We start from the raw sequence: 288,358 nt of genomic DNA on the forward strand, positions 1-288,358 counted from the left end.
GACTTTGGTGCCATCTAGTTATCAACTCAATTTTTGCAGCCCAGAACTGGTATCTCTGGATGTGATCAAAGCAATTAAAAAAAAAAAATTCAGACCAACCTCACTTGCTAAAAAGGATTCCCAGTCAATAATGTTCCCTGATTTTGCAGGGTGTAGCAATACCATTGAGCTGTGTTCTTAATCGAAAAGAGAGCACAATTCCATCCAGAACAGATTTGTGCAACCTCTGTTCCCACTTAGCTGATTTTATTTGAAGTAAGATTTGAAATGTTTGATGCCATCAGTTGCCTGACTTACAAAACTGATTCTTTGCAGCACAAGGGTTAGAAAATAGCACAAGAGATAGGTATATTGACCAGGGTGCTGAAGTACTTTCACTCCCTCAACTCTGCATGGTTTTGTCCAGCACTTTCATGGAAGTATCAAAAATTAGAGAAGACAAAAAGATCCTTGGGGCACCAGGCAAGCCAGAGGCTCAGGGTAGAAAAATAGGCTCTTTCTATGATTAATCTTCATGAAATGTCTAAATGTCGCTACAATATAGTGTTTCTTGTTCCATTCTGACAATGTACCCTATAGAGGTCCTCTGATGGCTGCACACAACCCTCTGAGGACATCCTTGTGTCCCACTGTGTATGCAACCACCACTTACAGTCCTGTCTGTCAACTGTTTGGTAGTCTGCTGGGATCACATGTGCTAGAAACTTCATCACAGTAACAACTTGCTGATAGGTCACATACTGGGGACCATATGGAGATGATTTCTGGATGCCCACCATTACATAGTAATGAGGATCCAGCAATTTATAGCAGGTTACTGGAATAAAAGCCTCCTTTCTTTCAGTGATCCTGCTCAGGTTGCTGAGATCTGATACATATGGAAGCATGTACATATACACACATCTGCCCCCTGCACCAATACTGGGCAACTGATGTGGACTGTGTGGTCAAGAAAGGTTGTCCAACTCTGCTCTAAATAGTCATGTTTGTCCATCAAGTTTTCAGCACAAGTTGTTTTCCAGATATTGAGTCTCCAGTCCTGTTTAGGAAGGAGGTAAGTAATGCCAGTGACACCTTTTAGATGGCCCATTAGTTAGCCTGACAAAAGGGGATGAATCTCTTTGCTGTTCCATGTTCAGGTTTGCAACCAAGCACATATTTAACAGACTGTCACAGTTAATCAAGGAAATTGGCATATATAGCATCGTATTAGCAAACCTGTTTGTTGTTGTTCTAGGTATGCACAAATACCTTCTTCACAACTGTAGTATGAACTGGCCCCAACTGTATAATGAAAAATCAGTGTGGACCAGGTAATACATGAAAAACTCAGACAAAAAATTCTGTGGTTCATGGTAATATTTTCCTAAGACCATCTCCACAGAAGCAGTTGATGGTGCCTTTGTGCCAGGGAAATATTTGTCTATGGCTTTGGGTTGTTTCTATGTTAAGAAAAAGAAGGTGGGACTCCTACTCCTCATTTCTTCCTTTCTACTTTTTACAGTTATGATTTCTTCTGCTCTAGTTTTTCCTAGTTGCTTTGAGCAACCACACAGCTCAGAGCACACAAGTGACTGTGGTTCAACAGTAAAACACATACTTTGCATTCATCAGCCTCTCCAGCTGGGACTAGGTGAGAATCTTCCATCTGAAACTCTGGTTTTACTGCCAGTCAATAGCTGATTTTATAATCTGTGCTAAACCCATGTTTTTTGGAACAAGTTATTTGGTTATGTTTATAATTCTTTCTTCTTCCATTATAGACTTCAGGGGTTTTCAAGGGAATGTTCTGTCCAGGTACAGATGAGACAAAGGACTGTTTAGGGTCAGAAAGGTGACTCTATCACATATCCTCCCCCCCTTGTGGAAATAAGTTTGTCACTACTGCTAGTGACCAATTGATAGTTTTTCCATTGCAGAAACTCTTGCATATTACAAAATCTTGCTGCTTGTGACAATCATGTCATAGATATCCCTAAAGTGCCACATGACTCCTTGTTTCCCACTGGCCACACAAATGCTGGCTTTGAATCGGGCTGTGTTAGAAATAGCAGCACTATGGTAACAGCCTTGTGTGGCGCAGAGGGGTAGGCGGCAGTATTGCAGCCGAAAACTCTCCCCGTGACTTGAGTTCGATCCCAGCGGAAGCCGGATTCTCGGGTAGCCGGCTCAGGTCGACTCAGCCTTCAATCCTTCCGAGGTCGGTAAAAGGAGTACCCAGCTTGCTGGGGAAGGTGACGACCGGGGAAGGCAATGGCAAACCACCCCGCTATAGTCTGCCTAGAAAACATCACAGAAGTGGCGCCCCCCCAAAGGGTCAGACATGACTCAGTGCTTGCACAGGGGATCTTTTCACCATGTATTAATAGCTCACAGAAATCTTTTGGCTGAGAAATTATTCTAATAAACCACAAGCACAGCTGGCATGAATAGTAGGAAAGAATGTGAACTTTGTGGCTCAGAACATCTGGAGGACACTAGTCACTTCACATATGAAAAAAAACATTTGCTTTTTAAAAACAAAACGAAACACCAAAGTTGCTTCCATATTAGAGCCCTTGAGTATTGCTGAGACGTTGATACCAACCACCATCTCAGACAACCAAGACAGCCCATTTTCTCTTTCAGTTGCAGCAATGGCCATTGGAAGGAAAAAAATCCCTGTGAAGAACTCTCCTCCTCAGACTGGGGCACTTGGTATTAACAGAAACAACACAGGTATAGCTGCATATTATGGCTGGGAAGTAATCTGTCTTGCCCCCACTGGCTCCAAAGAATTTTCTGCCATCTTTGTGTGTGTGTGGGAGCATTCCAGCCTAGTCAATTCTCTGGAAAGTCTACCCATAATCACTTGTGGATTTCTGAACTAAACAAGTTATCTAGAATAATTTCAACCCACCTACAGACCAGCGGATCAGGCTTACTTTATGAGTGATATGCAACAGAAATAAGATGGGGAGAATGGGTCCTGACCGGAGGATTGTTGGACCTTCCAGGTATTATTCAGCAGTGCCCCTCCCTGCCGTTTTCTACAGTTAATCCCATTCAGTATTAAAGGCTGTATGCTTTCTAGTCAGGCCTTCATTACTGCTTCCTCTGAACAGCAGCAAGGGGATTACTAATGAGCAGTTTCCTAATTGCCCTTTGATTAGGCCCTTCTGAAGCATCCTTTGCCAGGTCCAGTTCCAATGAGAGAAAGTGGCTTTATAACACTAATTCCCTTTCACTTTTTTCACTTTTTTTAATAGAGAAATTTTGCCACAGAGTGGCTGGAAAGGAGAATGAGAGGCAATTGAGAATGTACTCCATAAGCAATTGAGGGGCTTCTCAGTAAGCCCCCAGCTGTACAATTGTCTATTCCAGTTGTGCTTGGGCAATTGGTCAATATAATCGTATAACCATATACAGTTCTGTTCTGCTGCAGAGCTCCAAATGGCTAAACCTTTCTAGGTAATTTTTGTGTTCTTACAAATTAGCTTTTTTGCCTTCATTAAGCCCTTGTGTGGCAAATTATTTGGGTGCAACTTCTAGCGTGGGTTAGAGCGGACTATGCCAAAACAGCCCCTTAAATTTGTATTTGTATGTTTTAAATCAGACTGAATTCTTCAGTGAAGCTGCTCATAATGATCAGCTCCCTTCAAAATCTGTAAAATGGAAACTTGTAATTAGAAGGACAGACTCTCTGAATAACCTTGACAGTGCCAGCATTCTAATTAGATTGCCGTAACATGAAAATGGTCTAGAACAGCATTGTAGGACAACACAGAAAATATGGAGTGCAGCTATTTTTACCATAATTATCCATAAAAGTAAGACCATGGTCATCCAACCCCACCCAAGATGGACCAGTTTGAAAGTAATCAAAGTAATAATACTAAGCATATATACAGGCCATTTCAACTTTTCAACAACTCTGCTCTCAACGGAACAAAAAATAATTGGTTATTAAATTACTAAATGCTAAGACTTGATCTAATGTTAAATTTGAAGGCAAACATTTCATTTCAGAGAAGTCATTCACTGTAGTATGGCAGGAGGAGAAGTTTCCAGTCCTACAGGCTGACTAAGGAGTAACTGAACTTAGGGATACACTTGAATTAATATACAGAGAATCATATTAAGCAAACAGGAATTTGTATAGCAAACTATTTGTAGTAAAATGCTCTAAAAAGCCTCAACACTAAGGATGGTTAAATTTAAAAAAGGGGAAGAGTGCAGCAAGAATTTTTTAGCAAGCATTTGGCTACCTCATGCCTTTCAAGGTATTCCTGATAGGCCCTGGTTCTGCCTATAAATATTCCAACACTTTCTCTCCCAATTCAACATGTAATACATTATGTAAGGTAGTATTTCCCATCTGGATGTTGAGAATTCTGGGAGTTGCCACATCTTAAAGGGCCATTGCAGGTTGTGTAAAGCTGACATACAGATAAAGGTCTGCTTCAAGTATGCCAATATATTATTCAGTTCCATGTAGTTTTCCCCCCATAAGAATAAAATCATTATTTCACTGTATCATTCGAATTTCGAGTTCCACTAACTGGTTAAAAAAGAAAAAGATTGCCAAATTTACTGTCCAAATTTAGTTGCGAATTAGGTATTAAGACATCAAAATTATGCCTACTATGCAATACATTCAACAAGACAAAAGTAGCATGAAAAGTAACACTATTCAGGTAAAATTAAACTCATTAAATACAAAACGAAACAGCTGCTTTTGTTTCAGATTATGTTTAAATAACATTTTGGGATTAGCCAATTATTGTTTGATTCATATTTCGGCCACTCTGGTGTCCTTAGTTCAAGAGGTCATCTTGTCGACAGCCATTAAGTCATTACTTTCCAAAATTCAAGCCAGGTTAGTTATGCTTCTATATTTGAGTGATGTCTTTCACTTGACTGTCAGAATGTAGTAAAGCACTTCTCGGAGCATTAATACCACTTGCGGTAATGCAGTTATTTTGATTTCTGTTATGTCCATATCCTGAGGTAATAACCACTTAAGGCTCAATTTAAAAGGAAAAAAGAGTGTTATCAACACAGCACTTAATGATGTAGACATTTCACATAGTTTGTATCTTGTTTAGAGACATATCTATGTTCAAATCCAGTATGTCAGATACCTGTGACTTAGGCAATATTCTGTTTGGCACATTATCAGTGCACATTTAGATCAGAAGATACTGCATGTACATCCACATGCAACTAGGTATTCAGGGAGTGGAAAGCTTACACGGACATATGCCTGATTAAATTTAAGCTTCATTACAGGTAAACTGACATCAGGGCAAAGGTTATAAAAACACAATTTAATTGCTCATTATCTTTGGTTCATTAGTTAGAATGCTCTGTCAGAATCTGAAAAGTATAATGGTGGATCACAGAAGGCGATTTGAAATATGGCAGGCCAAGTTTACAGCCATTCAGTAGTCAACCTAGATACATTGATGAAGTATACTAAATCCCTGGTACCTTAATAGGAGATTCAGACAAGCAGTATGGCATATGCCAGCATTTTATAAATTACCATTCACTGATTTGTCCATGAACTTCACGTCCTTTATTTGTTGGAACAGCAATTAAGACCATCAGGTCTATGCTGGATTAGAATCTTGCAGTTGAGCTACTTTGCTAACAACTGGTCGTTCTGAAAGTCATACATGTTGAAAAATAATTTGCCCTCTTCACTCTAAGTTTCAGTTACATCGAAATAGGAGTGGCTTGCAAAATGCATTTCAAAGTCACAGTAGCCAAATCACAAAATACAATAATGTTTCCAACATAAGCAAGAACAATCAAGGGTTCTAATTCTTCAAGCAAGGCCCAAATAATACAATTATTTTTTCCTCCCCACTTCCTTTAATTATTAAAATATGTAAATTGGGAAAGTCATTTTTCATTTGTAAAAATGTTGCATGCTTTTAGAAAAAAGCTCATGAAGGCATAAAGGCACTGGCAAAAGCAATAAAAAGGCACTGATAGCTGTATTTGGACAATCTTTACCAAATTAGATCCCTCCAGGATTATTAGAGAAATAAAGTATCTAGAAATTTTGACACAAGATCAGAAAATGGGGTTTGGGGTGGGGTGGGGACAGAAATATTGGGAAATCTTGATATATAGGCTCTATTTAATTTTAAACTCCTTTTAAAGATAAAAGTCACTGCACTGCTTTATAAAGTATCATGTTTATGTTAACTTGGTTTGCTTATGTAAAATAAGTTTGGTATATAAATAATAATAAATGTATTGACTTAATTTACTTTTAAATGATTTTAATTTTTATTACAAACAGAACTACATGTTTCTGAACCCTAAGGAATATACCATCACAATTTAAAAAAAGTCAGCATGCAAAAAAATTAAACTTAAAAGAGAAAACACTAAAAATGGTAAAAGAAAGTGAAAATTCCAGATTTTGTTCCGTATGGAATCAAAAATGCAGAAAAAACTAATTTTCAGGGGAGGCGGGAAATAAAGGAGATATACTCTTTGCCACACATATTGACTAATAGTCTCAGTAGTTCTGAACTGTAAACACTATTACCAGAAGCAGTTTCTAGTCCTTCTGATCCTTTATTTTTTTCATCACTGTATTATTATTTTAATGAATTTGTAAAAACTGAAGATCTGTCTGTACTGAGACAAACTTCCCAACCCTTTCATATTCGTTTATTGATTTGGAATGTTTCCAAATACTGATGGATTTCTTTCATGTCTTAATCATTTTCATGTACTGTATAATGTAAAATGAAAATATTAGGAAATCTTTCATAACCCACCTACTCCCCCTGGATTTGTCTTAAAAAACTGAAACCAAAACTAAGCAAGACCTTGGGTAAAAAAACACACCCCAGAAAAATGTAATCTCCCCACTTTCGCACATACTTTTTGTGAACCTTCAAATCTTCAGTGCAGCACAATCTGTAGAGCATGAGTTGAGAAAAACTGAATAGAAATTTCCAAAAGGCCCTAAATACAATATCATACCAGCTAATAAAAACAAATAAATTCTTAATATAATGCTGATTTCTAGTACTAGCTTCCTGTTTGTTTTGTATCTCCACTATCTCTGTGTCTCTTGTTTTTCCCTTGATGTTTAACCTGTTTTTTAAAGTGCTTATTTTCTGCTGCTGCATTACTGGGATTTGAATTGCAACAGCTGTCAAACAGTCTTGAAATGTACCTAAGACTACGAAAAGAATATGGTAAGAGTTCATTCCATTTTGAAAGAACTCTACACACGGCTGAATGACTCTCCAGTCTCCTGGTAAACCATGGTGACAATTGTGATATGCTCATAATATGAAATTTCATCTAATTCTGGAGAAAAGAAATCTCCAAGGAGCATGCAATGTCCTGGGAGTTCAGCATTATATTTAAGTGAGGTCTATAAACTTAGAACTACATGAATCAAAATATTATCAAAGCTAAATATAATGTTAGTGAGTAATGAGGGGAATTAATAGAGCATTCTCTGAAGATCTGAGTTTTGTTGCTTGACCACAAGTATTAAAAAGCTCAATAAGTTATTTTTTTACAGTTCAGAATATTTATATTTATATTTTAGTAAGAAGTACACCAAAATGCACATGACCATGTACCCTACCCCTGTTTAAATCTCTTTTTGTACCACTTAGTTCAAAATTCAACAAGAAATCAAAGGAATTAAGTTTAGCATCTGCTGGATTTTAATTCCCAGTGTAAAACCTTCACTTACGTTTATTTGCTGTAGTTTTTAAAATCTTGGATTTTTTTTTTTTTTGCACTTTTATCATGCAATTTTCACAGAATTGAATAACCATGAAAACTGAACTAATTCATGAATAGAGTGAAAGATCAGACAAGGATGTTAAAGTGAATTAAGGTACATCTGCTATGGAAGACACCCTGATATTTATGCCAGAACAATAGACTAAGCTTTGCTCCTGGGTATACAAATTTTTAGAAATCTTTTGACACTCTTGCAATTCTTTTTTACACAGGTATAAAATGCCAAAGTTAAATATGAATAACTGCTCAAATATTGTTCTTATGGGAAAGAACATAGTTTAGCAATTTTGTGCCCCAGATTTCTCAGCCAGAAATGGCAACCTAAATCTAGTTTTTAGGATACGCCTTGATTTAAAGTCCATAGAACAGTAATTAAGTATTTGTTGTCCTCTTAACTTTCCACAAGTAATCATTAAAAAAAATAAGCCATACAGCAGCAACTGAGTTGATGAACAATACCTACTGCAAAACTCAGAGAAGAATTCAAATTTTAATCTGATCTGTTTAATGGTTTTGTTTCTTTTAAGCAGGAGGAAAAAGAATTACAATCATTTTTAATATTTCACAATGTTAAACTAAAACTGAGCTCTAAGCTACATGTGTAAGTAAATCTAGAACACAAAAAAGGGTTAAATAAGATTTCTTTAAGATTACAAGAACTTAAGCTTTCTTTACGTTTAACAAACCTCACAGAACAGATACTGCAAAGGAACAACCCCCACACTTTTTAAAGTGAACATTGTCCATAATCCACATGAACTAGAGTAGTGTTTGCTCAAGAGATACCTTGAAATCAACCGTGCACGTGTATCAGGGCTAAAGAAAGATTAACAAGAGAAAAACAGCATCTTTGTTATTAATCTGCAAGTCTTGTATATCAATCAGAATGTCCATCAAATGCTATGCTAGGATTTTAGAAGGGAAGAAAGTGCATAGCGTGGCAGCAGCTGAAGTCCATGTTTGTTTAAAACTCTTCATGGCAAACACAAAGAAAATTGTCTAGTATCTCCCACATACCGATGGAAGGAGAATACTTCCTTAGGAAACAGAATATGCAGCTGGAAATTCCATTGCTGATTTCAAAGCCTTGAGTACAACACAGAATGGCTTTTCCATATTGAACTTTAGAATGGTGGATTGACTTCATTACTAATTTGTACTGCTGTAATATAGGCAAAGGCTGAGTCTCCTTCACTGGCCATACTGGCTACCAGATTAAATACAAATAGACCTGTAAACTAGTAATTGACCTTCAGAACATACAGAGCAGCCAGTGACTTATTTAAGCTGCTCTACCCTACAACCTTTTTTTAGAGTGATATGAGGTAATTCACTCTTTTTGGTGGCTTAAATGTATTCTATTTGTGAACGTGAGAGACAATACAGTTCCCCTTCTTCCAGCAGCCCTTCCCTACTTCCTACTAGACCTAATTCCAAATTGCTAGCTGAGCACTAACTGGTTTGTGGGGTAAACATTCCACGTTAGGCCATTATAAATATGAATTTTTTTTTCCTTACAGACACATTTGCCTGTAGCTAGAGGAAACCACTGCACATTAAAAACAAACAAACAACAACAAAAAAAATGTGCAGTTCAGTTCAATGAAATTGACATACCCCGATACAGAACAGTAGCTCTAAAAGACCAGATCTGGAGAGTCCCCATTCTATGCAAGGCATTTTACAGTCACTTGCTTTGCAACTGATGATGAGCGGAGACCTTCACTGAGAGTACCAAGCTGCATAGTCACAAGGCTGGGACAGCCCGTTTGATTATCTCCTTAATACACTGGAAGTGAGGCGTACAAACTCAGTTCAATAAAGGGTGATTTTCCTGGTTGTTCCCCCAATACTGTTACTGAATTCCATTTGCTACAAAATGTCCTTTACCCCTCAATATATGTCTAGCTACAGAAAGTCAGTCTGTAGAATCCAGGCATGGCTACTGTGCTGTGAATTAGCCTTATTTGTTCAATTATCAGATACCTGCACTTAGCAAAAGGCAAACAAGAGCCAATCAGATTTTGGCTGATGGGAAACAGCAACTATGGTTGGCATATGGAATTGGATCACACCACTTAAGAAATGTTGTTGATGCTGTGTAGAAAATGCACGCTGTCTACTGCTTGTTCCAGAATAGTGCTAACTTTAAAGTAAGATATTTCCTCCTTCACCTTGGTAAAGAAATAATTTCCCTGTAATCTGATATTTTAATCTGGTATAAAAGTTGTCATAAGAATCTGTCCCCTTCTTTTCGGCTTCCCAGAAAGCTGTTCCTAGCCTAAGAGATTTCCTGATGTTGGTGGTGCTGTACGACCTCAGAAGACAGGCGTGGAAATGTCAAAAGTAAGGGTTTAGGTCTTCTAGGTTTAGCAACCACACTGCTTGTTTTAGGCAGAGCTTCACCTCTTCAAGGTTAGCTAAAAGTAAGGTCAGGAAAGCCAGGCTAATAAGGGTCGTTTCTTCCAGCGTGGTATGCATATAAGCAGTCTTTTACATCAGTTTCTACTCAGCTGCTGGACACTTCCCAACATAAGGCTTTTTGTTTGTTTGTAAGAACTTGACTCCTGCAATAAGAAGCCTTTATATTTTTGTTAAAATCCACTAGCCATGCTCAAAAAATATGTCTTCATTTTTTTAATACAGTGGCTAGCAGGCACCTTAACAACCAGCCAGTAATCACTGTTGATCACCATTTAACTCCTAAACTACAGTACCAGGATGGTTGCCTAAAGAAAGGAAATTGATTGGCTGTAGTCTGAAACTTGCCCAGTACAAGGTGTCTGGCTGACTTTGTCCTAAATAAGGCTAACATTAGTGAACTAAGAGAACAGCATTTGGTTGAAGAGTCTTGCCACTCAGGAGCAGCCCTCGCCAATGCGCTGGCACGATCGACCAACTTTCCGGTCCAGTTTCACCATTTTCATAATGGCTTCTTCACGCCCGCGTCCCATGTGGTCAAACGTGCAATCGTGCTGTTCAGGCAGGCGATGCAACATACAGAACACATAACCTGTAAGGACAGAAGGTGTAGAGAAAGGAGGGAAGTGAACAGAAAATAATGTTAGGAATGTGCTAACAGCTACTAAGGAGTGATTAATTACTACAAGAATTTGTATATGGCCCAGTGTATGCTTTTGCCATCTAGGCACTAAATAACCAAATGCCACAAGGAATAAATTAACAGATTGAAACCTCCAGGTAACCTACAGCTAGAGATAGCTGCCCATTAAATCCTTCCATGGAGTCATTAGTTTTAATGTTGTTCCTTACAGTTAAAATATAATCCTGGTATAGTGACTCATGCAGAGACAATTTATGCTTGAGCGCAACCAAAATTATTTTTCACTTCATAGATGGAATTCCTTACTATCTAATCTGTTGATGTTTGCTTTGGCAAGAATTCCTGCTTCATAATGTCAATGCTCATGTGGATATGACAATGTAGAAAATTTGACTCAAGTATTTTTCAATGTCTTTCTTAATTTAAAATATTGGTATCATTTGCTAGATGTCCTTAGTAGAAGACAACAGAATGACAGGAGCCACATGTTTAAATAATTATCCATTGTTAGTATGAACTGATATGCCTGAATTCAATAATACTTTTTAGTAGCATCAGAATAGTTTCTGGTTCACTGCCTGAAATGAAATACTGTAAAGGAATTTTCCCAGAGACAAAGGATAGGAAGTTTTAATTTTGAAAATCACAAGTGAAGCAGTTAATTTTGAAACTGATACCTGTTAAGTATGTAAGCATTTGTAATAATAATAAATGAACCCACCAGCAGCATTTGAAGGGGATTTATAGCAATAGTCTTTTCTCAAGTCACAACACCTGATGTAACATCATACAAACATTGACAGCTGTCAGCTTTATTTCTGTGTGAAACAGCACAAGAGTTCTAACCATCTATAATCTGCAGTTCAAGTCATGTGCCAGACTTAATTAAAAAAAACATTTTTCTTACAGATAATTCACTTGGAGCCACTTCAAAACTAACTCCAATAATTACACTATTATTCCTATACAGAATTCTGCTCCAGCTTTTTCACCTTCACCTTTTCCATGAATTTTTGCACTTCACTGGTAATTTGAAATTCTAATTGACAAAGGTGAATGATTTACCTAAAAATATCTAGAAACTTTCAGAGATAAAGGCACTGCAAATTTATGTGCTACTGAACTAAATAGTGCCAGACAGCATGTGTCAACTTAGGTTTTTTTGGAACATACATACATTTGCACATCAATATAACCCTTGAAATACTTGTGCAGACTTCTCTAGTTCTGTTGACTTCTTTGTCCAAATATAAAAATATTTAAAATAAATAATAAAAAAATTCTGGAACAAATGCATATACTATTTGCAGAAACAAACAGTTTCCATTTCTTTCCATTTCTTCTTTTATTTTGGTATTCAGAAGTAATCATTGATACAACACATATGTTGAGCATCTGACTATATTTTACAGAGAATATGTAAGGTTTATAAACTTGTACAACAAATAGGATGAAATTAAAAGATGAGGCAACCTGTATATAATAAAGAACAGTCTACAAAATCCAGAAAGCACAAGGGCTAACACCCTAAAGCATTGAAGACAGCCCAGAATATGAATAATTTGAAACTTCCTATCTAGAGATACATTCAGATCCAGAGAATCTTTAAGCAGGCCTTGTCTAACACAGATATATTAACAGATATATTAAGGCAAATGACAGCGTAATGACAAATCCTGATAAAAAATGTCAATGTTTCATAGAACTTTGCTTCATGGATAATTTGCTGCCTTGTTCCTTTAATTTCTTTAGAATAAAACACTGATATTAACAATCTTTGAAAGTCTAGTTATGATTTCAAAATTTTTCTGTATACTGAAACTTTCAACCTAGATCTTTCTCACCACAGAAGATAGTTGATTATTTATTTGATTTGATTTAGGTGCTGCCCAATTTTGAACCAACTCGGGGGGGGGGGGTCAAAATAAATCACTGTGAGCAAAAGAATTCAAAAAGAATTCAGTCAGATTTAAAACATACAAATACAAATTTATTTAACTCTCAAACATTCTAGAAGTTCCTTATCAAATGAATTCTTAATGAGGGAAAAACAACTAATTCCTGAGAACATGTCTATACCGTAAGCTGTTACAGACAGTAATTTTCTAAAAAGTGATATCTAATAATTTTATTTTTTATTTTATTTTATTTTAATCCCACCTTTATTATTTTTATAAATAACTCAAGGCGGTGAACATATCTAATACTCCTTCCTCCTCCTATTTTCCCCACAACAACATCCCTGTGAGGTGGGTTGGGCTGAGAGAGTGACTGGCCCAAGGTCACCCAGCCGGCTTTCATGTCTAAGGCAGGACTAGAACTCTCAACCTCCTGGTTTCTAGCCTGTTGCCTTCTTTCTCTTCTTTCTCTCACTCTTTCTCAGTCAACTTTTCATAGCCATATAATACCACTTGAAAGACCATTGTCTTAACCATTCTTTTCTTCGTTGCCGTTAAATGCACTTATTCTTCATGATCTCATCTATGTTTGTCACTGCCTTTCTAGCTAGGATTAATCTTTACTTCTGCAGCCCACTATCCTTCCTTGAGCTGAACAAAACTACCCATAACCTTTATTACTTCTCTATGAATTAAAAATTCACTAAGCATACAACCTGACATTACCTTTAACTTCTTAATATTTAAGGTTTTTTTACTCCTCATTTTATTATTTTCAAAGTCTTCTTATTTTTGGCTAACAAAGTGATGTCATCTGCCTATATCAAATTGTTAGCATTTCAACTCTGATCTCTTCCAACCTTGCATTCTTCTAATATATTCACTATCATTTACATACTATAGGGCCAATATGCATCTATGTCTGACTTGCATCTATATTCTGAAACATTCTGTTTCTTCCAATTCAATTCTTAGCAGCAGCTTCCTGTTCACTATAAAGATTCTTCAAAAATTATCAGGTGTCCTGGCACTTGCATTAGTCTTAATACATTCCACATTCTGGCATAATCTACTCAAAGACCTTGTAATCAGTGCAATAAACACGAACTTCTGTCTTGTATTCTCTTGCTCTCTCCATTAATTCTTCTCATGTTACTTATCTGATCTTAAATCTTTTCTGAAACCTGACTGTGCTTTTGACATTTGTCTCTCTTTATGTATAGTTCTATTCTTCTTTGTAAGATCAAGGTGGTAATCCTCAGGGAGGGCAGCTAATTATAAATGGAGTGTAATTCACAACAATTTTCCATTATAACAAGACGTTTTGGGTTATATCCCAAAAGAATAGCAACTGATGCCAATCTTGGTCCACATATACTTTATGTTAGACTACTCCAGAAACAAAAACATCTTATTAGTCAAGTTCAACAAAGCTCCCAAAGGAGTTTATATTTGCTGATCATTTATCTCCTTTAGCCAACTCCCTTTTGAACCAATGGTTATTAATGCTTTCTCCCATTTGAAAAGAACACTATGTTACTAAAAACAATATTCAATTTAATAACACCTCACTTGCCCTCTCCAACTCTACTTTGCTCTGATGCCAACATCTCAAATCTGACTAGTCAACAAATCAATGCCCCTTTTTCTCTTAGTCTTTAATACAAGAGATTTGAGAAAAGCCAAAGAAATGAGAATAAAGCTTAATTTGAAATACATTAATTAAGACTTACTGCTGGTTCTAATGTGAAACTTTCTACAAAGAAATCATTTCTGGGGTGCATCCAGTGGGGAAATACCCTGTGGAAAATACCTTTTGGGAACTAAAAGCAGCATGCTTCCTTCAAGGAAAATCCGAGGATGATTTAAGTTTTATCAGATTCCACAATCAGATGAACGATGAATCTTCTGATCGTGTTCATCTGCCATGATGAGCAACACATGCCAAGAATCAGATGGGAGGGGGAACATCAAGGAGTGTGAAACTATGCTGTTTGGGCTAAGGGAAGAAGTCAAGGTCATACCAGCAGAGACATCTATGCTTGGCATGCCTAACCATTGAAATTAGGTGGGAAGAGATGTGGGGTGGGGGGAGTGGGGTGTCTGCTCCTTTTTAATTAGGTAGTTTAGGCAGGAATCTTCAATCACAGCTTTTCTTCTGATCTGTATACATTATCAATAAATCTGAATTCTGCATATTCCAATGGTTCATGAGTCAGGTCATTATTGGGGCTCAAGGTGCCAGTTCTTATAAGTTTAGTTTTGGGATCTTTCCCAAAATATTCATTGTAGACTTGAAATTCAAAGGAAGTCCTCAGATGTAAACCATTCATATGAATAACATGTTTTGATTCTTTTTTTAAAATAAACCTTGTGGTAAATGATCTGACTTAAGATTTTATTAAACCACATGCATTCTATTCTTGAAATGAAATGCTGTAGAAGCAAAATTATTGTTTTTCATATTAAAAACTATTTTAGATTGAATCAGCAGGTCTTGAGGAATTTCCATTCTTCCTTTGATATTCCTATCTATCTATCTATCTATCTATCTATCTATCTATCTATCTATCTATCTATCTATCTATCTATCTATCATATTTACTTTGCTTCAGAGGTAACACACAGGTATTCAGTTTGGTAACTGTCCCATTTTTTGAAAAACTGAAAAAGCATTCTTTATTTTTGCTGTCTGTCTACTAGGAACTACCACAGAAATGTGTTCATAATGTTTCCTTGAATCTGCCTGCTTTTGCTTTAGGTCTGAAATGCCTTTTGGTTGTAGGTAATAGCTTCCACAGTGGATTCATAAGGCAAACACATCACTCTATGATACTTATGAGGCAAAACAGAGTGAGAAATTCTCCAAATCTCTGGAAAGCTTAAGTACTGCTAGCAATTCATTTTTAGAAGTTTTTTAAAAAAAATAATCTAAGATACCATGCAAGGACAAGAGAATTATAGAATACACAAGGACAGAACCTAGTAAAGAATGTCACTTCTGACTTCTTCAGTATCATTTTCATATATTTTAAATATGAAGTATCTTCATTGGTGCTTGAAGGCCAAAAATTTTTGTCTAGAGGCCAAAACAAACAACAAAACAAAAAGAAAAACAACCCAAACTTATTCCAAGTGAGAGATGAATGCAAATGTGTGTACTGGGAGGTAGGCAGAGAGAATAATCTTTAAATCCTGGGATAGTCTGTCATCATGCTTTGGAACACTAATTTTGGATTTCGAAGTTTAGTGAAGAATTGCATACTGAAAATGCTTTTTGTTTGTGTGTGCATGCATGTATGTGTATACATATGTACACACGTGTGTATGTCCATGTGTGTGTGTATATATGGGTGTGTGTATATATACACTTCAATGCTACAAAGAACTATTCTTAAAAGTAGAATACACCACAAATACTTCCAGATGTGTGCATACTAATAATGCAAAGGACAAGGAAGGTAGTCCACACTCTTATGTATTATCACCAACTTAAGAACATATGTTGCTTCAAACTAGTCACATTCTACGCAAGAACTTCTGTATGTGATGTTTTTGTTCTATCACAAAACTATGGCAATTAACTATGCAATATGTAACTCTGCATAGCTTAGTTAAGAGTTTTTTCCTCCTAAAATATTTTAGAAATAATGATAGCATATATTAAAGCTATGTAGATACTTTGATTTCTTTCATAGTTTTCCCCTTTAAAACTAAACATGCAAACAAAAAGAAACCCAAAACAAAACTATACATTTCTCATATATTTAATGGTAAGTTAGAAGAAAAAACATAGTGTTTCTATGCTACCCACATTTTGAACAATATCAGTAAGTTTTGTTTTAAAAATACATAATTATCAATAAGGTAAAATAGAATGTTATATTCCATTTTAAAGCCATTGTTTTTTGTCCTGTCTTCTGAAGCAACTGAACAATTCTGCCCCATCTTTACATGTTAGTCTTTCAGATACTTGAAGGCAACTATCATATCCTTCCAGGGTTTTCTCTTCCCCAGGTAAATCATACCCAACATCTTCAACAGTTCCTTACAAGTTATTCTCTGCAGACCCTTAAATGCAGTGCCCAGAACTGGACATGTGTCTGGGATTGCATTTGCCCCCCACCCCAGCAGCTGCATCACTCTATTGGCTCATTTCAGTCTCCCTAAGAAAAGGAATTTACTACAGGTAGTCTTCACTTAATGATTACAATTGAGATTGGAAACTCCATCATTAAGCAACACGGTCATTAAGTGAAACATCATGTAACTGTGCAGGACTTACGTCAGTTCTGCTGTGGTTGTTAAGCAAATCACCCACAGTCGTTAAGCATGACTTCATGGGACTGCAACTTGCGACTTGCTGCTGGCTTCTTTGTTGACTTTGTCAGAAGCCAGCTGTGAAGCTTGAAAATGGCAATCACGTGACCATGGGATGCTGTGACCATTGTAAATGCGTGCTGGTTGCAAAGTGCCTGAATCATGGTCACATGACTGTTGGCCCCCTGTGACCATCATAAGTTTGAGGACTGGTCATAAAGCTACTTTCCAGTGCCGTTGTAAGTTTGAATGGTTGCTAAACAGTGCAGTTGTTTAACCGAGGACTACTTGTATTATGTCTTCCTGGAAAACATATTCTAGGGGCCCAGTATATCAAAACAGCCTTTGAATAAACAGCCACTGAAACTGATCCCAATCATAGGGATATCATTGTAGAAATACATAGATCAGTCACTACGTACAACTTAGTAAAAATTCTGTAACATTTATATCTTACAATAGATTGAAACTCCATTTCACCTTAGCTTTAGGTTTGAATATAGCAAAAGACAAGAAGCAGTATTATAATGACATCTGTAAAGACACTGAAGATGAAAACAGCCATGGGAAAAAAAGGAAAGTCCTCCAAAAGATCTCTGAACTCAGAAAAAGGTTCCAACCTCAAATTGGTATCCTACAAATGGACAGAAAATAACTGATTCATCCTATGAATGGACAGATAATAACTGATTCAAAGAAAATCAAAGAATTATACTAAAATTCTGTACAGTAAAGATCTCAACATCCAAGATACCTTGGAAGATATCCCCTATTTACAAAACCCTCTATTACTAAAAGATGAAGTTAGATCAACACTCCAATCATTAACAAGTTGGAAGACTACAGTAATTGATGGAATATCTACAGAAATATGACAAACAGAAGAAGAATCTATAAAGTTTCTAACCAAACTATGCCAGGAAACTGGAGATCCATACGATGGCCAACAGGGTAGAAGAGGTCAATTTCTATACCAATACCAAAGAAAGGAGAGTTAATAAGAGTATGCAAACTATCATACAATAACTTCACACCTTTGCAACATAATGCTTAGGATCATCCAATGCAGATTAGAGCCCTACCCAGAAAGGGAGCTGCCATATGTTGAAGTTGGCTTTAGAAAAGGCCAAGGAACACAAGGCTGATGCATGCTGGATAATTGAGAAAGCCAAAGAATACCAAAAATAACTCAATATGTGCTTCACTGATTACGGGAAGGCCTTTGTGTTGATTATGTCATCTTTTCTTGTTTCTCTGTATTTGTTATATTGTATTTCAGCTATATATATTGAAATTGAATAAAGTTCTTAAAAAAAGGAAAAAAAGAAAAACGGGAATCCCAGAACATCATATTATCCTCACACAAAATCCACACAAAAGTCAGTAAGCCACAGTCTGGATGGAACATGGCAAAACAGATTGGCTGCAGGTTGGCAAAAGGATAAGGTAAGACTGTATATTCTCCCTTTATTTATCTAACCTATGTGCTGACTGTATACTGAGGGAAGCTATACTGGAAGCAGACAAGTATGGTTTTGAAACTGGAGGAAGAAACATCAATTACTTGTGCTATACTGATGACACTATTCTGATAACAGAAAATGCAAATGATCTGCAAGTTCTAGTAATGAAAATCAAGAAGCACAGTGAAAAATGGGACTATATATTTAATCTTAGTTACAATTCTTAATAACTTCTTTATATTTAAAGAAACCCAACTAATGACAACAGGTACAGCAACCAACCTTAGAATTGACAATGAAGAAATTGAAGTTGTGAATAACTTCTGGCATTTAAGATTGACTATCAAAAGAGAAGACTCCTGAGAATGCCATGCATAGCCAAGAAAACAAACCAATGGGTCATTGAACAAATCAACCCAGAATTCTTACTTGATGAAGAAATGACTAGACTCAAATGATCATATTTTGGATGTGAAGATTATAGACTTCTGGAGAAGTCTGTAATGTTGGGGAAAATGGAAAGAAAAAGGACAAGCAGCAGCAAGATGGATGGACTCAATTACAGTGGCAATGGGTGCAACATTAGAAGACCTGAAAGACCAGTTTGAGACAGATCATTGGGAGAAAATCTAAGTGGTCGCTAACAGTCAACACTGACATGAAGGCACACGATCAGTCATAATTAATAGATTTGGCCATGCCAGAGTACTCTTGGATAAATAAAGCTTGTTTAGAATTAGGTCAATGTTTCCTGTACTAGACTGAGAGGTGACAAGACTCAAATATTTTTTCAGTTCCCCTGCAGCAATTTCCCCCAAGTAACCAAAAATATATGTTCAGTTGGTGATGATTTCCATGAAAGTTCCTCTCTTTCATTCACATTTGAATTTTGTCAGATACTGTAATGTCAAAATTGTAATTAAGTTTTTAGCCTTAGTTCTGGACTCCTAACATTTATGGATACAAAGTATTTACCTGAATTAAAATTTATTATTTTATAAGTCACTGTATGGAGCATTTATCTTCACAAAAACACCTCATCCCAAAGTTGGAATTAAATTAAAAACTAAAGTGTAACCAAAAATTTAATTAAAACAAACAAGCAGTACTAACTAGGCATTCTGGTAATATATATGCATCTTCTGTTTTATGCTTCAGTGCAGTAAAAATGCAAGGCAGATAAGACATTAATAAGAAACAAGAATAAATAATAGCAAGTTTCCAGACAGAGCTACTTTGTCTACTATAGAAAATTCAGAGGCATTACATAGGTCCATATATTTTAACCGTATGAGTGGTTATAGGTTCTATATGTTCATGTCCTTAAAGCTCAGTTTATTCTACCTGAAGTAATGCTCTTTACAAAATAACTACTTACATTTGCTGCCACCACCTGAGTTAGAGAGACCAATACATTGGCAAGTAAATATCCTAATTAGCACTGCAACTCCTCCAACCATATCTTAACCTCTTCTATTAGCCTCTTCCTCTTCCAGAAGAAATAATAAGTCATCTAAACACTGTTTCTTTCTTCTAATAAAGACTTCAAACGCACAGAAAGATTAAAAAAAAATAGTTTTGGCATCAATACAATTCAATTCAATAGAACAATATAGAAGAACATAAAGCTAAAGTACTAACATTAAAAGTAGGAGCAAAAAGTTTTAGCCTGCCCCCCCACCTCGAAAAAAAGCCTGAGAAACTGGTAGAATTTCTGGAACCCGGGTACCAGCACCAAGATAGGCTCTGACTGCTATATTAATTTGCCAAATGGCCCTAGCAGATGGCACAAAAACAAAACAAAACAAAACAAAAACAAAAAACAGGACCTTCTGAGGCAGATTGTAAGCTGTGCGTATCTATAAAGGAACTGAGGGGTTACACTTAAACTGAGGGGTTTAAATTCCTTTATATTAAACAAACAAACAAACAAAGATAACTGTGAAGGATAGGTTTATCTGTAATCATCTCTGGCACCCCAAGAGATCGTTTTATCATGAAACTATTATCACTTGAAGAAAAAGTCCCTGTGATAAATATATATATTTTAACCTTATGAGTATTGATATGTAAGGGAAATATTGATAAAAATACTGTATAAATACTGTATTGATAAGGGAGACACATTTCCCTTGAACATACAGGAAAGAATAGTAAGCTATTCTGAGGTAATCCAGAAACACATTAAAAAAACAAACAGGTCCCAGTGAAGCTTTGGAAGAGTTAAGAAATTAACAATATTTAAAATATGAACAAAACTCATGTTCAGACTTTTTCTCATGCAAATTATGCATATTTATACATATATTTAATTAGGAAACAGGCTAAGTTGCCTGACAAACTGGCTTTCAAAGGTTATTTTTGGATATATTTTAATTTCTTAGGATTTATCTGTAATTGGGATGTGCTGCATTTTGCATGCAACAGATACAAATACCCAACCTAGTATATGGTAGCTGAATCACTGGATAGATGGAGTTTAAAATTTCAAATGCTTCTTTTAAGGGCAATGTCTACAACTATTCCTATGCAGAATTATTTTGATGTTGGCCTTTGGAATTCTTAATCTCACCTTTTAAGCAGTGTTAAATTATGCAATTTAACATTCTGAAGGAGAACAAGTATCCAGTTTTGAGTACAGTCACATTCATTTTTTATTTTTAATACCACAAGTGTTTTGTACTGCATAAACAACATATTTCAGATCTATAGATAGTCAAATAAAGTCCTATGTTACAATAACTATGTTGACAGTGATGGAGCCAAATAAACTTGCATTTTCTGTTCAGTCTACTTATATAGAAATCAGACTACTTTAGCAATAATTGTTTTCAGGTATATAAAGTACCAAAAAGATGAGAACAGTTTAATGCATAATAATAAGTTCTCATTCAGAATTTTATAGGAATTGATACAATACAAGGTTAGAAAACAGCTACAGCTGAAATAGCATCTATATATAGCATTCATATAATTTTAGGAAATCATTTTAAGAAAGTTATATTGTAGATTGTAAAGGGACGCGGTGGCGCTGCGGGTTAAACCGCTGAGCTGTCGATCGGAAGGTCGGCGGTTCGAAACCGCGCGGCGGGGTGAGCTCCCGTTGCTCGTCCCAGCTCCTGCACACCAAGCAGTTCGAAAACATGCAAATGTGAGTAGATTAATTGGTACCACTTCGGCGGGAAGGTAACGGCGTTCCGTGAGTCATGCTGGCCACATGACCCGGAAGTGTCCTATGGACAACGCCGGCTCCAAGGCTTTGAAACGGAGATGAGCACCGCCCCCTAGAGTCGGACACGACTGGACTTAACGTCAAGGGAAACCTTTACCTTTACCTATATTGTAGATAAAAATAATTTAATACACTTTTTAGTTTTTCTTTTAAGTATAATCATAAAAAGGTACAGTTATTGAAACAGAGTTTAGATAATGTCACTCCTCCACACAGATCTGAGTGGTTCTCATTTGACAGGAGGCCACAGCTGTAACTGTGCCTCGGGCTTTGCTGGACATCTACTGTGGATTTTAAGAGTTGTATGTACACAGTTGAATATCAAGATTTTATTACTAGAGATGCCTTTGGCAGAGCTGCTGATTATAGGGGAAAAGCTCTCTCAATTTACTTAGCTGGATGTCCCCTAACATTTATTTGCTTTTTGGGAAGGGCAGGACAGCCTTGATCTTCGGGATCAACATGTCTGTTAATTGTTAAGATTAATAAGAACAGAGGGATCCTTGTAATAAGATGCTCCAAATGAAGTCTATCAGAAGAAAAAATAAAATTTATTTATTTATTTAATTTATTTATCCAATTTGTCCCCACCCATCTCCTCCCTTTGGGGGACTCTGGGCGGTTTACAGTAATCAATTAAAACAACAATCATACAATGAATAAAATATGCAATATAAAATTACAGTAATAAGTAATATAAATAAGAGTAAAAAATAAAAAAGTCCAAGTGGCACAAGAATCTAAAGCAGTCCAAGTGTGGGAGGAGTGGTCTATAGCAGCCATCCCCATGTAGATCTATTCCCCTCTCTGCCCCAAGTGAGGCGGCAGAACCAGGTCTTCAGACTCCTCCGAAAGGCCAGGAGCGATGGGGCCAATCTCACCTCCAAGGGCAGCATGTTCCACAGGGCGGGAACTACTGCAGAGAAGGCCTGCTTCTTGGACCCCGCCAAACAAAGTTGTTCTGGAGACGGGGTCCGCAGCATGCCCTCTCTGCACATTCATGCGATTACAGGAATAGTGAAAATGAATAGTGAATTCATATTCACTATTCCTATAATCACATGAATTGTCACTCAGGCTCTTCTGAATGGCCCTATGTGAGCTGGCACTCTCTCTTGAAAACAACCAGCTAATTTTTTCCCCCCAATTCATCTTTCTCCTCCTTATTCTTGCTTTAGTTACTTTATTTATCCCACTTTTCCACTTTTTGCCACAGCACTACTGTATTTCATGTGTTATAGGCTGTGAGGCACATTTGTAAAGTGTTGGGGTGAAAGTACTGTTTAGAATCTTATTCATAGAATAAACTTAGACTTTGGGGCTATTCCAGTTTGAAAACAGTTGGTAAATCTGTTTTGGGGGTAGGTGGGAATCATAGGCAATTAGGAATATTAATTATTAATACTCCTGATAAATGTATTGGCCATCAAGTTTTTAAAGGATTTGAAGTATTGCAAGAAGAGTACGGATGGCCTAAAACTGTGAAATGGCAGTATATTTAATTAAAACATTTCAATTTCATAACTTGCTTCAGATGCATTCGTAGCATTTAAAAGTGTTGAATTATTCTCTCATGTTTTAGCTAGTTCTAAGTCTATAGTATTTTAAAAAATAAAATAGTTAAAGAACGTAACAAAAAAGGTGGATACATGCCCTTTTTCTGTAATCATTGATACACAGCTGCAGGTGTCACTCATTCACCCATACGGCACACTGATGCAATGGACTTCACAAGTAGCACACCAAATTTCTCCTGTGATTTATGTCATTTGCATCAGGTTTCATTATTTATGTCATTTTACAAATGGCATAATCCTTTGTGATAACTACTTTTCAAACCAACCAACTTTTGGATAACGAACACCCTCTTGTGGAAACGGCAACCGCATTCAGAAAGGAAGAAATGGGAAAGATGGAGCAATGCTGAAGGAAAAAGCCAGGTAGGGAAGGAAGGGGACAGAAGTCCTGTTAGACATTACAGAAACCACTGAAACCCAACAAGCCAGCAGTCCCTTTCAAATGACAGCTACTCTTCAAAGCCATCTAAATAATTTTCAGCAGCATGTCTGTATCTCACTCATTTATTTTAAATGGAATCTTCTATTTTTCTCAGCAAATATTCATCAGCTATTATTTAGGAATAATTTATTGTTAATTATTTGGGAAAATTCACAAGTAATAAATTTTTCACAAGTAAATTATTTCTGGAAAAAGCTTTTTCTGTCATCTTATCAGTAAATATAGCAAAGTTTCCTTATACTGTATATATTATGTATTATTTTTATAATATTTATATATTATACTTTATATATTACATATTCCTCCCCCAAAAACAATACCATGTCAAACAGATTTTGCAAATACACATATTTGTTAAGATAATTTTGCTTAATGATATGCTTTATTATTATTTTGTTTACCACCCAGTGAAGCTAATATTATACTAAATTAATTACTTTCTGTGTAATCATTATACCCAATATAATCTAAACTACATAGAACTCTGCCCAATAAAATACTCTAGGTTACTTTATCAACATATGGGTGATGTAATTGGCATCTAGAAAAATCTTATGCAGGAAAGTGGAATTACCCCAGGATTCTTGATTTAAGATTTAGCCAGTTAAAGACATACAGAATGAAAAGCTGCTTTCACATTTTTTCCTTCGGCCTGAACAGTGCAGAGGCAATTAGCAATTCCCCTTGCCTGTTCCAGTTTGCTGTGTGAGAAAATGCAGAACTCATCTTACAAATTGGTCTTTTGAAAATCAAAGGGAAACTGAATTTGTGTGAGCATTAGATGAGATTGTAATTTAATGGAATTTTTAGGAAAGGTTTGGGGGCCTGCTTCTCTGACAGCTGCAGGATAGGAGATTCAGGGTGGCCCTATGACTCTTTCTTTCTGAGGTTCTTCCTTCCCTTTAATTGGCACCTCATTAGAAATTAATGGAAATGGCATACTCTGTTCTTTCTGCTCTAGGCACAGCAGAGTACAAAAAGAACCATCACAATTCATAACACATTCAATTTATACAGCAATGGCTCTTAAGAATTATTTATGAGATGTGAATTTCTTGTCAGCAGATAATAACCCATGCTGAATAGTAGAAAAAAATTCAAGGAATTCTTTCTTGAAGAAAGACACTCTGAATTTGTATTTCAAGGACCTTTGTGCTGACTCCTTAGTAAAATATTTGGGAGTACCCCCTTTCCAAGGTCCTACAATCCTCTTAAATGCTCTTAATGTAATAGAATAACAATGTTGCTAATTTTCAGATACATTAAATACTTCATAATAATGAAAACTGTTTTGAAGGAGAAATAATAATCCTGCACCATTATTGCCACTGCTGAATTCAAAACAGTAGCAGTAATTTAACCAAAATCTCATGCTCCAGATATTCTCAGCGAAGAATAGTATCTGAATAATTCTGAAGCATCTTTGACTAGTGGAGGAACAGGATGATTTAAACTTTGATTCTTTCCTGCCCTGCTGCCTGCCCTACAAATAACTGCCTGGTGACAAAGGGGAATTTGGACTAATTTCAGTGTTGGAAGAATTCAGCAGAAGGAAGTTTGGCTAGGTAACACATGGCCCCAAATGACTCATGCTTGCAGGAGACCCTTTCGGATCATAGGCTTTTTTATATTCAATATAATTATAAGCTATAAAAGACATAAATATTAAAGTTTCCATAGATTAAAGTTGGATATGTGGAAAAAGGCAACCCTAAAATTATACAGAATGTAATATATTGGTTCTAGCATATTACTGAAACCCATTTCTGTAATTTGAGTTGTTTCAGATGCTAATCTCTAAAACATAAAAATGAAATTGCTTACATTCAAATATTTCAAGAGGAATAAAAATGATCTCTTAATCATGTATAGGCTACAGACTTATTTCTAAGCCCTCATTTTTAAATCAGGATTGCAATTATGTTGCAAACCAGCAACATCCTCCAGATTGTAACTCAGATGTGGTTGATATTTGGGACAAGTCTTATACAAATTATAAAAGAGTTCAACTAAATACAAAGCACTGCAGTTCTAGTGATCACTTATAGTACCTATGAAACTCAGTGTCAAGATCCAGTTTGCCTATAATTCACTGAGCATTACAGCACAGAAGCAGAAATCCACTTTTTCCTGTAATAGTATGGGTCTGCCACATAAACTTAGGTCACCTTTGATACTTGAGACACCTAATCTGATGCATGGACCATCCATGAGTTAAATATACAGTGGATTCTAGAATCTGCAATTAATACTAAAATTATTCACAAAAAACTGCACTTCCATAAAAATATTACTGTTTTAAATGTAAACATTTTGTTGACAGTGTTTTGAGCATCCAAGCCAACAGTATGGTAGATGGGATTTTACACACACACACAAACACACACACACACACACACACACAGAAGTGCCTGTATAGAAATTAGTGGCCCATTTCATATTATAATACTTCAGTATTTCGCTGAGATAAGAATGTAACTTTGGCCATGACATGCAATGCCTAAGCAGCACAAGCATATAAATTTTGAATTTATTTTTGTGTTCTGTTTTGTTTAAACTAGGAAGCTATAGTTGGAAAAGCTAGTTTTGGAACAAGTTAGAACATTACATTAACTTAAAATTATAGAAGTCCTATTTTTTTATTGTTCATACTGACAAAGTGTGGGATGACCCAGAGAATGCTTGGCTCCCCTCTACTGGATATGCTCAAATGGAGTCTGCAGCCAGTAGTAAGGGATGCTTTCATTTGTTTTTTTTGCACTGAACAGAGGGCTGGTCCCCTAGGGTTGGAATGGGATTCTAAGGGAAAGGCATGTTCAGAAAGGCCATTAATACTTTAGCTTATTAAGTGGAAATAATTTTTTTTGCAGCAAAACGTATTGTCTTTTTTTTGACAGACTACATTAGAATTATGTAAGTTTTCTGTACAAGAATTCATCAGTTACATAAAATAGTATTCCCCAAATTAGCAAGGAGGGGAAATGATGAAAATGGTATTGTGATAGCACAACAAAAATCTGGCCCCTTCGTACATGCATCGTGGTGTTCCATGCAAGTACACAAAGTGAGGAGTTTGTGTCATGACATCACAATACACATTTAGTCATTTTAACGAAATCTCACCTTGCTGCAAATATTTCTGCAATAAGCATACCCATATGCAATGTGTTCCCTCCAGATAGGCTGGACTCCAGAATTCCCAAGCAGCTGATACTACGAATTTTAAAAATGGAGATTTAGTAGTTATTTATTACTCCAATGGATATGCCCCACCAATTGTAAGTGATTGTCCAGCAAGAAGTTTAAAAAAAATGCAAACGAAGAAAATGCAGACAAACCTCATTTTGAATTTTTTCTTATTACAATACTATGCTATTAGGAAAGTATTAGCTTGCTATTATAGCATGTTATGCTATTGGGAAAGTATTAGCTAGCTATTTGTAACTACTCTTTAATGAAAATTCTTAATGCAGAAACTGAAATAAAAACCTAAAGGGAAATGAGTACATGTGCACAGATGCCACTACCATTTTTACTATAGAAAATTGCAAACCAGTGTAAAAGCAAACAAAACCAAGATACTCTATCAAGAAATAAATGAGGTTTGTTAAAGGTTTTCTAAATCTATTACCCATTTTGAGAGCTAGTTTGGTGAGTGGTTATGGCACCAGGCTAGAAACCAGGAGACTGTGAGTTCTAGTCCCGCCTTAGGCACAAAGCCAGCTGGGTGATCTTGGGCCAATCACTAGACAGCCAGTCTGGTATAGTGGTTAAGGCATCAGGCTAGAAACCAGGAGACTGTGAGTTCTAGTCCCGCCTTAGGCACAAAGCCAGCTGGGTGATCTTGGGCCAATCACTAGACAGCCAGTCTGGTATAGTGGTTAAGGCATCAGGCTAGAAACCAGGAGACTGTGAGTTCTAGTCCCGCCTTAGGCACAAAGCCAGCTGGGTGATCTTGGGCCAATCACTAGACAGCCAGTCTGGTATAGTGGTTAAGGCATCAGGCTAGAAACCGGGAGACTGTGAGTTCTGGTTCTGCCTAGGCACGAAGCCAGCTGGGTGACCTTGGACCAGTCCCTCTCTTTCGGCCCTAGGAAGCAGGCAGTGGCAAACCACTTCTGAAAAACCTTGCCAAGAAGACTGCAGGAACATGTCCAGGTAGTTGCCTGGAGTCAAAACTGACTTGGGCACTAAATAAATAAATAAATAAATACCCATTTTTAGGTGAATATGACAACTATTACTGGAATCAAAATATGTTTTCAGAAATTGGGAAAACAATCATTAATATCCTTAGAAAGGAAAAAACAAGAGTGATGAAACATGCATTTTTGAATAGTATAAATATTTATAGGGTTACTGGGGTTTTTTGACAGTTGGAAAGTCTGCTTTCCAACTGATAGCTCAATAGCTCAAAATTAACCAGAAATAAAATTCCAGTCTCAATTAATACTGTGATCTGCAATGGATGGATAAACTCAGGTTATCTCTCATAGCTACTGTAAAAGAACTTGTGTCCTGCAAGAGATAAAGAAAATGTTTTCTTAAGCAGGTGACTAGCATTTCAAAGAGAAAAAACAGCAACACCTACTGATTTATTTTAATGACACACCTGGACTTATTAGACTGACATCACATTTTATTAACATATTTTAATATATTATTAAACATATTTTCTGAATAATTAATATTAAACATATTTTTAAAGTTATTAACTTTATGTACCCCAATTATTATGAATGCGACTTTTGTCTCCAAATTCTTATGTAGCAGTATGTAGATTTTGAAATATTTATAGTATTAAAATTAGCCATTTTTCAGCAGACACGACATGACTAGCATTTTCTAGTATTATCTCCGAATGCAACAACAGGCTTAGACAGAAATGCCAATCACCCCCTTAAGGAATTCATCTTTTTAAAGAATGAATACATTAAATACAATAAAGTTGTAGGAGGTAGATACATTTCCTCATATGTATTCAAGAGACAGATGCCAGCTTTATTATCAAACATAAATATTAAGCACAACAGAAATATATTCAACCACTATCACTATAGGCCCCTTGAAGCTTGATGCTGTACAGCTGAGGACCTCCCCACTAACAAGAAAAGATCAGATGTAAAAATATTGGGATGCTAAGATCTTTATAATTAAGTTGGAGAAGTGGGCTTTACATTTTTTTAAAAAAATATAGCAAATGGTTCCAAACCGTCTCCTATAACATGATACTGTTTGAGAAAAATCTTTTAACCAATATGGAGGGAGTCCCTGGAGACAGCCCAAGAGAAAAGGACTCAGAGAATATTGCTGGCTCCTCTCCAGCACCAACAGAGCTCTACTGGGCAGTTGGATTCAATCAAGCAAATGAACATAATTTTCTAATATAATTGGGTTGATTCAAAAGCAACATGCACTGTTAATTAAGATATTAGAGTTGGAATATTTTGGACAGGCACAACTACATTCACCTTTCTTTTATTTAAGACAAATTTTGTGTCTAGATTACTTCAGTGTCAGCAAGTGCCCTTAATCAAGCTCTTACAGAAGCAATCATACAACAATACGTACCTCAGATAGGCAAGTTTATTAATAATAATTTTAAAAAGTGGTACAGTACAAAGAAAGCAGTTTTTACTATCTTAGTTTGTATTTTACAGAGGAAATCCAAGAATAATATTTTAAACAGAGTCCTGTGAGTACTAAATGTTAAGCAGGTATGTAGTCAGCAGCCTATTTTTCCCCATTCAGGTATGAAGATATATGTGACACTTTCCCAGCCATAGTATAGTCTGGTCATTTTTAATATGTCAGCCCCTGAAATGCTGAATCTAGAACATAAAAAATAGCACTACTAACAGAAATCACATCTCATGAATATATAATGGTGTAAGGTTTTAGTTCTGTGACAGGGTATAACAACTTATGGATGTGGTATGAATAAATATTATTGAAAAAATTAAGTATGCAATTCGAATTGCTACAAAGGGAGTTAATATACTGTTCCTATGTTGCGAATTACTCCTAGTTTCCTTTCATGATAATTCACTGTGCTTAATCATCCCCATTTCAATAAAGAAGCATACATTTGCATGATGCCACGGAGTACCTCACAGATTCTGTGATTCATACCCTTCACAGAGTAGTAAATACAGGAAACCTTTGGATGGGGGGTTCAAGTTGATGCAGTGGAACTTTCATATATATGATGAGCCCCTGGATTGGACATAAGATTTTTATAACTACAGCATAAAAGGCTTATGAAGGAGACATTAGCTCACAGGAAGAACACATGCTTTGTCTGCAGAAAAGTCCAGATCTAACTTCTAGAATGGCTGAAAAACTTCAGTCTGAAACCACTGGAAGGTGTTGTTAGAGTAATAATGATCTAGAATAGAACGACTAGGTAAAAAGGTAGCTTCGTATGACTGCTGCATCTAGTGACAGAAGAGGATAAATTCAGAACTACCACTCAAAATAAGGCACTTCAACCGTTTGTTAAATCTTACTAGCTAATCCCCTAATTAGGTATAATAAATCTATAATCTACCTCTTTACATACAAAAGTATCATTATACTAATGAAGTCTTGATCTTGTCAGATTTGACCTACTTAAGTTATTGCACAATTTTTGTTATGTTATTTCTTTACCACTACAGCGTAGCTCAGATTGGTCCTCAATGCAAGGGACATCAAAGGAAAACTTAGTTCAGATCTGTCTGCCAGTCCTTACCACAGCGACATGATCCCAGTTCTTGCTGTACCAGCTCCAATTTCGTTTGGCACTGGAAACACCTGCGTCTGCTCTTCTGTTTGGAACGGCTGATTTCCTCAGGTCTGTCATGACCATCCTCCAATAACCGTGGCCGCTTCTCAGGAGAAGCCTCGCTTTCCACCTGTGAATCTGTTAGTTTGGGAGAAACATTTGGAATGCATCATCAGTGAGGTCTCTATTTCGGCCACATAGCTAATTGTGTACAACTAGCAAAATGCAAATAGTATGCTCCTATACTTTGTGTTTCCTAAATTCGAAAACCAAATGTAGAAGAAACTGGCCACTGACTTTGGGCTGACACATGGAGAAAGGCATTAGTCTAAACAATTACCACCTTTGTTTATACATTCTCATACACAATCTCACTTCCACTGTGCCCATGCAAACAAACGTTGCATTTGATGAAAAACAATTTAACACAAATTCAGCCTTTTTCCTGGCTAAGCAGGAGAGATTTTTTAGGGCACAGTGTGTTAGCTGTAGCTCTAATAACCAAACAAAAACATATGAAAGCATCATACTATGCTTCCTCCTTTCTTTGAGGATAACAATCTAAATGTAAATGATTATACAAAGGCATGAAAAACCAAACACAACATGTACATGCTGTTACTTATCTAAAATGCTCAGAGGATCTCTTTAAAACTTGTCGAAGTACTATGTATTTTAAAAACCCTATTTGTAAACTTTCCTTATGGAATAAGAAAATAAACAGGGAAACGCATTTCTTTACAAAGCTGTGACTGAAAGACGATTGAGATAAAATGAATATAAATGGATAATCAGAATATAATAAGAAAGCATTTTTAAACTTGCTATGCATTTCAAAAGATCGTATGGACACATGCAAACCAAGAGGTAGAATGATCAGCTGGAATAATCTCTCTCTCTCTCTCTCTCACACACACACACACACACACACATGGAGTCTTGCCATTTCTACTATAGTGAGATTATGTGAGCAAATAAATAAAATAATTTTAAAGACCTAGAAAGTGTTCCTTTTGCCTACGTTTCAGAAGAGGTGATCTATACAGTCTTACTCCTGGGGAGAATATTCTATAAGCTAAATTAAATGGATCTCTAGTTTTTCCATCTTTGCCACTGGAAATAAATCCACTCTAAAATATCTCAGTGAATCATTGGGTGCTCCTACATTCTGATTCCAAAAGGAAAGAACAGATATTGCTATGACACTATGCCTCAATTCTACCAGCTTCCAGTCTCTCATTCAACAATACTAGGATGTGGCAAAATGTTTCAGAGAAAATTGGCAGAGAGATCAAAGAAAAAATAGGGTGAAATAAAATTAGTTAGAAACACCACAAATCAGAATGTACTAGGTTTACATGAAAATTTGTTAATAAAGAACACAGGAATGGGGTAAGGGAACAAGTGAGTAAAATGATGGTTTCAGTACTTGCCCCAGTTGATGGTGCTATTAATGGATAAAGAGATTCTGGTTAAGTACACTACATCTAAAACAGTGTACTATATTATAGAAGTTAGACAAAGCTCAGATCACACTGAAGGCAGATAGGTATTGCAGGATTATGAAGTTATAAAGGGTTCACAAACTTTCTCTCACCGCTGTAGTTTTTACGGCACCAGCATAATATAATCTTAGGTAACAGATATTAAGTTTTTTTCTCTACCTTTGTAGCAACAAATACTGAGTGAAATATAAATAACATACTGTAATTCTTCTAATTCCAGCTAAGAACCTAAAGATTAAATATTTACAGGAGCTTGTTTGTAATTTTTGGTTAAATAATTTTTTGCAAATATATGCTCTACATTATTTAAAACATTTTTAAAACAACATTACACATTGCCACACTGAACATTGGCACCCTGACTGGATGCAGCTGTGAGCTTGCAGAAATGCTAAAGCAACGCAAGATGGATATCACATGCATAGAAGAGACACGTTATAAAGGCCAAAAGTCTTGTAACATCGGTGAAGGATACGAACTAATTTACCAAAGTATGTCCAGCAACAAAGGTATGGCTATCATAGTAGGCGCTGATCTGCGCAGCCATGATGCTGAGGTCCATCAACACTCTGAACACCTCATCTTAGCTGTCATTGACACTGCTGCCCATCAATTACACATTTCTTGGCCTATGCCCCACAAACTGGATGTGATGAAGAGAAAGACTAGTTTTGGATGGAACTAAAAGATTGTGTATCTACATGCCCGCAAGAAGACTTGCTGCTTCTCTGTAGAAACCTAAGTGGACATGTTGCAGGAAGGCTACAATTGTCATGGAGGCAATGGATAAAATACATGAAATTATGATGGACAGCAAGTCCTGGACTTTTCCAAAGCAAATGACCTTGTCATCACCAACCCGCTTTTCAAAAAGTGTGTCAGTTACTTGGTCACCTATGCCAGCGGTGACCACAACAGCCAGAATGATTTTGACCTCGAGCGATGACATGACTTCCCCACTATCATGGACATAAAGGTCATTCCATCTGATTGCCTTACCCCACAACATAAGATGCCCATTGCCGATATGAAGATGAGCAAGCAGGCAAAGAGTGGCAGCAGCATGACAGATCCAGAGAAAATCAAGTTGTAGAAGCTACGAGACCACAAAGTGGTCATCGTTAACCACATCACTTTTCCTCCAATCACCGCAGGCTTGATTGATGCCATATGAACTGCTCTTCACAAGTCCATTACCACTGCTATGAGAATAACCCTAGGCACTACGATACCAGGTTGTCATCGAATTGACAAGCAAGTGTGGCTCTGGATGGAGCAAGTGCAGCAGAAAGTATGGGAAAAGAAGGTGGCTTACAAGAACTGATATGTGCAGAAGACCAATGAAAACTGGCAAAAGTATGTTGCTATAAGAAGAACGGCAAAGAAAGCTGTAGCAGAGGTTAAAGCCAATCACTACCGGGACTTATATGAACAACTGGACACAAAGGCAGGCGAGAAAAACATCTGTCGACTAGCAAAAATGTGTAACCAAAAGAAATTGGCAAAAGCAGGCAAAAGAAATTGAACACATGTGTGTTAAGGACAAAAATGGATGGCAATTGCAGGATGAGCTCAAAATCCTGAAATGCTGGCAGCAGCACTTTGATGAAATCTCTAATGTAGAATTTCCACACCCACCAATTCCTGATGGTTTGGCTAATGCTGGCCCAGTCCTGTGCATTATACCTAAAGAGATTACCAAAGCTATCAGCACCATGAAGAATTTGAAAGCACCTGGCCCAGACAATCTACCAGCTGGTGTCTGGAAGTTGAGAGAACTTCACGGCACAGCAGTTGACTAGCTGACAAACTTCTTCAATGCTATTGTGGACTGTGGCCATGCACCTGCTGACTGGGCCACGAGTATCACAGTTCCCCTCTTCAAGAACAAAGGCGACTTGGCTGATTGCTCCAACTACTAACCAATCCGCCTCCTGTGGCACATAATGAAAATTTTTGAGCGGATCCTCAACCAGTGCCTCCATGACATTGTTGAAATCAGTATCAACCAGGGCAGTTTTGTCAAAGGCCTGAGTATCACCAATGCCATTTTTGCAGCTTGCATGCTCACCACTGAAAAGAAGAAGTCATTACACCTGGCTTTCCTTGACCTAGAAAAAGCTTTTGACCGTGTTCCGCATCAGCTGATATGGTACAAGCTATGTAACCATGGTGTGCCCAAGCTACTCATAAAATGGGTCCAGATGCTTTACATCAATACCAGTAGCCAAGTATTATGCGTTGCCAGCTTTTCCAGCAGCTTTCCTGTGGGGAAGTTGGTGTGCACCAAAGCTCGGCAATATCGTCATTGCTGTTCATTCTTGTCATGGATACCATCACCCAAGACCTGCATCACAGTGACCCCTGGGCCTTGCCCTATGTCAACAATGTCCTGCTCATAGCTACCTCCAGGGAAGAACTGCAGTGCTGTGTCCAGACATGGAATGACAATCTTAGCCAATTTGGTTCGCGCCTCAGTATCAAGAAGACTGACTATCTAGAGAATAGCCCGAGCACCTCTACCATCCAGGTCAGTGGTGAAGATCTAGTGAAGACAAACTCCTTCTGTTATTTAGTATCCTATCTTCAAAGTGATGGCGGCATTAATGAGGTAGTACATGCAAGGGTGAATGCAACATGGCTGCGGTGGAGGGAGATCACTGGAGTGCTCTGTGATAGGCGTATGCCAATTCATCTAAAATCAAAAGTGTATAAAATGATGGTCTGCCAGTAGTATTGTATGGCGCTAAGTGCTGGCCAACCACCAAAAGTACTGAGCGCCCTTTACATGCCATGGAGATGTGCATGTACCATTGGTCATTAGGCATTTCCCTTCTTGACCTCGTCAGCAGTGATACAGTCCAGCAGCAGATGGGCATTGCACCAATAACAGAAAATGTGGGGAAAACACCTACAGTGGTATGGCCATGTTCTACAAGCAGCACCCCACATTGTCACCTGCACTGCCTGCCACTTTAACCTTGATGGCAAATGCCCACATGGAAGACCGAAGCAAAGGTGGCAGGACACAATTAATTCAGACCTGAAAATCATCCAGTTGGACCTGGTTGCTACGTTTGATCATGTGAAATGGTGTTCGTTGATCCAAAAAGCAGACCCTGCACCTGTGGAAAAATGCTAGGATGAAGAAGATATGCTCTACATTATTTATTATATTAAATTGGATTTGAGCAGAAAAAATAATAAACTCTAACTAGTTCTGTGATTTACATGCTTGTTCATGTTGCAACAGATTCCATTTCAGCAATATCATTTTGCTTTAAAAGAAATCCATGGCTAATTTCTCCAAAATCCATATAGTGACTGGCAATTAGAAGACAGGAAATAGGTTCCATTCATGGTCAACAACTTTCTCTTTATACATAAATACAAATAAAGGAGATGGTGAAAGCAGTTGCCTATAATATGGCCATATTTCATTTTACTTATGATAGCTATTTCAAGTCAGAACCCCAACATTTAGTCATAACATGACCCTAAGAATTATTTCACAACTTTTTTTTAAGTTGAGAATGCCTTTTTTTCTTCTCACTTCAGGTTTTTTTTTGTATTTTCTAGAGAGCTTTTACAATAAGACAAAATATACAAACACACAAATACACATATGTACATTTAAAAATATAGCTGTTTTGAGAGAAAATGCCCCTATTAACAATGCCTTGGCACTTCTCCATCTGAAGAGCACCAGATATATAAAATGTTTCTAGTTTTTGAGTTTTCCAACTCAAATAGGTTGCATGATACTTCCCACTTGTATTAAAATAAAGGTTCTAATGAAAGGAGAAAAAAGGAAAAAAAAATAATTGATACAGAAATATAGTATTAGTAAGTAGACAAAGGAATGAGATTTTTCCTCTTTTCTTTTAAAAATGATTAATACATCTAAAAAAATAAAAATTCTGGATAATTAAATCATCCTACCGTACCTTACGAAGACACAGGAATGACTTATCATGGTTAGAAAGCAACCAAGGAGCTCAGACACTATTCTGTGCATCATGGTTGTTGTACTGAGTCTCCAAATACCAAGGAAGCTAAGTTCAGAGGTCCAGGGGTGCAAAAGAAGGTACAGATGGCACAATGTGGTAAGTTAATGATAACATGAGTTCACGTATCTAGGGAGTAGCAATGTCAGAGCTAAAATAATGCCAAATAATCCCCCCAAGATAATTTGCTACACTGTATTAATATATTTAAAGGCATGACCTGCTGATGCAAGGCAAAAAAAAAAACCCTTAGTCAAGACAGAAACAAAGAAAAAAATATGACAGGTTAACTTACATTTTTTTTGTGTGTGATTAATTTTTGCTTCTCAATTATATTGTTCCTCATTCTAAGTGACTTGTTTATATCAGTGGGATTTTTTGGTATTCAAAGATTGCTTAGCAGTAGCGTGTCTCTACAGATATATATTCTGTGTTGCAGGCACAAGTTGCAGAAGGAAGATATGGCAGAGGAACAAGAAAAGCAAGAATCCAAGAACAAAAAGTGGTAACTGTCACCTGAAAATAAGCATATAATTGTATAAGTACTGTATGTTTTTGTGGCCCCTTTAGCTATGAATCTTGGAAAATCAGAGTTGTCACTTTTTGGGATATGGCTTCTAAGGGGGTTTCCCTTGACATTAAGTCCAGTCGTGTCCGACTCTAGGGGGCGGTGCTCATCTCCGTTTCAAAGCCTTGGAGCCGGCGTTGTCCATAGGACACTTCCGGGTCATGTGGCCAGCATGACTCACGGAACGCCGTTACCTTCCCGCCGAAGCGGTACCAATTAATCTACTCACATTTGCATGTTTTCGAACTGCTTGGTGTGCAGAAGCTGGGACGAGCAACGGGAGCTCACCCCGCCGCGCGGTTTCGAACCGCCGACCTTCCGATCGACAGCTCAGCGGTTTAACCCGCAGCGCCACCGCGTCCCTGCTATGGCTTCTAAACCATTCCATAAAATTCTGAAAAAAAAACAAAAACACTTTGGCACTTGGGGTTTGGCAAGCTTCCTACCTCTATTCCCAACTTTAATTAAAACAAAAACAAAAACAAAAACAAAACAAAACAAAACACATATCATGAAAAATGTAGCCATTTTGCCACTATTTTAGTTCTGATTATGTGTCATCAAGTCATTTTTGACTCCTAGAGACCACATAGATTTTCTCCATGACCAATTAAGTTATCTATGTTTCTACCTAGATCAGTATGTGGCATATGGGGTTTTAGTGGCCTGGCATGGCTGCTCTTCTGCTGGCATGAGCCAGCCATCGAATGAGTAAAAGGGGAGAAGCAGCTCACTTTTGGTCTTGAAGGGCAGCTGTGCTGTCACGAGGGCTGATGAACTGACCTGGCTGCTAGCCAGGGCTGGTGTGGTGAGATTCTCAGACAGCAGTCCCTTTGGTCCAGCCTGGTATATAGGTGTTGGGGACTAGAGCCTCTTCAGTTGCTGGGGGACATGCTGACAGTCTAATCTAAAATTTGGAGAGGAAAGGAGAGGGAGAGAAGAGAGAAAGCTTGTGCATGGAATGAATGGAGTGGCTAGAGAGAAAATTTGGAGAGAGAAGTTAAGTGTGCAGAGCACTTGCTGCCTGGTTAGGAAGGGAGAAGAAAGGTCCAGGGGTGGCTTCCCTGGAAGAAGGGCAGTATAGACCCAGAGGGACAAGAGCTCCACCCAAGAACGGGAAGGAGGGACCTGGCTGGCTGCAGGAGGCAGCTTCACCCATGACCCCAGAGGGGAAGGAGGGGATGGATCGGCTGTTGATAGAGAAGCCTGGTCTCTGGGGAAGGACTGGGCAGAAGACCCTGAGAGAGGTTCTTCCCCCCACGGAGAAGCAGTAGGTGTTCGGCTGAGGAGAAAGTCAAGCCACGCTGAGCTCATCACAGTAAATCCCAGCCCATTCCTTTCTTTTCACTCTTGTCAAGCCCAGAAACGGGGTAGAGACAGAGAGAAAGGGGGAAGCAGCAGCAACCTTTTGGGTTATCTTGGTAAACTTTGATTATTTAGCTTAATTGACTTGTGGACTGTCCTTAAGATCATGCTTTCTTGTTTATCTTCTCAGTGTTATCAACGATACATGTGTTTACTTCATTGCATGATTTTTGGTATCGCATCCCAATGCCCACTTTGATGGTAAAGAGCAGTGCATAACATTTAAAAATAAAGGAATTAAAAATAAGATATCTAGTAAGGTATGGGGATAGAAACACTGCACTGCCTCTTGTAATCTCAATATAAACTGAGGATATGGGAAAAAAATAAGGATTTATATAGATTATGGATGCAGAATTGTTCTCCTCAGTAAAGCTAGCAGAATGCAAACAAGAATATGTAAATAAAGGGGACAGGGAAAAAAAAAACATTATTGAGGAAGAAAAAACTAGTATAGATTTTAATTCCCAGGAAAATCTCGCAGTTAGCTTAATCTCTGACATGATGACAGCATTTGAGGCATATCACAAGATTTTTTTTTTATTATAAAAGACATATAGCCTGAGAGATTGACATTTGTGATCTCAATTGACTGTGCAAACATCAGTAAGGGCAGTAACTAATGAACCTTCAAACATCACTGCCACAGTTCCTTAGCCTATTTTTAAAAAAGGAATTTTAGTCATCAAAAATAAATCTATCATGAATTCTATGTAGCAAGTATAGGCTGCAGAAGAAAGTTATTGGATGGTAATAAAAGAAGCTAGAATTCAGAAGCAAAAAGGAGCTGTAGTTTGATCTGCTGGCAGCCCTAGAACAATAGGTCACAGATAAAGCAGCATAAAGGTATTCCTTGTTTAGCAACCACAACTGGGACCGGCAACTTGGTTGCTAAGTGATGCAGTTGCGAAGTGGAAAATCATGTGACTGCGACTGTGCTTACGATTTTACTTCAGCTATCCTTTTGATGCACTCTCCTGCCCTTTGGAATGTTCACCCTGGAGCTGGGATAATTAGCAAGAAGAGAATTAAACGAAGAGAGTGTAAATTTGTATTTACACTCATTGGAGAAGGAGGGATTACAAGAGAGTAAGGAGGCACACAATGGGCAATGGACATCAGAAGGAATGTGCTAGTGCCAGCTGTTTGCCTAGAGTGCTCATGGCTCTGAGCCCCTAGAAGCAAACAAAAGCAGAAGGTGTGAAAGTGATTAAAGTCTTGTCAGTTAAAGGCAGCATCTGGGAGTTGGCTAATTAAGGTCACAGAACTGAGCTTGTTAACTTGCGGTTAGCATCTTTTGGGGAAGTGCTGCTCTGTGGAGAAACGCAGCTCAGGAAGAGATTGCTTGTTTAAGCAACCTCCCCACTCTGCTAGGGGGAAAGAAAAACAGGTCAGGCACAGGACAACACATATTAACTGATTGTAATGGTGAACACGTGACTGAGAGAGAAACACTGCAAAGGTTGTAAATCTGGGCATTGGTCACAAAGTTACTTTTTCATCACCACTGTAATGTTGAACAGTCACTGCCCAAGGCAGTCGCTAAGTGAGGTCTACCTGTATGCCAGATCTCCGACTGCTTTTGTGCTGGGTGGCAAAATGTGTCTTGCATTAGTTCCATATGAAAATGAATTCTTAATATATTTAGATTATGATAAAGATTTCTATATTAAATGTTAGGAAGAGACAGGAATTCTTCTGCCTCATCTAGTTGAACTAAATTTCTCCACCACAAATGCTATTTAAATTGTCAAGTGCACAATATATTGGCTTTATTTTATTTATTTATTTTATTTTCTATCCTGCCTTTATTATTTTTATTAATAACTCAAGGCAGGGAACATACCTAATACTCCCTCCTCCTCCTCTTTTCCCCACAACAACAACCCTGTGAGGTAAGTTGGGCTAAGAGAGTGTGACTAGCCCAAGGTCACCCAGCCGGCTTTCATGCCTAAGGCGGGACTAGAACTCACAGTCTCCTGGTTTCAGATCCTACAGATTTGGAATGATGGAACTAAATCATTTTTATAAAGTACATACTCTTTATATAATAATATAATTAGAGGTAGAAACAAGTTTGGGAAAGCATGCAGGGCAAGGCCTCTTGAATTCTTTCCAATTTCTTTATTAGCAGTGGCCCTAACTCTGTATTTTTTTCTGTCGAATGAAGTAACTTGTTGCATCTGCTCTTGTGTTGTGTCTGCATCTGTGTGTACATCAAGCAGCACAAGGTGAGCACAAATGCTTTGCTCTGGGCCATGTGAGCGGAGGGAGGAGTTAAGGGGCCTATGGGGCAGCCAGCAGTGTTCCAAGTCACAGTCCATCAGAGTCCCCCATAGGGATATGCTTGAGAAATGTTTTCTGGAACATTTTCTCCACAACCCCAAGAAAGATTTGGCTTATTTTTTTGTTGGCTTATGAGTTTGCCAGCTTTTCCTATATCAAAATTTTGACTCATTCCATTCTGTTTTTGAAGAGCTAGCCAGCTGGTGGACAGAAAGATGGAGAGAGTTTTGATACCCTTTTCTTTCTAGCATTATCTTGGGATGGAAATATATTTTTTAAAAAAATGTGTTTTATAAATGTCAGGAATTACAAATACACCATGACAGTTTTACAGAAGTTATGATCTAGTTATCTACTATAGCTATGTAGCAACAGTAATGTTTACATGAGAGAGTATATTAGTATCCCCAGTATTCTCAGTTTTCATTACTTTTTATTATCTGTTACAATTCATCTTTATTCTGAATATATCTGGTTCTTTTCCTATGAAGAACTAAAACTTTGCTTTTTAAATAAAATAAATTAAGAGATTATGGTTAATGTTATTTTGAACTACTTCTGCAACAAGAAAGGCTAAACCTGAAAAGTAGTTTTGCAAGGAAAAAGTTTGTGTAGATTTTTTAAACTAGTCCTTAACAACAAATTACCCCTAAAGAAAATGATGTCACTGACAATAAATATATAACATACTGCCATTGACTTAAAATACCTCAGAAAAAGAACTTAATAACAGCTGAACCAATGATATACTAACCATGATATTCTTAGAAATTGGGTGTCCAAAACAGAATACGTAAAATAGAAAATAAAAAATAAAAATGGAGTGAAGGCATTTAATCTAGCGCAACTGGAAAGCAAAGGATGTGACCTTTAAAGCTTCTGCGTTTGTTGCAGCATGCGTACTGAGATATTATGATTAAACCAGCAATGTGGCTGAATTTTAATTTCATGCTCGGAGATGCTAATATTAGCCTAATCCTGGCTAGAACTTAACTGTATGCCAGTGCTATATGTCTGTCTATCATCACCAATGCTTTTATGCCACTTTTTCTGACTCTGAGACTTACAGCACAACATGTAATACATAACACTAATTAGCAAATTATCAAAATAAACAAATATATCAAAGTATAATCAACATAAAAATTATGTCAATTAATATAAAAAAACCGCAGACTGTTTGGATTGACAGGCTACATAATTTCCCATCAAATTCCCTTAAGTGCTGGAATTTCTCGTATAATGCCCATTTGTGCCACTTCATCCTCTGATTTTTCCCTGGAACTCACAGATGTCCCGTCGCCCTAACCCTAACCCATTTTTTCATGGTAATGGGTGGTTTGCTAAAAAGGAAACTGCAAACCACCAGCAGCCCTGTATTTTCTTTCCCTAGAAAGGAATAAGGGACTATCCCTTATATCTAAGGGACAATCCTAAAAAGCCAAAGCAGAGGAAAAAGGGGATCCCAGCTCTACCTACAGATCTTCAAAGCAGGGGGGAAAATTCTACTTCCTTGAAGCACTCATACTATTTCACTATACCACCCTAAAATAATTCCTGTTTGCTAGCACAAAGAGAATCTCCTCTTTAGTTTTGCTCTATATCCAAATCTCCTAGCAGAGACATTCAACTAGACTGCCATCTTCACTTTGGGAGTGAGACTAATTGTAGATCACAGGGCTGTGACATCCAGCTTATTTTGATACTTTTATCTGATTTTTTCTCTTTTCTCCTCATTTTTCCACATGCAATTATAATCCTGGAAAGCTTAAAAGTTTGCTCACTATATATTGTGACATTTCGTCTAGTCCTAGCCTAGTATTGCCTAATTCTGGATTCTGGAGCTTTTCCCCCTTCTTTTTTTTTCTATGTTTGTTTTTTATTTACATAACAATTTGATTTCATATTAATTATTCTGAACATTAAAAAATACAAGTATTGTTCATTCTACGTTGCTTATGTAGTTTTGTCTGGGTGGTCATGTTTCGCCTAAATTATATATGCTTTTAAATATTGTAAGCTGCCCAGAGTTTTTTTGGAATTAGGTAAAGGTAAAGGTTTCCCTTGACATTAAGTCCAGTCATGTCTGACTCTAGGGGGCGATGGTCATCTCCGTTTCAAAGCCGAAGAGCCGGCGTTTGTCCGTGGACACTTCCGTGGTCATGTGGCCCGCATGGCTACATGGAACGCCGTTACCTGCCCGCCAAAGCGGTAGCTATTAATCTACTCACATTTGCATGTTTTCGAACTGCTAGGTTGGCAGGAGCTGGGACTAGCAACAGGAGCTCACCCCGTCACGCAGATTCGAACAGCCAACCTTCCGATCGGCAAGCTCAGCAGCTCAGCGGTTTAACCCGCAGCGCCACTGCGTCCCTTGTTTTGGAATTAGGCAGCCATGAAATCCCCTAACTTCCTAAAATGTGCTCCATTTCTAGAGTCAAATGATACACAGAAACCTCTCTTTAAAAAGACCTGTTCAGTCTAGCTATACCTGTATGTATAATGCTTCCATAATGGTTAGCTGGAGTCCTGGGTGATACCTGTGCCCCACAGAGTATTATCCAATGAACTCCACCTGTCAATGGAACTTTTGCAATTAGCAGAAGGCACGGGTGAGAGGTCATTCCACCTCCTCTGCACACATCCTCAACATCTGCTAGAGTGAACTGAAAGAACCTTTTAAGCAGATGTTAGAGCAATGTAGGAGGGGTGAAGGGAAAGGCAAGTGGGAGAAACCCTACCATGTGAGTCAAGATCTCCTCACGTAACACATTCTATCTACAGGGATATCTAGTTTTGTATAGTATATGTTGCAATTTTGTTCCAGAATTGGAAGAACAAAGCATAGAGCCATGTTATACAAGTTAATCTGAAACCCAGAGTTATTCAACTAAACAGGAAACCATTTGTGAGCTTCTTAAAAATGAGTATCAGTTGTAATTACAAAGGCAACATGTTTCTAGATGGTGTACCCTAAAACTAATTAACACTGTAAAGAAATTTAGATATGGGGTAATTTAATGATCTAATAAACTCAGTTTGCATTAAATAACATCTGTATTCTGCACTCATAAGAATTCTTGTCAAGTACAGAAGTGGAAAATTGTAAAAAAATGGTTTTCTAAATAATAGAATCATTACGTTGTAAATATAGAATGCACACATAGGAACAAAGACTACCTATTGGACACTTTTCTCATATCAGAGCCTAAGTAAATGTCCATCTCCAAAAAATAATTTCTTGGTTATAAACACTAGTTTGGTATTTGGTCATTTGATGCTTTTCTAGTTTAATAGTTATGAAAGAAAAAACTTCTTTTAAAACAACAAAATAAAGTTAGTTAAGGTTGTTGGAGAATTTCACTTGGTCTACCTTTTAAGAGAATTGATCTAATTTTCCAGCCTACTACACAGTTATCCACATTTTACTACATTTTGCAACCCAGCTCCACATTTTTTTTTGAGATCTTGCACTATAGTGCTCTGCTTAAGAAAGATGTATATTAGAGTATATTATGAACAAAAGTATGTGCACAGAATGAGGGGAAGAACGGATGCTTGAGTGTATATCAAACAGAAATGGACACAATTTACACTGATCTCTACATCTCTAATTCAAATCAGACTTTTGTTATATACATTAGGGGCTCTTCAGGGCTTCAAATTTGAAGGCAAAAAGGTAGTTCAGAGCACAGGGGCACATGAACACAGCACCTGTCTGCAGCTCCTTAAAGTAGCCATGCTTTTTCCTAAGACTGCATGGTTCTGTATTTCAACAGGATGGAAGTGATTTGTCTTTAGCAGTTGGAATTTATATTTATAGACATTTACTTGCTCCTCCTTCCCAGAAAGATTTGGGTGAATATTTATCATAATCTGACCCTCATATGACCCAATTTGCATATCTAAAACTCCCTATTATATAATCTAGCCATGTAAGCTAGACCAGCTACATTTTATTTCTCCCCTGGTCCAATCAAAGTATTCCTAAACTCAAAAGTTTTCAGTGATTTTATACAATTGGTTTAGTTAATTGTATTGCCTTAATATTGGATTAAATGCTGTTAACTATACATAGGCTCTGATATATTAATACTTTGCAACTAATCAATTTAAGAAGTGAAATGTAGTTTGTTAGCTATGTTAAGTTATTGATGTAAGAAAGGCACTTGTGTAGATACTCTTTATTATTTTCTGTAATAGGAAATTGAATTGGTAAGTCCTTACAAGACTTTAGCAATAATGAGGTCATGAGAAACAAGGAAATGACATTAAAAGTCAGTTTAGAATTATTCAAAATAAACATAATTAAATATATCAGCATATTCTGTGAAAACCAAGATAGAAAAAATCTTTAGCAAAGCCCACTTTGATGTATAGTTAACAAGGCAAACTTTATTACTTAAAATACAACTCCTGAGATCTAATGCAATATATTAAACCATCTTTCCACCTTTTGGATAGAATCTGGTTCTTCTGCCCCCACCCCCCGCCCCAAATATATGAAAATATGGAAGAGATAGCACAACTAATATCAGAAACAGCCAGCAAGATGGGACAGTAAAATTTCATCAACATCCATCATACTATCTTGATCCATTATCATGTCCCAGCATCAAATAGCTTTGCTGTGTCAATGTAAGTCCCAAACACTTTATCCTGTTTATAATTGCTGATGAGCAGTAATAAGGTTTCTATGCCTCAGCTCCTGTACGTTCCACTTCAGTGCCTACCTATTAGGTAATAACTTTTATTTACAGCCTCGCTTCATGTGCCATTCCATTAGTACAACTGAGAACTGAGCAGACAAAGGAAAAAAAAAAGTGTCATTAATGGGTACTGTCACTGACAGGACTGATGATGTACATTACACTTCTGTACTATTACTACATGTCTAATAGTGAAGGCACAGGGATAGCCGGATTTGTAACATAGTGTCCTCCACCAGTCAAATACTAAACAGTTAATTAAAGAGCACCTTAAAAGTCAACTGAACAAGACTTTCTTAGTTGTTTTTCTTTCTTTTCGAAGCTAACTTGTTTTTTTTTTTAATAAACACAAGAGTTTTACTATTGCAGAGCAACAGACTAACTAATGGTATGACCAGAAATTTTTGCCCTTGTTGGTTATGTGTAATAAAATGGAACAGGAAAAGAAAAAGTTTAAACATACAGTTAATTTCAATAAACTAGTCAATGAATTTGGTATTTCCATTATACTTACTTCCCAACATTTCAAAGCAAAATCTCGCCTTCATAAGTGTTAAAGGCTCAATCACTGCTGCCACCCACAATCTACATAAATACTACCTAACAGTTAAAGGATAATTATTATGGAATTATATCTTCTGCACTTTATACAGGCAGTCCTTGCTTAACAACCCTAACTGGGACCAGAATTTCTGCTGCCAAGTGAAGTGTTGTTAGGTGAAACATCACGTGACCATGCTGCTTAGCGACGGCAGCTCTGGTTGTCCTGGTTGGAGTTGTTAGGTGAGGACCATGCCGTCATTAGGTGAGGACCTCATGCTTCTTCTGCCCGGCGCAAACTGCTGGCTTTGTCCTGCTGCCTCCTCCCCAGCCAGGCCCAGTGAGCTCCCTTCAGCAGATGAGGCTCCACCACCCTGCTGCACTTGCCTCTGCTTCAACTCCCTCCACCTGCCTATCTCTGTCACCTCTGCCCTTTTGGCTGCCCTTCACTCTGCCGCTGCCTACCCCTGTTGCTCCCTGCCACCCCCAGCTGACCTTTGCTGTCTTCTTCCTCCCACTGCTGGCCTGGGATCCAGATGCTGGGCAAAGGCACGGCTCCAGGGCCAACAGCGCTGCGCCAGGCCTCGCACAGCCCTGAAAGCCGCCACCTTTGCCCGGGGAGCTGCTGCCCACACCACTGCCCTGCCTCCTCCCTGGCTGGGCCTGGCAATCTTTCTTTGGCAGACAAGGCTCTGCTGCACAGCCATGCGCATCCCAGAGCCGCACCCTTGCCCAGTACCTGAATCCAAACCCAGCAGTAGGAGAAAGAAGACAGCGAAGGTCAGCTGGGGGCAGCAGGGGTAGGCAGTAGCAGCAGAGTGCAGGGCAGCCAAAAGGCCAGACATGGGGGGAAATAGGTAGGTGGGGAGAGTTAAAGCACTTTCTGTGGTTGTAAATGTGGGCCAATTGCCAAGTGCCCAAATTTTGATCACATGCCCACAGGGGTGCTGTAACAGCTGTAACTTTGAGGATCAGATGTTACTACCACTCGTTTAGTGCCACTGTAACTTCAAATGGTCGCTAAATGAATGGTCATTAAGTGAGGACTACCTATAAAAAGCTTGTCTGGATAAAATGAATTTCCTTGCAGGAAGAAGCTACAAATTAATTATAGTTAAAATGGGGTAAACCACACATTACCTGTCAGCACATATAATTAAATCAAGAATTAAAATTTATTAAACTATACTAATCAATCTTCTGTTACAAAAGGCAAGATATAAATCTGATAAACAAACAAACAAAACCAAACAAATAATCTCTAGAAGTCATGGCTACCAAATCACAGACAAATGAACATTGCACACACACACACACACACCAAGCAATAATATATAATATTTGAACATTTTAATGTCTTCAAGATATCATGGACATCTAAATTACTAGTAGTTAGGGGACAGTGAAAGGAAGAAATTGAATTTTCTTCCTGCACTAACCAGACCTCAATAGGCAAGACTAATGTGAGTTTAACATGCCTGTTTTATGTACAAAATCATATTAAAGCTAAATGTTCCACTGCATTTTTATTTACCTTTCCCTTAACATACTTTTATTTGATGCCAACTAATATATCAGAACACTGTCACTATTTTTAAACCACTTAAATGTGTTTTCATCATCCTGCCTGCTAATTTATTCTCCACCTCTACTTAGGATGCACTACATAAATATAACTATAATCCAATGACATGTCAATTTTCAAGTCTGTAAACTCTCAAGATTATTCTACTGTCCAAGCTCTATCAAAATCTATATGCAAAAGTGAATGGGGATTACTGTTATATTAAATGCTTGCATCTCCTACCCATTTGTTTCTGGGGGCAATCTGGCATACAGAAAGGTTTCACAATGCCAAGAAACTTTATCTTATCTATCTTAATATCAAGGGATAACTGCTGCTTGCTGCCACATCTTGATGGTCCATGTCAGTTATTATTCTTTGCACTTGGTTTGGAAGAGTTATTTATTTATCTTATTTATATACTGCCATAATCCTTACAGACTTAAGGCAATTCAATCTTATGCATCCCAAATGAAGTATCAACAAAAATATCATGGATTGGTTTTATTTTTGTACAGAAATTTTACCACCTCTGCCCCCAAATAAACAAAAGCCGTTTACATTCTAGCACTACTTAAAAACTAAAAGTGCCCAGGGAATCTGCACTGAGTTTCAATGTTAACACTGCATTTCCTTGAAATGCCCTAGAATACTAAAGGTCCTTCTATATCTGAAACAGAATATACTGAATTTACTATTTTGCCCTAGAACTGACATTAGTACAAATGTCTCACAAATCTGTTTTTAGGTATTTTCCATTTTCACTACTTACAAGATGATGCAGGTTTCTCAAAGATAGTAGCCTTAATGTTCTTTTATAATAAACTTATACTAGCATTTAGGGGTTCTTCCCTCACTGGGTACTGTCATGGATTATATGGGGTGCCTTAGAGTAGCTGTTGTATCATGTCTTAGCATGATTAATTAATAAATGAAGGTTATTAAGTTATTATTTTGATGGTGGTGGTGATGTTTTTTATCCCACCTCTTTTATATATAACTCAAGGCAGTGAACATACCTAATCCTGCTGCCTCCTATTTTCCCCACAACAACCCTGTGAGGTGGGTTGGGTTGAGAGAGAGTGACTGGCCTGAAGTCACTCCTTCCAACTCCAACCAACTTCAGATTGTGGAGTTGAAGGTTGAGTGTAATTTGAATTCTACAATCTTTTCTGATCATATAAAAAAAGATTGTACATAAACAATTCTCAGGAATGTTGTTCTGTGTGACTGCTGACTGAAACTTACTTGTTGGGTTTCAGCATTTTTTTAAAAAAGACATCTATCACAGCAGCTGCAGTCACCTATTCAACCCTTGGATCTTGATAAAACTATACTGGGATGGGAAATACTTGGATGGGAAAGTACCAGGAAATTACAGGGCTTTAAGAATGAGAAGTTAAAAAACATCCCAGAAGAATGCAAACCACTTTAATACTGTTGTGAAGAAAACAACATGGATATGTCCATGTAGTGATTAGGAGTTAAGTTCAACACAAACTTTATTTTTATCTTCAGTTTACAGACTTGCTGAGGCAGGCCATGTGATATCAAGGTGAATCTTCACTCCCTATTATTTATTTTGCCATGCTGGAGAACATTACAAATCATTGCTTCCCACCTCACCCTGTAATGAATGGTTTGTCTGGTGAGTTCAGAAGCCAATGGTGCATCTCCTAATGAGTAATATGTGAGATAACTTCTGAAGCGTTTTATCCAGCAAGCAGTTTGCATCATTTGAGACTATGGGCATCAGACAAATAAGCAAAAGGCGCTTGTGCCCTTTTGATTATGGAAGCTGCAGTGCAACTCACAGTGTTAGTGCTGGCTTTGCACATATTTTATCCTTTCTCCTCCAGAGGGAAGGATGAGGGCTGGTTGAATCTGATCTTATTGATGCTCCCATAGGAAAACTTGCAGGATTAGTTTCTGCTGACTTTGCCCTCTTTTCACTTTCAATTGTAAATGATAAAGCACAGATGAAATGAGATGTGATGGCTTGCAATGGCAGGAACAAGGTTTTCATGAATGAGATCTTGCTCTAGGCCAGCTGAATAGCCTAGTGAACTGGACATTATCCAGCCCTTTCATAATATATTCTTTTAAAAATAAAATTTACCTGAATCACAAGATCTTTTGGTTGCTGTGGTTAAAGAAACATGAGCTGTATCTGTGCATGGCCCACCTAGAAATAGAAATCAATCAGTTAATTCCAGTGATATTACAGTAGCATTTCAACAGTGATAATCCAGAGCAAGACTGTTTCTTAGGTAGTTAATACTGGCTGCCTGAATCCCAACATAAATATTGTGAGAATGGATAAAGGAAAGGATAAACAGTGATAAGGCTGCTGGAGTTTTCTGTTTCTCCACTAGCCATTCCAAAGACATAAGAAACCCAACTTCATGACTCCAGTATGGCTTCGAACATCTCCCCTCCCTCTTATTTACATTTGGTAAATAAAATTCATGGTTAACCAAAGTCTAGAAATTGTTAAGTAGATCAGGGGTCAACAAACTTTTTAGGTGACAGACATCATTATGCACTTTCATATAACACTGTGGATGCCAATAAAACAAATGAAATGAAAATTAGAACATTTACATTTTAAAACAGTAAAAACTAAGTATGTTCCAAATCTCATTAGGTTTCTTATGAACAGAAATTTCAAACATTTAACTGAAAAAAGATAAATGATTATCACCACCACCACCACCAAAATGCTTTACTAATATTGTTTTGGACCCAGGATACTGTGGGTGCCATAGCGCCCACAGGCAGCACCCCTTTGCTGACCTTGAAGTAGAAACAATAAGACCTGATAAGGTTGACATGCTACAGACCCCACTGCTTTAAGCAATTTCATCTAGTGGGACTCAGGAGACATTCCTTCTCTATTGGTGCTTCTGTCCTTTGGAACAGCATTCCCCTGGGAACTGGCTGGCCCTGACCCTGCCTGCCTTTTAGAAGGCATTATAAACCTGATTCTTTCCTCAGGCATTGAGTTTGGGAGTGGTATGGCCTGTTTGATGTGTTTTTTCCCAGCACTTCATATATTCTGTTTTGTTCTGGGTTTTTTTTTAAGCCTTTCAATTATATGGTTTTTATGGAATTTAGTGTTATTTGGCATTCTACATTGCCCTGAGTTGTGTGCTGAGTAGCCAGCTATATATATTGATTAAATAAATAACTAAATAGGGGAAGAAGAGAATTTAAGAAAAAGAAATAAGGCTTAATCAACGCATACCAAAACATGATTGTTAAACCTCTGATAGCAATTACCCACACTTCCCCCCAAAAAAAGGACTTGAGAAGCATGGCAATAATTCGAAATTATAAGCAATCATATAGTAAACTAATACTCGGGGTGTTTTAAGTTCCATTTGGGTATAAACACAAATACATGGCCTATTTCCATGACTCTCAATGTGTTGAAACTATGGTTCAGAATCAGGCTGAACTAATCTCCAGTTGAGAATACCACATATGAAGCAATCATCTGTATGCTGATACATCTACAGAATTCAGATTGTGAATGTTGCTAGGAGAACAGTGTTTCTGAATGCCTGCAGTAAAACCCAGGTTTACAGTTATAAGTCGGTCATCAAGACATCACTGAAAAGCTGAGACTTTGGTAGGCTGAGAAGCACTAGCCTATCAACCTACTGTTGCCAACACAATTTTTAAAAAAAGATTTATTGTACTCTCATATTCTTTCTTAATTAACATGACATTTGCATAACACAATTAATTTTCAACTATAGGCACTGTGGATTAATTAGGAACACATCATCCTTTATTAACTACCTTGTCAATTTCATCCCATCATAATCTTTTTGAAGATTTTACCTATGCAGGAGTAGCCATGCAAATGTATACCAGACGATAACAGAGATTTTGTTTATGAATACTTCCTAGAGATGCTTAGGAACATAACTCTGAGGCACCAACAGACCTAAAGAAATGGCAGTTGAAATATGTAAAATGCAGCATTTCAAAAACTGCTTTCAAAATATGGCATTAAAAAGACTTAAATGCTTTTGACTCAAAATGTCAAAAGACTGTTCATGAATTTAATAGCCAAATTTTAAAAATACCTTTGTGATAACTGGTAGCAAATAATGGTAGCATTTTAAAAGATGCTCTAGGCAAGATAAGGAAGAATCTCATATTTTGGGAAACCTGTCTAAATCTATTCATGAATGTGCGCAACTGGAAGACACATGCCTAATTTATCTACATAATCAAGTCTGAAAAGGAACGTACATTAGAACCACAAACATGTAAGAAATAACCAGAGGGAAGCTAAATCTGTAATAGAAGTCTTTAGAGACATTGCTCTCCATCTGCATATGCACATACAGAAAACTTCAGTAATTTTTTCAGTAATTTATGTTTTAAGGCTATTCAGGGTCTTCTATTCAAACAATACTAAATACAAAATTCTTTTGAAGTATTGCATCCTACAAGACTTGTGTAGCAAAGCTATTGTTCCGTATTCCTTTATTTTACTTTTTATTTCTCCTGCCATCCATCTGTTCTTTCAAGTTTCTGTCCTTCTCATCTTTTGATCTCTTTTCTCCATCCAACATAGGAAGCAGTAATATGATCAATTTATACTTGATTGTGCAAACTCTCCTAAGTATACTGGATATAATCCAGGGAAGCCCAGACAAGTCCCTTCCCTGCTCCCAGTGTATATTCAACAGGCATTAAGTTTGGAGAGTTAGGTCCAATCCTCTGTACATTTCATCAGAGGAAAAAAAATCAATCTATTGCCATAAATGTGAACCTGCTCTGTTTAATCTGCTCTAAGTACAAGGCAAATTAATACTTTTCCTATGGAGGAGAGAAAAGCTGTTAAAATTGTTGTTTGGATAGAAAAATTATCATATTGTAGTGTACACATCTTATTTTGGGGTGTTCTGGCTACAAGAAATCCTCACTTAATGATTGTAATTGGGACTGGAATTTCCATTGCTAAGCGATGCGGTTGTAAAGCACGATGTCACGTGACTGCATCACTTAGTGATGGCAATCCTGGCAGTCCCTGTTGCCCTTGTTCAGTGAGGATCATGGGCCATTAAGCAAGGACCTCCTCGCAACTTTCTTCTGGCTTCCAACAAGCAAAGTCAATGGGGAAACCCACAGGAAGTCGCAAGTCCCAGGCAGCTAGCAAGCAGGCTGGTGGGTAAGTGGCTGCTGCAGCATAGTGCAAGTATGGTGTGGCTGCTGCCAGATGAGGGGGGGCGTACTATGGAGTGGTGGTCTCTGTAGCCAGGCTCCTCAGGAGGAAAAGCCACAGGAGTATGAGTGACTTACAGGAGTGACTTGCAACCTTCCCTGCTGGCTTTCCCATTGACTTTGCTCGTGAGAACCTGGCAGGGAAGGTTGCAAATTGTGATCACATGATGGTGCAACTGTCATAGTAAGTATGAGCTGGTTGCCAAGAGCCTAGATCACAATCACGTGACTGTGGGGGTTGCTGGGATGGCTGGAACTTTGAGGACCAGTTGTAAGTACCACCCACTCAGCGCCGTTGTAACTTTGAATGGTCACTAAATGAGTGGTTGTTAACTGAGGACTAGCTGTACTCTCTTGGAATATACACAGAACAGGTAACAGCACCATAATAGAAAATTCTGCCTTTTTCCACATACCTATCATTCTATGTATATAGACACTTCTATTCCTGGGAACCCTACATGGAAAAATGCTTACAAGCATATAAAGTGATGGAGGACAATCTGAACATTTGAAAACAGCTTAAATGGAATTAAATATATATGTACATAGTAGCATTATGAAGAATGTACATTTTAGTATTATAAATATGTAACTACACTTAAGTCAAGCTGCTTATTTTATTTATAAAGGAAATGTGAGTACTATAAAAATGCCATATTTATAGAGTACTTCCAATTTCTCTATGGTTAATAATCCTAAATTTGTATAGTTTAGGGAAAATTAAGCACAAATTAAAATGAAATCAGGTCCTTTGCAGTGAAGTACTACTGATACATTAAACTTGATCCAAGTGTCAAAGTTATATTTCTACTCTGACATTTTTCATATCATATAACAATTTAGTTTTCACTTAAACTTGTACTGAGTCAGCTTTGGCCACAATTACATAGAAAAAAAGGAAATAATGTGACAGCCCCGGAGAAGGGGATGAAGGACTCAAACTAATGAAACTGTTCAAGTATATGGCATGACCTTAAAACAAAATTTGCAGGCTTTTCCAATGAGTATATTTTGAAGGAGTACTTGAGAGAGAAAAGACTTCAGCTCCCTCTTTCTCCTTCATACAAACAGCTATCTGCTAAGAAGCTCAACAAATAATCTATGGATATTACAGTCTAAATTTAGTTGTGCTATTGAAGTCATTAACAGCAACACATCACTGAAAATGAAGAAAGAGAATACTATAAAAATATATATTTAAAAATAAGAGAGTACTCAGAGTTATCTGAAGCCTATACTTCACGGGCAGACAAATCATAACACCAGGAAAGTTTTCAGGAGGCAGTGAGTATGTGTCAAAAAATCAAGATAACAGCTGCAATTGCATGATGAAAGCCCTGCCCCTTTTTTATGTCAATCATGTCTGCCCCTGGCAGGTTTATTCAGCTCAGTAGAATGTATGCTAGGAAAAACCCTAATCCTGAGTAAATTAATCCACAAAGGTATGTAATCTTTAATTCAATTGCTATTTATGGGACATTACATTTCTTCACTTGAATCTTAAAACCAAAAGAAATAAGGAAGGGACAGAAGGTTTCCTTATGATGAAACTGTCATGGTCAATGTTGTTCCAGTAAATAGGGGTGAGAGGTGTTTCTCTTTGACAACTGCATTATATTCCTGCTGAAAATCTTCCCATCCAGCTGCTATATATTCTGAGAAGTACAAAGCTAGCACTTCCAATACAAAGATTTGAGCTTGAAATCTGACATAGATAATAGTTAATACACCCTCTCCACTCTTCTAATTGTTATCTGACCAAAAAGCACAGATTAAGCATAACCACATGCTTCATGTAACTGCAAAATTTGGTTCTCAAGGAAGAGAAATGGAATGCTGGTGATAATACCCGGTAAGTTGTATGTTGTGCTCACATCTGGCTTTTTTGACATGTTGAATATTTATACTTAGCCAATTTCTTTTGCTTGCCTGTAATACTGTTCAAAGAGACATTTTCTCTGAGAGAAAAAAATGGCAGCTAATGTGACTCTAAAATACTACAAACACACACACACACACACACACAACTAAGTCTGAAAAAACTAACAGCCCCTTTTTATTATGAGAATAATTGGAATTACGACAATTCATGCAATCATATTCATATCTTGCCAGACCCAACTTCTGCAAAAGTACAGATTTTTCTCCCAGAGTATTCTGATACTTAAGGAGAGGGAAAAAAACCTTAAGTTTCTTCCCATTCAATAGGACTACTAATACAATATATTGCGACATAAGCAAAATGTTACAATTGTTCTCTGTTTATCCTGCAGAGCAATTAACCATAATTATCACTTGTGGAGTCTGTTTGGAAGGGTGAAGATTCACAAAACGATGCCTGAACTTTTTCAACTAAGAACATTTAGCTCTAGTAAAACTTTGATAGAAATTAAGTTAATGATTGCATGTCCTGATTCTTACTGAAATATAAGCAACTCTATTCAGTATATTATGCAGCAATATACTGTGCTGAAAAAAATATCAATAAAACATGCTGAAATGAAAGAACATTTGCATTGTGAAATTTTCTGTAAAACAAAATAAACAGGAAAGAAACTCTTAAATCAACATTTAAAAATACATGCAAAGTTTGGACATTCTTCATTATGGGAAAGAAACTTCCACATTGAGGCTATCAATCAGAGAAGCTCCATCTGCTTTATAATTAGCTCTGATAAACGATACTAATCTGGACTACAGAAGAAAACTTCTGTCTGGGAGGACAGGGAAGGGAAAGAGGGATAGTTGGAACTGTAGATAAATCTAACCATGGTTTCACTTACAGCCATTCCAGCAGAAAGTCATAAAGAATTTTTTATAGATAATATTTTCAAACATGCTATTGGCTTGTGCTGCCTCATATCTATCATTTGCACTATGCAAAAACTTCAAACAGAATCAACATATTTCTCTCATTCGTGAATCTTTATAATATGACAAAATTATAACAGTTTGGTCTAACAAAGCAGTAGAGGACAGAAAGTGCACTATCACTAACTTTCTGCAGAGAAATATGCAGGCAGAACTATTTTAATCAATTGTTTCCATGTACTAATGGTAGACAGAAGAAACACTGAGTTGTGACTACTACAAGATAGAAAAAGAAAATGTCAATAGGTTAAATAATTTTTACCAATATGGTGGCCCAAAGTTGATATTTTAATTAAGCTGAATTACATCAGGTAATATTTGGAGTTCTGTACTGTTTTGTGGAGAAAAGAAAACCAAACAATGTATAAAGTTTACAATACCAGAACTCTTATTGATTTTGGGGGTTTTGACAAAATACAAGTAGCTAGTTGTGAAGGGTGATGGTATAGATGAAGTGGGAAGATGCTAAAGAGAGTCTGTAGTATGTACAATTAAGTTGGTACCTGAAATGTCAAAGGTATGGGCTGATGTATGAGGAACAAAGAGGAAGAGAGAATAAGAAGAGAAATAAATGTGAGGTTGATTGATGGAGGGAGAAAGAGAAGAACTTACACACCAATTCACTAAAAGAATGGAGAGAAAGAGAGTTGACACAGAGAAAATGCTCAAACAACAAATCAAATGACTCCTAGAAATTCAATTTAAGGGGGATCTGCCATAACCAAGTGGATATGAGAGAAGTGGCAGAAGTTAGAGATGGAACAAAATTTAATGGTTTGTGGGTTGTTTAAGCATTTTCTCTGTGACAACCGGAATCATTGCTGCCATTGTGGACCTCTGGCCTTGTTTCCACTGCATTGATGGGCAGGATGACAACAACAATGATGAGGTTGAAAAGCAAGAGAGCAACGCATCATCTCGTATTTGGATTACTGTAACATGCTCTATAAGAGGCTGCTTCTGAAGACTATTCAGAAACCACAGTAGGTGTAAATTGCATTGGCTTACCTGCTGAAGGGTGAAAGCTGTTCAACAAGATAACACCTATATTGCAGACACTACACTGATTATTAACAGATCCCTGGGTAGAATTCAAAGCATAAGTTATTGCCTAAACAGCTCTTCCTGGTTCATGTCCTATGTATTTGAGGCACCAGCTGCTCCAAGTAGATTTGCTTATCCTGTGCATTCGAGCCAGGAGGCTTGCTACAGATTCCTAGATCCTGAGAAATAAAGGGAGTCTGAGGTCTAGAGGACCTGACTGTATTTAATATAAATAGGGCAGATCCAGTGAAAGTAACTGAGGCATGTCCTAGGTTGGTTATCTGGGAAGAATTTGAGTTGGTCAATCCTGAGGAAGTGAATAGGGGCCTTACTGCTGTGAGCTCTGCCACCTGAAATCTGGACCCATGCCCCTCCTGGTTGGTTAAAGCCTCCCAGGTGGTGGCATGTGGTTGGGTCCAAGCAGTGGTAAATGCCTCCTTGCAGGAGGGGGTGGATCCATCAGCCTTGAAAGAAGCGGTGGTTTGCCACCTCCTTAACAGGCCATCTTTGGACCCTATGGCTCTGGATAACTTTTGACCAATCCTCAACCTTGCCTTTTTAGGGAATGTTGTTGAGAGGATGGTGAGCTCCCAGCTACAGAGGGCCTTGGATGAAGCAGATTATCTGGACCCTTTCCAGTCAGGATTCAGGCTGGGTTATACTACTGAGACAGCAGTGGTTGCACTTGTGGATGACCTTTGAAGGGCTTGGGATAGGGGTGGTGTGTCCATCCTGGCTCTTCTGGATCTCTCAGCGGCTTTTGATACCATCAACCATGGTATCTCGCTGGATTGGCTCCAGGGACTGGGAGTAGAGGGTACCGTTTTGCAGTGGTTCTCCTTTCTCCGTGGCCAGTACCAATCAGTGCTAGTGCGGAAGGAGAGGTTCAGCCCTAGAGCCCTACTATGTGGACTGCCTCAGGGCTTGGGTCTCTCTCCCCTCCTATTTAAAACCAATATGAAGCCACTGGGAGAGGTCATCTGCCAGTATGGGGTTCAGTATCATCAGATGATATCCAATTATACATCTCTATCCCATGCTGGGCAAATGATGCTGTTCGCATGATGGCTCAGTGCCTGGAAGCTGTAAGGGCCTGAATGGGGAGAAACTGGCTGCAACTCAACCCTAGCAAGATGGAGTGGCTGTGGGGTTTTGGCCCCCAGGGTCAGGAGAGTCGACAACTTTGACTTTGGATGGGGTAACACTCCCCCACACAGATCTGGTGTACAATTTGGGGTCCCCTTGGACTCCTGGCTGCTGCTGGAAGAGAAGATGGCAGCCATGGCTAAGGGGGCTTTTGCACAAATCCATCTTGTGCACCAATTCACCCATTCCTGGACCAGGAGGCCTTGCTCACAGTCACCTATGCCTTAATCACCTCCTGTTTGGATTACTGCGACACGCTGTACGTGGGGCTGCCCTTGAAGACCAAATGGAAGCTGCAACTGGTGCAGAAAGCAGCAATATGCGCGGCTCACCCAACATCACTGCTGGCTTCCAGTTGCTTTCCAGGTGCAATTCAAGGTGCTGGTTATCACCTTTAAAGTCCTATATGGCACAGGGCAAGGTTACTTGCAGGACTGCCTGTCCCTGAGGGTATCTGCCCATCCTACTAGGTTAGATAGGGTGGGTGCACTCCAGGACCCCTACCTTAAATGTTGCCATCTGATGGGACCTTGGAGGCAGCCTCCTACCTGACATCCAAGGGATCCCTTTTAGCCTTTCAGAGGGCTGTGAAGACCTGGCTATTCCCCCAAGCACTGGGCTAGGATGGGGATTCAGCTGTGAGGATGATTGGTCTGGCACTGGGGTGGGGGGGGAAGGTACTTTTATTTTTAACTATTTTTTTATGGATTGTTTTGTGACCATCCTAGAGTCATCATATGAGAAAGGTAACCATGTAAGTCCTGTAAATTTTTAATATCTCTATCTTATTTAATCTCAGGGTGTCCTATAATTAGATAGAAATTTTAAAAAATATCCAGATTTCAGTGGAAGATGATAGTTTTGATATTTCTTTGTTTACTGTTCATTAGATTTATATCCCACCTTTATTTTGTGTAAGTCAAGGCAGTATATATATTGCTTCCCTTTTTCCTGTGAGATGGTTGGGTTGAGATAAAATGACTGGCCAAAAGTCACTCAGTTAATATATGCTTAATACCCTGGAACACCTTCCTCTCCGAAATGCATCTGACCCCCTTCTTACTGACATTTTGTAAAGCTGTGAAAACAATCTTATTCAGGTCAGTTTTCAAAGCCTATGGAGGCTGAGCTGCTTTTTTCTGTCATGTTTTCATATGATTTGGGGGGGTGGGATTTATTTCACTCTACTTCAGGGTATGTGATGTTTTACTCTATGAGCTATATGGTTTTAAATGCTGCCGAGAGCCTGGCGATATTCTGTTGATTCTTACAATTACCTGTGGCTGTAAAATAATCTAATTCTGTTTCAAATTACCAGCAGAAAACAACTATTCAGAAGGTAATATCCTGGATCCCAAATCAGGGTTCAGGGAGTTCTAGCCTCTACACATCTGACATGGCTGAGGTAGCAGCAACAATTTTCTGAAGCTCTCCCTCTAGAAGTTGAGCAGAATTGCTTCTACACTGTTTTATTTAACACATCTCTGTTCTAAAGGGTTGGCTAGTTTAACACTTCTATTCTTGAGCTTCATCTGAAAAGCAGAGTATATATTTAATAATAATAATAATAATATACAAATGCAAAATATTTATTAAAATTTAAACAAGAACAATGATTTAACCACATTCAGGTTTCCCTAATCTATAACTGATAGGTTCTTTGTACTAATTTTCTTTGGAATCATGAGACAAATGTTATTTGGGCTATATCCAACAACAGAATGGTTTCCATCAGATAGCAAGTAGGAATGAGTCCACTTCAGCACTCTGCTATGCCTTGACAACTGCTCTGGAGCATTGAGACCATCCAGGGAGAGGAGAGAAAGGAGCAGATGTTTGCTCATGTGGAAATGAAGAAAAATATATTTGAAGTGTTTTAAAGAATGAACTATATAAACAGCATACAGTACATAACATGTGAATGGCAATATTTTTAAAAAGAACTAATCAATCTACCAGAAGAAAAGAACAAAAGGACCTTCAAAAAGCTTGTTTTGCAGGAAATATTTATCCTCACTCTATATATGTTGCATGTTGCCAATGTTGTTATTTTTTTTAAAATGTTGTAGAAATGTTAACAACAAAAACTTCTCCCTTTTTCTAAAGCACAATCTTAACAGTTAAATCAGGGGTCCCCAACCCCTGGGCTGGTACCAGTCCGTGGCCTGTTAGGAACCAGGCTGCACAGCAGGAGATGAGCGGTGGGCAAATGAGCAAATTTACAGCCTGGGTACTTACAGCTGCTCCCCATCACTTGCATTACTGCCTGAGCTCCGCCTTCTGTCAGGGAAAGCAAGCCCATTGGCTGCTATTTCCAAATGGTGCGAAGAAAAAAGAATAAAAGGTCAGGAAAAAGAGGAAGCGCTTGAATCATCCCAAAACCATTCCCCCCCCGGTCCATGGAAAAATTGTCTTCCACAAAACCGGTCCCTGGTGCCAAAAAGGTTGGGAACAGCTGAGTTAAATTATAGATTCATAGATGAAGCTGGAAGTATTCTGAAATGGATATACACAAGCAAACAAATGCTTTTCTACAGTTATATTTAAGTAGGATGAAAAATTGATTCCTTCGTTTTTCTTGTAATTAGCACCTGACAATCATTGTCAAGCACTTCTCTACGCCTACTTTAAAGGGCTAAAAATGCAAGAACAGCCTAGTTTAATCTCCTCTGAGACTGTACACTTACATTCCTCTTTGCTCAATGAAGTTACATTCAGTTCTGTCGAAAGTTGCTGGTTGGAGTTAACAGTCTGTGTCAATAGAGAGGTATTACTGTTGTCGCTATTTGTTTCTCCAGAGAACAAATCCGATTGGCTGTTGCTTGTGCTGGGAGTGGACTCATCATCTGGTTGCTTCTTTTGAAAATCTAACAAGTCACAAAGTTGAAGAAGCGTTACAAGGCCACAAAATATATTATTCAATATATAAAATAAGTGTTATAGTTATATATTATATAGAAATTACAGATACCTGTAAATGAGTCAAACCCACTTATAATCTTACCTTCTCTGCAAGATGATATTGTGACTCAACTCAATGGGCACTTATTTCATTAAAAAGTCAGCTTATATATTTAACAAATATTTAACAAGAGTGTAGTAAGTCACTGGTTGTGACTACAGGTGCTATTTTATTGAAAATTCTAAAGTGGCACTGAAAATTGTTCCACTTCAGTTACTGCTTTGAAAGAGGGTGAATTGTTCTATTAGGTAGGAATCATCATTTGCACTCTGAACTGACTTTGTATACCCCCAATTGTGGATTTATGTATTGTGGATTTCCTCCTATTCTTTTATACCTTGCACCTTTAGTACAGGGTTTTAGGAAAGATTTAAAATGTATTTGTGTTGATTAACTTTTCTAAACAAGTAATTAAATGCATGTGTTCTACACTCAACTATGACAATACGATTACTGTATATTTCTATGAGCCTCCGTTCAATTACTTCATTATGAGTATGCTACCTTTAGAGTTGTGTTTCTGATTAATCATGTTATAGTATTACATAATAAAAGGAACACATCCTTTTAGAACTTATCCAACTTTACTCTGTTTTGTTTTGTTTTTTACTTGCCTAGAACATAAAACCTATTCGACTTCAACACTATCTTCTGATTAAAACAGCCTCATTTGGGACTTTGGCTAACAATTCACAACTTACAATAGTTTTGGATGCCTTTATATTCTCAAATATTTCTCTAACTGGAAAAAACGTTATATGCAAAGTTATATGGGCAGAAATTGTTATGTTCAGTGATTATACAATTCAAATATATATCTTCCTCAGCAAAACCTGTATTAGAATTTGACAGGCCCCTAGGAGCCCCAATCTATTTCAGAATTTCAAGTTTAAGGGCATTTTTTCCCTTTAAGTTTGAAGTCTGCCCATTTCCTAATTATTACAAAACCTTCAAATTATTTTTGTTTAAACTTGGAATTAAAAGAAAACCATGGACAATTCTCTGGGTATAACTCTAAGAAAGAAAAGTCAAAAGGTGAAAATTCACACAGCTTTCTTCTTATCATGACCAATTGTCTAATAATTGGCTATGATGCAGAAGGAAGCTGTATGAATTTCAGCAGTAGATTTAGATCATGTCAATAGCCATTTGCATTGATGGGACTCAAAATACTGTGTATATTGGGGGGAAATGGGCGGTGATATAAATTTAATAAATAATAATAATAATAATAATAATAAATAATGTTAGAAATATAATGAAGAAACTACATATATCAGGAAAATAATTTGATTTATACATGTATCATGAGCTAATATCTATCAACAGCACAGTGATTTTTTTATTCTGCTAATATCAACATGATTTCTACACATGAACTTTAAATAAGTACTACCATCAGTTGTTTCAATTTTAAGTCAATTCTAAATCCAAAGAATTGGCAATGAATTGTGTAATGATGTGTTAACTGTTGCTTAATTCAAAGCTGATAATGAAACATCCTCTTCAAAAAGTATAGGATCTTAAATTCAACAAAACATTAAAATAATATATTTACATATCAACAGAAATAACACCGACAGAACAAGGGAAGAATTAAGAATTAAGAACAAGGGAATTAAGAATTAAGCAGTATTCATTACTAGTTTGTCCACTGTAACCTAGAAAACTGAGTAAAGTTATTTTACTTTAAAAAGAAGTTAACCCAACCAAAATTGTTCTAGGGTTAACTTTCCTGCAATAAAATCTGAAGACTTTACTGAAGGAGAAATGACAATTAAATAAAACTCTAAATCGCAAGTCTTAAGTTTTGCTAATACCATCAGAAGTACCCTTTCTGGTTCTATATTTTAAACCTTGTGTACATTTATGTGCCTCATGCGCTTTTTCTTTCATGCAAAAAGTTTTATATTACTTGATTAGAGAACTGCATTGGAAAAATTGAAAAAAGGGGGGGAGGAATTGTATGGCGATTTTGTTTGTAAATCTGGGAAATGCATATTAGATCAGTTTGTATTAAATGCAACCAAAAGACATTAAAATGTCTTCAGATTCATCTCCTGTTTCTAGCACTTGCAGCTGAACTATACTAAGTTTTCCACTGAACAGCTCCCCCCCCATCCACCTGCTTCCCATTTTCAAAAATATGTGTAGAAATTACTACAGATTTGCCTATTTTCATTTTCTTTTACTTCTCCTCAGCAATTTTAATCAGAACAGAAACATCCAATTACATTTATTTATTATTTAAACAAATCCCCATGTCAGAAGAAAACCACAAGTTTCAGGTTAAAAGAATCTTTGGTGCAATACTGGTATCACAAACAGAAATCTCAGAAGTAGGCTTGTGAACTGATTGATACAGAATTTAATTAAACTTCATTCCGAGAGCATGTGAAATTGAGTATTATTTTAATAAAAATCCACAATCAATTAATACCTCTTGTCATGCTAGCAACTTTATAGCCCTTACTTATGTGCCCTTAAGGATGTCTAGAGAGAACTCTAGAATTTAGGAATATAGGTCTATTATTTTTAATTAATTTCTCTAGACCAACCACCTGAGTTTCAATTACAGCTTAAGTGCTGCTAATTTTCATAAGTTGAAATTCAAAACACTTTGAAATGTTTGTCTCAAAGAAGTGGGGAGAGAATTCTAGTTAGAACAAAGTAAAATATACTCTGAAATAAGCCTTCTAGAATATAACAAATGAAAGAAGACAGGTTAGTCACTGCAGACTTCAATAATCAGAGAAGCCGCATATTTTCAAAAGCTGCTTAGTAGAGACATTTTTTAAAAAAACATCAATATTTGATGAACTTTAGGTTATCTAAAACCTAAAAGTTATTTAACTCCATATCAGTGTAGCAAATGATTAAGAGATTTAGTTTCCCAGCATATATTTGCTTACTGTTACATGTCTGGAGGTGTTAGGTTTTGGAAAGAATTAATGTTGTGACAGGAAGAGGAACATCTAACAGCTTAACAACAACAACAAGAGTTTATTATGGGTAATATAAAGAATAGGCCTTGCATGCATTCACAGAAAAATAAATAAAGTAAAATATCAAATTAATGAACTAAAGCTTCTAAGAACTTTCTACAAACCTCAAACAATGTTACTGACTTTCCAATGTTACTTACTTACTTTCCAACCAAAAGAGATTTAGCATGACTATTTAATTCCCCTTTGCTTTTTGACTTTTATGTAAACTTTTGAAAAGGTTTATCAGTGCTACTTTATGCAGGTGACAGTTTGTCTTTCACAGGTACCAGTCACAACCCTTGCTCAGGATATTTTACTTTATTTATTTTTCTGTGAATGCACGCAAGGCCTGTTCTGTTATCAAGGCCTAATAAAGTCTTGTTGTTGTTGCTGTTAAGCTGTTAGATGTTCCCTCTTCCTGTCAACAATATTAATTCTTTCCAAAAAATCACACCTCCAGACATGTGACAGTAAGCAAATATATGCTGGGAAACTAAAACTCCTAGTCAGTTGCTATACTGATAATGGAGTTTCAATAACTTTAAATAACACTTCTACCTATAACTATCCTATTGATTATCAGAAGATTGTAGTAGTGTATAACCAAAAGCCACAAGATAAATAATTGGAACTCCATGCAGAGCACTTTAAATTATTTAAGTATCTAGTGGTAGCAATTTCATGCCTCAGGAAATATTTTAAAGTTCTACCATTTGAAAGGAGGCAATTTTAGGCTTCTAAACCAAGGCATTGGCTTAGTTTTTATACAGAGCTCAATTAGCTTCATACTCCAATTATTCTACTCTTGAAATAATACTATCCTTATTCCTGATGGCAATACTTTCAAAACTAGCTGCAACCACAGTACTGCCTTCTGCCTGGAGGCTGGTTTACTGAGTGTAGGGTCTCATACTTGGCTGGCAATTTTTAATCTGCTGAAGTTGAACTTCTGGCCAATAAGCCTGGCTCCTCAAATAATCTTGATAATTCCATTCAGCATAAAAGAGGACCTATTGGAAACAACACTGATTTTATTGTAAACCGCCCAGAGTCCCTCTCTTGGGGGAGATGGGTGGTAATTAAATTTGAAAAATAAACAAACAAACAAACAAATACTGACCTCTCTCAAGGGTCCATGATCTATGATCAAACTAGGGTACTTCTTAAATAGCAAGTTCCGGAAACTGAATAGCAAAACAAGTGAAAGCTAGTTCTTAATGTTAGGTCCAAATCTGAGTGTGCATCCAATTAAACACCATACCACCTTGGGATTGCCTGATCACTGCAGAGCGTTTCATAAGCTCAGTTTACTGTCATCTGAGCTTGTTGCACTACAGGATATTTTATGGGAATCTACATAGTAAAGTTGTTATGTTTGCTTTAACAAACTTTGCAGGCCATTTAGATGCATTCTTTCTCACCCCTTTACTTGTAAACAGGCAGCCTGCTATTACAATTTGTCAAAATTTTGCACAGGGGAATGCATAGTGTGGCAACAAATAATCAGGGGATGCCAGCAAAGTTAGTACTTGTTCTGATTATTGTGTGATCTCCAATTGCTTCTAAGTTATTATATTTGGAATTACTGTCCAGACACATTAGTTCTTGCAGGTTATTTGTTTCAAGTACTGATCTTTGGTCACAATAAATAACGTATTCATATGATCCCCCTGTAATGCTTATGAAAACTTATGTTCAGGCATATCTGTCAAACATGCCTTATACTTTATTTATAACATCTGTTCCTAACTTCTGAATACTTATGGCATGGTAGGAGAGAAGTTATTAGAGAAGACAACCTGGTCATGGCTACAGAATTAGAATGGTAAATTGACCATTCATACCCAATTTATTAAACTTAAATTCATGCCCAATTTATTAAAGTTAAACGAATTAAACCAAGTTATTTAAACTTAAAACTCTTTCAAGAGGATGAAAATTCTAGATGTGTTAGAATTTAAATATTTTAAATATTTATCTAATTTACTACTTTAACAGCGGCTGCTCTTGCCTCTTTATGGAACTAAAGAAATTGAAGATGTGTCATTTTTGCCATACCACAATCTGATAAGAAAAGTTTATTTGCAAACTTCATTAATAAGATTTGGATGACAAAAGTTAACTTTCATTCTCTGAACATTAATATAACTCATAGAATAATATATTGGAGACTTAACAGGTGAATATTATGTACACAGACAAAAGATCTTTTATGGCTCTTGGCTATATGATTTCTGTCTTCTACATATACCCAATTACGTCGACCCATCCCACCCAGTCAGGCAGAGAGGGCATGTTACAGACCCTATCCATGAGAGATTGTCAATTGGCAGGGTCCAGGAGGAGGGCCTTGTCTGCCATGGCCACCGCCCTGTGGAACATGTTACCCCTAGAGGTGAGGCAGGCCCCGACTTTCCCGGCCTTCTGAAAGGGAGTGAAAACCTGGCTTTGCCACCTTGCTTGGGGAGGGAGGGGGGGATAGTCAATCATGGGGGTGGTTGGTGCCATGATGTAGTCCTGAAGAATTTTACTGATATTGTTTGTTTATCCATCTGGGATTTTATATTTTATATTTATATTTTTATGATTCACTTGTTTTTATGATTTTAATCTCTTGTTATTTTAATTGAATTGTAAACTGCCCAGAGTTGTTTGGCGAGATCGGCGGTGAAGAAATGTGAGAAATAAATGAAAATAAATAAGTATATAAACTTCTCTCTTCCACTATGTAAATACTGCTATGTGTTTCTCATTCCAAAGCTAACTAGCTGTAACAATGAACATGTGACAGAGAGACACTGTGAAAGTCATAAATGCAGTCATTGGTGGCAAAGTTACTTTTTCATCACCGTTGTAACTACGAATGTTTGCTGTCCGAGGCAGTCACTAAACAAGGACTACCTGTAAAATATTCTATAGCAGTAAGTTTTAGATATCGTCCATGACATTTCTTTTACAAGCCTATAAATCTATTGAAGATATCAATAAATGGGTCTTATCATACAGTGAATATTGTATGTGGTACAAATTCTTTAAGAACATCATTTTCAATATTCATATTCCAATAATTACACTGTACTATAAAATTTTTCACGAAGTAATAAAAAAGTGAAAATGAGTAAAAAAACAATGGGAGACCTTTTAAAATGCTCATCAATATTATCAAAACTGAAATAACCTTCCTTTGGGAGGTTTATGTTGTTTATTGGAACATCTGTCGCCATGAATGGGACAATTATATATTCCTAAGCACAGCAGTACTATTTTTTATGAAGTGCTTCACACGATGTATGGCATTCATCTAAAGCATTCAATAAAAGGTAGGTATTCTTCAAATGTTTTAGATTTCAACTCCAGTCTCAACGGGTCTAGCTAATAGTAAAGAAATTGTGGGAGCTATAGTTGTAAACAACTGGAAAACATCAGGTTTAAATCCTTGAAGTCTTTAAAAATGTGTACACTCTCGAAAGAAGTGGGTGTGGTACTATAATGGGGTTTATTATACCACTCAATGAACAATCAAAAAGAAGACTGAAATAGATCTAAATTATCTGTTTCTTCCAAGGTTCTATGCAGCTGCAGTACAACTACTTTCTCAACAACCTTCCTCAAAAAGAGAAAGTTAGAAACAGGGCAATAGTTATCTAAACTGTTGGGTCCAAGGATGGTCTCTTGAGAAGAAGGTTACCATGATTCTTTTAAGGCTGGAGGCACCACCTCTCCATCAGAGGTGAAGGCCCCACAGCATGGACCCAACCTCAGGTTACCTTCCTGGCTCTTTTCGTGACCTAGGAAGGACCCAGATCAAACACATAGGTGACTGAGCTAACAGCACAGAGGAATCTGTCTACTTCCTCAGGAGTCACATTTCAAGCTCATCCCAGATCACACCATAAGACAAAAGCCCAGGCACCTCAGCTGGAGCTGCCTAATCAGAGTTCAAGTCAGGGAGGATCTGGGCGATTTTATCTGCCAGACAGCCAGAATATTCCTCACAGTGGCCCTGAAGATGGTTCTGTGGCCCATCCCTACCCAATAGAGACTGGGTCACCCTAAACAGGACTGCTGGTTTGCTGTGTGTTAGTCAGACTTGCTCCAAGTCTTCTTCCAATGGACCTCCAGACATCTCTTTTGCTGCTTCATTTCCCAGAGCTCCTCAGTAAATCAAGATGTGCTCAGGAAACTCCACACAGGGAAAGGCCACATAGGGTGATGCGGTCCAAGGCCCTAGCCACCCACCTATTCTAGATGGCGACCAAGGCCTCAGCCAATCTGCCCACTGGATCCTTTGGGAAGCACCCAAGCTCCCGCTGGGACCTCATAGGTCCATCAGTTGCCTGGGGCTAGCTGACAGAACAGGCCGCAACTTTATTAGATCTTTCCTTTGCAGCAAGAAATAATTCTTCCTCTTCCTCTTCTGTTGTCTGTCAGAGTTTTTTGGCAGTAGATTATTTTCTGGTATCTTATTCTTTAGTTGAATAGTTTATTTACTTATTTAATACAATTTGAAGGCTGCTCATCTCTAAGTGACTTTGAGTGGCTTACCTTAAAAAAGATTTTAAAAAATCAAACAGATCAAAAGCCACATTCTGTATAATACAGTAGGCCTGCACAACATTTGGCCCTCCAAGCAGCTTGTGAGCCCACTGGCGTTTTTTAAAATCTCAATAAATCCACCGTGAAATGTGACCATTCCAGAAAGGAGCTTCTATTGCTTCCACCACTCCCAAAAACATGCTGCCGGGTGCCTCCAACGCCTCTGGCGCCATCACTGCCACCGCTCTGCTAGCTGTCAAACATCTAATCAGGCCATCTATTCCTCTGCAGCCCATAATTATTTTTAATCAATGTGGCCCTTTCCCCTGTATGAGTTGTGTAGGCCTGCAATAAATTCCTGACAGATAACAGTTTTATTGACCTGAAGCTTAATATAGGTAATATAGTTACATTTATTATATGTAATATAGTTATAACAGAGTTGTTGACTACATTTAGTAATATACAATAAAAAATAATAAAAAACAAGATGATTTATTGAATCAGAATCATATTTACCTTGTTTTATAAAAAACAGTATACATGGTATATTTAAATCTTGAAATAAATAAGCTGACTCTTGCTTGATCATGGTATTTTGTGGAGGAAGTCATGAGCAATTGTAGATCTATATTTGTAGTCTTTACATGCTCTTGTGCTCTGTTGCGGTGCTGAGCTTCCAGGGTTCTTTAAAAATACCCAAACGGAAAATTATGCTCTTTTGGGTCATCAGTGAGCTTTGTATTTGCTGCCCCGTGCTGCTCAGATTCTGTTCTATTTATCTCTTGCTTGAGGTACAGTATCTGTGCCTATGTTGTGATAGTTCTTGCCCCGTTTTCTGGTTGTAGAGCAGTTTTGTTTTGTTTTTTGCTGATTTACTATAATGCAAGAGTTATAGGTTAAATGCTTAGAGGTAGCCCAGGAATATTAATTTAAAATTATTTTTAAAAATTCTAAAAATAAAGTATTTCCACAGTAAGGAGTAAAATTCATACTGTCTTAGGGGCCTGCTGCTGTAATAATGCTAAATGCATTTAATTACTAAAGTAAGTATTAGTGAAAAGAATTATTACTAATTATTAGTTCGCTTTGTTCTAAGCGGGTTAGCTGAGCATGAAGAGGATTTATGTATTTAAATTAACTGGAGACTGCCACTCTAGAAAGGTAAGGGGACTGATTCAATCTGATTAATATAATAAAAAATAAAACTTTGGGGGTGATTTTTCTGTAAGTTGTCTTGCTGATAGCAGTCCCTCAATTTTTGAAGTTTTGAGGTGAAAGACAAAGGAACAGGGACTCACATCCAATTGCCAGTGTTTCTTATGGCAGGAAGACTCTAAACATTTCTAATTTTCTTATGGCAGAATACACGGCACTTAAAATTATTCTGAGTGTTGTTTTATTAAAATACGGCCAACTCAGGTGGTTCGAATGATATAAGTAGGGTTGTTTTAACAAGAGCTTATTTTTCTGGTTTGTGCACATCCCTATTAATCTTTTCCTTCATGCCATTTTTAAAAGTAAAACTGCATGCCAGATGCAGTTTTAACAGGTTTCCGTTTCAAAATCAAATGTAATACCAACAAAGGATTAACATAAAGTTATTGAATGTGCTTATCACAACTCAAGCAATATGTAGTTTTATATGCCTGTAGAGATATTATTTGTTACATGGGAAAAGTAATTCCTTTCTAAATTTTTATTTTCAGTATTTTTTTACCTCAACAAAGTAAAAATTTGGAAAAGAAATTATATCGTTATCTGCTAATCACACTGTGACTATACAAAAAAATCTGATTTAACTGCTCATGGCATTTCTATTTACTTTTTCAGATCTCTGAACAAGATTTTGGTCCCGTTTTATGGAGGCTTTTCATCACATCTAGAAGTCTTCCTGCAATTAGAGCAGAGTAACGAAGCAGTTCTGTAAACCTACTGACAACCATTTAATGAAAAGGGTGGAAAATGGTGGACATGTCCTGGCAGCACATTTAATGGACACACAAACACCCCGCGTCATCAGCCTGAAGCAATACTGGCAGAAAATTAACTCTGTGCTACAAAGCTCATTTAGCAGCAAGAAACACAGTGATATGTGCAATATAAAACTCTGTAATGGTGAGAAGGGAGAGAGTAGAGGAGAAATAGGATGCACCTCTTATATTCTCTTTCGAGGAGACAGTGTTCATTAATTTACAGGTTTTTCTGTTTAGCACATTGCTTCACTGCACAAACAAGCAGGTGCCTATGCTTCGGAAAGCAAGCATTTTTGCAGAGCTATGTGAACTCTGTGGACAAGGCATGTCAAAGATTTCAATTCATAGCAAATTTTCATGTTAGCAATAGATCTATCTTACCCTTTTTTCAAATACAACTGTATGAATCTACAACCCAAATGGCAGTTTTAGTTACGACCAATATCTATATTCTAAACTTTGGCAATGTGGATTTGTACTTAGCAAATTATAACCTAAATATGGTAGCATAAGTAATCACAGTTCAGTGACTGAACTATGAATAATAAGCATGGCATATCCAACTCCATGCCTTCCTACCTCAGAGAGTAGACAAAACTCATCCTTCCCCTTTAGACATAAGCAAAAAGAAAGACAAAGACAAAACGCTATTTTTTTTTTCTGCTTGCATTTCTTTCACTGAGGGATAATAGAAAAATATTTACATTTCTGCAAGCTCAAAAAGATTACGATCTGCTAAGGTGTCTTAAAAATCAGAAATACTGATTTAGTGGAGAAAAACAGATACATTTTTCAGACATTATTTTAAGAACTATGAGCTATTCCAGCAAATCATGGCTCACTGGACACAGTAATAACAAGCTTGAAATATCAAATGAAGTAGCTGTAAAAGAAAGGTAGTCTGACTAACTGAATGTCAAACAAGAAATGCAGCTAAATTCTTCACTTGTTCTGCTCCCCTACGTACAGAATCCTTGATTCATAAAACTAGGTTTTCCTTCCAATTTGTGGAAATACACAACACTTCTTGAAATATATAAAAACTACATTATAAACTTTTCTTCAAATTTGGGGTCAGCTAATGTTGTATAAGTCAAAACCACACCACAAAGAAAGTAATTCTTTAAATCCCTAATTCACACAAAGGAGTTTTTCAATCAACATTTAGAAAACATCTGCATAGTGTCACAAATTAAAAAAAAACACTGATTTATTTATTGATTGATTGATCAAATTTGTCACCGCTCATCTCCTCCCACCGGATTTAGTAGGGAAAAGAGGAAGGCACCCTACTGAACAGAATATGGATAATGGCTGATGCCTCTATTGCTCCTTTTTCTCCTCAGCCATACAGTATAGAGGTTTTCAAGCTGCGGCTCATACCCTTTGGAGATCACAGGTAATTTAAGGAAGGTTGAAAATTTGGAGGGTGGGGTGAGATAAGAGAGGCTTGCACACACAAATCAGGACCGCTGCCAGAACAGACTCCCACTCTGCCTAGACAAGCTAGCTGTCAGCTTGCTCAGCAAAGTGGAGAGGAAAGTCTAGAGCATGGTCTAGATCAGTGTTTCTTAAAGTATGGTCCGAGGACCCTTGGGGGTCCCCCAAGACCCTCTCAGGGGTCTGTAAAATCAAAAATATTTGCTAGATATTGAAGATATTTGCAAAAAATTAAAACAATGTCACTCTTCTCATTATTGTTTATTTGTTAAAAAATAGTTTTCATGAAAATATTTTATGTTAATATCTAATAGGTTTAATAGTGTTATTTTTGCATGATTCAATAAATATCTGTTCTACAAATGCATCAATTTTAATTTTGAATACGGTAAATATCAATAAATATAACCCATATCAACAAGAACTCTCTTGGGGTTCTCCATAATTTTTAAAAGTGGGAATGGGTTCTAAGAGCAAAAAGTGTAAGAAACACTGGTCTAGAGGATACTGACTTGGTATGCAGAAATCATGGATACTACCCAAATGCATTCCTGTACTGCCCAGACAATCTTTTTTAAGCACAGCTCGGAGTGGGCTTTGTGACAAGGCTCCACTTCTGTGTCTACAGACCTCATGGCATTTGTACCCAAAGTTGGATCCCAGTCAGACCTTGCACCTATTCTGCCTGGACAAGCTGACAGCAAAGTCAGGATGTTCTGCTGTTGCTGTTATAGAGAACAAATACTGATCCAAAATAAGCATAGGAAAATAAATAAATGTGGTTATCTCAAAATTAAAACCAGTGTTTCAGGAATCATGAAAAACTAAACAATTAGTAAATACTATGACTTCTATGGTCTTTCAATCTAACTGACTCTTAAGAAATACAGCCAAAATAAATCAATACATAAGAAAACCCATATAATAACTCATCATACCTACAGCACTCTTTTTCAACTTCCAATATTTAAAAAAAGAAAATCATACAGTTCACAAACTTCCTTCAGTTCCCAAAGACTCTACTGAAAAAGGAAAAAAAAAAGGTCTTGACAAGCTTCCAGATTATCATAAGGGATGGGGTCTGCTTCTCAGGGCAAGTTATTCCAGAGAAGGGCAGCCCCAACAGAGAATATTTGATTCTGAGCCTCCTCCTGCACAATTTTCCAACAGGTGGGGGTTGTCAGAATGCATTCTCTGCCTGTACATATCATGTAGGCAGAATCTACTTGGCCTAGGCAGTCTGGAAGGTAAACAGGTTCCTAGCCATGTAGGGCTTTACAGATTATTACCAGCATCCTGAATTGCACCTGGAAGCAACTCAAGAACTAATGTAGCTCTCATAACTATGCTGTAATATGACAATTTTATCTCATTATCAAATAGGCCACCACATTCTATACCAGCTGAAGTTCCTAGATGGTCTTCAAGGAGGACCAACTCCATGTAGAATGAATTATACTAGTCCAGCTATGAAGTAAAAGGGTATGAGAGACGATTGACAGCATCTCATATTCCATGAAAGGCTGCAAGTGTTCATCAGCTGAAGTTGGGGAAATGCCTTCTAGGCCACGGCTTTAACAGTTCATTACAAAATAATATCCTTCAGATAAATTTAATGAACCTTTCAAAAAAGGTGCATGGAACTGGAACTGTAGTCTTAACTAGAATGCTGCTATAATTATTCCTTTTCTTTTCTTCTACCAATGAGAGTAGCTAAATAAACTCTGAGCACAGTGTCTATATTTTTGTTTGGTATTATGGTCAAAATAGGGAGAAGAGATTTGGGTCAAAAACACTACGGAATAGTTTAGAAAATTGCTCCACTTTGTCCTACAGCAAATAGAAATAGTATTATACAAACCTATCTACCTAACTGGAAAGATCCATGTGTTCATGGATCCACAGGGTAATTTTGTTTACTGCATTATATCTAAACAGCTATTATTCAATGACTTCAAATTCAACTTTTGTTATTCATAAATATTTTTATTATTGGTCTTTAAGAATAGTGCCTTTGAAAAAGGACCTGCTACTGCAAAACACAGTAGGTATTCCTGCAGATTTATCCAAGGAGTATGACGCTGTGAATGAGTCCCTCCTTAAATGATTCATTAAAATAGTTTATATACTACAAGTAGCATGGACAATAGTATTAGATTTAGTTTTGATTTAAAGTATTCTCAGCTGTGAGACATGCTTTGCATTCAAACAAAAGAATCAGAATAATCAAATGCAATGAATATGAAATTTCTCACAATTTTGCATTTCATTACAGAAAGAGCAGAAATATAAGAACTGGTCAATTTAACATATTCTCAGTTATTAAATATTTTCTGCAAGGCCATTAAACTGATTTCCTAGTGGAAAAACAATATAAATTACTCGCCACTCGCAATAAAAATAACTTTTCTCTAGAGTATCTTATATCTCAAATTAAAGCTGATGGAATTTGTAGCTGATTTTATTTATTTATTTAAAAGACTTGTATGGACACCCATCTTAAAACACAACTCTGGGCAGCTCACAACAGCAATAAAACTCCGGAACTATAAAAAGTCATAAAAACGTAAAACTTTAAAACAAAAACAAAACCTGGTGCCTTAGTCATCTCCTTGGGATGCCCCAACAACCAACTCAAGACACCCTCACTCTACCCCAATGCCTGGGTAAAAAGCCACGTCTTGATGGCCTTCTGGAAGGCTAAAAGGGTGGAGACCTACCAGATCACTGGGGGAAGGGTATTCCTTATGGTAGGGCAGCCATGGAAAAGGCATGCTTCCAAGGTCCCACTTATAATGGTATGTGGGAATGACTCTGGGAAACAGGGCAAGGAGACACAGCCTCTGTCAGGAACGTGGGTAGGGCAAGAGGCTCAGAAGGGACCCTCCCAGGTTTTCTGGGCTGTAAAGGAGTGGGGGAGAGATGTACTTTCAGACTTGCAAGATTCTGTTAATGTAGCTTTACATTAAAATAGAATTAGTGCATCTGGTTGTGTTTCCTGTCTGGTCTACCTCATAGGTTTGACATAGTAGATAGCAACATTTCAGGGAAGGGACCTGGAGCGTGCCTACCCTATCCAATCAGTTAGGACAGGCGGATACCCTCAGGAAGAGGCAGTCCCATGAATAACCTGATCCCATGCCATGTACAGCTTTAAAGGTGATAACTAGCACCTTGAATTGCACCCGGAAGGAAATACATACACAATTTAGGGGGTAAACGGCTGTCCTCAACAATATTTTCTTAAGTAATACTAAGTGATTCAGAGTTGTTTAATGTCCCAAATGCAGAAATCACCTATGCATATTTTGTTCAACAATTCATGTTCATTATTATCACCTATTATAAACATTTCAGTTTTTGTTGCTGTGTCTGTGTACTTGTGAAAAAGACAGAATTGTAAAGATGGAAAAGGCAATTTTAGCGGCTAAGTCCAATCTCTTTCTGACTGCAGGAATCTAAATTAGAATTTTCCTTTCTAACCTTTAATCAGAATCTGCTTTCATGAACTTTAAATCCATTACTCTAATTCCTTGCTTTCTGGGATGATAATGGTAGCATCTCTTGGATCAATGGACAATAGAAAAGGTTAACTCCTCTTCAAGTAAAAAGGGAGGCCCAAAAATAACTTCCTTCCTGTTTCCGGGAAAGCCTCATCAGCCACAAGAACTAACATAAGCCCTGTAGGTTGCATTTGTTATTAATCAAAAAAAAAAAAAAAAAGAAAAAAGATCACAGTAGAAACCATTAGAAAGGCACATAAAAATAGCACAGATCCACAACCAGAGAGCATCTTCTCTACCTCATAGATTTAGGCCAGTTTATTTCTAATTACCTTTTTTGGGGGGGGTGGGGAGAGATACTTAACTGTCTTGAGAGAGTTTTGTGTTTCTGTGCTGGGTTTAAAAAAAAAGGATGCCTCTTGTCTAGTCATCTGTCTGGTTTCTATGTTGGGTGTAGTGGAGGGATAGCATTCAGCAGAGACAGAAGGTACTAGAAGGTGTCAAGGAGGGCATCAAACATTGGAGAATGGAATTGTGTAGACCATGCAACTTTCTGTGTATCCCTAGGCTAGCCTAGTGTTCTCAGAAGAATGTTAATATAAAAACAAGATTCAGCTGTCAGTACAATCTGTTTCAGTATGTGAAAAGGGGCACCTTGTCCTTTAGCCTCAGACAACATAGTATCTTGGATCAGACGTAAGATTTTAAAGTCTTCTACAAATCATAGAGTAAGACTTGTTTTGTACAAACAAGGCATAAAGGAGGAAATGGCCTATATTTCAAACTAATGAATTGTTTACCAGAAAGATTCTAAATTGAGCAAAAGAGCAAGCTAATAGGAACTGTGCAAGAGGCAATAGCTTTTTCTGTTCTTGACACAGCACAATACATGGATAAAGCTAATATTCTCTTACAAGTATCTCCTGCATTATGATGCTGTCATCTTCTCTTTTCTATTCTCACAAGCCTCCATTCCATTCATTCACTGTCACATTCAATGGAGTTGATCAACTGTTATTCTACTAGCTGCAATAAAGAGATTTTCCTCTATAGCTGTTGAACAAGAAAGTTCATCTCTTAAAAATGACAGAATGCACATGGTACATTCAGGTATTCTTCTCCACAGCTCCTTCAGTCTTTTCCAGGTTTGAAGTTTATCCTAGATAGAACACATTACATTGGATATCTTACTAGAAATACTACTTCCAGCAAGTCTTTGAAGCAACATATACTCATAGAATATTAAGTGTATGTAAATGTGTGTGTGTGCATGTATATATGTGTGTGTGTTCTCCCCCCCCCATATATAAATAATACATGGCCAAATATATGGAACCAGGCAAACGAAAAAGTCTTAAATAGTAATTTTTATATATTGATTATTCTAACAGAAGATTCATTGTCCTCAGTAATTGCTAAAATTTGCTGCATTTGTTCCATTTTCTTTACATACTAGGCTACAATCATACGCAAATTATAAGAGTACTAGAGTATTCCATAACAACTCTTTATGTTGCTTTTACAGAGTAGTAAAGACACATGACAGATGGAATGGAGTGCTGAAATATTTGACCAATACAGTATTTGAAAGTTTAGTTTCACATTTAGCAAATAATCAGATTGTATAAGGTTTCTTGGAGTATGTTTTCCATAGTGTAATAACCCTTTAGCCTCATAAAGCTTCAGATAAAAGTGTCAAGTAAGGAATTAAAGTCAGAGACTTGGGCAGAGAACAAAAAGAACTTATTCTATCTACCTCTGCCAAAAAAGGGCTTGCCATGTCAGAAAAAGTATCAATGTGGCATATATTCCATGTGCTGATTTATTTAAGAACAACAAGCTGTGCTGAATATTTAAACCTTTCCTATAGTCGCAAAATCCATTACAGGGCAAGCAGGCCTTTCATAGTGAAATGAAGGAGAATACATAACAGTAGCAATTCCACTTACTCAGAAACAGGGAATATCAAGAGGGGGATCTATATCGGAAATACATAAATAGATCCAGAACCCTGCAATTACTTACTCCTTAAAGATACTGTTGTCCCCTGAAATTAGAATGTAGGTTTTCTTAGTGTGTTGATCTTGCTATGTAGTGGCTTATAGGATTTAGGTAAAGACAAATTACTACTACTGCTGCAGGATATTCCCATCTTCTCTTCTTCATCTGTTTTCAATGAATTTCAGGTGATTTTTCCCCTTAGGCAAGCAGGATATAAAATCCTGAGGGTCTTGACTCATTTTGGCTATTGATATGGCACAGTCAAGATGCAGACGTAACAGTAAATAGCCGTCATTTAAAAGGGTTGACAGTTCAGGAAAACATATTACCAACTCCTTTTAGGACTGAGCTAGATTTTTGACCACTGGAATAATTACGAACCATGTTAAAGGACAATGGGAGAATTCAAGCATGTGAGAACTAGGGGCATGTAGGCTTATATTTCATTCCAATTCTTTAACCTTAATTAAAGATAGCTAAAGATCTCATCTACAGTAACACTGGTATATTACAAGGGACAGAATCTGGCAACAGGATGAACATTTAAATCTCAAGCAATGACTTTTAGTCACCAAGCGTAGTTTTCATTTTTCATCTTCCCCTCATTTAAAAAAATCGTATCGGTCTAGCCAGCATTGTCAGTTGTGGATTTAAAACTTGTCTTCTTTTTCTGGGAAAAGGTAATAGGCAGAGACACCAAATATTTATTCTGTACATAGTTTAGTGCTCTTCAAGAATAAACAAATTTAAAGGCTTAGACCAGGAAACAAAACAATTCTGAAGCCTAATTACACAAGTTAAAAGGAAAAAAACCAAAAACCAAATGCATTTAAATAACAGATAGAATAAGTAGCAGAACGATGGTATAAAAATACACATCATATTCACTATGTATAAATATGGAAAGGAAGCATAAGAAAAGGAGTTACATGTTATTTTGTAAATATAAAAGTAGACTTTTACTTCTTCCTGTAAAATGTAACACATTTCATATCCATATGATTCGTAGTATAGGTTTGTTATATAGCTTTTGTGTTTTTTCAACCACACAGGACTGGGACATTCAGATTTAAAGGAGATAAGGTAATCACAATCTTTCAAATTTTCAAGCAACTTTTAAGACAGTTGACATGAAGTGGGGATAGATGGCACCCTAATCTGCAGCAATGCAAAAAGGAAAGCTCTAATTGTCCAATACAGGTAGTCCTCGACTTATGACGGCAATTGGGACTGGAATTTCCATCACTAAGCAAAGCGATCGCAAAGTGTGACCCCATCGCTTAGCGACAGCAATCCCTGCAATGCTGGTTGCTGTTGTTAATCAAATCCCACGGTTGTTAGGCAAAGCAACTTCCTGATGGCTTCCCACAACCAAAGCTGGTGGGAAAGCCGGCAGGAAGTTGCAAGTCCCAGGATGGCAGGCAGGTAAGTGGCTGCTGCTGGGTGGGGAGGGACAGAGTGAGGGGGTGCACGGAGGTGCGGAGCAGGCACAGTGAGAATCAAGGAGGGGGCAAGGGGGTTCATGAGGGTCGGGGGTGTGTGCAAGAGGTGTGGGTCAGGGAGAGTGCACGAGGGGGTGAGGGGGTGCACGAAAGGCATGGCATGGGTCAGGGACGGTGCATGAGAGGTACAGTGCAGGTCAGGTGTGCAGGTGGGGGAGATTTATCCCAGCAACTTGCACCCTTCCCTGCTGGCTTCCCCACTGATTTTCTGGGGAAGCCAGCAGGGAAGGTTGCAGACGGTGATCACATGATTTCAGGGCACTTGGCAACCAGTTGTAAGTGTGAACAGGTTGCCAAGCACCCAGATTGTGATCACGTGGCCATGGGGTGCTAGGATGGCTGGAACTCAGAGGACAGGTTGTAGCCACCATACGTTCAGCACCGTTGTAACTTTGGTCACTGATTGAATGGTTGCAAGTCGAGGACTACCTGTACTGGTGACTTGTTTATGACATGAAAAACACAGCAAAAAAATCAAAATAATTCAGAACATCAATGTGTTAATATAATGTAGATTAAAAGCTGCCCCAAACAATGATCGGGATGATTTTTAAAATAGTTAATTGTGCCTAAGTATTATGTTTCTGTGGCCAGCTAAGAGACAATTTCCTTTTTCCAAAGGAATTAATCTTTTAGGTATATACTTCATCTGTATATAAAGATAACCAAATATGAATAATTGTAATCCGGCTGTTATTTGTTGAGTCCTCAAAAATAATTGAGAAACATGGGTTCCAGATGAATTGGAACACTGCTATACTTGAGTTATATGAACAAGATTGGCGCTTCAGCAGCTGCACATTTCCTGACCATTTCTGGATCAATTCAAAATGTTAACACAATTTATGGTTTGGGGCCAAAATTCTTCCAACATCACATGCCCCAAATATATCTATACCCAAGCCCTTTTTAGAGACCCCTTATTTTGTGTCTCTGACAAGTGCTGTACAGCTGTTAGCTATGGAGACTTCTTTTTCAATGGTTGTGTCTCATTTTCAGAATGCCTCCCCCCAAATATGTTCTGGTATCTTTACTGTGATCATTTCATTGCCAGGAAAAACCAGTTTTATTTTCCCAGGGACTTTAAATTTATTTTATTACTCAGATTTAACTTATATCAACCATGAGATTTGAAACTATTTCATAAACGTATGTTTTTATCTTTTATCCAAAGTTATTTGGAATCAGGTTTTTTAAAACTCTAAGTAAATAAATCTTGTATTTAGTGCTTTATTATTTTGTACTATACTTTTATTACTTTGTACTATTTTTTAAATATGCATTTTTTTTACTCGAGAATTTTTTTGAAGGACAAGATATAAACACTTTAAATTTATTTAAGAGATTCTTTTACAAGATTGTTTATTCATTTATATATTTAATCATTTATTATTTATTCAATTTATATGGCCACCCATCTCAAAGATATGACTCTGGAAGGCTGAGAATAAAAAATAGATTAAGACACCATAAAAATAACAAATAAAGATGCTGAGATAAAACCAACTAACAACATCAACATAACCAAGATACAGGCTCAACCATGCAACCCAGACCCCAGGCTTGGGAACAAAGCCAGGTTTTTAGGGCCTTATGGAAAGACAGGAGGGTCATGGCAAGCCTTATCTCCAGGGGAATTATGTTTCAGTGGGCGGGCACCACAACAGAAAAGGCTCTCCTCCTGGGACCTGCCAGATGGCATTCTCTAACAGTCGGGGCTTAGAGCATGTCTCTCTTGCTGGATCTCACAGGATAGGTAGATACAACTGGGAAGAGACAGTCCATATGATTAATTAATTACATTTTTTAAATTAGTTGGCAACTGCATATAAAATATAAATTAAAAAAGTCTGCAAAGACTAAGAACAGTTAGATAAAATGATCAACTTCTATTTAACCCCATATTTCCCAAACTCAAGTCTTCCAGATATGTGAAATAATAACCATCTTCATTCCCAAGTTCTACTAGCCTATTTCAATACTTTTAAGTAATGAAAGGAGATTCATTTATGTTTCAGAATCAAGAGTTATTGCCCTTCCCTCATGCCCTCTCAAAGTAAGTAAGTATGAAGGCTGAGATAATGTATACAAAGCAAAGCTTAGATTTATCTCCACCACCACCACAAAGCTTGACCACCTTGAGTAACATTCATCAGACTTTTCAGAAAGTCAATAAAAAGCCAGTTCATACATAGAAAGTTAATGCAAGTCTTCTATCCAGGGTCTTCTCTGATGGGGGATGGACTTTCAACCCAAGAACTTCTACTATTTGTATAATTAGCTCCACATAATATCAATTATTTTCTGATGGGGAGGCTTCTATTATAGTTGCTCCTATGAGACCAGAGGGAACTGTATTTATTACACCCAAGAGCACTTTGGAGGAGTCTGAGCCATAGTACACTTATTCTGAAGGAGCTGGAACTAGTTTGGAGATCTTAAGTCAGGCAGGCTGGACCACAGAATCAAGTATCAAGACTAAAGTCATAACCACGGTAAGTATAGAATATGGAATAACCACTGTTTGAGTTTTCCAATGGGAAGGAACTAGCAATGCCAGCAAAAAAGTATTCACTGTAGTTTCTGATAGTGCTGGTAGCATGGAAGTAGTAGTCTGACAGTATAATAAATTAACAGTAATTGCGAAGAGGAACAGTGATGAGGATAATAACAATAACAGGAATATTCTGGGCCAGAAATGTAATATTGAAAATGTTGTCAATGGTGTAAATATGGGAAATTTAATTAATAAAATCTAGTTTCAATTTTGACCCACACTGAGTTATAAACAACACAACAAAAAACAACACAACAAGACTTAGCTTGAAGAGTACCTGAAACAATGAAGAATCTGGGCTCAATGAAATGGAAGATAGCAGAAAGTTGTGAACAAATGATAGCAAAGGTTTATGAGATACTGACTTCTTTTTATGAGTTTCTGCCTTATCTACAGTAGATAACCTCTTTTCACTATCAACTATTATAGGACATTCTGCTTATTAAAGTATTGAAGATGTTGTGTTGGTCAATCTCTAATCTTTTGATTATGAATTGGGCCTTTGAGGGGAGGCAAAATAGCAGATCTGCTGCCTGTAAAGGCTGTTTCCCCAGTAAGTTAATGGAAAGGTCAATTTCTCTGTACTGTATTTGGTGAATGCTTAATAATGGGCTTAAGTGTCTTCCTCACGCAATTCCTTTAATATAGAAGGCACAGTGCCTAGTGGAAGGCAGTTTACTTACATCTCTAATATACTGTTTTGGAAAGCCTCTCCTTAAACTCTGTCCTACTTTTTCCCTCTTCAGAATACAGATTTTCCCTCTTCAAAATGCAGAGAAATCAAGACAGAGCCAGATGTGCAATTCCAGATGTGCCTTGTGTTCTGCTTTGGAAGGGTGCAGGGCAACCAAACCAGAACAACTTTTGCAGGTACTCTAACTGTGATAGCTGCAAGTGACACTGTTGTGAAGTTTCCTACACCTATTTAGAGGTCTAGAACTTGGGAGACCCAAGTTCAATTCTTAGCTTAATCAAAGCATATGAGGTAGCAACACCTAGCCTGGCTGTGCCCACAGAAGTATTAATTACCACACTAATTTCTTCTAAATTCTGTGTAACTATCTTGTTTCCCTATTTTTTCCCTTTTGGGTCAGCTCAGGGCATTGGGGGTGGGTGGCATAGGTTTGTGCTGGTTCACCTCCTTCCTCCAGGGCCGGTCCCAATCGGTGTTGATAGGGAGCAAGAGATCTAGCCCGTGGCCTCTTCTTTGTGGGGTGCTGCAGGGCTCAGTACTCTCTCCGCTCCTTTTTAACATCTACATGAAACCGCTGAGCGAGATCATCCATCGCCACGGAATGAGGTATCATCAGTATGTTGATGATACTCAATTATACATCTCCATCCCAGGTGAAATAAGTGATGCCGTGACCACCCTCTCCAGGTGCCTGGGGGCTGTGGGGGCCTGGATGAGGAACAACAGGCTTCAGCTGAACTCTGGTAAGGCGGAGTGGCTGTGGATTAATGGCTCCTCGGTATCTGGGAAATTGTCATCTTTGGCTCTGGATGGGGTCGCACTGCCCCAGACAGGCCTGGTGCATAACCTGGGGGTCCTCCTGGACTCATGACACCTGCTCGAAGAGCAGGTGGCAGTCATAGCCAGGAGGGCCTTTGCTCAACTTTGTGTTGTGCGCCAGTTACGCCCTTTCCTCATGCCCTGGTCATCTCCCATATAGATTACTGAAATGCGCTCTACATGGGACTACCCTTGAAGAATATGCGGAAGCTACAACTGGTCCAGAGCACAGCCGCGCAAGCAATTTTAGGTGCCCCAAGGGTGGCACATGTAGCACCTTTGCTATGTGAGCTGCATTGGCTCCCAGTTTGCTTCTGGGTCCAATTCAAGGTGTTGGTTATCACCTTTAAAGCCCCACATGGCATGGGGCCAGGTTACCTGAGGGACCATCTCATCCCCATCACATCAGCCCATCCCACCTGGTCATGCAGAGAGGGCATGTTACGGACCCCTTCTGTAAAAGAATTCCATCTGGCGGGGTCCAGGATGCAGGCCTTCTCTGCAATAGCTCCCACCCTCTGGAACATCCTTCCTCCAGAGGTGAGACAGGCCCCCTCTCTCCTGGACTTTCGCAAAAAACTAAAAACCTGGCTTTGTCATCACACTTGGAGTGAGAAGGGGAACAGTTGTTCATGGGGATGGCTAGGCCCTAGAGGGCCCTCACTCATGGACTGAGATACAACTTTTAGCCATTGGGATTTTATTATATTTTATATTTTTATCATTTATATATTTATCGTATTTACAAAGATACTGAATTTTAACTTTGGCTCATTGTAAAGCGCCCAGAGTCCTTCCTTTGGGGGGAGATGGGGGGTGATAAATTTGATAAAATAAATAAAATAAATAAATTTTCTTTGACTCACACTAGCTATCATGTTAGAATATCACCAGATCAATGCAGTAATGTACAAACCCACATTCATATAATTTCAGAATGCTCACAGTAAATCTTTCAAACCTTGGTTTGACAAGGAGTCTTAGGGACTGCAGCACATAGTCATGTCAAGGTCTTAGGGACTGCAGTACATAAAGCTGCCAGAGGCAGCAATATTCTTGCTCAGGAAACATTTTATTTCATAAATAAGAAATAAAGCTCTTCTGAGAAGGAAGAAGTGATGAGTCAACTAACCAAATGGGACAGACTGATCCAGTTAGCTCCAGCTCAAAATGATACCATGTTCATGATAAAGGGCCAGGTTATTTGTGGGACCACCTATCTCCAAGATCTCTGCCCACCCCTTCAGATCTGATAGAGTAGGCAAGTTTCAGATCACCCCTATTAAGCAATGTCATTTTGCCAAGAGACATGTCTTCTCTGTCATGGCACCTGCCCTATATAACATCCTCTCATGAGACACAAAGAACTCTGATCCTTCTTGACCTTCTGGAAGACCATGTAGATCTAGCTTTTTCCTCAGGTGTTAGACCAGGATGTGAGATGAGCCCAATATAGGCATGGTTTGTATTGTGAGTTCGTTATACAGTGCCTTGGTTATTGTGTTATGATTATTTTATTTATATTGTTTAGTTTAGTTTATACAGGTTTTATTATATTGTTTTCTTGTCTACTGTTAGCTGCCCAGAGTTATGTATATAAGATGAGCAGCCATATACATTTTTAAAATTAATTAATTAAATAGAACGAATGTTCTGGTGCCTTATTTCCCCTGTGGCAGCAAGATCCAGATCAGAACTCAATATCACGGGAGACTAGGGATGCCCACTATCAAGCTCTATTTCAAAGAACATTCAGGGATTCAGATCCCTGATTTCTCACTCTCATATTTGGCTCATACTTCCAAAGTCAGACATCACTCAACTGAAAAGTGGTGCCTTCCCCCCTCCCACCTGGGATTGGGGGAGAGAATCTTATTTTTCTGGAGATGGTAAAACTGAACCCTGAATGGTGGCCTCTCTTTTGCTCCCTACCTTCTCACCCTCACACCCATCCACACTGATAATTTCCTGCTAATTCCAAAGAATGGAGCAACTCTATAGAAGTTTCAATCTACAAAAAAGGTACTAAGACCAACCTGGCTAATTACTACCCGATCAGCCTACTATGTATATTTTAGTAAATTATATATGAAACATCTCTATTATAAGCTAGGTGGCTGGATGAACCAATTAAAAAAAATCTTAGCCATGGAACAGAATGGCTTTAGAGCAGGCTTTTCTTGTACCATCTGCCTGCAAAGGATGCCAGTCTATCAGGGCTTTCTCTAGGCTGCCTTTATAGATCTGAAGGAGGAATTTGACTCAGTTCCATCTGAGACATTATGGCAAAACTTGACAGCCACCTCTACTAATTGACTTCTCTGATTAATAACAACGCTGCATAAAAATATCACAATGAAAGTCAGATGTACGAGTAGCGGAGAACTGACTGCACTTATTCTAATCTTCAAGGAACCAAATAGGAATGTATCTTGGCCCACATTATTTAACTTCTATATTAACAGCATCATACAGGCTCTTATTAGACATGAATTTCATCCCCCATTTTTAGCTCATAACCCAATCTCCATTTTATTGTACGTTGATAATTCTGACATCCTCTCTGTAACCTAAGTAACGCTGCAACAAAGCTTCCATGCACTAGCATTATATTGTCAAATATAAATATAAATATAAATGCTAGAATTCAATCATGCAAAACCAAAGGCAACTGTATTTACTAAATGGTGTACTAACTTTGTTCATATTTGGACAGTCAACAACATCCAAACTGAGCAGGTAAAGGCCTTTAAATACCTAGGTTTTTATTTTCAGTCCTCTACCTTCTGGAAACTTCAATCCGCAAACCATATCCCCCATGCCCAAAAAATGTTTAATGCAATAATCAGATTGTTGTTGTTGTTTATTCGTTTAGTCGCTTCCGACTCTTCGTGACTTCATGGACCAGCCCACGCCAGAGCTTCCTGTCGGTCGTCAACACCCCCAGCTCCCCCAGGGACGAGTCTGTCACCTCTAGAATATCATCCATCCATCTTGCCCTTGGTCGGCCCCTCTTCCTTTTGCCTTCCACTCTCCCTAGCATCAGCATCTTCTCCAGGGTGTCCTGTCTTCTCATTATGTGGCCAAAGTATTTCAGTTTTGCCTTTAATATCATTCCCTCAAGTGAGCAGTCTGGCTTTATTTCCTGGAGGATGGACTGGTTGGATCTTCTTGCAGTCCAAGGCACTCTCAGAATTTTCCTCCAACACCACAGTTCAAAAGCATCGATCTTCCTTCTCTCAGCCTTCCTTATGGTCCAGCTCTCGCAGCCATATGTTACTACAGGGAACACCATTGCTTTAACTATGTGGACCTTTGTTGTCAGTGTGATGTCTCTGCTCTTAACTATTTTATCGAGATTTGTCATTGCTCTTCTTCCAAGGATTAAGCGTCTTCTGATTTCCTGACTGCAGTCAGCATCTGCAGTAATCTTTGCACCTAGAAATACAGTCTTTCACTGCTTCTACATTTTCTCCCTCTATTTGCCAGTTATCAATCAAGCTGGTTGCCATAATCTTGGTTTTTTTGAGGTTTAGCTGCAAACCAGCTTTTGCACTTTCTTCTTTCACCTTCATCATAAGGCTCCTCAGTTCCTCTTCGCTTTCAGCCATCAAAGTGGTATCATCTGCATATCTGAGATTGTTAATGTTTCTTCCAGAGATTTTAACTCCAGCCTTCGATTCCTCAAGGCCAACTTGTCGCATGATGTGTTCTGCATACAAGTTGAAAAGGTAGGGTGAGAGTATACAGCCCTGCCGTACTCCTTTCCCAATCTTAAACCAGTCTGTTGTTCCGTGGTCTGTTCTTACTGTTGCTACTTGGTCGTTATACAGATTCTTCAGGAGGCATACAAGATGACTTGGTATCCCCATACCACTAAGAACTTGCCACAATTTGTTATGGTCCACACAGTCAAAGGCTTTAGAATAGTCAATAAAACAGAAATAGATGTTTTTCTGAAACTCCCTGGCTTTTTCCATTATCCAGCGGTATTGGCAATTTGGTCTCTAGTTCCTCTGCCTTTTCTAAACCCAGCTTGTACATCTGGCAATTCTCGCTCCATGAACTGCTGAAGTCTACCTTGCAGGATCTTGAGCATTACCTTACTGGCATGTGAAATGAGTGCCACTGTTCGATAGTTTGAACATTCTTTAGTGTTTCCCTTTTTTGGTATGGGGATATAAGTTGATTTTTTCCAGTCTGATGGCCATTCTTGTGTTTTCCAAATTTGCTGGCATATAGCATGCATTACCTTGACAGCATCATCTTGCAAGATTTTGAACAGTTCAGCTGGGATGCCGTCGTCTCCTGTTGCTTTGTTATTAGCAATGCTTCTTAAGGCCCACTCAACCTCACTCTTCAGGATGTCTGGCTCTAGCTCACCGACCACACTGTCAAAGCTATCCCCGATATTGTTATCCTTCCTATACAGGTTTTCTGTATATTCTTGCCACCTTTTCTTGATCTCTTCTTCTTCTGTTAGGTCCTTGCCATCTTTGTTTTTGATCATACCCATTTTTGCCTGGAATTTACCTCCAATGTTTCTAATTTTCTGGAAGAGGTCTCTTGTCCTTCCTATTCTATTGTCTTCTTCCACTTCCGCGCATTGCTTGTTTAAAAATAATTCCTTATCTCTTCTGGCTAACCTCTGGAATTTTGCATTTAATTGGGCATATCTCCCCCTATCACTGTTGCCTTTTGCTTTCCTTCTTTCTTGGGCTACTTCTAGTGTCTCAGCAGACAGCCATTTTGCCTTCTTGGTTTTCTCTTTCTTTGGGATGTATTTTGTTGCCGCCTCCTGAACAATGCTGCCAACTTCTGTCCAGAGTTCTTCCGGGACCCTATCTACTAAGTCCAGTCCCTTAAATCTATTCTTCACCTCCACTGCATATTCCTTAGGAATATTAGTGAGCTCATATCTAGCTGATCTGTGGGTCTTCCCTAATCTCTTTAGTCTGATCCTAAATTGTGCAAGAAGAAGTTCGTGATCTGAACTACAGTCAGCTCCAGGCCTTGTTTTTACCGACTGTACAGATGTCCGCCACCTTTGGCTGCAAAGGATGTAATCAATCTGATTTTGGTGTTGTCCATCTGGTGAAGTCCATGTATAAAGCCGTCTCTTAGGTTGTTGGAAGAGAGTGTTTGTTATGCAGAGTGAATTGTCTTGGCAAAATTCTATCAGCCTGTGTCCTGCTTCGTTTTGTTCTCCCAGGCCATACTTACCTGTAATTCGAGGTGTCATTTGACTGCCCACCTTAGCATTCCAGTCTCCTGTGATGAAAATAACATCTCTTTTAGGCGTGTTGTCCAGTAGGTGCTGCAGATCCTCATAGAACTGCTCTACTTCAGCTTCTTCAGCATTTGTGGTTGGGGCGTATATTTGGATCACTGTGATGTTAGATGGCTTGCCCTGAATTCGAATTGAGATCATTCTATCGTTTTTTGGGTTGTATCCAAGCACTGCTTTAGCCACTTTACTATTAATTATGAAGGCTACTCCATTTCTTCTGTGGTCCTCTTGTCCGCAGTAGTAGATCTGGTGGTCATTTGATGTGAAGTGGCCCATTCCAGTCCATTTCAGTTCACTGACGCCCAGAATGTCTATCTTTAATCTTGACATCTCACCAATAACCACATCCAATTTGCCCTGGCTCATAGATCTTACATTCCAGGTTCCGATGGTGTGTTGATCCTTAGAACATCGGATTCGCCGTTCACCACCAGCACCGTCGGCCGCTAGCCGTCCTTTCGGCTTTGAGCTAGCTGCGTCATCACGTCAAGCTGCTAAGTCTTGTGCGGTATGGCAAACAATCTTTTTTTTGACATAGGAGTAGTCAGGTACAAACCTCTGAGATCAGTTCCTGTCACAAATGTACTTTTCCAGGTAGAGCTTGGATACATCACTATCAAGGCCCACCTGAGGCTCTGACAGTTAAAGTACTGGCTCAGACAAATCTATGGGAGTGAGTCCCTAGTTCAATAGACTGACACAATTCCCCATGGAAGATGTAAACCACATTCAATCTGTCTAGTGTGGGCCCTACCCCAATATCTATTGATGATGGGCTTAGACAAATTCTGAAGTGAGGTCAAGCAGTTAATTTTTGACTCTGACATACAGAGACTTAATACTCACACCACGGCTACAACAACTTAAGTATCCACCTTTTACTATCCCCAAATACTTTTACTATATACTTGTGCCCTCACATAAGACAGCATTCACACTGGCATAATGCTTTGCCTTTAATGGTATTGCCAGGAGATTCAAAAACCTATCCAGAGCATTTATGCATTTATTCAGGCACTGAAATTGAGATGGTTGCATATGTACTTTTAAAATGCCCTATCACCCTTGAGGATTGAGTTAATCTGTCCTCAAATCACAGACCAGTTCCAATATACAATTTTGTGCTTCCTATTTAATGACCATGAACATGAAATCTTTAGGAAGGTAGCCAAATTTTCTTCCTTAGCAATAATGGTTTAATGCTGCTTCCCACTTTTTGGTCTATAGTTGCAAATTCTTAAATAAATAAAAGCACATGGGTACCTTGGGCTAGTCACTTTCTCCTAAACTAACCTATCTCAGTTGAGTGTTGTGATGAGGGACGGGAGGGAGGAGAAAAAACGCATACTACCTTGAGCTCTCAGGGAAAGGCAGTTTATACATATGTACATAAATTCCATCCTCTATCTTTCTTATACATGTTATATGACAAATTGTTCCTACAACAATGCAAGAGTAAAGTAAGGAAAAATATTTACATTACAATCTTTCTACGGGGTATTTTCCTTTAAGCAAGCTCCTGCTTATACTACAATTAATTTTAATATTCAAGCATGGAAGATTTTTTCCCTCTGTTGTTTTAATCTGGGGACAAGAACAATTCCAGTAATAGAACGTCAACATTAATTTGAGAGGAGATGAAAAATGCCTTAATAACGCTGGAGCAGGATTAATATTGTATCATAGATCATGGAGCCATAAAACTCTTGACAAATTCATTTTTGTGTCACTGTATATCCTTGCTAATAGTGCAGGGTACATCTGAGGGCCTGTTAAATACCTTTTCTGTTCAGTTCAGTATCAACTTAAAACAGGAGAGAGAAAAAAGAAAAAAACAGCCACCATAGTTTAAATTTACATCCAGCCACAAAACCAGAAAATAAAGAGTTAATGGCTTCAAACACACTATTTGCTTTCAGATCAGAAGGGGAGTGGAAGTTTATTAGGAAAAACCAGTCCAATTAACTGAGAGATTGAACCTGCTTTATCTCCCCAAAATCCTGCTGCATTGCCTCGTTGTGGCGGGGCGCGGGGTGTCCTGGGAGAGATGAGCAAAGAACATCGGGAGTGGATGCCAAGAGTATTTATTTCCAGCAGGGTCACCCAAGGCATGGTCATCCCAGATGCCCAGCTAAAGCAAGCAGGCACCTATATTAGGCAGCAGTGATATAGGAAGATGCCAGACGCAGATGTGACAATGGCAAAGGCATCAGTTAAAACCATGGGAGAAGGTAATGGTAAACCGCTCCTGTGTTTTTCCAAGAAAACCACATGGTTAGAAAACAAAGTGATTCACGATATAGTGCCAGTTGATGGGCCCCTCAGGTTGGGCAGCACTCAACATGCTACTGAGGAAGAGCTGAGGATCTTTTGGAGTACTAATGGCCTTTATGACATGGCTAGATTAAAGCCTTCGGGACATCTAGTTGCTGATGTTGTCATACAGGAAAACATCCAAAGTTGCGAAGACAGAATTATAGTAGGAACCTGGACCATGAGAAGCATGAACATGGGAAAGTTCAACACAGTGAAAGACGAAATGAAACGACACAGATTGACACCTTAGGCATCAATGAATTGAGACACATTCTGTTGGAAGATCACACTGTTTATTGCTCAGGACATGAACAACAAAGAAGAAACAGTGTTGCTTTTATAGTTAGGAAGGGGATAGTAAGAATGATATTTGGCTACAATACAATCAATGTGAAGCCAATTCAGTGGCCTGCTAGAACCACTGAAAGGGAGCAGAGTTTATAACACAGCTGAGAAGCTGGCACAGAAAAAGAAAATTATCTTAGATAACTTAAATGAGCATGCCAGAGAAACACAGGTTATTGATCTTACACACTCAGCCCTCCCAAGCATAAAGAATCACACGCTTAGACATATTAGGTTAAGAAGTAAAAATAATCTTATTGACTTTATTCTTTGTTGTTCTGTTACATCCATCTTGGTGAAAAAGATGAAGTTCCTTTGTTCTTCTTTTCCTTCTAAATACTTAATTTGCCCTAAACTCTCAGCCCTACAGTTGCCAAGAGCTGTGTGGAAGAAAGGGGCAGAATCCTTCATCAAGGCCCAAGCACATGGCCCTGATGAATGGAGAGCAGAGCAGCACACTTGCTTCTCCCTGGGTGGGAAGAAGAAGAAAGAGAGAAAGAGGAAGTGGGGGTGGCAACAAACAGCTTCCTCAGAGTTGCATTGTGGGACAACTCAATTTACATGCCAATTCACATGCTAATGAGGCATGCTGGATTTGCCAGGATTTCCAGCACAATGATCAAATAATATTGATTAGATTTCATAGACAACTCTTTAATATGACAGTCACTCAAGTTTATGCTCCAACCACTGATGCAGAAGAGGAGGAGGTCGATGAGTTATATGATCAAGTTCAATTTGAAATTGACAGCACATGAAAGCAAGATGTGCTGCTTCTGATCGGAGAGTGGAATGCCAAAGCTGGAAAAATGAAAGACGAAAATGTAGTTGGATTGTATGGCTTAGGAAACTGAAATGAAGCAGAAAACCAACTTAGCAATTTCTGCCACTCTTATTATTTCTTCATAGCTCAATGTATTCAAGCAACCAAAATAATGCTTCTATACATGGACATCATGAGGTAGAGTATCTAGAAAGCAAATTGACTGTATTATTGCTAGGAGGAGGTGAAAGAGGAGCTCAATTATAGCATCAAAGACATGGCCAGGTGCTGACTGTGGAACAGATCATGAACTGGTCATGTGCAAGTTCCAAGTTAAGCTAAAGAACAATAAGAAAGCTAGTCAGTTTTGAGGCATCCGGTGGGAACATGGCGGTCTGAACAGAGCTGACAATGCGGCAATTTTCGGGCTCAGACAGGCTTTTCCTGAAGCCCAGGAGCGTTTTTTCCAGAGAGGAAAACACTCAGAATTACCCCATCTGTCCTCAGGAAGCTGCTTGCAGCCAGAAAATCACGAACAGCATTTGGGGTCGACTGGTAAGAGCACCCAGGAGGCTGGGGCGTCACCATTTCCAAGCCGCACTGTAGTCTTAAAGGGACATTAAGACCGGCCATCCCATTTCTAAATCACCCAATTTATTTTTCTTTTAAGTTTATGTACCCTAGGAGAGGCTTTCTACAGCAAGGAGAAACATGTTCTCTTGGTGGTTATTGTTACTTTTGTGATTTATTTTAAAAAATTCTTTTTAAGTTTTGGATTTTGCTTCCCATCCAAATATTAAGGAAGGTTGAGAGTACATAATCATCTCCCTGCTATTATTTTTGTACTAAATTTGAGGATTTTAGCATTTTCCTACATGTTGAATCTGCTGTTTTGAACTTTCAGCTTTCTGCTGCTACTTTCCCTGGGGAACTGCCTGTTATCATACTGTCACTTCTGTAAACATGTTTCAATTTTTTTCCATTATCACCCACTTTTGCTGGTTAAGTACCTAGAGGGCGCCATAATCTACTGCGTGAGACAGAGAGGATTTCAAGCAGACTTTCTTGGATTTTCACTGAGACTTTGAACAGATCCTTTCTGATCCAAGTTTTTATGCAAGGCATTCAGGATATTGTTGTCCTATCTTGGATCGAAGAACCACGCTGAGATGAGTCTCTAGTGTTTATTGTTCTACTTGACTAGACAGAAAATCCTGCTGAACTGAAAGGCCAAGGGAAAACCCTCACAGATAAAACCCAGAAATCTAAGGCAGGCCTGCTCTAAGTTTCTTCGAAGGAAGATTCAAAGCTTCTAAACTATGCATGCATTTTTCTCCCTGGATAGGGGCCCCTCCTGTTCACCATCAGTACTCATGACAATTGTGGGAAACATGAGGTCTAAAATGTGTCATCTGGTTGGCGATGTCATGGAAGAATTGAAGAGCTTAACAATGATAGAAATGTTTCTTCTAATAGTGAGATTGGGGCTTCTGTTTAAATGCTGGATGAAAATTGGATAGTCAAGTTGAAGAAATTAAAGGGACAGATCGAGTTGCAAGCCATAAGTGAAACTGATTTTCTGATGGAATGTTATGGAAAAGAAGGGGTTATTAGGTATGGGAGGCTTTCTGCTGAGAAGTCGGAGTTTTTAAGTGGAGCAGTTCAGCTGTCTGATTTCTTTATGAAAAAAGCTCTGTGAGTATTGTGGGGATATGTAAATGCTCTGGTTTATTTTGAAGTGGGGTAAGGGCTTGAGAATATTTATCTGGATTGCTTCTAGGGCTGGTTTGACTTCATTCATCTTTAATGATTTGGATTAAGATTAATAAGGTATAATAACAAATGCTTGGTTTTAGGCTTATAATTGTTGTATTAATTATAATGGCAGACAATTTATATGCTTAATTTTTTTTTTGTTTTTATTAAAGTAAACAGTAGATTTTTATTATAGTAGACAGAAATGCATAGAATAGTAGTAGGAAGGAAATAATTAAATAAATGTTATCTTTTGGGGAAGTTGATTAGGGAAGATTCTTTTTCTTTTAATATAAGGGGATGGAGCAACTGTATTTAGTGATTTTTATAATGTGCCAATGGAATGATTTATAGAAATAATGTGATTTTGGTTTAATATAGAGTAAGGGATTGATTATGGAAATTTTGTTGTATATTCTTGCTGTTAAAAGTTGGAAGTCACCTCTTCTTGCAATTTAAAAAAAAATTCTCTTGTGTTTTCACTCTTTTAGTTTTTTCTTTTTGTAGTTATTGCTTTTTTTGGTAGTTTTTATCTTTGTCTTAAAAATCTAATAAAATTCTTATAAAAAGAAAAAAGAAAGCCAGTCAGTTTCCATGATATGATCTTGATCATATACCCACCACTTTCAAGGAGAACATCAGGAATCGCTTTGAAGTCCTGAATGTCATTGATAGAGAATCAGAGGAATTACGGAATGAACTGAAAGAAATTGTTAAGGGTGAATGTGAAACGAGACTGCCAAAAATGAAGAAAGAGAAGACAGCAAACTAGATGTCAGAACAAATCATGGAAATTGCCAAGAAGAGAAGAGAAGCCAAAGCCAAGAAAGACAAAAATCTCAGAAAGGAACTTATCAAAGAGTTTCAGAGAGCTGTTAGAAGAGACAAGAAGCAGTATTACAACAACATCTGATAGAAAGATGGAAATAGACATTGAAAAACAAAGGAAGTCTTTCAAAAGATCTCTGAACTCAGAAGGAGGTTCTAACCTCGAATTGGTATGTAAAGGGTGCCAAAGGACAAATAGTAAGGAGATCAAAGAAAGATGGAAGGAGTATACTGAAATATTGTACAGTAGAGATGTCAACATCCAAGATATCATAGAAGAGATTCCCTACTTACAAGAACCTCTAGTACTGGAAGATGGAGTTAGATCAGCACTCTGGTCATTACTAAGTCGAAAGGCTACAGGAACTGATGGAATACCCACTGAAATATGGCAAGCAACAGAAGAAGAATCAATCAAGGTTCTAACCAAGCTATGCCAGCAAATCTGGAAAAAGTCATAGTGGCCAACAGATTGGAAAAAGTCAATCTATATTCCAATACCAAAAAAAAAAAAGGAGACTTAACAGAGTGTGCAAACTATAGTACAATATCCTTAATTTTGCATGCTAGCAAAATAATGCTTAGGATCATCCAACACAAATTAGAGCCCTATGTGGAAAAAGAGATGCCAGATATTCAAGCTGGTTTTAGAAAATGCTGAGGAACATGAGACATTATTGCTGATGCACATTGGATAACTGAGAAAGAAGTCACTATGTACGTCATGGATTAGAGAAAGGCCTTTGATTGTGTTAATCATGTCAAGCTGTAGAAAGTACTCAGAAAAATAGGAATCCCAGAACATCTCATTGCCCTCATGTGAATCTTATATACAGGTCAGGAAGCCACAGTACAGACAGCATATGTCAAAACAGTCTGTCTTCAGATTGGTAAAAGGAGTGTGACAAGGCTGTACACTCTCCCCTTATTTATTCAACCTGTATGCTGTATACATATTAAGGGAAGCTGGGTTGGAAGAAGATGACCATGGTTTTAAAATTGGAGGAAGAAACATCAATAACCTGTGGTATGGTAGAGCAGCCATGATATTCAGATGCTGTGATGTGTCTATACCTACAAAGATCAGAATCATGCAAGCCATGGTATTCCCCGTGACACTCTATGGAAGCGAAAGTTGGACTATGAAGCAGGACAGGAAGAGTACTGATGCTTTTGAACTTTGATATTGGAGAAGACTCCTGAGAATATGATGGACAGCCAAGAAAACATACTAATGAATCATCAAACAAATTAATCCGGAGTTCTCACTTGAGGTACAAATCACTAGGCTCAAATTATCATACTTTGGACACATTACGCAAAGACCTAGCTTTCTGGAAAAGGCTCTAATGCTGAGAAAAGTGGAAGAAAATAGAAGAAGAGGATGACCAGCAGCAAGGTGGATGGACAGTTACAATGGTGATGAGTACACTGTTAGCAGACCTGAAAGACCAGATTAGGGATTGTCATGGAGAAAATCTGTCTAAGTGTCACTAGAAGTCAAAAATGACTTGATGGCACATAATCAATCAACCTATCAATCAATCAATCACCTGCTTTGTAGCCCACTAATATTTCTAAATTATAGGTGGTTTGGTGGAACTCACAATCCACAGTTAAAAAAATAATAAAAACTGACCATAGTTAAATGTATTGCTTCAATTTTATTAATGTTTAAACATGATTTGCAATGAGGAATGAAACCAATGAAAACAAAACTAGTTAACATAGTAATTAAATGGCAGTTTTGAATTAAGTAGTAACTCATGAACAGCATTACTATTTAATTACTACGCTTGAGGCATTTCATCACACTATGACAAATGCTTTTTACCACACTCCATTTGTTGATTAGGCATTCTTTGTGTTGGTGAGCTATGTCACAACCAACAACAATTTTGTGAATGGCTACTGTTGAGGTAGGTAAGATTGTTTTTTGTATTTCATTTTCTTCTGATTTACAGTATATATTTTCTACTGCCTCATAATAATCAGCATATGTGTGCATGTGTTTGTAGCTCAACACTTCATGTAACTTATGAAGTGGACCATGACAGAAAAATGTTTACACCATTACACATTTCTAGATCTCTAAAAGTGCCATATGCCAGATTGCTTCTAGTAACTGTATTTAAGAAGTTTTTGAACAAGTTATGCCAGAAGCACAAGATCTGTCAAATGTGTAGGAGGATGGGAATAATGCAGTCAGATTACAACAGAGAACAGATTGCAGTCAGATTTCTTTCATATATTGGGAAATGTTAATTTTTTTACTCTCTTGTCTGCTTCCAGAAAGTTAATCAGTCATAAGTATCAAGTAGAAATTGAAATCCCACAATAAGGCTATTTTTAAAGAGTTTTTAAAAGCTTTTCAACGCCAGGCCTACATCTTATATAGTTAGGGCAGTAATAATCTACCTCAGACAATTACAACTGCTTATTGGCACATTGGTAGGTAGCATATCTTGATAGGCAGAACCATATCACTTTTCTTCTATACAGTATCTAGCATGATGGTTGCTCTACATTAGTATTAAACAGCAACATCATTTAAGCAAGCTTGCCTTCACCAGCAAAAAGCATCTTCTATGAGAATGCATTTGTAATACTTTGCCAGTCAAATTGTAACTGAATGTCTATAAATCTATTAAATCATTATACTCTGCTGCATTTTGGCAATGATTATATTCTTGGTTTTTGTTTGTGTGTGTGTGTATACACTCTGTGTGTGTGTGTGTATAAAATTTAACCCGTTCAATCATGTCTGATTCTCAGAGACTGCCTGGACAAGTCCCTGCAGTTGTCTTGGCAAGGTTTTCAGAACTGGTTTGCCATTGCTTCCTTCTTAGGGCTGAGAGAGAGTGACTGGCCCCAAGGTCACCCTGTGTCCTGTTCAGACTATGCAACCAGGCAGAGTAATATCAAAAATATTCTTTATGAAACAACTATTTACAATAATTAAATCCTTGAAGCATGAAGAACTGGATTCAATCAAGCCCAACTGGGCAACGCCAAGACCATGAACAGGACTCCCCAACAGGAACTGGGACCGAACTGGATGGGACTTGATGACCCGCACTGTGCTGGGAGCCGGTAACTGGAGTCTCGAAGCAAGACTAAGGACTAGAAACAAGGCTAGACTCAACTGGAAGCTCTCTGGATTCCCTGAACTGGAGACTTGGAGCAAGACAGGAAACTTGGAGCAAGGCTAGACTCGTCTGGAAGCTCTGGATTAGGCTATGATGTGGTTTCAGTTCACAATAGGTGAGAACAAGGCTGAGCACCCAAAGCATGGTTCAACCAAACCGAAGACACGCTGCAAGGCTGGGGATCAAAGGAGCAATAAGGCTGCATGGAACAACGGGAGTTAAACTGTGATCTCAGAGCATTGTAAGACTGTACCGCAAACTTGGGATGAAACTGTGGAGTAGAGGCATGACAAGGCTGGACTAAGGTTGCTGGACTTGGCTAGGATCTTGGAGCAGGATGAAAAGCATGTCCAGAATGCACACAGGATGACCATGGAGTTCCAAAGCGAGATGCAAGGCTGAGATGGCTGGGCTCGGTGAATACAGGATCCTTGGTGGCAGCAGAAGCAAGATTCAAGTCCTCTTCAGTGTGGAGCAAAGATGCTGATTCCTTTTCGGCAACAGACACTGTCTCCGATGTAGGTAGGGACTCTTCCGCTGAAGCTGCAGGCTTGGAAGATCAGTTGTCTCCAGCGGCTTGCTCTTGTGCGTCTGCCTTTTATGCCAATCCTTCATGCACCTGGACTCTTCTGCAGCCAATCGGGCTGCTTTCTCTTTCGCACACTTTTCAGCTTGTCATTGGCACACACTGACTGGAGGATTCAAATCCTCCCCTGAATCCTGGCCAATCAGCGCCTTGGACTCTTCCCACGCTGCTGGCTCATCCTTGAGTTTTGTTTTCCCAGTTTCAGCCTGTTAAGTTTCTATTTCCTCCTCTGACTCCGAAAGTTTCATTTTCTGAGTCAGAGGCAGGCTTGACTCTGACAACATGCTGGCTTTGTGCCTAAGGCAGGACTAGAACTCACAGTCTCACAGTTTCTAGCCCAGTGCCTTAACCACTATACCAAATTGGCTCTCAATGTATGCTAAAGTATCGTAAATATTGGAATTCTAATACACATTTGTTTTAGTTTTAGCCTGTTTTAGCCTATTGTTGAAGGTTGTTCAAAGTACTAAAATTATGGGATGGCATCAAATAACATAGTAATTAAATTAAATAAATTAAAATGTAAATATTGTACAGCTGAGATGCTACTATAGTGAAGGATTTCTTCCACATAATTGAATAATGTAGTTCTCTTTAGTTTTCTTTACAGAGGTACGCAGAAGTCATGGGTAAATGAATATACAGAGAAATGTTTCTTCAAATAATTGGGTCCCAAGTTGTTTTAAAGTTTTAAAAAACTTTCTTAATTGGGCTCTGAGCAAACAGACAGCCAGTGAAATGCCTTTACTATATTTGTATTTGGCTGTACCGTTATAATATTGTACTACAGATAGTCCTCATTTAACCATGATAATTGGGACTGGAATTTACATCGCTAAGCAACATGGTCGTAAAACATGACATCATGTGACCACACTGCTTAGCGAAAGAAATTCCAGCACTTCTGGTTGCCATTGTTAAGCGAATCATAGCAAGGACCTCATGTGGTCACCATTTGTGACCTCCTACAGGCTTCCCCACTGACTTTGCTTGTAGGAAGTTGGCAAAGAAAGTCACAAATGGCGATCACATGACTGTGGGGACACTGGGACCATTGTAAGCATGAGGACCAATTGTAAGGACCACTTGTTCAGCACTGTTATATTTTGAACAGTCGCTAAATGAGTGGTTGTTAAGTGAGGACCACCTGTAGTTGAAGCTTCTGGATCATCCATAAAGAATTATACATCCTAATGTAGAGATTACTAGACTATTGATCTTCACTATTGATCTAACTCTGTTCTGAAATAAACATGGATGGAGAACCAAGAGCTGATCAAAAGATAATGTACTGAGACCACCTAAATCATATACAACCATATCATGTATATCATATCCAGGGCTTGAATCTAGATTGAAATGGATCTAGATGCCTTTCTCTCAAAGTGCCAAGAATAGCATACAGTACACTGTTACAGTTGTTAAGGAGCGATTGCACATCTGCTTCTTTTCCAAGTATCCAGCATGACTCATTCTTGTTAAGAGATATTATTTTTTAAACATGCTTATTCAATGTTCTTCAGCAGGTTATAAATAGCTAAGTAGACATGGGTTAAGAACACAATTTGTTAGCTGAACTGCTTCAAGAACTTTGTCTATGACACAAAGTAGTTTCAACTGAAACTGATTCCACACCACTAGGCCAGATATAACTAGGCATTATATTGGCAGTTATGGCCCAATGAGAATAAAGTTTATTCTGAAAGTGTTTTGCGACCATGGCACAATAAAGTCTGTGGGACTCTAGTGTGCCTCAATCATATTTACAATAGCTTATTCACAACCTGAAATAACTTTATTTTCTGGCTAGAAGAACACTGCCATTCTAGGCTGATCTTGAAAAGTTAAGGAGGATCAGACCTGGTTAATACTTGAATGAAGACCACCAGAAAATTCCAGAGCTGCAGGCTTCACTGGGGAACTGAAAAAGCATCCTGGAGAAGAAGGCAGTGGCAAGACTGTTGCCCCCCAAAATTTATATGGACATGTCCACCCTCAAGCTTGACTTGAGGGAGACTTTTTTTTTTTTTTGAGAATGCCACTGTGGTAATTAAATAAGACTGCTTGGTGACTTACTGCCACAGAATAGAAATAAGCAGCACTTTCTTATGTTCAAAGTCATTATGATATTTACACCTTTTGCATTCAAGTTTTGTTCCTGCCTGTTTCACACACAGTAGAATTAAGTAAGTGAGCTAATTTCGTTCCAGAGAGCTGAGTGATGAACAACATTCTAAGCATTTAAATACATTTCTGAGTACTAGATCAATTCTTTGATCTCAAATACCTCAGGCAAACCACACTTCAGGTTCACATTCCATTCCTCACCCTTCTTTCTTCTGACAAACAAAACAAATTGCATTTAAGCAAAAAATGGAAGCAAAAGTTCAATAAAATCCTCCCCCTGGTACATGAGAAGAAGGGGAGACATAAACAGCTTGCCAAAACTCATTCCAGCTTGTATTAAACACTGCAATTGTATAATAGATAAAATCTGCTGTACCTAATCCTTTTATACTATTTATTTACAAAATCTATATGGTCACCCATCTTCAGCAATTAACTCTGGGCACACAATACAAAACAATAACTTAAATACAAATACAAGCCTAATAAATGCAAAATATAAAAGCCAAAGCACCTCACACATTATCTTCAATCACAGACTCACCTTTATCAGGCCCCACTAATAACCTGGTCCTAACAGGTGCCGCGAGAGAGAAGGCATGTCTCCTGGGTCTCACAAGATGGCACTGTTTCACTGTGGGTACCAGGTGGGATGGGCAGAAACAACTGAGACAGATGGTCCCACAAGTAACCTGGCCCTGTGCCATGTAGAGCTTTAAATAATAATAATCTTTCATTATTAAATTAAGGTTCTATTATTAAAAATCATAAACAATTTGGAGTGCACTTGGAAGCCTACTGGGAGCCAGTGCAGCTCACAAAGCAGAGGTGTTACACGGGCAAACCCGGTTCATCCAATATTGTGCATGCTGCTGCATTCTGGACTAATTGAGGTTTCTGCATGTTTTTCAAGGGCAGCACAAGGCAGTAATCCAGATGAGAAGTAACTAAAGCATAAGTGAGTAGAGCCTCCAGATCCAGGAACAGGGATGATATCTCACTCCATGCTGACAGATGACCTCATCTAGCAGCTTCATGTAGATGTTGAACAGAAAGAGTTGAACCCTGAGGCACCCCACACAGCAGGGGCTAGGGTTTAGACCTCTCCTCCTATAAACACCTCAGTTAACAATCTTCAAAGAGTTTTAAATGCAATACCTTTTTTTTCCCTCTTACCAAACTTAGGTCTTTTGTAAGCTTGACCATTCTAACTTTTACAAATAACTCCTTATGTATTTAGTGACAAAAGCTAGGCTACTAGAGGTATACTTACTGTATTTAAGTATTACATTCTTGAAAAATATTTGCAGAGTCCTCTTATTACCTAATATTATAGCTTTAGACAGTGTAAGAGGAAAACAGTTTATGGGGGCAAAAAATCAGAAGGCCTTCAAATGAAGTGAACTGCAGCTCATGAAAACCTATGCCTTTAAATAAAATATGTTAGTTGGAAAAGTGCTACCAAACTTCTGATTTAGCTTTAGACAGGAATTCCTCGCCCCCCCCCAGCAATAGAAAGACAGCACAAATAGACTTTTAATCTCATAGAAGTAAATCACAAGACTTTTACCCATAAGACCATACACTGCTCCTTAACAGCAACTTTTTTCTGTTAAGCTTCAAGCCAAACTGCCTTTGAGCTTCTCCCTTAAAGAAAGATTCGTAATTTCTAAAGAGTTTTATGTAACTAAAATGCTGAATCAAGATTGAAAGAAGTTTTATATAGCTCCTAGAAAACATCTAAATTTAAACAAAATTGCTAACAAGTGCCAGCAGTGTGCCAATAAGAGAACAAATTTTAACCTGTGAATTGCTGGCATGTATCAAATATAGTTTCTTCTGCTATCCATACATTTTTCTAAACTATTTCATTTCCTAAGAGAAAAATCACACAATATCCTAGCATTACAAAGCTACTACACTTGCTACTACTAAGAGGATATGATGAGGTTTTGCATCATACAATTTTAGTCACCAGGAAAAATCCAATTCCAGAATCTTTGTATAGTTCATAGAACATGAACCTGAAATAAGGTCATTTAATATCTATTGTAGAATATTATGAGCTATTTATTTTGTTTAATCAATTCTTCAGATTTACTATAGAAGAGCAAAGTACAAGTATATTGTTTTACTATTTTATTAGTTACAGTGATAGCTGGAATGCTAACTGAATTGGATCCACTTATCCTTCTGTTTTATATTACTATAAAACCTCAATTTAATGGATCGTTTGGGGGAAAAGGGTGCTAGTTAAATCTAAATGTCCATTAAATCCAAATGCAAGTAACTGATGTAATTTACATCATTTATACAGCTACCTGATGTTTTCACATCTCTTGAAACAATTTATGTCACTTGCGTAATTATGGAATCATATTGATGACATAAGTTGATGCAAATGGAAATTACATCCATTGTCCAGGCAGACTTTGGAAACAACTAACCTGTTATTTTGCAAGTGAAGCTGAATCACAACTGGTCTGTTGCATTTGAAGTCCAATAAATGCAGTGTGTTAAATCAAGGTTTCACTGAAGCAGGAGCTCCATTTATAAAATGTAATCTTTCTACTTCCAAGCACAGTGCATAGGCACACAGATTTCATTCTTAAAAAAATGTGCTTGAATTTATTTTGAGGAAATAATTTACACCATGGTATTCTTCCAACTTGTATGTTACTCTATAGTTCAAAAAATCAGAAGGAGGCTGTTAGTACCTTTTCTGACTAACAATTAATTCTGATAAAGGAAGTATTAAACTGATACAGTACAATATGAAAAAATAATAATAGGTTATAAATACAAGGAAAGCAAAACATGTATTATTTTTATATTCAATATATGGAATAATGTAATTCTCTCTGTGCATTTTATTTAGTGATAGATTCGGAACTGCACCATGTCAAACATGTAAACAAAGAAGTAAATTTACTATCTACCATAGAACAAAGAAGTACTATTTATTATCATAAATTAGTAAATTTCAAAATAATTTTTGCAAAATTCTTTTTAAAGACATTAGCCAAGTGAAGGTGCTACTTATATAAAATCTTTTTTTTTCAAAAATATTATCTCTTCATGGATCAAATTACAGTATATCACTGTATACTGATATAAATTTAAATAAATAAATAAATACTCCAGTGAAGCTCCAGTTAAAAACAATAGCTATCTAAGATACTTTTTAACATTCTAACAAATCATTTTGAAATTCTATGAATACCTATTGCAAAAAGAATCACTATCAATTTTTTCAAAGAATTTTTCAGCCATCTCTATTTTGTTAAACAAAAGACGGGGGAAGAAAAATGATCAGAATATTATACTAGCAAGAAGCAAAAGAGAAGCAGAAAATTCTGATTTTATTCCTCAAGCATTCTCCTATGATAATGCCCTGATCTTTATGGTGTTACAAGTATATGATCTAAACAGTTTTGTGTAGCCAAGCATCTATGCAGAGTGCTATTTCTATCATTCATCATCTACCAGTGGGGCTTTGGGGGCCCAAAGTAAATCTCTGAATTGCTTATTTCCTGCATTTAACTCTTATCACAATTTTAAATACTAGCTCTTGAAATTCAGTAGCTCATGAAAGAGAAGTAGTTATCCCTTCCATTCCTTAATGATACCTGTGATCAGCTGGAAATAATGTCTGATAATGTCTTTTGTACATCATGTGTCAAATGCACTATAATTATATAACAAGCACATTTATTTGAAAGGCAGTATTTGTGATCCTTTCAAGCATTTGTATTCAACATTTGACAAACTCATACTAGTAGTTATGTGAAGGAACCTATAGGATTACTTTATGACTGGATATAAAAAAATGTAGTTCTTAAAATTTCTTGTTTATTCTTTAGTTGGCTTCAATACCTCATGAAAGACTTTAAAAAAAACAAATTATATCAGAACATTAGGTGCATATAAATCTACTCCCGTGTAGGCACATCGTACTTCTCATTAAAACTGAAACACTTCTCTTTTCAAGTATTAACGTACCATATCCTGAGAAGGAAGTATTCCAGTGAGTTTTCCAAGGCTGTTAGCTAACTGACTGAGCAAACAGGGACAGGGGAAGGGAGAGGAAAAAAAATCAAGAATCATATAAAACTTAATACCAATTAATTCCACAATGTACACATTAATTAGTAAAGGGCTGGTATATATTCCACTATATAGTATATAACAGTGCTTGGAATTGTTTAGTTTAGCAATAAGGCAAATGGCATGAGGGAATGGAGATGGGATAGATGATCAATGCATAAAAATTATACATGATATGGCAAAGTACATACAGAGAAAATGTTCTTCCCTCTCTTGTAGAATGTTTTCCAGAAAAGCTAAACTGTGGACAATTAAGATCAGATAAAAAGAAAAGCAGATTTATTATGGAATTTATCTCCAGTGAAGTTATATTCCAATAGAAGAGACTAGTTACGTTCACCTATTTGGGATTAGAAAGGGATTAGAAAAATTCATGGAGCATGAAGCTCTCAGTGTTTACTACCTAAAATGTTTATACGTTACTTCCACTATAAAGGCGGTAGAGCTCTCAATATCAAGCCCTGTGCAAGGTGTTATTGTGCTCAGGTTCTGCTTCTGACCTTCCCAGAAGCATTTGGTGAGTTACTGAGGAAATACTCTGCCAGACTGCACATCTTTGACTCAATCTGGCACTAATAGAAGTACCTTTCTAAAATCTTAAGAAGCCTTAAGAACCAGTAATAACCTTTTCGGAAATATAAGTGATAGCACTATGAGTTTTCTATCCCTGTGGGGAAAAAACAATTTACTCTGAGAATCAGGTATATCAGACAAAAGGCTTATAATATTCCCTTTCAGTATGAAGTTATATACATGGACAGAGAGTTTTGTTATCTTTAGTATTTCACGCAGAGACACAGAATATAAAATGAAATGAATTGTAAAAATTGGCAGACTAACTACCTATTCAGCATAATTATTGTTCTTCTACAACACAGGATAAGCATCTATTAGAAGGTCAGGAAAATTAAGGAAAAACAGACTATATTCCATGAAAATAATTACAAAGTTTTCATACCACTTAATGGAAATTCAGTAGACTCAAATAATTGAGTCATTGTTTGAGATCAGTAGTGGAAAAATGTGATAAATAAAATAAATAAAAAATAATTTAATTCATCCATTATTTAAATGCAAGAAGAACTTAATCCAAAGCAATATGCATGGTATATTTTCCATTACTGAAAATCCTTTTTCCACTGGATTCTACTTAGAAAGCTCACATAACACCAAATACATGAAAGAAGCTATATGAAGTATGTTATCAAAATAGTTCATTTTAAGTAAAACAAACTAAATCTCCTTCTGAGAAATGCAGAATTTCAGCAATGATTTTTTCTATAAACTATTTTATATACTTCTTTAAAAAACATAACAAATTATATTATTAGAACTATCATGAATACTTCATATCTAGTAAACTGAAAAACAATGAAAATATGAACTATAATTTCAATAAATAACTACAAATCTCAACTACAAACTGTTAGAAAACAACTAAGACTAGTAACCACAAGGAACTTTTCAGTTACATGTATTCTGCTTTCTTTACACTTTATAATTTCAGATATTCTGAAAATATGAATACATCTTTGCACTTTTCATATACCTAATATATGATTGTTTAAACCAGAAGTGTTAATTCCGATTAACTGGCTTTTGCTTCTGGACAGTATATTAAATTATCCTTTAAACAAAACAGAGATGCTGCATATCTTGGCTATTATTTTAAGTTATACATAAACTCTGAAATGTCCATGACAGTTTAATTATTAAGACAGAAAATGCACAATTGTTAGGAACACAATGAGAGATGGGAGAGGAATAGAATTTTCCCTTTTAAAAGCTATCCAAATGTGGCATTAACTCAAGCAAGATAAGACATTTCTAGAAAGAGGGCAAAAGCTGAAGACCTCCAGCTGAAGAGAGGAAAAAATGATTCTTATTGTTGATTTGGTTCACTGGAAACAAGTCTGTCCTGGGGTAAGCAGAGTTCACATGGAAATAAATAGTCTCTACTTTACTTTGTGTTTCCTTGAGTAATTTTTGACACTTTCTACCATTCTCAAGATGTATTTGCTTTTGGTGGTTTATAATGGACATAAGATACCACTGGCTGGTACCTATTAGTGTTGTAAGTACTTAGCACAACTAATATACATCCTGAATCTCTGCAGATATAGCTCTTACTATTTAACTGCTTATCATTCTAAACTGCAATAATAGAAAAGGGTGCTTAGCTGTGTGACTTCTTTTCTAATTGGTATTACTTAAGCAAAGGACCTTTCATATCTCAAGTCCCAACAATCCCACTATAAAGAAACAGAAAGCCCACTATATCCATAAAGGACAATTATATGTTTACAAACATTCAGTTATTATATTTATTATTTATGGTAAGCACTGAAGACTTAAGTTTCAGTGATGTACCTTGTATCTTATTTAGATTATTTATAAGTCTCACATGTGTACATACTACCAGATGAGAACCATGGATGCTATCAGGTAGTTCAAACCAGGAAATCAACTTAATAGGAAGGCTAAAACTACTTTTATTGTTCTTGGCTATAAAACAGAATGTTGCAAGTCTGATTGTGCTGTCCCTCCTCTCCCTTCTTACACTCCAGTGAATAGAAGAGGCATCTGCCTGAGCTGCTTCTGAATGTTATCTCATTTTAAAAAAAAAAGTTTCAGACCTTTTTGCCTAAGTAACAGTGTTTACATATCTCCTTATTCTTTACAGATACAGAGCATTTTACTACATTTTCAGTAACCCCAAACATCTATGAATGCTACATGTTTCCAATTACAAATACTAGAAAATTAGCGTAAGATTAATTTAGTCACTTTTCAAAAGGAATTAATTACACATTTCAAAGGCATCCTCTTATTGGTCGGCCTCTTTTTTGGAAAGAAAGAGTTAAACTGTTCCATTTATTCCCCAAAGATCTTAATTCCACTCAGTACTGCCATGTTTTATTTAAAACATACTCTCTCTGAGTAACCACTTGTTCTAATTGGCAAGGCAAGGCAGGGTCCCAGAAGCACATAGCTCGTTACATTCAGTTTGGATTACAAAAACACTAAACAAACTGCATCGAAATGTACAAATTAACAGCACAGGAGTGCACGACACGGACGTGGAAGCAGATTGTAATATGGAACCAACTCTATAGGGAAGCTGTGGAACAAACCACTAGTGTCTTTATAAACCCTACAAGGTTTCGAAATGAGCAAATAGAGAAAATAGAGGATAGTGGGGGGGGGGGGTTCATAATTCAACAGAATCAGTAAATATAGACAAAAAACAAAATTCCTTTCTATGTACTCATGTATATGTCATGCAGAAGATGGGTGCTACTTAAAAGTTTAAGCAACTTAGAAACACCACCCATCATCCCTTTCTATATTCACACTGATGGTTTGAACAAATCTTCCCACAATTAAGTGATATCCTAAATATTTTTATTTGTCTGAGAACCCACCCACAAGGGACTAAATTAGAGCTGATGTTTCAGCAAACCATGCAGAGAGCAAGGTTAATGAGATAAAAATTAGATGAACACAATATTAATAAGATAGAAAGCCACAGCACAGACAGAAACCATTTGCTGGGAGAGGAGGGGAATCACTCCATCACATACACATCTCTGTGAAAAGTTTCCTTATGCTCTTCCTCCATTTGACCAAACTTCTTCAGTGGGGATAAATGTTGTTTGTCAGCAATCACAAAATCAATATGTATGTATGTATATAGAATGCATTAAAAAACATAAATCAACATTCAGACATTAAACAGATGTTAAATTTCTGCTATTTAACAGAAGAATGTAGATATTTTAGACTTCTGCAAAATAAAGATCTCCTAGACTGCTATATCAAAATGTTAATCTAAGAACGTTTCCTTAACTTTGTAAATGGTAATATATCCATGGAACTGGTAACTTTCCCATTTGGGACCAAGATACCTGAAGGAATATCTTCTCTTATTTCATACAGCTATCACTATGATATTAGGATTAGCTCTTCCCTCTTCCTCTCTTACTAGAGGTGAAGCACATAAAATCAGAAATATCTTTTCCAATTAATGAAATATTCTCTTTAAGAATATTCACCCACTGCTAGATAAATACTGTACCTTTCTCCCTATATTTAAAAAATCTTACACATTACAATGTTTTTAATCTACTGATTGCATTTTATATGGTTTTTATGGTTTTCAATTATTTGTAACTTTGTAAAATGTCCTGGTATCACATGTGATGAAAAGCATACGATTTTAAATAAATAGTCTTCCTCCTCAGCCATGTAAAACAATTATCTGCATCTAGCTTTTCAACGTACCTAAAAATTAATCATGTGGAAATTAAACAGTATCCACGTGAACCCAAATTTCTGGACGTTTTCAGAGAAATTGTATACATTGTGGGGACACTGTAAATATGGATGTCATAACTATGTATACATAGTCATGAGCTACATTTATTACCATTTAAAACAACAACTCCAGCAATATTTTTAAAGCATGCTAACTCAATTCAATATAAAATGGACAAGAACACAAAGTACTGCCAGATCCTCAGTGCTAGGCAGAAAATGACTTCAGCAACAGTCTTGTACCAGACACTCAACAGACTACAGCTATAATAGTAAGTCTGAATGCTGTTAAAATACACCACAAAGCATTGACTTAATGGAGAAGCACAAATTGAGGTGCCACCTTCTATCAAGCTTTAAGGCAGGAGAAATTGCCCTTCTAATCACAAGAGGATGTTCTTGAGCAGACAGCTGAGAACACTACTAATCCTTTTATGGAATGAGAGCAATGCTCTACTTCTGTACCCCTGAAAATTTCTTGCTGCTAATAAGAGACAATTAAAATGCATCATATAATGGAAGAACTGGAATAATCTAATGCACTATAATTATCAGCATTACAACTGGAAGAAACGAATTTTAAGGAAGCATTAAAGGAAAAATGATTTTTAAAAACTGCGTAAGACAACTGGGTAAGAAACTCAACCTTACAAGATAACATACTGTTAATATTCTACTATCAGCAAACCCCCCTGAATATTGCCATGTTACATTACAGAGTCTGCTCAAGCCATATATTAATACAATAGTTCTAGACTGCTATAATAGCAGCATGGAACACTGAATCTAGAAAACTATCAGTAAAAAAGGGGGGGGTTGGTATTACAGCAGAAAACAATATATTTAGCCACCTATAACACAATCTGATAAATTCATAAAATGACATGTTGAGTCATTTGTTCCTTGAGTACTAATCTGAGGTATAACAACTACACACTAACGCAATTTTTATGGTATTCTATAGCTATGAGACCAGTGGTTAAGGCATCAGGCTAGAAACCAGGAGCTTGCCTTAGGCACAACACCAGCTGGGTGACCTTGGGCCAGTCACTTTCTCTCAGCCTTAGGAAGGAGGCAATGGCAAACTACCGAAAAATCTTGCCAAGAAAACTGCAGGGACTTGTCCAGGCAGTCTCTGAGAATTGGACACTATTGAATGGATTAAAAAAAACCCCAATAGCTATACTAAAAATAAAGCAAAGATAATTTTTAAAGTAAAACTATTTTACAGGAAATTTTCCTGTTGTATCAGCCAGTGTCCCAGACAGTCTCAGTCATTCACAGACTGCCTGCAAGGACTGGAATCAATATCTTCATGAGGGAGAGAGTTTATTTCGGTCAAGTAGGCACAGAGATATACCAATAAATATTCCTTTAGCAAGAGATAAAAACTTTGAAAGCTTTTAATAACAAAGGAAAACTCTGAAGAGAACAGAGGTAGAATCTGTGTTACAGGGCTAGGGACAGTGAGCTAGGAGCAATCTCCTTTACCCTTTGAATAACTTTTTAGAGACTTTCCAGGGAGAATTTCAAGTAAATTGAAAACGAAGAAATAGCGTTTTCATGGATCATTTAGTTTTACAGATATAGCTAATGTCTGGCTAGGAACTACAATAGGATTCTTTCTATTGTTTCTTTCTGCTGTTTCTGTCTTCTTAAGTATCCTAATTTTTATGTCCAACTATAGGGAGTTGGATGCTTAAATGTCACCTTTAATGTAACTATACTTCAGACTGAGCATGAAATTATTAATTTTATTTTAGAGTCTTTTGCAGTCTATTATTAAATTAAAGCAGCTCCCATTTTCCAAAGGAGATTGCATTATTTATAGTACACCATCATGGAACCTATATGGAACACTGCATGTACTTCTGTAAATGTCTTACAAAGTTAAAAGTGGCCTTTACAAATTATCATTTCTTTTTTAAGTTTTGTTTTGTTTACCTCTTGTGACATTGACCTATCTTCCAACAAAGGGCTGAAGCCTCTAGTCATGCACCTGTATGCTACATAGCCAGGAGATTACAGAGATTATTTCATTTTTCCATATTTACTTTTTTAATTGACAATAAGGCAGCACACAACGGGGTTGGGAGGAAGATGCCAGATGAAATGCCCCCTGGAACACATGTGGCAGCAGCAGAAACTACTAGGAACTACTGCAAAAGGCAGAAGGAAACTCAAATTATAAAGAATTCTGAACTAGGAAAAGAGGTTTTAGATTTCCAGCTTTGCACTCTATGGACTCAGCTACACTACTACAGTTCTGCTTTGTACATAGCTATATTCTATTCCCTCCTATCACCTTACATGAACTATTTTTTTAAGTTAGTATGCAAATTATTTTTTAAGTTTATGGAACAAACCAATTCATAAATTACACCATCCCAATAATTATTTACATTTCTTGTAGAATCTTTTTTTTTAGATTCTACTGTTATTACTTTGTCAAAACAATTCAAGAAAGGAAGGAAAGAGCTCAAAACACAGAATCATATTTTTCAGACTTTCTAATGTAGATATGGTACGTAGCTGGAACAACATATCCTCAGATTACATAGCAATGTGGATAAAAATGAAAGGAAAGGACTGGGAAGATCAGGAAGTGGGTTGGTGGGATATGCAATGCTAGGTCACCGGTGGCAGCTACGTGGAGGAAGGAAGGGAAAGCACTGAGGGAACATGAGAGGAATATGCCATGCCGGGATACTGACAATGGTTGGGGGAGGAAGGAAAGAAGGAAAGATACATAATTTTAGCAAAGGTCTGTATTTTGGGTACGGTATTTCCATTTCCAGATACTCCTCCCTCCCCAACACACAGAAGTACTTCCTATTGCTTCAAGATACTTTGATGGAAGATGAAGAAAACATCTTAGCAAAGAATATTGAAGGAACCACTTCCATGAGTGCCCTTATTTATAGTTTAAAATAAAAAGGAATTCAGTATGAGCAATCACTTACAATTAAGACCAGAAGGTTTCTTCATCTCTTCTTATAGTAGACTGGCTAATAAATCTGAAACTAGACCATGTTCCTCTCTGTCTGCTGTTATTTAATACATTCACTGCAGTGACCATATTGCTGCCCAGGTTTCAGTTAATGTAAAGAAAGACAACATATTGACTAAATATTCCCAGTAGCTAGTTTGGGGCATCTTAGGTCTTGCATATTACAGTGTGAAGGTTTTAAAGGATAGTGTCCTGACTCCCAGGAAACACTCTGAGACAGGGAACTGTTCTCTAATGTTTATTTGCTAATACATAACAGTAATCCTAACAAACTGAAAAGCGTGGGAAAAGCCCAGCCATATAAACCCCGCAGGTTAAGGCAGTCCCAATCTGTGCCTCTTGGAATGGCTCACCAATTCCTCAGTGCTGCGCATGCGCTTAACAGTCTGGAAGGGAGTCCCCTGCTCGCCATCCTTACTCATGACAGATAGATTTTAAAATCTATCCTCTGTTTGGATTAAGGTCTCTGATCTCTACTATATTCAGTAGATTAATTGTCCTTATTAAGCAGTATTTAGTACAGTTGGCACAATAAATCTTTGGTAAAGTTTTAGCTGAAAGGAATAAAATTATAATCAATAGCTAAAAGGTAAATATTTTGATATATTCAGAAAAGCCACAACTTCTTGTAATTGTTACATTTAGTGTCTTATTTCTGGAGATGTGCAGAATTCAGATTTAAAGAAGCAACCGACAGATACCAGAAGAGACCCACACTAGATCCAAAGCACCCTTGCATGCTTTGGATGCAAATACTGCACACCTCTACTTATTTCTATGACAGCAAAGGCAGTTAGATTACACAAACGATATGGGTGATGAAGTTAATTACTTCTTTCATTCACTAACCTTTTTCGTTGTGTGGATTTCTTTTTTCTAGAGAGAAAAAGAAAATAAAGTCAAGATAAAAAATACTTATGTATTCTTCATACACTAATAAACATGGAAACATATTAAGGTTAAATATAGACTTGTTTATTTCAGACATGAGATATCAAGATCATAGTTTAACAATTTCTACCACAATAAAGTACAGTCTCTCTCTCTCTCTCTCTCTCTCTCAGAGGCCTTCTGCTAATAATCTGATAATAGACGAGAACAATTTGCATCCAGGATGGCAATTTCTATTTATATTTTACACTGAGGGTCAGTTCCCCTAGAATATAAGTAACTTCACCATGTTCAACAAAATGTACATTGCTTTGGTATTTAACACTCAACCTGGCAGGATTAAACACTCCCATTTTAGAACACAAAAGTAATTTTTAAGAGCTATTGTTAGAAGACACATTTTAACAGCAATATGCCCAAATTAGACTGATAACAAATATAAGTATTTACTTAATTAGCAGGGAACTAAGCAACCAATAAATAATACAAAGTTCTTAATAAAAGCCTCAAAGTTTGGGAAGGTAGATTGGCTACATTGTCTGATACTTAGAATCTAAACCTATCAACAGATAATTTCAATTTAACATCACAATCAGAAACTTGATTCCATTAACTAGCTGTTCAATCCTTTAAAAGCACTTAGAAGCAACTTAGTCTAAAAATATACAGATATTTATAATAATATAAGTTTCTAAATGGTGATTGGCTTTATTTTCAGAATTTATACTGTAACAGATTGTTAAAATAAACATCTTCATAATTAGTTTTAACACTGGCAAATACTATTTACATTATCTAAGTTTCCTATGTTATGAATTTATATTTTCTTTTAATAAATATGCATGTGCATCTACACAAAATATTTGCTCCCTATTTTGATTTAAAAAATAATCCTCATAATCTGCAACTGATCTTTTTCTTCTAAAAATGGGTGCATAATCTGCAGCCCCAGACTTGCATATGGGCTGCTTACTGAAGTGCAGTTTAACACGACAGAGGGGGAAAATTATTAAATACATATGATAATCATATTAACAGTACTTTAATTAGAACTTACCTAAATGTAAATGAAGTAAATGTAAATGAAGTAAATTTATATTTGTCTAACTCAACTTATTTCATTCTGGTCCTATCCACAGGTCAAATCTCCACCCACCCAACAACATCGACAAAAAGATTATATAGTCTTGCTTTAAATATGGGGTAAGATTTTAAAAATCAAAATGGACAATCAAATATGTGATATTATATATTATAATTTACAGCATCTTTTAAAACTATTTCCATTAATTGTAGGCTTATATTGCTGCAGGACTGTCATAAATTTGAACTAAAAATCTCTGCTATGAATAAGATCTTGAACAGTACTAGATTTAGACTTACAAGTTTAGAAAAATCTAGAACTACTGCAGAGCTGCACACCTGTTTTTATTCACCATATGTAAGATGGTAAAATAGTGACCACTTACTGAGATCACAAAAACTCAGGATCAAGAGCACCTTATATTCAAGAATTTAAAACAAAATTGTAGTAGGCAGGAGTTGAAATTATTTGTCACCATCACTCTAAATATTATACTCCTGAAGTTATGGCTGGGACAAAAATATTCTATTTACTACAGCAGCTACAGCACAAACTTTAATGTTAATGAGCATAATTAAAGTCTGCCGTACTGAGTTCAAGCTTCTAAAACAATAAACTGAACACCAAAGTAGCTCTGCCAGAAGTTGACAAGTTCAAGGACATTCCAGTGTTCTGTAATCTTCATTGAGTAACAGCTCTTTTTTTAATACACGTTGGGGATTGTTTCAAGAAACTTGAGCAAACAAAGGAAGCAGCAGGGTGAGGAGAATTTGGTTTCATGCACACACACTAAGAAACAGATAATCACGTGTAAACTCCAAAGGAGTTGTTGCCAACTGATTATTTTAAGGGGGAAAAATCCTCAAAACAAATTTTATACTGCACTTACCAGCAAAGCATTTGGAACACAGATTCATTGTCTTGCTGGACCTGGGGCAAGGGGAAAAAAAGAGGAGAGCTTAAAATTTATTCATAATTATTAATACAGAAGTTTAAAGAGTAGAGTAAGCTGAGAAAGTAAAGGACAGCAGAGCAAAAACTTTGATCAGCTATCTGGGTCAATGACTTAAAAATGCCCTAGTAAGCCTAAGAAAACATTGGATCAGCCACTTCCAAAGCACTTCTTTCCTGCACAATTAGTTAGCAGCACAATCTTCTTGAAATGTACCAATGGACTTTTGCTGCTAATGAATATTCAACAAATCTAAGAATGATTGCTGGGTAGGGGACAGTCACTCTACACTTTGCATTTTTCCCCACTAAGAAGCTAAATGAAATGACCGGGAATAAGACTAACTTTTGTCTTTAATTGCCCCTTTTTTAACAAATAAAGGGAAATAGCTGCTAAAGTCAGAATAAATTGCTTGCTCGGAAAAGGATGAAATACCCAATACATTTTTTATAAATTTCCCTTCAGTAGCAAGATTACAGGGTTGATTTAACTTACTTAAATCTTATAGCTCTCTGTATGTCTAGCATGTTTATGCCCAGGAGCAAGCACCTTATAATAAGGTACAATACAAACTCAAGTGGGATAAAAAGAAGTTCTATAGTTCTGTAGAATTCTACTAATCTATTACCAAAGAAACCATTTCAGAGTGCATCTGCTTTTCCAGCTATTACCATTATGTCACAATAGTCTTATTACAATATATCAAATGCATAGAAAAAGGATATATTCATACTGGGTGTTTCATATACACCTTCTCAATTTTTAATAATTAAGTACATGATATTGACTTTCTTCTTTTTAAAGCTTTTCTTTCTAAATGAAAGGCATCTCTCATCATCATAGCTGAAATTAATTTAAAGCTAGAAACTGTATAATAAGATTGCATGATGAAATCTCAGAAATTCAAGTTTTTTATTACTCCTTCTAGTTAGGTAAATAGCTATTGTGTCCTGAACAACCATTTTGTCTTACAACTAGCAAAAGCAAATTATGAAAACAAATAAGTTTCTTAGTATGCCAACTGCAAATTTGACTTTCTCTGTAGCATGACTGTGTATCTTTCTTTGCCAGGATGGTTAAAGTTACACTAAAATAAAATGAATTTATATACCACATTGGATTTACTTTACACAGCAGAATATAAGGGCAAAATTTGTTTTATACATATTGAAATGCTGGAAAAAGAACATAGAAGAACATAGATTTTTTTAAAAGGGAAATTAAGACTAGGCATTTGTAATGGGGGGATGCCATTAAGTAGTGTATGCGCACAAACAAAAAAACATATTATTAATAATTTGCAAATTAAAATAGCTGGCTAAATCAGCATCTACTTCATTAGTGCCTTTTGCACAGATGTTACTGCTAAAATAGCTCATTGTACTGTACTGTATTGGAGTTTCCTAAAATGATTCTTCTAGATATAGAAGTAGGACAATCCAAGTTTTACTAGTATTTCTTCAAATCAAGGAAGGGAAAAAAACTAAGAAACCCACAGTAGAAAAACCAGACTACCACAAACTACTAAGTCTCCCCAACATTTCTCTTAAGATAAAGCAAAGTTTAAACTCTCCTTGGGGGGAAGATGGGCGGTGATAAAAATTTGACAAACAAACAAACAAACAAAGCCAAGCTGCAAATGCAGATCACCATGCAGTTATATGAAAAGGGGAACCATACAGTTGTATGAAAAGAAAAACAACTTAAAACAAACATACAGCATGATGTGAATGAACGAACTATAAATAAAATTTCTAATTTAAAATGTATTTCAGATTTACAATTAAAACCAGAAAATGTTATGTAAATTGATATAATCTAATACTGTATTTCAAACAGTGTACATTGAAATTTTACTGCAGTTGAGCTAAACATTCACATACTGAATATTCAGTAACATTTCCATGTTGAAAAATAGTATTTATACACAGCTTGCCTCCTACTGGACCAAGTAAAGACAAACTTTATGCTTTAAATTGTACAATTCACATATCCCGTGTTACCATTCAAAATTAGTTCATATTAATATTTACTACATTATTAAATCATAGAAAGGTAAGAAAAAACTCTATACTTAATACAGCACACTACTGTTAAACTGTGAATAACTTCTGTTCAGCAACTTCCATTTATGCTAGTTCACAAAAGAACTAGATGATAAACTAATGTTTGGACTGTACCACTTGCCTGCAAATATGAATTCATGACATATTATTCCTCTGAACAATAAAGCTCTAAAATATATACATAAAAGTTCTTATAGGGAAGTGTTCTTAGTATTTTCCATAATAAAAGTCTAAAAGTTTAGACCTAAGTTTACTACTTCATTGCCTATCTGAGATAAATAGATCTGCAGCCCTGAAATCTAGCTAGAGTGTTTGAATGATACTGACCTTTGAAGTAGATTGGTTTCATAAAAAAGAATCTGAAGTGCCATTCAGAATGCTGTTATTTCTCTCTTACTGAGGAAGGGTTCAAGGACAATTTGCACCTTGATTTTTTTTCTATATTGTGTATCAATACAGATTATGTACATTAGACAGGCAATATGTTGCTCTTTACAAATGCTTTAAAAATGACTACAGTTTATCTAAAGATCAAGAGCAAAGCTATTGACTGTTTTGATCCATTTGTCAATTTCTGCTGACTATTGTCATTAATCTCACTCAAGGAACAAATGACCAGGCTCAAATTATCCTACTTGGAAGCATTTTGCAAAGACCTAGCTCTCTGGAGAAGTCTCTAATGCTGGAAAAGGTGGAAGGAAAGAGAAGAGGAGGATGACCAGCAGCAGGTGGATGGACTTGATTATGGCAGCAATGGGTACACCATTGGAAGACGAAAAGGACCAGGTCTGGGACAGACTGTCATAAAGAAAATCTATCTATCTGGTTGCTGACTTGATGGCAATCAATCAATCTTCATTAAAGAAACCGCTGCATTCTATATTTGTTTCCTGATTTGCAAAACTTTTAGATATACTAATAAACAGATGTGCAATATTATTATTCTTACATATTATAATGACTGCCAAATAATTTAATCAATAATTGAGATTGTAGTTGCTCTATCATGATGTAATGAAACATGCATAGCAGTAATTCTAGTTTAATGCTTTAGACATTGTAAAAGGGCCGCAGATTAATTTTAGTCTCACAACCATATTATCAAACTAAAAGATTTGGATTCTGAAGGAAAGTAAGGAAAGTAAGTGAAGGAAAGAAGAAGAAAGCATTATTTAAATATGGTCAAGTGTTGGGTAATGTATATGAATGCTCTACTGTATGTGGGCCATTTACTTATTAAAGCTGTGCGGAGACTCTGACTCAAAGGGGAAAAGGTGATTAAGAGCACACAATCGACACGAATATTTGTAGCTCAGGGTTGAACTGTGGAGTCCTTGGTGCTCTCTGAGCCTTGTTGTTTTCTTGCAGACGTTTCATTGCCAGACTAGGCAACATCTTCAGTGCGAAGAGGGAGTGGACCTCGCTCTCAAGTTGATATACGGTGGCTTGCCCTGCTTGTGTTTGTAGGGATGTTGTTCTTTCCTTGGGAGTTCTTAGATTGGGCTGTTGTTTGCTGCTTGGTTGATTGCCTGAGTTAACAGTTCCTTGATTAGGGTGTATTGTGCTGTTTGATGGTTCATCTGATGTTAATCCTAGTGTTGACTTTTGCATATCTGGGTGTTGATTGCTGGCAAGGGAGTGTACTGGTTTTTTGGCTTTTCTATTGTCTCTTGAATGGTGTGTAAATGTTGTTTACCTCTATGTGTCTGTTGATGGCTGCTTTGTCTGAGTGCCAGGCTTCCAGGAATTCTCTGGTGTTTTTTGGATTTGGCTTGGTTTAGGATGCTCACAGTTTCCCAGTTGAAACTATGGCTGAGTCTGTCCATGTGTCGTGAGATCATTGTGTCTTCTGACTGCTAGTTGGTATTTGTGGATGCATTCTGCTAGTCTTCTGCCTGCCTGTCCTACATAGTGGCTGTTACAGTCTTTGCATTGTATGTTGTAAATAACTCCTGTTTTTTCTTCTTGGGCTATTGGGTCTTTTGGGTTGCTTAATATGTTTTGAAGCGTTTTAGTTGGTTTATGTGCTACAGTGATGCCATGTGGTTGTAACAGTCTGTTGGTGGTTTCTGAGATGTTTCTGATGTATGGCAGTGTTATCCTTTTCATAGTTTCTATTGGTTGAGTTGTAGTGGATTGGGTGGTGAGGCACTTTTTGATAAAGTTGAGCGGGTAACCATTTTGTTGGAAGATGCTGTACAGATGATCTTTTTCTTTTTTTCTGGTGTTCTGGGTTGCTGTAGTGTGTAAGTGCTCATCTGAACAATGTTCTTACACAGCTTCTCTTGTGGGAGGTTGGATTGTTACTTTGGTAATGGAGCACTTGGTTGGTGTGGGTAGCTTTCCTGTAGACTTGTGTTTCTAACTTACCATCATTTCCTCTACTGATGAGGATGTCCAGGAATGGTAGTGTGTTGTTGTTTGCTTCCTCCCTTGTGAATTTTATCCCATTAAAGATGTTATTGATGGTTTTGTGGGTTTCTTCCAGTTTTTTTTTTTTTTTTTGTATTATGACAAAAGTGTCATCTACATACCGGATCCATACTTTGGGTTGTATGTGTGGGAGTGCTATCCTTTCCAGATGTTGCATTACAATCTCTGCTATAAGTCCTGAAATCAGTGATCCCATGAATGTGATCCCATGAATCTGTTGGTATATTTCTCCATCAAACTGAAAGTAGGTTGTAAGGCAGAGGTTGATGAGGTCCATTATCCTGCGTATTTCTATTTTGGTGTGTTTGGCTAGGTCAGGTGTGTTGCGCAGAACTGCAGCCATGGATTCTTTCACTAGTGCCGGGTCTATGGATGTGAAGAGAGCTGTAACGTCAAATGATACCATGATCTCATCTTCTTCTATTTTTATGTTTTTGATTTTCTGGAGGCACTGTAGTGAGGAGTTGATTGAATGTTCACTCTCCTCTGTGAGGTGTCTGAGTTTCTTTGTAAGCTCTTTAGCTATGTTATATGTGGGAGTCCCTGGTAATGATACAATGGGCCAAAGTGGTATGCCTGGCTTGTGTATCTTGGGGCATCTGTAGAAGCGTGGGAGGACAGGTCCACTGCTTTTCATCCACCTCTGTTCTTCTTGTGTAATTTGGCCTTTCTTGGTGAGGTTGTTGAGAATTCTTTTTACCTGGTTGACCAGCTTCTGTATGGGATTGGTGTTCACCGGGGTGTAAGTTTCTTTGTCCTCAAGTAATTTGTCGGCCTTTTGTATATACTGTGATCTGTCCATGATGGTGGTGCGACCTTTGTCTGCTGGGAGGATGATGGTTTGGTTTGGTCCATCTTTAGGTGTTTGAGGGCTGCTCTGTCCTCTGCTTTCAGTTGGTTCTGTTTCTACATCCTTCTGATTTGTGGTACGATTGTCTGTCTTACGTCCTCTTGGGTTTCTGTAGTGAGTCCTGTAGTTTTAAATGCCACTTCTAGAACTGCGAAGAATTCTAATTTACTTGCATCTTCTGTATTGTAGTTCAGGCCTCTGTAGGATATTGTGTTCTGCAGTGGATAGTGGGCGGCTGGACATGTTGACCACCCATTCTGGTTCAGGTGCCTCTTTGTTTCTGGAATTCAATTTAAGTAGTTTAGATTGGTTTTCCTTTGTTCGGCTTGTCTCAGTGATGTGGTCTTGATTGTAGTTGTAAGCATGTTGATGTGTTCAGAAGTCATAGTTTGTTCTAGTTGTTCTTTCAGGTTGTCTATGGTGTGTTGATATTTGTTTAATCTGAGATGGACATCCATGATCATGAGTCATATCATTTTTCACCCACTTTGTTGCGCTATCTTCCATCCAGGTGTGCAGTTGATTGGAGGTGAATGAATGCCCACATTGCACCTATCATCACCTCCTTAAATCATATTTTTTCCTGGAATCAGGCAGTTGCAGCTGTGTGAGCCTAGGAAAAGGCTCAGCTTTTTTAAGTCTGCAGTCTTAATACAGATGAATATTGAGTATGAACAATATACACAAACAGAGTGTCATTTTTATTCTTCTATTCATAACTTAAATATTAAAAATGTATGACAGAGTTTGAAGAGGGCATTAAACACTATAAAATACAAGCAAAGACACATTTCCCCAAGCTTAAGATAAGGAACAAATATGATCAAACACAGGTATAAGCCTACATTTAGGCCTACACTGATCTAGACAACAAAGCAACAGTGTTTCCCCACCATTACTCCATCAGTTGATTGTGCTATAGTTGTTGTGTTTTATTCTGGGTGAAAAACAAAATTTGGAAAATCTCCATTAGGCCTGCTAATGGTAAGGTTAGCTAAGCGAATCACTGATAAAATTGCTTGTATTCAGTTATATTTTAATTCCACTTTAGCAGTACCAAATGCAATAACTGGGGCAAGATCTTGCAAAGTCACCAGAGACTCCTTTCAGCTTGTAGATTCTGAGAATGTCCTCTGTACATAATTATAGTTATCTCCAGACTGAAGTTCTTCTCCACCTAGCTCCTTCAGGCAGTGAGGAGGAGGAGGAATAGTTGGATTCAGGAAGTGGCTGATACCTCTTTAAGAGAAGGAATTGTACCTATCTCCTTGAAGAAAGAGCAGTTCTCTCCAATATGAACAGGCCATCTTTTGATCCAACTGTATTAGATAATTTTCCTCTGGCTTCCAACTTTCCTCCTAGAGTCACATATGCAAGATGGGAGGTTATATGAATTGAAATAATAACAACAACAGCAACAATAACTTCCCCATTTTATGGAAGGTTTATAAAGGTGGTTGGAACATAGTTGTAAATGATCCTGGAGTAAGTAGATTACCTGAATTCCTTGCAGTCAGGGTTTAGATGTGGAGAGGGAATAGATCTGAATTGGCTGCTCTTGTAGATGATCTTCAATGTGAAATTGAGGGAGGGAGTACAGCTCCTCTGGCTAGTGGTATTTGATACTATCACCCCAATATCTTTATGGAGGGTTAGAAATTGGGGAAACTATTTTGGAATTGATTTCTTCTTGAGTTCCAGTCAACACTAATGGGAGCAGACAGTTCAATATCCTGTCTGCTCCAGTGTGTGATGCCACAAGGCTCAGTGATCTCCCCAATCCTATTTAACAACTATATGGAAACTGCTGTGGGAACCCTCCACAAATTCAGGGTACAGTATCATTAATACGAAGATGACATCCAATCACACAATTCCATTATATGCTGGGCAGGAAATGACCAGCATCTGAAGGCTATAAAGATCCAGAAGGGATGAAACAGACTAAAGTTAAATCTCAGATAGATCAAGTTAACTGTTTGCACAGAAGCTTTCAGGTTTAACAGTCATGCCTAGTCTAGCACTGGATAGGGTTGTACTCCCCTGAAGGAGCAGATACTCAATTTAGGGGTTTCACTAGACTCATCACTCTTTCTAGAACAGTAGATGGAGTTTATGGCTAAGGAGAACTTTATCCTGCTTTGCTGGTACATCTGTTGTGGCCCCTTTGGGAGTGGATCTCTTAGTGACAGTTACTCAGGCCCTTCTTATTTCAGATTCTGATTATTTCAACAAGCTCTACTTTACGCTTCCCTTGAAAACAACATAAAATCACCAACTGGTGCAAAATGCAGCTGCCCATACATTGGCAGGTGAGGACCACTTTAATAGCTGAAGACCTCTTGAACAATGTTACCACAATACTATGATTGCTGAATTGGCTACAAGTTTATTTCTGGTACAATTCAAGATGCTAGTTATGACTTATAAAACCCTATATAACAGCTCTTCTCCAGTTCTCCTTCAAGTGGTGAATCTTATTAATCTTTTGCTGCTTTCTATTCTTTATTCATTCTGTTTCAAATAAGCAGTAACATTTGAAGAGCTATGGTGGAGCGAGCTTCCATACTAGTTCCTTTTCAAACCAATTCTCATTTCCTAAAAACCTTTGTTTTCAGTTGTTAATTAACATCACCATGCATCTTCTAGATCAGGAGTAGGCAGTCTGTGTCACTCTAGATGTTGCTGAGCCCTAATAATCCTGATCGCTGTTGAAGTGACACATGCTGGAACCTACAGATTAGCAATAACTAGAGTGCTATAAGATGCTTACTTCTGCTCTAAATATTAAGTTTTAATTCCTGGTACTGTTTATGAATTTGTCTTGCATCTTATTAAAACCTTTCCTCTATGAATCCCCATTTTGTTGTTGGAGTTGCTGCTGTAGATATAAAATGAAGTGAGAGGTAATACCATATGAGCCACCCTGAGGTCCTAGGGGAAAGTTGGGATATATATAATGTAAAATAAACAGAATGACTTTTGTCAGCATCTTTTCTATAGTTTGATAAATTGAAGATCATTTCTGTAATGTCTGTAATTTTCATAGGATTTGCCCACTGAACTAAAAGGGGAGTTATTAAACCTAACTGCTTTCAATGAATCTCCCAAAGAAGTGGCAAATTCAGATATCAGTACTGAAAACACTGTTTAATTTGGTAAAAACATATTTTTAATATTATAGGGAATACCCCATTTAAACATCACTTATTTGTAAGATGTTGGGTCTTGGGGGAGCTTTTAGTGTATGAATGGAAGCAAACATTTTTTTTTTTGAAGGAAGCTATAATGATCTAACCACAGCAACATCTGCTTTTCTACAAAGTTAGAACCACTATGGCTGTAAACTCAAACTGAACAAGATCCAAAAACTTTAAATGTGCTACAGAAGTCATTTCTAATGCACTATGCTTCTAATATTTTCAATATCTTTATCCTTATGTTTCAGATGTTTCTATCACATTTAAAATTATTTTAATTCCTCCAAAGAGTTGTCTAATATTCCAGGAAAAACAATGATTATCAAACAAGTATTTTAAAAATTGTCCTTGAAAAATACAGACTATTGTACAATTTGGTATAAAATAGGACAGATCAAGTTTTTATACTAAAGGATTAATGAGCTGACAAACTGATTTAACAAAACTGCTTTCACTGTTAAAATTAAAAATAATTAAATAAATGAAGTGTGATGAAGAACATAGGGCACCTCATATAGATTTAGAATACCATTTAGCATCCTATTAAGAGTGAATCCAAGGAGAAAAATGGAATAATTGATCTCCTTGGAAATCTACTGTCTAAGTTGAAAACCAGGTAGATACACAAGAGTGTAGCAATTGCTTCTAGAGAAGACTGTGATATGTCCAGAATGTAAATTTAACTTTAAAAACAAATTTGGTTAAAAAGTTCAGAATGGGAAAAAAGATATAATTTACTTATCACAATTTTATCACTAAACCTTTTCTATTAGATTTTACTAAGCTTTAACAAAAGAACATTGGCACCTAAGGTGTCATGAGTTCTGATGGGGAGCAGGAGGGGGCCACTATCCAGGGGCAAAAACGCATGCGTAGTTTAGAGACGTATTTTCTGGGATTTTTAAATGTATTTCTAAAATATGTTTGATATTATTGTGTCCATATGAGCCACCAAGATTCTTTAATCATTTATTCTAATGTTTTAATGCAAGGCTGTCTCCAGAATGCTTCCCCTCTTTCCTCTCATTTCTATGGAAAAAACGTTCATGCTATCCCTGTCAAAGATTTTAAATAGTGATCAACTTCATAACAAAGCAATTTTTTATAATAAGCAATAGTCTCTAAATCAGAATAGAAACACAGTAGCATTAAAGGTAATTTTGATAGTCCAGATAATTTCTCTTAAAACCAATTCCTGTTGATAGAACAGCTTTTGTCAAAAGAACAGGAGATGCAATTCCCCTTTGTCACTGCAAAGACCACTTGCCCTAAAAATAAGCTCTGGAGAATTGTGGACTAGTTACTGTCTCCTGAAAGTCAGGCAATAGCATTAGCAGGGAGCGCTATTTATCACCTTCAGCTTCTTTTAGAGAAGACAGACTGGGATTCAATTATCCATGCTTCCAGACTCCACTACTGCTATCTTAAAAAATAGTTTGAAAGTTTCAGGCATGAGCAGCAGACCTATTTTTTAAGAAACAAAATTTAGCTGTATATTATATTGCTTATATTAAGTTTACTGACTGACTCTTCCAAAGTGCAAGGTGCTAGCTTATGACTGTTTAAAGGCTAAGACATGATTATCTTAAGTTCTGTCTCCATCTATATGTTTGCCCAGATTTTAAGACTGGCTGTAGAGGTATTGCTTTCTGTATGACATGTTGACATGTTGAGATAGGGGATTCCTCTTGGTAACATCATGTTACAGTCTTCCCTGTCTACAGTTTTTCCTGGTATAGTTCGGCAAGACTTTCTTCAGGTGCAAATTGAACTTTGCACAGGCTTTTTAAAATTGTATTGCTGATTTCCTGGGTTTTTTTTGGTATTTATACTTTTAGATTGTTTGGTTTATAAATAACAGTTTCAATATTTTGATATTCTTTGATCAAGCAGAGGCTGGACAACCATCTGTCATGGATGCTTTAATTTGAAATTCCTGCAGGAGGCAAGAGATTGGACTCTGCCTAAATGGCTCTTTCTTACTCTATGATTCTATAACTATTTTGTTTTTACTCTTCTAGAAATATATATATATATATATATATATATATATATATATATATATATATTGACAATGCTGCTGCATTAGTGTTTCTAATCTAGAAGAAACACTGCAAGAATAGGACCGTTTTGCAAATAGTCAACTGCATCTCTCTCTGAGACAGCTATAAATCTCTTGAGAGGAAGGTTAGGACGTTTCTATCAACAGAAAGAATAGAGCTATTGTTATTCCCTTCTTATTGTAAATGTGCCATATTACTAATGTAGTGTGTATTATTTAGTGGGATAGCAACTGTAGAACTTGTAGAAATGAAGTATTCAAACTAAACTCTGAAAGTAAACTTGAGAACAAAAATCTTTTGAAAAAAATCACACCTGTTTCCCAATAAACTTTCCATTTCTAAAACTCTATTGTTCTGTAAAATGAAATAGCATAAATAGAAACACCATCAAAATTAGGAAATGTCAAAAATTAATATATATTTTATGTACACAATTGTTAGTATAATAGAGATCTATATACAGATCTACAACTCTTACAATATTGATAAATCTCCAAAGAAAAACAGTCTCAGTTTGTTTGAACATGTGTTAACTGATCTGTTTTGTTGACAGCTTTAGAAAATAGAGGGATACACAAAGGAATCAATTATTTTTAATCTGATTTTAACCAACAGGGAAGACTTAGAAGACAAAACAGAAGTGGGGAGGACCATACAGTGTTGGAGTTCATGATTTAAAGAAAAATTAAGCTGAGTGCAGTCAAAGCGTATTATGAACTTTAATCATCTCAGAGCAAATAGTAAGTAGGATTCTAAAATAGAAGCAGTAATATGAAAAGGAGGAGTTCCTAAAAAAAGAAGACAATGAAAACAATGAAAGCATAATTGCAAATAACTTCAGTGAGGAAAAGAAATGGAAGACACCAGAAATAGTCAATATACCTGCACAAAAGGTTTGGTGCACACCTGAAAACCAAAAATGACATATATAGGAGGAAGAAAGGAGGACAAGTCATCATGGATAATTACATACAGATAGCCAAGGGATGGGACAAGGAAAACTAAAGTTCAGAAGGAGCTGAGGTTAGCAAAAAATGCTAAAACCAGTTTGGTCTAGTGGTAAAGGCACCGGGCTAGAAACCAGGAGACTGAGAGTTCTAGTCTCACCTTAGGCATGAAAGCCGGCTGGGTGACCTTGGGCCAGTCACTCTCTCTCAGCCCAACTCACCTCACAGGGTTGTTGTTGTGGGGAAAACAGGAGGAGGAAAGAGTATTAGGTATATTCGCTGCCTTGAATTACTTATAAAAATAATAAAGGCAGGACAGAAAATAAATAAATAAATAAAAGTGGGGGGCTTAAAATATGTTCAAAATAAAAGAAAGCAAAAATAAGCAGTGAAAATAGCAAAAGGTAACAAAAAGTCTTCTGGAAAGAGGATATGCATTCCATCTGGCAACTTTAAAGATCAGGCTAAGAAAGCAAGATTCCACCTTAAGTTTGACAGAAGCATAGTCAAGACAAAAAGAACAAGATTAAGAAGGCTACAAGAAATAGATGTGCTCCATATATGTACTTGGGGTGTAAGATATACGTATATGTAGGTTAATTTAGATCAGTATTTCTTAAACTCAGGAACTTTTAAGATGTGTGGCTGGTGGTTAAGGTGCTGGGCTAGAAACCAGGAGTCTGTGAGTTCTAGTCCTGCCTTAGGCATGAAAGCCGGCTGGGTGACCTTGGGCCAGTCACTCTCAGCCCAACTCACCTCACAGGGTTGCTGTTGTGGGGAAAATAGGAAGGAGTATTAGGTGTGTTCGCTGCCTTGAGTTATTTATAAAAATAATAAAGGTGGGATAAAAATTAAAAATAAATAAAAATAAATTTTAAAATCTTAACATTGTTGAAATTGAGAAACAGTGGTTTAGATGGTGAGCCTGAAAGACAGATGTGACTTTGGTAAGTGGATCTTGTATGCTAATACAATGGGTCTGGCATGAGCACAATCCCAAATGAAATAACCATAGTTTTAAAGACATAGATTTGTGATTTGAAAATCAGATCCATTCTACCAAGTAATACCTTGGTTCAAGTGCAATTTAATTAACTTATCTAGTATTAAACATGTCGAAAATTACCTGAAGGGGTTAATAGGTACTAAGCAAGAAGGAAAAAGGGAAGAGAGTTAAGAAAATATTTTCTAATGTTGTAGCAATGCGATTTTTAAAAACTTCAGCACTGACTCTAACTTCTACTTCTCAGATTTATATCCTGCTTTTCTCACAGGAGTTCAAGGAAGCCCTAATCAAGGAATTATATGATAGCCGTTACACATAGTCCCAACATGAAAAAAGCCATTTCTCTGGATGTATATATTCTCTAAAGCATAATAAATCAGAAAATATAAATCTCATGGAGTAGGTGGAATGCATGCAAATTTATGCTATAGAGCTTCTTATTCTTCAAGGTGACACAAAAATATTTGTTGTAGTGCTTGAACATTCTAATATGGTTCCCTCATAGGAAAATATGTACACGTATATTCCATAGTGGCTCTTGCCTTGTTTTCCTATGCTGTTTTATCAACGCAACTATAGTGTTTCAGCACTAGAGCAGATGTTGCAATTTACTGAACCATGATTCTACTGAAGCTTTATATGCTTTATAAGTCAATGGGCTTCTAAAAGGATACGTGCCAAACAAAATGCAGATATAAAAAATAATCTGTAACTTTAACAGAAGTGATTTCTGATTGCACTTGATAAGAAAAAAAAAATCAAACTCTAAGGAAACAATATTCTTTGCATCAAGGTCAAGCTATTCAATTTTATTCTCAACTTGGAAGTCAGAAACTAAGGAAATAGCTTTGTAACTTTTGAGGTAGCTTCTTCATTTGTTTCTATTTAAAACTGCATCTCTTACAATTAATACTGAAACATTCAACTCCAACTTTTATATAAAATATATTTTTAAAAGTTGATTTTAAGTCTAAGGATTAAAAAGTGCACATGATTATGTACTACTACATGTGGGTTTTCATAAAATTTTGAATTAAAAGATTTTCTGGAAAATTTTAACTAAGTAAATGATTATAATTCTAATTAGCATATTTATCCCAATATCCACAGTGTGCACAAGTATTTGACCCACATTATTTGATATGAACAAACATAATACTTAGTTTACTTTCTGCAGTTCGAATGACATATTCAAAGAAATTAAAAGCTTTTATATGTGGAGAAAAAATAATATTGCAATGTTACAATGTTGGACGATAAGCAATAAAACATCAAAAAACTTTGCAACTAACAAAATTGCCTAAGTGGAAATTTTTCAACAGAAAGTTTTGACTCCAGAATATTTTCTAGCCCTCATCCCTGTTACTAGTATATAACAGCAATATTTAATCTTATAAAAACATGCTGGTAATATTCCTTTTGTAATTCTTCGTACTTAATATGTATTAATTTTGTCCAGTTTGTAAATAAACTTTATTTATAGAACTAAGGTATAGCTCTGAATCTAGCCAATAGTTTTTGTTTCTTGCACACAGCCCTTGAATGCAATGACATATAAGAAAAGGACTTGGTCATGTGAATGGGACCTTTTCCGTCTAAGCTTAACTGCATGGCAAAGGACAGGAATGGAGGCACAAGGACAAAGACAGATCGAGGTGGCAATCTTAGCTAAGAAAGCTTTACTCTACTCTTGTTTTGCTTGCTGGGAAAAAAGGAATGGGGAGTGAAACCAGTGAACAGAGGAGCTGCTTGCATTGCCAACATGTTGAAGCATCTGTTCTCAACTAAACAAAATTTCATGGAAATTCACAATTCTCTCATAGCTGCAATATAACCACCCATACACATGCACAGTGTACAGACATCCCTGTATTTTCTAATTAAAATCCTCAGTGATGTAATTTGGAAATACCCTACTTTCATTTGGAGCATTAATTGAGCCTTCACATTTTTTTTCATAACTGTCCGCTTACTCTCTTTCTGTATTAAATTAAACAATGTTTGGAACTAAAAATAGAATTAGAATAACTAAAACACTCTTAGCCACTAGCATCCATTTCATAAAATGAATTTGTCTCTAAGAATCTATAGGTAGAATCTGCATTACACCAACATACAGTAGGCTCCTACAGGAAAGGCACAATATACAATTACAAACAAATAAATATAATGCACAAAATTATATTTTAAAACTTCAGCAAATGATCGTTACCTTGTCGTGGTGCTGGAGCTTGAGCACCTCAGTGATGCCATGAGCTAAACCATGAAGGGCCACCCAAGACGGAAAGGTCATGACAGAGAGGTCAAACTAAATACGATCCCTGGGGAAGGTAATGGCAACCCACCCCAGTATTCTTGCCGTGAAAACTAAATGGATCAGTACAAGCAGAGATATGTCGGTATACCATCGGAAGATGAGACCCCCAGCTCGGAAGATGGTCAAAATGCTACTGGGGAGGAACAGAGGATGAGTTCAACTAGCCCCAGACGTGATGATGGCTAGCGGCCGACGGTGCTGGTGGTGAACCACAAATCCGATGTTCTAAGGTTCAACACACCATTGGAACCTGGAATGTAAGATCTATGAGCCAGGGCAAATTGGATGTGGTTATTGGTGAGATGTCAAGATTAAAGATAGACATTTTGGGTGTCAGTGAACTGAAATGGACTGGAATGGGCCACTTCACATCAAATGACCACCAGATCTACTACTGTGGACAAGAGGAACACAGAAGAAATGGAGTAGCCTTCATAATTAATAGTCAAGTGGCTAAAGCAGAGCTTGGATACAACCCAAAAAACGATAGAATGATCTCAATTCTAATTCAGGGCAAGCCATGTAGCATCACAGTGATCCAAATATATGCCCCAACCACAGACGCTGAAGAAGCTGAAGTAGAGCAGTTCTATGAGGATCTGCAGCACCTACTGGACAACACGCCTAAAAGAGATGTTATTTTCATCACAAGAGACTGGAAAGCTAAGGTGGGCAGTCAAACGACACCTGGAATTACAGGTAAGCATGGCCTGGGAGAACAAAACGAAGCAGGACATAGGCTGATAGAATTTTGCCAAGACAACTCACTCTGCATAACGAACACTCTCTTCCAAGAACCTAAGACACGGCTTTATACATGGACTTCACCAGATGGACAATACCGAAATCAGATTGACTACATCCTTTGCAGCCAAAGGTGGCGGACATCTATACAGTCGGTAAAAACAAGACCTGGAGCTGACTGTAGTTCAGATCACGAACTTCTTCTTGCACAATTTAAGATCAGACTAAAGAGATTAGGGAAGACCCACAGATCAGCTAGATATGAGCTCACTAATATTCCTAAGAAATATGCAGTGGAGGTGAAGAATCGATTTAAGGGACTGGACTTAGTAGATAGGGTTCCGGAAGAACTATGGACAGAGGTTCGCAACATTGTTCAGGAGGCGGCAACAAAATACATCCCAAAGAAAGAGAAAACCAAGAAGGCAAAATGGCTGTCTGCTGAGACACTAGAAGTAGCCCAAGAAAGAAGGAAAGCAAAAGGCAACAGCGATAGGGGGAGATATGCCCAATTAAATGCAAAATTTCAGAGGTTAGTCAGAAGAGATAAGGAATTATTTTTAAACAAGCAATGCGCGGAAGTGGAAGAAGACAATAGAATAGGAAGGACAAGAGACCTCTTCCAGAAAATTAGAAACATCAGAGGTAAATTCCAGGCAAAAATGGGTATGATCAAAAACAAAGATGGCAAGGACCTAACAGAAGAAGAAGAGATCAAGAAAAGGTGGCAAGAATATACGGAAGACCTGTATAGGAAGGAATACAATATTGGGGATAGCTTTGACGGTGTGGTCAGTGAGCTAGAGCCAGACATCCTGAAGAGTGAGGTTCCCAGCTGAACTGTTCAAAATCTTGCAAGATGATGCTGTCAAGGTAATGCATGCTATATGCCAGCAAATTTGGAAAACACAAGAATGGCCATCAAACTGGAAAAAATCAACTTATATCCGCATACCAAAAAAGGGAAACACTAAAGAAAGTTCAAACTATCGAACAGTGGCACTCATTTCACATGCCAGTAAGGTAATGCTCAAGAACCTGCAAGGTAGACTTCAGCAATTCATGGAGCGAGAATTGCCAGATGGACAAGCTGGGTTTAGAAAAGGCAGAGGAACTAGGGACCAAATTGCCAATATCCGATGGATAATGGAAAAAGCGAGGGAGTTTCAGAAAAACATATATTTCTGTTTTACTGACTATTCTAAAGCCTTTGACTGTGTGGACCATAACAAACTGTGGCAAGTTCTTAGTGGTATGGGGATACCAAGTCATCTTGTATGCCTCCTGAGAAATCTGTATAACGACCAAGTAGCAACAGTAAGAACAGACGACGGAACAACGGACTGGTTTAAGATTGGGAAAGGAGTACGGCAGGGCTGTATACTCTCACCCTACCTATTCAACTTGTACACAGAACACATCATGCGACATGCTGGGCTTGAGGAATCCAAGGCTGGAGTTCAAATCGCTGGAGGAAACATTAACAATCTCAGATATGCAGATGATACCACTTTGATGGCTGAAAGCGAAGAGGAACTGAGGAGCCTTATGATGAAGGTGAAAGAAGAAAGTGCAAAAGCTGGCTTGCAGCTAAACCTCAAAAAAACCAAGATTATGGCAACCAGCTTGATTGATAATTGGCAAATAGAGGGAGAAAATGTAGAAGCAGTGAAAGACTTTGTATTCCTAGGTGCAAGGATTACTGCAGATGCTGACTGCAGCCAGGAAATCAGAAGACGCTTAATCCTTGGGAGAAGAGCAATGACAAATCTTGATAAAATAGTTAAGAGCAGTGACATCACACTGACAACAAAGGCCCGCATAGTTAAAGCAATGGTGTTCCCCGTAGTAACATATGGCTGCTTGAGCTGGACCATAAGGAAGGCTGAGAGAAGGAAGATCAATGCTTTTGAACTGTGGGGTTGGAGGAAAATTCTGAGAGTGCCTTGGACTGCAAGAAGATCAAACCAGTCCATCCTCCAGGAAATAAAGCCAGACTGCTCACTTGAGGGAATGATATTAAAGGCAAAACTGAAATACTTTGGCCACATCATGAGAAGACAGGACACCCTGGAGAAGATGCTGATGCTAGGGAGAGTGGAGGGCAAAAGGAAGAGGCGCCGACCAAGGGCAAGGTGGATGGATGATATTCTAGAGGTGATGGACTCGTCCCTGGGGGTGCTGGGGGTGTTGACGACCGACAGGAAGCTCTGGCATGGGCTGGTCCATGAAGTCACGAAGAGTCAGAAGCGACTAAACGAATAAACAACAACATATTTTAAAGAGATCTAAGGACCAAAATAATTTCTTTAAATAACATCTAATACTGAACTAATTACACCTGCCTATTTGCTGAAAAAGTTTTTGAAAGAACAGAACCTGCTAATATTAACAACTTTTCTATGTTAATTGTACCCTTAATATTGAAAAAAAGCTTATACAAAGTTCATTTTTATACTGACTTATTCAGAATTTAAGAATCCATATCATTTCATTTTCTAAAGTGTTCCACTAGCAAAACTACCTAGCTCTGTATAAAAATGGAATCTTAAACAGAAGGAGGTTAGTAAATCAGCAAATTGAGGTAAGGGCAGCAAAATGACTTTTCTGTATCATTATCGTAACAGAAACCATTTCCTATGTCAGCACTTCTAAAAATTTAATGATGTTTCAGCTATCTGAGCTGAAAACAAGGTGAACATTAAAATAGAAAACTTTAGTTCTTGTCTGTCAGAGAATAGAAGGTTTAAATCAACCACTGGAAAAAAGTTTCCACCTGGCCTAATTCTGTCCACTTTTGGTTTCAGATTACAGTATTTTACAATTTCAGGAATTCAGACATAATATAAACTTTGGATCAGAATACAAGAGCTACATAGAATCAAATTACTGCAGAATTATTATACATTTATTATACATCAAAATGACATCAATTTTGATGTCATTTCACTTTTAAAACAAAGGACCAACATATTTTCAATTTCTTTACCCCACTCAGTCCAATCAAAGTTGAATTGTCAGGAGATCTATTATAAAGTCATACAACAACAAAACAAGCAAAGAACAAGGAATCTTTCAACGTAAGTTAATTTTCATTACATTTTGCCACGCTGCATACTCAACAGACATAAAACTATAAAAAAAATCTGTAACATGAAAAGCAAGAAGTAACAGCTTCTTGTTTGCAGTGTGACAGTGCAGTGCAACATATACACATACACATTTCTAGTCTCAGCTGCTGCTGCTGCTGTTTCCATAGAAACAATTAAACAAGTTGTGAAGATCACACTGCTGATCACAAGCTGTCAAAAGTTTAAACAATTAAGAAAACTGGCAAAAGAAAAGAATAGCTTAACTGCAAGAATGTCATGCAATTTACTATTAATTGGGCAGTTAAATTCAAAGATGGATCATAACCACAATTGTATTTTATGTCAATTTTTTTTAAAAAAAAAATCATAGAAATGAACAGCTTTTTCACACAATCTTAGATACATTTTCAAACAGAATTAAACTAACATAAGTACTTGCAATACTCAGCTAAAACAAAAGCCTTAACTTTCCTGGTTAATTTTGGACATAAGAACAGCATCTGAAAAACGATTTTGAGACTCTAGTATTTCATCCTGGGGAAGAAGAAAGTTTAGAACTCGATAAACCTACCTCAAAAGGTAGAAGGTAAGATTAGAAGCTACCATATTTGAAATCTCTCTTTAAACCTTTGCCAAGATTGCACTTGCAATTAAATTTCTTATGTTTGAACAATTGAATTCAGTCTTTCAAAAACAAATTCGGTTAAATTACTTATATTTTAGAATATAGTATACCATAAATCCAAAGACAGGAGCATACATACCTAAAACTATTCTTCATCTGTAACTAATACTGCAGAACTCATCTGTTCCACAGCAATTAAATTAGAGAGCCAGTTTGGTCTAGTGGTTAAGGTGCTGGGCGAAAAACCAGGAGACTGTGAGTTCTAGTGCTGCCTCAGGCATGAAAACAGGCTGGGTGACCTTGGGCCAGTCACTCTCTCTCAGCCCAACTCACCTCACAGGGTTGTTGTTGTGGGGAAAATAGGAGGAGGAAGGACTATTAGGTACGTTTGCCGCCTTGAGTTATTTATTAAAAAAAAAGTAATAATTAAGGTGGGATAAAAATAAACAATAAAATAAATTCAAGCACCTTGATAAATACATTGCAAAAAATTTGCAATTGGAAACAAGAACTGATATATAAAGTAAAGCATTTTTAATTCACTTACTATTCCATTTAATAGTTTGTGAAACAAATGTACCAGCTAGGAAACAACTTTCATCAATAACTTGGTAATTATTTGAAGTCCACCTTCTGGACTCTATTTTACTCAGCTTGCTAGCAAAATAATTTTCTTATAACTGGGGCTGCTCTTCTCTTTGCTATGTAAAGCTGCCTTACAAGTCATTAAAGCAAGGTGGGAAGTATTGACTATCTAACATTCCCTTCTGTGATCTCACCTAAATTACTCATTGATTTTTTTAAAAAAAAGATACCTCTGCACAGGAAAATAACTAGTGAGATTCCATTCTGGCAAAGCGATACCAACTACTCAGTATGTTACTTTCGCAAGGTTCTAGTATACTGCAGTAATTACAGAAGTGATATGAACCCAAAGCTTATCATCTGCATTACATAGATAATTTTCAGTTGCCTCTTCTATTGATTTGTTAAACATGTGCTTTTTTCTAAAGGTCTGGTATTTTAACAAACGATTTCTGCTATTATGAAACTTACTCAACTTGTCATATACTACAATACTGCACCAATAAGCAACAACACTGAAATACAGAAAGAGCTACGAGATAAAAGTTGAGCTTGGATACAAACAAAACAAAACCACAACACGAGAACCTAAGCAGTACTCTGCTGGATCAGGTCCCTGGCCCATCTAGTCCAGCAGCCTGTTCTCACAGCGGCCAACCAACTGCATAAGGAAACCCACTGGTCTTCCAGCAAATGGCCTTCAGAGGCAGTCACACTGCCAACAAGGTTAATAGCCGTTGATTGCTGAGGGCTCAGACCTCTCAAAATCCCTCACAGAAGCACCTCCCTTTATAAAGTTGCTGGAAACAATAACATTACAATGAGGTGGTGGTGACAATGATTGCATATTTGTCATCCAGACCACTTACCAAGAAGACTGAAACAAAATACAATTAACATATCTCGTTAGTAGACAGCTCATTATAGTTCACTGTCAGAAGCAAAAATATACATCAAAAGATAGGTACCATGATGTCCAATCACCATAGGCCCCTCCTATGCCACCCACAAGGTTCTCTTTGACACTATTTTTGATCCTGGATGCTATTTGTAATGTATGTAGATATAAAATAAAGATTATAAAGGGAAAATTAGAATATTTTCCCCAATTAGTTTAGATTTAAAGTGAGAGGTTGTAGATATGCAGATAATATAGTAATGAGGTAGAAGAGGATTAGAGGGAGTCTAACTTATTGGGTGAGATCATATTAAATTCAGGGGCCTCAGATAAATTCAAGAATGATTCATTAGATATCATCATTAGCTTTATGAGGGTAGGGTTAGTAACAACTACCTAGTATTTGGCTTTATCACCAGTAACAGCAAAATGTCACCTTCTCTGCATTAAATTTCAAAATACTCTTACTCCTCAGAAAGTTATTTCCTCTCTTTTTCAAAAGGAATGGTATAGCACTGTCCTAGGTGGCTAAATGAAATAATCTTCTGATTTTTTTTCATTCTCATTGCTAAAACTATTAGCAAAATCTAAAGCTCAAGAATTATTGAATCTAAAAGAAAAATCAGTATCTTTTTCTAGAAACTGGTGCAATTTTGATCTCACTGATTTTTGCTAAAGCAGCAAGATTTTAAAGAAACAATTTTCCAACAAGCCAGGCCATATATTGACATCTGCCAATGAATTAGTGTTTTATCACATTGTACAATGATATAAAAGATTTGAGAATTTTCGCTAAAGAATGCTCCATCCTTGAACTGTACTGAATGTAGACTTTTCAGTAAAAATTTCTCTAAAAAAGGATCATGTACAAATTATCTTAAAGAGAAAGCATCAATTAATTTTCCATGTTTATTTTTATTAGTCAGTTAGTCACCTCGTATAACTGTTTTCAGGGTACTTTAAACAAATATAAATAAAATTAAAGCCAATAAAATACTGGATATTATTGATGAAAAAATTCTTTTCAAATCCAAATGAACTGGATATTACACCACAAATAAAGGTAAGCACATATCTGAATTCTACAATGTTCTCATTGCTGGTGCATGATTTTATACTTATAGCCATGAATAGAATCATTAAATTCTTATCACCATCAGCACAGCATGAGAAGCTTAAGTAGTTTCATCTAACATAGTTTAGAACATAGTCAATTTCTGGTTAGCAGAAAATCCATCTCCAGAGAGAAAAAGACAATTAAAGGTCTAGTAATCAATATAGAGAAGGCCATCTTGAAGTGTCCACAACTTTTTTTGGATCAGTATTTGTTTCTCAAATAAACACTAATTGTTAGTTATAGTAACTATAATGTATTGATTTATATTTATATTCATCCCAAATGTTAATTACTTTAAAAAGTATACATTACTACTGCTGTGAACAAAAGGTTAACTCTTTTCCTATCTACAACACTGGAGGGAATTTGTGCAAAAATATTAAATACTCATTCGTTAGTTTAATTGAGTTATTGCAAGATAAAGGTATCAAGATTGCAACCTAAGTACACTCTTGCTTGATCCACCAAGATCTACCTTCTTAAATAAATACATCCCAGATCATATGACATGGATTAAACATGTTTTAATGCAGGAATGGACAACCTCTTGCCTATAGGCCTAATTTGGTCTATATGAAGTCCATCTAATCTATGGTCCCTCGAGTAAGGCCTCCCTTCGCCCACTACTTTTAGATATCTCATTCTGCTGCACTGATATCTAATCTTTTTATTTTCAAAGTAGAAGGCAGAGTGCCAGCAAAGTAAGTAGAAACTAATTGCGTCATCACTTCTGCACTTCAATTACACTTCATCCTTCCACTTTACACAGAAAGTTCAGAAGAGAAGGGAGTCACTTAAGAGGTACCCCACATATTCCCAAGTTCTTCAGTTTGCCTAATATATACCTCCCATTCCATGTACGAGAACATGGGGAGCAATGGTTCTTTTTTCTCCTGCACAGCAAAATTGGTATCAACAATGTGGGAAGCTTCCCCCTTTTAAACCCTCTCCCCTGCAGGCTGGGTAGGGAGCTGGAGCCAGTCACTGAACCAAAGTCAATTACTCATCCCTATTTAAACTTGTGGGTAGCAACCCACCACCCACCTATGACCCCACAAATGCTCTTCAAACCCTCACTACCTCAACTTCCAGACTGCAAGGAATGTTATTATATTGAGGAACAAGATGCTCCAGCTGCCATGCATACTGGTGATATAGTATACTGCTAGTGGTCTTCTGCAGGTCTATCAATTACCTGACAGTGCCTGCCTGAAAACACTGCAAAGCTCTATCACTGTAGCACTTAATGAAGGCTATAGGAAAGTATTATCATACTGGGAAAGGGGGCATAGTGATGACTGGGGAGGAAGCTTAAGATGTGCGAATACAAAACATGCATACAACTCTCCAACTCACAACTGGCATTGCATGGGACACTCTGGGCCAAAAACACAATCATTGTTATGTTTATTGTTAACAGGTCCTATGAATGCATGCATGCATGCATACACATACACACATATATATTCATTCTAGCTTGATAAATTTTACAGACATCACTCCTCTCCAGGTCTTTTTCTAAAAAAGAGGCACTGAACACATGGACCAACACGTCCCCATGCTAGCCGGTATTTTAATTCAAACTTCTGTTGAATTATTTCAAGTTGAGAGAATCTATTCATATTGTTTGAATGTATGTCTGTATATTTTATTTAAAATATTATTATAGACTCAATTTATTCTATGAGCTATTCTAAAACCACTCTGGAATTAATTTGTCAAGAATAACAAATATTTAATCTTAAATATAGGATAGCATCCAGAGTAAATCAACTTAATTAAAATATTTACATACTGACTTTCCTTTTCCATCTCTAGAGCAATTACTGATGAAATCAAACACAGAACAAAATATGCTGTCATAAACCTAAAAGAAAAATAGCAGATAAAATAGCATCAGCAATTAATATTATAACTAGCAAGATATAAAATGTCTCAAATGAATACATTTCTATTTGTCTACTACTTTGCTATAGACCAGCAAGTATTCCTGAATCCATTCAGAAAGCTTTGGGGTTTTGCTTCTTAAACACCATCACTTGACACCTTGTTGGAAATGAACAGGCTTTCAGAGAAAGTTTTCAATATAGCGAGATATATAATTCAAAGAAACCAAAAAAAATCCCACTAATCAAGTTTCAGTGCTTGGGCCACCCCAGAAAATGTCTGTACTGTACACTTCAACTAATGATATACAATACCATAACTTACTGCAAAATTAAGAGTAAAATCCTCTAATGTTGGGAAAGTAGAAGGAAAGAAAAGAAGAGGAAGACCAGCAGCAAGGTGGATATACTCAGTTACAGGTAGTCCTTGACTTAATGACCATTGTTCAGCGACTGTTCGAAGTTACGACGGTGCTGAACAAAAGGGCTTAAGACCTGTGCCCTAAGGTACAGCCACTGCAGCACCCCCATGGTCACATGATCAAAATTCAGACACTTGGCATGCATTTCTGACCACAGGTGCGCTGCAACTCCGCCGACCCACCTATCTCCCCCCCCCCACATCTATGGCCTTTTGACCCCCTGCTGCCCTGAGCTCTGTCACCCCAGCTGATATTCACCATCATCTTCTTGTTCCCATGCTGACGAGGCATGCCCGGCCTAACTGCTGGGCCATACAGGGCTGGCTTCACACTGGGAAGAAGGGAAAAAACTGAAAGCAGCCTTTTTTCCCCTTCTTCCCAGTGCAAAGCCAACCACATATGGCCTAGCAGCTAGGCCAGGCACACCCTGTCAGCAGCAGGAACAAGACGGCAGTGAAGGTCAGCTGGGGTGACGGAGGGCAGAGCAGCAGGGGGTCAAAAGGCCATAGATGTGGGGGGGGGAGATGCAGTTTTCCTGCTAACAGTATGGAAGTTACTTCAATTACTTTTTTTCAACTTTGCAACTATAACCTACAGCCCTGCTATTCTGTAGGGCTCCCATCCAAGTATTAAATAGGCCTGACCTTATTAATTCATTCCAAATATCAAAAGAAAATTAATGGAAGATTTTAGATACCATCTTTAAATCAAAATACTTGCCACAGGTGAACAATGGCTGTTTCAAATCTTTACAAACATAAATATTTAAAATTTTAAGATCATTAAATGATTTAAGAATCATTAAATGGCTTAAAGTGATATTCCCAACAAGTCTCCTTTAATTCTACTTAAAATCAAGAAAACCTCTGCTATTATTCTATAATTTGCAGATATTTTTTCTCAAAAAGCAAATGCCCTCCCACCAAACAATAAAAGAGATGGATTCATGAATCTTTGCAGCTCTCCAATTTGCCTTGTTCAAACCAGTAGCAGCTATTCATCCGAAATTTGGTAATAACAATTTGCTTAGGTCACTGAACAAGCCACCATAACGTTCAGTTTCTGAACCAAAAAGGCATCCACCTTGGTATACATATCAAACGTTGAAGTGACCGGGAGTGCACCAACCCTACTGACACATACTAGCTGGGCAGCAACCATGGGAGATAGGCAGTCCCTCAAGTAACCTTGCCCTGTACCAAGTAGGGCTTTATAGGTAATAACCAGCACCTTGAATCACAACTGGAAGCAGACTGAAAACCAGTGCAGGTCACAGAACACAGGTGTTATATGGGCATACTGAGGCATGCCTATCACTGCCCACACTGCTGCATTTTGTACCAGCTAAAGCTTCCAAGTAGTTTTCAAGTACATTCCCATGTAGAGCGCATTGCAGTAATCAACCCTTGGGGTGACTAGGGCTTGAGTGACCCTCCCAATCCAAGAAAGGGTGCAACTGATACACAACATATAGCTGAGCAAAGGCTCAGCTGCCACAGCTGCCATCTACTCTTCAAGCAGGAAGTGTGAGTCAAAGAGGACCCCCCCCCCCCGGATTGCACCCCACTTGAGTGGGAAAGTACTACCCCATCCAAGAGTATGGATGGAAGATCCAGGGGCCCCTAATATCCTCAGCCACTCAGTCTTGGTAGGATTGAGTTGAAATCAGTTCCTCCCCATCCAGGCCCACAGAGCCTCCAGGCACTGGGACAGAACCTCAACAGCATCACTTGGCTGGCCTGAGTCAACTGTGCATCATCAGCATATTGATGATACCGAACTCCAAACCAGTGGATGACCTCACCCAACAGCTTCAGGTAGAAGAGAGGAGAGAGTGTTGAACCTTAATGGCATCCCACAGTAACTGGCTAAGAAGGAAAGACAAGAACCACCATAAAACTGTTTCACCAATTACCAACCCCCACAGCCAGTTCAGAAGAATACCATGGTTGAAGGTATTCAAGGCTGCTGAGAGATCAAGGAGCATTAGGATGGATGCACCACCTCCATCCTGGCTCTGCCACAGGTCATCAACAGGTGTGACTGAATCCTGGTTTGAAACTTGACTGAAACAGGTCTAGATAATCCACTTCCTCCAGGCTTCTTTGCAACTGCAGACTGACCACCTTCTTAACAACCTTCCTCCAAAAGGGAAGGTTGGAGACAGGATGGTGTTATTGTTTATTCGTTTAGTCGCTTCCGACTCTTCGTGACTTCATGGACCAACCCACGCCAGAGCTTCCTGTTGGTCAACACCCCCAGCTCCCCCAGGGACGAGTCCGTCACCTCTAGAATATCATCTATCCATCTTGCCCTTGGTCAGCCCCTCTTCCTTTTGCCCTCCACTCTCCCTAGCATCAGCATCTTCTCCAGGGTGTCCTGTCTTCTCATGATGTGGCCAAAGTATTTCAGTTTTGCCTTTAATATCATTCCCTCAAGTGAGCAGTCTGGCTTGATTTCCTGGAGGATGGACTGGTTTGATCTTCTTGCAGTCCAAGGCACTCTCAGAATTTTCCTCCAACACCACAGTTCAAAAGCATCGATCTTCCTTCTCTCAGCCTTCCTTATGGTCCAACTCTCGCAGCCATATGTTACTAGGGGGAACACCATTGCTTTAACTATGCGGACCTTTGTTGTCAGTGGGATGTCTCTGCTCTTAACTATTTTATCGAGATTTGTCATTGCTCTTCTCCCAAGGATTAAGCATCTTCTGATTTCCTGACTGCAGTCAGCATCTGCAGTAATCTTCACACCTAGCAATACAAAGTCTTTCACTGCTTCTACATTTTCTCCCTCTATTTGCCAGTTATCAATCAAGCTGGTTGCCATAATCTTGGTTTTTTTGAGGTTGAGCTGCAAGCCAGCTTTTGCACTTTCTTCTTTCACCTTCATCATAAGGCTCCTCAGTTCCTCTTCACTTTCAGCCATCAAAGTGGTATCATCTGCATATCTGAGATTGTTAATGTTTCTTCCAGCAATTTTAACCCCAGCCTTGGATTCCTCAAGCCCAGCTTGTCGCATGATGCGTTCTGCGTACAAGTTGAATAGGTAGGGTGAGAGTATACTCCTTTCCCAATCTTACACCAGTCCGTTGTTCCGTGGTCTGTTCTTACTGTTCCTACTTGGTCGTTATGCAGATTCTTCAGGAGGCAGACAAGATGACTTGGTATCCCCATACCACTAAGAACTTGCCACAGTTTTTTATGGTCCACACAGTCAAAGGCTTTAGAATAGTCAATAAAACAGAAATAGATGTTTTTCTGAAACTCCCTGGCTTTTTCCATTATCCAGCGGATATTGGCAATTTGGTCCCTAGTTCCTCTGCCTTTTCTAAACCCAGCTTCTACATCTGGCAATTCTCGCTCCATGAATTGCTGAAGCCTACCTTGCAGGATCTTGAGCATTACCTTACTGGCATGTGAAATGAGTGCCACGGTTCGATAGTTTGAACATTCTTTAGTGTTTCCCTTTTTTGGTATGCGGATATAAGTTGATTTTTTCCAGTCTGATGGCCATTCTTGTGTTTTCCAAATTTGCTGGCATATAGCATGCATTACCTTGACAGCATCATCTCGCAAGATTTTGAACAGTTCAGCTGGGATGCCGTCATCTCCTGCTGCCTTGTTATTAGCAATGCTTCTTAAGGCCCATTCAACCTCACTCTTCAGGATGTCTGGCTCTAGCTCACTGACCACACCGTCAGAGCTATCCCCGATATTGTTATCCTTCCTATACAGGTCTTCTGTATATTCTTGCCACCTTTTCTTGATCTCTTCTTCTTCTCTTAGGTCCTTGCCATCTTTGTTTTTGATCATACCCATTTTTGCCTGTAATTTACCTCCGAAGTTTCTAATTTTCTGGAAGAGGTCTCTTGTCCTTCCTATTCTATGATGGTAGTTGTCTAAAATCATTGGGTCCAAGGCTAGCCTCTTGAGGAGGAGTCACACCATAGTAAAGAGCAGTTTAAATTCTAGACTGGCTTCGGAAAGAAGGGTTTATATATCTAAATGAATTGCTGGGAATTGTGTGTCTAGGTTTGTAATTTTTTTCTTTCATCTGTTGCACTATGAGAATGTAAAGCTATGCCAACTTATGTTGAATCTAATACAAGTACTCCCCTTCTTACATCCATTCATTCAGCAACTGTTCAAACTTGTGATGGTGCTGAATGAGTGGGACTTACAACTGTTCCTCTGCGTTCTGGCTGTTGCAGCATCCCTGTGGTCACGTGATTGCTGGCTTGTGATTACAACGCTGCAGTGAGCTGCGGCCACATGATCATGATTTCCGACGTTCCCTGCTGGCTTCCCACAAGCAAAGTCAATGGGGAAGCCAGCAGGAAGTCAGAAGTCACGGTCATGTGATGTCTTCTCTTGACAACCCGCGCAGTCCTTGCTTAACAGCAGCAATTGGGAGTGCTGGAATTGCCATTGCTGAGCAGCATAGTCACGTGTCATCACATTTTATGACTGTATTGCTTAGTGAAAACAATTCCAGTCCCAACTGCCATCGTTAACTGAGGACTACCTGCATTTGTTGAAGCCTGCTAGGGCTTGTTGGGATTATGACAATTACCATTAACCAACTACAACAAAGAAATAGCCAAATAAAACATAGAATAGTATGTATAATTTTAAAAGGGAAAGAAAAAAGGGTGGGAGGGGGAGGAAAGAAAAAAAGAGGGAAGGATTATAGAATATATTAAGTTATAAGAACCTAGGTAAGGCTCAGCATCACTTCATTTGGAGTTGTTGTTTACGCTTGATCATAGGCTTGGTCCTCTTGACACAGAACCGGGCTACATTGCCTGCAAACTCTGCCTCCTGGTCCACTAGCAAGCGACTAAGGTAAGCAGACCCCTGACCTGCCCGGGGATTGTATTATACACTACCTTAGTGAACAAATTCAAACCCACCTTAAAAATTAGCTTTTTCTTTCACCATATCAGTTCATCTTCAGAAGAAAACTTACTTTTGTGTTAATTCCAAGTTTACACGTAAAAGGAACAAGTTCCCTAGATAAATAGACTTAGGCAAACAAGTACTGCTCTAAGACTTAAGAAATCAATAATCCTTACTTTCATCATTCATGTGGGAAAAGAGCCCCTGAGTGAAGGACAAACACTAACAGCTTGAGCTGACAGCAGAGTATTTTTAAATTGGCTATTCTTTTTAGATTATTAGCAGAATTATAAGCTAGTCCTGTTAAGAGTAGAATGAATTCATATACAAAGAAATTAAAGGGAAATTTTTTAGAACTCCTAATACTGAAACAAATTAGGCTAACTTCTTAAATAGTTCTAATAAACTTATGCTGTCTATTCATCTCAAAAGACGTATGGAAACTCATCATCCTATAAAAATGTGGCTGAACTGTAAATCTTATTTTATCTTTTAATTTATTACTCAGGCTTTTATGCTGCTCCAGTCAGTTGGTTCTGAGGGGCTTACAAGACTTAAATTCAGTACTATGGTTAAAAACATTAACCAAAAAATCCAGCAACACTGGTTACTGTTCTCAAAGGAGCAGAGATAGTGAGAGGGTGGGATTATTATCTCTGCTCCTTTGAGAACAGTAACCAGTTTTCTATTCCAAATCCATTGCCCCTCCTAATGAGCCAGGTCTTCACAGCTTTCCAGAATACTAACAGAGATGGGCCATCCTTATTCTGGGAAAAGCTATTCCGGATGAATAGGTTAATTACTGAGAAAGCTCACTTTCAGATTCCTCATACTAGCATTCCCTTGCCCAGGCACCCTCAGCAAGCTCTTCCTCTTCAATGTAACTGAACAGGCAGATTCCACATGGATTAATCAATCTTAAAGTATCCCTGGTCCTAAGCCATGAAAGATGAAAACGAAACCAGCGCTGTGAACTGCATTCAAAAGCCAAATGCTAATTAGTGCAGCTTCTGTAGTGGAGGTGTTGAGACAGCAAAAAAGAAACCAAGTTCCTTACTGTCTGGATTGTTGCATGTTGGACCAACTAAAGTATCTGTTACCTTTGGTTGAAGGTACTGGAACTTATATTTCAGCAAGAGCTGAACGGCTCGTATGTTGTTCAACTTGGCCTGCAAGAATGCTATCCAACTTAATGAAATAAAATACAGGTCACTCCCAGAGCTTTTAAAGTATCACAAATAGACAGCTGAATTCTACCCATACTTTTTCAGTAGTTTCAATATATTCCACAGGGTTTATTGAGAACCACTTTGGTATAGTGGTTAAGGCATCAGGCTAGAAATAGGAGACCATGAGTTCTAGTCCCGCCTTAGACATGAAGCCAGCCGGGTGACCTTGGGCCAGTTACTCTCTCTCAGCCCTAGGAAGGAGGCAATGGCAAACCACTTCTGAAATCCTGCCAAGAAAACTGCAGGGACTTGTCTGGGCAGTCTACAAGAATCGGACATGACTAAAAAATTAAAAAGATTTAAAAAAAAAACTTTTTCCAGCTTTTATGAATACTTAGAATTTCTTAACCGAAGTTAACATTATCACCATAAATTATATTAATATTGCCCTTAGCACTTCCAAGTACATACTCCATGTAATTTTCAAAAGGCATATTTGATTTAACATTTGTGAAGACCTACAAGCTCTTGTTACAAATGTAATAGTGAAGAACCAAAGGCTGTAAAATTGGGCTCAAATAAACAAAATAAGCATCTTCTCCCAGGTCCAGGTTAATACGTAACAACAGTTGCTGATTCATTCCTTTCCTTTATTTCAAGACTTAAGTTGGCATTTAAGTTGGCAACCCATTTCTCATTATGTATTTCCCATCTCTCATTATCTGTTTTCCATAATGAATGGTCTAAAGAATGGGGGGCTGGAGTATGTTGGAACATTTAGAGGTTTGAGGCGAGGGTTAAGTCACTGGGTGAGGTGATAAGGGTCCAAATTAAGACTGTGTTGGGCAAACAAAAGTATAGTGGGGACACCAGGTCGGCTGTTGCAGGAGAAGAGGGACCTGCATATTGGTAGAGGTCCTTTATTCTAAGACAGATGCCTGTTAATGCACAGAACTGGAATATATTGTTGACACCTGGCTATATAGTTGCAAATATGTAGTCCCCTGGGAAATCTGCCAAGTGGGGTTGGAGATTTTTCAGCAACTGCAATGTCGAGATTAGGAAGCAGTTGCTGTGATTGCTCATAAACTTCTTGTAGTGCAAGGGGCACTGCCCCAGAGGTGGCTGGATGAAGTTTCTGCATGTGGAGGTAGGCCATACTAACAGGTTAGGGCTGCTGCTAATGTACCAACTGCCCAGCAGCCTAGTAACAACCCTCTATGAACTCCCAGGTCTTGTTTCAGGCCTAGTGTTGGAGTTCCCAAGTCTTTCAATCTTGGATGACTATACCCACCATGCACTGGGAAGAGATCTGGTGAAGCTTGAGCCCATGGCCTCCATGGTGATAATAGGTTTGCCATAAGTAATTGCAGCCCCAGCACATGAGGATGGGCATACACTTGTTCTGGCCCTTACTTTGAAGCAGATGAGACATGATCTGAACATGGAGAACATTAACATCTTCCTCTGACATGGTCAGATCACTTTCTCAACAGACTACAGATCGTAGAAGCTCTGGACTTCTGCAAGAGAAGTGAACTGACTAGTTTAGTACTGTTTCTTATCTAGTTGGTCTATGGAACACAGAAATAACCAGAAGATTGGATGAGACTGCTCCAGCCAGTCTCCTGCCCAGTTGCCAATCCCATGTGGCCCCTTAGATTACCAAAGAGCTAAGGGAAATGAAGTGACTGAAGAGTCATTTAGAGCAATGGTGGGGGGGGAAAAACGTGGAAGCAACAAAGGCTGGCATAAGCTCACATTCAGACTTAGTGAAGTTCTCCCTTGACCTGTCTGTGCTTCACAACTTTTGGCCAGTCTCCATCCTTTCCTTTATGGGGTATGTGGCAAATCAACTACAACTTTCAGTGTGAAGTCAGGCATAGGATGGGGCTGAAACAGTATTGGTCTCTCTGGTGAACGATCATCATTAGGAGCTGGATTGGGAGACTGCACCGCTCCTAGTCCAATAAGACATGATACCCTTCAGTCCTGACTGCAAGGGAAGGAACCAACATTTAATGGTGGTTCTCTTTTTATCTGAGTGGGAGGTTCTAAGCCAAGCCAGAGGTGCTAAAGAAGACCTGAATCCGTGTCTGGAGGCTGAGAGGGTCTAGAGGGGTGAAACGAACTCAAATTAAATGCTACCAAATGAAACTACTGCTTGTCAATGAACAGCAGGACAATTCAGTAATTATTCTTGATGAGGACATGCTCCCCATAAAGAAAATGGTTTATGACTTGGAGATCGTCCTGGAGTCTTGGCTCCTACTAAAAGTAGTAGGTGTGAGCTGTCACTGGGAAAGCTTCACCCAGCTTTGTCTGGTGTACCAGTTATAGATCTACTTAAGACCAGCATGTCTTAGCAATGGTAACTTATATGTTGCTCATCACTTGGCCAGCTTACTGTAATGTATCCTATGTTGGGCTGCCTTTGGAGATAATGTGGAGGCTGGATTCCTGGTTGGCACCCTACCAGCATAGTATAACACCAATTCTTAAGTCTGAAAAGGGTAACCTTTGGCAAGTACTTGCCCCAAATATAACTGAGATTTCAGCTGCATTATCAAGCATGAGTCTTTGATACATAATACACAAATTTTAATGAAAATAATGGATTCAGGACAAGAAATTAAGACTTCTAATACCCTAATCTCTCAGCTCCCCAAGATTTCTAAACATAAATGCCAAAAACATGTGCACCAATCCTTATCCTCTGATAGTTTTGTGAACTGTATATGTCTCTCATTCACCATTTACAGATAGTCATGGATATAATACTTTCACTTAAGGAAAAAAGTCCACTGCTGACAATCAAGCTGGTGAAAGGAGCATTAGGCAAACATACCTGTGTATAAACAAATGCAAATACACAGAAGAAGAATTACCGTCACGACAGCAAACAGTTTAACAAGTCTTTATATGACTTTTTAGCTGAATATGCTCCATGTGCCTTGAGAATGTCTTTTAAAATTCTGTTTGCATAATTGCTTTTTAGGTAGTTCCCCCCCCATGTGGAGATTAGAAAATAGATTGTCTTATTTGAGGTCTTAACCTGGCAAAGTTGCCAATCTCCAAATACTGGCAACTATGCTATGTACCCTTCAGCAAAGGATCGTTACCTTGCTGTGGTGCTGGAGCTTGAGCACCTATATGATGCCATGAGCTAAACTGTGAAGGGCCACCCAAGACGTGAAGGTCATGACAGAGAGGTCAGACTAAATGTGATCCCTGGGGAAGGTAATGGCAACCCACCCCAGTATTCTTGCCATGAAAACTAAATGGATCAGTACAAGCAGAGATATGTTGGTATACCATCGGAAGATGAGACCCCCAGGTCGGAAGATGGTCAAAATGCTATTGAGGAGGAATAGAGGATGAGTTCAACTAGCCCCAGACGTGATGACGCAGCTAGCTCAAAGCCGAAAGGACGGTGAGCGGCCGACGGTGCTGGTGGTGAACGGCAAATCCGATGTTCTAAGGATCAACACACCATTGGAACCTGGAATGTAAGATCTATGAGCCAGGGCAAATTGGATGTGGTTATTGGTGAGATGTCAAGATTAAAGATAGACATTTTGGGCGTCAGTAAGCTGAAATGGACTGGAATGGGCCACTTCGCATCAAATAACCACCAGATCTACTACTGTGGACAAGAGGACCACAGAAGAAATGGAGTAGCCTCCATAATTAATAGTCAAGTGGCTAAAGCAGTGCTTGGATACAACCCAAAAAACGATAGAATGATCTCAATTCTAATTCAGGGCAAGTCATCTAACATCAAAGTGATCCAAATATATGCCCCAACCACAGATGCTGAAGAAGCTGAAGTAGAGCAGTTCTATGAGGATCTGCAGCACCTACTGGACAACACGCCTAAAAGAGATGTTATTTTCATCACGGGGGACTGGAATGCTAAGGTGGGCAGTCAAATGACACCTGGAATTACAGGTAAGCATGGCCTGGGAGAACAAAACGAAGCAGGACATAGGCTGATAGAATTTTGCCAAGACAACTCACTCTGCATAACAAACACTCTCTTCCAACAACCTAAGAGACGGCTTTATACATAGACTTCCCCAGATGGACAACACCGAAATCAGATTGACTACATCCTTTGCAGCCAAAGGTGGCGGACATCTATACAGTCGGTAAAAACAAGACCTGGAGCTGACTGTAGTTCCGATCACGAACTTCTTCTTGCACAATTTAGGACCAGACTAAGGAAATTAGGGAAGACCCACAGATCAGCTAGATATGAGCTCACTAATATTCCTAAGGAATCTGCAGTGGAGGTGAAGAATCGATTTAAGGGACTGGACTTAGTAGATAGGGTCCCAGAAGAACTATGGACAGAAGTTCGCAACATTGTTCAGGAGGCGGCAACAAAATACATCCCAAAGAAAGAGAAAACCAAGAAGGCAAAGTAGCTGTCTGCTGAGACACTAGAAGTAGCCCAAGAAAGAAGGAAAGCAAAAGGCAACAGTGATAGGGGGAGATATGCCCAATTAAATGCAAAATTCCAGAGGTTAGCCAAAAGAGATAAGGAATTATTTTTAAACAAGCAATGCGCGGAAGTGGAAGAAGACAATAGAATAGGAAGGACAAGAGACCTCTTCCAGAAAATTAGAAACATCGGAGGTAAATTACAGGCAAAAATGGGTATGATCAAAAACAAAGATGGCAAGGACCTAACAGAAGAAGAAGAGATCAAGAAAAGGTGGCAAGAATATATGGAAGACCTGTATAGGAAGGATAACAATATCGGGGATAGCTTTGACGGTGTGGTCAGTGAGCTAGAGCCAGACATCCTGAAGAGTGAGGTTGAATGGGCCTTAAGAAGCATTGCTAATAACAAGGCAGCAGGAGACGACGGCATCCCAGCTGAACTGTTCAAAATCTTGCAAGATGATGCTGTTATCAAGGTAATGCATGCTATATGCCAGCAAATTTGGAAAACACAGGAATGGCCATCAGATTGGAAAAAATCAACTTATATCCGCATACCAAAAAAGGGAAACACTAAAGAATGTTCAAACTATCGAACAGTGGCACTCATTTCACATGCCAGTAAGGTAATGCTCAAGATCCTGCAAGGTAGACTTCAGCAATTCATGGAAGAAAACCATGAACACACAAAATAACCCAAACACATTCCAATCCAGCTGAATACAGATAACATCCCAGGAGACAGAATCCTCCTCCCCTCCCAACCTAAACACGCATCAGCAAAATGACATGCGAAACATTACAATGTACTTTTAACATTGAAACGATGAACATGACAGAAACACTAAAGAATGTTCAAACTATCGAACAGTGGCACTCATTTCACATGCCAGTAAGGTAATGCTCAAGATCCTGCAAGGTAGACTTCAGCAATTCATGGAGCGAGAATTGCCAGATGGACAAGCTGGGTTTAGAAAAGGCAGAGGAACTAGGGACCAAATTGCCAATATCCGCTAGATAATGGAAAAAGCCAGGGAGTTTCAGAAAAACATCTATTTCTGTTTTATTGACTATTCTAAAGCCTTTGACTGTGTGGACCATAAAAAACTGTGGCAAGTTCTTAGTGGTATGGGGATACCAAGTCATCTTGTCTGCCTCCTGAAGAATCTGTATAACGACCAAGTAGCAACAGTAAGAACAGACCACGGAACAACGGACTGGTTTAAGATTGGGAAAGGAGTACGGCAAGGCTGTATACTCTCACCCTACCTATTCAACTTGTACACAGAACACATCATGCGACATGCTGGGCTTGAGGAATCCAAGGCTGGGGTTAAAATCGCTGGAGGAAACATTAACAATCTCAGATATGCAGATGATACCACTTTGATGGCTGAAAGCGAAGAGGAACTGAGGAGCCTTATGATGAAGGTGAAAGAAGAAAGTGCAAAAGCTGGCTTGCAGCTAAACCTCAAAAAAACCAAGATTATGGCAACCAGCTTGATTGATAACTGGCAAATAGAGGGAGAAAATGTAGAAGCAGTGAAAGACTTTGTATTGCTAGGTGCAAAGATTACTGCAGATGCTGACTGCAGTCAGGAAATCAGAAGACACTTAATCCTTGGAAGAAGAGCAATGACAAATCTCGATAAAATAGTTAAGAGCAGAGACATCACACTGACAGCAAAGGTCCGCATAGTTAAAGCAATGGTGTTCCCCCTAGTAACATATGGCTGCGAGAGCTGGACCATAAGGAAGGCTGAGAGAAGGAAGATCGATGCTTTTCAACTGTGGTGTTGGAGGAAAATTCTGAGAGTGCCTTGGACTGCAAGAAGATCAAACCAGTCCATCCTCCAGGAAATAAAGCCAGACTGCTCACTTGAGGGAATGATATTAAAGGCAAAACTGAAATACTTTGGCCACATCATGAGAAGACAGGACACCCTGGAGCAGATGCTGATGCTAGGGAGAGTGGAAGGCAAAAGGAAGAGGGGTCGACCAAGGGCAAGATGGATGGATGATATTCTAGAGGTGATGGACTCGTCCCTGGGGGAGTTGGGGGTGTTGACGACCGACAGGAAGCTCTGGCGTGGGCTGGTCCATGAAGTCACGAAGAGTCGGAAGAGACTGAATGAATAAACAACAAATGCTATGTACCACAGGAAAAGCATGTATATGTATCTGTATCTAAGGCATTTGGCTTGGCTGGAAAACAGGAATATGTCCTGTAGTAAGCGGTACCAAGCGAGTTTTATTCTGTCTTAAGTCCTCTGAACACACAGATGTAAACAAGTCAGTTACCCTACTTCAAGATTGAGAAAATCGCAGTGATTAGAAATGCCTGACCTCATTTAGGAATTCCTCCTACTCTTTTCCCTTAAAGGTGTCTCATCCCCAAGTGTATGTTTTGAGAGATACTACTGATAAAGAAAACTCACTTTTGAGTATTTTCACAATATTTTAGAATTGTATTCCTTCAAAGCTTGCCTTAGTGTTTGACCTGAACCATACATTTCCTTGGTTTAGCTAAAGGTGAGATTTAAACAACTAAAAAAAAAAAAGATAAAAGTACTAGTAATTTGGGCAGAAGTCTTGGGATGCAATCCTATAAATGTATAACTGCATTAAGCACACTTAGGCTGATTTCTGAATAAATGCATTATAGGATTACAAAGCGAATGGGCAGTAGAAAACCACAAAATCATTCAGTTAATGTGCCATCAAAGACATAAGAAATTGATATTATTTGAAAATGGAAGGACTGCGAATATAAAGTTAATAAAATTAAAACAGCGAATAAGTATGGGTAATGAACGATGGCTTCAAGGAAAAGTTGTGAGTCAAATATTTAGTTTTCTAGATCAGCCTTTCTCAACCTTTTGACCCTGGAGGAACCCTTGAAATATTTTTCAGGCCTCGGGGAACCCCTGCACATTCAGGCTCAAATCAAGGCCAGAAGTTATAAAATTACTATATTCTTTTTATGTGTAGGCCTGTATATATATGCACTAACAGTGTTCTTAAACTAAAAATAAAGACTGAAACTTACCTCTTTAATGTGAAGTTGCCCAAATTAGAAATATTTTTTTAAATAAATCATGATCTACCAGGGAATCCCTAGTGACCTATCGTGGAACTCTGGTTGAGAAAACCTGGTCTAGATACTAAAACTATTTATTTTTAAGCTCATCAAGAACTTGTTATACAGTGGGACTAATGGCGGCTTGAGCTAGTTTTTTCCACTGTCTGCGGATTGACCTGTCAGAGCAGCTTTTTTTCCTGGGATCAGGCAGGCTTCCTTGGAGCCCAGAAGCGTTCTCCGGATTAAGGAGAACCCCAGGAATCACCTGATGTGTTCTCTGGATGGCTTGTCACAGCCAGAAGACCACAAAACGGCATTTCACAATCGACTGGTAAACAATCAGCTGGGAGGTGGGGCCATCATCTTCTTCCCAAGCTGCTCTGAAGCCAAAACGGACCTTAAAGCTCCCCACCCCATTTCTATAGCACTAAGGATTTTTTGTTTGAATTTTACCAAAGATAGGCTTTCTACAACAAAGAAATGTGGAATCTCTTGGTGATTCTCATTATTTTGGAAAATTATTAACTTGGTAATTTGGCTTCATATATATAATTTCTTAAATTGAGATTTAAAGAATTTTGGTTTTTAATTTTTTTTATTAAAGCGATTTTTGAGGAATATAAAACTTTCTCTTCTTCACTGAATCTGCGGATTGGAGTTCTGATCTATTTGCTTTCACTTTCCTGTAGGAATGCTGTTTGCTATTACTTCTTATTTTCCTGATTGGCCACACTGAAGATAAAAGGCTGGGGAGAGTGTTCAGTTACAGAGTTAATGACTTTACCTTCCTGAGGCACTAGAGGGCATCATAATCTATCTTACTGTAAAGAAATCTGGAGGAAATTTTTGATATTTAAGGATCTCTACAATGCTGTTATTCAAGTCTTGGAGCATTTCTCAGAATTTGTGGAGTCCAAATTGTCACAAGAATCGAGAGAAACTGGTAAGGCTGAAAACTACCTGAGGGGTAAAATGGTTTCTCCAAAAGATGAGAATTGGTGACTTACATTTAAATAGTCAAAGGAAAACTGAGTTGTTGCTAGTTGAAGATAGGAAGGCTCTGTTGCCCCACACCATGATCAAGAAAGAGAATTAAACTCTAGAGGCTGGAAGATTTTGGACACATATTTGGGCTTTTTAAAGCAGGTTGTAGAATTTAAAATTGACAAGAAGAAAGCTCTGTACATATTACTGAGATATGTAAATGCCTTGGTTTACTTTGAAGTGGGATAATTGTATAAATGTGTTTATCAGGACGGTTTCTTAAAGGTTTGGATAAATGGTTATGCTATTTTGAAAATTCCTACATTTTTGGTAAATACTTAGGTTATTGCTTAAATGTGGTTATCAGGGTGGCTTTTTAAGGGTTTAGATAAATGTTTATGCTGTTTGGATAATTTTTTCTATTTTTGGTTGATGTTAGTTTAGGTGGCAGATAGGAGCAAATGATAGTGAAGAAGGATAGTGTTTGTTACTATATTAGGTTCCAAATTAAGTTTGAAGGGTTTTATATGTTTTTCTTTAATTGGGAGGGTAATCTTGTTTTAGAAGGGAATGTAATAATGAGAATTTAAATGCTTCATAGAAATAATGTTTACTATAATATGAACTGGAGTAAGGGATTGACACTGATTTATGTATATCTTTGTTAGAGAAAGTCAGAAGTCACTTTGTAGTAGTTTGCTTTGTGTTTTTTCACACCTCTTTAGTTCTGTTTCTTTTTCTTTGTAGGCTACTTTGTTTCAATTTTTTTAGTTTTTAATGTGTATTTTGAAAACGCTTTAATAAAGTTTTCTAAACATAAAAAAGAACTTGTTATACAGTTAAAAACCACCAAAACAGCACAGCTGTGTTTATGAAAGAAAGCCAAATCAATGATTCTCCCAAAAATATCAGAAGTTCAATAAACAGAAAGCATACTCAGAACATTATTAAGTATGGCTACTACAGCATGACCTGATGTTTTATAAACATTTCACAAATTGGTGAAGGTCCCCTTACAGTTCCCCATGGCCAGCAAAAAAGCATTTTAATCATTAATTCCAGCTCCAAAAAAGCATAATTGCTCATCAGTGCTAATAATAATCTGATGCAGGAACATAAAAGTATAGCTGCAATGCAACCAAACTTTATATATACACCAAATCCACAAGCACTTGGTAGTTTTCTCTGAGGTTTCCAAGGCTGACTGTCAAAACACATATGTAGTTTAAAAGTTGGCATGTCTCTTCAACTTTCTGTGCTAATACACGGAAAATCTCAGTCAGGACGCACAATTATCCCTTGTTTTTTATTTGTTTTTTGTTTAGATTGGAGTCTCTGTGTCTTGCTGATGCTGCAGTGAGTGCCAAATTCAGAAAACTTAGTGTGTTTCAGATAGCCTAGATGGAAATGAAGAAAATAATCAACACAACAACATGGAATGCAAATATGAAGGGTATTACTGGTGAAGGAAAACCTGTGGTAAGCCTATTAATACTGTTGCTATTTAAAAGATAACTATATATACAGTTATAAGTAGTACTAGTTGGTTTCCCCTTCTCTAATAATTAGTCAAGTTTCATTAACTAAAAGACTGGGACAAATTTTCTGAGTAATATTTAGCCTCTCTTGAAGAGACATGTTTAAAAATTGTCTGTATTTATGTAACTCACAAGTAAATTACTCGGTTTATTATCATGATGTATCAGTTCAGAAGCTGGTGGTGGAAGTACCTAAACGAACAAGGACCACAGTTTATTTAGCATCTTTTCAAATTGTGATCCTAGTTTGTTGCTTTTCTAAACCAAGAGCAAACCTGAGGTTGTGGCTTCTGATACTATTACATTATAAGAAAAACAGTCTAAGAAACCTGATACAAAAGAGCACTAAACAAGCCAGAGAAGATTCCACATTGTGTTTAGCAGTTTCAACTAACAATTCTGATTTATGATGTGCAAACCAGACCAAAGTATTCAATACCTGCATTGTAATTCACATATGAAATTACATGCATAACTTTTTACTATTGTTCAAACCATAGAACATAGTTTAATGATAATTCATATTGCTATGACAACCATATTGTTAGCCTTTCCAAGATTCATGGGCAACTTCTAAAGGGAGCTATTAAAAGTTTTGCCAAGTATTTATATTCAGTTTTGTTCATACAAAGTTTTTTTTTTAATGGGCAAAACTAGAAATCTGCATCCACATCACAGTGAGAGAGTGTGTGTGTATGCACTTTATATAGTCCAAAGGAATTGTCTTTAAATAGGAGTGTCCTTTAATCAAGAAAGGAAGGAAGGCTTTCTCTACACCAGTGTCATCATTCCTGCACTTACTCTATTCAGCTGAGAAACTCAAAACTGACCCAACCATTAACTCTGAGTTTTGGAAAAAAGCAGAAAATGAATAGCAGTAGCAAAGAGTTCAAACTATTCCCTCTCAGGAAAGTTCTGTCTGTTTCTATGAATGATAGTGAAGAAGGCAGCTACAGGAAGATGTCACACCTGGGGAATTAAGACGAAGTTGACATATTGCAATACCTGAGAATAACCACATGCCAAGAATAAGGAAAGGAGGAAGAAAACAGGGATAAATCGATTCGTTAAGTGCCACACAAACAGAAGGACGGGAAGATCAGAAGACAATAGTGGCTTTTTTTCTCCTACGCCCTTCCTCCCCTCGTTGAGGGAGGCTAGCTGGGCCTTCAAGCCCCACTTCCCCACCGCTCTTCTGCATGCAGCTCCCACAGGCGCAGGTCTGGGAAAGAGCCCCCTTGACAGAAGAGCAGCCCGCGGAGAGGCTAAGGAAGACCCGACCCTGCCTCGCCCCCTGCGCCACCAGGCCAGGCCGGACTATGGCCGTCATTCCCCCGAACCACGCACTCTCCACGTCCGAGGAAAGGCCAAGCCCAGCAGCCGCCCCACGCCCAACTCCGGCAGGCCTGCAGCACACTTCCCCTCCTTATCCCACGTACTTACCCCCAGAACCCGCAGGGGCAGCGGGGCGGCAAGCTGGGGGCTTTGCTGCGCTCGCTGCCGGCGTCTCCCATGGCGGCGGCGGCGGCGGCGGCACCAGTGCTCAGGGTCAGGGCAGGGGAAGGGGCAGCTCAAGGCAGAGGATCCAGGCCGGGGCTCGATGCCGGGATTCCAGGCCGGTCAGCTGGAGTCGGACGCTACCACTACTGAGACGGCTGGGTGGGTGGGTGAAGAAGAGGCGGCGGCGGCGGCGGCAGCAACGCGGCGGCGGAAAGAGAGGCAGCCGCGCCCTTTGGTGCTTGAGGTGACACTGAGCTGCAGGAGGAGGCTACCGGAGGGTTGTGACGGGCCCACAACATGCCATCCCCACGATTAGCGCGCGCCCCCTGACCCAACAATGCCCTCAACTCCTCCCCCTCAGGCGAGTAGGGTGGTCTTGTCCGCCCGCAGGCTTGACTGAGAGAGGAGCGTACCAACGTTCAGGAATAAAGGGGAGGGATCGGAGACTGTACAGAAGGCTGGAGCGGAAGCAGACCTTTCCTTTGGAGAAGCGGTATTGCTAGGGGTTTAAAACGGACAGCTTTCGGCCGCAAATAAGCACAAGAACTGTAGTTAGGAAACGATCGGATACCCCCCACGCCATTATCTATCGATGGTGTGGCCTGAAGCGATTGGGTCAAGGGTGAGGCGGAGAAGACTCTGCGCATGCGTGAGAAGAATAGAAACCCGGAAGTAAGGGTGCAGTAAAGAGTCTCTCTTGAGAGGTTCCCCTCCCCCTCCTACGTGGAATTCCCTGACTAAGCGGCAGCAACCCCGGGAGTTCCTGTTGAGGTTGCCTTACCGGCGGCTCGCTCTTCTCAGTCGTCGTCATCTCCTCCCCGCTTTTCTCCTTTACTACGAGTTTCAGTTCTCACTGACTGTAAAAAAATACGCTGTGGTTGGAGAAGTCAGGCTGAAATCGTGCGCAGAATTCTTGACTCCTAATCCCGTCGGAATGGATTGGATTGATTCCTTTATTATTAAGCATAAAATTGCGCTGCTTTTCCAAATATAGAAAATACAGAAATCTTCGCTCCGTGCTTTCGATTTTTACAAGCAAAAATAAAGAAAGTGGGGAGATGCTAAATTTCTGCTAAATTGCCTACAGTCATGCTATTAACTGGCAGTCCTGCTTATGCCTAGTGGCTTGTCTTCGTGGTATTAAATGTTACAATACTGAACTTCTCAAAAGAGAGAGAAGGAAAAAATGTATCCTGAGTAGGATAAAGAAAAAGATCCATGAGATCCTAAATACTGACCAGTTTTATTATGGCATAAGTTTTTGTAGACCAGGTGAGCTAGTAAATTCCTTGTGCAAGTATATCCAGTGGGAGAAAAGAGAGAAAAATGTGGTGAGATTAGACGGGTTTAGTCTGAGGAAAATAAGACTTGATTTGCAGGCACTATAGATCAGCAAGATTTTTAAAGTATCTAGCCTAGTCCTTTGCATGGAACAATACTCAGAAGTGTCTTCCAGTTGTATTAACCTATTAAAAAGAAACATTCCTTTAGTACTTTAATATCTTTTAATGAAATACATTTTCATGGGCTAGAATTGACTTGCATCTGAAGGATGCAAGTACTACAGAGTTTTCTGTCTTCTGATGTTGTGGTGATTAGCAATTTTAAAAGGGATTGGTTGCTATCAATGGCTATTAGACAGAATGGCTGTTTTATGCCTTCTAAAATCCCAGCAGCTTATTTCAAATGCCACATGATAGAGTGCTTCCTGAATAATCTTGGTTAGCCAATACAGAGTGGAAAGATCCATAGCCTGATCGCGCAGGATTCTTATGTAGAATTATCTTCAGCTGACATACATACAAGGGTGCTGAAGAAAAGAAAAAATAGTAGGGTTAAATAATAATGGAATGCAAAAATTGTATAGCCTGAAACAAGTTAAAGGAAGCTAAACAAGAACTGTGATAAGCCTGCTGTCCACCCAGCTGGTCTCTGGCTCTTCATGTATCCATGCAGATACCCAAACAAAACAGTTTGTGCTTTGCTTTGCTGATAAGGAACTAGGAACAGAAGATTGTTCTGCTGGTGACATAGTATTCACAGGAGAAAGAGGGAGAGAAATGTAGTCGGCATCAACTTCAAGATGTCATATTAAGATCAGAGGATTCTGGGGCAAAAGAGCTTAGCAGTGGACAAGTTGGCTGGCAGCTAAAGGTACTATAATAGCTAAAATGGATTAGATTGTTCTAACGGCTGTTAAAGATGATGCATTGGGTTGTAAACCTAAACAGGGACTGAGCAGTTGACATTACTTAGGATTTATGAGATGCTGGGTGAGACAGGAGAAGATGTATAGGAGAAGACTCACTAAAGTGTTCAAGACTCCCGGGAGAAGACTTACCAAAGTATTCAAATGCAGACATACATTGGGGGAAAAGTGCTGAAGGAAAATGGTGTCATGGGACACATGGCTAGATGACTCTAGGACTCAGCTAAAGTTGAGGATAGAAGAAATAAGATCTAAGGTTTACCTGCCAGGATATAACTGGCCAATCGCCTATTGTATGTTCAATCTGGGAGTGGATGGTAAAATGCAATCTAATTTAGTAAGTGCTTTCCTGGAGTGGAAGAGGAGTAATTGCAGACTGGATGGCACATAAACTAGGAACAAACATAGGTTCACATCATATAGTGTTAAGATTGCTGACTTAGAATGCTTTGCGAACCAATGCAGAGGAAAAAGTGTGTAAAGTATATAAGGCTGTGCTATGCTTGGCTAAATAAAGAGGTTTACACAAAACAATGCAAAACTATTAGTAGAATCAGGCTGGTACAATTTTTCTCCCATTTCAATTTTTACATCACTTATATTCCTGACTTACAGAAGAAACTACTAGATAACGCTAAACATGAATGTGTTCTTCCATGTTCATCTCTCCGTACCACAATCCTGAAACCACACAATTTTGCCCCTCCCAGGGAACAGACATCCTGAAAGGTTGAGCGCAGGAAATGCAGTAGATCTGCTCTATCAAATTAGATTACAACAAGAAGATGCATATGTTGAGGTCAGATGATGACCAGGTAGTCCCACTGTCTGGTGCTTCATCTTTCTCTGTGAAAGATGAACAGTTGTTTCACAATGGCCATTTATACGTTCCCCTTTCTTTGAGGGAAGAGAGATTGCAACTCTGCCATAACAATAGAACTGCTGGACATGGAAATATTTGAAACTTTGTATCAGGTACTAGTGGCTGAGCATGAAAGCCGATGTCAAGAACTGTGTTTCATCTTCTCATGCTTGCTGGAAAGCTGGCTGGTTTACCTAAATCCCTCTTTTCACTGTTGGAACCAAAGGATCTGTTTCAGTGGATTTTATTACTGATCTTCCCCCTGTACAGAGTTACATGACTATTTTGGTGATACTCATTTACTAAGGTAGCTCATTTATTTATTTCAAGGGTGTTCTTTCACTTCTGGAGATTGTGTAAATTTTTTCTAGACCACATTTTTAGATACAGAGATTTAGTAAATCATACGATCTTGGATTGTGGCTCTCAATTTACCTCCAGATTTTGGGAGACCTTCTTCTTGCTATTAGATATTCAAAGTCACTTGTCATCTGGCCTCTAATAGGCAAATAGATAATGTGAACCAATTATTAGAGCAATACTTGAAGTGCTATGTATTTTATCAGCAGGGCAATTGAACCAAATTGTTGCCTTTTGCAGAATTTGTGTATAACAACTCAATACCTTCCTCCTTAGGCATGTATCTCGGGCAGTTTATGGCTACCACCCCCACATTTTGCCCTCCAGAGCTCCAGCATCTGCTGTTCTTTGAACTTTCTACAGGAGAGGAAGGCTGCTTAGCTCCTCTTAAAGGAACAGTTAGATTTGGCAAAGGCTGCATATATGTGGGCCACAAACATGCATAAGTAAGAAGGCATCAAGATTATGGTGGGGATTTGGTGTAGCTTTCTACCCAATTTTTACCTTCTATACAGCCATCTATAAAGCTGGACTTGATGTTTATTGGTCACTTCCCAGTCACAATTGCCTGCTTCAATTAAGAGTCCCCCGGTATTCCATCAGTTAGTTCTTGTTTGTGAGGAGCCCCCATGCCCCTTGTGGCCTAAAACTGTCTCTCCCCCTCCCCCCTCCCCCAGTAGATGGGGACAAAGAATATGAAGTGGAATATATTCTGGATTCTAGATACAAATGGAGAGACTTCGAATATTTGATTCACTGGATGGGCTACCCTGAATCTATGAAGAAAAATGCAACAGATGTCCATGCCCCACACCTTGTACTCTAGTATAATCTGAAATTCCCACACAAGCCCCATCTGTACAATCTACTATCACTCTCAAGAGAAAGTGAACCGCAGAATGAAGTGGGGTCTCTGCTTCCTGCTGCAATAGACTTTCCCCTACAGGTAGCTTTACAAAAGAAAGGGAGGGAAGACTTTCCAGCTCCATCTGACTCTATCAAGACTTGTTTGGTGACTTGCCAAGCCACGATGGGGAGAGGAATCTGTAGTTAGGTCCCATAGTACTATGTCTCTTTGCATGTGGGAAGGGAGTCTGAGTCTGATGGGGGGAGAGGGTTGTGGAGGAGTATGGAGATAACCTTGAAGAAGGAATGCAAGAGCAGTTAAGTAAACAACAACTCAGCCCTATGGAAGGAAGGGAGGGAGGGAGGGAGGGAGGGAGGGAGGGTAAGAAAGAAACTTAAGATTATCCTTCTTTAATTGTCTTTGGCATAAGAGGAAGCAGTGGGAAACTGCCAGACTTTCAAGATTCTGTTGTTATACCCTAAAACAATAGAGTTCCAGTAGTCTTTGCAGTAAACCTGTCCTTCCTTGAAGGACTGACATATACTACTTCTTGTCCCTTTAACAGGTCTCTGAAATTTTTTGATCTTCCAAATTCTTTCTTGGATTTGGCTTCTCTTCCCTTCTTGGCAATTTCTACCATCTATTCTGATATCCACTTTGCTTTTTTCTCTATTTTGAACTTTGGCAGGCTCTTCTCATTCATCCTTAACAACTCTGATTTCATTCCACAGTTCTTCTGGTTCCCTATCATTTGAGTTCAGCACTTCAAAGCAATTCTTGATATTCTCCTTGAAAATGGAGGTATGTGCTCAAGTTCATATTGTGGAAACTGGTTGGCTTTGTTCTTCTGCTTTAGCTTGACTTGGAACTTGCACATGAGCAATTCATGAGCAGTTGCACAGCCAGCCTTTGACCATGTCTTTGCTGTTATAATTGAATTCTTCTACCTCCTAGTACCAATAATATAATCAATTTGATTTCTGTGTGCTTTGTCTGGTGATGTTCATATATGTATGCATCAATTTGATTGTTTGAAGATTGTGTTAGCAATGCAGAAATAGTTGGATTGGCAGAAACAGAGAGGTTATTCCCCTGGTTTGTTTCTGTTTCCTAGGTCAATTGTGTTTTCCTTTTTCAATCTTCCACAATTCATGAAGATGGGAGTGTCTTAATCATTGGAAGGATCAGCTTCTGCAAGCCTCATCCATATTGATATTTCAGAGCAAACAGAAAATACAAGGTGATAGCAAAATGGGAAAGAGGGAACTAAAATAGAAAGGAGAGGTTTTGAGGGAGAGATATTACTTGAGTGGGATGAATGGGCCAGCTGATTGGGCCATATTAGGCCTGTGGTCTGGAGGTTCTCTATTTCCACTTCAGTTTCCAGGTTCTTATTTATTTGTTTGTTTGTTTGTTTTTCAAATTTTGCTACTGCCCATCTCCCCCAAAAGAGGGACTCTGGGCGGAGTCATATCATTTGTTAGGGCTATTGTAAATGGACCAGAAATCAAGACAACCTCTGGATCACAGCAAAGGGATCCAGAAAACGCCTAACACTTTGTTGCTATCTAGTAGTCCTTTGAATTTTTGTAGTTCAGATAGACTAGTAAAGGTAAAGGTTTCCCTTGACATTAAGTCCAGTCGTGTCCGACTCTAGGGGGTGGTGCTCATCTCCGTTTCAAAGCCGAAGAGCTGGCGTTTGTCTGTAGACACTTCCGTGGTCATGTGGCCCGCATGACTACACGGAACGCCATTACCTGCCCGCCGAAGCGGTACCTATTAATCTACTCACATTTGCATGTTTTCGAACTGCTAGGTTGGCAGGAGCTGGGACTAGCAACGGGAGCTCACCCCGACACGTGGATTCGAACCACCGACCTTCCAATTGGCAAGCTCAGCCGCTCAGCGGTTTAACCCGCACCCTACATTTATTTTAAATAAAAATGGTTCAAGCGTGGCTTTACTTTGCTAGATTTTGCAAATTTGGCAACACAGAATAATGAATCCAGAGGGGGTGGTTTAGTTCTGGTTCTTAGCAGGACCAGCCTTGCAGACTTGCACTGTTAGGAATACTTGTCTGTAAGTATCAACTGTGTTTATTCAATGTACTTCATTTGGAACCATTCTTTTTAAGAGTCCAATTCAATTAGCGCCACTTCAGTTCCTGCTGTGACTCTGCAGTTTGCGATTACAGTTTTTAAAACCAAGGAGATTCTGAGGTAGCAACAATGATGGCAGACTACGGAAGCATTCTGTTTGCCAGTGTAGGCCCTGCTATGAATGTTTTCTCCTGCCACTAAACATGTGCATTTGAGTCATATTCTGGAATAAGTTGTGGTACTTTCTAAAGGTCAGTGGGACTCACTGATAAATATTTCGTTTCTGGTTTGGTTGCAGGGAATTAAGTTCCTCTCATTTTCTCTGCAACATTGCAGAGAAATAGTGTTATTTTCCCAGTTAGCAGCAACTTGCTCAACAAGAGAAAGTGCCAGCTGACAGATAGGAACAAATTCTGTTTGCTCATTCCTCCTCAAAGCAAGAATCTTTCATTCTGCGAACCAGGAGAGGTTCATATTGCCCTTCTACTTTTCAAACTCCTTAGTGGTATTAGCCTTGCTATTTTATTGACCTGATTATTCTTGTTGTTTTAACAGCTGTTGGAAAGGCAAAGAAGCAATAAATGCTGCTGTCCACATTACAGGAAGTTGTCAGGACTGAAGCAGAGCATTGGTCCTTTTAGCACAACGTTGCTTATACGGATTGGCTGTAGCTCTCCAGCTTTCTCTCTTATGTCACTATCTGGAGAACAGATCAAGCCTGGGATGTTGCTAATACAAAACATATGATCTGCCACATGGATCTATATTGTTCATTTCTTGATGCTAGGAAGAATTGCTGTACTGAATCAGCTGCTCATCTTGTCTCCTGGCTAAAGAACTTTGTAACTTTGTAGACAATGGCGTTTTGAAAGAACATATTCAATCCATTCAATATATTTAGTGCATTTCCAAAAAGCATTGATTATGCTCCTTAAGAATATGCTGCTCTTTCATTCTTGAATCTGTAAGTTAGATCACCATTTTTTTTTTTCATGGTGGATTTCTGTTCCATGAAGGTTATAATTTGATGCATGCATACTGTACATTGAGCAATTTGGAATTTCTGAGTAAATAGTCATGTAATTGCACCAGAAAAGGATCATGATAGCCCAAAATTCCCATTACTTCCCTGCATTATTCCTTCAGGCAAGAGAAGAATTAAATATTCTTATCTTGGTAGGGAATGGGAGCCTTCCATACATGGCAGCAGGGATATTTTTACTGAAATATTGGTTGTGGCAATATTTGGAGGTGTTCCTCTGTCATATAGGAAAAGAACTACTCTACTGGACAAAATAGCATCTGCTACTACAGCATTATTGTGTCTTTTTTCACTTTAAATACAATTCCCCGAAGTTGCAAGATAAATTTTCATTTTCAAACAGCCTGTTATGGACATAGCCAAGTGGACGCAGATGCATACATCTAGTCCAATGTTGCTGAAATAAATAAATTTGTTGATGGGTCTGGAGAGTACTGCTTTTCTAATTAGAACTACATTCTATTGCTTGAGATGTGAGGTGGATCAGGACCATAGTCTGTTCAGTTTCAGTTTGTCTTCTCTGGCTTATTTCATATGTCATCCTGGTTTGATTTGCTTTTGGCTTAAGGACTTCTATGAACCTTGTCATAGTTGTTTATATCTTAGCATAAAGTGTGAAGCCAGTCAATAATTGTTTAATCAGTAAATCACTGCTAATCGACTCATGCCACAGCAGAAAGAGTAAAACAAATCTTATTCTGCTCATCACTAATAAAAATATTTTTAAATTACGATTATTTTTCTCTCTAGGTTATATTCAAGCTATACATGTTCTACTCTTTAATTCATGCACAGTAATTTAGAATCCTTTCTGCTTGTCACAATGATGCAGTCTGCAAAGGAAGTTATCCAAAAAATGAAATTGAGTCTAGCAAAACCCGTTCTTGACAAATGAGTGCAGATATCTGGTGATTACTGCATTGTTTCCAAGGACTTGACATGTTAATTGCTTTATACTTTGTTCTAGAATCTTGTCAGGTATTGATGTCTGACTGTCTGGTCTCTAGCATCCCAGATCCCACATTTTCCTCTTTTTGAACATAGGAACCACATTTGCCCATCTTCACCTGTCTGGTATTTAACTAATTCTCCAGGATTTCTCAAAAGATAATGGTTGAAAGTTCAGCTAGACCAGTGTTTCTCATGCTGACTGGGGAATTCTGGGAGTTGACGTCTGCACATCTTAAAAGTTGCCAAGGTTGAGAAACACTGAGCTAGACCATCAGCAAATTCCTTCAGCATCCTAGGATATATTTCATCTAGGCCATGGAGATTTGAAATTATTCAGCGAGCTTATTCTACTCCTGATTCAAAATCTGCTCTAAGTTCTGTAACTATATATCGTTAGGGAACACTGTCATTCTATATATAAAAACAAAAATACGGTGTGAGGTGCCTGTTACAGATCATGCTAGACCCAGAATAAGGGTTGGAATCTAGCTGTCAGGCTTCTTCCAAGTGGTTGCTAGAGCTAAAAGGCATGCAAGCAGAGATTCAAGGACATAGCTTGTGTTAAGTATCTATTTTATTGCAGATATTAGAAAAGCAAAGAAACAAGGAGAACCATAACCTGGAAACTGCTCAAGCTAAATACTGTATATAACAGAGCCAACATTAGGCTCATTCATTTCTGGCCAAGAGATGCAGTTGACACCACCTGTCCATTGATATGGCAATGGACCAATCTGGTCCTAGGCCTTTTGCTTCTTTCCTTGCCTGGGCTTCCTATTAGTTTGGAACACAGTAGATTCACTTTTGCTTGAAGAACTCAGCAGCTGTGCTCACGTTCTGATTTTGTGAGAAGAATGCTCTTCCTCTTCAGCAGAGCAGGGTAGAGCAGAGCAGAGCAAATCTAGTCTGTATAGAGTTGTTCTAGAAAATTCTGGAAGGTAGGTTCCCAGGGTGGAAGGAGATTTTAAAAAGGGCCTGGTGAAGTTGCAGTAGCTAGGCTCCAATCTCTGTCTCAGTTAAAGATTTACATTTTTAAATCTTTAAAAATTTAAATTTTATTTAATTTAAAGATTCCTGAGGGGCATGTTATTTTTTTATGCTAACATTGGAGCCTCAGGTTTTGAGAATTTATGCTCTGAACCAGGAACAATTGCAAGGAACATCTCTGGTGGATTGGAATATTTCAGGAGTCAAGAATCCAGCTACAAAACAGGCCAGCTTGTCTGTGCTTATTCCTATATGTGACCATGGGTTGCTTCCTATGAGAGCAAGGTCCATATCTGGGATAGTTTGGTGTAGATGATGCCGAGCTGTATGGCATGTGGCCCGCAGGGGCAGGATGCTCATCAGCTTTATAGCACTTGTATGTAAGCACAGATATCTGGGAGCTGGTTGGCTGACTGGGTTAGTAATGAGGAGTATAGGGCTCTGAATGCCCAGAGTAGATAATGAAGCTGAAGATTCCAGTGTTGTTTTTCACTACATTGATTCTTTTTCTTTTTTTCTTTTTTTTCTCCTGCTTTCTTTGGGCATTGGATTCTCCTGTACTATCCTGGAGGCCTTCTGGAAGGGATGAACTACTTTTAATCCCATCAATAATAGACTGATAAATGAAGGGAGGATCCTTCTGTCAGTCACTAGGCTGAGAACTGAGACACATCCTGATACAAAATCACAAGTAGTAACCATTGACATCTTTTTATGTGTAGGTAATTCAAAGCTGTATGTTAAGATGTTTCTTATTTAGGCCTTGTCACCAATATCATTCTGCATGAGTCATATGTAATAACACCAGTCTGGTCGCCTTTAATTGCTACATTCAAAGAAACAGAAAAATCTAGGAACGCTCTGCATTATAATGGCTCCCCATTTTTTCATGATATCACTGCTGTATTACTCCTTCCGACAATTCAAACGTGCACTGTTTGTTAATCTATTTGATACAATGTTTGCCTTTGGGGTTTTAAAAGTAGTGGTATTCTTACAGAAATGTCTTTGATAAGAAGGAATAGAATGCTAACTGACTGGAGAGAGAGAGTTAAACGTAATTATTTCAGTCAGATGAAGTGTCTCTCTGAACCATGAGAGTGGCTTTCCACATTTTAGGGTAATTTATCCCTCAAGATGAGAAGAAGATGTGTGCCATTTACAGTCCTCTCCACCAGCCCCTCTTTCAGGTTTTTTTTTTTTTTAATGTTTATGTCAGCTGGCAATCGTATCAGATTCAAAATAAGCTGGTTTTGTACCCCCACAATTTGTGCAGTAGATTTCATATACTGGAAAATGCTCTCGCACATCTCTCTGAGTTTGCCAGCATACAATATAATGATCTTACTGGTTTTTTGATCTCTGAGCCAACTGCTAGTCCCTTTTATTTTTATTCAGTCATTTGTTTATTTCTTTGCAGAAACTCAAATTTGGCTTCAAAGTTACCTTTTCTTTCTTTCTTTCTTTCTTTCTTTCTTTTGAAAATTGAAATGATAATTATCTGGTTTTGATGCATCATATGTTTTTTTCTCTTGGGATTCTATAGAAATTATCTTCATCCTTCAGCCCTTCTAAGTGTACAAGGTACAATGAATTAAAAGAAACTAAAGGAAGAAATGATGTGAGAAGTTTACTTAATGATCTGCAGACTGAATTTAAGTTTGTTAAGCAGATGGATCAAAAGCCATTTGTTTTATGTTAAGATCACATTATTACTATCAAAATGCTGTAATAAGGTACTATATATGCCACAGCTGCGTATTATATTTTTTTAAAATTGTGGAACAATAATTGCTTGCTTATTTTTTCATCCTAGACACTCTAGGAGACCTCCTTAGTGCAGCTGAAACATTATAGTACCAGATGGAGTCTAATTTGAATGTCTCAGTCTCCTTCTCCTTTAATCTAAAAGAAATTCCAACGATGTGTCTCCTCCATAATTTTTCTGCTGTCCCATTTGCTTCTTCTTAACAACTTGCCTGACATCTCTGAGATATCATCTCTGAGACATCTCTGAGATATGTGAAGACCTTACAACTTGCATGTATTGTATAGACTTTGTGTTGACCCTAGTTAAATATATTGCATTAATGTGGATTTTGGATTTGTGTGTGGGGGGGAGGTTAAATTTCCCATACTTTAATTTATTTTGAAGTACTTCTAGGGTCCCCTCCCCCAACCTCATTATCTTAATGGATGGCTTCTAGTGCGGCACGAATACAAAAATGCTCACACAGGATGGGGTCCCCCGTCCCTTGGTCTGTGACCATAATAAACTCTATCTAACCTCCAGTCCCTGCTTTTGACTCAATCACTTCAGATGTTTCAAAAACCTCCCTTGAAAGCAGGGGATCCTTAAAAGAATTCTGAGATGTGAAATGGGATTTGAGGTTGTAGTGGGAATGTAACCTCATATTTATCTTGTTAAAGATCAGTGCAGAGAAATCCGCATAAATGGGGGCTCCTCTTTGCCAAAATGCCTTCTGTTTTTCCTACAGTATGGTCCTCTACCCAATATGCCAAATGTTTATGTTGATGCTTAAGAAAGTTTTTTCAAGACACACAGTTAAAAGGGGAGTGGGGTTTTCTTTTTGTAAGAGCCCAATATCCTGTGCTAAGCAAAACTGTTTCTAATATAGTTCTTGTTGTTTGGGAAAACAGGACTTTTCCAAACATTTAGGATCATCCATTAGGCTACTAGAACTTCCTATTTAATCTAGGTTTGGATGTTACTTAAATCAGGATTAATTGATTAATTCACAACTATCAAACCAACAAGAATTCACAATAAAAACACATTGGTTGGTAAACTGACTTTTCTTCAGAAATGATGGACCACTTTGCATTCCAGCACAAATGGGGAAGGATAGCAACAGATTTTCTATCTTCAATTACATCAAAAGTGATTAAACTTGGATTGGAGCCTTAAATCACATGCTGAAGTCACTATAGAATTGAAGGGTTGTTTTCTATTGGTCTGGTTTGTTACAATCCCAAATCTGTATTCTGTGCCAAGCATATTATATTTTCCATTAAGAGACAATAGACAGAGCTGTAGTTTTTGAAAGCAATTCTAGGCTATCAATCAGTTTTAGCCTTGCAGAAATTGGATATGCCTCAGACCAAATAATGTTAGGAGATGTTTTAGCTAATTACATCTTTCTTTTTAAAAAAAAACTATCAAACAGATTATGTTTATTTTGCAGTTTCTGAAAGAACAGTAATGGGTCCTGAAAATTTAATAAATGTGAGAGCTTTAGTGTGTACTTCCTCAGTTATGGTTTCCATATTAAAGGGTAGGCCAGCCATTTGAAGTGGAGGTTTAAGTCAAACAAAATACCTCTATTGCGTATCAGCCACTTATTATACTTGACTTGAAAAGTGGGTCAATTGTCACTATGCATGTTCAGGATGTCTGCATTGACGTTAAAGCTTAACATATCTTAAGACCTGGTTATTCAATAGATAAAGTTCATTGTTGTTGTTGTTTTTAATAACATTTAATAACATTTTAGGATACTTTTAGAAGAAAAGCAGGCAACACATTTAAAATCATATAGTGTGTGGCATGTGCATATATTTAAGTACAATATTTTTAACTCTGCTCTAATAACACACATATAAAGAGTAGAGAGACTTTAGGCTTAGCAGACTGATTTGTTTTTCACCAAAACCTTGAGATTCACCAGCAGAGCCAGATATAAAAGCTAGCTGCACAGCAGTGGGGAAAGGTAGTTTTTAGATCAAAACTACTGTCCTTTTACACAAACACACACACACACACAAACTTTTCAGATTTTACACAAGCTTTTTTCATTTCAGCAATCTAATCTGAGGGGATGGGTGTGTGCTTTTATTAAACAGCTGGGAATTAGAAACTCTTGTTATCTACTACAAATCATTCTTGAATTGATAAACAGATCTGGTCCTACCTGCTGTAAGCTTGTCATCAATCACTGCAGATTAGGAGTGTTCAGATATCCCTGATACAGTTTAAGCATCTAAAGTTTCAGAAACAGCTTAATTTGATGCAGATCACTCTAGCAGAAGTAAAATCTGACTGAATGATCTGGAGCATTGTATGGAAAAAGGTGGTTCTACTGTAGCATGGAAACTGCTGTACCTTTTTTTTATTATTATTTTCAGTGAAATGGGAAATCCCTTGCAATGTTGAATACTTTGTTTGTTTGTTTAAGCAATTTGTATACCCACCCATTTCAACAAGTGATTCTAGGTGGCAAACAATATCAAGTTATTTTTTTAAAAAAAAATACAGCATAAACACAAAAATTAAAATGCATAGCAGCTGACGAAAACATCACAATTAACACTGCTAATACAGCCAGGAGATGGGTCCTTTCACACTTGGGGCCCCAGGCCTGGTCACAGAACCAGGTCTTTAGGTACTTATGAAAGGCCATCAGGGTTGGGGCCATCCTAATCTCTGGAGGGAAAATATTCCATAGAGTAGGTGCTACGGCAGAAAAGTCACACTTGCTGGACCCCACCAACCAGCATTTCTTAGCAAACAGGGCCTGAAGAATACCATCCTGTTGGACTGGATTGGACACGTAGAAACCATGAAGAGATAGTCCCACAAGTGACCTGGTCCCAAGCCATGAAGGGCTTTAAAGGTGACAACCAGCAACTTGAAATGTACCCAGAAGTACACTGGCAATCAATGCAGCTCAGGAAGTAGTGGTGTTACATGCACTGAGTAACTAGCACCATTGACTACTTGTGCTGCTACATGCTGCACCAGCTGAAGTTTCCGAATGCTCTTCAATGGCAGCCTACATACAGTACATTGCAGTAGTCCAGACAGGAGGTCATGAAGGCATGCATAACAGTGAGCAGAGCCTCCCAGTCCAGAAATGGGTGCAACTCTTAAACAGCCCAGAAGTGTGCACAGGCCCTCCTAGCCATGGCTGCCAGACCCCCAGGTTGCGTATCAGGTCTGTCTGAGGCAGAGCCACCCCATCCAGAACCAAAGTTGGAAAATTCCTGGCACCGGAAGATCCAAACACCCAAAGCCACTCAGTCTTGCTTGGGATAAGCTGAAGCCTGTTGTGCCTCATCCAGCCCTCCCCCTCCCCCCCACCCCCAGCCTCCAGGGATTGTGGCATCACTCAGGTGGCCTGGAGTGAAGATATAAAGCTGAGTATCATCAGCATACTGGTGATACCTCACCCTAAATTGTTGGATGACATCACCCAGCAGCCTTATGTAAATATTAAACAGGAGGGGAGAGAGAACCAATCCCTGCAGCAGCCCACAAAGCAGGTGGCTTGGCCTGGACTTCTCCCCTCCTATCAACACTGACCTAAACCAGCTCTGGAGGAAGGAGGAGAACCAGCACAACACCATGCCCCCCACCTGCAACTCCCAAAGCTGCTGCAGAAGGATTCCATGATGGATGGTATCAAAAGCTGCTGAGAGGCAAAGAAGAGCTAGATGGATGCACCAGCCCCATCCCACTCCTGCCAGAGGTCATTCAAGAGCATGATCAATGCCATCTCAGTCCAATATCCTGGCCTGAATCCCAACTGAAAGGGGTCCAGATAATCCACTTCATCCAGAGCCCTTTGAAGCTGCAGGGTGACCACCTTCTCTACAACCTTCCCTAAAAGGGGAATGCTGGAGACTGAACAAAAACTGTCCAGTGGTTGGACTGACTGATGACCACTTGAGAAGGAGGTGTACCACTGCCTCCTTAAGAGGTGGCAGGGCCACTCCCTCCCTCAAGGAGGAATTAACCACTGCCCAAACCCAATCACACGTCCCCTCCTGGGCAGCCTTGACCAGCCAGGAGGGGGATGGATCTAACACAGAAGTGTCTGAACTAACAGCCACAAAAACCCTGTCCACTTCCTCAGGCTCAACAGGATCAAACTCTTCCCAGATAATCATGCAAGACCAAGTTCCTGTAACCTCCATTCAGCCTGCGTCATTATCCCCATTCATCACATCATTTCTTTAATGGTGCAGAATAGAAGACAGATCACCCAGTGTCCCACTTTCCATCTCTAATCTGCTCCTCTTATGTACATAAAAAAGTTAGTCTGGATTAACCAAAGGCCACTCCCTTTGGGACTGTCATTGCTAATCACCATCAGTAGGGTTTCCAGTGGCTCTGAAAAATTCTGTGCCCTTTTGATAGATATAAAGAGATTCAGAAAATGTAAATTCTTGCCTAATGTTCATATCTCTCTCTTTCTCTCCTTCTCCCCCCTCCCCCGCTTCTACTTTTTTTCTTTTGGTCTCATTGTTATCAGTTAACTGTTTTGGATATTTGCTGATGTTTAATAAATAAACATCAAGCTATATTTTTGCTAGCTGAACTGAGTGGTATGTGAGCTTGCTCTGAACTGGATATAGGAGTGTGCTGAGTGCAAACTAAATGGAATTTATCCACAGTAGTTTTCCAATATGCAATACCAAGAGCTCTGGAAAAACAGAATGGGATCAGAGCTTTGTTTAAGCCCAGGATCAGAATAAAGCAAGTTCAGGTCTACCTCCTGATCTGCACCAGCTCTGTTTCTTGGTTCTGCCCAGGTAACCAACCTTTGAAACCAAACATTGTGAACAAATGCCCAAAACTGAAATATTTAAATATTGCAAAAATTGGTGTTGTTGGTGGATTTAGAAGAACAGTTTTACACAACGTTAACAGTTTTTAGACTTTTTCAAGGATTTTTTTCATCGTCTTCATGGCAGAAAAAGCTTCTTAAATTTTCTTTAAATGAGATTAAGTAAGGGCCAATTATATGCTAAATGTTTATGACTGGCAGAGGCATAGTCTCTGCAGGATTCCATTTTTTCATCAGAATAACAAAACTGGTGTTGCACCATCACAATGCAAGCACTGCCCCTTTGGCACATGCACGTGACATCAAGATCACATACAAAGGGATGGAGCTTGGAGCACACCACACTAAAGACATTTTATCATTTGACACCCCACCCCCCCTTGCCCATGCCTCACAGACACTTATCACCTTGACTAGTACTGCCCATTTCTGGCAGACTCTCAAACATTGAATAACTGCTTTTTAGCAAGTGAAACATACTTCCCATGTACATGGTGGGGAGAACTACACTGTTGCATAGGTGTCATGAGTGCCGTTGAGCTAAAGTCATCAGCGCAATGGCACACATGACAATGGCAAGGAAATAGGTGAAGGGGTGCAAGATAAGTAGCCATCAACCCACAACGACTAACGGCCAACAAACAATAACTAAACGGATCACGGAGCACACCCAAGCCATCAGCGCCAATACAACGGGGATCGCCCAGCTGAAAGCAATCAGCAGAGGAATGGAAAACCTGATGATGGGCGATCCCGGAAACCCTCACCCACCGGCAGGGCAACGTATTGGACAAATGGGGGTGACGTGACCGCGAGCGAGGGGGCGCTGACCGGCGCGGGGTATTTAAACCCCGCACCGGCACGCTCCTGTCACTCTCAGCTTTTTTCTACCAACGCTGTACCTGCCCTGCAAATAAATCAGAGCCTGATCCACGAACCAGTGTCTGAGTGTTATTCAGAGGCAGGCAGCGCATGACATAAAGCTGAGAGTCATAAACTCAGCCTCGCCGAGCCCCACCGGACGACAACGAGCCGCGGGAGGAGTAGACGGCGAGAAGACCAGCAAGATGAGGCCGGAGCGGCGCGGGCAAGGAGGGCGAGCCGCGCGGCAAGAGACAGAGGAGGACCGACCAAGGCCAGAGGCACCGCGGACTCCCGGAGCCATGGACACCCACCCCACCCGACCCGAGCCTCAGCTCCAACCCCAAGGGGAGATGGCGACGGAGGCAACCCGACCGCGGGAGGGAGCAGCACGACTTCCGAAACCAGCGGAGGACCCCGCGCCCCACATCACACCCCAGCAACGGGCGTGGAGCGACAGCCCAACGGCGGTCAACACGGAGGAGGACGACGGAGACACCCAGCAGACGGCGGAGGAAGCGGACCCGCGGCAGAGGGACGATGAACCCCGCCGGCAACCCACCCCCGAGGACGCGCCAACGGAACCGGCCCCAGCGGCGGCGCGGGCTGTGGACGAGGAGGCACGAGCTGAACTCGCGGCCATGCGGGCTCAACTGACGGAACTCCGGACCATGCTCCAGTCGCTTATGCCCCCCGCGCCACCCAACGACGTCCCCGCACAGGCCCACACCCCGAGCGAAGCACCGAACCCACACGGGCCAGCGGAGGGTCAGCAGACGGCACAGGCGGCCGACACCACACCCCGGGAAGCGAGAGGCGGGGCCGCACAAAACGCCCGGGCCCCAAAGGACTTCCCCATCTTCTTCGATGGGACCCCCACAAAACTCTCGTTTTTCGTTACGAACGCTAGGGAGTTCATGGGGAGGCACGGACACTCCTATGACTCCGAGGCCGACAAGATCGCCGCCGTGGCGATCAAACTCCAAGACAGGGCGGCGGACTGGTACGTCCAACTGTACGAGTCCAGCTCCCCCGCCCTCGCCACCTTCCCTGCTTTCATCAATGAGATGAAAAACTACTTCGAAGACCCCCTAGCCAAAGTAAGGGCGAAAAGCGCACTCCAAAGACTTAAACAGGGCACACGCACGGTCCCTAACTATGCCCTGGAGTTCAAAGCCCTCGCGGGGAAGGTCAGCGACTGGTCCGTGACCACCCTGCTGGAAATGTTCAAAAGGGGGCTCAACCGCGACGTTCTCCAATGGGCCCTCTACCGCGACGACCCAGAAACGCTACACGGGTGGATCCACCTCGCGGGGAAAGCCGAACACGCGCACCGCACCTTCCTCATGACAACCACGGAAGACACAAACTATGCCGGGAAAAAGGTACCCGCACCACACGGGGGCATGGGCGGCCCCATATACCCAAAAAAGAAGTTCAACCGGGAGCCCTGCGGGAGGTGTGGCAAATTAGGGCACAAGACGGTGGATTGCTTCGCCAACCGACCGCCGACCAGTGCGCCCAAACCCACCCCGAAAATTAGCCCCAAACCACCCAACCTGGGGCCGCCCCCTCACCGCCGAATTTCCGTGGCCACAGCGACACCAGAGGAGGGCTGGGACGCTTACTGGGGGGAAGAGGACAACGCAGACCCCGACCAGCCGGCGGGAAATGCTCCCCGCCTGCCCTGAAACGCGTGGCGAGGCAGGCGGTGGGACAACAGCGCGGACCACCTCGACGAAACGACGAAAGCCCCGTAATAATGGCAGCAATTAAACTCTCTGCCGGCAACGGAGCCACCACGGCCGCGGCACTAGTGGACTCTGGGTGCTCAAAAAACCTCATCCACCCCGACCTAGTCGCCAAACTCGACCTCCGCTGCTTCCCCCTCCCCACGCCGCTGGCATTCCACCAGCTGGACGGCTCTACAGCGGGAGGGAAACCAGCCACGCTACAAACCGAGCCGGTCACCCTGCAAATGGGCACTCACACCGAGCGCACATCGTTCGTAGTCACGCACATCGGACGGCCCATTGCAGTCCTGGGGATGCCATGGCTCGCGACAAACAACCCGCGGATCAACTGGGAGACCCGCACCTTCACATTCGGCAACGGCGAGTATCGAGCACTAGTTCCAGCGGGCAGAACCAACCCCACGGTAGGACGAGCGGAGGCGACCACACAAGACAACGCCGCTACCACAGCAGACCTACCAGAACAATACGCCGACTTCCCGAGGTCTTCGGAGAGGCAGAAGCTGACCAACTACCCCCCCACCGCAAGACGGATTGCCGGATCGACCTACTGCCCGACGTCCCCTTACCTAGACCAAAGATCTATTCGATGACCCCGAAGGAGATGGCAACCCTCCGGGAGTTCATCGATAAAAACCTAGACAGGGGATTCATAGAGCCAGCATGCTCACCGGTCGGAGCCCCCGTCTTATTCCGGGAGAAGAAAGACGGGACCCTACGGCTCTGCACCGACTACCGGGGCCTAAACGCGGCTTCCCTGTCCAACAAATACCCCTTACCCCTGGTGAAGGACATGCTCGCCCACCTGTCCACGGGCAAAGTCTTTTCCAAACTGGACCTTCGCGAGGCGTACTATCGCATCCGAATCAGGGAGGGGGACGAATGGAAGACGGCGTTCAACTGCCCCCTAGGCGCCTTCCAGTACAAAGTACTGCCCTTCGGACTCGCGGGGGCCCCTGGGGTGTTCATGCAGCTCATCAATGAGGTACTGCATGAACATCTGTTCAAAGGGGTCCTGGTCTACATCGACGACGTCCTTATTTACACAAAAACGCACGAGGAACATGTGACCCTAGTCAGGCAAGTCCTCGACAAGCTCAGAAGGGCGCAGCTCTATGCCAAGCCTACAAAGTGCGAGTTTCACAAAGAGCGCCTAGACTATCTGGGGTACCGAATCTCCGGGGACGGCATCGAAATGGACCCCGCAAAAGTCGAAGCGGTGCTAAACTGGGAGCGGCCCCGCAACAGACGCCAACTACAGAGCTTCCTCGGATTCGCGAATTTTTACAGGTCATTCGCCCGGGGGTTCGCTGAGATAGCCCTCCCCTTAACGGACCTCCTCAAAACCAAAGGGGTTGGGGACACCCGACGCGCCAAGAACCCAGGCACAGTGCTGAATTGGACTCCCGCGTGCCAGACCGCATTCAACAAGCTGAAAGCGCTGTTCACTACGGAGCCAATCCTCGCGCACCCGGACCCAGAACGGCCGTTCGTGGTCCAAGCCGACGCCTCAGACTTCTCCCTGGGAGCCATCCTGCTACAGAAAGACCCCACGGGACTCCTGAAACCATGCGCCTACCTGTCAAGGAAGTTCTCCGAGACAGAGAGGCGATGGCACGTCTGGGAGAAAGAAGCCTTTGCGGTGAAATCGGCACTAGAGACATGGCGACACCTACTCGAGGGAGCCACCCAACCATTCGAGGTCTGGACTGACCACCGGAACCTCGAGGCCCTACGAACGCCTAGACGCCTTAGCCCAAAACAGGTCCGATGGGCCCAATTCTTCAGCCGCTTTAATTTCCAGCTGAAGTTCATGCCGGGCAAAAAGAACTTCCTGGCCGACGCCCTCTCCCGACTGCCCCAAGACGAAGAGCCCGCCCCAGACACCATTGGGACGGTCCTATCCGCCTCGCAACTGGGGATGGCCGTGACCACCCGAAGCGGCGCGCGGAGGCAGCTCGACTCTACGGCGCAGCCGACGGCAGGACAACCGGCGACTGGAAGAAGCCAACCGCAACTACCAGGGGGAATGCGCACGGACCTCGCCGCCGCCCTCAAAACCGACCCCTGGTTCCTGGCAAACCCCGACAAGGTAACGATGGCACAGGACCTGGCATGGGGGGAAGGCAGAATCTACGTCCCGGACTCGCAACGCCAGGCGATCTTGCATAGGTCACACGACGCCAAGCAAGCGGGACACTTTGGGTTCCTCAAGACCCTACACCTAACACGGCGTCAATTCTGGTGGCCCGCGCTCAGGCGAGACGTAAAAACCTACGTAGCGTCCTGCCCAACGTGCGCTAGGGCCAAACGGGCACCAGGCAAACCCGCGGGGCTATTGCAACGGGTGGCAGAACCCTCCCGCCCATGGGAGGAAATCTCTATGGATTTTATAGTGGACCTCCCACCCAGCCAGAAGAAAACGGCCATTTGGGTGGTGAAGGACTACTTCTCAAAGCAGGCCCACTTCATCCCCTGCACGTCGGTCCCATCCTCACAACAGCTAGCCAAACTCTTCCTCATCCACGTGTACAGGCTACACGGATGTCCCGCACGTGTGGTGACCGACAGGGGCACACAGTTCACCTCCAAATTCTGGCGGGCCTTCCTGAAGCTGACGGGGACCCAACAGGCCCTATCTACGGCTTGGCACCCCCAGACGGACGGAGCCACAGAGGTTCTTAATGCCACCTTAGAGCAATTCATACGATCATATACTAACTACCACCAAGACGACTGGGCTGAACTGCTCCCGTTCGCCGAAGTCGCATACAACAACGCCGTCCACACGAGCACGGGGAAAACTCCGTTCGAAGTAGTCTCGGGGCGCGACTTCGTCCCCATACCGGAGCTACCTCAACCCCCGGAACCCCAGGTGGACGCTAGCGACTGGGGACGGAAGATCGCGGAAGCATGGCCAGTAATCACGGCGGCGCTGAAGGATGCACAGGCAGCCTACAAAGAGCAGGCCGACAAGCACCGGCGCCAACAACCGATGTTCCAGGCGGGGGATATGGCCTATCTATCCACCAAGTTCCTAAAGTCAACCCAACCCTCGAAAAAACTGGGGCCTAAGTACATCGGGCCGTTCCGAGTCACACAAATAGTGAACCCGGTAGCAATACGCTTGGACCTGCCACACAACCTCCGGAGACTCCACCCGGTGTTCCACACCAGCCTCCTGAAACCGGCAACCACCTCCCGATGGCACCCAAGCATGCCACAGCCCGCACCGGTGATGATCGACGGGCAACACCACTTCGAGATAAGGGACATTCTCGACTCCCGCAAGCAACGAGGAACTCTACACTATCTGGTCAGGTGGAAACACTTCCCCCACCCGGAATGGGTGGCGGCGCACAACGTTAACGCGCCTGACCTGACCAGAGCATTTCACCGGGCATACCCCGACAAACCACAACCAAGGTCAGCAAACCAAACCCCCCCCCCGCAGCCCCCCCCCGCCTCCCGTGCCCCAAGGGAAAGGGCCCCCCCAAGCCCGCGACTTGGGTGGACCTCCCCCCCCGGGACTCACTCCCCCCGCCCCGGGCCCACGGGGTGGTGACAAACGTTCGCCAGCACCCTCCCCCCGCCCCCCCGGCCGCGGGGGAGTGGCAAGCAAGTCAACAGGGCAACCTGGGGGCAACGCCCAGGAGACACAACAAAGGCGACGCACTTTAAATAAGAAAAAAGAAGGGCCCTACCTGGAGCTGAGAAGCACCCGACCAGCCACGCCTCTCTCCGCGCCGAACTGAGCCAAACAAACAGGGTGTGGCTGGAGCATGCGCACGCCAGGTCAGGACCCGAGCATGCGCACCATGGACACACCCTGGGAAGGCACGTGGTAGAGGGAGGAGCAAAGGGAGGGGCGACAACTACTCCGGCGGGAACTTTGAAAAAAAAAAAAAAAAAGTGGCGTTTTGACAGCTCCACGGAAAAAAACCCAGAAAACCAGGGGGGAACACTATTCGGAAAGGGGGCAGTATGTCATGAGTGCCGTTGAGCTAAAGTCATCAGCGCAATGGCACACATGACAATGGCAAGGAAATAGGTGAAGGGGTGCAAGATAAGTAGCCATCAACCCACAACGACTAACGGCCAACAAACAATAACTAAACGGATCACGGAGCACACCCAAGCCATCAGCGCCAATACAACGGGGATCGCCCAGCTGAAAGCAATCAGCAGAGGAATGGAAAACCTGATGATGGGCGATCCCGGAAACCCTCACCCACCGGCAGGGCAACGTATTGGACAAAGGGGGGTGACGTGACCGCGAGCGAGGGGGCGCTGACCGGCGCGGGGTATTTAAACCCCGCACCGGCGCGCTCCTGTCACTCTCAGCTTTTTTCTACCAACGCTGTACCTGCCCTGCAAATAAATCAGAGCCTGATCCACGAACCAGTGTCTGAGTGTTATTCAGAGGCAGGCAGCGCATGACAATAGGTGTGAAAGTTACAGCAGTGGCAACTCCACACTGGTCGCAGGAGAACATAGAAATCTGATTATCCATCCCACGTCCTATACCAGAAGTGTTGCTAAAAGGCTGATGTCAATATCCCTTACTCCAAAACCCATGTTTTTTAGCCTTTCTTTTAAGTTCATTAAAGGCCATGCATATATAAAGCTGTTAGAAATCAGTGAGACAGCACTTACGTAGCCCATTAATCTGAACTCAATAGCAAACAAAATCATGAATCAATGATTAGCTAACCCCAAGGTTTAGTCTGATCATCAGTCACTGGGAAATTACAGTAGTTGTCGTGATGTGAAATGTCTCACCTACTGAATGTCATGTTTAAAAAAGAAAGAGACAATCTCCCTGATATTTGCAGCATTTTACAGTTCATGGGGGCTGCCAGCACAAAAGTGCTTGAACTGACAAGTATATTGTTGCCAACTTTATTCAGAATAGGGATACTCATGCCCATATAACTCCTCTGACATCACACTGCCACCTGCACACCTATGCATACACACAAACATTATAAAACATTACTCTTCTGCCCTGCTCTACTGTAATCATTTCCTGCAGATATTTGTTCAGAGTGGCAACTGAATGAGCTGTTTATTAAGTAAGTAGACTGTAATAGTTTCCTCTCTGTTTCTTAAAACTTAAGAATGCTTAAAAGAATATTCAGTCTCACAGCGGATCCGGCAGTACTTATCACAGACTAAATGAAGCTCAAATGCATTTAGCAGCATTTCGGGTCTGAATTACCCAAAATTTCTCCAACAAAGAGACATACTGATTTATAAACAAGATCTTTCAATGGAAAATAGGAGAGGGGGAATATATGGCTGATGTGGTGATCCTGGAACACTGTGTAATTTACTATATGCTACTCCCCTTTAGAACATATCCAATCATTTCTTGCATTACAATGAACTATATCTTAGGTGGTTTCTTATGGCTAAATTAAATCATGTCCAGCAACTACAAATATAAATCTGAAATTGTTTCTCTTTTGGATTTCTTCCAACTTTTCTTGAAAATTACACTAGCATCAGTTGAAAATTATGCCACTTTTAGTGTGCCTTTGTATGAAATGAGGTTAAAAATAAAATGTTTAAAGAGGCAGTTCTAAGCAAGCAGACCTAGGATTATATTATTAGGAGCTCAGGAAGAAAATATGGATTATGTTTCAACTGGAAGAGCAGCTTCCTTTTCTGACAATCTGGTGGTAATGATATTTTGTGAAAGTTTGTCATTACATTGCCAAAGAGGGGCTCATAAGCCTCTCACAGAACCTTTATTTTATTGAAGTATCTAATTACCCAAAGCTGTTGTAAAAATTGCTATCTGGTTATTTCTGCGGGTGTGTTGCCAGTTTGTTTGTTTTTTTAACTGCACTTGCTACTATGTTTTTAACAGCAAAAATCAAATTCTGATATACAAAAACTATTTCCATGCCAGAAACAGCATCATCTGTTAATTTTTGTGTGGCATGTTGCTATTATAAAAGACACTGAAAAACAGCTAGACTTTCGGCAGTCAAAATGCTCAGTGCTGTTGACTAGCCATTTTTAGATGGGGCTGTGAAGTTAGATGCTCAGCCCAAATATATAATTTCTGACTCTAGTTAATAAAATTTTCATCCTCTCTCTCTTTTGCCTTTGGCAAATTCTCCTTTTGAAATTAAAAACAACAAGCTTGACATTTTTAAAAAAAAAAACCAACTTAAGTTTTATCCTTTACTGCTCTGACTTTGGCTTATGAAAAAGAAAAGTTTCCCTCTATTATTCAAAGTTTCCTAGTTTATCTGGAATGTACTATGTCATCTTGATGCACTGCTATTAAAGTCTTTAAACGTTTATCTTTTGGGGACTGTCAGATGTGTCAGACAAGAAAATAAAACAGTGGGGCAACAAAGCACCTTGCTTATCATCTTCAACAGTCTTTCCAAAATTAATATCCTCCAAATGGGTTGGGATTGGATCTCCCAGAATTTTCCCCAGTGAGCCTATTAAAAGTTGATCTCAACAGATCTAATGGGCATGAAGTTGTGGAAGACTGATCAGATTCAAGAAATTGATTGGCTTTTGCCTGTCAATTTGTTTTGTTGCTTCTCCAGGAACAAAAGGGAACATACACAGCATTCCTCCATTTTTATTCTCACAACAACAACTCTGTGGGTTATGTTAATCTAGAGATAGTGTCTGACACAAATTCACCCAGTGATTTATCATGGCTGAGGATCTGAATTATGTTGTTATTTATACGTTCAGTCGCTTCCGACTCTTCGTGCCTTCATGGACCAGCCCACACCAGAGCTTCCTGTCGGTCGTCAACACCCCCAGCTCCCCCAGGGATGAGTCCATCACCTCTAGAATATCATCCATCCACCTTGCCCTTGGTCGGCCCCTCTTCCTTTTGCCTTCCACTCTCCCTAGCATCAGCATCTTCTCCAGGGTGTCCTGTCTTCTCGTTATGTGGCCAAAGTATTTCAGTTTTGCCTTTAATATCATTCCCTCAAGTGAGCAGTCTGGCTTGATTTCCTGGAGGATGGACTGGTTTGATCTTCTTGCAGTCCAAGGCACTCTCAGAACTTTCCTCCAACACCACAGTTCAAAAGCATCGATCTTCCTTCTCTCAGCCTTCCTTATGGTCCAGCTCTCGCAGCCACATGTTACTACGGGGAACACCATTGCTTTAACTATGCGGACCTTTGTTGTCAGTGTGATGACTCTGCTCTTAACTATTTTATCAAGATTTGTCATTGCTCTTCTTCCAAGGATTAAGCGTCTTCTGATTTCCCGACTGCAGTCAGCATCTGCAGTAATCTTCGCACCTAGAAATACAGTCTTTCACTGCTTCTACATTTTCTCCCTCTATTTGCCAGTTATCAATCAAGCTGGTTGCCATAATCTTGGTTTTTTTGAGGTTTAGTTGCAAGCCAGCTTTTGCACTTTCTTCTTTCACCTTCATCATAAGGCTCCTCAGTTCCTCTTCGCTTTCAGCCATCAAAGTGGTATCATCTGCATATCTGAGATTGTTAATGTTTCCTCCAGCGATTTTAACCCCAGCCTTGGATTCCTCAAGCCCAGCATGTCACATGATGTGTTCTGTGTACAAGTTGAATAGGTAGAGTGAGAGTATACAGCCCTGCCGTACTCCTTTCCCAATCTTAAACCAGTCTGTTGTTCCGTGGTCTGTTCTTACTGTTGCTACTTGGTCGTTATACAGATTCTTCAGGAGGCAGACAAGATGACTTGGTATCCCCATACCGCTAAGAACTTGCCACAATTTGTTATGGTCCACACTGTCAAAGGCTTTAGAATATCAATAAAACAGAAATAGATGTTTTTCTGAAACTCCCTGGCTTTTTCCATTATCCAGAGGATATTGACAATTTGGTCCCTAGTTCCTCTGCCTTTTCTAAACCCAGCTTGTACATCTGGCAATTCTCGCTCCATGAATTGCTGAAGTCTACCTTGCAGGATCTTGAGCATTACCTTACTGGCATGTGAAAGGACTGCCACTGTTCGATAGTTTGAACATTCTTTAGTGTTTCTGTCATGTTCATCGTTTCAATGTTAAAAGTACATCGTAATGTTTCGCATGTCATTTTGCTGATGCGTGTTTAGGTTGGGAGGGGAGGAGGATTCTGTCTCCTGGGATGTTATCTGTATTCAGCTGGATTGGAATGTGTTTGGGTTATTTTGTGTGTTCATGGTTTTCTTCCCAGGGCATCAGCAGAAATTGTCACCAGCACCTGCGGTGGGGAATTTGAAACAGTTTGGGCAAGGGGAGGGATTACATTCACACCGAGGGTTTTTAGTTTGTATTTGGCGTGCTTTTGCTCATTCTCAGCTTTCTCTGTATTTGCATACTATTCTTTAATAAATCAGATATCATTAAGCCTCTACTTGTGAGTCTGAGTCTATTAGAGTAGGCAATCATTACATAAAGCTGAGAATCTTAAAAATTTACTGTTAGCCCCTTTCCGGATTTAACTTGTGAGGGAGTAGCGCTAGCGATGACCGAACCAAAACCCCAAACCGGGGAAAGCGAGGACACGAGCGATGGGGAACCCGACTGCACGGTGAGGAGAATGGAGAGGGTCCCTACTCGGGAACTATCTGAGGTACAGAAGATTTCGTGTTCCAGTCCGGAGGAAGAGGAGGTTGGAGGAAAAGGAGTCCCTGAGCCTACCAAAGAGTCGCCCGGTGATCTGATCACTTGGGATGAAGCACAGGGACCCCTACCAGGGATGTCCAAGACATCTTGGAAGCAGCGGTACCCGATGTCCCCAATCATTGTGAGGCAGGACGGGGGAAGGAAAGAGGATTCTCAAACCCCTGAAAGGATAAGACTATTGGAGGCCAAATTTGAGTTGATGGAATATATGTTAAAGAAACTGTCAATGGACTAGGGGCCCCGGGAGAGGGGGAGAGGAGAATCAAGCACCAGGTATTTGTCCCCTTCTCCTCCTCCTCGCTCAGTGGAAAGAGGCAGGAGAAGGCACAGGGCTGAGCCACAACCTCACAGCACCAGGTATTCATCCCCTTCTTCTCCTCCTCGATCAGCAGAAAGAGGAAGGAGATGGCACAGGGCTGAGCCAAAATCTCACAGAGTGAGAATTTCGAGGTCCCCTCTTCAAGAGCGGAGATCTCCAGTATCCAAAAGAAAGACCGACCGCCCAGATGTGGTGAGGGGCCCGCCTGGAGCGGGGGTTAAAGACTTTACAGTCAAATTTGATGGGGATCCAACTAAGCTGTCATTCTTTCTTACCAATGCAAGTAGTTATATGAATGAATTCGGACCGTATTTCCATTCCAAAAGGGCCAATATAAATGCCATTGCCACCAAGCTAAAGGGGCGGGCTGCTGACTGGTTTGTCCAGTTAAATGAGGCAGACGCTCCTGAGCTGGAGGATTTCAAAGAATTCCTGTGGGCATTAAAGCTGCTCTTTGTAGACCCATTAGCCAAAGAAAGGGCAAAGAGGGCTCTAAAAGAACTCAGCGAGGGGCAAAGATCCATAGCCAACTACGCTTTGGAATTTAAGGCTTTGGCTGGAAAGGTTGAGGACTGGTCCCAGGCCACCTTAATAGAGCTGTTTAAGGACAGGCTGAACATGGAGGTCCTGCAGTGGTCGTTGGGCAGAGACGACCCAGATACTTTGTATGAATGGATACAGTTGGCAGGGAAGGCTGAACATGCCCACGAGACTTTCGCACACAGTAGGAAGGCGTTGAGACACGCAGCACTCAGCAAGGGATCCCGACCCACTGCCACGACTGGGAAACCCGGGCAACGTGCCTGGGAGGAGGAGAGGGAGCGCCGTTATGCCAAAGGGCAGTGCCTTCGGTGCGGGAAGGAGGGCCACAGGGCAGCTGCTTGCCCAAAACCCAGGCCAGTCGATCGGTCTGGAAAAGTGGCGGGCAAATCGCCCTCACTGCCCAGGAAAATGAAGGCAGCCAAGGCGGAAACCGAAGTGGAGGAGGTTCCTTACTTCAGGGGAGAGGAGGAAAACGATCTAAAAGAGCCGGCGGGAAATGCCAGCCACCTGCTCTGAAAAGCGCCTGTGGGCAGGTGGTGGATGACGGGCGCGAAGATGTTTTGGTGAGTGCAAATTGTCCCACGCTGAATGTGAAAGTGAAGTTAGGCTCCTGCACTAAGACTGTTGAGGTTTGGGCGTTAATCAACTTGGGGTGTTCGAGATGTTTAATGCACCCGACATGGTGGCTGCTTTGGACTTACCCAGCTTCCCATTGCAGAGGCCCATGATTTTCACCCAGCTGGATGGTTCAACGGCAGGAGGGAAACCAGTGACTCATTTCACGGGAACGGTGGCATTGCAATTGGGCAGCCACCGTGAGGGGTTACAATTTGTGGTAGCACCTGTGGGTCATCCCCTCATCATCTTGGGGATACCCTGGCCAGTCCAGCAAAACCCCTACATAAATTGGGAACACAGGACTTTGACTTTTTCTGATAGCTTTTACCAAGCTCCTGCAGCAGAACAAGTTCCATCTGCTGCGGTGGGGAGGGCTGCAGAGCAACCCCGCATTTCAATGTGACACCACTGGAGGGCTTGCCGGAGAAATACCAGGACTTTGTGGATGTGTTTGGTGAGATGGAAGCGGACCAACTCCCGCCCCATCGAAAAACTGACTGCGCGATAGAGTTGGTCCCCAAAGCTCAACTGCCCAAGCCGAAGATTTACGCCATGACTCAGAAGGAGCTTGCAGCATTGAGGGAGTTTGTGGATAAAAACTTGGCCAGGGGATTTATCGAACCAGCAAATTTGCCAGTTGGCGCCCCCATGCTGTTCTGGGGTAAGAAGGATGGGACACTGAGACTCTGTACAGATTACCGCGGATTAAATGCGGTCTCCATATCAAACAAATATCCTCTGCCATTAATAAAAGACATGTTGGCACATCTGGCAAAGGGGAAGATCTTCTCTAAGCTAGATTTGCGGGAAGCCTATTTCCACATCTGCATACGGGAGGGGGATGAATGGAAAACTGCTTTCAATTGTCCACTGGGTTCTTTCCAATATAAAGTCTTACCTTTTGGATTGGCGGGGGCACCAGGGGTGTTTATGCAATTAAACAATGAAGTGTTACTTGAACATTTGTTTAAAGGTGTACTGGTGTATTTGGATGATGTGTTGATTTATACTGAAACTGAAGAGGAGCACAACTACCTGGTGAGACAGGTGCTTAGCAAACAGAGAAATGCTGAACTGTTTGCCAAACTTTCCAAGTGTGAGTTCCATAAGACTCAACTTGACTACCTGAGTTATAGGATCTCTGACAGGGGCATTGAGATGGACCCTGGGAAAATTCAGGCTATTTTGGGGGGGGAGCGCCCACGCACCCAGAGACAACTCCAAAGTTTCCTTGGATTTAGCAATTATTATCGCCAGTTCATCCAGGGATTCGCTGAAATTGCATTGCCCTTAACTGACTTGTTATGTACCAAGGGGTTGAGGGACATGCGCAAAGTAAAGAACCCAGGGGCACTGCTGAATTGGACAACTGACTGCCAGGTGGCTTTTGACAAACTCAAAAGCCTGTTCACTGCTGAACCGATTTTGCAGCACCCTGATCCCACTAGTTTGTAGTTCAGGTAGACGCTTCTGATTTTTCAATTGGAGCACTTTTATTGCAAGTGGGTGCTGACAGTCACTTGAAGCCTTGTGCTTATTTGTCTCGGAAGTTTTCCGAAACTGAGCGGAGGTGGCATGTCTGGGAAAAAGAGGCTTTTGCAGTCAAAGCTGCTTTGGAAGCGTGGCGGCACCCCTAGAAGGGGCTAAATGCCCTTTTGAAGTTTGGACTGACCATAAGAATTTAGAAGCACTCCGAACACCCTGCAAGCTCAGTCCTAAGCAGATTCGCTGGGCTCAGTTTTTTAGTCGCTTTGATTTTCAATTTTGTCCCGGGAAAGAAGAACTTCCTAGCTGATGCGCTTTCCCGCCTGCCCCAGGATTCGGTCCAAGCCCCTGAAATCGTGGGCACAGTGTGAACGGAGCCCCAGCTGGGGTTACAGGCTGTCACACGCAGCCAAACCCATGTGCAACTGCCTCCAGCTTCGGTTTCACCGGCTGGGAGGAGGACGCCAGTTCCCTCTCAATTGCAACAACAGTTTCTCCAGGAACTGAAATCCGATACTTGGTTGCAGGAAAATAGAGACAATGTTACTTTTGACAATGGGTTAGCTTGGAAGCAAAACCGCCTCTATGTGCCTGACAACTTGCAAAGGGAAATTTTAACCAGGTCTCACAATGATAAAGTAGCTGGTCATTTTGGGTTTGTAAAAACATTGCACCTGGTACGGTGCCAGTTTTGGTGGCCTACCCTGAGACGTGATGTAAAAAACTATGTTGCTTCTTGCCCTGTCTGTGCCATGTCAAAACGGAAGGGGGGTAAGCCGCAGGGGCTTTTACAGCCAGTTGCGAGCCCATCCCACCCTTGGGAGGAGGTTTCTATGGATTTTATTGTGGACCTACCTCCTAGTCAGAAAAAGACTGTGATTTGGGTTGTCAAGGATTATTTTTCCAAACAAGCCCATTTCATTCCATGTGCTTCTACCTTCCACCCCACAATTGGCATGCCTTTTCCTAATACACATCTACCGGATTCACGGTAGCCCCTCCCGCTTGGTCACAGACCGCAGGACACAGACTGACGGATCTACAGAGGTTTTAAATTTGACCCTTGAACAATTTTTAAGATCATTTGTCAACTATCAGCAAGATAATTGGGTTGATCTGCTACCTTTTGCTGTGGTGGCTTACAACAATGCTGTCCATCAGAGCACGGGGCACACCCCTTTTCAGGTGGTTTCTGGGTGGGATTTTGTACCCATTCCTGAGCTGCCACAACCTTCTACGCAGCCCTGTTCTGCTTCTGATTGGGCTGCTCAGCTGGCTGTCTCATGACCGGTGATTCAGCAGGCATTGGCTGATGCCCAGTCTGCTTATAAATTGCACGCAGATAATGGAGAGCCCTTCAACCTGATTTTAAAATTGGTGATCAGGTCTACCTTTCCACCAAGTTCATGAAGTCCCCACAGCCTTCCCGAAAATTGGCTCCCAAGTTTGTGGGTCCTTTTCCCATTGTGGGAGTTGTGAACCCTGTCACGTTTAAATTCGATTTGCCTCACAATTTGAAATGGTTGCATCCTGTTTTTCACTGCAGCTTGCTTAAGCCTGTCAGCCACTCGTCCCATTGGCATCCACAGCCTCCACCTCCTGCTCCAATCCTGATTGACGGGCAGCAGCATTTTGAGGTGAAGGAGGTCCTTGATTCGCATAGGATTCATGGCACCCTACAATACCTGATTCGGTGGAAGCACTTCCCCCACCCTGAGTGGGTGTCTGCCCATGATGTTAATTCTCCTGTTTTAGTTAGATGCTTTCATGTTACTTATCCTCTGAAACCTGCTCCCTGATGTTTTGCTTATTTTGGGGGCGGGCGGTATGTCATGTTCATCGTTTCAATGTTAAAAGTAAATCGTAATGTTTCACATGTCATTTTGCTGATGCGTGTTTAGGTTGGGAGGGGAGGAGGATTCTGTCTCCTGGGATGTTATCTGTATTCAGCTGGATTGGAATGTGTTTGGGTTATTTCGTGTGTTCAAGGTTTTCTTCCCAGGACATCAGCAGAAATTGTCACCAGCACCTGCAGTGGGGAATTTGAAACGGTTTGGGCAAGGGGAGGGATTACGTTCGCACTGAGGGTTTTTAGTTTGTATTTGGTGCACTTTTGCTCATTCTCAGCTTTCTCTGTATTTGCATACTATTCTTTAATAAATCAGATATCATTAAGCCTCTACTTGTGAGTCTGGTTTTGTTAGGGTAGGCAATCATTACAGTTTCCCTTTTTTGGTATGGGGATATAAGTTGATTTTTTCCAATCTGATGGCCATTCCTGTGTTTCCCAAATTTGCTGGCATATAGCATGCATTACCTTGACAGCAACATCTTGCAAGATTTTGAACAGTTCAGCTGGGATGCCATCGTCTCCTACTGCCTTGTTATTAGCAATGCTTCTTAAGGCCCATTCAGCCTCACTCTTCAGGATGTCTGGCTCTAGCTCACTGACCACACCATCAAAGCTATCCCCGATATTGTTATCCTTCCTATACAGGTCTTCTGTATATTCTTGCCACCTTTTCTTGATCTCTTCTTCTTCTGTTAGGTCCTTGCCATCTTTGTTTTTGATCATGCCCATTTTGGCCTGGAATTTACCTCCAATGTTTCTAATTTTCTGGAAGAGGTCTCTTGTCCTTCCTATTCTATTGTCTTCTTCCACTTCCATGCATTGCTTGTTTAAAAATAATTCCTTATCTCTTCTGGCTAACCTCTGGAATTTTGCATTTAATTGGGCATATCTCCCCCTATCACTGTTGCCTTTTGCTTTCCTTCTTTCTTGGGCTACTTCTAGTGACTCAGCAGACAGCTACTTTGCCTTCTTGGTTTCTCTTTCTTTGGGATGTATTTTGTTGCCGCCTCCTGAACAATGTTGCGAACTTCTGTCCATAGTTCTTCCGGGACCCTATCTACTAAGTCCAGTCCCTTAAATCGATTCTTCACCTCCACTGCATATTCCTTAGGAATATTAGTGAGCTCATATCTAGCTGATCTGTGGGTCTTCCCTAATCTCTTTAGTCTGATCCTAAATTGTGCAAGAAGAAGTTCGTGATCTGAACTACAGTCAGCTCCAGGTCTTGTTTTTACAGACTGTATAGATGTCCGCCACCTTTGGCTGCAAAGGATGTAGTCAATCTGATTTCGGTGTTGTCCATCTGGGGAAGTCCATGTATAAAGCCATCTCTTAGGTTGTTGGAAGAGACTGTTTGTTATGCAGAGTGAGTTGCCTTGGCAAAATTCTATCAGCCTATGTCCTGCTTCGTTTTGTTCTCCCAGGCCATGCTTACCTGTAATTCCAAGTGTCATTTGACTGCCCACCTTAGCATTCCAGTCTCCTGTGATGAAAATAACATCTCTTTTAGGCGTGTTGTCCAGTAGGTGCTGCAGATCCTCATAGAACTGCTCTACTTCAGCTTCTTCAGCATCTGTGGTTGGGGCATATATTTGGATCACTGTGATGTTAGATGGCTTGCCCTGAATTCGAATTGAGATCATTCTGTCATTTTTTGGATTGTATCCAAGCACTGCTTTAGCCACTTGACTATTAATTATGAAGGCTACTCCATTTCTTCTGTGGTCCTCTTGTCCACAGTAGTAGATCTGGTGGTCATTTGATGTGAAGTGGCCCATTCCAGTCCATTTCAGTTCACTGATGCCCAGAATGTCTATCTTTAATCTTGACATCTCACCAATAACCACATCCAATTTGCCCTGGCTCATAGATCTTACATTCCAGGTTCCAATGGTGTGTTGATCCTTAGAACATCGGATTCGCCGTTCACCACCAGCACCGTCGGCCACTAGCCGTCCTTTCGGCTTTGAGCTAGCTGCGTCATCACGTCTGGGGCTAGTTGACCTCATCCTCTGTTCCTCCCCAGTAGCATTTTGACCATCTTCCGACCTGGGGGTCTGATCTTCCAATGGTATACCGACATATCTCTGGTTGTACTGATCCATTGAGTTTTCACGGCAAGAATGCTGGGGTGGGTTGCCATTACCTTCCCCAGGGATTGCATTTAGTCTGACCTCTCTGTTATGACCTTCCCATCTTGGGTGGCCCTTCACGGTTTAGCTCATGGCATCATTGAGGTGCTCAAGTTCTAGCACCATGGCAAGGTAATGATCCTTTGCTGAAGATCTGAATTATATATCAGTCATAATACAACTCTGTAATGTCTGCACCACATTGGCTCTCCCACCACACCCATTTTCCATGAGATATGATTATATCAGGATTGTGAGGAGAGGTGGGAAGGAGGAAAAAAAGAGACTTTAGGGGAGTCCTTCAGCAAAGCATCCTTAATATTGTTCCTTTCCTGCACAATCCTCCAGTCCCGAAAGTAGGGTAGGATCATGCCAGTCTCTTTTTTCCTCTTTTTCTTGTTTTCCCTTCTATGGATCTGTTAATATTTCCTTCCTTTTCAGGTCTTCTATTTGCCCAGTTCATACTCTCTGAGCAATTATTACAAGACTGCTGCACAGGACAGAGCATTCATCCATTCATTCATTCATTCATTCACTCACTCACTCACTCATTCAATTGTTTGGCCCGCTGCAGTTGAGAGACTCTCAATGGATTACAGTACAATCAAACAATAAGCACCCGTGGTACAATTGCAATAACATAGTAATAAACAATAAGTAGACCCAAAAAATTAGACCATGGGGGGAAAAATTGTAAGTAGCCAACAAAAAAGCAACAAAAATCAAGGGTGACATCTATAAATCAAATTCCCTCTGAAACAGTTCTGTTTTTAATAGATTCCTGAAGCCTGACAACGTAGAAGTAGATGTTATGGTAGAGAGTTACGTATCATCAGCATCACCACAGAGGAAGAGGGTTTGCAGCCTCTGTCCACATAATCTCACAGAAAGAGGTGACTGCTAATAGATTGTCCCAGGAGTTCTGCATCAAGCAGGTCAAATTTTGGGGAGATGGTCTGGAGGTATCTTGGTACCAAGACTCAGAGGGCTTTACAAGTTAAAAGCAGCACTTTCAGTTGCACACTGAAGCAATAGGAAGCCAGCATATAGTCTAGGTATAATATGCTCATGTCAGTAAGTATCTGCAAGTCCTGGGCTGCTGTATTCTAGACTTGTGGTCTTCAAAAATAGCCCCATGTAGGACTTAATACAGAAGTCCAACAGACTTGTAATGAGGACATGAGGCACTGTTGCAAGACCTTCCTGTCCCAGACAAACATCGGAGATCCACAATGAACAAGAGTAACTCCACCTTTCTAGGATTCAGCCTCATCTTTATTGAGAGTCATTGCAAAAAACAAACAGAGGGATTCGTTTAAAATTCAAGGTGTGGCATGGGTATTTTAATGTAAAACTTGTTGAAATTGAGGCAGTAACTGTAACCTAGGTACTTGAATGCAAATCTTGTTGATTTTAATGGGATTTACTTCAGTTACGGAAATAAGTGCATAAAAGTAAACTTACCTTAGTAGAAATGCGTGTATAGTGAGCACAGAGAATTTTGGGCCAAGGGCCAAATGCGGCCTATATGGCCTTCTCACATTGAGGCTTATTCCCTTTTCTAAAGCTCCAAATATTATTTCAAATGGTATTTTCCAGGGGTTCCCTGTTTGAAAAGTCAAGGGGATTGTAAAGCCAATTCACCAGAGTCCATTGCTTCAAGATGTTCCCAATGTGAGATCCTTTTAAAAACTTTGGTATGAGACCATGCATGAGTAGAGTAGGTGAGAAAGAACAATATGTAGGTAAGAGAGGACCACTTCAGCATAGTAGCTGCCAACACAATTACTTGAAATCAGTTTAAGCCATTAATAGGTGGAAGGTTCCCATGTTTGATGTCTAGAACTGCAGCCATAATCATATTGATTTATGTGGTACCTCATAGTATAAAATTCCACTAAAGCGAGAACTATTAAAACAAATGTAAAAAACTGAAACAAACAACAAATATTGCTAGAGTCAAAAATAAAAAAGAAATCAGAGCAACTGACCTTCAAGTTATATGAAACTTTGAGAAGAACAATGTTTTCTCCATGCTTCTACAGACCACCAAGAATGTCTGATGAATGGGCACAATTTTACAACAACAAAAAATAACAAATTAATCTGCATGGTTAGGTGCAGATTTAGAATTACTGCACTTTAAAGAGGAATATAGTTCATCTCAGTAAAGTGTGAAAGTTTGGCCCAGGTAACCTGTATTTCCTGCTATCTTACAGGAAAGGCTTGTCATTTATAATGTTGGACATCTAGCCATGCTGGACCTTGCTCTTTGTTGTTACCCACTTTATTTCAAGAGGTCTGGTGAATGGCCTCTGATGATGATTTTACAGGTCTGAGGGATTCATGTATCAGCCCTCAATTATTCAAATAAACTTAAAACTCTTAACTATCTGTGTTTGCATGACACACTGAACCACAAATTAGCCAACCACATTTTAACTCAACCTGTTCTGGAAAATCAACCTATGTGGTTACGTTTATTGTTTGTTGTTTCATGAGAACCCAGAAAATTGCACTAACTGAGGAATGGGTGTGTTACGTGCATATAGCCAATGTCTGGCATCAGAGGAAGGCTCATATCTTTAGCTGGGTCTGAAAATAGTTGGCAGCTAATATAGTTCATTCAAAACTGCCAAAGTGCAGTCTCTAAAATTCAAGCTAGCTAGCAGTTTTGTTGCTGCATTTTGTGCCTGTCACTTTGGGCCAATTTTCAAAGGCATCTTAGATAAAAATAAATTGTGTCATCCAAACTAAATATGACCAAAATTTTAGTTAAGGGTATTATCTCAATACTTTAGGAAAAAAAAAAAAAAACCTCCTTAAGGATACTGCACCATATGGAGGTACAATATGATTTCTGCCTAGTGTATTAATTTTTCATTTCTGCTTTGTCTGTTTTTAACTTTGAAAACAGCTAGAAGCATTAATAATAATTTAAAAAGCATTACACAGATACTACATTTATATGATTGCAAAAAGGCTCAGGTTTCCTCAAAATCAGTAATTAAGCATGACAAGCAAACACGGGTCAAGATGCAAAGCCATGGATCAAGAACTATTTAAAGAAGAGAAAGCAAAGGCACACAAAATGGCTGAAGTACACCGCAATCCACTGCTAGCTATGAACTGCTGTATATTTCAAGTGTTTTCCATTAAAGAAGTGGGGAAGAACTGAATCACAAGTTGGTTAAAATCAGCATATAACTGCTGAACCTAATGAAGTGGCTCTGAATGGGGACAAGTAAATATATGGTCGTGAAATACTTGAAGACAGTGCAATCTTTCAAACTAGTTATTCACCCAAATGGGATCTAAATTAATTGGAGCAATTTTGAAGGGGCCTCTTTTTGACTCTGAACAGCTCACAAAAGACCCCAAAAGGAGTGCTAATTGGAAGAATAGGACAAAGAAGGTATTATAATCAAGTCTACTCCATTGGCAGTATAATATTGACATTATTACAGAATAGACAATTATACTATATTTCAAATGTAGTAATTTAGGTGCTATCAAGTTGGATTCAACTTCTGGTGATTGCAGGGACAAATGTTCACAAGCCTGACTGGTCTCCAGTAAGAACTAGTTTTTCCAAGGAGATTCCAATAATCTCATTAACCTCACCCATCCACCTTATCCATTAACTTACCCTTTTTCTACTTCCTGCAACATTACCAAGGATAAGTATTGTCTATCACCAACTTGTATCACATGCCCAAAATATGTGAATCTGGACTTCTGGCCCCTTGGTTTGCCATATTACACCTCTGCTGCACGAGCTGCAGTGGCTCCCAGTTTTTTTCCAGGTGCAATTCAGGAGCTGGTCATCACCTTCAAAGTCTTACATGGCACAGAGCCAGGTAATTTGTGGGACCATCTCTCTGAGGGTGTCTGCCCATTCCAACAGGTTAGACAGAGTGGGCATGTTCCAGGTCCCTTCCCTTAAAGGTTGCCATCTAGTGGGACCTATGAAGAGTGCCTTTTCCATAGCAACTCCTGCCCTGTGGAACACTCAAAGGGTGACATCTGGTGAGCCCCCACCCTCTGAGTGTTCCGGAAGGTTGTAAAGAGCTGGGTTTTCCCCCAAGCCCTGGGATAGGGTGAGGTTTGAGCCTGAAGATGATGGTGTTGGCTGCATTGGAGGAGAATGGCTGAGGCAGCAGTTTTTTGCTTTTCGCTGCTATTGTTTTTATTATTGTTGTTGTTGTTCATGTTATGAGCTGCCCAGAGTTGTGTTTCTTAAGATGGGTGGCTGTACAAGTTCAATAAATAAATAAATATTCTGCTTGCTGATCACTGTGTCAAGAGAAGAGCCAGCAAAGGATGAGTGATTTGTTCTTCTTCCATTCCACAGTAATAACAGTGTTATTGAAGGTGTCACTTTCTCATTGTCAAACTTCACAGCCATACATGGCTACTGGAACATACCACCATTTCTTTCATTGAAATGTCCTTATTCTTCATAATCTCATACAAACTTGCCCTTCCTCCCTAGGATTAATCTCCTCTTTATTTCTACAATATGCTATCCATATTTATTTGTTCTCGAGTACAAGAAAATGGAAGTATTCAGCATCTTTACTTCCTCTATAAGTTTAGTAAGCATACATTTTGACATTACCTTTCTTCTCTTAATATTTAACATTAATCTGAATTTTTACTTTCTTAGCAGTGTCATCCACATATCTTACATTATTAGCATTTGATATTCAGTATTGATACCGCCTGCCATTGGTTCCGATCCTTCCATTCTTCACTACTTAAGTGGATAAAGGATGCTTGCCTCGCTCTCTTCCCTATTCTGAACTATTCTGTTTCTTCAACTTCTTTAGAAGTCTTAAAATAATCGACTCTCCGGCATGATCTATACTGTCAGTCCTTGCTGTAGTCAATGAAGCAAAGGTAAACCTCCTCCAGTTCTCTCTTACTTTTGCCTTATCCATCTTACATTAGCTACCTGGTCTCTCCTTTCTCTGCTTTTTCTGAAACCTGCTTGTTCATTTGGCATTTCTGTCTCCAAGTCAACCCTTCTTCATAAGATGTTCAGCAAAGCTTTCCTTGAGTGAGGAATTAATGCATTTTCCTTCTTCAGTACAGGTACATGCCTCATCTTTTTCCAACTGTAGATCACACAGTCCTCCCCTCTTGCAACTTTCAACAGTTCAGTGGATATTTCATGTGTGCCTAGTGTTCTCCTATCTGACAGTTCGTCTATTGCCTGTCATACCTTACATTCTGCTGGAGTTAGTTTATTTTCTCCCCACAGTGTTTCTGTGATTCTGTAATCCCATTTGTAAAGGCTTCAGTATAGTCTTCCCAGTTTCCTTAAGTTATCTTTGCCCTTACTAGAGCTGGTGTGATTGTTCTTGACTATTGCTATCTAAGTTGTAGTATTTTTTGTGGTTTCTTTGATCACATTACTCTCATTTACATTTTCTTATTGTATTCCTCTGTTTTTTTGCCAGTCCTGGCTGAGGTATATTTCCTTGTTCTGTCCTGCTTGACATCAGAAATCTGTGCTCGGTGGTTGTACCTTCTTACAGGATACCCAAGACTTTTATCCTTCACCTTTCCTTTTGAGAGTGCGCAGGAGTTTAAACATAGCATCTATCTGCAATTGTTTAAAAGCATCTGCATCTTTTCCTAGAATTGCATTACTGTCCTTCACATACATTGAAATACCATTTTGGGAATGAACCGGAATCATTACACAGTCCTAACATTTACTGGGTAGCCACTAATTTTAAGAGATATAATCCTGTTACACATTGGATTGTTGCTAAGTACATACTTAATGATGTCCTTTTTGAGTATAATTGCCATTCCATTACTTTATATAGACTCATGCCCTGAATCATCTAATGATCTGATTTAAAGTGGCCCATTCCACTTCAGTCATATTAACATTCTTAAAACATCCAATTTTGTATACTTTATTTCTGCTTTGATCATTTCAAATTTTCACTGATTCATGCTTCTTACATTCAGAGGCATCTGCACCATCCAATGCTTTGATCAAAACCAAATGAACTTCATGCTGTCATAACACATGTAGGTTGTGGTGGCACTTAAGGTACAATGACATTGTGCTCTGGGCATGATTTTGGAGCTCCTCTTCCCAAATGAATTGACTTCTCTCATGCCTGCAGAACCTCCTGCTCCTCAGTCCCATTGTAGTTCACTCATTATGGTGCATGTGGGTATGGATGTCTGTGTTCATGTTCCTGGGAGGAATGAGCAAAGAATGCCAGGAGTGTACACCAAAAGTACACACCCCCAGCAGGGTTACACATGGTGTGAAGGTTATCCCAGCTGCCCAGATAAAGCAAAGAGGCACTCATATTGGGCAGCAGCAATAGAGGAAGATGCTGAGGGAAGAGGATCACTTTAGCAAAGGTATAATTCCATACTGTACGGAAGAAGGCATTGGTAAACAATTTCTGTATTTTACTGAGAAAACCACATGGATAGACAAGATAAAGTGATTAACAATATAGATAATGGGCCCCTTAGGTCAGATTGCACTCAACATGCTACTAAGGAATTGCTGAGGATCTTTTGGAGTATTAATGGCATTTATGACATAGCTAAATTAAAGCCTTCAGGACATCTGGTTGCTGGTGCTGCCATGCAGGGAAAGAAAATCTGAAGCCACAAAAACAGAACTACAGTAGGAACACAGAACGTAAGAAGCATAAAATGGAAAGCTCAACATAGTGAAAGATGAAATGAATTGCCTACACATTGATATCTTACAAATCAGTGAATTGATACAGACTAGAATCTGACACTTTCAGTCAGAAAATCACACTGTGTCAACCCCACTAGGTAGACCAGACGAGGAAATCAACTCTGCAGGAAGGCTAAAATTGTTTTTATTGAGACTGGCTAGAGTAACTGCCTGAGTTGTTTCCAATGTTATTTCATTGTTCTGGACTTTAAAATGTTTCAACTCTTTGGGCTAGGTAAAGATTCCTGCATTTTTCATCAAGGTCACTTTCCTTATTCTCTTCCCGCTATTTATACTACTCAGAACATGAAGGACAAAGAATGAATGGTGTTGCTTTCATAATCAGGAAGGATGTAGCAAGAATAGTACTCGTCTACAACATAATCAATGACTGAGTAATATTAGTCAGACATCGCGGACAACCCTTCAAAATAACAGTTATCCAAGTTTATGCTCCAACCACTGATGCAGAAGATTATGGTCAAGGTCTATCTGAAATTGATGGAATACACAAACAGGACCTGTTGACTATGGTTGGAGACTGGAATGCCAAAGCTGGAAATATTCAGAAAGAAAATGTAGTTGGACTGTATGACCTAGAAAACTAAAATGAAGCAGGGGAATGACTTACCAATTTCTGCCAAACCAATGATTATGTTTTCATTGCTAACATGGTTTCAAACAACCAAAACAACATCTATAAATGGACATCACTAGATGGAGTACAGAGAAATTAAATTGACTATATTATTGGTACAAGGATGTGGAAGAGCTCAGTTGCAATAGCAAAGACATTACCAGGGGCTGACTGCGCAACAGATCATGTTGCAAGTTCTAAATTAAGCTAAAGTAGAGGAAGAAAGCCAACCAGTTTCCATGATATGATCTTGACAATATATCCACTATTTCCAAGGAGAACATCAGGAATCTATTTGAAGTTCTAAACCTTAATAATAGGGAACCAGAGGAACTATGGAATGAACTACGTTGTTTGTGATGAATGTGAAAAGAAACTGCCAAAGACAGAGAGAGACAGTCTGGTGTAGTGGTTAAGGCTCCAGGCTAGAAACCAGGAGACTGAGAATTCTAGTCCCGCCTTAGGCACGAAGCCAGCTGGGTGACTTTCAGCCAGACACTCTCTCTCAGCCAATTCACCTCACAGGGTTGTTGTTGGGGGGGAAATAGGAGGAGGAAGGAGTATTCGGTATGTTCACTGCCTTGAGTTATTTATATATAAAAATAAATAATAAAGGCTGGATAAAAAAAATCTAAAAAAAAAGATCAAGAAACAGATGAAAGCAGACTGGAAGTCAGGGCAAATGGTGGAAATTGGCAGGAAGAGAACAGAAGCCAAAGCTAAGAAATACAAAAATCTCAGGAACTTAATAAAAAATGTCACATAAGCTTAATAAAAACTGGCAAATTAAAAGTAATTTCTATATTCCCTTACCTTTTTTAATATGAAAAGTATATATTGCAGTGTTGCAAGTATTAAATTGAAAGAAGGCTAAGCAAGAACATTCTCCCAGCCTGTTGCACAACTTCCTAACTCTTTGCTTTGAGTCTAAAATATTTTAAAATAAGAATAAAATTATTAAGTCAGAAGAAGAGCATTAGTATGAAGGAGCATTGGATCAGCCTCGTTTAGCAGCCTAAAATCTGCCTAACCCTCCTTCGACTTTTAGATAAATAAATTGTTATTCCTGTTTGATGTGAAAAATGAGAATTTGTAATAAAAGTCAATAAATAATTTATAGGAAAATTGGTACACTTGGAACCACCTGCAGTATAAGATGGGGACATAGAGAAACAGTGGAGGGAGATATCAACAGGAGTAACAAGCAGTACAGAGAAAGTAAAGGTAAAACTTGAATACAGGTAGTCCTCACTTAACAACCATTCCTTTAGTGACGGTTCAGACTTACGGTGGTGCTAGAAAAACCAACTTACAACTGGTCCTCACACTTATGACTGTCGTAGCATCCTCACTGTCGCATGATCATGATCTGGGGGCTTGGCAACTGGTTCACATTTATGACCATCGCAGTGTCCTGTGGTCATACGATCACCATTTTCGACCTTCCTGGCAAGCAAAATCAATGTGGAACCATGTGATTCACTTAATGACCACATGGTTTGCTTAACGCCCAAGGTGATTCGCTTAACAACCACTGCAAAAAGGTCGTAAAATTGGGCTGGACTCACTTTATGACAGCTTTGCTTAGCAACCAAAATTCTGGTCCCAATTATGGTTGTTAATGAGGACTACCTGTAAAGGACAAATAGGAACATGCATGTGGGTCCAGATAGATTTGAATGTTTATTTTTCTTTCTTTATTACTGCATTTATATGCAGTCTTTCCTTAAGCTGGCCAGACATGGTTAGAGTTTCATCTTATTTTAACCTTAGAGTAGCAATGCTCTGAAGAAGTTACACTGAAAGGCAGGACTGGCCTAAAGACTCCATAGTGAGATAGGGCCAGTTCAACAGTTTCACTTTAAGATGCGGTCTACTCTGGTTCTTCTGTCTGAAGAACTATATAGTCACATGTAAATGTAAAATCTTAATGGGGAAGGGATAACGAGGAAGAAGTCCAACCAAAAGCTGTTAGGTCATTTTTTGTGGTGGGATTTGAAGGAGTAGGTGACACCAGGCATGTTCTAGAATGTGATGGTTTTTTTGTATTGTTAAATGAATGCACAAAGATAACTAATTTGTGAAGTTCACAGGTCTACCTCATACCATTCCAGTCTATATGCCCTTTGTCACCTCAGAATCACAGTGCCTGATTTAGAACCATTTAAAAAGTATGACGTGAGAAAATGCTACATTTAAACTGTTGGAGGCTGAGAAGAGACAACAGGCATAAGGTGTTTTAATATAAGACAAACAAACAAACTGATCAGGCACACCAGCCTTTGAATCCTATTTTCTCTCATATGATGTGTATTGTATTTCTATTTAAATTATAGCATTTTAACATAGGTGGTTTCAAGAAGGAGACAAAGGAATTGTTGAAAAAGCAGAAGAAGCATTCAGTGTGGGATTAGGATATTAAACACTCACAGGAGAGATCCACATGGACTTCACATGTATGGCACTGGTGACTTACTGGTGGGCTCATTCTGAGTGCCAGTCTTAAGGTATTCTAAACATCTCATCCACATACAGAAGACAGCAGCAGCCTTGAGGAAATAAGAACAAAACAACTTTAGGAGAATTAATGAAGGAGAATTCCTAGTAAGTAGCAAACAAGGCCTGGGTATACTCTGTGGCTTTAGCTAGATGTTTCTTGTGGTTTCCTGACTTCTGCCTTGGTACCCATCAGGTTTGCTGACCCATCTGATACTTCACTTTAAAATTATTTAATTAAAAACATGAAAAGATGGTGTGTGTGATGGAATGTGAGGGTGACCTTGGAAGAGGAGAAGAGATACCACCTACGGAATGATCAGGTAAAAGAGAAAGGAGCCCGCAACAGAGTTATGGCCAGAGACAGAAACTTGGGAAGAACCTGCCTTAACTACTCAGGTGGTAAATAGGGAGGGTGAGAGGTTTGTACTTTCAGACTTGAAAGATTGATGTCAGGCCTCCCAGATAAGCCAGGCAGGAAACATGACCAGCTGAGCTAATTCTACTTTATTATAAGGCTACATTAACCAGAATCTTGGCAAAGATTATCAAGGGTAGTACAGAGTGTCCTGCAGGAAAGGTGGCTAGAGGGAGTAGCAGGCATCTTTCTGGTAAATTGGCAGTTTTAACTGTTTATTTTCTGGTAAATGGTAGTGTTTTGTTTTTTTTAATTTTCTGATAAATTTGTAGTTTTAACTGTTTATTGTCTTTTCAGCATCCATTATAGGAATGCCAAGTCTCCAGCAGCCATTTGGTGAGAGTGTCTTCAACCTGTGCTCAAAATTCCAAATGTGCTTAGAAAGGTGGGATAGCCCTAGGAGCAGAAGGCTAAATGTTTCACTTTTGCCACAACAACAAAGCAGCCAGGAAGCCTGGAGGCACATCGGTAGAACCCGCGTGAGTAGCCTAGTCATCTAGGCAATTCTGCAGCCCCCTTCATCTCTAGTAAACGAAGCAACAACTTTTGACTACAAAAGTGAAAAAGAAGAAACTTTCTAAGCGGAGGGAAAAAAAAAAAAACATTTCTATACTTTGTAGACCAAAAAACTTTACTGCCAGTCCTCACTTAAAAGGAACCGAATTAATCAATTAATTTCTAACGCCATATTGGACTATATTGCAGATGTTTATAAGATTACCTTGAATTGTATGCTCTGTATGTTTGGATATAAATGTGACATACTGCTTTATATAGGTAAATATAACATTAGGTGTAGTGATTAGGATAGGTAAATAAAGATTTCTATAAGGACAAAATGAACACAAGGAGACAGAACAGGAGAGGCTCAGAAACCGGGGAAGGAGAATGGTTGAAAGCTACGTTTGAAGATTTTACGCAAAAAATTCAAAATATTACTCAAAATTTAACGCAACTACTAGAGGAGAAAATAGATGGCTTGGGTTAAATTACTGTGCACAGGGCCATGGCCTAACAGCTGAAAGGGTTCTCAAAAATTTAATCTGAAAAAACGCATACCACACATTTTGAAGCAGAAATCTTGCTCAGCTCTATTCCTCCTCCTCCTCCGGGCATTCTGGAGATATAAAGTTGCCAGCACAAGCACAACTTAGTTCTGCAGCATATCCCAATTCTTTTTTTTTAAATATTGGAAATTAGAAAGTAAAGTTGCTACTGGCATTGGCTGGAGTCTTAAACGAACACTCAGCACTTATATTCCAGGTCCTGGCTGATAGAAATATATTTTGTATTTTCCCCTTCTTGGGAATGGCTGGATCCATATGCCAGTTTAAAATGCACACACTGATACCTTAATGTTCAAAGGAGTGATGCCTCAAAGCACCTGTGCTGAACCAGTAAGTAGACAAATCCATGGCTTTGCTCTGCTCCACTGATATATTGCTTCAAAATTTGAAGTCAAACTATGTGTAGTTGACATCTGATGTCTTGGTGACTCACTGTGGCAGCTTTTCCCAATATGTTTGTCTCCAGGTGTGTTGGATTTCAACTCCCATTGGCCACCCCAGTTGGAAATTCAAAGACTTGAAATCTAACACATGTTTTCAAAAAGGGGAAATTGGGCTATGGCATGATAATATCGTTACTGCAGTCATTCTCGCTTCATTCTTCATCTTAATTGGCTTGGGAAACTATTACGGATCTGTGTTCACAGACAGCATTGGATTAATAAGAGTAATCGGGAAAGATTAATTGAAGTAAACAAAAACCTAGCAGCATCTAATGAAATTCTTATACACAACAATAGATGCTGAAATGTATCTAACATCTCCCCTTTTACCTCTCTTAACACTCAACAAATCCCTCAATTTGAATAAACTATAAAAAGAAACTAACTGTATCGTGGGAGTTACAAGCCTTAGATCACTTCAAGCATGTGGTTTAAGCAAATATAGTTATTTCATTGGAAAGAATGAAGGGCTAAGAACCATTATCAGAATCCTCAAACTGGGCACGCTTAACCTTAAAAACAATTCAGCATCCAATACTGAATAGATTCTTTAAACAGATATACAAAAGAACTATGGTCTTGAATTTACAATTTCCTTTTGGTTTGAAAAAGATAAACACCTTTTTTGTTTGTGATTACATAATTTTAAGAAACTTATGGAGATTTTAGAAATACATTTATAAATTTTCTTTGGTGCTCTGTGACAAGAAAAAGATTAATACATTATAGAAATAAGTACAACAAATTAATGAAGTATTTGAAGTCAGGTATAAAGCTAAAATGTGAATGTTTTAAAATGTTTAGATATTTTATAGTTACAAATGTTGTGGAATGCCTGGGAAAAGAATACTATCAGAAATTAATTTCCTTTAGATTATTTAGAAAGTATTAGTGAGATTAAAAAGAAATCAGATACCCACACATTTAGTGAACATGAAGATAAAATAATTTGACACAACTTAGACACATGCATTCTGACATGCCACTCAGTCCCCATATCAGTGTAATCCATCCCGGAATGTAGTAGGTTTACTAAGCTTACTTTACTGGAACTGGGTTATGTGATCTGCTGTAGGTACGATATTTCATTGAGCAATAGATGATTGCTATTAATCAGTTCTCACCTACTTGGTATTTCAGCCAAGAGATTCTTCTATAGAATGAAGCATAAAAGAGAACAGACATATTAAGGAAAATTAAACCCTGGTTCTGATTTGACAGAGTTAAATGTGCCCTTAATTCTTGAACTGAGATCTTCAATGGAGTTTATATATTTTCTTTCAGGTTGGGTCAAACATGCTGTTTAGTTTTTCATGCTGTGTCATTTCTTCCACTTGTAAGAGATGGGTACATTTGATGAAGAACATTGTCTGAAGAGCTACTTTTCTGGGTGGAGGTAGTGAATATTGCATCATAATAAATTATGTTAATTTGTAGGAGTTTTTAAAACTTGGTCTAGCAAGTGAGAATACAGATAATATGATTATTTCCCCACTGTCACTATATATATGACCCTTTCAAAGCTCCACACCCTTAGTTCTTATGCTGAGGACCTCTTGTTTCAAAGCAAGCAAAATTGCAGCTGGGATGTATGTGTTTTGAATCAACTGTTGAAAGGAAAATTATACAAAATCACATTTGTGAATATTTACAAAATATTAATTGGTTCCTGTGCAAAGGCTCAGCCTTTCCATTGTGTCCAACTTTTTAGAATCCTTGCCAGTGAAAAATCCTCATGATGTCTGACTTAGCTGATACTGTGCCAATGGTTAACTTATCTAAAAACTGTTACTATTTTTATTATTTCATTTAATTTGTGGTGTCTGCATGTGTATAAATTCACATGGCTATATATAGCATCCATATGCATAAAATGAGTAGACAAGTAATCTACCAATAGAAGTGCTTTCCATAATAATGAGGAGCTTGACATAGCTCTATTCTTGGCAGTGCTTATTTTCTTTCATCAACTAATAATTTTGGCACATCCATCTGTCCTTCCTTCCAAGCAGATGCCTCTTGTGTACTAAAATGCTTCCATTATTTATAAGGAACACTGCATCTGAGTGTGCTTAAAGTTAGTCCTACAGGACAGTTTCAGTCAACGTTAGTTCAATTTATTCCATCTAAATGACTCTAAAGTGTAAATAAAATTAAATCAAAGCTACTGTATTTGTCTCCTGTTACAACTGCAACAAGCTAGAAGTGATACTGTTAAACGAGACACAGACTACAAAATGGGGAAATGGTATTAAGGAAGCTGTTGCAGACCTCAAAGTTTGTAGGAAGATGAAAAACATATTGACTGCAAAATGGTCCAACCCCCAAACAGCCATTTTGAAGGTTTCAAGAAGGAAACCAATCTTCTACTTCAAGAGGCACATTCTGAATGTTCTGAAATCTACAGGAACTGTTCTGTGGCTTGTTGATTGGGCTGCCTTTTTAAAACATTTCTCAGCCAAGTTGGTGCCAGAGTTTAGGACTACCCATGTTTCTGCTGCCGTTGGTTTAATTTGGATGGTGCAATGTGAGGGTTGAGATGAAAATGGCCTGACAGACAATGCCTGCTTGAGACTGTAGGACTGCCGGTCTTGGTTTTTTTAAAAGTTTGCTAGGAGGATGTTAGAGTTCATGGACAGGGTTCCATGAGTGTTCTGCTGTGGGTTTTTTTTTTTTTTTGGTAGGCAGTTACAGAAAGGGGTGGGAGTAAAACTTTGCTTCATACACACATGCTACTAATACTGCTGAGATGTTCCCATGTAAACATTGCTAATACAATATTGGTTTAACTTGGTGTGCATGTACATTCTACGTATATTCTCATCTCTTCATATATCATTAATGTTATCCATGCAGTTAAAAAACGCTAGGAGCCTTTTATTTTTGCAGCTAGCAGCACTCCAGTGTACAAGCAAAAAGATAAGTAAATACAACACAGTTGCTTTTTTTGGACTTGCACTTGGCAGGCAGACTGCCAACAACAAGCAAATAAACCCAGGGCCTACAGAAAACTGGCCAAGGAGAAGATTTTTTAAAAAATCAAAACATGAAGAAAATGTTTTAGGGGAGATGTTTGGAAAAGACCTTGTTCTGTTGTTTCTGTTGCAGGAAAGAGGAGTTGATAACATATGCTTGTCTAAACAGCCCATCCCCAACTCCTACTATGCTGCCTCATTGGAGCAGGGGAAGGGTGCTCTGAGACTGATGAGTGAGGAGTGCAGGGAGTGTAGGCCAAGAATATACACTCCCAGCAGGGCCACCCAAGGCATGAAGATCATCCCAGCTGCCCAGCTAAAGCAAACAGGCACCTATATTAAGCAGCAGCTATGCAGGAAAATGCTGACAATCATTTTAGTGACAACGGCAAAAGGATAATTTCATGCTGCATGGAAAAAGACAACTGTAAACCACTCCTGTATTTTACCAAGAAAGCCACGTGGATGGAAAAGATGAAATGATTGTCAATATAGTGTCAGATAAAGGGCCCCTCAGGTCAGATGGCACGCAAAGGAAGAGCTGAAGAACTTTTGGAGAATTAATAGTGTTTATGATGTGGCTCGATTAAAGCCCTTGGGACATCTAGTTGCTGATGTTTCCATGCAGGAAAAGAAAATAAAAAGCTGCAAAGACAGAATTACAGTAGGAACATGGATTGGAACATGAATATAGGAAAGCTCAACATAGTGAAAGATGAAATGAATGAACTACACAATGACATCTTAGGCATCAGTGAATGTGGTGGTTTTGTTCCAACCTCAGAATTGGCCAATGAAAGCTAGAATATGTTGTACTCTATGAAGCATTATCTCTTTTAGCTAAGAATAGTGCAGATCCAAGAAACTGCAGACAAAGGTGTCTTTCAGATAGCCATGTTCAAATGCTATCTACCAGTCCTTTAGCCAGCAGAAAAATATGACATCGTAAATGGAGCTGTTCCCCCTTGTTCATCCTTAATCTGCAACAGTAACAGGGCTGGCAATGAGCATCGTACTTATACACCTATTGTGAGCCAATTTTTTTTTAAAAAGGATCAGTGGATTCTCCTGCCTTTATTTCCCTAGTGGGAAAACAACCACTAATGACACTCTTTAAGTTGGGATGGGGTTGATAGGTGTAGGTGGGGGCTTAACCTGGCAGGTTTAGCCACCTATTAAGTGGCCTAATCAACAGGATGCAGGTGCAGATTGGAAGCTTGGGATGAAAGGGGAGGGAGTGCCTCCAATGCTCCTCTACTCAGCACAATTCCATCAGCTGGGCCATTTGTGAGCAGAAGTCTGGTGCTCTTCTGAAAGAATACTAAAGCGATGTTTAAAAAGCAGTTCTAGCAATCATCTGAAAGAATGATAAACCCATGTTTATGAAGAGTCCACATAACACTTGACAAGTGCAACGGAAAGCACTAGTCAGGCATTATGCAGGCAGATCCATCTATGGAAAGCAGATGGCTGGTTTTTCCTGCAGCCCAACCCCAACTGGTCATAAACAGCATTTCCCAGCATCCAGAGGAAAGTGTGCCTGTCTGCAGAAGCCAAAACTGATAAAAACTTGCTGATCCCAGCCCCTACCATGTCAGCAACCACACTGCTAGTAAAGCTGTATCTACAGCCAAAACTATGTCAGGAGAGAGAAAATACTACTTTAAAACTTTAAAATACTCCTTTAATTTTATGCTACCTCAGCTCTGGGCTGGGGAGGAGATAAAGGGAATGTTATGAAGACATGGTGGAAAAAAAAACATTATGCGAGCATGTGAGGAAGACCTCAGAAACATAACTAAAGTCAGTTCTACCAAAGGATAAAAATGTATGTTGACTATTCATACAGGTAGATAAGCGGAAGGGGAGGCCCCAGGAATGAGAGTCAAGTGGGAGTGTCATTCATTCCATCATTCAGTAGGTGTAATGCAATCCAAAATCCCTTCAGTATCACTGGTTTAGGTTTAGCCTGCTTTTGCCACTCCCTTGCTGTTATATGGGCACAGATAGATTTTGGGATAGTCATCAGTTGGGTGATACACATTTGCATATTGTTAGAGTGTGACACCATCAGTGTCCAGAGGGGATGACTAAGCCCTGGGTGATTATCTCCATTCTGCCTGTATCCTAATATCCTTGCTAGGAGCCTAGCAGTTGATCTGGAGCTCTTGTTCATTGTCAGAAATGTTAGCATTTGGATATTCACCTCATGGCTCCAGCCTGCTTTGTGTTGTAGGTCACAGGATTTTGAACTGTGGATTGTTTCCTCTTATCTGTAGGCAGCATCAGGATTTTCATTCCTTGAAACTTCTGGGTAGTGCAGCAATTTGTCGAAGTGTGGAGGGAGAAAGGTTAGATCTGCCCCCAAGGATTCTTGGTTATTGTCCTGCATGTCTGGAATCCATGTAGCGACAACAGGAGTACCAACAGATGATTTCTTGAGGTGGATGCGATTATCGTGAAGAATTGGTAAAACCAGGTCTATTAATGGTTTAGCTGTTTTACGTGTTATCGCTAATCATTTCCTTGGGTTATCCAATCTTTTTTATAATGTCAATTTGTTCTGGACCTGACAAGGCACTGAAAAAGTTAATCAGGTTTCTCTCCAAAGTTTCTTCAGTGAGCTGTCTTGCTATGGGAGGCACAGATTAATACCTTGAACTTTCTCTTCTCAAGGATGATAGTAAAAAAACATCCTTGGGGTTATCTAGATCCATGTTGCTATGTTTATGTGTTAAAATGGCAGCTCTCTTTTGGCCAGAATGAGATAGTAGTGAACTGACTCCCTCTGTGTGAAACACCATGTGTTGGAAAAACTTGCAGTTTCTCCTGGATGAAAGCCATTCAGCCTTCTGTCAATTAATCAGCTGTCTTTCACAGCATAATAGCTGGTTTAGGGACAGAATGGCTGCATTTCTAGATCCCCATTTTCCTCTGTTTACTATGTTATTTTGGATATACAGTAACTGGCTAATATTCACCAAACAGAAAATGACTTTTTAAAGATGATTTAGTGATTATATGATTACTTCCACTGTCATTTCACAATCTAAGATTCTGCACTGGCAATCAGGGTTGGGGAACAGGTATGCAATAGCATGCAGTCTCAGACACCATGTAAAAGTAGACACATAGCAGTCAGTACTTGGCAAATACAGATAGTCCTTGTTAAACGGCCACTCATTCAGTGTTTAAAGTTATGACGGCGCTGAACAAGAAGATGTACGACCAGTCCTCATAGTCGCGGCCATCACAGCATCCCCGCAGTCACATGATCGTGATTCAGGCACTTGAACAATTATAATGGTCACAGCATCCTGTAGTCACATGATTGCCATTTGCGACCTTCACTGCCAGCTTCCAAAGAGCAAAGTCAATGGGGAAGCTGCCAGGAGGTCTCAAATGGTGATCACATGATGTCATGCCTAATGACCATGAAGGATTTGCTTAATGACGGCAACCGGAACTGCTACAACTGCTATTGTAAGTCAGCACAGTCATGTGACATTACGCTGTACAACTGCATCGCTTAGAGATGGAGTTGCTGGTCCCAATTACTGTTATTAAGTGAAGACTACCTGCATGTGTAAATTTCTGTGTTTAAAAGTATGTAGTAATTTTAGCATTTCTGAAATGGATTACACAAAATGTATCCCTACAAGGCACTAAGTTACATTGACCACCAGGAGGCAGTATCTGACCAGTTTCATCCTAATTAGGAATCTTCAGATGTATATAGCCAGATGTTATTCTATGAGGTTCAAATTACTGTAATTGAAAATACCACACAGGATTTTTTTTAATTTAATTTAATTTAATTTAATTTAATTTAATTTAATTTAATTTAATTTAATTTAATTTAATTTAATTTAATTTAATTTAATTATTTTCTATCCTGCCTTTATTATTTTTATAAATAACTTAAGGCAGGGAACATCCCTATTACTCCTTCCTCCTCCTATTTTTCCCACAACAACAACCCTGTGAGGTGTGTTAGGCTGAGAGAGAGTGACTGGCCCACGGCCACCCAGCCGGCTTTCATCCCTAAGGCAGGACTAGAACTCTCAGTCTCCTGGTTTCTACTGTGTAAAAATAGACACCCCCCAACTCCAAGAGGAGGATGGGCTGGAGGTCATGTAAAACCCTGTACGTGGGGTCATGACATTGTGTAACAACCTTATCTCTCTTCTTTGAGAGCTTAACGGAAGGTAGACAATTGGATAGCTTATAAGGAACTAAGAAGCTATATTCCTATAATGCCTTACTTCAGATTGTTGGTAACATATTTGTTTTTTTAAAGTATCAGGATACATTAAAGGCTCTAGTGGTGTGGAGTTGTAGGCATGCACCTTAGGTGACTTAATCCTCAACTCCAAACCAGTATCTTGACAGCAAATCCAAGTAAGGATGCTATTAACTTTCTTTTCCTTACCATGTTCCTGCTGAGGTTTACTACATTGTCATATTCTTACTCTTCCCAACTTTGCAAAATCTGGTTATTTCTATTGATTCTAACTGAATGGTCATAGAAATTATTCTAAATTGTTTTCAGTTCTGAAATGTGAAACCGCTGAGTGCAAGATGTCTCTCAGCTGGTGGCATCTAGCAGGATTTTGTTGAAAATGACATACATCTTCCACCAGACTCCATGTGGGCTGCTAAGAGTTCAGCTGAAATAAGAGGAATGTCATGCAAATAGAAAATAAAACACTCCAGGAAATAATTAAGTATGCTTCTGTTCTATGAATCTGATGAGACCCTTCAAGCTTTTCTACTTTTTCTTCCCTGCCCTGCCTATAGAATATTTGCAATGAATTGTTGTGACATATGAATCCCAAATGAAACAAGATTTTCTCAGAAAATCTAGCTTGCCCCTGTATATGTAATAGGAGCAGACTGCTAATGTCCCTGCTTGTATCATGCTGCTATCATAGGTACAAAATGGTCACATTTATCTCAGGCTGTAAATCTACAGAAATGGACAAAATTACACAATGAATTGTTTGTAGGTTTCTGGTTTTAACTTTCTGTCCCTTCACACTGGCAAGCAGAGATTTAATTCCCATTCTATTATTTTCAATAGGAGCTCTCCAGCTAACATCTTTGATATATCTTTGATATATTTTCCCAGTGCCACAGCAGCAATTGACCTGAAGAGGAGCAGCAAAAATGCTTTATTCCAGCACATGTTGGATGACAAAAATAATGTATGAATGCAGGAAAAGGGATTCTTATTTAAGCACTTGCTTCTGCCTGACAATTTCCTCCTGCAAATGTTTTCTAGACCTACGTTCACATATGAGACAAATATGGATTGGGGAACTCCTTATTTCCTTAGTAACACTTAACTGCGTATATGCTGAATAACAGAACAAAATTTAATTGAAAGATGAAGGTCTTCTTGTAATGTTGATTTTCTGTTGCATTTTAAATGTCTCAAATGCATTTCATTTAATGGAACTAAATGGCAATAATATATTTACTTGTACTATAGAAAGTAGCAAATTTATTAGAAGCTGGATGGGGAACTCTCTCTCTCTCTCTCTCTCTCTCTCATCTCTCTTGTATTTTATACGCCAGTCATTCCCAATGACTCCAGTCAGTTCAGAGAATAGAGCAAACAACATACAGTACATAAAAGCAGTAAAAATTAAATTAAATCCATAAAAATTAAATACAAATGCAAAAAAAGAAAGAAACCAACTTCCAGCATCTGCCTCATAAGGGCAACAGGAGCAACCAGTTTAACTCACAAGGCCCTATGAAGTAAAAAATAACAAGTTTTCATAGCCTTCCTAAAGGACAGAAAGGTCAGGGTACATGGGAGGAGAAGACTCCATAGGGACAGGCAGCCCCTGAGATGGTCATTCTCCAGATCTCCCCCCCACCCCATCACTCCTCTTAGGAAAGAATCCTAAGTGCCCTTTCCCAGGTAGAACACCCAGGGCAGGCTGAACCATTTTCAAGGGGCACCACTCCTAAGGCTACCAGGGAGCTAAGCCATGTAAGACTTTAGAGGTTAAAATCAGCTTTTCTAAACCTTAGTAGCCAATGTAGCACCCACAAGACTGTTCTCTCATTAGCCAGCAGGTGGGCTATACTATACTAAGGGCAGTCTCTGGGTAGTCTTCAAAGGTGCTTCATATAAATTGTGTTGTACTGGTCCAGTCTTGAAGCAATGAGAACATGAGTTAGTATTTCCAAGGCCTACTGCTCCCAAAGCGGCCACAAGTAGGGCACCTGCTAAACCACCAAGATCTCGTGTGTTTTTATTTGAGAATACTGAAATCTCATAAGATCCTGGCACTGCCACCTGAAATCTCACAAGTTCTCATGCAACAACAAAAATCTTGCAAAATTTGGCCATTGTAGGCTTTCATGAATACTGTCCTGAGGGTTTTGCAGATGTCTAGGGGTCCATACCTGGCTGTATCTGATTATATCAACAATAACCAGACACATATCATAATAATTTGCATGTTTCCATTATACTGAAATTCCAACATGGTATCTAATATTAGGGCATCTGACATTTGAAGTTTGAAGTCTAATTCAAGTCTAGTTTAAAAAAGTATTAGATCATGAGACAGGAAAGCATCAAACCTTTGAGTTGTATATCTGTAGCAAGCACTTAGGTCACCTGATCAGACTCCTCTCAACTACAGTGAGATGTTGTACATTTCATTTTAAATCATGCTTATCATTTCCAAAGTAGCATCTCTGTGTTGATATTAGCATATGCAAATCTCTTTTTTTTCCTTTTGTTTATTTTTTTTGGTGATTCAGCAGCTGGCCAAAATAAATTTCCCTCATTTATTAAGCTTTTGGCATAACCACGTAGGCCACAGATGGGGATATGTAGCTCTGCAGATGTCAGCATTGACCTTGTTGGCCAGAAGTGCTGGAAACTGTAGACCAGCAACATCTTGTTCTCCTCATTTTGCCATCAGTTATATCTATAAAGATATAAAGTTGAAGTAACTCTGTGATCTTCCAACTCATCCCCTGATGTCCATGTTTAAAAGAATTTGCACTGTATAAGCATAACCAGGTCCTGAAGGCTGATGCTTACAGTCCAAAAGATAAGTAAAACTTACTGAGGAAGTCACATGTTCTGATAGGAAGTCCACATCCCTGAGATTTCTATTTCCATGTAGGGGGTATGTGGGTGAGAAGAAATAAGAACTGTGACTTTTCCAATCAGGAAATAGCAGAGTAGAGAGGAACAAGTGGGAGTCTCTTGTCTGCTATAGCTGTTCGTAGTACATCTAGTGGTCCCTAGAATAAAAGTGCAAAGAACTGATGGTTCTGCAGCTGCAGTTTTAACTGTATCTCCAATCACAATGTATTCTTGACCATGTACTAGTACATTTTTATATCTTGCTTCTGCTTCCTTCATTCTCTGTTGTTTTTACTCCTTTGCTCAGTTTAACTTTGACAAAGGCAGAGGCTTGCTTTGGCTGATATAGCTCAATGTAAATGCCATGAGCATTAAGGTTGTACACAAATAACACCAGAATAAGCATTGGAAATTTCACAGAGAGAAACAAAAACAAACAAGCAAATGACAAAACACTATAAAAATGTCATGAAACCTTGGGACCCATTTAAAGCAAAGAAACATGAACTGTTCAAACTGCAAACCAAGTAAGGAAATCTTAATTAATAACTTGGATTTGAATTGTTATATCCTTAATTTCAGATCCCAGGACTTGTATGTAAGCACACTCTAGTCTTGGTGTTTGTTTTTGGAGAAAACTCAGTTACAGCAGACAAGATCCCTGGAGGAGGGTAAACACCCCATTATATCTGCAGTCTTCCCTAGCTTCTGATGTCTAGTGGAAGGGGACTAAGAATATTTGTGCTTCCTTTCAAGAGGCAGTGATACTAATCCACTAAAAAACATGTGTTTCTTTTTATTATTGTCCAACTTTCACCTAAATTCACTATACAAAAGGACATCTGGGTCTGATTTTCAACATATTTCAGAAACTAAGCTCCGTGAGTTCCATGAGACTCACTCCTGTCTAGCCTACCAAAGGTGACAGTGTTGTGTTGCCATCATAAATACATCTATTTCAGAAAAAAAAGCTATCTGAAGAGAAACCCCATTGAGTCCACTGATCTTCCCTTTTGTATAAACACTGCTGAAAGAGATACTGAACTAGTTGGGATCAGGCAGACAAACACAGGCATTCATATGACACCAAAATGATGAAACACATGTTGCGATGTCACAAAAGTGACCACCACTGCTTTGCATGTGTTTCATATTGCATACATGTCTTGTCAGTTGTCCTCTTGCTCCCCACCCCCCATGGATGGTCCCACATGCATAGAAAGGGCAGGGTCCAATCTTATTCAAAGAAGACTAGTTCATTGTGTACGCAAGAACCTCAACCTTCTCATTCCAAAGTTAAAAGCCTGCAATGATATAAAGTAATAAAGTTGGTGCAACATCAGGACAAAATGTGGCAAACAACATAATGAATGCCTGAGGGGAAAAGCTTGATTTCACTGACTGGGGTCTCCTAAGCAATGCCTTCCTAATGTTCTGCTGTTTCAAGTAGTGTAAGTCACACTGGGCCTTTATCCATAACTCCTTCTTGTCCCCACACAACTTCTTGGCACTGCTGCCTTTTCCTCCTGACACTCATAGAAGATGACATTTTTGACATCTAACCTATGAGCAAAAGAAAGACACAGCAGCAGCTGAGGTGAAGCCCTTGAGCTTCAAAGATATGAAATATACAGATATGCAAAAACTAAGTTGAAGGAACAGGAATGGAGCTGTCAGTGTGTCTTTGAATAAATCAGCAATTATCATGAATTAAGAGTGTGAAAAGGGTCAGGCATGGAAAAAGCAAATAGGAATGCTTCTGGGGTAAAACCCAAGACTGAGATAGGCTTCTCTCCTCTATTTTTCTCTTTGAGTTATGTGGTAGCAGTGGGGATGAAGGAAAAGCTGCCATTTAAATTTCCCTTATTGCTCTAGTATTCTGAAAGAGTGTGGTTAATTTAAAATGATGGTTCCTGGGACTTAGGCACATGAAGCAGTATTCAGTTAGTTAACTTTGGATTTTAGACCTAATTGGTTTTTGGGTTTCTGATTGTGCATTACTTGTTTTCTTCAAAATGTGGCAAATATACTGAATGGGTATTGGATGTCTTCCCCACAGTCTTCCCCACTGGGATGACGATTGGGGCCCCTGGAAATTTAAAGATGGTGGGAGCTCATGCTAGGTTCACATTGAGTATATGCAGAACTCTATCATCCTTCCTTCCTTCCTTCCTTCCTCTTATCCATCTATCTCCCAACACAGGATATAAACATTCCTTTCTTTACAGCCAATGGAGTGCCCAATGGAGCCTACCAGGAGGGAGTGTCAAAACAGGCAAGATGGTGGTTGTGGTATCACAATCCAAAAGCCACTCCTTTTGTACATACAGTACACTGATATCACATTCATCTTATACAAAGGGGCAGGCTTTCTGTTGTGATGCCATAATCACCATCTTGCCTATTTTGACTCCTTCTTGCAGACGCTACTGCTTGGGCCTTAGCACTTCATGTTATAAATGACATACTTTATAGCATAGGCATAGATTCTTCTCTAATCATCACATATAATTTGTAGTCCTCTTTTACTCATGGATACCCAAAGAGGTTCTGTGAGCAGATGATAATATAGGCTAATCTTCCTCAGCCTTCCCTAGCTGACTGGTTGGCTGACAATTCTGCAAGTTGCACTTCCATACATTCAGAAAGTGACAAGCTGGAAAAGTCTGGTAAGAGTTTTATAATAAGAATCACCACTACCCATTTGAGTTTTGATTCCTTTCTTTGAAAGTCACATTCTCTAGAACCTGTTTTCTTCAGATTCTTTAAGAGTATACCCATCTTCATTTCTTCAGTCAGCTCAGCCTGTGAATAAAAGCAGTATGACATATTGATCAGTTTTAAAAAGCTCAATATTTGTTTTAGGTTGCTGAATGTTTTTGACAAGTTCCTTACATTTTTTATTTCTTTTTAATCTTGTCTAATTTTGATCATTCTTGTATCAGGCTTGACTTCCCAAAAATCCAATAGCTATTGAAGACACTTGGTTGGCTAGCAATTGCTTTCTATGCAGGTAAGCAAGATTTGATCACATGGGCAGTAAAAGGCTGAAAAATGTAGCTTCTCAGTTCAAAAGTTTGTACCAGCTGCAGTTATGGAAGGAGAGACTGTTGCTCTGAGGAAAAATGTGACTAAGCCATGCTTGGTCACCAGTGCCAACTGATAAAAATGCATGGACCTGTTTTTTATAGGACTTGTGTGGGTGCGCGTGCACATGCACCTTTGAGTCAGTGTTGACTCCTGGTGAATGCCTGCAGTTTTCTTGGCAAGGTTTTTCAGAAGTGGTTTGCCATTGCTTCCTCCCTAGGGCTCAGAGAGAGTGACGTGCCCAAGGCCACCTGGCTGGCTTCATGCCTAAGGCAGGACTAGAATTCATTGTCTCCCAGTTTCCAGCCTGGTACCTTTACCACTACACCAAACTGGCTCAGTCCTCTTTTTACAGGACTGACAGGCCCCAAATATACTGCCATCTGAAGTAGGTAATACCCGTTCCTTCTCTTATGACCATCAGTTTAAAAAGTTTTGTTGTACTACTCACAGGATGAGGTAAAGACATTTTGCTGCTAAAGGCTGAACAGTCCAAATCAAGGTGTGGAATATCAGAAGCTGTTTTAGCTTTTTCCCCCTTTTAACAGAGAGATGGGTGGTGAATGAAAAGGGACCATCAGAAGGTGGCATCTGGTTGTTATGCCCCTCCTATCCGAAATTTTTTTTCATGCACTTTCCAACCACTTTTCAGGTGCCATATTTGGAGTTCACCCCTTTGGTTGGAGGTTATGCAATCAGTGGCCTCCAGATGGGAACTCGGCTTCCTTGATTATGAACCCCTTGCACTATCAGGTCTCACAGTAGCAGGTGGCATGAGACAAAAAGAAGGTTGTTTTCCAAGCAGGAGAGAGGAAAACAGTGCTGCAGCATCTCTGCAGTTCCAAATGAGAGACTGCTAAGTTTCTCCCTTTGTACCAGAGTGCCTGGCACTGTCCCCAGACCCATTTTCTATTGTGTTCTATGAACAAGCTTTGTTTTATTAAAACAATATGACAAAGGAACCAGCAAGGGAGGGAGAAGACTGCACTGTCCAGTAGTCACTTTGCATTTCAGGCTGGACCTTCTTCATATTGATCAAATGTCCCTGGCTTATGAAATTAATAATCTTAATCACAGAAAGCAGAAATGAAACCAGCATCTCCTAATTTCAGGAAATGGCAAACAGTTCAGGTTGCTGATTGTAAGCCATACTGGATCTTTTTACCAACCACTCAAGAGCTCCCTGTGCCTGTCCCCAAAAGCTCAGATCTGAAACATTACATTCCTCAGTTCAAATGCTTGGTTTTGAAAAGGACATGTGAACTCAATAAAGAATCATGTTTCCCACCATCAAAATATAGCATAACACCTAGAACAGACTCAGGAATTCAGATTTTGGATGGAATCTCTTCTGTTTTACAAAGATAATCTTGCTGTCATAATTTTTCAGAAAACCTTCTGACTGAAAAAAAAGAGTGCTAAAAAAACCATTGGAATACTACTGATATTCTCATGTACAGGTTTTCACTGGAAATGTCAATTCACCAACATGAAGTTATTATTGGATAACATTGCTTGTTCTCCCTGAAGGGGTCATTATAGGCAAAGAAAAAACCTTTCATTAATAGCATAACTATATGTAATGTTTATTTAGGAATAATGCAAATATGTTCTATTGTTCTATTCATTGGCTGGGTACTCACATTGCAATGAGACATAAGTTATGCTTAGAAATCATAGTGATTGGGTTCAGACCTTGGAGTGCATTCCATGTGGGGCTATTCTCAAAAAGTGAACAAAAGTTGAAATTGTTGCAAAATGATTGCTAAAGTCACATATGATACCTGTCCTGAAAGCTCAGCATTGGTTATTGATAGCTTTCCAGGCACAACTGAAGGTCTCAAGGACTTTATATCTTCTGCCTCTTCTGTTACAAACCTGTCTGGCCATTAAGATCTGCGGGAGAGGCACTTCTGATCTCCCCAGAGACACGGGCTTGTTTATCTGACACATGGGAGATCTTCTTCTCTGTGGTTTGCAAGCTGTGGAACACAATCCTTTGGGAGCTGCATTTGGCTGCCAACTCTCTCATCCTTTAGAAGAGCAGCTAAGAAGCTTCTCTTCTGCCAAGTTTTTAACTGTAAATTGATGTTGACATTTATTTATTGCAGTCTGCATTTTACTGATTGTGAGCAGCCTTTTCAAACTGAATAGGAAGGTGAACCTTCCACCAGTGAACCTGTAGAAAAAAAAAGTTCAATATTTCACTTATACAAAAGTGCAAGATGGAGGGTAGTGACTGGAGGGGACGTGTTCATGCCACAAAGCACAGGAGGGAGTTTTGCCTACAATAAAATGAGGTGCAGCAGCACTTCAACCAACACAAACAGAAAACATTATTTCTGACAGCCAGCAGGAAAGAAGGGAATTTGCTTCCCTGGTGAGCTGGGAATGAATTCAGGATGACGTCTTTAAAAAGTGGTTAGCAGCCCAACCTATACTGGTCAGGCAGATTAGCTCTCATAATGTGTGAAATACTTTCCTTACAAATATAGATAACTACAGAAATTTTAAACTTATTCTCCTTTCTAGAAGTTTGCTTCTGTTTTATTCTCTTGAGAAACTGTATCTAATAGTTCCTCATATGATCTTAAGTAAATTGCTTCAGTAATGCATTGTGTTGCTTTTATTTTTTGGAGAAATGTGTACTTGGGAAATAAAGGAAAGGAAAATCTATTATAGCAAAATTAAATGTCAGAAAATCTATTTACTTCTTCTACAAAAAAGGGTAGGGAAAGCATGCAGAACATGGCTTCTAGAATTCTTTCCAAACCCTTTACCAGCTGTGACCATTTTCTATTTTCTTCTGTAAGGTCTATGCATGTTTCTATTGTCTCCATATGTTGCATCTGCATGCATTTATGTTCGCACTTTCTCCTGGGGTCTAATCAGGGTGTGAGCCTATGTATTCTGTGTATGTCCATGTATATGTCTCCTCTGCATGGTTGGATCCACAAGTATGCACTTTATCCCCAGGGGTTAAGCAGGGTGGATGAATATAAGTTCTTTGTGTGTGAGGCTCTAAGCAGGGTAGGTGCATTTGTGTTGCCTCTGTATTTGCCTGGTTCTACTCTCCCTTCATGTTGTGGTCATGTACTTTTTTTTTTTGTAAGTGTGCCCTGGGAAGCACAGGAGAGGCTGTGTAGCTCTCTTCTGGGTTACATGATAAGGAGAGAGAAAAGAATGGAACTTAGTATTGAGTAGTTGGCAACACTCTAAGCCAACTCTCAACTGCCTCTCCTGTAAGCATTGGGGATTTTTTTCTGGAATGTTTTTTCCTGTAATGCCAGGCTAGATCCAGCCCATTTTCAGACTCAATCTTCCCTTTATTGCTTTCTCCCATCTCCCAAATTTGGTTCTGTTCTGATCAGTTTTAGAAGAGTTAGCTTTCTGATTGAAGGACAGACAAGGTCCCTAACCCTTTTACAGAATTCAAGTGAGAAAGTATACAAAGGGTTGGCAGTACTTACCCATCCTTGGCTGGTCTTGAAAAAACTAGGCTCGATCAGTTGTAGTACCTGGACGGAGATCACCAGAAAATTTCAGGCTGAAGAGTTGGGGAAAATAACATCCTGAGAGAAGACACATTAGACACTTTCTCTAATGTGGCCAAGAAAACCACATGGATGTGCTCAAGAAGTCACTAGAAACAAAGCTCAATTTAAAAAAGACTTTACCTACTTTCCTTCCTTTCTTGCATCAGAATGAAGAGTGGAGGGACAAGCTAGGATTTGGTGCTCTGTGTTCTGCAGTCATATGTCTTGGGCAGCACTGCTGAATAATTTAGCAGGACTTATTCTCTAGGAAGTATTTTTAGGACTCACTCCAGCCAAACCATAAGCCGAATTAATAATATTAATATTTGCTTATTTTGGCCCTCCTTGCTTGACTGGGTAATTATTTCTGGTCCATTTGGAATAGATTTATAAATGACAAGTTACCTCTCTGAGAGTTATGTCTTCACTACCTTAGTTTATGTACAGACTAGGGATATAGTCATTAAGCAACAAATCCTGAACATGGAGCAACAGAAAAAAGTAAGCCACATACTCAACTCTTCTGTGCTAAACTATCCTGCTTTGGTTTAGTATTCATAAGTTAACAGAGTTTGGGGAAAAGAGATAAGCTATAAAGATGTTAATGCGATGTTAAATTATACTGTATATCAAAAATTTGGACTTCTTGAACATGGGATACAGCAAAAAAAGATAATGCCACTCCTGACTTAAAATGTTGGACTGATGACTTACGGTGCTTTCTGTTTATGAATTGATTCTCTATTGATGTAATGCAGGGGTTTTCAAACTTTATGGCACCATGATAAATGTATCTGAGTACCCCTCCTTTTGAAAAAAAAGCCTAATAATTTTATTGGGGTTTGTGCTGGGCAAAAAATTAATATTCTGAAAATTTGGAATTTATCAATACAAGAATGTTGGATTTATTGAACATGTGGTATAGCAAAGATTATTTTGTTGCAACTGAAGGATGGTGTTGGCCTGACATACAATGTTGGGATAACAAGGAGCCCACTCTATGCATGTGAATTAACTCTCTATTGATGTAATGCAGGGTCTCAAACTTTGCAGTACCTCCACTACTGGCACAAGCAAAGGGAGGAGCAACCCTGGCATGAGTGTTGACACTCCTCCTGCCTTGCCTGTGTGAGCCTGAACAGGTTTTAAAATATTCTGACCCTATCTAAGTTGGGGGCAACCTGATGGGGGTCCTGTCTGAGAAACCCTAGACATGATGGAGAGATCGACCCATATTACTCCTTGTGGTCAATGTTTCATGCTGTAATAAAATTCTGAGCTGTTTTTTAAAAGTTATCTGTGATAACAAGTTCTTGTCTGTTCCTCTTTTCATTTTTCCCCTTGTGAGGGATAGAGGAATGGGGCTGGAACTGCCCTCTGCCCTTGAGAAAAGTGATGCTGAAAATGTCGACTGGAGCATTTCTTACAACTGGCATATGAAAATACCTTTGCTTGACACCTGGGTTGGGAAAAGATATTTTGCTGAATATTAGATAGATTCTACTGGCCTGGGAATTGGAAGAGATGTCAGTAGACACTGTCAGGCATGTAGGGAGTGCCAATTAGTCAGAAGAAGAGCCAGGACAAAACTCCAATGGTGTGAGTGCCTATCATGCCAGAACCATTTTCAAAGGTGGCTATGGATACAGTAGGCTCTCTCTTGAAAGTAGCCAAAGGGAAAAAATATATGCTGGTGGTATGTGACTATGCACAGTTTCCAAAGGCAGTTGCAATATTAACCCTCATGGCAAAAAGGATAGTGGAGGAATTAATGAAAATCTTTAGTAGAACAAGTATGCCTCATCATATCTTGACAGAAGAAGGGAGTAATTTTCAGTCAACCCTCTTAAAACAGCTCTATGAAGTGTTGGGAGTGAAAGGAGTGAGGACTACAGTACCTAGCATTGCAACTTTATAGGTTTACAATAACTCATAGAGCAGGCAAACAGAGCATAGTGGCAGACTCCTTGTCCAGGCATGGAAAAGTCTGAAAGCTGGCTACACCAAGAGAAGACTGAGAGAGGACTAGGTCAGAAGAGAACTTCAACTTTCTAAAATGGGGGGGAGGCGGGAGGCAGGTGAGAGAGAGACAGGAGTGAAGTTGAAAGTGCCCCCTGCACGTAGGAAAAGAGCACTGAAAACACCAACTGGAGAGGCTGCAGCCGGGCAGAAGCATTCCCCCTCCCCACTTCCTGAGGCCAGGCTCAGCTCAAAGGGCTGCAAAAGAGCCATAAAAGTACAGCCCTAGCTCCTACAGTTTTGGGAACTTGAGAGAGGAAGCACTCAATTCTCTTAGCCAGCTGATGGAGGCAAAGACCCAGCTAGTCATTTGGCTACACCCGATTATTTGACTTTTGTAACTACAGTATGCCCCCAGCTGGCTAGTTGAGCCACATCTCGGCTTTTTCAGGTATGTATCAAAGTGCCTAGACAGCTGGTCAGCACACCTAATCCCACCCACATCCTTAGTCTAGGAAAGGGAAAACCAGCCCAGAGGGTATATGGATGAGAGAGAGAAGAGGAGACAAGGAAGAGAGGGCAAGCAGATGAGAAAACGGGAAGTGACATCTGAGCAGGTGCAAGAGCTCCAGGCAAGCAAGAGGGCTGACAGTCAACTGCCAAGACCACAAGCCACAGTAAGCAGCCCATTTGGGCTTGATCCCTGCCCACAGCTTGGTTTAGGAGCTCAGCTTGGGTGCTCAGTAGCACCATGGCTTAAGAGCCAGACTTGGAGCTTGGCCTAAAGCTCAGCAGCAGCAATAGTTATAAAAGGAGCAATCACACTGGGAAAGCATCTAATTCCAATGAATGCAAGAACTTTTGGGAGGAGGTAAGAACTGCATGCCACTTTATGGATGTTAAGACTTGTAATATCTGTAAGGACTGGGCCCCAAACACTTCCTTACATAGCTAAGCCAACACATAAGGGCTAGGAGGGTAGTTAATCCTGCTCAGTCAGGGCAACATGTGTGCTATTGTCAGGGAAGGTGAAAGGTCCCCTGTGCAAGCACCGAGTCATGTCTGACCCTTTGAGGGGACACCACTTTTGTGGTGCTTTCTAGGGCAGACTATAGCGGGGTGGTTTGCCATTGCCTTCCCCAGTCACCACCTTCCCCAGCAAGCTGGTTACTCATTTTACCGACCTCGGAAGGATGGAAGGCTGAGTCGACCTGAGCCGGCTACCCGAGAATCCGGCTTCTGCTGGATCGAACTTGGGTCACGGGGAGAGTTTCGGCTACAATACTGCCGCCTCCCAATCTAAGCCACACGAGCTCAGAGTGACATGTCAGGGAACGTGTGTGCTAAAATAAAGTACAATTTTCATCTAAGCTGTGGTGTGTCCAGTCATTGCTGAAACCGAACCCCTCGTATCCCTTTTTGTTTCTTTGTACACTTTTTTCTCTTTGTATTTTAAAACTAGTTAAAAAGCAAATAAGCAAACGAACTTTACCAAACGTTTAGACCAAGCGTATTGTTCATGCTAACATATTTAAATATAATATCTTCTGCAGTCTTAAAAGACAACACAATAAAAGTGGTTATGAGAGAAGAGTATGTCCCTATAATGCTGGAGCAGGAAACCACTGGCTCAAGAATTATTGTACTGTTCTTTCTATTTTTATTGTTATGAAGTAGAAAAGCCCCCACCCCTGTAAAGAATTTATGAGAGTGATTTGATGAAAATCATGTTTGTTTCTTTCTCTGTGATCAGGTTTGTATTATATTGTCAGTAGTAATAAGATTTGTACGACTGCCCGAAGCATCTGACAATGGCTAATATTTGATTTAATTTATCTTTAGATGCTTTTATCTAAAAAGCCAGGAAGCCTGATTACATGATGGTATAAGTTGCATATGATCATGCTCACATATTTGATTCCATAGATTTTCTTAGGATTTGTTATTTTATTTTCCTTTCTTTGCTGATTAATATGTGTAAATGGCTGACAAGCATTAAACCCCAATCCTTGTGGTGATGAGGGACTAGGGATTATGAGGGTGGAAGTCCACTACTCCTGAAAGCATCAAGAATATTAAGCTTAAAGGTACATTTTTCTGTGCAGACATGTGTTGAATTGTGCTAAGGAATCATGGCTGAGCAATCTTTTCATCTCCAGGATCTGCCTTAGATTTTCCCCCTTCCAATCAAGAGCTGCAATAAAACGTAATGTGGGGAATATTTGACCAGATTTTTTTTTAAAAAGTAAACAAAAAATCCCTTCCCTAAACAGCCTTAAAATTATGTTTTGCATCTGAACATATTTAAAAAAAAAACCCCACATCTCATAAAGTGCTTTAAAATAACAGTTTGTTACAGAAAATCATGGGGAAAATGTTGAACTGAGGGATCTGGACCTATCCTTCCAGAAGGTCTTATGAAGTTGGCACTTAACCCAAGCATTGGGATGGGGTGAGGCTGGAGCTCAGTGTTGTTGTTGTTGTTGTTGTTGTTGGGGATTATTGATTTAGGGTGCCAGGGACTGTTTTTCTGAATTTTAAAAAATGGTTTCTTACATGTTTTAATTGTTGCCGTGAGTCATCGAAAGTTGTGGTATGTAAGATAGGTGACCATACAAATTTCATAGGTAGGTAGGTAGGTGGGTAGGTAGATAGATAATAGATGGAGATAGAGCAAATCCCAAGTCAAGCTAAAGCAGAAAGGTGAAAGGAAACAGATGAAAGCAAACTGGATGTCAGGACAAATGGTAGAAATTGCCAAGAAGAGAAGAGCAGACAAAGACAAGAAAGACAAAGATCTCTGGAAGGAAGTTAACAAAGAATTTCAGACAGCTGTTAGAAGAGAAAAAAAGCAGTATTATGATGGCTTCTTTAAAGACACTGAAGATGAAAACAGACATGGAAGAACAAGGGAAATCTTCCAAAAGATCTCAAAGCTCAAAAGGAGGTTTTACTCTCAGAATGGTATGCTAAAGCAGGAGTTGCAACCTTCTTCCCCACAGGGGCCAGAGGCCATGCCACCACTGCCATTTATTTATTTATTTATTATTCAAATTTTGTTACCGCCCATCTCCCCCAAGAGGGACTCTGGGTGGTTTACAATAAAATTCATACCACAATAAACATTAAAATCCGATAAAAATAAACAAATTACCAATATAAAATACAATGTAAATAAATATAAAATCCAAGTGGCTCTAAGATGCCAATCTGGTGGGAGGGGCTCTAAGGCAGAAGCACCCCCAAGAATGGCTATCACCTTCCCACCCCAAACGAGACGGCAGAGCCAAGTCTTCAGGGCCTTCCTGAAGGTCAGGAGCGATGGGGCCTGCCTCACCTCCAGGGGCAAGATGTTCCAAAGGGTGGGGGCCACTGCAGAGAAGACCTGCTTCCTGGACCCTGCCAGATGAAATTCTCTTACAGACGGGGTCCATAACTAGATATCCATAACATTTTCTCCTCCTTCTCTACCTCATGGCTTGTTGTCACCAGTGCTGGGCAGGGGCTTGTTCTGCCTGTGTTGAGGTGGCTGGTTAACCTGTAGCAAAAATGGCCTGGGTGGATATATTTCTTTTTGGACTATGGGTGGGATGATTTGTGTGGCAGGCTCCAGGCTGCTAATTCCTGAGCTAATTCAGGAGTAACTGATAATAACTGATTCAAAGAAGATCAAACATGATGGAAGTAGTATGCTGAAATTCTATCTAGTAAAGATGTCAACTTCCAAGATGCCTTAGAAGATATTCCCTAGTTACAAGAACTTCTAGTACTAGAAGATGAAATTAGATCAGCATTCCAGTCATTATTGAGTCAGAAGGCTTCAGCAATTGATGGAATATCTAAAGATATGGCAAGCCTCAGAAGAAGAATCTGTAAAGGTTTTAACTAAACTATGCCAGCAAATGTGGAAAATGACACAGTGGCCCTCAGATTGGAAAAGGTCAGTCTGCATACCAATACCAAAGAAAGAAGACTTCAGAGAGTGTTGGAGAAGATTCCTAAGAATACCATGGATAACTAAGAAAGGGTAAAGGTAAAGGTTTCCCTTGACGTAAAGTCCAGTCGTGTCCGACTCTAGGGGGCGGTGCTCATCTCCGTTTCTAAGCCTTGGAGCCGGCGTTGTCATAGACACTTCCGGGTCATGTGGCCAGCATGACGACTCGGAACGCCGTTACCTTCCCGCCGAAGCGGTACCTATTGATCTACTCACATTGGCATGTTTTCGAACTGCTAGGTGAGCAGGAGCTGGGATTAACAACGGGAGCTCACCCCGCCGCGCGGTTTCAAACCGCCGACCTTCCGATCGACAGCTCAGCGGTTTAACCCACAGTCAAAAAATAAATGATCAGACTGAAATTATCATGCAATATGCACATTCTACAATATACTGAAATTATCGTGTACACATTATACAAAGACCTAGCTCTCTTGAGAAGTCCATTATGCTGGGGAAGGTGGAAGAAAAAAAAAAGATGACCACAGCAAGGTGGATGGACTTAGTTCCAATGGGTACACTGTTGGAAGATCTGAAAGATCTGAAAGATCTTCCAACCTGAAAAATCAGGTAGGGTACAAATCATCCTGGAGAAGTCTGTCTATGTAGACACAAAGAGTCAACACTGACTTGATGGTATATCATAATCATCACCTTTGATACAGGATGTGGGATTCTCGGTAATAGTACAGGTGAAAAGGATTTTGGAATGGTAGCTCATCATAAGGTGAATATGAGTTAACACTGCAACATAGCTGCCAGAAAGGCACTTTTAGGCGGCATTAATGTACATATAGTTTACAAATCACAGGGAAGTAAGCATCATACTGTTGGACCCTACCTTGAGTATTGTGTCCAGTTCTAGTATTCAGACAAACTGGAACAAGTTCAAAGAAGGGCAACAAGGATGCTTAAGGGACTAGAAACTAAATCCTTTGAACAGAGATTGAAGAAACTGGGAATATTGTCCTCAAGAAGACTGAAGGTGATATAATAATACTCTTCAAACACCTGATAGGAGGTCACATAGAAGAAGATCAACACCTGTACTCTGTCGTTCCAGAGAGGAGAAATGGAATAATGGATCTAAGTTATAAGAAGGCATATTCTGCTTGAACAGTAGGAAGTACAGTCCAACAGTGGTACTCATTTTCTAGAGTGGTGGTGGGTTCCCCTCACTGGGTAGAAGCTAAGCAGTCACTTTTCTGTAGTGCTTTAATTCCTGTGTTGAGCCAGGACTTGGACTTGATGGCCTATGTAATCCCTTTTAACTCTGTTCCGACGTTTTTGTGAAATCAGACTATCACTTTCACTGCAAATATATTTTCCTCAATAATACAAATATCACTTGCTGTGATAAAATATACATAACCATGATAGATGCTGTTAATAGACAATCAACAGTTCCATTCGTTCTGAGTATATCTGAGAGCAGGTTTTACAGTAGGGCTACACTCTGTTCAGATACAAAGGCAAAAAAGAGCTTTAGAGCATGTGAAGGTGCAAATATAGACCCCATGTGCAACTCCTTAACCAAACATACAGTATATTTTCCCAGGATTGTGTAGCTGTTCTAAGAAACTGCAGACTCGGGCTATCTTAGCGTCCCTGGAAGCTAAGAAGCACCATTTTGCTTCTGAATCCCAAACATTGCACAGCCTCTTTCATAGCTCCTCATCATTTTCTCCTTGTTGGAACAACCTCTTCTATATGAACCATGATAAATTCTCTGACATTAACTTCCCCATGTTGCATTTCCATAACTACGAGTCACTGAAATTGAAGAGCATATGTGTCAGTTACAACTGGCATTAGTTAATGCAACATTGACGAAGAGGTAGTTTGGAAGTATTTCTTTTTCTGCTGTTTCTTGGCAGTCCCTCTCTCAATTTTCTTTCTTGGAAGCTGGCAAAAGAGACTTTTTACTGTGTCTGAAATGCTGTGACATGAAGGACAGTTCTATCCTTCAGGAGCCAGATATACAATACCAGAAGAAGAGCCATCACTGCAAGCAAGTGACTCATCCCACCAGTCAGTGGACTACCACTGTTGAAGAGGTAACAATCAGAGATCTTCCAGCCCTGAAACTTCAACAAAGCAGCAGACAGCCAGGTTTCTTCTGACCCAGACAAATGCTGGCACCTTGTAAGTGGCTGCTTTCCAAGTCAGGGCTTTTTTTTTTTTTTTTTTTTGCACTTCTAGTAACCTAGGAGATACGAATCTCATATCTTGCTTGCAAACACTGCCATTATTTTTACGTATGACATTTGGTAATGTAGCAATGGTGCAGCAACCCCACTTCAGTTCCCAGAGATGAATAGCTCCTGCCATTTCTCTTTAGTATCCACTGCTGAACTATTTGAAAAGAGCAGGAGATAAGTAGCCTTATGACCACTGCAGATTAACAGACTCAGAGACGCCAAATGCAGGTTGTTGCTGCTGGCTGTTGAATTAACGTTTAGACAGACTTTTCAATGCAAGGATTACTGCAAATAATAGCCTATGCATGGTGAACCTATGGGCCATGGAAGCTTAGACAAAATAACCTTTCTTTTACCCAGGAGCACTTTGCCCATCCATCAGTGCTTGGTGCTGGCATAGCAAGATGCCTTTTCAGATTGCCAGCTTCTTCAGCACTGGAGCAAATTTTACAAAAATCCAGAGAAGCATTTTTTCAGGAGAGTGACTAGGAGGAAGGCTTTTTCCTGGCCCCACATCTGTGTTTTTAACAGCAAAAGAATATTCTACTTATGAGTCAGAAGAGGAATCCTGGGATATGAAGGACCCTAGAGATGAGGGAGAACCTTCCTGTGATCCTCTTTAGAAGGCAACTGCTGAAATATGGTGTTCCACCATTAGAGTCGTGAAAACATTGGGCACTAGATAAGCAGCCTTTCCATCACCCAGATCTTCCAGTTGCATCTGAAATCACAACCGGGGTTGATCTGATTATTTTTATGGTTTATGGTTCTTTAGAGCTTTCAGAGAACTGATAGCAATAAACACTTGTTCTCCCTGGTAGATTGCTGAACATGAAGAATTTTAGCCAGTTGTTCCACATCTACTGGTGAGTAACTAATGTCTTCTCTCACCCCCTCAGTTTCTTGCCTAAACATGTGTCCTGATCGTTCAGTTGCTTCTAACTCTTCATGACCAGACAGATGGCACTTCACAAGGATTGTCTGTCAGGAACTCTTGAGTTCTTGTGGGTTTTTAAAGTGTCCTTCTATCTCTCCTTCCCTCTTGGGAAAAAAAATCAGAGGACAGTGAAGTGCTACTGCTTCTGCTTGTCATGGCAACAAAGCTCCATTGCTTTCAAAGCTTTTTATGCTGGCCTAATGGACCATGGGATAAAAGGAGCTAAGGGCTGGGACATCAGGTATGCCAGGCATCCTCTCCAGTGACAGCACTGGCTGCCCATTGGAACTGAAGGCAACAAGACACTGTCGTTCATGCAGCAACATTCCCTGCAGAAAATTGGACTTCTACATTGGGGATTAGACCAAAACCACCGTAGAGATAATTGTCAGCCCCACCAGGTAGACCAGACTAGGAAATGAACTCCACAGAAAGACTAAAACAACTTTTATTGAGATTGGCTATAATAAGAGAATCTTGCAAGTCTGATGTTGCTGTACCTTCTCTACCTTCTCATATTCCAGTGAATTAGGGAGGCATCTGCCTGAGCCATTTCTGAATGTTAGCCCATTGTTCTATTTCAGCCCCTTCGCCTAGGTAATGGCTCCTGAATATTTTTGTCAAGGTCATCTTCCTTACTTTCTACACTAACCTAGGGAATATCAGCACCAAGGCATGGTATCGTATGATCACTGAGGGGTAGGGGTAGGCTCATCTTGAGACATTTCTGAATCTGGCAAAGGCCCTCTGTGACAATTGAGAGGTCTAGTGCATCATGCTTATGCACCTTTTTCTTCACTGTTCAGTGGTAAGTAGAGTACTGAAAACAGATCCTTGGGGACTTCCGGTGGGAAGATGGCAGACTTAACAGTTGTACCCATGAGCTCCATGGGCAGAACTGGCATCATGGCAGTTTTTTTCAGGCGTAGGCTGGTTTCTCCTGAAGCCCAGAAGCATTTTTCTGGACCAAGGAAAATGCACAGGATTGACCCATTTGCCCTCCGGATTGCAAGTTGCAGCCAGATCGTAAACAGCATTTGTGATTGGGTAAGACTTTCACTGGGAAGCTGAGATGTCACCATTTCCAAGCCACATTGCAGCCTTAAAGGAACATTAAGTCCAGCCACCCCATTTCTAAAGAACCCAATTTGTTATTTTTTTTTTAAAGTATTTTTACCCTAAGAGAGGCTTTCTACACTAAGGAGAAACAATCTCTCTTGGTGCTTATCGTTATTTTTGTGATTAATTTTTCTTATTTTATTTTTAAGCTTTGGATTTTGCTTTCCATCCAATACTAAGGAGGGTTGAGAGTATGTTATCATCTCCCTGTTGTTATTTTTGCATTAATTTTGAAGATTTTAGCATTTTTCCTACGCATTGAATCTGCCATTCTGAACTTTTATTTTCCTGCCGCTACTTTCTCTGGGGAACTGACTGTTATCTTAACTCAGTTCAGAAATTTTCCATTACCTTTCACTTCTGCCGGTTAAGTATCTACAGGGTGCCATAATTCACTGCCTCAGACATGGAGGATCTTAACCAGGCTTTCTCTGACTTTCATTGAGATATTAGAGCAGATATTAAGATTTTTTATGATTCCTGCCAAGTTATTATGCAAGACATTCAGAACATTGTGGAAAATATGTGGTCTAAAATGTGCCATCTGGTTGGGGATGTTGTGGATGAATCTGAAGAATTTAACAGCCATGAAAATGTCTCTTCAAAGAGTAAGATTTGGGCTTCTGTTGAAATCCCAGATGAAATTGACAATGCTGAACTGAAGAACTTAAATGGAGAAGCTGAGCTGCAAGACATGAGTGAATTTGACTTTCTGATGGAATATTATGGAAAAGAAGGGCTATAATAGTAGGGGAGGTTTTTGGAAGAGAAGTCTGTGTTTGTGAGGGGAGCAGTTCGGCTGTTTGATTTCTTTAAGAAAACAGCTCTGTGCCTATTATGGGGATATGTAAATGTCTTGGTCTATTTTGAAGTGGGTTAAGGGACCAGAAATGTTGATGTTTCTAAAAATATACATCAGAATTTACACAACAGAATAGAAACTATTGTGATAGAAATTGCTGAGTCATTTGATCTGCAAATCAAATTTGAGCTGTGTCATTATGGCTGAGTAGGAAGCTGATGACATAGGAGGAAGCTGATGAAATAAGATGGTGAAATGTGGAATATGATTGCATGGTGTAATGAGATGATGTAATGTATGATTCTATAGGACATAGATTGTATAAGGGTATACTATGGTCTGTGTATTCTTCTCTCTTCACCTTGCACTGGAGGCTGTTACTTTGTCTCACTGAACTGCGGAACTGTGGAAACCGTCTGTATGCTGCTGAGCAGAAGACTTCTGTACAAAGCTGTATGTATGTAAATAGACTCTTAACACTGGCTAATGTGTCTGAGTCATTTCTAATATTGGACCTAGTATACTTCACAGGCTGCGCGACTGGAAATTCGCTGAAATTTATCTGGATGGTCATTTGGCTTTGGATGATTTTACTTATCGTTAATGATTGGGATTATGATTATTAAGTTTTTTATTAATATTAATTCATGTTTCTTTTATTATTAATTATAATGGCAGACAATCTACATGCTTTTTTATTTTTGATCTTTAGTATAGTAGACAGGAATGTATAGAATAGTAGTAGGAAGTGAATAATTAAGTAATTGTTATTTTAGGCGGGGAGTTGATTAGGTGATTTATACTTTTTCTTTTCTTTTAATATAAGAGGAACAATAGTATTTAGTGATTTTTATAATGGGGGTTGACTTGTAGAAATAATGTGCTTTTGGTTTAATATAGAGTAATGGATTGATTATGGGAAATTGCTGTATATCCTTGTTGTTTAAAGTGGAAGTCACTTCTTTTTGTAATCTATCTAAAATTCTTCTCTTGTGTTTTCATGCTTTTTTTAGGGTTTTTTTTTTTTTAGTTTTAATTTTTTTTTGTATCTTTTATCTTTTTCTGAAATTTAATAAAATTCTTAAAAAAAATAACAACAGATCCTTGGAAGGAAACTGGAATCAGGTCATGGAAGGAAATCCTGGGGTAGCAGCCCTGCCTTGTTCTTGAGAAATGAACATCGACCTCTGAAAACATAATCAGGTATAGAGATTGATGCTTCTCAAGTGGGCAAGACAATTGTGAAGGAACTGTAACCTGGTGACCAATAGTTCAGCATATTTCATTTATTTGGAAAATGTATACGGCTGATTATTTTATATAAGCAACTTTGGGTGACTAACAACAATACATAAACTTTCTCACTCAGTTTGAACCACAATGGGCTAAATGGGCCAAAAGCCTGACTTAGTAGATGGCAGCTCTCTGTTTCTGCTTGCTAGGACAGCAATCCTACCGGGCTGTTATGACTGAATCCTCTACACAGGTATTGAATAGAAAAATGAGGCAGGGCAGTGGGAGATCTCTTGATGAGTTAGGATTGCCCAGGTAACTGCTGAGCTCTCCTCATAGGGCAGCTGTAGGGCTAAATGAAGAAATGAACTTTGGATTCTTATTTTGTACAATGGAATGAATAGTCATGGCATTGGAGAAAATTTGACCCAAGTCAGAGAAATATGATCATACACTTAGCCAGTATCCTTGAGATGGATGCAACAGTAACATGCCCTGTCATCACTTTGGAAAGCATCTGGTCACATGCACAGCTTGTGAAAGAAGGGTCAGCATATGAAACCAATATCTGCCATGGTTTTATCTACCGGAATAGAAGAGTGGCACTTCAGTTACGCCAGTGTGGTGATATGAACAACACTATGCAATCTCTGCCACTTTCTAATTATGTCCTGATATAAATTCCCCCTCACACTGAATGAATCTCAATCTCACAAAACTTCCAAGCATTGTCCCACTGGAAAGACAGAGAAATAGAGACATCTAGAGGGGAAATCACTGTCCCAGAACACAGAGGGCCCTTCCATGGTTAAAAGCCAAAGACCCCATCAGGTTGAGCTTGACTTCCGGTGACGAGTGGTCATATCCATGTAGTTTTCTTTGCAGCAATGCAAAAGTGATTTGCCATTACCTTGTTCAGGAATTTTATACACACACATACACACACAGAGATGTAGCATATAGCGTGCAATTTTCTGGTACTAAGAAGTCACCAAGAGTTGAGTTGAACATGAAGGAAATTTTACCTTTACTTTCACAACTCTTATTAAATATACTAATTCTAGCCTTTGTTTGTCATCTTTAGAGTGAAGCATTCCGTCTGAGATCTCTAAGTGACCATCCAATAAACCTGTGCACATGAGGACTATTGTGTTTACTGTTGCTTTGTAAAGACGGGCAGTTTAGAAAAAGTCTTTATGTATCACTTGAACAATGCCATATAAATATGTCACTGATCTTTTGCTGTTGGCTATGACTTTTAAATTGCTGTACAGTTTAGGGCTAAGATAGTTGAAGGAATGCCTCCTCCAATATGACACTATATTTGCATTCAAATTATTTAGCATTAAGTTGGAGCATGACAGAGTGTTTGGAGACTGAAATCCTTTATGTAAAGAGGATATTTTTGTTCCTTAATGTTGACTTTCTGCAGCAGGGTTAAGATCTGCCTGTGGCCATTCAAAACATTACTAGATCACATGTCCTTGCCTTAGCTGGCTTGTGGTTGTTTTATTTATAATGTCACCCTCTATGGTATATCACTGCTGCTTTTTAAAATTACTAGTTTTAGCTATGGGGGTTTGCTGGGGTTGATTATATCGTATTCATTTCCTTCTGAACCACACTGAACTGCACAAAGCAATGTGTCACAGCATTTAAAATAATAAACAGATAAATAATTTACCCTTTGGGGAATTTTCTGTTAGCCTCAGTATTTAAAATCAGAAAGTGAAAACTTTCAGCCTTCCAAATATTGTTTCAGCCCCAGCCAGAATAGCCACTGGGCAAGGATGTTGAGAACCCTGGGAGTTAAGGGGGTCAAAAAGATCAAGATGGCAGTTACAGCAGTGTGATTGAAGCCCCAGAACTTTCAGCTAGGTGATGACACAAGTCTAAAAGGGGCATGGCCTTCATCATGTTGCCAGTGAAAGCCACCCTGACTTTTTTTACTCCCCGGAGGATGCCACTGGTTGAGACTTGATTCTCAGCAACCTCTGGAGGGCCACAGCTCCAGACATACTTATTCCTGTGGTATATTTTCATAACAGGGATCAGCCACTGAAGAGGACTGTTAAATCTTTTCTCTTACAATTTATTAATGAAATGCACTTAAATAACTTGGCATATTGCCTAACTTCAATATTTGTGTCACCTTAAAACATCAGAAGAAAAACTTAGTGCTTTTTAAAAAAAAATCTCATTTGTGGTGATAACACGGACTGAAGCCCTACGTCCACTTATCAATTAAAGATTGGGGTGAAACTGCTACATGTGATTTTTTTTTCCCTTAAAAAAAAGCGAGGGGGAGGGGAGTACCATACGATCAAAGTAATGAATGTTCAGAGTGGATGGGTTATAAAAAATTAAATTTGTTAGTCTTTAAGATATCAGGAGCCCCTTTGTTTTGTGTGTGTGGTGTGTGTGAGAGGGAGAGACTTGAATTATGGGGGAGGTATGAGCTACGATAGATCACAAAAGTATTTGGGCTGTATGTGTGCTTTTTTTGCTTTCCCTTTATGCTATACATTAACTCATTACACAGATGAAAGTACAAATCCCTCCAATAGCTATTGCAGTTAAAAGAATTTCAGAAGCCATGCCATCACGCTTTCCCTACTTTATTTTTCATATATCATAACCATATCTGGTAATTCCTATCAAGTTTATCAGACCCTGCACAAACCTCTAGCATATTCAATTTTTTTTATTTTAATAATTTTAATTTAACTTATAATTTGAATTTCAATCAAATTATCAAAATTTATTTGAATTTAATCACATAATCAAAATAGGAGGCAGGAGAATTAGGTATGTTTGCCACCTTGAGTTATATATAAAAAAGGCAGGATAAAAAATATAATAATAATAATAATAATAATAATAATAATAATAATAATACAAAGTTGTTACCTTCTCTTAGATGCTTAATCTTCAATTCGCCTGGTTCTTGAATCAAAATTGTTGCCACAGCATAAGGATTTGATAAATCAACCAGGGATCTCAAGTTTTTATATTCAATAGCCCATGAAAATAAAATATGTCATGTCAAAATAACTTTTTTAAAAAAGTATTTGGGCTGCAAGATCAGAGCTGAAGAGCAAGGGGTATTTCCGGCAACCAAGAAATCTTAAGTCTGAGTACAGGCAGAACTTGTGAAAAGTGAAGAATCAAATGGCAGGGCATCCTTAGTTTCTCAATGAGAGGTATTGGCACAGTCATCAGAAATTCTTGTTGCCATCAGCTCTGTTACATGTCTTTCTCTAAAACCCAACCATATGCCTTTCTTGCTTCTCAGCCAACTGCCCCAGTGCAATTTAACATTACCAGTGAATTCTCCCTTTATCCTGGACTGGCTTCTATTCAGTGTCTGTAAAAATAAACAGTGAAACTTTGAGTGTTTTATTCCAAAAGTAAACACATAACTTTCTCATCAAATTATGGTCAGGGAAAGTTAAGCAGCACTTTGGGGGCCAAGTCTCACTTTGCATTTTGAATGTGACTTCAGTAGATTGACTGCTCCTGCCAGCTGTGAAAAAGGGAAGAATGTCATATGAAACCTTCCAAACAGCCCGGAAGCAAGGGACCTTTTCTTCCTTTTTCTGAATGCCAAGAGCTCAGATCCGACACTGGGAATTGCCAATTGGAAGACCTGCTCCCCACCTGCTTCAGAGCATAAGCATACAGTCTCCTCTACATAGCTGTTGATAAATTGGGCTTATTTAACTTGATAAAGAAAGATTAAGGCTAGATATAAGGTTATCAGCGCATAACCTGTAGCCGCTTCTTGAAATAACACTTTTGTAGAACAAAAGCAAAATAGCCCAGGTAATTTTAGACTCTGTTGCTGTTTATTCGTTTAGTCGCTTCCGACTCTTCATAACTTCATGGACCAGCCCACGCCAGAGCTTTCTGTCGGTCGTCAACACACCCAGCTCCCCCAGGGACGAGTCCGTCACCTCTAGAATATCATCCATCCATCTTGCCCTTGGTCGGCCCCTCTTCCTTTTGCCTTCCACTCTCCCTAGCATCAGCATCTTCTCCAGGGTGTCCTGTCTTCTCATTATGTGGCCAAAGTATTTCAGTTTTGCCTTGAATATCATTCCCTCAAGTGAGCAGTCTGGCTTTATTTCCTGGAGGATGGACTGGTTTGATTTTCTTGCAGTCCAAGGAACTCTCAGAATTTTCCTCCAACACCACAGTTCAAAAGCATTGATCTTCCTTCTCTCAGCCTTCCTTATGGTCCAGCTCTCACAGCCATATGTTACTACGGGGAACACCATTGCTTTAACTATGCGGACCTTTGTTGTCAGTGTGATGTCTCTGCTCTTGACTATTTTATCGAGATTTGTCATTGCTCTTCTCCCAAGGATTAAGTGTCTTCTGATTTCCTGACTGCAGTCAGCATCTGCAGTAATCTTTGCACCTAGAAATACAAAGTCTTTCACTGCTTCTACATTTTCTCCCTCTATTTGCCAGTTATCAATCAAGCTGGTTGCCATAATCTTGGGTTTTTTGAGGTTGAGCTGCAAGCCAGCTTTTGCACTTTCTTCTTTCACCTTCATCATAAGGCTCCTCAGTTCCTCTTCGCTTTCAGCCATCAAAGTGGTATCATCTGCATATCTGAGATTGTTAATGTTTCCTCCAGCAATTTTAACTCCAGCCTTGGATTCCTCAAGCCCAGCACGTCGCATGACGTGTTCTGCGTACAAGTTGAATCGGTAGGGTGAGAGTATATAGCCCCACCATACTCCTTTCCCAATCTTAAACCAGTCCGTTGTTCCATAGTCTGTTCTTACTGTTGCTACTTGGTCATTATACAGATTCTTCAGGAGGCAGACAAGATGATTTGGTATCCCCATACCACTAAGAACTTGCCACAATTTGTTATGGTCCACACAGTCAAAGGCTTTAGAATAGTCAATAAAACAGAAATAGATGTTTTTCTGAAACTCCCTGGCCTTTTCCATTATCCATCGGATATTGGCAATTTGGTCCCTAGTTCCTCTGCCTTTTCTAAACCCAGCTTGTACATCTGGCAATTCTCGCTCCATGAATTGCTGAAGTCTACCTTGCAGGATCTTGAGCATTACCTTACTGGCATGTGAAATGAGTGCCACGGTTCGATAGTTTGAACATTCTTTAGTGTTTCCCTTTTTTGGTATGGGGATATAAGTTGATTTTTTCCAGTCTGATGGCCATTCTTGTGTTTTCCAAATTTGCTGGCAATATAGCATGCATTACCTTGACAGCATCATCTTGCAAGATTTTGAACAGTTCAACTGGGATGCCGTCGTCTCCTGCTGCCTTGTTATTAGCAATGCTTCTTAAGGCCCATTCAACCTCACGCTTCAGGATGTCTGGCTCTAGCTCACTGACCACACCGTCAGAGCTATCCCCGATATTGTTATCCTTCCTATACAGGTCTTCTGTATATTCTTGCCACCTTTTCTTGATCTCTTCTTCTTCTCTTAGGTTCTTGACAGCTTTGTTTTTGATCATACCCATTTTTGCCTGGAATTTACCTCCAATGTTTCTAATTTTCTGGAAGAGGTCTCTTGTCCTTCCTATTCTATTGTCTTCTTCCACTTCCACGCATTGCTTGTTTAAAAATAATTCCTTATCTCTTCTGGGTAACCTCTGGAATTTTGCATTTAATTGGGCATATCTCCCCCTATCACTGTTGCCTTTTGCTTTCCTTCTTTCTTGGGCTACTTCTAGTGTCTCAGCAGACAGCTACTTTGCCTTCTTGGTTTTCTCTTTCTTTGGGATGTATTTTGTTGCCGCCTCCTGAACAATGTTGCGAACTTCTGTCCAGAGTTCTTCCGGGACCCTATCTACTAAGTCCAGTCCCTTAAATCGATTCTTCACCTCCACTGCATATTCCTTAGGAATATTAGTGAGCTCATATCTAGCTGATCTGTGGGTCTTCCCTAATCTCTTTAGTCTGATCCTAAATTGTGCAAGAAGAAGTTCGTGATCGAAACTACAGTCAGCTCCAGGTCTTGTTTTTACCGACTGTATAGATGTCCGCCACCTTTGGCTGCAAAGGATGTAGTCAATCTGATTTCGGTCTTGTCCACATGGTGAAGTCCATGTATAAAGCCATCTCTTAGGTTGTTGGAAGAGAGTGTTTGTGATGCAGAGTGAGTTGTCTTGGCAAAATTCTATCAGCCTATGTCCTGCTTCATTTTGTTCTCCCAGGCCATGCTTACCTGTAATTCCAGGTGTCGTTTGACTGCCCACCTTAGCATTCCAGTCTCCTGTGATGAAAATAACATCTCTTTTAGGCGTGTTGTCCAGTAGGTGCTGCAGATCCTCATAGAACTGCTCTACTTCAGCTTCTTCAGCATCTGTGGTTGGGGCGTATATTTGGATCACTGTGATGTTAGATGGCTTGCCCTGAATTCGAATTGAGATCATTCTATCGTTTTTTGGATTGTATCCGAGCACTGCTTTAGCCACTTTACTATTAATTATGAAGGCTACTCCATTTCTTCTGTGGTCCTCTTGTCCACAGTAGTAGATCTGGTGGTCATTTGATGTGAAGTGGCCCATTCCAGTCCATTTCAGTTCACTGACGCCCAAAATGTCTATCTTTAATCTTGACATCTGACTAATAACCACATCCAGTTTGCCCTGGCTCATAGATCTTACATTCCAGGTTCCAATGGTGTGTTGATCCTTAGAACATTGGATTCTCCGTTCACCACCAGCACCATCGGCCGCTAGCCGTCCTTTCGGCTTTGAGCTAGCTGCGTCATCATGTCTGGGGCTAGTTGAGCTCATCCTCTGCTCCTCCCCAGTAGCATTTTGACCATCTTCTGACCTGGGGGTCTCATCTTCCAATGGTATACCGACATATCTCTGGTTGTACTGATCCATTTAGTTTTCACGGCAAGAATACTGGGGTGTGTTGCCATTACCTTCCCCAGGGATCGCATTTAGTCTGACCTCTCTGTCATGACCTTCCCGTCTTGGGTGGCCCTTCACGGTTTAACTCATGGCATCATAGAGGTGCTCAAGCTCCCGCACCACGACAAGGTAACGATCCTTTGCTGAAGAATTTTAGGCTCTAGATCTAGTCATATTGTTGTGTTTTCCCCTCCAATTTAGATGGCAATACAAAACCATCACTGATGTCTTTGGGAGACCTCTTGCTCCTGCTGCCATGTGTTGGGGTACTATGAAAACATTTATTGGTCAAGCAAGCCTTTCAACTAATTGTTCTCCATGACTGCATAATGTTCTCTATGAATACAGCTCCTCCTTCCATCTACATGATCTCAAGACGTCCATTAACCTTGAATTATAGCATCTCTGGCACAGATACCCGCAAAGTCTTTCCCTGCCAGCACAGACAATCCAAATAATTTGATGCACAAGCTCAATATGAATTTAACCCTAGAACTGAACAAAGCACTTTCTAAATGGGGGCAGATGATAATAAGACTGAAATATCAGTAAGGTCACAGTTAAAAAACAATAAGACACTGCAGACTAGTGCTGGCCTCTTAACATGCCTTCATTTGCTGACTTGGTTATCACTTTGTTATGCTTGTTGTACTGATTAGTTTCTAATTTTCTGATTGAAGAACATAAGCCTCCCAGAGTCCTGCTTGGATTGGAGTGACATATAAGTTGCAGTAAATAAATTACACAGAAGGGCACACTTACCTTGTGAGCCAGTGGGTTTTCTACTCCGATACACAATGGTGTTCTTACACTGCCGCATTAATCCATAAAGGGAGGACCACAGCAGCTGGCACCTCACCTCACCTCACCTCACCCCATCCCTGTTCTGCTCTTTGCAGGGGCATTAGCTTTTCATGGTGAGGAAAGAAGGAAAGAAACCAGCCACTGTTGGGACAAATAGCAAAGTCAGTCTGGGGGATGGGCCACTGGGACAAGAGGCAGGATGAACTAATCATGTCAAAGGTAGAACTTCCACTTCACTATAAATCACCTTAAAGCAATGCTATACAATCCAGTGGGTTCCTCCATTCAGCTGGCAATTATCTGGGACTATTTATTTATTATTTATTAAATTTATATAGCTGCCCATCTCACATATGTGACTCTGGGCAGCGTACAATAAAACAACCAAGTAAACAATTATTAAACAACAGTATAATTCAACAGTTTAAAAAAAAATAAAACAATTTTTAAAAGTTTATACCTGCCTATTCATTACCTCCTGGCCATAGCCACTAACCAAGTTTTGTGAATGGGCGGTCATAAGACCACTATGTGTGGGGTACTCTGATTTAATGATATCTATGGAATATATACACTGAGCAGCCACTTGTCAAGTGTAAATGGATCAAGTATAAAGAATCCACATGATGAGCTGCAGATTTGCATATGCCAGTCTCTTCCCCAGTGGCTTAGGAAAGGATGAAGTAGCTGTAGATCAGAGCAGGGAGATGGTGTACAGTTAAAGGTTATTTGTCCTCAGGGCTAGATCAATCACTATGTGGTCCAAGGAAAGTTCCTCACAAGAATTATTAATACAGCAAAATGCAAGACAGCATTTGCTTGTAGCATTATTATTATTATTATTATTATTATTATTATTATTATTTATAATGCCTCAAAGAAGAATGATCTGATACTGCTAAAACACAAAAAGAGCATAAATCACAGCTCTCCTAAAAACCTAATCTACTGGGAATTTGCTCATTTTCAAGCCTACAAATGAAAATAAAGTAAACATTTCTCTTTCTATAAAGGGATTATAACCCTGCATGTATTTGTTTAGCAAGCACACAGTCTCCTTCAGGTCGGCCATTGCTGAGTAATACAGTACAATACAATACAAACGCAGTTTTGATGTACTCCCAGAGTTAAAAGATCTTACAATTAACTATTTATCACACAGACCAATAGACAGCTTCTTGGCATGACTGCAGTCTCAATATGTTATTATATGATTATGCATGTAATTCATCCATATGAATGGCATAATGGTGTTTTTACTCCTGAAGTTTTAAATCTCTTTGTGCATGGTTTCCAGCCCAGCGATCCAGATAACAGGCATGACAGCAGTCATGTAAAGCCAATCCATGAATGCATGAAGACCTATTTTGCTTCACTGCTGTAGTACAGACACCTAAAAAGTTGTTGCCTGCAACAAAGAATTAATGACAGAAAATCAAATAACAGTTTCACAAGTTCTTGATTTTACACTGCTTTTAACAACTGCTGTTGCTATATATATTGTTGTTGTTGTTCTTGCTACTTACTATTCTCTCATGATAAGCAACCGGAGAGACTCTTTGCTAAATCCAGTGAAATTCACAAAATATAGTGCATTCAATCCAACTGAATAAACAAGGTAAGAACTTGCTGCAAGAACATCAAATGAAACTTAAAAACATGTCCTGCAAGATGGAATATGTTGAAAAATCTATGAATAAAAGCCCCTGAATAAATTCCAAAAGAATAAATCTTAATGATCTGAAAGAGAAGGAAGAGAGAATTATTTTCTGGCTCCATCCATACGGCAGCAGAAACTGGAGTCAACCCACACCCATATGTGAGGAATCTTGCATCTTTGCATTTAAAGTGGCATTCGTCACAAAGTAATTTGAGATGAATGTAGGAGGAGGATTACCTTCACCATCTTAGTATTTGCATTCTGAGATCAGCCTCGTGTGTGCTTCCCTGTGAGATTTATTTGGCTAGCAGCTACATCAAACAATTGTGTTGTTTCAATGGTGCTGGTTTCTAGTACCCAGTTTCTAGTACTCAGCTTGCTGGGGAAGGTGATGACTGGGGAAGGCAATGGCAAGCCACCCCGCTATAGTCTGCCAAGGAAACGTCATGAAAGCGGCATCTCCCCAAAGGATCAGACATGATGGTGCTTGCACAGGGGACCTTTCACCTTTCACACAAGACTGATAGAATCAAATACATGGCTAATAATTAGAACAGCACCTAAAGGACTGCTTTTTCTTCGAACTTCCCCTTAAAGAAAAAGCATGTTCTAATTTATTCTTTTGGAATTTATTCAGGGACTTTTATTCATAGATTTTTCAACATATTCCATCTTGCAGGACATGTTTTTAAGTTTCATTTGATGTTCTTGCAGCAAGTTCTTACCTTGTTTATTCAGTTGGATTGAATGTACTACATTTTGTGAATTTCACTGGATTTAGCAAAGAGTCTCTCCAGTTGCTTATCATGAGAGAATAGTAAGTAGCAAGAACAACAACAATATATATAGCAACAGCAGTTGTTAAAAGCAGTGTAAAATCAAGAACTTGTGAAACTGTTATTTGATTTTCTGTCATTAATTCTTTGTTGCAGGCAACAACTTTTTAGGTGTCTGTACTACAGCAGTGAAGCAAAATAGGTCTTCATGCATTCATGGATTGGCTTTACATGACTGCTGTCATGCCTGTTATCTGGATCGCTGGGCTGAAAACCGTGCACAAAGAGATTTAAAACTTCAGGAGTAAAAACACCATTATGCCATTCATATGGATGAATTACATGCATAATCATATAACAACATATTGAGACTGCAGTCATGCCAAGAAGCTGTCTATTGGTCTGTGTGATAAATAGTTAATTGTAAGACCTTTTAACTCTGGGAGTACATCAAAACTGCTTTTGTATTGTATTGTACTGTATTACTCAGCAATGGCCGACCTGAAGGAGACTGTGTGCTTGCTAAACAAATACATGCAGGGTTATAATCCCTTTATAGAAAGAGAAATGTTTTGAACTTCCCCTTAAAATTTTTGAACTTCCCCTTAAAGAAAAAGAAGTCCTTTAGGTGCTGTTCTAATTATTAGCCATGTATTTGATTCTATCAGTCTTGTGTGAAAGGTGAAAGGTCCCCTGTGCAAGCACCGAATCATGTCTGACCTTTGGGGGGATGCCGCTTTAGCAACGTTTTCTTGGCAGACTATAGCGGGGTGGTTTGCCATTGCCTTCCCCAGTCGTCACCTTCCCCAGCAAGCTGGGTACTCATTTTACCGACCTCGGAAGGATGGAAGGCTGAGTTGACCTGAGCCGGCTACCCGAGAATCCGGCTTCCGCTGGGATCGAACTCAAGTCACGGGGAGAGTTTCGGTTGCAATACTGCCGCCTACCACTCTGCGCCACATGAGGCTCTTCTATCAGTCTTACTAGGGTTAAATTCTGTTTGTAATTATTATCTTTGCTGTGCATTGCTATTATTTATTGTTAATTTTACTGTTAGGACATCTTTGGTTTTAAAATGGTGATTGAACTGATAATACATTGTGAATTTATAATTTGAAGCAGCTTTGTTGATAAAAAAATGATATATGTGTGTATGAGAGAGAGAACCACAAGAAAGAAAAATCTTCCAAAATATATATACTACACACACACACACACAGGCAAAAAACTAGAAGCTGAGGACAAAAAAGGCTTTTGCAGAGACTGCTAGTCTGATCCCTTGAAGTTTTTTTGACACTAAAGCTGATCCTTCTTCAGACAGCATTCCTAGCCTAAACTCTAAATGCGATAGGTGTGGTGAACAGATGAGGAGGACATGCTTGAGAAAGATGCAAATTTCAATACGAAACAACCTTTCATGCACCATCTGGATTAATTATTCAGATCATGAAGTGGCTGCCCTTTGGTTTTCACTCCTTGAATTTATATCAACATGAATTTAATAATGCATGTTTAAATAAAATCCTTTTTAATATTTATTCTGAGAGTAAATGTATTCAGAATTGCACATTTTGTGAGAAAATATTTTGAAAAATACATGAAAATTGTTTTAAAGTTTCAGATTAATGCACACATCAGATTGATCTGATTTTCAAGTGAACTTGTACAAAATAAATATGGATCCATCCATTCCGAGCTAACATCTTATGCCTAATATTTTCAGCTTTTATATAGTAGAAAGACAAATGATAACTGAGCCACAGGGAAACGTACTGTTGCTGAAATTGACAAACAGAGATGGTCTTAACATCATGATCCCATCCCAGGTGCTGAGATGATCCTGAGGACATGTCCGTTTACCTGCACTGAAATCCATTTAGCAGAGAAGCAGGGAATTGCACTCTAGTTCATTTTTTTAATTGGATACATTATGTCCTATAACTGATAAGAAAGGTAAGGTTGGTCTAGGCATCCCTGTTTAGAATGCAGGCAGTCTGCAATGTTAATGATCTGAGATCACATATGGCTTCTGCTCCAGGTGTGTTTACATATGGACATCCTAAACAAAATACTAAGAATGCACTTCCAACAAAACAGTAGTCTCAATTAGTTTTGTGTCTTCACTTTTTAAGAAGTTCTCCTGCTCTTCATATATATCACAAATCTAAAATCCTCTGGATTTCAGTTGCCACTATTTTTAATTGATTGTGGTCCTTTTTAATTTGTTCCAGATCTTACTACTTTTACTCTTGCTGTTTTCTTCTTTCTGATAAAGTCTTGATCACTGTCAGCTGCTACTTAGGCAAACTCATACAAAATCTCACCTCTTGTATGTTGAAATAATGGCATGGGCACACCCACAAAATGACTGTCCTGTGGGAGGGCTTCCCCTTTGACAAATTACCACAATTGGATGTGGCCAGTCACAAAACACCATTTACCAAAAACTGCAGGGTTGCTACTACTCCATTTTGTTTGTCCCCTGCCCCCTCCTTTTTTTTCTGGGCAGATGAGTAGGCACATGTTCAAAAAAGCACTGAACTGCAACCACCTACCATTTTTAATTTCTAAGAATGAGACTGAGCACCATGTTGGGACAGGATATGATGCTAATGCTGGAGGATAGTATTTTGCTTTCCACTTTCCATCTCTTTACATAAAGTAAAAACAACCTAAACCAGGTGGAGCAGATAGCACTAAGATTGGTGGCAATGGACTCCATGTTTCCTACCCTTTCCTTCTCTTGGTTGTTGGCCAGAATCTCTTGCTTCTTCTGAAAAACTGAAAGGATTCATGAAGAGATTTGCAATTTTGTTAAATTTCAGTGGACATTCATTAAAGGAGATTAATATGGACACCATTTACCTGTTTTCTTTGCAAAATGCAGTATCTTTCTCCTTAGCTAAACTGAGAGTTACTTGCTGCAGTGTAAACACACCTAGCAATGACAGTTCTTTTCATATTCTGTGTTAAGCATAACAATGAGGCAGCATTCAGTCACAACAAAGCACACTGATAAAAGAATAAGGGCGATTAGTACAGAACCCTGGTGTCCTCCATGGGAAGCCATTCTATTTGACTGAGCCTGAGGCATCCCCTGAAGATGAGCTTCTGTTTGATTTCGATCTGCACAGACAGTTTGCCTTTACAGTAACAGCTGACTTAACAGGCATTGTGAAAAAAATGTTATTGAACTGGGAAAAGACCTCTTCAAATGTACTTTGCTTTGCTACATAACTATCTCTTATAAAAGGCTGTAAAATGGGATTTGATGCAAGGAAGTCTGTCAGAGATAACAATAAACTATTAGCTGGAACTAGCACAGTTCTCTTGGTGGGATTAAGACTCAATCACCATCCATTTAAGAGTGTAGAATTCAAGGTGCACTTTTGAAATGACAGGTTGGATGCATCCCCTGAGTTGATTCCAGGCAAGAAAGACTGCATTTCATTTTACATTTTTAATATCTTGTGAATTGAGTTTTTTCTTGGATTCTCTTTCATGGTTTGCAAATCAACAGAACTAAGGATGGTGCAATAGTTTGCATTTGTTGACAAGAACTCTAAGATTTATTCACATCCATGTCCAAGACCCCCCTTTTACCACACTTTTATGCATTAATAGTGAAACTGTTGTGAGAATTCTACACATCATCCAGTTTGGTCATATATCCTTTATGGTAGTACTTTTCCCACCCCAAATCCTCTTGAAAATTGCTGGGAGGGGAAATCACCATAAACCGTTTTTCCCTCTACAAACGAAAGCAGTAACTTGTATTTTGGTAGTGTTGGAAGGGTTCAAGGAAACCCCACCTTTCTTTACCAGACCACCCTTTTGAAACACTGCTTCCCCCAATATTACCTTCCCCTTGAGCAAGGTAAAAGGTTAAAAGTTACAAAATAGAATGGGTTCAATGCAAAAGGGAATGCCAGAGTAAAAGGAAGCCCAACTGTTTAGACAAAGGATTCCCTTCCAATTTAATCAGAAACCTTGGAACACAAAAGGCCACTCATTCACAGAATTTAGCAGAGCCCCATTCAGGTGAACAGCCAAACAGATCTCCATAATCAAATAACAAAAGATGCCTTCCAAGGTGAACAGTCCAGGCTAGTAGACAAAGCTACAGCCCCAGAGGGAACCTGGACTATCAGAACAGGAAACACAAACAGCAGGGGGCCTGACCACACAGTGCCTCCTCTCTGAACTCTGGTAAACTGCATTTTTCTCAGAAGTTCCTAGAGGGTGGGAACACTTTTACCTAACAATAGCCAAACTCTCCTATATAAAGGGCTTTTGGGGGAAATACAAGGGTGGCCACCTCTGACAGCTGACTTCTCTGTACTTCGTGCTCTCGGACAATAAAGGAATCACCTCTGTTCAAGCAACTGCCTGAGTATCTTCATTCCCGGCTTGGAACACACCTGGTAAGATTTCCTTCCAACAGTAGCAAGTTTCTTCAGTATCACAAAGAAGCTTCTTGATTATGATGATGATATTCATTATTAAGAACATATGAAAAGCCCTGTGGATGAAACCATAGGCTCAACTAGGCCAGTGTTCTGTGTTGCAGGTTGGCTAAATAAATGCATTTGGAATGCTGATAAACCTGTGGTTGAAGTCAGTATCCTGCTATCACTTCCCAGAAACCAGTATGTTGCTTAAGATTCAGTAGATAATTAATTATTTTCTACCCTGCCTTTATTATTTTTATAAATAACTCAAGGCAGGGAACCTACCTATTAGTCCTTCCTCCTCCTATTTTCCCCACAACACCAACCCTGTGAGGTGGGTTGGGCTGAGAGAGAGTGACTGGCCCAAGGTCACCCAGCCAGCTTTCATGCCTAAGGCAGGACTAGAACTCTCGGTCTCCTGGTTTCTAGCCTGGAGCTTTAACCACTAGACCAAACTGGCTCCATAATATACAACCATCAATACTAGTAGTTACTGATAGACAGATGCTTCAGAAGCCTACCCAGCAACAAGTTTTAAAATCTATAATATAGATTTCATATATATTTAGCCTACAGCAGGTGGCAGCACCTAGCCAACTTTGCCCAATCTTGAAAGGCTAAACAGAATAGGCCCCATGTAGTACATGGATGGGACACCAGCAAGGAATTATAGGACTGCATGTTAGACTAGGAAGTTGAAAAAAGATCTCAAAAGAAGACAATAGCAAACCATTTGTATAAGGTTGCCAAGAAAACAACATGTCCATGTAGGCACCAGAAGTCAAGCTTGAAATGAGCAAGACTTTATCTTAATATAGGTGATGATGATGATGATGATGATGATGATGATGATGATGATGATGATGATGATGATATATTTTATGAAGATCACAGGGCTGTCCTGGCTTCATAATTGGCAGTTTGCTAACTGGATTATTACAGCAATAAATCTGTCAAGCCAATCTTGTCATAAATTCAGCCCAAAGTCAGAACACTAAAAACCTTACCAATAAGCTCACCAGCATTCAAAATAGAGAAGTCCAGAGAGAAGCCAACATCAGATGCCAGAGAACTGTTTTATACCAAATGGTTTGATGAGCTAGAATCAGAATAGATCTTTACCAAGGAACATTGTTCCAGCAATGTTACTGTGCTGAAGTTTTGATCCCACCCAGGCATAGCTGGTCTAATCAGGTCTGCTTTCCCTGAGCAAGTTACTCTAGAGTTGTTGTGTTTGTTCCAGCTGTCTTTTGGTATAGCCAAACACTCCCAATGCCTCTCCATCTTTTGTTGTTTTACCCTTAGATGAGAATATTCTTAATGGTTGGCTGGAGGAGGCAGCTTGTAAGGGTTAGAGTTTGCCAAGTCCAGGACAGTGAGGGTAGGGCCTTTTCCAGGCTCAGCAAAGTTGTTAAAACCTATATATGCTATATTTGATCTCCTCTTGGCCATCCTGTGCATCTAAGGAGAAATTTGAGATAGGACCATAGTAGATATGGATGAGAAGAGTTCCTTTGTAAAGTATTATGGAAAATTAATAGATTTTATTAGTGCTATATTCTGACAATTACAAGTGGTCCTCATTTAGTGACCAAAATTGGGACTGGCAATTCAGTCAGTAAGTGAAATGGTCACTAAGTGAAACCACGACTGTTCTTATGATCTTACTTCAGCTTTCCTTTGCTTTACAGACCTGCGAAGGCTATAAATGCAAGGCTTGGTTGCAAAGTTACCCTTTCATCATTGTCATAACTGCAAACAGTCATTGTACGAGGCAGTCATTAAACAAGGATTACCTGTACAAGTTTCTGGAAGGACAGGCTGCCTGAGCAGCTTAAAGGCCCTCTGCTCCTTCCTCCCCCTCCCTTCTTGGCCTGCTCCCATCATCAGGACAACCCAACTGCCAATTGAACATCAGCGCCGGGCAGGAGGTGAGAAGAAGGGAAGACAAAATTGCTCCCTAGGAGCTCTGCCACTTCAGGGCTTGTGAGGAAGAGTCTGAATAAACTGAGCCAAAGCCCAGGAATCAATAAAGAGGCAAACTAAAATCCTGATGAGAAGAGGCAACCAGGAAGGAGGCAGCAACTGAGAAAACTGAGGGGAGAGAAGCTTTTATTTCCTTTCTTTGGATTGGCATGAGGTAAAGGTTCTTCAAGCCATTTCCCTCAGATGGAGCAAAGCTTGGAAGAGGAAAAGAACCAAGAAGCCCAGCCAGGCACAAACAAGGAGAAAAGATGAATAAAATGTAGACTTTGACAGAAGAGAAATAGAAAGCAGAAACTAAAAAAAGGGCTTATAGAAAATAGTTAAAATAGAAAATAGTTTTATTAAGATTCATTTCTACAATAGTTGTAGGCATTTGTAATTTACAATTCCTTTTTCTTTTATTTGTAGGCTTTCCTTTCTTAACATTAAAGTCTCCACACCCAACCACTGAAGGGAGATACAAAAACCCAGTCGTTCAAATTTCCAGTGCTTTGTGTCTATTGAGTTTGGATCAATTGGGTTATTGGTGGTTCAAAGAAAAAACAAAACCCATGACAAAGTTATAGGGGGACACTGCAACAGTCATAAGTCATTTTTTTTAGCACTGTTGTCTGAACCATCACTAAACGAATGGTTGTTAAGTGAGGACTACCCCATATTTCCTTCCCAAATGATGAGAAACAATAGAAGTCTACTCAGTAGTTATGGTCAGAGGAGACTTTGGAGACTGTAGAGTTTCAGGGCCTTCTTCAGGTTACCTACCCTTGTCTTAAAAGTTTTGTGAATTAACTGGATTTTGAGGAAGGATTTATCTTAATAAACAGAAATGGGGAGGCTGTCTATATGGAAGAGTATGGCAAGATGCACAAAGGGAGACTAGACAAAATATCAATACTTCTTTAATGAATGGGATTACTTTGCATAATAACTGTTCCAGCTTGTTGCAAGGGATGAATCATAATAACATTCAAAATGCCACCAACATATTTAAAACAATAATTAACAATAATTAACTATCTTAACAAGCTGGCATCACACAGGATGAAATGTCAGCTCCCACATACAGACTCTCTGATGAGCACAACAGTTGTGTTACTTCTTTACCATTTTCAGTCATTTGCTCTTCTTTGGGAAAAAGGATCCTCAAAGCTTGAAGCAATAGGGAGAAGCACTGGAAGCTGATGGCTGGGGATGCATATCTTCTGTAGCCGGAATAATAAAATATAGACCCCTTGCTTCCCCACCAGCCATGCACTGTAAATTCTCCAAATGGCTTTGCTGCCCTTGCTGTTTCAACATTACCACCCAGCAGGATATCATTTGCCAGTCACAATACTGCTGGGATTGGTGGATGATTCAGACAGATGACTGGAGCCATGGGGTTAGCTACCTATCAAAACTTGGTACCAGTACAGCTGATCTGGGATTGGGCAGCAGCCTAGTAAAACAGGACAAGCTTTACTAAGCAAAGCTTGTCTACGCCACAAATCATGCACTGCCCTTGCCACTGATCTTTATGCAGATAGAGGCTACTGGGTAAAGCAGGAGAGGATCTCCTGCTTCAGTGGAGAGCCCCTACAACTGCAGGGAGACAGAGGCTGTCCTGCAGTTGCTGGGGTGGCAGTGGCATAGTAAGCCAGCTCCTTACTCACCTGTTCTCCAGTTGCAGGGAGCTGATCCAAGGATCAAAGTTCTGGTGGGTAAAGATCTGTCTCTGAGGTGAAATCTGAAATCCAGCAGTTCTGCTGCCAGAGTTGGCTGTCTGTCTGTCGGCTCCCTCCCTATCGTCTTCTCCCATTCCCAATGATTCTGGGCAGCTAACTATACATATCAGCAAAAATAAAAAGCAACCACCTCAAATATAATAAACTCACCCATAATAAATTGGCAACATCAAAATAATAAACAGAAAATATACAAAGTCATGCAGCTTCCAGATTCCAACTTTCACTCCCAAGAAGCCCTCCTCTACATGGAACAACCAGGTTTTAACTGCGCTCCTGAAAGCCAGGAGAGAAGGAGCAGACCAGATTTCTCTGGGGAGGGAATTCCAAAGGGTTAGGACAGTGCTGGAAAAAGCCTGCTTCCAAGGTCCCATCCGATGACAATCTCATACAGATGGGACCTGGAGGAAGTTGGCCTTATTCAATTTGACTGGACAGACAGATGAATATGAGAGGAGAAGGTGGCCTTCCAGATAACCCAGCCTGGAGCTATGTAGGGCATTAAAGTTGACAAACAGCACCTTGAATCACACTAGGAAGCCAGTGGGCAACCAATGCAGCTCCTGAAGCAGTAGTGTTACCCAAATATATCAGGATACACACATCACTGCCTGGGTAGCCACGTTATGTACCAGCTGTAACTTCCAAATGTACTTCAAAGGCAGCTCCATGTAGAGCCCATTACAGTAGTATGCGGGAGGTGGCTAAGGCCTGAGTGACTGTGAATAGGACTTCCTGACCCAGGAATGGCTGCAATTGGCACACAAGATGCAACTGTATGAAAGCCTTTCTAGTCAGAGCTGCCAACTGCTGACTGAGTAGGAGCTATGAGCCCAGGAGGACCCCCAAATTGTGACCTATCTCTGAATGGGAGAGTAAAATTCCATTCAGAGTCAAAGATGGTCTTCCCCTAGAATTGCTTAGCCCACAAACCAAAAGCTACTCTGTCTTGGAGAGATTCAGTCTGAGTCTGTTCTTCTTCATCCACACCCTGAGAGTTTCCAGGCATTGAATCAGCACTTGCCACATTGCTTGTCCTCCTGGGGCCAAAATGTATCATTGGGTGTCATGACCCCCATTGCAATGCATGCATGCATCACAACGGGGAACATGCCTTTCAGGAAAAGGGGAAGGAAGGAGGAAGGAATCATCCTAATCCCTTAAAAAACACAAATGCAATCATAAGGACAAAGGGGACATACCTTTGCCCTGACCAGAGAAGGCATCAGCATATCGCCCGGACATCCATGCATTACCCTGGGGGACACACCTGCGACGAACATGGGAAGGAGACAGAGGAGACCAGCGATAATCTTCCTGATCGCCCATCAAGACCCCGGTATCGCACCCCCGATCACCCATCAAGAAACAGGATCCGGACTGTGGGACAATGGGGGGTGGAGAAGGGCCAGGTCTGCGCCAGGGGTATTTACGGGGTACCCCGCACGCCATGCGCTCATTCCCGTCTTTTTGCATGTATGCACTCTGTTCTCAATAAACAGGATATCCTTAGCCCCATCTAAGTGAGTCCGTGTCTTTCTGAGAGCAAGGCAGCCATTACATAAAGACGGGAATCAGGAAAAAAAAAATTTCCGCCAGCACCACTCCAGATCTCATCTGTGAGGGACCCAAGTTGGCGATGGAAAAACTCAACCCACGAAGAGGCGGCTACCCGAGGACCCGCGACAGGTCACCCAACTCCGCGGAACGAGCGATCGGCACGAACCATACTCCCAGACGGCACGAAGTCCGGGAGGGTTCAGGATCAAGCTCGGAGGAGGAGACCGGGAGGAGCAGGATTCTCGAAGCCACCAGGGAGTTGCAGGGCCAAAATGTATCATTGGGTATCATTGGCATACTGAGGATACCAGGTCCCTTGCTGACAGATGACCTCCCCAACAATTGTATATAGATGTTAAAAGGAAGTGAAGAAAGTAGAGATCCTGAAGCACTGCACAAAGTAGATAGATATCTCCTCCTTCCCCACCACAGACTGGAACCACTCCCTCAGGAAGGGAATTACATAAACACTCAAGAACTGTTCAACTTCAAGGCGACCAAGTACAACAGAGAATCCATTACCTTATGGGAAGAGTAGAAAGAAAACCTATAGGTTTGAAACATTGTGGGCATAAGGAGCACTTGCAGCTTGACACTGGTAGTGGGCAATCAACTCTTCTATTTGGCTTAATGCTTTTTGCAGTAAAGATTCTTATTTCACCAAACTGTGTCTTTGAGGCTTCTGCTTACAGAGTTTAGCCATATAAAAGCAGGTAATACATTGCCAATCCCTGGTTGGAGGAATGTGACAGTTTTCCCTGCTTCTTCAGTGACCCCTTCTGGCCCTGATATCTAATCCTCAGGCTGCCAAAGAAAAGAGGGAACCAACTTGTTATGTGTCAGCAGCTGTGAGCATGCCCAAGAAAAAACAACAGATACAAGGAGGTTGCACGGAGAAAAGGGGGAAATCCCATTTCATCACATGGCTACTTTTCAACCCTGGTTAATAGCTTTTCTGATATCTTAGATTAGAACTCCTTATCCTCCCTAAACAGCATGGCCGACGTCTATTCAGCTGAGGATGATGGGGGCTGTATCCCATACATCAAGAGGACACCACATTGAAGAAGACACCCTTACACCATTACCCACTCTTTAGCCTCATGACTCAGTTTTCCCATTCTTGGCCATTTCTGGCTGTCTCGGAAATGGCTTTGTTTAAGTTCTCAGTGTAGGAAGAAAAGAGGACCTTCATGACAGTACAGGGGAAGCAGGGATAAAATCCAAACAGCCATTTCACTAGTAATGTCACATCACAGAAGGCCTTTAATTAGCAACTTGAAGGGAAGAAAATTGATTCTGCCTGTATTTGTTATAGACACACACGAGTGATGTTAAGCAGATAGAGGCCATTTATTCATTAAAATGGAAAGTGTCTTCTCTAACCTTGCAGATGTCCCTGAGCAGAGCTTGTACTTCTCCTTTCTTGGATAGTTCAACAGGTACTGTAGGGGCAAAAAGACGTGGTTACAGGTGATGAGCCTCAAAGAAGCATAATCTTTTCTAGTCATTAAAGACTAGAGTAACCTAGAGTTCTAACACTGATTGTGGGAAAGAAAACTGGGAAGATCAATTGCTGTTCAGGATGAGGTTGCTTTCTTTTAAGGGCCAATTTTCCAGTCTCTTCAACCAGACTCTTCATATCCATGTGTATTCTAGTCCAGCAACATCAATTTGCTTCATGTTACTCCAAATTAATTTAATCTAGCTTTCCTGAACTGAATGCCCTTCAAATATGGCCAAAGCTCACAGTGGCTAGGATATGTGGCACATTTATATTCTGCCTTTTCTTGGAGAAGTCAAAGAGGCTTACAATGCCAGACTCAGTATTTCTGGATAATTTTCATCCAGTCCTCAGTTTCCCCTTTTCATAGAGGGTTGTAGAGAAGGTGGTTGGGTTGCAGTTACAGAGGATTCTGGAAGAAACGGATTATCTTTCTATTCAAGTTTTAAGTCTGGAGATAGTACTGAGACAGCATTGGTTGCACATATTGAGTGGAGCCAGAGTGGGGATGCTGCAACCATCCCGACCCTCTAGATATCTTAGCAGCTTTCATTACTATTGACATTATCCTTCTGGACCAGCTGCAGAGAGTGGGTGTGGGGGGCAGGGTATTGTGGTATTTCTCTTCCTTTCTTCATGGCTGGTTCCATTGGGGGTGGGTAGGGAAGTAAAGCTTGAAGCTTCTGATTTTGAGGTGCCTTAGGGCTCAGTTATCTTGCCCCTCCTGTTTAATATCTACATGAGGCCACTGGCAGATGTCATCCATTAGTTTGGTATCAGGCATTATAAGTATGCTAATAATAGTTGTATATCTCCATCCCAGCCAACAAATGATGCTGTCAAGGTCTGGTCCCAATGCCTGGAAACTGGCTGAGTCTGGATGGGGAGGAACAAGGTCAGGCTCAACCCTAGCAAAACTGAGTATCTGTGTGTACTTAGTCCTCCCAGTTCTTGGGACCTTGCACCTTTGGTCCTACATGGGGTTTCACTGCCCCACTTCAACTGGGGATCTTCCTGGACTCTCAGATCCTGCTGAAGGAGCAGGTGTCAGTTCTGGCCAGGAAGGCCTTTGCATACATTCAACTTATGTGCCAGTTACTTCTGCCGCTGAATCAAGAGGCCCTCCTTATGGTCACTCATACTTTGATAACCTCATGGGTGGTCTACAGCAACACATTCTACACAGGGTTGTCCTTGAAGACCATACAGGAGCTACAGCTGATCCAGAATGTGTAGCACAAGCAGTGATGGACAAACCTTGTTATTACCTATAATACCCTTTATGATATAGGCCCTAACTATTTGAGGGACTGCCTGTCTCCTGTGGTATCAGTCTATCCTGTATATTCTGATGGATATATGGCTTTTTTCAAATCCCATTGATTAAGCAATGCCATTTGTTGGGATCCGGGAAACAGGTCTTCTTTGACACAACACCTACCCTTTGGAATAGTGTGTGCATCAGACAAATTACTATTGTCATTGTTGGGTAGAATCTCTGTGATTAAGATGAATGTCTTACCTAGAATGTTATTTTTGCTTCAGACAATACCTGTTTTGACAACTGATGTACCATTTAAACAATGACAGAAGGATATATTTAAATTTGTATGGCAATGTTAAAAACCACAAGTTAAATATAAGGTACTACAAGATGCAAAGGAAAGAGGAGGATTGGGTTTACCAGATTTGAAATTATATTTTGCTGCCTGCTGTTTAATTTGGATGAAACAGTGGGTGTTGTTAAGAAATAGAAGGTTATTGGACTTAGAAGGTCATGATCTGAGATTTGGGTGGCATGGACATCTGTGGTACAACAAAGCTAAGGTGAATGTAGATTTTAAAAATCATTATGTCAGGTGGGCTATTCTTAGAGTATGGAATAAATATAAATTTAGGTTCTGCCTGAAAATATCTTCGTGGCTTTCAGCACAAGAAGCATTTTATAGACGAGAAATGATAAGTAAACATAGATGGTTAACTTACTGTGCTGTACTAGAATTTTCCCAAGAGCATTGTAAAATAAAATCTAGAGAAGATTTAAGAATATACTGTAAGGATATCCTTGTCAATGGTTTTTGTCCTAACAGCCAGGAACCACGCTGAGACAAGGAACAGGTCTCTAGTGTTTTATTGCTGCTACATAACAGGGAAATCCTAACAAACTGAAGAAGCGTGGGGAAAACCCAGACCTATAAACCCCAAAGGTTAAGGTGGGCCCGATCTGTGTCTCTTTGAATGGCTGCCTAATTCCTCAGTACTATGCATGCGCTTTACAGCCTGGATGGGAGCCCGCTGCTCACCATCCTTACTCATGACAGTTTTCTTACGTACAGTTGTTAGAAAGATTTAAAGTGGATAAAAGATTTTATGGTTTTGAACAATGCAAGACTGAATTTGAAATAGAATTATGTATTAATGAACATGTTATTGCTAAAATGTATAAACTTTTGTTGAAATATGAGACAGAAGAAGAACAAGTGAAAGAATGTATGATAAAATGGGCTAAAAGGTTTGGCTATAATATGCAGATGGAACAATGGGAAAATATGTGGCTGAAAGGATTGAAATTTACATCATGTTTTAACCTTAAAGAGAACTTTTATAAAATGATGTATTGTTGGTATTTGTCACCAGAGAAATTGTCTAGAATGTACTTTAAATCTTTGCTGGAAATGTGAAGAAAATGAAGGGACATTTTAGCATGTTCGGTGTAAAAAAGCCAAAAACTTTTGGACACAAATACATATTTTAATTCAAAAGATTTTAAAGATTAAAGTACAACTGAAACCAGAGACTTTTCTTTTGGGACTAATAGAGAAGCAACTAGAAAGAAGTCATGGAACTTTTGTATATGACAGCTGCAGTGAGACTACTATATGCTCAAAAGTGGAAAGGTCCAACACTACCCCCAATGGAGGAACGGTTGGTGAAGATGATGGAACTTGTGGAGGTGGCTGAATTAACTTCTTTGATCAGAGAAAAAAAAATTATCTACATTTATGGCTAACTGGAAACTCCTTACAGACTTTTTTGCATGAAACAGAAAAAAATGCACTTATGATGTGGTGTTGATGATTAGAAAAAAAAATGGATAATAGAAAAAAAGTGAGCTTTTTTTGTAATCATAGAGTAAGAGATAATTTTGTAATTGTACTTGTATTTACTGCAAAGGAAATAGGAAGCTCTTCCTTCCTTCCTTCCTTTCTTCCTTTCTTTTCTTCTTTTTACTCTCTATTAGTTTGTGTTACTTTTTAAGTTCTTTGTAAAACTTTTAATTATACACACACACACACTCTTACAGGAATAGCACATGTGTGCACACACACACGCACACATGGAGATGCATATTACGCCCACCTTGCCCTCCTTCAAGCAATCTTTAAAAATTTGGGTCCCACCCGCAAGGCTTGTGTTAGGGTATTTGGATGGGCCCTTTGAATTGGAGGTGATATGGTAGAATATGATGATATATTTAAGGTGATGGTTGTTTTTACATAATATTGTTTCTTTTAATTTGTGAAGCCACCTAGCATTGTTATGGAGTTCATCAGCCTAGAAAATTAATAAATAAACATGGACATTTCTTCTAATTTTATCCCCTCCAGAACAGTGCTGCAAGGTTAGTTGGGCTGAGCAAGAAGGACTGGCTTGAAGTCCATTAGTGAGGTCTGTAATTTTGAGTGGGGACTTGAATCTGGCTCTTCTATTCCATGTCCAATATTTTCACCATAATACAACAATGACTGCCTGTCCATCTATTTACAACATTTTGATCCTGTTATAAAATCCCAGCTGAAGTTGAATCAATGAGAATTTTAAAAAATGCAGACCTGGATCAGGATCCTCTTGTTTTCTGAGCAGACCTTGATTTTTGTAAATGCATAAATCACCTAATCATGATGATACAAGTAGAAACAGTTGGTTTCTTACAGAAGATCAAGATCATCTTAAATATGTTTCTTTGTTTCTAGTGCAGTATATTTAAATATCACATGAAGTATTATTAAAAAGGCCTACAAGGTCTATCAACTTCCTATCATCTCACATAATTGATATTTACATAAATATATTGGATTTTGCTATCCATTTCACAGACAGAAAAAGACAAGAGAGGCAGGCATACAACAGCCAATCTTTATCAGGATTTACCTTCACTGTCTTCAGCAAAGGATCGTTACCTTGTCGTGGTGCTGGAGCTTGAGCACCTCAATGATGCCATGAACTAAACCGTGAAGGGCCACCCAAGACGGGAAGGTCATGACAGAGAGGTCAGACTAAATGCGATCCCTGGGGAAGGTAATGGCAACCCACCCCAGTATTCTTGCCGTGAAAACTAAATGGATCAGTACAACCAGAGATATGTCGGTATACCATCGGAAGATGAGACCCCCAGGTCGGAAGATGGTCAAAATGCTACTGGGGAGGAACAGAGGATGAGCTCAACTAGCCCCAGACGTGATGACGCAGCTAGCTCAAAGCCGAAAGGACGGCTAGCGGCCGACGGTGCTGGTGGTGAACGGCGAATCCGATGTTCTAAGGATCAACACACCATTGGAACCTGGAATGTAAGATCTATGAGCCAGGGCAAATTGGATGTGGTTATTGGTGAGATGTCAAGATTAAAGATAGACATTCTGGGCGTCAGTGAACTGAAATGGACTGGAATGGGCCACTTCACATCAAATGACCACCAGATCTACTACTGCGGACAAGAGGACCACAGAAGAAATGGAGTAGCCTTCATAATTAATAGTAAAGTGGCTAAAGCAGTGCTTGGATACAACCCAAAAAACGACAGAATGATCTCAATTCGAATTCAGGGCAAGCCATCTAACATCACAGTGATACAAATATACGCCCCAACCACAAATGCTGAAGAAGCTGAAGTAGAGCAGTTCTATGAGGATCTGCAGCACCTACTGGACAACACGCCTAAAAGAGATGTTATTTTCATCACAGGAGACTGGAATGCTAAGGTGGGCAGTCAAATGACACCTCGAATTACAGGTAAGTATGGCCTGGGAGAACAAAATGAAGCAGGACATAGGCTGATAGAATTTTGCCAAGACAATTCACTCTGCATAACAAACACTCTCTTCCAACAACCTAAGAGACGGCTTTATACATGGACTTCACCAGATGGACAACACCGAAATCAGATTGATTACATCCTTTGCAGCCAAAGGTGGCGGACATCTGTACAGTCGGTAAAAACAAGGCCTGGAGCTGACTGTAGTTCAGATCACGAACTTCTTCTTGCACAATTTAGGATCAGACTAAAGAGATTAGGGAAGACCCACAGATCAGCTAGATATGAGCTCACTAATATTCCTAAGGAATATGCAGTGGAGGTGAAGAATCGATTTAAGGGACTGGACTTAGTAGATAGGGTCCCGGAAGAACTCTGGACAGAAGTTGGCAGCATTGTTCAGGAGGCGGCAACAAAATACATCCCAAAGAAAGAGAAAACCAAGAAGGCAAAATGGCTGTCTGCTGAGACACTAGAAGTAGCCCAAGAAAGAAAGAAAGCAAAAGGCAACAGTGATAGGGGGAGATATGCCCAATTAAATGCAAAATTCCAGAGGTTAGCCAGAAGAGATAAGGAATTATTTTTAAACAAGCAATGCGCGGAAGTGGAAGAAGACAATAGAATAGGAAGGACAAGAGACCTCTTCCAGAAAATTAGAAACATCGGAGGTAAATTCCAGGCAAAAATGGGTATGATCAAAAACAAAGATGTCAAGGACCTAACAGAAGAAGAAGAGATCAAGAAAAGGTGGCAAGAATATACAGAAGACCTGTATAGGAAGGATAACAATATCGGGGATAGCTTTGACGGTGTGGTCAGTGAGCTAGAGCCAGACATCCTGAAGAGTGAGGTTGAATGGGCCTTAAGAAGCATTGCTAATAACAAGGCAACAGGAGACAACGGCATCCCAGCTGAACTGTTCAAAATCTTGCAAGATGATGCTGTCAAGGTAATGCATGCTATATGCCAGCAAATTTGGAAAACACAAGAATGGCCATCAGACTGGAAAAAATCAACTTATATCCCCATACCAAAAAAGGGAAACACTAAAGAATGTTCAAACTATCGAACAGTGGCACTCATTTCACATGCCAGTAAGGTAATGCTCAAGATCCTGCAAGGTAGACTTCAGCAGTTCATGGAGCGAGAATTGCCAGATGTACAAGCTGGGTTTAGAAAAGGCAGAGGAACTAGAGACCAAATTGCCAATATCCGCTGGATAATGGAAAAAGCCAGGGAGTTTCAGAAAAACATCTATTTCTGTTTTATTGACTATTCTAAAGCCTTTGACTGTGTGGACCATAACAAATTGTGGCAAGTTCTTAGTGGTATGGGGATACCAAGTCATCTTGTCTGCCTCCTGAAGAATCTGTATAACGACCAAGTAGCAACAGTAAGAACAGACCACGGAACAACAGACTAGTTTAAGATTGGGAAAGGAGTACGGCAGGGCTGTATCCTCTCACCCTACCTATTCAACTTGTACGCAGAACACATCATGCAACAAGCTGGCCTTGAGAAATCCAAGGCTGGAGTTAAAATCTCTGGAAGAAACATTAACAATCTCAGATATGCAGATGATACCACTTTGATGGCTGAAAGCGAAGAGGAATTGAGGAGCCTTATGATGAAGGTGAAAGAAGAAAGTGCAAAAGCTGGTTTGCAGCTAAACCTCAAAAAAACCAAGATTATGGCAACCAGCTTGATTGATAACTGGCAAATAGAGGGAGAAAATGTAGAAGCAGTGAAAGACTTTGTATTCCTAGGTGCGAAGATTACTGCAGATGCTGACTGCAGTCAGGAAATCAGAAGACGCTTAATCCTTGGAAGAAGAGCAATGACAAATCTCGATAAAATAGTTAAGAGCAGAGACATCACACTGACAACAAAGGTCCGCATAGTTAAAGCAATGGTGTTCCCCGTAGTAACATATGGCTGCGAGAGCTGGACCATAAGGAAGGCTTAGCGAAGGAAGATAGATGCTTTTGAACTGTGGTGTTGGAGGAAAATTCTGAGAGTGCCTTGGACTGCAAGAAGATCCAACCAGTCCATCCTCCAGGAAATAAAGCCAGACTGCTCACTTGAGGGAATGATATTCAAGGCCAAACTGAAATACTTTGGCCACATAATGAGAAGACAGGACACCCTGGAGAAGATGCTGATGCTAGGGAGAGTGGAAGGCAAAAGGAAGAGGGGCCGACCAAGGGCAAGGTGGATGGATGATATTCTAGAGGTGACGGAATCGTCCCTGAGGGAGCTGGGGGTGTTGACGACCGACAGGAAGCTCTGGCGTGGGCTGGTCCATGAAGTCACGAAGAGTCGGAAGCGACTAAACGAATAAACAACAACAAACCTTCACTGTAATACAGTGACAAAGATCAAGCCGTCTGGCAACTCAAGATGTTTTAAATCATGGTTTCTTATGTAATCCATAGAGGCTAGGTTCACTCATAATGGCCACAATGATGGGTCCACACACTGAAATAAGCCAAAAGCAAACAAATCACATCACAACTTTGCACTGTGAATAAATCAGGTCAGAATGTTCTGCAGCAGGAATTATAGTGTTAAAATAAGAGAAAGGGCCTAAATATTCAGGTCTGGTTTGGTTTGTAGTCCCCTTTGCTTTCTTTAGTGTTTTACTAACATTCATTGTAGCAGCAGGCTGAAGCTGCACTGTTGTTTTGGACCACTACTTCTCCCAAGGTGAAGGAAAAAATGGTATTGCTCTGTCACATGTCTTTATTTTAAATGGTCAATGACCAGTATGCAGACAGATATTTTGCATTAAGAACTATTGTTGTATTATGGTTCTGACTATGAAGTTTCAAGTATTGTTTTGCTGAGCTAATGTGATCATGTAGTTCATGAGCATTCCATCTTTTCAGGAAACAAAGCTGTTATGTTTGGAAACCAACTTCTCTGAAAGAAGAGTAAGTTGTTGATCTGGCTTGGAGTTAAATCTCAAGCAGGTGCTAGGGACCAAAGCATCTTTCTAGGGTTAGCTGCAGATTGAGATGTCTGTAAGAATAAGGAAGCAAAAAAGCAAGGCAGAACAAATTAAAATATGCAGTAGATTGAAAATTGCCACATGAAAGAAACAGGAGGAGAAAGAGAGCTGTAGTGAACAGAAAGGGTATTCTGGCAATTATGGCTTTTATTTTTTACTTAAGCATTGTGAGTGGCAACTCAAAGAAAGCAATCATATCAGGAAACAATGAAGAGGATGGACTTCATATACTAATTTAAACAAACTTGCCAATTCTTTGGCTGGTGCCTTCTAATGATGATAACAATGCAAATTTTATAGTGAGCCAGTGTTGAGCTACAATGAATAAAGAACCAGATAACAGAACTGGTTAGTCTCACTGATAATCATCCAACTACGAATTCTCATATTGTTTTGTTTTACAGTACCACTGATACCTGCAACTCTTCAGTGCTGCCAGAGACAGATAAAGCAGGCAACGTGATACTTTTTAAAAATTATTATTATTAAATCAGTGTCAGTGATGATAAGTACTCAATTGCTGAGGTTCCAAAAGCTCCTGCTCTGGAAGAATTAGAGGCACTTATAGCCCAGATCAAGCTTTTGAAAATTTGGAAACTTCCCCTCCCTAATCCAAAATGCCCTTACCCATTGTCATTCTCATTTTCCAGCATCACTATGACAATCTTCTTAATTGAGTACTCTTTCAGATAATGTCACAGTTCTGTTACTCAAGTGGGATGAGCCCCTGATGATCAGATGTCATGGTTGGAGGCTTGAGTTCTGATACATTCCAAGCTTTCTTCATTTTTTTCTAATGAAATAGGCGGAAACTGTTTCAACTTCTGACAAAACACATTGCTGCCTTGCTTTGAAGGGTAGTTTCTGATCCACCGAGCTGTTAACCCATCATAATGGCCAGTTGGCTGGATAAAGAAGTCCAAAGGCAGGAATCTCAGCTAATCTACATTTTTAAGAAAACAGAAATGCAGATATATGCTTAGGTACTGGGTTACTGGCTGGCAATGAAAGTTCTGATTGGTTATCACTTATCAGTCCCCTACATTTGTAAAGTTGTCTTCATAGCACTTGATATCTGCAAAGCAGTCCAGTTCAGTCTCAAGTGTATTTTAAAGTGGATTCAAAAGGATTTGGAGATGAAAACCTGATCATTTAGGCACGTGATGGTCTCCACTGTTAGCTTCTGAATTCTACAGAAACAACTTAACCTTTAACAGATGCCTATATAAACTAGGGCTACCACATCTGGCCCAATGTGAGAGAGTGTGGGAAAGCTGGGGCAAGTCAAGCGATATATTCAAAACAGTGAATCAGTCAAGGTGAGAAGACATCTGGGAAAAAGCATTTCAAAGAGACTCCACCTCAATTAATTCAACTACAAAAGAAGCTGGGAAGTTCCCACTACAGTTTCTAAGATTCAGTTTTTACCCCCAGACTAGTATTAAAGATACCTTATTGAAATTTTTGCTTCCTTGGTATTGCCAGCTCCATGGGCTTGACACCTGCCATAATGCATTCAACCACTAGATAGCAGGACAGAGATACAGAAAACACCAAGAAAACTAGTAGTCATCCAAACTGTGATATAATACTTAAACAAACCATGTTTAGAAACCCATGGCCTTGTATGATATGTGACTTTGCTCTATTTCTTAATGAAAAGGAAATCTTTTCCATTTTTAACCTACCGAAGACTAGGATTATATCTTAACTCAGGCAAACTCCATACATACCCATTCTTTTCAGGGAAGAAAAGAAAAAAAGAAAATATCCATCGAGTACCTACACAACTTCAAACACTATCTTGGAGCAGATGCATGCTTTGGATCTGATTGCTTAGGGCCCTGGTTCCCACAACATTACTGTACCCCACAAGTTTTGGGGAGAGCTGAGTAGGCATGCTGCCACCATCCACTTTACTCCAGAGAAATAATCTCTGCCACTGGTTTACCAGGGAAGAGGCAAATCTTTTTTTCAGCAGCCTGATTTGATGGGAAGTCATGGCTAAAAGCTAGCTCCTTTCTCATGATTAACACCGCTGATTCATTAAGAATTCAAAATCTTTATTTATATGGCAAAGTCAGAGACCTAGAAGAAAGTTGAAAAGAGAAAAGAAACAGATTATTTCTTTCTGAAGAGTTTGATCTCAGTCTCTCTCAGCTCAGGGACTAACTGTTCCTTCTGTCCCCAGATCTTACACACCCAGCAGAACAAGTTTTATACATTGCAGAGCTCAATCCATAAAATAAAACAAATTCTGTACTGTAGCTAGCTTTACTGATCCAAGCTTACTATCCAAATTCACTAGATTCCAGCCTGGCTACTTTACACTTACCTTGCTTTAACTAGCCTTGGAGGAAAAAATGCCCAAAGACCTAATGGATACTGCCCCCTCCTCTTAACAATAACTCAACTGAGAGGGGAAACTCACCCCACTGGTTGGGTTCTCAACATTGATTTTTCCCAGGCTTTGGCTCTCTCTCTGCCCATTATCTGAATGGACATGTCCTTTAACTTTTCAACGTCTGAACCTAGTGACATATAAAATAAGCTATTATCAACGTGTCTAAACTTCACTCTCCTATGGACTGATGATGTTATTTAGTCTGGTAATAAAACATCTGCAGGAAAACAACCAAGCTCAGATAACACCAAGAACCTAACTGGAATTTAACTACTTGCCAGGCTGGCCTTCTCTTTTCCTTTAAACATGGAGAAATCCTATGACTTGGCCAAGTACTTTTATGCAAGTATAACACATACATTTATGTTTTCCTGTGTGCCTATTGTTGAGGCATGAACCATTGCACAACACAGACCTTTTGGAAGGCTGCATATGCAGTGTGAGAGCTGGAGAATTGTTTATAAAAATAGCTCAGGTACAGCCAACTAGCCAGATGAGAAATCAAATGGAAGCAAAAGGGCAGGAGAAAAAAACTCTGGATCTCGGGGCATCCATGTATACAGAACCAGATTCTTGGCTTTTGTAGAAGTTGATGTTTATTGTAAGTAAGGTAGTTTGTACCTGCAATAAAGTATCTACCCCAACAGCATCTTTGACTTCCTGAGAGAGTGTCAGTGTCTTAGAGAAAGAGCTATTGCAGTGTCCTGGGGGCAATCTCTGACATGGGGAACACTGAAGCCAGTTTTCACTCTACATTCTCACAGTGGGCTGCCTAGCCAACATGGTAGCCATTTCATAACATTCCTCAGTCCTTGCCTCTCTTGCTGATTTGGTTACATCAATCATTAGATCTATAGCACCATCACCTTCATAAATGTTCCATGTCTGCACTCCTTGGCTTTTGGTTGGTGCAGAGAGAAATAAGTATGTAAGAGAATCCAAGTTTTAAGGGAATATGAGAACTTGATAGTAACACTCACCACCAGAGGGCAGGAGGGAAGATCCTTCTGGAACAGACTGGAAACAATCTATGGCATTAATAGTGGCGTGGTCTGATAAGTCTGGTGCACACATCCAGTTCTCTTACTCTACTGTTTCTTCAGGCCCGAGAGGTTCTGAAGGGTTTGGGAAAATACAGTTAGTTTGTCAGATACAAAAACATGCCATGGGCCATGCAGTTCTTTTCCAAATATCTCTAGTTCTTTGAGAAAGTACTCATCTATCTTTAGGCTTATTCAGGCAGCCTTTTTTCCTATTTACCATGTCTGTTTATCAGTTATCTGGGGAATTCTTCTGGACCCAATTATCATTTACTTTGTAAGCACATTGCATTACTCATGTGCTGTAAAGGCTCAACATTTGGTGTAAATATAATTTACTCTGGCTTAATACATTTTATTTTCTCCCAGGCTTTAGAATTTATTGCCTACCACAAATAGATTTCATTTTCACTGGGATTAGGCTTATGCAAAGCTTGGCATGGATTCAGTACTTGAGGTATAACTTGGAAACACAACTTGACAACCTAGCACATCCTTCCCAATTTGGGCTCTTCAGATCCAAGCTTAGTTACTGGTTGGAAATGAGGATGGATGAATTACTTAGTGGGAAATCTGTGCTTCATCTGTACCTTAAAGCAAACTAAGTTTCCTATATCTTCTACTGTGAGGCTTGCTTTGGTTAAGTTAGAGTTAAACAGGTTTATCTGACAGTTCTGTACATATTTCTTTTCAATGAGCTCAGAAGCTCATTGAATTCAATAGGACTTACTTCCAATCAAGTTTATTTAGGATTATACCATTGGTTTAATTAACTTCAATAACTTCAATAACAACACTCTGATTTCAATAATCTATGAATCTGCTTTTGTTAGCAATAATCAAGCTAGGACTACCATTCCTGCAACTATTCCCAAATAGTCCAAGATCTTCTTTTTAAACTTTCCGTAGTAATTTTGAAAGCAGTTGCCAATATATAACCAGCATGAACTGTTGAGCAATATCCTCCAAAATGTAGCCTTTGGGAAAGTGGAATCACATGGACCCAATGTTGTTTACTATCTTTATAAATGATTTCAATAAAGGAGTTGGAACAATACTCTGCAGACAACATCAGTTAGATAAAACCTAACAAAACAGGAATAAGATTAAGGATGATATTGACATGTTGCAGAGATAACCCTAACAAGGATGGAAGTTGAGCCCACCACATGTGTAGTTGGTACAGGATTTTTTATGGCACCTTGGATAGAATGTGATAGTTTTCTAATTTTGTGGGGTTCTGGTTTTTAGTTTTAATTTATAGGACTCTGATTGTTGTTAGTCACCCAGGGTTATGTTTAAGATGGGAAGCCATATATATCTTTTAAATAAAAATAAAATGAATTGCAGTTAGTGAAAAGTTCAGCATTTTGATGGGAAGAATTAGTTGTACAAATTCAGAATGGGAGATGCCTGATCTAACAGCAGGGTATGCAAAAAAGATCTAGACCTTTTTGTAAGCCAGCGTTTCACATGAGTCAACAATATGGTGCCACACTGAATGCAGTTCTAAAGTTTATCAACAGATATATAATCAGATAGATTATTAGGCTTCACCCAGACCAATACTTGAGCTATGGCTCACAGCCAGAGATTCAGGGACACAGCTTTTATCATGTAGTAGAAAACACTTTAGTAAAAATGAAAACCAGCAATTGAGAACTCTAGGATTCCAGCTCCGTTTGTACAGCAGTGTCAGATTCAAATTTTGTATCTCTTTCTCTCTTCCTTATGTCATACTTCCTTATTTCCCACTGGAATAAGTGGTCTGTACCTATGCATTGTTCTTGTGATGGACCAGCCCCAACTCAGACTCATTGCTTCTGACCTTAACAGCTCTGGTCCTCTCCCTGTGTCCAATTCTGGAATCTTCAATTTAAGAAAAATATTGAGAACTTGAAACATGTTCAGAGGAAGAGAAGGAGGTTGATACGTAAAGAGCAAGTCACCTACAGAAAGTTTGAAGGAGCGGAGTATGTTTAGTTTTATGAACAGAAGTTTAAGAAGTTATACAATAGCCATCCTGACCAATCTGAAGTGCTTCCACACAGACCAAGCATTATCAGGGACCCATCCAAGAAGGTCCTTTGTGGAGAAGCTACTTTTAATGCCCCACTTTAATGAGATGTGGGGGCTGAGGTTTGAAGGCACTACTTGTCCATCACAGTGGCTGTTTTATGAAATAGCTTCCCTCTAGAAATTCAGTGGCATACAACTTAGGAAAACAATTTGTTTTCAGTTGCTTCAGATGACAGAACCCAAACCAGTCCATTGAAATTACAAAAGAAAATAAAAGGATTTTGACATAACCTTAGGACATATTTCCTATTGGTACAAGACTTTTGATAATGGAACAGAAAGTGATAGAGACTTCCTTTTAAAAGAACTTTAAATACAGGCTATAGTAATGCTGTAATAGTGAATTTGCTGTACTGGGGTGGGATCCCTTCCAACTTGGTGATTTTTCTTCTTTAGATTTTCTTCTCACTTACATTGATAAAATGACCATAATAGCCTAGTACACATAACATTAGTCCCCTCCTTCCAATTTACAAGAAAAATACCATCATAATTCTAATAATACTATTTTCCACAGAAAAGCAGGGGTTTGACAGCTTCTGGAGAAATCACTGGAGAAGGAGTCATTCTTGTTTCTGAGTGCTCACCTGTTGTAATGGTATGTGGGAATGACCTGTCTTACCACCTGTCAGGTAAGGACTCACAGCATACCCTTTTTACTACCTTGTATCAGATGGGCAAATTCTAGCTGGAATAGAGGGTCTTGAAGAAATTCAGCCTCCAAGCTGTATAGGTCCTTAGAGGTAATAACCAACACCTGGAATTGAACCCCAAAACACACTGGCAGCCAATGCACCTCCCTCCCTATTACATGATTGTAATTGCTCTGACCCATGATCAGGTGGTCCACAGCAGTTCACACTAGCTACAACCACTACAGCAAATATATGATGGCCTGCTTTCTCCAAACTGCACTGTTAGGGAGTTAGATGTGTAGAAAAAATATACAGCTTTGTTTCATCTTCATGCCAATTGTGTTTTCTAGGCAGTTGGGAAATATGCATTTTAAAGATAATTGAAGTCACTGAAGCTTATGAATGCCAGTTGTTCCCCTTTCCCACCTGGTAGGAAAAGCTGCAAAGGCCATTCAGCTGTCATTGAAGCTTGTGAATGCCAGTTGTTCTCTATTCACCTGGAAGCAAAAGCTTTCAGCATCCACCAAGCCCATCTTGACTCTGGCATGAGCAGAAGTATTCTTCATTGAGCTAGCAGTCGCCATCAGCTTTGGCTCCTTTCTATTTACTGCTTTGGTATTAAAACAATCAGATCTCAGCAGATTTGCACGGCCAGAATAAGAAAAGCACAACATACACAAGGAAGTGAATGTATACACGTTAATATCCATCATACTGTATCTGAAATACAGCATAGTAAACATGACTGAGTTTGTCCTATTACTTCAACTATTGGTCACAATCCAGCTAGAGTTAATTTAAGTGTGAGAATTAGGCATTTGGTTAAATCTCTCTCACCAAAATCAATGGAACTAAAAGCATTTACCTTTGATAAGTCACATCTATCCAGATTACAATGTTGGAGAGTTGTTTTGCTGGATTAGGCCATTGATTCATTCTACTTTAGCTCTTTGCTTTTAAGAGACAGTCTGCCAAAACTGAAATTTAAACTCAGCTACAGTATGACTGGACAGTAGCATAGCAGGAATCTTATTCTGTCTATCTCAACTAATCAACAAACCCCCTGAAGCATGATATTTGACTTCTTATGATGGATTTTTTTTTCTAAAAAAGAAATGATTCCTGAGATTGGCAAAACTGCAGCTATCAGGGGAACTAAACTTGTTTGTATGGTAAGTTTGATTTAATAGCTTTTTGTGCTGAAATAAATGATTACTGAAAGCTCAAGCCAGTATCTGGCTACAGGGTTGTGACCTCAGAATGTGAGACTATCCTGTAGCTGTTCTCTATCAGATATCTAATTGAGTCAGAGGCATGAATAAATGTAGCAAAATCCAATGAAGCAGATAAATATTGAGATCCACAAATGACAAATTAGGTTTTTGCTTTATATCAAAAGGCAAGTCAATATAAAAGCAGAAACTCTTATTAGATTAAGTGAGATCAAACCTTTTAGGGGCCTGTTACTTCATGGCATAAAGGGGAGCTAATCTGTTGTTTCCAGTGATATGTTAAGGACTCCTGCCACTTAACACATTTTCTGCCCCTCAGTTGCTATGCACATTCCTGCCTATTGCATGATGACAGCACCCCAACAGTACTATGCTATGAAATCCTAAAAATTCAATTTCTTCACCATCACCTGCAAGCCAGTTTGGTGGTAGTGGTGTTGTTTTATCTCTGTACTTCTGTACAAAGGAAACTCACTTAATAGTGAGGTTATTCTGTGTTCATAGATGTTTCGCTTCTCATTGGACAGACTGCCTGCCATGTGTCTTGCTTCTCTCTTCAATTTCATCAGCCCAACTTGGGAACAAGGCCTTTAATCCAGCTTTGATGGCTTCTATACCCTACCACAAACTGCTCAGTTAACACATTGCACAAGATTTGCCAGGATAGAACCATGAAATATTGGGTTCTTTTTGTTTTTGCTTCATGAAGCACTAAAACCCTTAGAGGAAAGAGGCAACTAGATTTATTTGCAGATGGAATGGGCAGTGGTGTGGCAGAGTTCATTGATGAAAAGTAGGTACTATAATTTAAGCCAAGACTAGAGATCTAGTATCCCCCAGACTTTGGGACTTCAGCTTCCATCAACACCAGTCGGCATGGCCAATGAGAAAGGATGGGAGGAGTTGTAGTCCAACTTATTTAAAAGGCCCCAGTTGCTTACCTTTTGTGGTAGATGTTCTAATTGTTAGGTTCTTTCTCGTCAACTCACTCTGTCCTCCTGTGTTCCTGTCGGGATAGAAAGTATTTCACATTAAGAGGTATGTTCATTTTATTTGCAAAAGTTTAATTCTGCCTTAGTTGAAGGACTAAAGTGGTAGACCACCAGTGAAAACAACAATAGGATGATACCAAATTCATAAATATGTTAAACTAGCTTTCCTCAATCTGGTGTCCTCCAGATGTGAAGGAAGTATAAAATATCCCAGCCAGTATGGACAAATCTGACTTGAAATTCTAGCTATGGTAATTCCAATTCACCAGGTTGGGGTATGCTGACTTTTCACTGAGGATGTGAAGTCTAACCACTGAACAGTAGCCCTTCCCTCATGCTGTAAAATCCTGTTCTGTTTTCAAAAATAGTAGTTGCTCTCGGAGTATGGTTGAAAGAACTATGCTGGAAGAAGATGGAGCTTTCTATTTTTGTATAAATGTTTTTTTTTTTTGCTCTGTATAACTTTTATCTGAGGACATAATTTAGGACTCAGAGTGTGCCACCCCTACTGAAAAAGAATTCTATATATTTGCTCCTTTTTAAAAAGCTATTCTCATGAGTATAGAGATCAAAAATAGAAGAGATGTTAAAAATGCATATTTATATTTAATATGCACATTTTTAAAGGCTGCAGATAGCTAAGGGGAATTTTCTTCCAATGCAAATAACATCTTCAAACATGTAATCTCTTCATGACTTCAGTAGTGTGGTACCCCTCCTGGCCTATTGTGACTTGATCATTATTAGCAGCATCCACCTAAGGGCTGGAATTTGCAGTTTCTAAAATTATGCATATTTAAAGAAAAGAAGCTGTTAATTTCACATCTTGTTTTCTCCCTCCAAAAAAAGGAAATGGTTGAACAGTTCCATAATCTGACTCAATTCTACCCATGGGTCCTCTTCTCTTGTTTTTGCAAGAGGTTTTGGTTAACCAGATAGCTGCACCAAATGGTTGAGGAGCTACCACCAGCATTGGTTAAAGAACTGCTCTACAGATCTTTGAAACAAAAGGAACAGAATGTTGTACACTGAGCAGTTTATTAAAAAGTTTGATGCTAATGAAAGCCAGTTGAAAGCTAATTTTCAAATGCAGGCTGTTCTTAATGAAAGGTGTTTTTTTTTTAATCCATCCAATCATGTCCGATTCTCAGAGACTGCTTGGACAAGTCCCTGCAATTTCCTTGGCAGTTTTCTCAGAAGGGGTTTTCCATTGCCTTCTTCTTAGGGCTGAGAGAGAGTGACTGGCCCAAGGTCACCCAGCTGGCTTTGTGCCTAAGGCAGGACTAGAACTCTCAGTCTCCCAGTTTCTAGCCTGGTGCCTTAACCACTATACCAAACTGGCTCTCTAATGAAGGTTAGCACTTCTATAAACATCCAGTGGTCCTTCACAGAAATATTTACAAATCCCTCCCCATCAGCTCTTACCACTTACAGCTGTCCTTTACATAATTGGTTGTTTTTGCTTTGTGGGTCAGTGAATCCTGAAATAATTGAGGTATCATGTTTGAAAAGAAGTGTTGAAGTCAATATTACTCTGCCAAACACAATCTCTTAACAATCTGGCTGAATAGGAAACAAAACTGTGGTTCTAACATTAGCATGGGTTACACTGATAGAAAGAGAAGGGTGTTGCTGGCTTGCAGGAGGAAAAAAAAGAAAGTTTTGTTATCAAGAACAGGGGAATGTTGTTATCCATTCCCTAATCCTAGGCATGTTTTAAGGAACACTAATTAGAGAAGTGAATCAATCCAGATTTTGGAAGTAACCAGAGAGTGGATACCAGAAACTATCAGTATAACACAAGGCAGAAAAGGGTTGGTATCTTTTTGGAATTCATCAGGTTTGTTGCAGTACTTTTCTTTCTTTTTCACTTTTTTTAATCAAGAGACACAACAGATGGTACTTTCATTAGAAGTTTAAATAGCCCCCACCTTGGAAGCATTCTTAAGATGCAGTCCTTCTGAAGGGCATTTGGACATCAAGTTAGGATGAAGCTATCTTTGGTTATTCTTTATGATTATGTTTGTTGCTCCCTTTTAAAATGAGTTATATTATTTTAATATGTCATGTTATTGTTGTCATTTTAATGTTTGGAATTATTATTTATTGCTGTTATATGTTGTTGTAAACTGCCAGAAATTCTAGGAAATTATAGTGGTATACAAATGTGATAAACAAATGAATGAATAAATAAATGGATAAAGACATGCATACGTCTGACTCTTTTCCAGAATAATGTAGTTACATGTTTTCTATTCATCAAAATTCAAGTCAAAATAAGGTCTTTTCCATAACTGTGAGATAGATTGCATTGCTATGTAAATTATAGCAACTATTTCAAAGTTTGCATCTAATAAATTAACATCCTATGTTTATGCAAAACTGTGCCCTCTTCTGTCCTCTTCTTTGTTAATACACAAATGATCATTCTATCAGGCAAGAGGATTTCAAATGTAAAGTAGAAAGAATTAAGCAAAATAATTGGATGGCTCTAGCAGACCTACTTTTCATCTTTTAAAATTGAAGCTATAAAATTATACTTTCTGAGCAGATATTCCATGTTGTCTCTTGCTGAGCAGAGCACAATAGCTTTCACTGGGTTTTCTAGGGACGGGTTAATGTTCCATTCAATGACACTTGAAGCATTTGATCATATCAGGCCAAATCTGCTTCAAAGGTCTGCATAATTGGGAGGGGTGGTAGGGAAGAAGGACATATAATAGAAAAGATCAGTCAGACAGGTAGTCCCTTACTAATGCCTTTTTCAGAATGAATGGGTGGACTATAAATCATTAGTTTCTCCATCACGTCTTCACTGCTTACTTTCTCAAGCAGCCCTCTCAGTTGCTATCACTGCTGAGGTATGTCCCTTGAGAGGTATTAAAGCTGCTACTCTAAATTGCCAGGAACAGTTTAAAGTTTCCAGTTTTATCAGCCCAAATCAATCTGTAAAAGAAAAAAAAGCATTAAAATATATGCAAAAAGAATAAAGCATTGCCAATCCATTACAAGAACATTGGTGTATAAAAAGATCAGTAAAAGAAATCTAGTCTGGCAAGGGCTATCAGGAATACACAAGGCTGAAATAGATTTTGAAGAGATGAGACAAATTTACAAAGAAGAAAAGGGGGGTGGGGAGTCAACCATAATCCACGTCAGTAAGAATCTTTCTTCCATGTTCTCTTATATTCCTACAGAAGGCTATGAGTTTGGGGGAAGAATAAACATTGTTAAACTCAATGTAAAATAATAAATATTTGGTTACTATCTCTGTGTTAATACCAGTTCACAGGGGCATCTTTAGGGGACGAATAAAAGAAAGCACGATGACATCCATGAGCACATAATTGAAGCCATGCAAGGCATGTAGGGCAGGACATGGATTCAATCACATGGTCATGGCTGCCATCTTGATTTTTTTTACTTCACCGACTGAAGCCCCTGCCAGTTAAAGTTTTTAAAACAGATGAATAAAATACTGAGGGAGATAAATGTTAATGTAATGAACAATATACCAAAAATTTTGAATGTAATGACCAGGATTTCTTGTGCATGGGCTATAGCTAAAAAAATTGTTTTACTTCAGTGGAAAGACTCTGTAAGATCCAATTCTGAGACTGATAAAAATAATTCACTTTCTACATGTGAACTTGTTTCAGACTGATATAGAGGAAAATCTGAAGAATATTTTTCTGGGTGCTGTTTAAAAAAGTCTTATTTTTCCTTCTCTAACTACCTTATTCTTCAGCAAAGGATCGTTACCTTGTCGTGGTGCTGGAGCTTGAGCACCTCAATGATGCCATGAGCTAAACTGTGAAGGGCCACCCAAGACGGGAAGGTCATGACAGAGAGGTCAGACTAAATGCGATCCTTGGGGAAGGTAATGGCAACCCACCCCATTATTCTTGCCGTGAAAACTAAATGGATCAGTACAACCAGAGATATGTCAGTATACCATCGGAAGATGAGACCCCCAGGTCAGAAGATGGTCAAAATGCTACTGGGGAGGAACAGAGGATGAGTTCAACTAGCCCCAGATGTGATGACGCAGCTAGCTCAAAGCCGAAAGGACGGCTAGCGGCCGACGGTGCTGGTGGTGAACGGCGAATCCGATGTTCTAAGGATCAGCACACCATTGGAACCTGGAATGTAAGATCTATGAGCCAGAGCAGATTGGATGTGGTTATGGTGAGATGTCAAGATTAAAGATAGACATTTTGGGCGTCAGTGAACTGAAATGGACTGGAATGGGCCACTTCACATCAAATGACCACCAGATCTACTACTGTGGACAAGAGGACCACAGAAGAAATGGAGTAGCTGTAATGATTGCCCCAGCCCCAAATACTCAGACTCACAAGAGGATGCTAAATGAGATCTGATTTATTAGAGTACTAAAAGCAATTACAGAGAAAGCTGAGAATGAGCAAAAGCGCGCCAAATACAAACTTAAACCCTTGCTTCAAACGTATCCCGCCTCCCTCATAACAGCCCCGCCCGGCACAGGTGCTAGCAATCGTCAGAGTTGCTAGCCTGGGAAAGTAACCTTGAGCGCAGTAGATAACACAAACACATTCCAAAGCAAAGCCAAAATATAATCGTTCCCATCCTCCCTAGACAAATGCAACACGCATCCAATTAATGACATGCGAAACGTTACGATGCATCGAATACATTGAAACGGCGCACATGACATACCGCCCTCCAAAAATACCTCTAGGGACCTGGTTTCGAGGGATAAGCGGAGTGGAAACGGGCCACTAAAATCGGGGAAGCCACATCTGATGCAGCGACCCACTCAGGATGAGGGAAATGCTTCCAACGAACTAAATATTGCAAAGTATTGCGAAGGCGTCTAGAGTCCAAAATTTCTTTAACTTCAAAGTGTTGCTGACCATCAATCATGATGGGGGTGGGAGGTGGAGGTTGCCGATGCCAACGATCAGAAGGAATAGTCGGTTTGAGTAAGCTGCAATGAAAAACAGGGTGTAAGCGTTTCAGGTTATGAGGCAAATCAAGTTTAAAAGTCACAGGGTTGATCTGAGCTACAATTGGGAAAGGACCCACAAACTTAGGTGCAAGTTTCTTGGAAGGTTGTGATGACTTGATAAACTTGGTAGAAAGGTACACTGAGTCCCCAACTTGGAATGCAGGTTGGGGGGCTCGCTTCCGATCAGCATACAATTTATAATCCGCTTGAGCATCAGCCAATGCATTTTGAATCATTGGCCAAGAGTCAGCTAGTTGTGTTGACCAATCATCTGTAGTGACCGCACCTGCAGGAGGTTGTGGGAGATCAGTGATAGGAACAAAGTCTTTACCCAGAGCCACCCGAAACGGGGTCTGTCCAGTGCTTTGATGCACGGAATTGTTGTAAGCCACTTCAGCAAACGGTAGAAGGTCTACCCAATTGTCCTGCTGATAATTCACAAAAGCGCGCAGGTACTGCTCCAGAGTGGAGTTAACCGCCTCAGTGGCCCCGTCCGTTTGAGGATGCCAAGCCGTGGAGAGGGCTTGCTTCGTGCCTAACAGCTTGAGAAACGCCCGCCAAAACTGAGAGGTAAATTGTGTACCTCTGTCTGAAATCAAGCGGGAAGGACATCCGTGTAGCCTGTACACGTGTACAAGGAATAGGCGGGCCAATTGACGTGCTGACGGAATGGACACGCAGGGAATAAAGTGGGCTTGTTTGGAGAAATAATCTTTGACCACCCAAATGACCGTTTTGCGTTGGCTGGGTGGTAGCTCTACAATAAAATCCATGGAGATTTCTTCCCAAGGGGAAGAGGGGGCTGCTACCGGCTGCAACAGCCCCTGGGGCTTGCCCACCTTGCGTTTGGACATTGCACAAACAGTGCAGGAAGCAATGTAGTCTTTGACATCTTTACGTAATGTGGGCCACCAGAATTGCCTCCGAACGAGGTGCAAGGTTTTTACAAAACCGAAGTGACCCGCGAGTTTGTCATCGTGTGAACGTGTTAACACATCTTTTCGGAGGCTTTCAGGAACGTAGAGGCGGTCGGACTTCCAAGCGAAGCCTCTGTCAAAAGTAACATTGTCTTTATTCGCCAGCAACCAAGTATCCGTTTTTAATTCTTTTAAAAACTTTTGTTGCAATTGGGAGGGAATTGACAAAGAGCTTGGCTGAGCAGCGCTTGTGGTGGGCGGTTGTTGCGCGCGCGTTTGGCTACGCGTCACAGCTTGCATGCCCAATTGGGGCGCCGACCATAGGGTGCTCACCACATCTGGCGCCGCCCCAGAGTCTTGAGGTTGCCTGGACAAGGCATCAGCCAAGAAGTTCTTTTTCCCTGGAATAAATTTGAACTGAAAATTGAATCGATTGAAAAATTGAGCCCAACGAACCTGTTTAGGGCTCAGTTTTCGAGGGGTACTAAGTGCCTCCAAGTTTTTATGATCAGTCCATACCTCAAAGGGGTGATTAGCCCCTTCCAGCAGATGCCGCCAAGCCTCTAATGCAGCTTTCACTGCAAATGCCTCCTTTTCCCAAACATGCCAACGCCTCTCAGTTTCGGAGAACTTGCGGGATAAATACGCACAGGGCTTGAGGCATCCTGCCTCGTCTTTTTGCATCAACAATGCGCCAATAGAATAATCGGAAGCATCAGCCTGTACAACAAAGGGCTTTGAAGGATCAGGGTGTTGTAAAATGGGCTCTTTGACGAAAGCTGCTTTCAGCCGCTCAAACGCCGTCTGACAAGCAGGCGTCCACCTCAACAACGCTCCGGGATTCTTGACTCGCCTAGTATCTCCCACCCCTTTCGTTCGAAGCAGGTCCGTTAGGGGCAAGGCAATCTCAGCGAACCCCCTTATGAATAATCTGTAATAGTTGCTGAACCCCAAGAAACTTTGAAGTTGCCTGCGGGTACGGGGACTTTCCCAGTCCATGATAGCCTGTACCTTGGCAGGGTCCATTTCTATACCTTTATCAGAAATCCGATACCCCAAGTAGTCAATTTGGGTCTGATGGAAGGCACATTTGGATAGCTTTGCATACAATTCAGCAGATCTGAGTTTACACAAGACTTTCTTTACCAGAGCTACATGCTCTTTCATGGTTTCCGTATAAATCAATACATCATCCAAATACACCAGTACACCTTTAAACAGATGTTCATGCAAAACTTCATTGATTAATTGCATAAATACCCCAGGGGCCCCAGCCAACCCAAACGGCAACACCTTATACTGGAAGGCTCCCAACGGGCAATTGAATGCAGTTTTCCACTCATCACCCTCCTTGATTCGTACACGATAGTAGGCTTCTCTTAAATCCAGTTTAGAGAAAATCTTGCCTTTGGCCAGATGTGACAACATGTCCTTTATCAATGGCAAGGGATATTTGTTGGAAATTGAGACGGCATTTAATCCGCGGAAATCCGTACAAAGTCTCAATGTCCCATCCTTTTTTGGGCGGAAAAGAACCGGCGCCCCCACGGGTGAATTCGCCGGCTCAATGAATCCGCGCGCCAAATTTTTGTCCACAAATTCCCTCAACAAAGTCAGTTCCTTTTGCGTCATGGAATAAATTTTTGGTTTAGGCAATTGAGTGTTGGGCAGCAGTTCTATGGCACAGTCCGTCTTTCGATGGGGGGGCAACTGGTCAGCTTCCTTTTCACCGAATACATCAGCAAACATCCTGTACTCGGCCGGCAAGCCCTCCAGAGGAGAGGCCGGGTAAGGCGGAGTCGCAGCTGCCGCAACCCCCACCATCTCCTCTGGGGCACCCTTCCCCTCTGCCGCTTGATAAAACCCATCCCTAAATGTGATGGTCCGGTAGACCCAGTTTATTTGGGGGTTTTGCTGCACCAACCATGGTACCCCCAACACCACCAATGGGCCCCCTACGGGAGCCACGACAAAAGACAACCCTTCCTGGTGACTGCCCAGTTGCAAGGCTACCCGCCCTGTAAAGTGGGTGACCGGTTTGCCCCCTGCCATGGACCCATCCAATTGAGTAAATGCGATGGGTCTTTGTAGGGGAAAAGTGGGGAGCTCCAAAGCCGCCACCACGTCGGGGTGCATCAGACACCGGGAACACCCCGAATCAATCATGGCCCATACTTCCACCGTCTTGACTTGTGAACCCAATTTCAATTTCACCATGAGTATGCGGTAAGTGCCACTCACCGCTGGAGGCTCGCGCCCGTCTTCTACCACCTGCCCAGCGGCGCCCTTTAGAGCAGGTGGCTGGCGTTTCCCGCCGGTTGCGGGATTTCGGTCTCCCCTTCAATTTCGTAGAACATCACATCGTCTCCCTCGGTCTCAGCCACCGCAGCTTTCTGTTTCCTCGGCAACGCAGGGGACTTCGCCGGCGGTTTTCCGGGCCGTTCCTCCACCTTTGCCTTCGGGCATGCTGCCACTCTATGCCCCTCCTTACCGCATCTCAGGCACAATCCTTTGGCATACCGCTTCTCACGCTCCTCGTCCCAGGGTCGCTGTCCCGGTTTTCCCCCGGTGGTCGATGTGCGGCTGGGCTTCATCTCCCGCCCCGACTTGACGGTCTTCCGCTGGGCAAAGACCTCTTGGGCATGTTCAGCCCTTCCTGCTAGCAGGATCCACTCATACAGCGTGTATGGGTCGTCCCTCCCCAGGGACCAGCGCAGCACCTCGGTATTCAAGCCATCTTTGAAGAGCTCGATAATGGTTGCTTGGGACCAGTCATCCACCTTCCCAGCTAGCGCTTTAAACTCCAAAGCATAATCGGCCACTGATCGGAACCCCTGCTTGAGTTCTTTCAGGGCTCGCTTTGCTCTCTCCTTTGCTAAGGGGTCCTCGAAGTGTTGCTTCAACGCCCAGAGGAACTCCTCGAGATTTTCCAGTTCAGGCGCTTCCGACTGGCACATCTGGACATACCAGTCTGCCGCCCTCCCCTTCAGTTTGGTGGCAATGGTGATGATTCTTGCCTTCTCCGATTGGAAACCCCCCCCCCATTCTTCCATATAAGCTTTCGCATTAGTCAGGAAGAACGAGAGTTTGGTCGGGTCCCCATCAAACTTGACAGGGAAGTCTCGCATACCGCCTCCCGCCGGGCTGCGCCCCACCACCGGGGCTGCAGCGGCTGGTGCTTCCCTGACTCGGAGCGGCACGGGGCCCCGGGGCGATCGCCCGGGCGCTGCTGCGATTTCCATCTGGACCGACTGGTCCCCTTCGCGCCTCCGCACCACCCGTCGCCGTTCCGGGGTCAGCCCCTGGGAGGAAGGGGTTGAATGCCTCTGGCTGGATTCTTCCCGGAGCTCTCGCATCGAGGTTACATCCAAGCTCAGCTGTTTCAGAATAGCCTCCAACGAATCCATTTTCGACTCCAGCACTCTGATTCGATCCGGAGTGGGTGAGCCCTCCGTTGGCTGCACCTGCACCACGTTGGGGGATAAAGGGTATCTCTGCCTCCAGGATGGGCCCCCCGCTGCTGTGGCATCTCCTCGGGTCTCATCCCAGGTGAGCAGCTCACCCGGAGAATTCACGGTGGTCTCCGGGGCCGTTTTCAGCCCCCCGGCTTCGCTCTCCGACCCGGAGCTCGCCTCCTCTCTGATGGCGGACAGCTCCCCTCCTTGGGACGGTCGGCCGGACGGCCTCACGGTCGAGTCCGGTTCCCCTTCCTCCATCATCACGATTTCGGGCTCGGTCATCGCGGGCTCTCTCCCTCACAAGTTAGACGCTTGTCTTCCTTGGACAGGGGCCAGCGGAGTTAGGAACTGAGATTCTCAGCTTTATGTAATGATTGCCCCAGCCCCAAATACTCAGACTCACAAGAGGATGCTAAATGAGATCTGATTTATTAGAGTACTAAAAGCAATTACAGAGAAAGCTGAGAATGAGCAAAAGCGCGCCAAATACAAACTTAAACCCTTGCTTCAAACGTATCCCGCCTCCCTCATAACAGCCCCGCCCGGCACAGGTGCTAGCAATCGTCAGAGTTGCTAGCCTGGGAAAGTAACCTTGAGCGCAGTAGATAACACAAACACATTCCAAAGCAAAGCCAAAATATAATCGTTCCCATCCTCCCTAGACAAATGCAACACGCATCCAATTAATGACATGCGAAACGTTACGATGCATCGAATACATTGAAACGGCGCACATGACAGTAGCCTTCATAATTAATAGTCAAGTGGCTAAAGCAGTGCTTCGATACAATCCAAAAAATGATAGAATGATCTCAATTCTAATTCAGGGCAAGCCATCTAACATCACAGTGATCCAAATATACGCCCCAACCACAGATGCTGAAGAAGCTGAAGTAGAGCAGTTCTATGAGGAACTGCAGCACCTACTGGACAACACACCTAAAAAAGATGTTATTTTCATCATGGGAGACTGGAATGCTAAGGTGGGCAGTCAAACGACACCTGGAATTACAGGTAAGCATGGCCTGGGAGAACAAAATGAAGCAGGACATAGGCTGATAGAATTTTGCCAAGACAACTCACTCTGCATAACAAACACTCTCTTCCAACAACCTAAGAGACGGCTTTATACATGGACTTCACCAGATGGACAACACTGAAATCAGATTGATTACATCCTTTGCAGCCAAAGGTGGCGGACATCTATACAGTCGATAAAAACAAGACCTGGAGCTGACTGTAGTTCAGATCACAAACTTCTTCTTGCACAATTTAGGATCAGACTAAAGAGATTAGGGAAGACCCACAGATCAGCTAGAGCAAGAATTGCCAGATGTACAAGCTGGGTTTAGAAAAGGCAGAGGAACTAGGGACCAAATTGCCAATATCCGATGGATAATGGAAAAAGCCAGGGAGTTTCAGAAAAACATATATTTCTGTTTTATTGACTATTCTAAAGCCTTTGACTGTGTGGACCATAACAAATTGTGGCAAGTTCTTAGTGGTATGGGGATACCAAGTCATCTTGTCCACCTCCTGAAGAATCTGTATAACAACCAAGTAGCAACAGTAAGAACAGACCACGGAACAACGGACTGGTTTAAGATTGGGAAAGGAGTATGGCAGGGTTGTATACTCTCACCCTACCGATTCAACTTGTACGCAGAACACATCATGTGACATGCTGGGCTTGAGGAATCCAAGGCTGGAGTTAAAATCGCTGGAGGAAACATTAACAATCTCAGATATGCAGATGATACCACTTTGATGGCTGAAAGCGAAGAGGAACTGAGGAGCCTTATGATGAAGGTGAAAGAAGAAAGTTCAACAGCTGGCTTGCAGCTCAACCTCAAAAAACCCAAGATTATGGCAACCAGCTTGATTGATAACTGGCAAATAGAGGGAGAAAATGTAGAAGCAGTGAAAGACTGTATTCCTAGGTGCGAAGATTACTGCAGATGCTGACTGCAGTCAGGAAATCAGAAGACGCTTAATCCTTGGGAGAAGAGCAATGACAAATCTCAATAAAATAGTTAACAGCAGAGACACCACACTGACAACAAAGGTCCACATAGTTAAAGCAATGGTGTTCCCCGTAGTAACATATGGCTGTGAGAGCTGGACCATAAGGAAGGCTGAGAGAAGGAAGATCGATGCTTTTGAACTGCGGTGTTGGAGGAAAATTCTGAGAGTGCCTTGGACTGCAAGAAGATCAAACCAGTCCATCCTCCAGGAAATCAAGCCAGACTGCTCACTTGAGGGAATGATATTAAAGGCAAAACTGAAATACTTTGGCCACATCATGAGAAGACAGGACACCCTGGAGAAGATGCTGATGCTAGGGAGAGTGGAGGGCAAAAGAAAGAGGGGCCGACCAAGGGCAAGGTGGATGGATGATATTCTAGAGGTGACAGACTTGTCCCTGGGGGAGCTGGGAGTGTTGACGACCGACAGGAAGCTCTGGCGTGGGCTGGTCCATGAAGTCACAAAGAGTCGGAAGCGACTAAACAAATAAACAACAACTACCTTATTATGCATATACCTTAATTCTTTTTCCCAGTTTATTTAATGTTTGTTATATTTTAGTTTTCTTTTTTTTTCCTTCTGTAAAGTATAAGCAATATAATTGAACAAATCAACCCAGAGTTTTCACTTGAGGCACAAATGACCAGGCTCAAGGTATCCTACTTTAGACGCATTATGCGAAAACCCAGCTCTTTGGAAAAGGATCTAATGCTAGAAAAGGTGGAAGGAAAGAGAAGAAGAGCATGACCAACAGCAAGGTGGATGGAATCAGTTATAGTGGCAATGGGTGCCCCATTGGAAGACCTGAAGAACCAAGTTAAGGGTAGATCATTATAGAGAAAGTCTATCTAAGCAGTTGCTAAGAGTCAGCAACAACTTCATGGCACATTCAGTCAATCAATAATATAAGCAATTAACTTTATTCTAAAAATCTTAGTTTTAACTGTTCCCAGCTTCAGAGAGATGGTGGCAGTGCTTGTAGTATTCTCAGAACCTGAGAGCATACTCTATCCTAACCTTTCCCAGGAAGGCTGAAGCTTTGAGTATGAAATCATTGGGAATTCCTGCAATCCTGTATGTGACTATCTAAATTCAATAGGACTTACTCTTTAGTAAGTGTGTATAACTTATTGTAGATATGATATTATGCTTTTCTATTACAAATAGAGAATGGTGTGTGTGTATACACACACACACACACACATACACATACATATATTATTTGCAATATATTTTCATTTTGTTGGTCTGCATTATACAGCATATGTATTTATACTGTTCTCTTATATAAAATAAAATGCTATGTTATAAGCCGATTGATTGATTAGGAGTCATGATGTAACTTTAGAGAAAGAGGTAAATCTACAATTGTACTTATAACTTCTGTGAAGATCAGAAGCCACTTCTGAAAAATAGCTTTCTAGTTGTATTTATAAAGAATTTTGAAAAGGATCATTTAAATTCCATAGGAACATGGAGGATAGAGCTGAAATTCTGGGAAATTAGGCCTTCCTTTATTAGCAAGTACTAATTTAAATAAATTCCTGGGGATCTGTCTGTTCCATAAAAATTATGACTTGATGGCACATAATCTTTTCTATTTTTCTTCTACCTTTTTCTTTTTTTCTTTTTGCACGTTAGCTTTCTCTTTTATTTCTTCCTTTTTTCTTTTTTTCTTCTTACTCTATTTTAGTTTGTATTAATTTTTACTCTTGTTTTTAAAATTTTCAGTAAAATAATATTTTTTAAAAAGGATTATGTGCCATCAAGTCATTTTTAACTCCTAGCAGCCACATAGATAGATTTTGTAAGCCTTTGCTTGCCTTTAAGAAAAGTAAGTGATTTCTTTTTTCTGTTCTAGGTCTAGAATTAGAGGTGACTGAGTAAGTAAAGACCTTTGTTATAATACAGCACTGCACAAAATGATGTGACTTTAATTTTAGCACAAAATAATGATTTCCACAGCCCGTAGCATTCCTACAACAAATTTATCTTGATGAGCACAAAGCTTAGCACCATCTGCTAATTCTTTTATCTTTCAGATACAGGCCTGGAAACAACAACGTAATCAAACCTTTGGATTGGCTGGACCAGAAAACAGAAAAAATTGCACCAGGCTTTCAGTATTTACTTATACCTTCAAGTAAGCTTCTTTCCCTAGGCTGTTTATATACATTCCCAGTTTGCCAGATAATTGCTCCAAATCAGAAGCCCCAAAGACGATGGGTCTGAACTGAGCTGAACTGACTCCTTCCATGAAAACATCACAGGTGCCATAACCCAGAGGTCAGCCCACTTCAGCATCTCTCTGAATACCCAGGCATAATGTTCTGACAAATGGAGGCAATACTGGAGGTATGAGAGGCATCAGTAAGAAGGGATAGTGGCAATTCTGGTTTATATGAATGGAGCTTCAGCACTAAGGTGTCTTGAATGTAACCCTTTCCTTTCCCTTTTTTTAAAGTACCTGCATTTATATTCACCATGATAGAACTAATGTGGTTGCCTGTAGGATGCTGACGTATCTCCCATCTGGATACTTACCCAAATGAAGCCTGTTTAGCTTCAGCAAGGGGCTGCCTCATGCACAAACTTTATTAACACTATTCTTCAGGTCATACTTAAGACAGCTTTACTATCCTCACTGCAGCTCATTCACTTGCCTCCCCTCTCTGAACCCATTTTGCAGCATGGATACTTAATTATGCAGACTAGACGTTCACTCTCCTGACTTGGAACAATGCTCATCTGCTTGGAAAAGGCAAGTGAACAAGTGGTGAAAGCAAAAGGGAAGTAGGAGTGGGTGCAGAGAACTCTGGAGGTTGGAGGGTAAACCAATGGCATACCAAGGAGGGGAAACTGACTGGGGAATTCTGGGAGTTGAAGTCCACACATCTTAAAGTTGCCAAGGCTGAGAAACACTGCTCTAGCTGAAGGACTGTCCAATGCAAGTCCAGTTTAATGATGAAGAACCATGTTTAGGGAGGGCTCGAACATTGTAACTGTCTATCACCCATGGTTTATCTGGACAGCAGACTGAGAAGGAGCCCAGATCAACTGTTTGCAATATTGATTACTGCGGTGAACAGTATTGCACACCAATTGCAATTGTTTGTAACTCTCTATATAAACATATTATTAATTCAATTTGTATGGCTGCCCATCTCATCTAAGTGACTCTGGGCAGCTCACAACAGATTAAAAGACAATCCAATAAAGACAAGTTTTTTTAAAAAAAAATATACAAACATATTAAAACCATCCATAATCAATTTAAAACAAAAAATCATAATCAGGGGCAGAATCCATCCTTACATCAGCTCAACACAGCCCCACCCCCTCCAATTGCCAGACTTCAGGTTTGGTGGCAGAGCCATCTCTTCAGGGCCTTCCTAAAGGCTGGGGGGTGGGGTTAAGTTCAGGGCCAATTAAGGTCTGGGAGGATGATGTTCCATAGGGTGAGCTCTATGGCAGAAAAGACTTCTTCCTGGGTCCCACCAGATTACACTCTTTCATAGACGGGACCCATGATGTACCTGTCCTACCAGTCCTGATGGCACAGGTAGATGTAACTGGGGAGAAATAACCTATATAAATAAAAATAAATAAATAAATAAATAAATAAATAAAAGATAAATAAGGAAAGGATGTATCAAAAGTCAGCTCCATAGGCCAATCACAATATGTTTTATTAAATATTTCTTTTTCAGAGTAAATGTTATTGTACTTAGGAATGTCCAGAGGTCATGTGTCAAATGAGTAAGGAAGTGTTTAGAAGAAAATGGCAACAAATTCAAACATTCAATGTAATTTAAATAATAAATTCTCTATGAGGCCTGACTTTTGGTACATCCTGTATATTACTGCATTCAAACCTGTGCCTTTAAATAGAAGATTGCTCCCTGTCAGTGCTATAAAGGAGAACATACAACCACTCTGTGATCAGGTTTACTAAGTGAATATATAAGAGACATCTCAAGCAATTAAGGAAAGCAGCATACAGACATGAAATGGTTTGCTGTTAAGCGCCTGGGTTGATTTTCCATGTTATCAGGTAAAATAAAAGAAGCAGAAAGTGTGCATGTTTCCCCTGGGGTCTCACGGTTCAATTCTATGCATGTGAAAAGCAAATACGTACTCCCAATGCATACAATTGTGACTGTAGCAATTTGGCACAGTTACCCAGAGTGTCTTCTCTGAGTACAGCTGGAGATCAGAGGTGTACAGATAACAATATTCTTTATTAGAGATGGTGGTGGTGGGAATCAGGCATTTATCGAGGAAACTCTGCGATACAATGGTGCTTTAGGCTTTGTGGATATATTTATTGAATTTAAAGGTCAAGTAATAGTTTTTGTTCCCCTATTTGCTGCAGATGATTTTATTGAACATTTTCATTATTCCTTGTGATATTTCCACACACTAGAGAAGGTTCCCTAGATTCTGATGCCTGTCTTTCTTACGATGCACTTGAAAGCATAGCTAATTATGCTCACAAAGTTGACAAATTTCATGGATCAGCCTCTGGTCATTTCGCATTGTTGTTGAAATGAAAAATGGGGAGAAAGTGCTATCAGTAGTAAATGGCAAGCATTTTTTATTACAAATGACAAGTGACAATTAGGGCCATGTTTGAAAGAAAACTAACAGTAAGACAAATGGAAACACAAATTATGTTTATGTGTTTTTTATTTTTTTCTTGTAGCCCAACACAACCTAGGGGCTGATGAGTCTGACATTATGTGGCATGTATATATATTAAGATTTTTATTGATGCAGAGCTTTAGCAGCAGCTATAAGTTCTGGAGAAGCAGCTTTTAGACAGAGATGGTCTGTAAAGAACGTTTCTCATCTGTAGTTCATGGTCAAAAGGTGTTCTGTTTCTCAGTTGGGAACTCCGTGGCCTGCTAACTTAGCTTGCAGCCTGTGCTCATTAGGGTTGGGTGGTGGTACCACTAGCAGTTCTTACCAGGGGCAGCAATCTGCAACCTGAGGGAGAGGGTTGGGGGAGATCTTCCATAATAATGCTGAAGCTCCCTGTTCCATCTCAATTTCCAGAAGTAACTTGCTGCTGCATCAAGATCTTCCTTTAAAGAGGAGTCAAGCCTGTATGAAGAAAGAGACTGTGGCATAGAAGTCTTGGATAAAGCTCAATAACCTTCAGTTTGATATCTGCTTGTTAGCCTCATTGCCTCATAATTGGTTGGAGTCATGTCCTAGATCATGACATTGACTGGGACTTTGTTCTAAGCAGGACACAGTGTTAGAGGACAGATGTCTAATATATACAGGATCGAGTGAGCGATCCTTATTGTCCTGACTTTAAATACACTATATGGGACTGCCTGGCTTGAGCTGAGATTTCAGTCTGTTTTAGAGGAAATATTGTTGCTCTGATACTGGAAAAGTGCATAATACAATACGAGTAATATATAGGTCAAAACCAACCTAAACCTGTGCTAAAAATGGTAGATGTAAATTTTAAAATATACAAAATAGTTTGCAAGCATGCCCGTTTCAGTAAAACCACATATATTTGTATACTTCTGCGGCTATGAATAGCATAGGATTTCAGTGTGTTTCCCATCCTCCCCTTTCAGCCATTCAAGAAAGACTTTCTGAGAAATGAGACAGCCTGACACTAGCATTTGGAAGACTGGAGCAGCTGCCCGGGGGCAGGTGAGGCGGATGCCTATTGTGCCATCTCTGAAATGAGAAGTGGAGTTCTGCTGGAAATCTCAAAACAGGACATGAACAGAGTAGTTTACCCTTCCACTCATATTCTCCAATATTTGACATAGTGCTTCTGATCCTGAAGGTAGTAAGTAATCAAGACAGTCACTAATAGTCTTGTCCTTTACAAGTTTGTCTAATAATCTTCCTAATGTAATGATTGCCTATCCTGATATACTCAGACTCACAAGCAGGTACTTAATGATATCTGATTTATTAAAAGAATAGTATGCAAATACAGAGAAAGCTGAGAATGAGCAAAAGCGCGCCAAATACAAACTAAAAACCCTCGGCTCCAAACGTAATCCCTCCCCTCACCCGGCCATAGCAACCACCCCCTCCCAGGTGCTGTTAGCCATTGTTCACCCATCCTGGGAAAGCAACCTTGAACACATGAGATAACCCAAACACATTCCAACCCAGCAGCCAACAGATAACAACTCCCCAAAGAGGAATCCTCCTCCCTCCCTCCCGAGATCAAACACGTATCAGGGAAATGACATGCGAAACATTACGATGTCCCAGGAACATTGGAACAGTGAACATGACATACCGCCCCCCCAAAAAATACTAAGGAGCAGGTTTCATAGGATAAGCAGCGTGAAAACGCCTAACCAAAAGAGGAGAGTGAACATCGTGGGTAGCCACCCACTCAGGGTGGGGGAAATGCTTCCAGTGTATAAGGTACTGCAGGGTATTACGAAGCCTGCAGGAATCAAGGACTTCCTTCACTTCAAAATGCTGTTGTCCATCAATCATAATGGGCGGAGGGGTTGGAGGTTGGAGATGCCAGCGATTGGAATGGTGAAGGGGCTTGAGCAAGCTGTAATGAAAAACAGGATGTAAGCGTTTAAGGTTGTGTGGCAGGTCCAATTTGAAAGTAACAGGGTTGATAACTCCAACAATGGGAAAAGGTCCAACAAACTTAGGAGCCAATTTCTTAGAGAGTTGGGGAGATTTAATGAACTTGGTGGAAAGGTAGACCTTATCGCCAACTTTGAAGGCAGGCTGAAGCGCCTGCTTCTTATCAGCATGCAGTTTGTAGGCTGATTGGGCATCTGCCAGCGCTTGTTGGATCACCGGCCATGAGTCCCCCAGGTGCGCAGCCCAGTCAGAGGGGGAAGAAGGCGGTGAGGTGGGTTGAGGCAGGTCAGCAATGGGCACGAAATCTCGACCGAATACAGTACTGAAGGGGGTGTGTCCTGTGCTTTGATGCACTGCGTTGTTGTAAGCCACTTCGGCGAAAGGCAGGAGATCAACCCAATTGTCCTGCTGATACTTTACAAAGGCTCTCAAATATTGTTCTAATGTGGCATTAAGAGCCTCCGTAGATCCGTCAGTCTCAGGATGCGACGCAGTGGACAGTGCCTGTTTGGTGCCCAGTAGTTTTAAAAATGCTCACCAAAATTGGGAAGTAAATTGTGTCCCGCGGTCTGTGACCAAATGGGCGGGGCATCCGTGAATCCTGTACACGTGGACCAGGAAGAGGCGGGCCAGCTGCTGAGCCGACGGGATAGAGGCACACGGAATGAAATGGGCTTGTTTAGAGAAGTAGTCTTTCACAACCCAAATCACAGTCTTTCTTTGGCTTGGAGGCAAGTCGACAATAAAATCCATGGAGATTTCCTCCCAAGGACGGGAGGGGCTGGCCACCAGCTGCAGCAGCCCTTGCGGCTTACCCCCCTTCCATTTTGACATGGCACAGACAGGACAAGAAGCAACATAGTCCTTTACATCACACCTCAATGTAGGCCACCAAAATTGGCGCCGTACCAGGTGTAAGGTTTTTACAAAGCCAAAATGACCAGCCACGTTGTCATCATGAGACCTGAGGAGAATGTCTCTTCTCAAACTGTCAGGGATATAGAGACGGTTTTGCTTCCATGCGAAGCCTCAGTCAAAAGAAACATTGTGTCTATTCGCTTGCAACCAAGTGTCAGATTTCAGCTCAGAGAGAAACTTTTGTTGCAACTGGGAAGGAATTGAGAGCCTCCCCCCAGCTGGTGAAACTGAATCAGAGGGCAGCTGCGCACGAGTTTGGCTGCGAGTGACAGCCTGCATGCCCAACTGAGGTTCTGTCCATAATGTACCCACTACATCTGGCACTGAGGTCGAATCCTGGGGCAGGCGGGAAAGCGCATCAGCCAGGAAGTTCTTCTTACCCGGAATGAACTTCAACGTAAAATCAAAATGGCTGAAGAATTGAGCCCAATGAATTTGTTTAGGGCTGAGCTTACAGGGCGTGCTGAGCGCTTCTAAGTTTTTATGGTCTGTCCAAACCTCGAACGGACAGTTGGCCCCCTCCAAAAGGTGGCGCCATGCCTCCAAAGCGGCTTTGACTGCAAAAGCCTCCTTTTCCCAAACATGCCATCGTCTTTCTGTCTCAGAAAATTTGCGGGAGAGATACGCATAGGGTCTTAGGCAACCAGCAGCATCTGCCTGCAACAAAAGCGCTCCAATGGAAAAATCAGAGGCATCCACTTGAACCACAAAAGGTTTAGTGGGATCAGGGTGTTGCAGGATAGGCTCAGCCATGAACAGGCTTTTTAGCTTGTTGAAAGCCACCTGGCATGCAGGTGTCCACTTGAGCAATGCTCCTGGGTTCTTTACCCTGCGTGTGTCCCCCAGCCCCTTTGTTCGCAATAAGTCAGTGAGAGGCAATGCAATTTCTGCGAACCCCTGGATAAATTGGCGATAATAGTTGGAAAATCCAAGGAAACTTTGGAGCTGCCTGCGAGTACGTGGGCGCTCCCACTCTAAAATGGCTTGG

The 288,358-nt window shown here is 39.8% G+C and overlaps 1 protein-coding gene across 1 annotated transcript; it reads right to left on the minus strand.

Moving 5' to 3' along the window:
- Positions 1 to 8,255: 8,255 nt before the first annotated feature.
- ZFAND3 (zinc finger AN1-type containing 3) lies at positions 8,256 to 156,137 on the minus strand. Its single transcript, XM_063304872.1, has 7 exons — positions 155,702 to 156,137; positions 113,822 to 113,862; positions 111,807 to 111,833; positions 60,075 to 60,254; positions 49,199 to 49,264; positions 30,503 to 30,673; positions 8,256 to 10,786 (listed from the first exon to the last, which is right to left on the minus strand). Exons 1-7 carry the CDS (start codon positions 155,770 to 155,772, stop codon positions 10,632 to 10,634), a joined length of 711 nt encoding a protein of 236 aa, XP_063160942.1. The 5' UTR covers positions 155,773 to 156,137; the 3' UTR covers positions 8,256 to 10,631.
- Between the last annotated feature and the right edge of the window lie 132,221 nt (positions 156,138 to 288,358).

The sequence above is a fragment of the Candoia aspera genome, chromosome 1 (genome assembly GCF_035149785.1).
Source record: "Candoia aspera isolate rCanAsp1 chromosome 1, rCanAsp1.hap2, whole genome shotgun sequence".
NCBI classification, from domain to species: domain Eukaryota; kingdom Metazoa; phylum Chordata; class Lepidosauria; order Squamata; family Boidae; genus Candoia; species Candoia aspera.

Coding starts and splice junctions, on each gene's coding strand:
- ZFAND3 (XM_063304872.1), bottom strand. CDS start 155,772: ATGGGAGACGCCGGCAGCGAGCGCAGCAAAGCCCCCAGCTTGCCGCCC. Junction 60,255..111,806: donor AAATCCACACAACGAAAAAG/GTTAGTGAATGA, acceptor GTGACTTGTTAG/ATTTTCAAAAGAAGCAACCA. Junction 49,265..60,074: donor TTCATTGAGCAAAGAGGAAT/GTAAGTGTACAG, acceptor TTCTATTTCTAG/GTGGGCCATGCACAGATACA.